The sequence below is a fragment of the Mugil cephalus genome, chromosome 19, assembly GCF_022458985.1.
Source record: "Mugil cephalus isolate CIBA_MC_2020 chromosome 19, CIBA_Mcephalus_1.1, whole genome shotgun sequence".
NCBI classification, from domain to species: Eukaryota; Metazoa; Chordata; class Actinopteri; order Mugiliformes; family Mugilidae; genus Mugil; species Mugil cephalus.
The window spans coordinates 16676129-16928936 of record NC_061788.1 but is presented as its reverse complement, the minus strand read 5'-3'; the positions used below and the strand labels follow the sequence as shown (position 1 = coordinate 16928936).

General features: G+C 41.4%; 12 protein-coding genes, 1 long non-coding RNA gene and 2 pseudogenes across 22 annotated transcripts; 11 read left to right on the top strand and 4 right to left on the bottom strand.

Annotated features, from left to right (window-relative positions):
• Positions 1-20233: 20233 nt before the first annotated feature.
• pigo (phosphatidylinositol glycan anchor biosynthesis, class O) lies at positions 20234-33383 on the bottom strand. The gene is made up of 11 exons (XM_047569848.1): positions 32734-33383; positions 31976-32454; positions 30303-30446; positions 30083-30206; positions 29614-29773; positions 25515-25697; positions 23783-25379; positions 23498-23701; positions 22834-23018; positions 22552-22622; positions 20234-21923 (listed from the first exon to the last, which is right to left on the bottom strand). The coding sequence occupies exons 2-11, from the start codon at positions 32451-32453 to the stop codon at positions 21794-21796; spliced, it is 3276 nt and encodes a 1091-aa protein (XP_047425804.1). The 5' UTR covers position 32454; positions 32734-33383; the 3' UTR covers positions 20234-21793.
• Positions 33384-33961: 578 nt separating this feature from the next.
• stoml2 (stomatin (EPB72)-like 2) lies at positions 33962-39071 on the bottom strand. The gene is made up of 10 exons (XM_047569849.1): positions 38902-39071; positions 37673-37825; positions 37410-37509; positions 37205-37263; positions 37023-37124; positions 36798-36932; positions 36189-36333; positions 35974-36053; positions 35744-35872; positions 33962-35182 (listed from the first exon to the last, which is right to left on the bottom strand). The coding sequence occupies exons 1-10, from the start codon at positions 38941-38943 to the stop codon at positions 35060-35062; spliced, it is 1068 nt and encodes a 355-aa protein (XP_047425805.1). The 5' UTR covers positions 38944-39071; the 3' UTR covers positions 33962-35059.
• A 4093-nt stretch (positions 39072-43164) lies between these two features.
• On the top strand, positions 43165-111765 carry LOC124996643 (protein unc-13 homolog B-like). Of its 9 annotated transcripts, XM_047569864.1 has the most exons (43): positions 43165-43408; positions 53660-53689; positions 62192-62291; positions 66698-66815; positions 66960-67083; positions 70185-70258; positions 70411-70468; positions 70865-70894; positions 72035-72248; positions 73644-83819; positions 85071-85364; positions 85465-85555; positions 92180-92226; positions 92421-92499; positions 92759-92764; positions 93341-93415; positions 93614-93833; positions 94270-94497; positions 94595-94736; positions 94940-95109; positions 96532-96647; positions 97109-97272; positions 98380-98530; positions 98716-98784; positions 98950-99039; positions 99146-99283; positions 99374-99504; positions 99668-99753; positions 101206-101332; positions 101518-101614; positions 102077-102220; positions 102596-102673; positions 102869-102946; positions 106100-106188; positions 106276-106422; positions 106607-106730; positions 106860-106913; positions 107080-107157; positions 107523-107670; positions 107887-107943; positions 108153-108245; positions 108330-108489; positions 109406-111765. In XM_047569864.1, exons 1-43 carry the CDS (start codon positions 43387-43389, stop codon positions 109689-109691), a joined length of 15003 nt encoding a protein of 5000 aa, XP_047425820.1. In that variant the 5' UTR covers positions 43165-43386; the 3' UTR covers positions 109692-111765. The 9 variants fall into 9 exon arrangements, with proteins under 9 accessions (XP_047425820.1, XP_047425821.1, XP_047425822.1 ...); XM_047569865.1 differs by lacking the exon at positions 92759-92764; XM_047569866.1 differs by lacking the exon at positions 107887-107943 and having other exon boundaries at positions 108150-108245.
• On the top strand, positions 86740-91902 carry LOC124996645. Its single transcript, XM_047569873.1, has 2 exons — positions 86740-87235; positions 89320-91902. Exon 2 carries the CDS (start codon positions 89452-89454, stop codon positions 91663-91665), a length of 2214 nt encoding a protein of 737 aa, XP_047425829.1. The 5' UTR covers positions 86740-87235; positions 89320-89451; the 3' UTR covers positions 91666-91902.
• A 1236-nt stretch (positions 111766-113001) lies between the features above and the next one.
• Positions 113002-125663, top strand: LOC124996170 (phospholipid-transporting ATPase ID-like). Its single transcript, XM_047568938.1, has 28 exons — positions 113002-113336; positions 114301-114387; positions 114529-114587; positions 114760-114873; positions 115573-115671; positions 115761-115822; positions 115919-115991; positions 116081-116151; positions 116260-116342; positions 116966-117124; positions 117573-117661; positions 117740-117933; positions 118052-118260; positions 118346-118389; positions 118493-118658; positions 119785-119973; positions 120176-120291; positions 120378-120542; positions 120636-120747; positions 120922-121027; positions 121674-121824; positions 122105-122288; positions 122394-122617; positions 122705-122788; positions 122981-123226; positions 123323-123461; positions 123634-123764; positions 123878-125663. Exons 2-28 carry the CDS (start codon positions 114333-114335, stop codon positions 124154-124156), a joined length of 3603 nt encoding a protein of 1200 aa, XP_047424894.1. The 5' UTR covers positions 113002-113336; positions 114301-114332; the 3' UTR covers positions 124157-125663.
• Positions 125664-129732: 4069 nt separating this feature from the next.
• stbd1 (starch binding domain 1) lies at positions 129733-137186 on the bottom strand. The gene is made up of 3 exons (XM_047570332.1): positions 136749-137186; positions 135202-135515; positions 129733-134277 (listed from the first exon to the last, which is right to left on the bottom strand). The coding sequence occupies exons 1-3, from the start codon at positions 137038-137040 to the stop codon at positions 131902-131904; spliced, it is 2982 nt and encodes a 993-aa protein (XP_047426288.1). The 5' UTR covers positions 137041-137186; the 3' UTR covers positions 129733-131901.
• A 749-nt stretch (positions 137187-137935) lies between these two features.
• Positions 137936-138938, top strand: LOC124996917 (heat shock protein 30-like). The gene has a single exon (XM_047570333.1). It carries the CDS (start codon positions 138072-138074, stop codon positions 138708-138710), a length of 639 nt encoding a protein of 212 aa, XP_047426289.1. The 5' UTR covers positions 137936-138071; the 3' UTR covers positions 138711-138938.
• A 1495-nt stretch (positions 138939-140433) lies between these two features.
• Positions 140434-141332, top strand: LOC124996803 (annotated as a pseudogene).
• A 1594-nt stretch (positions 141333-142926) lies between these two features.
• On the top strand, positions 142927-143894 carry LOC124996791 (heat shock protein 30-like). The gene has a single exon (XM_047570107.1). The coding sequence runs from the start codon at positions 143134-143136 to the stop codon at positions 143770-143772; it is 639 nt and encodes a 212-aa protein (XP_047426063.1). The 5' UTR covers positions 142927-143133; the 3' UTR covers positions 143773-143894.
• Positions 143895-145507: 1613 nt separating this feature from the next.
• Positions 145508-146394, top strand: LOC124996792 (heat shock protein 30-like). The gene has a single exon (XM_047570108.1). The coding sequence runs from the start codon at positions 145639-145641 to the stop codon at positions 146275-146277; it is 639 nt and encodes a 212-aa protein (XP_047426064.1). The 5' UTR covers positions 145508-145638; the 3' UTR covers positions 146278-146394.
• A 1502-nt stretch (positions 146395-147896) lies between these two features.
• LOC124996737 (heat shock protein 30-like) lies at positions 147897-148949 on the top strand. Its single transcript, XM_047570019.1, has one exon. It carries the CDS (start codon positions 148195-148197, stop codon positions 148831-148833), a length of 639 nt encoding a protein of 212 aa, XP_047425975.1. The 5' UTR covers positions 147897-148194; the 3' UTR covers positions 148834-148949.
• A 1574-nt stretch (positions 148950-150523) lies between these two features.
• On the top strand, positions 150524-151458 carry LOC124996738 (annotated as a pseudogene).
• A 29747-nt stretch (positions 151459-181205) lies between these two features.
• lpar1 (lysophosphatidic acid receptor 1) lies at positions 181206-217025 on the top strand. The gene is made up of 3 exons (XM_047569792.1): positions 181206-182151; positions 198611-199366; positions 211963-217025. Exons 2-3 carry the CDS (start codon positions 198628-198630, stop codon positions 212283-212285), a joined length of 1062 nt encoding a protein of 353 aa, XP_047425748.1. The 5' UTR covers positions 181206-182151; positions 198611-198627; the 3' UTR covers positions 212286-217025.
• Positions 217026-222470: 5445 nt separating this feature from the next.
• On the bottom strand, positions 222471-252410 carry musk (muscle, skeletal, receptor tyrosine kinase). 2 transcript variants are annotated; one of them, XM_047570773.1, is made up of 17 exons: positions 251953-252410; positions 246491-246617; positions 245739-245890; positions 245480-245607; positions 245197-245338; positions 244513-244637; positions 241246-241405; positions 240743-240749; positions 238582-238845; positions 238236-238429; positions 237702-237725; positions 237503-237591; positions 232551-232725; positions 231936-232122; positions 231664-231855; positions 228503-228651; positions 222471-224220 (listed from the first exon to the last, which is right to left on the bottom strand). In XM_047570773.1, the coding sequence occupies exons 1-17, from the start codon at positions 252056-252058 to the stop codon at positions 223520-223522; spliced, it is 2922 nt and encodes a 973-aa protein (XP_047426729.1). In that variant the 5' UTR covers positions 252059-252410; the 3' UTR covers positions 222471-223519. The 2 variants fall into 2 exon arrangements, with proteins under 2 accessions (XP_047426729.1, XP_047426730.1); XM_047570774.1 differs by having other exon boundaries at positions 232563-232725.
• LOC124997161 lies at positions 225757-232097 on the top strand. Its single transcript, XR_007110923.1, has 3 exons — positions 225757-225810; positions 230751-230870; positions 231975-232097. It is a non-coding gene; the product is annotated as an uncharacterized LOC124997161 (long non-coding RNA).
• Positions 252411-252808: the final 398 nt, after the last annotated feature.

The window sequence follows — 252808 nt, the reverse complement described above, 5'->3', positions numbered from 1 at the left end:
AGGAAATCAGAATGTAAGGGTCAAAGGATACCAACAAAAAGGGAATAGAAATGGTTGTCTCAAGCCACCGCAATCCCCCTGACTAACTCCTGAAAAGTATGTCTGCTAAGTTATGTTCTTTCTTTATTTTCAGACACTGCCATTCAGCGTGTTTCACTTCCATGTCATATAATACCTGACTGCAATAAAACTGACTGACAGTTGTGGAATAGTATCTGGAATGTGTGACAATTAATGTCACTCTGCAGGCACATTCTAAGGGAGGGGGGGAGAATATTTTCAGCAAAAAAAAAAAAAAAAAAAAAAAGGCACACTGAAATTGAGGGCAGATGGCATCGCAACCATATGTATGCATACCCTGAAATAAAGAGGACGATGTACCACAGAACCTCCAGTAGGTGCCAAGCCCAGCAACCACCCATACGGAGCTAAAATTATCAGCATGTATATAAGCTACAGCCTCCTTCCTGACGTCAGAACCCTGAGAAGCAGGCTGCAGAATATAGAGATGGAACCAGGAGTGAAGTGTTTGACATGCTGAGGCTGAAGGTACACGGTGTGACAGAGACAGAGAGGGAGTGTATGCTACCTCTGAGCTGCACTTGGAAACAAGGAAGCTTCATGGGGAAGTGGCGTTAGGCCACACGGGAGCGGACACACGTGTGTTCTTATGTGGGAACGTAATAATATGGACGCAAGCAGCATCTTACCACTACAGCAATAGTTCTGCTAATGAGCCAAGAACAAGTCAGTCACTCTGCATTATTGACAAACCAGCTTCCATAGGGCTTCTTGCGGTTAACACCGCCGTCATGGGCAGTCACTGTATACTTCACACCATACGCACCGCATCCTGGGACAAACCCGAACAATGCCCTGCTTTGTGGACAGACATTTAGGACTCCAGATATAAGAGAGAAGGAAATTCAGATTCAGGTTTGAGTTGGTCCTCTGAAGGATTTGGTGCATTTTCAAAACAATGAAAGCATACCGATAAATAGTACAAGTTAAACAGAGGTGTTAATATATATTTCTTCCACGTCCTCCAAATTTCATCTAATCTAGTTTTCTGCAACTTGATGGAGAAAGTGATCATGTGAAGAGGGCCAGCCTGGTTTAAACCACTTCTTCGTGATGGCTTTTCTGGTATCTACACCCATAACAACAAAATACCAATTTGTATACTATTTTTGAATTTAGGAACAAAGGACATATTGCCTTGTTTTTCACTTTCAGTCACTTCAGGGCTCATTCGACCTGGTTGCTTTGTTTTCTTTGTGTCATTCTTTTCCTTTTCATTTCCGAATACCTGTTTTTCAGTAATCACCTTACCAGCCTCCCTTCCCCCTAACCCGCTCACCTGATTCCACTTCTCCAATCAGCCCCCGCAGTATTTAGACCAGCATCTGATCATGCCCAGATACTTAAAGATCTGTCATAGCCTCAGTTAGTAGGTTGGTTGTTTCATTTAATTCACCTGACTCTGGGTTCTTCTTGTCCTTGCTCTCTCTAGTTTCATTTTCTGCCTGCCTATTTCTTTCAACCTTTTAAACCTCCCTTTTTTTCGTCTAAAGCTTGTTAAGGCTTTTATCATCTTGCCTTTCACGCTGAACTATCACGCTTTTGGTTCCCAGGTTTCAAGTGGCATTATCTGCCCGCATTGCAAAAATCACACATTGTAACCCCTCATTAGAAAAGTGTCCTCTATGTTCTTTCTCCTCTCTCCAGAGGTGGATTTAACTGCTTCGCTAATTGGCAATGTGTTTATTTCAGTGTAGAGAGTCTTTTTAGTAGTCAAATGTTGCAAAAGCTCCCACAGTGCTGCTAAAGATGAAGTGCCCAGTAAACAGCTGAGAACACCTCCAAAAGCAGATGTGCCTGTATGATAATTATACAGTAGAAATGTAAATTATGAGGAGCTCCATCATGACTTTAAGCTGCCATATTTAATGTTTTGTAGCACACTAATATCAATGTGCACAGGGGTAATGTAGAGTTGTCTGGGTGTTTGATATATGAAATGTTAAACATCTGTGCTCAGACTATTGAAAATAAAAAGACTAGCTTGTGCAGTATTGGGCTGGAACGGCAGCATACAGCTTTGTTCATAAACAGGGCTAGAAGTTATTAAGACCACGTTCGCATGTACCAAAACATTTTTTTTTTCTCTGGTTTTCCTTGGCATTGTGTTGAGAATTTCTCTGTAAAGGTCGATCCATTGCAAAACTGCAGTTGTAAAAAGGCTGTAGTGCATATCCCAGACCAATGTGTGGCGCTGTTTCTGCCACAGAACCAGAGGAGGTGGAGCTTTAGCATTAGCCCTGCACACTGTATACCAACTAGTGGTGGGCGATACTGGTAATTTTGGTATCGATCTGATACCAAGTAAATACAGGGTTAGGGTTATTATGATAAAACACAGGGCAATTATTTGAGTCAGTTAACTAATTACAATGTAAGACAATTAAATAATTCCCCTTTTACTACACACAATTGTTTTAGTAAAGAAAAAAAAGAAATGACACAGGCTCCGTACTTGTCTTTTTGACCCTGGGACCTGGTATAAAAAAGGTGGGGGACTGTCATGACGGTCGACCCAAAAGTGCTTATACGTTTTCACCAAAAACTCGTATTTGTGTAAATGTGGCCTAAATTGTAGTTATTTAAATAACTAGTTATTTTATGCCGTGCATTCTTAATGAAAGATTCCGTCCTTGATCTGATCCTAATGCATAAAATACATGGTCATTTTTAATGACCATCACCTCAAATTCCTCATATTATGTATATATATATATATATATATATATATAGTCCATGCACAGCGCTACAAAACTGCTACAACTGCTTTAGCGTAGCATAGCCATGTAATTTCATCAGAACATGAGTCTGGATTTCATCATGGGGCATGTTTCAAATGATCCAGAGAAAAGAACTGCCTCTGTTCAGATGATGTGTACTATTACATCTCTATTTCTCTTCTATTCATCACCACAAAGTCCACCAAAATCATTTGACTGATCCAACAGATGTTTACTGGGGCAAAATCGGTTCCCAATGGAGTGACTCCAGGCTATCGTTCTCCAGCTTCCAGGCAACGTTTCCTCAGTAGCACGCAGAACAATTATGCTGATGCTTTAAGACCAGTACAGATGAGCTGTCAGTGCCAAGAGGAGTACTTCATGACTCTACACTTGCAAGCACAATAATCAATTAACCCCATTTGCGCTTTTGTCAAATGTAAATAAAATCAGTCATTAAGTCGACTCAGGCTTTTTTCGATTTTCCGGGAGGCCCCAGAGTGTCAGTATCCACGACAACATTTTATCTGATTGGAATCCTCCAACGGTTGTGTCCTGAGCGCTCTCTTTTGTTATGACAACTCAGCCATATGTCTAGGCAATCACATTGTCAGGTTTGCTGATGACAGAACAGTGGCGGGACTCGTTACTCATACTGATGAATCTGCGTGTAGGCTGCATGTGGAGGGAAAAGGAGCCAACCACTCCATCAATATGGACAAGACAAATTAAATGGTTGGAGACTTGATGAGACCACACACCGCTACTCATTGCAGTGATCAAGCATTCGGGCCTGTATTGTTTTCCTTGGTATACGCCACTCAAGTACTTGCTCACTTGTTGAGAACGCGGTGACGGATGGCTCATCACCATATCACTTTTTCCTCATGTTATTAGACCTGTCCCCATGTTTTTTGCATCATTATGTAATTGTCAACAGACTGTTTCTGTAACTAAGTCTGATCACATCCTGCATTGAGTCTCCATTGTTTCAGAAGAGCAGTGTGTTTGGACATTTTGTAACCAACAGAGAACCAAGTTTGTTCTGTTTGGTGCACCAGTTCTGTTTAGGAACTATAGAACCAATCACATCGTAGCCAACTGCAACTGAGCCTCAGTTCCACCTAGCAGGTGGCTAAACTCTACCTTCGCCAAGTCTTCACCAATTTGGTATGTACTCTGCTCTCCGGATTAGAACTGTGATAGGTCCTCAGGTCAATTAGGTCCTAATTGAGGTTCCAAAGTTGAGAAATAAATCAACAATTGTTGTCAATCAGTCAAAATGTCTCTTATGTGACTGAAGCTCCTGCTTTCCACACCTCTACAATGAACCTGAAGTCAGACAAACGTTTTCATCTTGAGAGCTTTACACAAAATCAGGACAGCTGGCAGAGATATGCATTTTTATACATTCTGCGGAGCATGATTGGATGTTAATCGCTTTGTTACCGCAAGCAGCACACCTGGATCTTGAAATGGTAGAGAATAAAACGAGTACAAAACTGAAGTTTTATCCACAATTCCACCATAAATGTAGCTTTACAATTATTCTAAAGAGTGGCAAACTGGTCAGCCCTGATGCCTCTCAACAAGAAGATTCTGGGTGGCAGTTTAACGTTCTCCCTGCGTCGCAGTGGGTTTTCTCCTGGTGCTCCCACAATAAAATGAGTGACAACATTTGTGTGGCTCCGTAACATGTTCAATGGCTTTTGTAGTTTTAGAGAAAGAAACAAGACTGACTAAAAGAAGAAAACACTATCCTCCTCCCCCTGCAAATTACCTTTCTTTTTCTAGGTGTAGTAAATCTCACTAACTCTATTGATCTACCCTCCATCTGGAAATAAGTGGCTGAGGCGAGAGAGTGCCTCCACTTTGTTGTTTTGCTCGACCGTCCGCTGTCTGTCCCACAGCTGCAGTAATAATATGAATGTGACAGGCCCCCATTCCCCGGTGCATGGACTTTGTCATGATTATACTCTCCCGAGGCTGAGTGAGACCAAGATCAGCTCTGCCAAAACCGTGTCGTGACTTCTCAAGAGCACTTAAAGGAGGTATGGGGGAAAATAAGTGACTAAGTACCCATTTTCTTCTGAACCCAGACCTGTAATTTACTGACCAGCAACATGAATGAATTTGTTGCGGTCCAGTGCCGCTGTAACTTTTGACTCCGAAGTGTGAGGCATTAAAGTGGTTCTTAAAGACATTTTAAAGCCAATGAACTTGGCTGCTAACAACATACAAACAGGATGGGATGAGGGAAAGTGCACTCTTGCAAGGTTGACACAAGCCACGTCAGCACAATCACAAGAAGCAATGACAGGACGATGTGATGATTCTGTTTAACTGCGGCGTTGCAATCGGTGAGACGCGCATGTTCCCAATCATCATTAAAAGCTGATGAGCATTATCATCAATTAAAGACCCTGTTTCAGTATGTCATTGTGCAGGTTATTCTTTCTGCAGCTGCTGCCCAAACAGGTTAGCCACTGCAAGCAGAAACTGTTCCAAGTCTTTGATGTGGGGTTTTGTGTTGAGCTCGTTTTGTGAGAGCTTTCAAAGTCTGGCTGCAAATGTTGTTTGCCTTTCATGAACCCGTGATTCCTTTTCATGGCTTTTGAAAGGAACTGCTTCAGTGGAGTATCTGTTGCACGAACCGCTGTCAGGCCACCTTGAATCAAGGTGAATTTAGCCGTTCCTTCCCTGGGGGTATCTCACCAAAACGAACCACGTATCAATGTTTGTGCTCGGTTTGCAGAACTCCGTAGGGGCTCGGCTATCACTTAGCCGCTGAAACTGTCTGATGTCTCATGGTTCTGCCTTTGTCCTTGTCTTCACTGTGGAGGATTTTGTTTTCTGTTCCCTAATTGGAAAGTTTTATTCTCTATGTACAGTAGGCTTGAAAGCGTGGTTTTGATCTTTCATTGTGGACAGTTGCATTCAACTCACAGCTGCATGGGATTCTCAAAGTACAAGAAAAAAAAATGTCACAAAACATCAAATCATAAAACTGTTCAAGTGACTCCGGCAGCATAACCCATTTCTCTGATCATGTTTTGCACATTGAGTGTGGAGTCCCACCACACAGCCCTATGATCTTTTGCCATAGCTTCAAAGCTAGCAAGCAACTTCTTCCTCAGGGGGGAAAAAAATGTAGGTTCTCGAGCCTGGATATCATAGGAAGGTGTTGGGTAACGATTACTGTTGCAACTCCAGGTACGGGGTACTTTCTGGTATAAGGAAATCCTATACTTAGCTCTGGTACACAAATCTAATTGCTAAGATGCGAGGCCCAAACTGGGGCAAACTCATTTCGACACATGATTTGTCAAAGTGGCCGATATTCTAAAAATAGAAAAGGGCTACACTGACATCTGAGAACATGTTCTTCTCCCTCTAATAATGCGCTAGTTTGCGGCTGACGTGAACCTTTCTCAGACTTGTTTAGTCTTCAAAAATGCATCCATAGAAAGCATCCTCTATAGGATGGCTATTGTTCAGCCTGCCTTGGATGGATGATGCATTAGTGGCGGAGGTTACAGATGGAGTTCGGAGACTCTGAGGGTTGAAGAGCAGTCCATCGGCTTCATCCATTAGCTTAATGTGCTCTTTTCCACTCAGTACCCAATCCCCTCAATGCCCCAATGACTACTTTGTCATGCTTTTCTCTTTTCACCCCTCTGTTGTGCTTGGGAGATGGAAAGGGGAAATATTGCACTGTGTTTGGTAGTTATCCCTACACTTGTATTGTTTCCTTCCTTTAGCATCTGAGTACTCAGAAGATGAAAGATTCTGCCGCCGACTAAGATGCTAATGTGCCCCGCTCTGATATCATTATTCTCTTTCATGCAACACGTTTACCTCGTTGGCTGATGTTTTCCTCAGATATGGTTGCATCAAGGAAATTCAAATAATTAAGGAAAATATACACATCTCATAGTGTTTGGAAGCAGAAGTGAAGGTACAGAAAGATACGAGTTTAAATGAGTCGGGTGCTGTTATAATCCAAAATGATAGTAATAGTAATATTTGTTGCATAATAAGCTTTCAGAATTTGATGTAGCATCGGAGCTAATACAAATTTTGAGAACCAAATAACGCCCCTAATTCTGATGCCACGTTTATTCATGACCGTACGAGAGTCCTCATCTACCATCATCAAAATGCCGCGTCGCTGTGTGTCCTGGCATCTGCTACAGTCACAGCAGCATATGCCCCACAGCTGTCTCTGCAGATGAAGAGTCCAGAGGTCGCTGCTCCAGGTTGTAAATATGCAAACATGTGATGGTCACCCATGCAAAGACGAGACGTCACACATTTAATGGTATAAGAGAGAATATCCTGCCAAGTCCTGGAATGTTGATAGTCACCGACGTGACTGAATATGTGCAGTCAAACGTATGCTAGAAAGATATCAGATCCTTGTGTATTGTTTTTTTTATTTTTATAGCATAGGTAATTTTTGTGCACATGTGCGTGATATTTTCCAACAGACATTCATGGTACCCAGAAGATGAATCCTATGACTTTAGTGATCCCTTGACTCCATTTCACTGCAGGCTATTCCGAGCAGCCTCATTTGTAATTTGTGTTCAGTGCCAATTTAATTAGAATTGAAATCATGTTGAACATGAAAGTTACGCCTGGTAATCATCCAAATGTGCCTGTTGCCATAGAAGCATGAACATGTATCATCTCGTCGTTGTCAGGACTTGAAAAGCAAAGCAGCTGACACACACGCATAGATGCCAGCCACCAAGTGCTACGCATATGTTTGAAAGTAATGAGTGTCATTAGTTCAGCCTACAGTTACAACTCGGTCGTCCAGGTGGGCAAGAAATGAGCCCAAAAACATTTGAATCTCTTCTGGGTGTTTATTCTCAGGAACCTCATGAAACCGGTTCTTGTATCCGTTACAGTTGGCACCTGAGGAAATGTGAGGTGAGGAAAATCTTTCCTGGCTGAGCATCAAAGATGCATCAAAGATGCTCAGCAAGGGGCAGGTGTATGTTAGATTCAAACAGCTCTCCTGTTATAATAAGGTGAAATACCACCTGTTCTCTATCAAGTTTTCCGTTTGATTAGATATGAGAAATTAATTGAACCAAAGCGCAGTTTTTAATTGCTCTTTAATGACTGAGGTCTGTTAAACTTGTGATATTGGCACTAATATCATTCTAGGTTGTGGTTCTGGGACACTCGAGAGCCATATATTCCCCCAGAGAAGAAGAAGGAAGAGCTGAGACTAATACTTCAGATTAGCTTGGGGAGGAAACAAGCAACAAACTCCAGGTCTGAGTGATGAAGCCCATGCTGAAGTGCAAAAAACTGCAGTTCATTGAGTGGCCACATGAGGCTGACTCCAAAAGGGAGCAAATCTCCATAGAACCCATGTTAAAAAGCCATGTTTACAGCAATATTAAACATGTTTACAGCCTGGTACAGGTTGAAAGTGTGACTTTATGTCCAAATTTCACCAAAAAACTAACAAAAATCACCATGTGTCTGGTCATTAAAATAAACTATACATTGTTTCTATATGTTGTTTTGCGCACAAAAAAAGCAAGTTGCTGTTTGTCCGGCTTGATGTGCACATATATTAATATCACAGCTGGAGGAACTTCGAAGAGTCTAACATCGAGGATCGCAGTGCTCTCTCCCCTCGCTGTAATTGATTGTGCAATCCATCGCATATTGAATTCGTAGCCATGCACAAACATCTGTGCATGTAACCCCGGTTCCAATGGATTCTTGGAGTCGTTCGGGCAGCTTGTCAGCCCTCAGTGAAACGGCAATTTCAGCTAATTTGTTAGTGTGTTCAGAAGGGAGTTGAGGCTTTTATGTGGAGCGGTGCTGATAAATAAATAAAAGCAACTACATGTTTTAAATGTTTTATATTTATGGCTATAAAGTATATCAGATTGCATTTAGCCTTAATGTATTCGTGAATGAGGCAGAATCACTCTTCATATTCCTGCCTCGTGATCCAATAGAGACACACATTAGCCCTTAGATGCACCTTTTCCTTTTTGGCCTTCACTGTCTGTTTTAAAGGATGGATATTAACACAGTCCCTGATGTTCTCCTAAATTTGGTCTTTCACAGAGGGTGAAAGTGAATGGCAAACTACATCTTGCATACAAAAGAATAGAATGCCTTCATTGTCATTAAAAAAATAAAACCACTTGAAAATCCTTCTCTCTCTCTCTGTGTCTTTCTTCAGTTAAAATGAGACCCCTGATCTGTAAACCCTCCACTAACATGTTCTCAAGTTCTTTATCGCCTCACTTGTGTGTATGTTTACATATATGTATATATGTAATGGCTTTTTCAGATTGTCCGTTGATGCATCCCAGCTCTGTTCCAGCTAGTTTGCTTTGTTTTTTTCTGCCTCACCTGTTTCCCATCCTTTACCTTCCCGTTGGGGTTTCTGTGTTTTTATCTATGCTCTTTTGGACCAAATTGACTGTTCTGACTGCCTGCCCTTTTGCAGACCTTCTCTTCTTTCTTGACCGTTAAACCCTTGCTTTTACCTCTACTGCCTGTGAGTCACTCTGTGTTACATTGTGTGCTGCTGTGTGGGGCTTCCAGACACAGACTTTCAAATCTGAACTGTGGTGATTTTAACAGCAGAGCCACAATGGCTTCACATGCACCTCTCCCTGGTTTGTGTTTTTGAATGCTTTTCTTTAAAGGAGACCCATTGTGCTCAATTCCTGCTCGAGGTCTTTGTTCCATCCAGAATAGTTTTGTGTGATTCAAAAAGGGAAAAAAACAAAAAAAAAACAATGTTCATCTCTTTTATAATACCTCCAGTATAGCCCCCCAGTTCAGTCTCTGCCTGCACAAAAAAGGCAGCATTAGCTTTAACAGTAACCCCGCTACCATCTGACTGGCATTGCCTGGCAGGAGCCTTTGATTTTTGAGCAGCATCTCATCCTCTCAGCCTTGTGGAACTTAGTCGGGCAAGTTGGATCTGAAGGATAATAAATGTACTCACGAAACTATTCAGGTTAGTGAGAAGTCCATACATTTGCCAAGAAGATTGAGTGTGTGTGTGTGCCGTGCCTGAAGGGAAAAGAATCGAGGCGCAAAAGCAGAAAAATAAGTTGGATATTGACTGTTCAGAGTCTGATGCCTGTGATTATGGATCAAGGCCACTTTAACCATGGCCATAAATTCATCTTAATATGACCCTCCTATATTGTAACATTATAAGACGTAAAGCCACAATAGGCCCCCTTTCGTGATGTTTTGAAACACTCTGCGGGACATGCATCATTGTGCTTTTTGAGATTACCTCGGTAACAGACTCGGCAACGACCGAATGCCCAGATGCACTGACAATTTATCACCATTAAACCACTACCAGCTATCCCGTAGCTCTGGCTCAACACCGAATTTAAGTCTGTCTGTGAGCTCGATACTTCTGTCTAAGGTGTGAGAGCATACCCCGAGAGCATTCTGAGTCATCGCTGCAAATGCCGTGGTTTGTTTTTAGGATGGAAGTGCTTTGGTATCACTCAAGAAATGCTGTGTTTAGAGGATACTGAATCTATTTGACTACTCTGCAATGCAAAGCCCTTGAAAAGTTACATTAGTCATGTGAAAATCAAGTCTGAAAATAACTTGGTGCTGGATATGGATTTTTAGCTTGGTTTCATAAAACCAAATGCACAAATTGTACTTTAAGTAGAAGTAGTTAAACTTTCAACTTATTAGATAGTAGAGTTGTTACTACAGGTGTATCCTGACAGCCAGTCCACCTTCCATGACATAAATGTTGTTTTTGGTGTCTCCGTTAGGAACTGATTATGCTTAAGCAAAGATCTGCTGGGCTAAACAAAACATATGGGTGGGCTTTATGCAGTGATGCCTTTCTTCACAATAGTGTTCAGTGAGATGGTCACTCCAGAGTATCTGAAAGTGTCCACTTGTTCCACCTCAGGACCACTGATTAAAAAGTGAATGGAACTCCACTATCAGCCCACAACAGTGGTGTCAAGCCCCATAAGCCCCATAAGGAGAGCTTAATCACCTATACCACTACTCTACAACAGGTGTACTTGAGGACTTCTTTGACACTCTCTAATTTGGCCTGATTCATTGAACTCACTCTGTGATTCATGCTGGCACTAGTGATGGGAATTCCAGCTGTTTTTAGAGATCCGGTTCTTTTGGCTCATCTCACTAAAAACAGCTGGCTCTTTCAGCTCCCAACTTGCTAATTTTTTGTTGCTTAAATTAATTTATTACCAAATGATGTGTAAAGTGTAAACGTCTTCTGCCATGTATCTTGAAAAGGAAAGAAGAAGGAAAAAAAAAATAATCGACCCCCTACGACGGCTCTTAGAGCAGGCTCATTCGCGACCAACGCATCACTAGCTGTGGCTGCTGGACGTCAGCTCGTCACTTTTCGTCCTCAAGGGTATCGACGGAAAGCCACCGGTTCACTGTAATGCCAGCATCTGATATAACTGGCCTTTCTTCCGCTTCACACACTGGCTAAGGAAAACCGTCTCCCCGGCGGATTTGAGCAGTAGTTTCTGGAGCTCTGTGACCTTTTAAAAAGTAGGGCAGAGGCAGAAGACAAGCTGAGGACTCCCACAAGCAAGGGGACCTTTACCAGCTTTTAAAAGCAGCAGTGAAACCTTCCTTTCGTATTTGCACCAGAAAATAAAAATAAACGTTGGATGAGAGTACAGTCTTATCACAGCCAATACTTCTCTTTCGCACTTCAGACGCCCACAGGCACAGACAGAACCATAAGCGCTTGCCCAGTCTTAAACCTTTTGTCTATTGTAAATCTGTTTATGTTTTGTTTTTGTGTCCTCTCCTGAGACAGTCGGTTTTTAGAGACAAGTTGGATCCTGTGCACCATGCATGGTAACACGGTTCATAAACATACTGGACCTTTTAGAACAAAAACTATGGGAAAACCCTTGAGGTGGAAGGATTACATACACAGAGTGCTGGCGTTAACTTTCCCTCTTGCAGTGCTAGTAAGCGGTTGATCTTGGTGTTTGAGAATGAACATCTTCTGTGCTCTCTTGATGCTCAGTCTGCAGCAGACAGCCTCGTGTGTGTTTGGACTCAAATGGGCAATCAATAGCTGGGGTATTATGTAGTTTCGGCCCATCTGTGTTTGCCATCTGCAAAATCAAATTCACACTGCATTAGCATTCTTACTACGGTCTTGGCCGCCCTGTTTTGGTTTCCTTTTGGAACTTAGGGCTCCTGAGCTTTACAGCAGTGTTAGCATACTAAAAGGTCAATAATGTAGGATTTAGGGGGATCTATAAACAAAAAATACCTTAGAATTAGCCCTTATCCACATAAGGAGTGGCTCTTCTTCCACTGATGCTACAGCGCTGCTCCACAGTAACCCACACTGGACAAATCCATTACTGGCTCCGCAGATGGAAAGTAACAAATGTCATCTTTGGTTCAATATCCAAATTTAAGTTACCGGCCACTATATTTAAGCATGTTAACCAAAAGTTAAAACTTATGTGTATATCATTCATTATTACACAGGATAAGAAGAGGAAGAAGAAGGATTAGATGCCCAGTCCAACTGGGAGGTGGGGGGATGACGGGCAGACTAGCAGTCTGCATCCAACTAGCAACCGACAAGAAGACACCAGCTGTACAAATTTCAACCAATAGTGCTCCCTTGTGCCAAGATCCGAGGCAAAACGCATTTAGAAGCCCAGTCCAACCGAAAAACCGACCAGCAGGCCAGCCGTCAGCTACCAACTAGTAACCAATAAGAAGGCACCAGTTAACTAGCCTAGTCAACAGCAGTAGGCAGTATGCAGCACATCATTGGGGTTTTCAAGTGGGCACCCACGACACCTCAAGAAGGCTTAACACAACTGTGTGACTTTCAACCGAGAGATTAGCTTAGCCCTACTACTAACTACTAAAACCACTCAGCTAGCCTTACCTTTAGCATGCTCCCCAGCTAGTGTTTCCTCCTCAGCTGCAGCCACTCACTTGCTCACTCTGCTGCCAGGGACATGCTGTTTATTGAATAAAATTATCTGGAATCCATCCGTTGGAGGCTGATTATTCTCCTGCAAAGATCTGTGGGGCGCAATCATATAGTTTAGGTTTGCCCAATGTGGTAGTGGACAGAACAGCGGCGTATTCATTCACACATTCCATTGGTCAAGGAGTTGAATTTGTTTGCAACTGAATGACTCTTTATTGCAGTACTATCCAACTGTGTCCTTTTTATTTTTTTATTTCTGACTTATTTATTTACTTCACATACTTCTTTCCAGTGGACACATTTCATCAACTTTTTTTTATTCTTATTGTGGCTTGGCTTCTGGCATGTGTTTCACCTCGCCTTAAATCACTGAGATGGAGGTTCCTTTTAGATAAATGTACAGAACAGAAGTGAAAATACATCACGTCTTATAGCCCCTCTGCATATCTATCAGTTTTTTATGTGCGGCCGCCGTAATCCAGCTGATTGGCTGCGTCTCGGCCTACTGCTATATATCCCTTCAAACGCAAGACTCTCTCATTCTGGTGAGGGAGGTCCCAAGTTGGTGCAAGCGAGAGGCCATTAACACACAACTGGAATGTGTCCAGAGTTTGTTTTATGTTGATCATTCTGTGTGGCTGCTGCAGACAGAAAAAATAAATTAAATGTAAAAAAAAAAAAAAAAAAAGAGTTGATGTTGATTTGTATGCTGAGAGTAAGGGGCACATTCCTCCCACTCATATGATCAATGTGTACAGTACTTTTAAAATAATCAAAACCCGCATTCTGGTTCTACCTTCTCATTGACATGGTGCAACAGAAAAACTCCCACACAGTGATTAAAAACATCAAACAATCTAAGGTCAAATTTTTCATCAGTCTCTTTTAGTGTACAGTACAATCTAGTAGTGCTGCATGTATTTAATGATCCCTAGAAGACGAGGACTGGACTGTGTTGATGTGAACATTGTTTCTCTACATTCTTTGTGACATGATTTAAAAAAAAAAAAAAAAATTAAATAATAAAGATATTATATCAACAATCCCAATAAGATTATCCCGTTGTGCTCTGACTACTGAGCAGATGTTCTGTTTTCCCAGTGCAATAGTTCAGCCAGTGTCAGAGAAGTGCGTTGTTCTAAGTGAACTGCATAATTCAGGCAAGTGTGACTTTGATATTGCTCCTGGCGCTACATTTCATCACCAGGACTGCGCAGGACAGAGTAGTACTTTCACACAACCAGTACACATGGTTCAGAAGCTGTGTTAGGCTATCAGCCTATTGAAGTATATGTTCAGGTACGTGTTCTGTAGTATTCCTGTGTTCTTTCAAGGTCTGAGCCACGGCTGAAAGGAATGAAAAATGTGACCTCCGGTAGAGAAGAAGTATAAAACAGATCTATTGTATGTATTATTTGTTCATTTGCTACTCTGAATTCTTGGTGCTTTCTTCTGTACTGTGAGTCCATCTGCAGAGGCTGCATTAAACACACAGAAGGACCAGAGTGTTCGGATTTCTTATTTTCCACTACACTAGCAGTGCTAGTTAAATGTCCTGTACAGGAAGGAAATATCTTCATTTCACAAGATGAATGAAAGAATGGCTACTCACTGGTCTGGTGACACAATGACTTCTGCTAGTGTTGGCAGTTTGATTTAAATGAAGTAACTCCTGCAGTGTTATGAGGCTGCTGGATTCAGGGGCAAGCGCTGCCTTAAATATCTGCAGGATTTAGAAGCTCTGAGCCAATGTTCAGTATCAGTATGTGTTCAGTGCATATCTGAAAAAAACAAAAACATGCTTAACGTGATACAATCTATTAGCCTAAACTATAGGTCTTCAACAGGGGGTCCATGACCCCTAGAAGATAGACGGAGGTACTGCAAGGGGGACACAAAATCTTTGGTTGATTAGACATTTTATTATAAATATATATATATTTTTAAATTTCTTTAAATACACATTGACATGAATCCAACATATTTTAGTAAAGAGATAAGGGCTTAATATTGAATACAAACTGATAATACTAATATTCTATATGTATATACATAGCAGTACGCCGGGTTTAATATAGAACACATACAGTAGGTAGGGGGTCCTTGCTTAATCTCTCCATCAGTTTGACCCCTGGCCTAAACTACCAGTTCAGTTATTTAAGAGGAGGGAGAAATGGATCAAATTTGTATGGGCAGATTATTATTATTATTAATTATTATATCAAACATGAAGCACTGGTATAAAGGCATCCAGAGTTGAGACATTCAAGCATTAATCAAATCACTACTTCAACAAAGCGTGGTCCAGCGTGCGTTCTAGGAGAAAATGAAAATGGTCATTAATGGATGATGGTGGAAGCCTGGCATAAATAAACCAGGCACAACCTTAGGAATGCAGTTGTAAGCCGCGTAGTGGCTGTAATATGTTCGGCAGTCACAGAGTTCCCACTAATGTGTTCCTGTGGGATGTCAGTTAGGACTGACGGATGACAAGGCCACGCAAATGAAAATTAGCATTTACAGCGGCAAAAATAATCAGCTGACACTGGCTTGTCAAATATCAACATACTTAATACCCTGCTCTCTAGCTATGGAGGTATAATTGGCCTGTCTAATAAACGCTTCAATCAATAACGCGCAGTAACACAACATTTTCTTGCCTCGTCATCATTTTTAAGATCTATTACATCTTCTTTCCTGTTTACAACAACAGGAGTCTTGTTCATGCGATTTTGTGTTGACACAGAATGCCCAGTTTTACTGTGCTGTATTTGATTCTTCTAGAGTCTGCATTAGGGCGTACCATAGCCTTTCTGTCTGCATCAGTCAGGCGAGCAGCAGAGTCATGTCTTGTGGGGTTGTGTAGCCGGTAGTTCACTGACAGTTCAGGAGGTTTATTTCCTCCCAGAGGTGACATACACTCTAGTGTTCTGTCCAAACCTCCATTTCCTTGCGTTGATGAGTTTCCATCTAAACCTGCAGCAGGATATCCGTGGACAACATCCCCACACTTGTCCTTGTCCGAGCCTGGGTAAAACCATATGGCTCAGTTTGTATTCAACCTAACATTTTATTGCCAAAGGTAAGGAAGACTTAATCCTAGCCCCTGTTCAACAACATGTTCAACACAAATAGAGATTATGCACTGATGTCATTGCTGCCTGGGCCCTGAGTGGCAAAAACATGGTGAAATATATTAGTAAATGCAGTGAGACCAGGAAAAATGTAGATTATCAGATCAAATTAAGCACAAATGGGCTCAACAATGATACATACGAACTAGTATTGATTTGGAAAAGTGGATTAGCCTCAGTTTCAGTTTGTTTAAGTTAGTTCATTTCAGATAAATGTAACTAAATAAAAGATGCTAACGCTAAGAGCTTTACTGAGAAGTAACGTTAGCCGTATAATACTGTAGCGTCCGACTGGATGTTAAAAGGATGGTGAGGAGTGATGATAAATATTTATTGTTGAAACTGAAATAGTTACTGTCGGCGACTATAATTTGAGCAGTATACAGTTAGTGACTCAGTGACTATTTTGTTGCTGTGTCCACCTGTGTGTAGACTGAGACTATAGTGGAGGAAAAATAGATTAGCAGCTTCATTCCTCCTATTTGCGTTTACCCAAACTTATCTGATAAGCATTTTTCCAAAGCAAATTTTCAACATCCTCAAGCCTGCCTTCAGATAATGGCTGAAAATGCTCTTCCATTAAATTCAGTGACTGTGCTTCCCTTTTCATACTCATCCAAAGAGCACCAGAAAGTGATGATGGATATCATCAAAACATTTTTACGTCGGATCCCCCTGTGTAAAGCTCAAGCCCCGTTTACTGAACATCAGAGGGCAGAAAGATGTTTTTTTTTTTTGTTTTTTTTTCATCCCCCATGGTAGATATTGGTCTGACTTTAATAGCTGATGCGAGCTGGAATGCGGGGATTGTTGTCCAAAGAGTTGATAATGATGAGCAATTAGAGCAGCAGTGGTGCTTTGAGTGAAAGTCTGGCCGTCTGCTCGGCAGCTCCGCAGTCATAATGGTGTCTCACATCTGAAATAGTAAGAGCTTCACATGGCAAACCGAAGCGTTATCAGGATGGATGATGCTGTGAAGTTGCTTTTATGCCCAGGACCACTTATCGGTTATTGATGATCACAGATGGTCTCTGTTAATCAACCAATCACACCAAAATGACATATATACCATGTGTCCAATGAGTCACTGACCTCCCTTTTAATGTGGCAAAAAAAACACAAATCACGTCAACTGGGTGCATAGGAAAGAGAATCTCTGTATTAGAAGCACCTTGATCATTAGATTTCTTTTATGTGATTTGAATTCCTGTTGAGTGATCCTTCAATAACACAACACTTTGTCTGAGCAACACATTTTTCCCTTTCATTCAAGTGCTCATATCCTTGTAAAAGGATATTTATACTGTACCTTTGATTGAACAGCTATAATAAAACACGACTCTAAGAATGTTGTTAGTTTGTTTTATGTTCAGCCTGAATTTCTCTCTGGGGGAAAAAAAGGAAAGATTTCTTTTCAGCATTTGTTCAAATAACACACGTTTATCTGGCAGAAACGATGTTTAGAGGAAAACAGCAGAACCTCCAAAAGGTCACAGTGTTGGGTTTTATTTCTACGGTTGTGTCCCTCACAATAAGCTATTGCTTTCACCTGTAATATATATATTTTTGCCTTCTCTCATGTGTGCTCCTCGAATCCATTTATAATACACTTGTATTTTATGGAAATGCTCTGCAGATAGGGGCCTGCGTGCTGAATTTATTGCTCACTTTTCATTTTAATAATAAAAAAAAACTGTCAAACTGCAGCAGTATACAGCCACTTTTCTTGTTGTTTTTCCTCAGCTGTAACTGCTCTCTACCTGACAGTGCAGAACTGGTTGTATTTTCTGTTGAATCCACGCTGCCGCTGACATGTCCAGCTGTACTCTAACAGGCCTACTTGAACCTGTGGTGACATATGTGTTACCAGTACACCGCAAGACCTCAGGAATACCGTGGCTCCAAGCGGCACCTCCATTACTCCTGCAATTGCTGCATGTAGTTGATTTTGTTCCTCTAAAACACTTATGTGTCACAGCCAGAAATGTAACCAAAGCACAATCCAGTTTTAAATCTCCAGGAGGTTAAGAGGCATCTGGTGGCAGAAGTGGAATTGATTTCATAAATGGGGATTCATTACAATCAATCAAGTGTGAGCTTAAGCCCTATCCACATATAAAAGGTCTTGCTTGTCACCTATCCCTTGTAGCTGAAAGTTGGTTGGTACACAACATTCTAGCATACATAACTATATGACCACCTTCCTAATGTTGTCTAGGACTCTCAAGATCAGCCTTGTTCCAGCGTATCCCACAGATACTTCAAAAGTTTGGGATCTAGGGAATTTGGTTTTACTGTACATGTCCAAATAACCTCCTCGCTAATGGTTTCCCAGCACCACATTGAATGCTCAGTGTTATGCACTAAACCCGTCAGTGGTTTTAATGTTGTGGTTGATTGGTGTATAGCTAGGGCGTGAACAGACCTAGGTGTATTTCTTTGAAAATACCGTGAATGATGTTGCCGCTCCATCCAGGTTTACCTGACACTCATAGCTCGCAGTCAGCACAGTGGACTTGATGGTAGACACCAAGGTTATGGATGGTGTTTCCTCGCGGTAAACATTTGAGGAGCTGCGACGGACGCGTGGACCACTGGGAAAGTCTGCTTGTGTCATGCTCATCAGTATTGTCAATGAGTTCCCCAAATTTGTGATTTGGCTTAACTTGGTACCTGCACATTTTCAGTTTGCTGAATGTCATGAACACTCCATGGCCTCATGATGCCACGTCGCTGCCCCGCTCTGGAGCGCTGTCAGATAAGTTTGTCGATGGCTGCTGACAGTAACTATTTCAGTTTCAACAATAAATAACAATAAAACACTCCTCGTCATCCTTTCAACGTCCAGTTGGACGCTACAGTATTGTGAGGCTAACATCTCAGTAAAGCTCTTCGTGTTAGCATCTTTCATTTAGGCATATTTATCACAATGAAAGGACCTAAAACTAACTTCAACTAACTCAAACTGAGGCTAAATCACTTTTCCAAATCCATACTACAGTGAATGAATGAATCATTGTTGAGTCCTTAATTTGATCCGATAAGCCACATTTTTCCTGGTCTTGCTGTATTTACTGATACATTTCACTGTGTTTTTGGGGGCATGGCCCCAGGCAGAAGGGACGTCAATGCATACCCTCTATTGGCTGTTTATAGTTTTGCTTAAAGTTGATGCAGAAGCCATGGCCACAACACAGACACCTACGCAGAGCTTTTGCAGGATTTCCATTGTGAGATGTAACACTCTATACACTAATAATTTAGTGATTTCAGTTTATTTTACGTTCCCAGATCATTGAGAATTTATTGGTTTATTTAAATATTGATTTGCTGATTTTACACATAATAGTAATTCAAGTTTCTCAACACAAAAATCCTTAAAATAGTCAAACCTTCACATCCACCCACCACTCCATCCCTGCAGGATCCACACCGACCCCACCTGGTTTCCAGGACAACGCAAAAGAGAAGAGTTTTAAGTGTAGTTAGGAACGTTAGATTCTCATGCTCACATATCACGTCACCATAATATATCTTGAAATCTTCAGTGGCTTATAAGAACTGGGGGTCCATACCAATCGCTTGGTTACTGGATGTTTTAATTTCTGTTGCGACTGAATGTATTTTTTTTTTCTGCTCCAACATTCTCATATATATATTTTTTTTCCCACACAAGCTGGAGGTCTTATTGATGTTGTACAGAAGCAAAGCCTTCAGTTACTTAATTTCCTTTCAGCTACTCTCTGTGAGCACAATCCAATATGGGAACATTCAATACTGCAATTTATGAAGTTTCACTATAGTATCTGGAGGCATTACAGCAATAACAGCGGTCATTGATATGAGACACATTTTACCCGGAACAACTGTCAGAAGCTCTTTATATAATTTTGTACGTAGATGAAATAAACGGAGGTAACACAATATTCTGCCTTTAGTTTATGACGCTTTACTTTTTCAATTCACGTTTTTTAATCAATAAAACCAAGTTGATTGACAATAGATAACTTCATGTGGGGATAGAAAGTGAGACTTTCAAGGACTCAATAGTTATAGGAGATGGAAATGCAGAAAGCCCTGGTAAATAATGAATGAAGCAGCTTAAGTGATGGGCAATAAAATCTTATGACAGCACCCATCTACTCCACCAAAGGTCAATAAACAAAATGTTAAATACTACATTTATGTCCCAAACAAATGTTTTCCTCTGCGACGATACATAATCTTAAAGCTGTAAGTGGACGCAGGCTCTTCAGTTCAACCAGTTGTTTAAACCTTACCATGTGAATCATCAAGTCAAGACATCAAGTAGAAAAGTTTTATTACAGTTTCCAGAGAATGTAAAATCATTTTAATTAACTGGTTATTTATATATTAAACATTTTCAAACTGAATGTGCCCTATCATCATCATCATCATCTTCTTCACACAACCACTCCAAACCCTCACTACAGCAGCAGAACGATTGATGAGGAACTGAGTAACAATCGCACCACAGCAAATTCAACCTGAGCTAAACATTCCTTCCGTATCTTGCATTAGCTAATGAGCTGCTGACTACAGCTGCATCACAGTAACATATCTACACGTGCCGGGCACTGACTCAGACATACCGCAGAAATAAATTAACAGTGTTTCTTCTAATGATCCCGCCAACTTTGTACCATCATAAAAAAAAATATATAATAAAATTAAAAAAAAAACTTTATTCTTGTGAACGGAGTATGGGGTCTAATTAGAAAACAAAAGTCTGATTTGAAATTGGAATCGGTCATTAAAAAAAGAAAAAAAATCCTAATTTCTTCGTTATAAACATGCGTTAAGGGTTAGGAATCAAAACCTTCAAAAAATTAAAGTGAAGAACCGTGTAAAAACTCTAATAACTACACAGCAATATGAATTGGCAGTAACCAGACACACTGGTTAGTTCAATATATTGAGTGATACAAAAATAATAATAACTAACAGACATGCTGTAATGCACTTTGATGGATTTAACCAAAGAGACGAGAGCTCCTTGTGCACCGATCATGAAGTAGCTCCAAATGCTGAGTGGCAGATTGGCTTTAGCGGTCTGCCTGGAGCTGAAAAGACATGCAGACTCTGCAGTAAGACACTTAACCTCCACCTGGAAAAACTGAAATTTAAATGTCATTTTGCCAGATAGAATTATGTTTGTGTGTTTTTGTTTTTTTTTGTTGAATTGTCAATAAAGCTATTGTGTTGTACATATATTCTAACAGTCTCAATTATGAATTGGGAACATGACAAATACCACAGGCCAAATTTATTTAAATGCTGTTGAAATGGTACTTGTGGCAGATAAGTGGAGTCTGTAAACTGGACGTTTTCAAGAAAGCTTTAGTCTCCCGCACGCTGAACCCCTTCCAAGACTGACCGCCTTAGAAGGTTTCATTCGTAAGTTAGAAAACTTCAGGAGGAACATTCAGAAACGGATCTTCTCTCTTTAAACACAAGCAGGTCTGGACCTCAGAGGCCTTTAACCCCATCACGCTTTTTTTTTATTTTTTGAAAAACACTATAAAAAGTCCCAACGGTCACGGTTCAGTCAGACCAAGATTCAAAGTCTTGTCCGAATGCACAACATAGCCCTCTAGAGTTACAGCAAGAGGCCACTTCACATATCTGTCGGATTTTTTTTTTTTTTTTTTTTTTTTTTTTTTAAATCACCAATGGCAATGTTTTTTTTTTTTTTTCCATTATTATCATTATTTTGTTCAGAAAAATCCTTTCCAGTGACCACCATGGCAACTTTCTCTGTGGCACAGTGAGCTCTGGTGGGCTCCGGTGGGAAAGCAGCAGGAGCAGCAGCAGCGGCAGCAGCAGCAGCAGCAGCACCGTCGCTACCTGGATGCATCTGGGATGAGTCTCTTAAACCAGTGGCTCACGGCCACGTCCACTCTCAGCACTAGCGTGACCCCGATCAGCAGGAACACGCTGCTCACCAGGAACCCTGAAGCCTCGAACATTAACCTGCACGAAAGAAAGAAAAATAAGCAAACGTTCAAACGGTTCTTCTTTGGTTATTCTTCCCCAAAAATGTGCAAATGTGAACAATAAGCAGAACAAATGTAAAAAAAAAATAGTTTCTACATGCACATATCTGCTTAAAGTTCACAGTAACACACACTCTCCCTGTCTGTTCAGACTCCAGCAATAAATGTAATGAAGACAATGAAAAAGTGCATTTGGATATAAAATGTCATTACTTCATTATATCTTATGACATTTGTGTGATTCTTTTGGTACAATTAGAGAGTGACTAATTGAGTTTTGGCCAAATTAATGGTTTGAGTCTCGAGGAGCTCGACTTCTGACATTTAAAATGTAATCAGTTCAATGTGAACTAAACTGCTGTCCCAAATCTGATGAAATTCCCTCTAGGCATTCCTGAGCTATTGAGTTCACAGGAATAAGACGGACGGACCAGCCTGCGCAAGGCAACAAAGTAAACTTGTTGACTTTCCGGAGTCGTGATGAAAACAGACGTACGCGGTCCAGAGAGAGACGCGGTGCTTGGTAGTTAAAGCGCGTCCATATTCTCAAAAGCCTTTACTGTCAGTGAGTTTGTGTGAGCTGGGAAATCCATTCAGGCACTTACTTGGGTGCAAAAACCTTCCACACCATTAGGTGTCTCCTGAGGATAGCAGCTGCACAGACTGATGCAAAGACCTGCGAAGAGAACCGAGACTTGAGAGTGGTGTGATGTGATACTGATGCACATTCATAAGTGCAACTGAGACAAAGAACTGGAGGAAAATGAACACAGAGAAAACTAGTTAATGTCAGCCTGTTGATTCCTCGGCTCAATTTGATTAGTCAATTATGAGTATGTGAAGGTATACAGACTGAGACAGGTCTATTTCCTGGTATGAAAACGAACCTGTGCTCCATGAATAAAGAGGTAGCGCGTTGAGAGTTGCAGAAGAGCAGCACTGAACTGCTGAGGATTTTCTCTCAGTCTCATCTCCATCACAGCGTCCTCTCCGTCTTCGCCGCAAGCTCGTCCTCCTCTGCTCCCACGCACTTCACACACCAGTGGCCAGAACAGCAACAATGGACACCCCACTGAGGACAACGAGACGGGGACACAAAAAAGGAATCGGCAAGCCGTGGGTTCACAATTCATTTCAAGCAGTGAGGAGACAAGGAGAGGCTTGATTTGATTTCTTTTGAGATTCGGTGGCTGTGGGATTTAATATTTCTCCCGTATACTATGAGTCTAATAACAGGGTGTGTGTGCGTTTTACTATTCAATAAATGTTATTTAACTGAATGCATGATCTGGAAACACTAATCTACTTTACCAAACAAGCTTAACTGTGTTAGTGATCCAGCTACTGGCTTTTCGTGAATTTGTAACTGAATTGTCTCAGCTTTTGGGAACCAAACATGAATGTGAACAAGAGGCTTATTTGTCACGCAGTGCGCCAAAAAGACAAAACATAATTTGATTTAAATGTTTTTCTGGAATTACTTGTACATTTTACTTGCAAGCAACATCCCAGTTTCGCGAACCACGTTTGCGACAAACCGAGTGTCCCTACCTGCAAACAGGATGTGTGAGGCGAAGGTGTTGAGGGTGACCAGAGAGGCGGGCAGCAGCGTGCCCGTGTGTCCTTCGGGAAATCCCACAAACGCAGCGCCCCACTGGATGGAGGGGAACGTGGGCAGGTGACCTGTGGCGTGGAAGAACTGGGTGGCTGCCAGCGACCACAGCACTATCGGGGTCCAGGGCACGTTAAACCCACCTGAGGGAAACGATGAGAGCGAAATGTTAGAAAGGGAACGTGTGGTGACCAGAAAACGAAAAGCGATTCTGAACGTCTTACCCAGATATGCTCCGTACAGGCCGCGGAGCGTTGTGGAGGAGGCGTGGATGTGCAGCAGAGCTCCCATCTCCAGCAGCAGCAGGAGGAAAGACACGGCCATGCCCTCCGGGTGCAGCAGCAGCAGACCAATACCCAGCAGGCCGCAGAACAACAGTATGGGGGCCGAGTAGACGGTCCCCAGCCCGTAGGCCTCCACGGCGGGCCTGTTGTCCACCTCGCCGCTCGCGCTCGGCTCCCCGTCTTCCAGGGAGCGACGCATCCGCTGGTAGAGCTGAGGGATGAGGTGGTGCAGCTCGGCTTGGGGGCTGATGCCCGTGCTCGCTCGGTAGCGGGGCGGGGGCAGCGACGAGCTCCTGGCCGAAGCCGCCGCCCTGGTCTTCACGAACACGGTCAGGGGGTCCAGCCAGATCAGGGACAGCCCCAGCCCCAGGAGACAGAAGGCGGCCCTGGGGAGGGCCAGCTGCGCCAGGCGGATCAGCTCGGCCAGGTTCCTGAAGCTGTCCTCGGGGGTGGCGCTAACTGCCCAGTGGAGGCCCAGGCACACGGACAGCAGAGGCAGGATCCAGCGGGCTGTGAACACAGTCCCGCCGGAAGAGTTGAGATTGCCGTAGTGGCAGAGGCAGCGTCTCAGAAGGAACGTCCACAAGCCGAGAGAAATGACTGAGAGGAAGTAGTGGATGTTCTTCAGCTTGCTGTCCTGCAGCCGGGAGAGAGGCGCGAGGAAAGCCGAAGGCTGGCAGGAGCCTTGCTCTTCTCGACAGCCGTGGAAGGAGAGGGAGAAGAAGAGGCTCCCGACGAGGAGTCCCAAGCAGGCCAGGAGGGTGCCGCTCTCTTTCCTCACGGCCGACGGGGACATGGCCGGGGAGGGCAGGAGGCCGGCGGGCTTCAGGGGGTCGTGGCTCGGGGGCAGGAGCACGCCATCCCAGTTGAGACGGATGGGGATGTAAAGGGCCAGGGAGAACACCAGAAAAGTCACCACCCGGCCCTCGGCGATCACGTAGCTGTCCGAGAGCAGGGAGGCACAACGGAGGAGCAGCACCACGAGGGAAGGGACGAGGAGGCGGCGCGGCGTCAGCCAGCCGGCGCTCTTCGGGGCTTTGGTTCCGTTCTTCGACACAGCGGGCGCACTGATTCGACGAGCCCTCCAGAGGAAGAGAAGTTCGGAGCCGAAGGCGCCGGCTGCCGCGCACCACACCCCCTCCACGTAGCCCTGCGTGAACAGCTGAGCAGCGGCCGCGCCGACCCCCGCCGCCGCGGCTACAAACACCGGGGCCTTCAGTCCCGCGCCGTTCTCCCTCATCAGCACCAGAGACAGTTCAGAGAGGAAGAAACACATCAGGCAGGCGAGCACTAGGATGCACAAACCGGCTGCCATCTTCAGGGGGTTGAACCGGGCCCAGGTGGCTCGGCAGGTGTCTCTGACGGAGGTGAGGTAGGCCTGCAGAGAGGAGGCCAGCAGGGGGGAAGGTGACCGACCCTCTTTGGTGGCGGCGAGGTACTCGGAGGAGAGGCGCGCAAATTCCTGCTTCAGCTGAGAGAGGCTCTCCGGTGGGATGTCTTTGGCCATGCCAGAGTAGGTCTCCAGGAAACGGTTGACCTTCAGAAACGTACATACAATCGAAGCCATAGAAGAAGAAGAAAAAAAAAAAACACTATTACGAAACACGCTCCAGGAAACGTGAACCACTAAACCTTTTCCAAAAAAAAAAAAAAAAAAAACTGGACGGGCTACCTGTTTTGCGTTGATCCACAGCGCCTCCAGCTGGCTGGGACCTCTAACTGCACCGTCTGTGTGTGCGTGCGAAGGGAATAAAGGCAAGAGAACCTGGCCCACGCTGCTGTAGGGGATGGGAACACCCAGGAGCAGAGCAAGGGTGGGCACCAGGTCAGTCTGGGGCACCACGTCGGGTTCATTCTGTGAATGAAAAAAAAAAATAATAGTAATAATAAATTATGCAGCAACGCGGAGCACTGAATTACTGTGGCAAGCTAAAGCTGCGCTCTGACACTCAAACATAATAATAACTCGGTAATCTGGTTTTAATATGCAAGAGAAACACTGCCACAATAACTGCCTGCATCCAGTGACTGTTTTTATCTTTATAGGGGGATGTGTACACAGTGTATAACACAATGTAAAATCAACCGTTCTCTTAATATCCGCTTTCTTTATCGTTATGACATTTCCACAACGTATTGCACAACTCCCCCATTTACGCCGCAATTATGGAAATCAGCGGTGGAGTTCACTCTTCTAACACGAAATCCACTTTTATCCCCGACCACCTGCCAGTATCAGTCTAATGGATTCAGGGAGTCGCACAGTCTGCAAACGTAAATTAAGATAAAAATAGTGTGAAATGTTCTGTTCTCTGAAACGGTCTAAAGCTCAAGTGTTTGTTCCTGCCGAGCACCAACCTCTGGGGTGGAAGCATGAAGCCGACGTGGAAATGGGAAAAGAGTGAAGCCTCCATGTCAAAATGCAACAACTTATGAGCAGAAATAAAACTGTTCACAGCCTGGTACACAAAACACAGTTTTGGTGAGGCTAGCTAATTTCACTACATTCGTATGGGGGTGGATTTCTATGTAACTCACCAGCTTGAATTAATATGGAAGTTTAAAGACACCATGCCTTTAATTATGCATAGCTTTGAGTGACAAGGCGTGTGCAGCCACAGGTTGTTTGTTGTCTGCCTGTACTTCAGCAGCACCACTCAGCTCCACTCAACACCCCCTCCTCTCTGCCTACTTTTAAAATTAGTGCAAAGAGCCACGTCAAGAGCCAGTGCCACCCACACCAAGCTACAAATCTATTCTTCAGAAAACTACAGTTGACATTACAGTTTGTTGCAGTCCATGCCTCTCATCAGTGAGCGTGAGAATAGCTGAAAGTGAATGGAATCTTATCTTATGTTTCTCACTATGCACAACGTACACTGACTTTTCCAGTAGATACAACAGACACAAGGACTCCAGCCTGACAGTTACCTGCACCTTATTGCACCTTACTGGTGTAAAACTCAAACTGCAAACATACATTGCACTGTTGTACATAGGCTGATTTTATTTATTTACTATATTTTCTCAGAATGGCTATTTTGTATCTGCACCCTTGCATTTTGTTCATTAAGATTTTTAATCTGCATGTCGTGTACATACGGGGAAATTAAAATAAATAAATCTTGAATAATCGATGACTGGAATGGATTTATACTTGGAATGGATTATAACTTACTCTACTATCCTGTGACTACATGCTTAAAATATTCTTATCTCTTTGTAGTCTTAATGGGCCTTGATATAAGCCCTAGCAATATGATATTTTATACACCTAAGCTGGTTGAAAACTGCCCTTTTCACTAGACATTTTTCCAGAAGTGTGATCATTTTATTTATTTTTGATAACCTCAGGATTCCAAGGTGTTTACATTGTTACTACTGTTTTTATACAGTGGGGGAAATAAGTATTTGATCCCCTGCTGAATTTGTAAGTTTGCCCACTTCCATAGAAATGATCAGACTCTGGTTTTTATGGTTGTTTACTGGTTATGGGTATAGACAGAATATCAATCGAAAATGCATAAAAAACACACAATCTAAAAGTTATAAATTGTTATGTATTTTATTAAGGGAAATAAGTATTTGATCCCCAACAATTCACTTAGAATTCAGGCTCCTACAGATTGGCTGGTGCGCATGTGGCACACAGCTGTGCTCAGTCAACTAATTACCAATACTCCTGATCTTAACTCGTCATGTATATAAAGCACACCTGCTCTAAGAATCAGTTTCTTACATTCCAACTTCTACAGCACCATGGGCAAGACCAAAGAGCTGTCAAAAGATGTCAGGGACAAGATTGTAGACCTGCACAAGGCTGGTATAGGTTACAAAACCATCAGCAAAAGGCTTGGTGAGAAGGTGACAACTATTGGTGCCATTATTCGCAAGTGGAAGACCCATAAAAGGACCATCAACTGTCCTCGGTCTGGAGCTCCCCGCAAAATCTCGCCTCATGGAGTGAGGATGATGATGAGAAAGGTGAGGGAGCAGCCTAAAACAACACGGCAGGAGCTTGTTAATGATCTGGAAGCAGTTGGGACCTCCGTCACCAAGAAAACAGTTGGCAACACACTGCGCCGTTATGGATTGAACTCTTGCAGTGCCCGCAAGGTCCCCCTGCTCAAGAAGGCACATGTACAGGCCCGCCTTAAGTTTGCCAGTGAACATCTAAATGACTCAGAGAAGGCTTGGGAGAAAGTGCTGTGGTCTGATGAAACCAAAGTTGAGCTATTTGGCATTAACTCGACCCGCCGTGTTTGGAGGATGAAAAAACGTGAGTATGACCCAAAGAACACCATACCCACGGTTAAGCATGGAGGTGGAAACATCATGTTTTGGGGCTGTTTTTCAGCAAAGGGTACAGGGCAACTTCACCGCATTATGGGGCCAATGAATGCAGCCATGTACTGTAACATCTTGGACAAAAACCTTCTTTCCTCAGCAAGAACACTGAAGATGCCTCGTGGGTGGGTTTTCCAACATGACAATGACCCAAAACATACTGCCAGGACAACAAAGGAGTGGCTCAAGAAGAAGCATATTAAGGTCATGGAGTGGCCTAGTCAGTCTCCAGACCTTAACCCGATCGAAAACCTGTGGAGGGAGCTGAAGCTCCGAGTTTCCAAGAGGCAGCCAAGAAACTTGAAGGATTTAGAGACTATCTGTAAAGATGAATGGGCCAAAATCCCTCCTGCGCTGTGTGCAAACCTGGTGACCAACTACAAGAAACGTCTCATCGCTGTGCTTGCCAACAAAGGTTTCTCTACAAAGTACTGACTTGTGTTGTGCTTGGGGATCAAATACTTATTTCCCTTAATAAAATACATAACAATTTATAACTTTTAGATTGTGTGTTTTTTATGCATTTTCGACTGATATTCTGTCTATACCCATAACCAGTAAACAACCATAAAAACCAGAGTCTGATCATTTCTATGGAAGTGGGCAAACTTACAAATTCAGCAGGGGATCAAATACTTATTTCCCCCACTGTATATAGAGGCTATGCATTGACGTCACTACCGCCTGGGGCCACGTCCCCTTGAGTGGTAAAAACACAGTGATATGTATCAGTAAATAGAGCGAGACTGGGGAAAGTGTGGATTATCAGATCAAATTAAGGACAGTTAGACTGGACAATGATCCATATGAACTACTGTAGGTTTGGAAAAGTGGATTAGCCTCAGTTACAGTTAGTTTTAGGTCATTTCAGTTATGATAAATACATACAATACTGTAGCGTCCGACTGGACGTTAAAAGGATGACAAGTGGTGATCACTAATATTCAGTTTATTATTACTGTCGGCTGTAACTACACCACAAAAACAACATTGACAAACTTATCTTACAGCCCTCCAGAACGTAACTTACGAAGTAACTTAAGGTACGACTTCTTTAAAAAAAATACAGCATAAATGAATATTAACTGACACTAAATGCAAACCACAACACCAGGTTTCGGTGCCTGGATTCAAGTGTTTTGTTTAGTAATGCAGCCATCTATTTACTTCTCCAACTTTTCTTTGGTAATTGGCGATATCTCTATATTAAATTTACAATTTAGACGCTCTTAAAGCCTGTGATTCAAACTAATGTGGCTAACCTCCATGCTCAACTGTCACTTTTTGTAACCACGCAGACTTCAGCTTGCTGTGACATCACAAGCATACCCTCTATACCATAGATGCCATTTTTCCCCATTTGAAATAGGAATTCATTCTGCCGACATGCTTTGACCACCTCGGTTTAAAACCGACAGACCCACCTGTGAGGGGGGTCCAGGAAATATGGGCGAGGGACTGTAAAGGAAGAGAGCAGCATCGGTCTCCTTCTGACTTTCTCCGCCGTGATCCCCCGTGTCCGTCATCCCGTGGTCTCCCATCACCACCAGGAGGGTGTCATCTTGTAGACGGTCCATCACGGACCTGGAGGAAAAGAGCCCATGTGGTCAATACAACCATTTGGGTTTTTAACCATTTCTTACTGTAAAACCAAGCAATCAGTTTTGATGTTCAGCTGACCGGTAGTCTCAATAATAGAACGTTTGAAACATTTAAGCACCTTTTTTGTTTATGTGTGAACTCACATTTATACAACAATCTAATTAACTTGCCATCCGTGACTGTCTGGGTCACGATTCTTAAAATAACAGTGTCGGTAAATGATGCATCTGCTGCACTTCACAGAGACTGCAGCTGAAAAACAAATGTGCAGCAGCTGCACTACAGACTGACCTGATGACTCCATCCATCTGCGTGAGCTTGTCAGCCATCGCCGGGTGGTCGGGGCCAAACCTGTGACCGCAGTGATCCACCCCGAGGAAATGAGCGACCAGGACGTCCCAGTCACCACCCACCACTGTAAAAACCAGCAGAGAGAGACAGACGTGCTAGTAGTCTCCTATACCTCTGTTGACGTTTGCTTTTGACACGTGCTCGTTAAGTGAGTGCCTACTTGTTGTGTAGAGATGCTGCAGGATCCCGTTATCCACAGTGTGCAGGTCCTTGACGTTGAACGAGGGGAAAGGCAGAGAGCGGTAGAACTTCTTGGGAAAAAGGCTCTCCCACGTGTCGTCCCCCATGAAGACCACCCGTTTACCTGGGGAGAGACACGTACATTTTAAATCAGACTGCACAGGTGATTTATTCCAACTGTTTTTAGTTTTAAAAATCGATTTTGTGGCATTAAATAGACAGGAAAACTTGCATGTGTGTCCTATTTATATATTTCTCTGGTAAATAGGAAATTTGGTACAAACCATTGACCTGAACCAGTCTGAAGATAATTTACTGTTAGGCCTTGAAAAAAAGATATATAAATAAATGGAAAAAAAAAACAATAAACATATAGTATCAAAGGTTATTTGGGAGATAATTACTGTAAATTCAGCCCAGTCTGTCTGCGCTGCACCTTAATCCACCACAAGGGGGAGCATGCTGGCCAGGTTTTTTTTTTTTTTAGCCACTACAGACTTCTTTCAGAGGAAAAGTCACAACTAGCAGCACATGTTTATTTGCATGTGGCATATTCAACTTTCTCAGCAGAGTCAAACTTGTCACTTCAGAGGAGAATGATGACAGTGTGTAAACCAGCAGATTAGGCGTCTGCAGTTATAATCAAACTGGAACTATGGAGCGTGTTTGTCGTGTTCAAAGCTGTGATTGTGAGACGAGAACGAGGCTGGGGCACAGTCCCCTGGCTTCACTTTTGACACAATTCGAACGCAGATAACCCCAGATATGCAAAGAAACGGATTTGAGAATGTCACCGGAAAATCAAACACCGAATCCCTGAAATCATACAAATAACGGTGGTAAATTCAACAAAATATTTTCATTCTGGATCAAGGTGAAGACTGAATATCCCAATAGTCACAACATCACATCTTTCTGAAGTGAGTTTTCTACAGTGAACATAATCTGAGTTGAGGAACAGACTGAGCGTAATGAAGGTGTTCTGGATGCCGCCGTCTCCCATTAACTTTGCCACGAGACTGCGTAGATGCAGGATCATAGAGGCGTGGCTCAGAAAATATTTTTATTTGTTCGTGTGAGCACAATGTGTGTTCAGTATCCAAACCAAATGACGTGGTGCTTGCCCTTAAACAAATTCAATTCATGCTGATGTGAGGATATCGTCAATGTGGAAAGGTCAAAAAAGGGTTGGGGACCCCCAAGACTTTAACACGTATGTGTGGATGCTATAAGTGTGTTTTCTTTTTATTTAGCATTTTCAATTTAAGGGGAAACAACGTAACAACATACTGTCGATGGGGAAAAAACAAAACATGGGGGCTCCTCTGTTGCACATAATGTTGTTGTATATATCTCCCATTTCCGGGAAAAGGTCACTCCACTGGATCTGGGACTGAGAGAGAAAGTCTTTTCCACTGTACTATTTCCTTCAGTTTGTGCATCCACTGGTTAATGTATGGAGATTCTATTTTATACTACCACTTTGTTATAGTTTTTTTTGTCAATTTAGGAACTTTAGGAATTGTGTATCCCATAATCTTTCCCAGAGTCTATAAGTGCGTTTTTGTAAGTGCATTCTTGCTTTTATGCGTTTCAGATGGTGCACCTGAATAAAATGAATCCTGACAGATGAACGTCTGCGTAACGACTCACCCACTTGCACAAACTGGTGGATCAGATTGTCCTCCAGGATGGCACTGGACGCAAAGTTATTACCGACATCCACAAAGGTCGGCAGGGATCCCGTGGTGAAGCCCTTGATCCTTTGCATGGTGGTCGTGGGCGGGTCGGCGCGGAAGGGGTACAGCCGGCTCTGGAGAGGCCTGGACGAGAGGGTCTGCCCCAGGACGGGGAGCTTGTTCTCGTAGGGCCGCGGCGCCGTGTTGTTGGAGTCGTACCGGGCGAAGTCGACCTTCAGGGCGTCGATGATGAGCAGGACGACCCTGAGAAAACGCGGCCGGGCGCGGCAGAAGTCCGCCGGCTCCGCCGCGGGCTCCAGCGCGTCCCCGCAGGTGCTGGTCCTGTTCACCTCCAGCCGCACCAGCAGGAACCCACCCACGAACAGGTAGATGCCCACGAAGTACACGGCGCACGCCCAGAGAAGCAGAGACAGCACCGGCAGCCCCTTCATCCTACACAAGCACGGGCGACACAGACACAGCAGGTAACATTCAGGGACTTGTTTCACGTAAAAAAAAAAAGTCCAAGGAGCAGCGGCAGTCTTTGAGAGACACTCCCTTCGCGATATATACACCGATAAATGTAACTTGAGAGAAACTTTAAGCTCCGTAAGCCCCAGACAAGGTGCCGACCGAGGCGGACAGGTACAACAAGCTAACGTTTAAAAGGAGGAGACGTTCGTAAGTTGACGCTGGTGGCGGCGGCTAGCTCGCCTCGCTTCTGTCACTGACCTTGCAGCAGCTGGGTTTTCGTCCTCTCTCGGCCGGAGGGCGGTCGTCAGCGTGTGTGCTGACAACACAGCGGTACAGGCGCCTCAGGTAAACACAGAACGAGGCGACGCGCTCACCTTCATTTGGGACTCGGGTGCAACGAGATTAGATGGCTGGTGACAGGTAGGAACTCCGACGTGCGCGGAACCCGGCGGAAATTCACGGCGGACGCCTTTCTTTGTAACACCAAGCAGCAACGTTCGTTTTCTCCAGGATTTGTACTTTCAGGTACACGTTTTCGCTTCTAAGACACGGATAACATAATATGGCAGTATCTATTTCCCGCAAATAATACAAAAGAACCAATGGAAATAAATGGGTTAAGTTAATTGAATTAATTTCTCAATTAAATGCATTGCAACCACCATACTGTCCTGTGAGGCAAGATAAAGGGCTCAACAAACCAACAATAGGCGGAAGGCGAGATACGTCACTACGTAACCTTTAAAGAAAACACATTCTGTATTGCATTTATGTCAAATTCTCTGAATTGATCTTGAACGTGACTTTAATGCTCCATGTGGGGTTATTTTTTTACTTTGAAAATAACGATATGGATACAAATCATATATATTTTTTAAATCTAATTATTTTATATTAATTTTTTACTTCCATAAATGCAAATGGTCTAAAAGAAAACCCGATATCTATCAATTAAAAAATGAAATTAGAATACTAAATCAAAAAGCTACGCAGTTGATTAGTATATGCAATACCTTAAATACCCATATGTACATATAGCCCATATGTAGCATACTTACACCTTCACTTTGTTCACAACTGCTGTACTTTGTGTAATGTACTTTTTGTACTGTACTTTTTGTTGCCTGCTGTCCTGTTTAATGCTGTTGTCCTATTTAATTTCTTTAATTCTTTAATTTCTTTCTGGTCACTGTTGTGTAACACTTGAATTTCCCCAATGGGGATCAGTAAAGAACTTATCTTATACCTTACCTTGTTAATATTGAACATGTACTTTTTTGTTCTCCTTATGTTTTGTTATTTTTTTTGTTCCGAGAACTCTATTACAAGGTTTTTTGTTTTGAGCTCTGATATTATGTAGCTTATCTCTTTCTTCTTCTTTTTTTGTTATATACAGTTTCTCTCTTATTTCTCATGATTCCTAATTTTCAGTGAAGAAAATTGAGAAAATAATTTCTTTAACCATATCATGTAAATGATTTACACATTTGCAACCAACATTTGAATTTATTTCATGGTCATTTGAGACACATGTCTGCACACAAGTATCCACTCAAAATATGGAAATGTTCAAATCATGATGTATGTTTAACAAACTTTCAACATTCACCCCACTCCCATGGTCCACCAGAAGATAAGTGGGTACGGAAAATGATTGAATGAAGTGCTCTTTAACTTGTCACCATAAAAATTGCATGAATTTGGTCAGATATACCAATTTCATGTTGTGAAAAATGAGTAAACATATGAAATTAAAAACTTGCCATTTTTGCAGAGAATTAATACATTTAATAAATATTTCTAATGATACACAAGAGGTGACTACAACGAAAGAACATGAATGGCTGAGTTGACTTTGTACCTCTTTTTAGCTGCTAGAGGAGCTTGGGAGATTATGTTTTAACATAACATAGGCTGAGAATTGTGAATCAACTACTACTTTTGACAACTTCCCACCATTTAGGTGCATTCAGCTAGACGGCATTAAGTGTCTTGTTCCAATGAGACTGAAGGTAGTGAAAGAACTGTCCCTGATTACAGCAAACCAGGTGTCTCATCTCAGCTGTCTATGATTGCCACCTAAATATTAACAATCCCACACAAACTAAGTGTAGCTATTTGGGCCTACTTCAGAAAATAGGTTACAAAAAAAGAAAGAAAATGAACACACTTAACACAATTGTATGTTTCACTTAAACTTAAGGTAGTATGTTCAAGTCGTTTATGCAACAATACATATCTCATCCGGTACAATGTAAAAAATAAACTGCTAAGGACAACTTTTTTCAGCCTGCCAGTCACTGGTTTGAGTAGATTTGACTGGAGGCTGGTGTTAATTTCCCAATTAGACAAAAACTGAAAATAGAAAACTGTGGGAAGAGATTACAAGTCCTCTTACAAAAGATTATTTTCCTCCAGGGCTCCAGGCCAAGACATCAAGAGTTTATAAAGCTGGAGGCTTTTCCTTCTGTCTTGTCAGTAGAGGGTTCGCGATCTTCTGTCACAAAGAGATGCCTTGAAATCCCAATAACATAACGACAAATGGTTTCTCCTGTTTCTCTGTCATTTAATATTTATAGTTCATTCACTGAGTCCTCTCCTCTTGAGATGATGCCGACTGGTTCATGAGCTCCTCGATCTTCTCCTCGGACCCCTGCAGTGGTTTACTCGGGCTCGTCTTTGCCAGCGTGCTGTAAATGGTCATAGCCTGGGCGGCAGGAAAAACGAGATGACAAGGGTTAATGTCGGGAATAAAGATGACGGAAAATAAACGTAGGTCACTATGAAACATTAGTAAACTGTAACAGGATGCATAGGCTATATATTGGGGCATCTTAGTATTGCCAGATGCAATAGTTGAACGTGGAATATTGTTATTACTTGCTGCATTTGCGTGGACACTAGTATTCCACTAATACTCATAATAACAGCTTAACCAGAATAAAAATGTCTCATGTAACCACCTCCATAAAAACTGACTAGTCAAATGAAAGTGGTGGCAGGAACCTTTAATTTGGAAAATATTTGCACCTAATAACCATGTTGATTGATCAGATCATACATGCACAGATCATACACATATTTTTTCAGCGCATGTTTGCCTCTAGTGTTTTAGTTCAGACCAAGTCCCATCCACTAACATGGAGGGGGTTGAGCTTATGACCTATACTGCAGCCAGACACCAGGGGGAGCTCTACTTGCTTTGGCTTCATTTTTGAGGATCCTTTCCACCGTCCATATTTATACAGCCAATGTGTTATATACATACCTGTGACACCATTCCGCTAATGTCACCAGTATTGGAGGGCAGAAGGATGGTGTTGGACTCTTTGGCGAGGTTGGAGAAAGCAGACACGTACTGTTCGGCCACACTTAGAGACGCTGCTGCATTTCCATTCTGTTCAGAGCAGAGACACACAGAAAAAAATAAATTACAATTAACCAAAAAAGATTTCTCTGATAATTATGTTTAGCCCATTAAAAATAGAGCTCACTTACCTGCTCGGTCAGAGCCTCTGACAGCATACGGATGGCCTTGGCTTTTGCCTCGGCTTTGGCTATGACTGCCTGTGCCTCACCTGCAGACAGACACAGAATCAATATGATTATACAATCAGTAGTAACGAGCCACAACTTAAAACGTCACCAAGAAAGACAGATATTTGAGAAAGCCATAGCTGTCTAAATAACACAGAAATGAAAATGCAACCCACCGGCCGCTTGATTGATCTGCTCCGCTTTTTCTCCCTCCGAGGCCAGAATCTGGGCTTGCTTACGACCCTCTGCGACGTTGATGGCCGCTTCCCTCATCCCTTCAGACTCCAGCACGGTGGCTCTCTTTTTACGCTCAGCTTCCACCTACATGGAGTGAATCAAATGTGTTTAAAGGTTCCTCCAGGTAGGAGGAGGACGAGGAGGAGGCACGCTTATAGGACAATTCAGGCACGAGCAGTGTCCTGGCTGTTCACACTCGTAGTGTATATAAAGTATCAGCACCACTTATCTGCATCCTTTTCATGGACCCGATTACAGTGAATTTAAAATTGAAAACTTTTTCTGTTCCCTTCTGGGGCATCTGTAGTCGTCACGTAGGGAAGAAATAGTTTTCTTGTTAGATTTGTTTGCACTGCCTGGAAGCATTGGCCATACAGGAAAACTCTTAATGTAAATGTGCTGTGACCTTCCTTTCCAAACGATCGAGTTGCAGTCAAACTCACCCCACAAGCAACTGAAATCTAAACTATATTTAAAAAAAAAAAACTCAAGCACCCCCTGTTGAATTTCCTTCATCTCCTTTTACAAACTCCTCGTGTTCTTCTTACCTGCATCTGCATGGATTCTTTGACGCGGGGTGGAACGTGTATATCCTTGATTTCGTAGCGGAGGCAGCGGATCCCCCACTCGTCCGAGGCTTGGTTGATGGAGTGGACGATGTTGGAATTGAGCGACTCCCTTTCCTTGGAGACAAATGCATTCATAAATACAACGTTTCGTTTCATGAACACAGGGAAAAAAAAGGGGGAGATTAAACAGCGGGCTGTCTTTACCCGGAACACTTTGTCCAGTGTGAGTTTGCCTAGCTCTGAACGCATGGTGGTCTGTGCCAGCTGCGTGACTGCATACTCTGGATCCTCAACGCCGTAGCTGGCCTAGGAAATAACCAAAGCAATACGAGAGGTCTTAAACGGAGCACGAGATTTTTAAGCTGTTCTAATCATTGTCTGCATACCTTAAACGGGTCCAGGATCCTGAGGTAAAGCACACCATCAATCTGTAGTGTCACATTGTCTGTGAAAACAAGGAAAGTAAAAGAACCTCCAGAGATTAGGCCACAACTTTTTTAGAATTACATCACTCAGGCTGATCTCTATATTAATCAGGAAAATGTCAGATTCCTTCCAAATACCTTCATACTCAAAAAAAAAGTTTCTTACCTAGAGATACAGCAGACTGCTCTGGGACATCAATCACTATTTCTTTGAGGCTTTGCACATAGCGAATTCTGTCAAGTAGGGGGATGAGGAAGTTTAAACCCTAAAAGCGGTAAAAGAGAAACGCGTTAGTGACTACTAATGCAACTGATCCCAGTAAAAAAGTCGCAACTCAGCTAAGTATTTTACTTTTGTTTTCCTTTTTTAAAATTATTATTTCTTTTTCTGGCTTTTCTTTAGTATCAAACAGAAACTTGAGATGATACCGGCTCTAAGATCCGGTGGAAGCGACCCATCCTCTCCACCACCCAGGCTTCCTGTTGGGGCACGAACAGGACCACCGTGTTCATGGGCAGGCTAGAAGCCCACCGCTGCTGGGCCGGTGTGACCCACAACTTCGGCGCAGTCCGCTGGGTTTGCTGCGGACACACGATTACAGCGAAACAGTTTGATCAGTAAACAGGTGCAAGCTGGTACAGAAACTCCTGCGAAGGCATACTATTAAAAGTGGTGGCTATGAAGATTATGTGACATGTGGTGTGAATGATTAAGGAAATAAGGACTGTAGCCAATGATTACTTTCATTTTAAATTAAATCAATTGACTTTTTACTGCTCCTATCACTTACAGCTTAATTTCTTCTTGGTTTTCTAAGTTCAGTGTTACTCATTAGTTCAATTCTTGCGTTTTAAGTTGTGTACCCTTACATTGTCCCCTTTCTGTTTGTCTTTGTCTTATGTTGACATTTATACGTAGTTCCAAATTCAGTACAGATGTTGAACATAAAACAAAATCAAGTCAACTGCTTATTTTTTACTGATTCAGAAATGATACTGATTCAGTTCAAACCGTGCAGAGGCCAACCTTTTGCTAAGCTAAAATGCTAAAATGTACCTATATTTGTCAGTTCCACTCAACAATATCATTTCAGTTGCTGGAAATTTAAAAAACAATCTGCTGCAGTTTTAAATATGACTCGTTTGTTAAGTATTCATAAAACTTTAAAAGATTTTAATAAGTAAACACTGCTCTGGGGTATAAATAAAACTAACCCTGAAAATAATCACATGATATACATCAGGATAGTCGTTCAGAACACCAACTAAGTGTTGTTCCCTACCGCACATTCTATAGGACTTACACGTTCTTTTTTTGCGTTAGCTTTGTCTTTAATTGTTAAATATAATTCTCTTTGTTGTGATATAACGTTGAAATGAATATGCATCTCTAATAAGTAACAATAACACTTAATTACAGTATTTTCTACCTTGAAAAATAAATCAGCATGTCAGTAAGTTTTGAGATAAAATAAATAAATAAAATAAATACAAAGTTCCCCCTTTGTTAACTCAATGATACTCCCGTTAGGACGATGAGTGACATTTCGTGGATTATTAACACACGGATGCTCTCTGAATGACACCCACTTCAGCAAACTGTGGCAGGTTTGTCCACAATAATAACCCGGAAATGACAACGGAGCACTTTAAATTACCTGCAAAATGGCCCCGCCGGCCCGACACAGCGTCCGCAGCATTATTGAAACACTATAAAGTGGATGTATTAAGAAGAATGAGCTTCGTGGGATAGACTCTATACAAACTCGGAACTCATGTGCATGACCCTTGCTGATGAGGAAATGAAAGTTACATCATTGGTGCAACGCTAGAAAAGTCCGCCAGAGCGGGCAACAAAAAGCGTACGGTTATGGTTCCGCTTTGCTCCAACGACTATTACTACTTTATGAGTCAGCAGCATTTGGCAAATAAAGTTATATTTCCACCATCTAGTCTGGCAAAAATAGTCTGGTTTCATTTTTTAGCTGAAAAAATATGATGTGAATATGAATAAAAATTTCTATGTTTAGTGTCTCTGTGTTTACATGTTTATACACATGATGTTTCTGTTTTAACCACAGGAACAATGTTAAATGTGTCAAGTTAATTTTAATTTTGTGTGTTATTTTGTCTCCTTTCAGACAAGTTAACAGAAATGTTCACAAGAGTGTTTCTGTTGCTACTATTTGTAATTCAGACACGTGATTTCAGAGACTTAAAGAATCACTGTGAGGCAGAGATTGTACCAATAACCTTTATGTACCCATGAATATGTTAAATATACATTATTGATTACTAATTTGGAAAAAAAAGACATATTTCGTAATAAACTATGATTGACAACCCGCATAAATGCATGGAAATGGCTTCAGTTTCTTTTTTTTCCAACTTTGATTCTGTCATGATATTTTGAATATTCACAACTCAGAACGTAATAATTAAAAATACATGTAAACATTATAATTTTTTTCTTTTTTTTTCTTTGTTATGCTTTTGACAAAAACATTCATTCACTCATTCATTCATTGTCTGTAGATGGCTAGAGGTTCTGTTGATGTCTGCAGCTTCTCCCAGCAGGCAATGGACAAAGGTTATTTTGACCAATACCGTAAGGACAGGCTGCTAGTCCATCACAGTGCCACACAGAGAGATACTGGATAAAAACATAGTTTACCCTCTCTGGACAGACAACCATGCACACTCACATTCACACTCAGCAACACAAGACAAACACAAAATGACAAAACCAAAAAACAAGAAATGGGGGTTTGGGGTAAGGGGTTTTCAGAATGACATGTATGTCCTTCGACACAATGTCAGTCATTATATCGCCTTGCTGCCCTTTAAACGAAACAGGACAAACAAAAGACAAGACAAAACAAGAAACAATGATTTACAGTGAGAGAGGCTAGAGGAGGAGGGTTATAGTGGATTGTATGTGTGGTAGAGGTCAGAGGTCAGTTCCTTGAAGTTCTCTTAAAGACACTGAGGAATCGCTTCTTCAGAGATTTCTTTTTTCTTTTTGTCGGCGCCTCCTCAGCTTGCGGCTCCAGATGTTTGAGTGTGTCACCAGGTTCTTGGCCACATAATTGAGCCTTTCCTCCTCCCACTGGCGTTGTTGATCTTCCATCTGTTTTTGCAGAGTGGCCAGTGCTGCTTTAGTTCTGGTGGTTTCCTCCACCTCTTGTTGTAGACAGCTCTGGACTGCCATCTTTTTTTCTTTCTCTGTTTTGACTGCTTGTTCAAGCTGTTGAACGCAGGTGTCATGATCGCATGATGTGGCTGCATGAAATGTTGCGGGTGAGGTCTCACATCCATCAGATATGGTCGTGTGGAAGACTGTCGTTCAGTCTCGGGTTGTGCAGGGGGTTCTGAAGAATGTGCTTCAGAAGATGCTATAGGCACCTCTGGAGATACAATAGGCAACTCTAGAGATACAACAGGTAACTCTGGGGCTGTAGCACAAACCAAATGTGGCAAGTACCTCTGTAGATGCAGCACGCACCTCTGGAGGTGTGGCGAGTACCTCTGGAGATGTGGCAGGTACCTCTGGAGATGCGGGAGGCACCTCTGGAGGTGTGGCGAGTACCTCTGGAGATGTGGCAGGTACCTCTGGAGATGCATCAGGTACCTTTGGAGATGCATCAGGTACCTCTGGAGATGCGGCAGGCACCTCTGGAGATGCATCAGGTACCTTTGGAGATGCGACAGGGTCTTCGGTAGCTGGCTCACATACTTCAGGAGCTGCCCCAGGAATGTCTGGAGCCGTACCAGGAAGTTTGAGAGTCGTGGCAGGTACTTCAGGGTCTGTGGCAGGTACTTCAGTTGCTGTAACATCGGAACCTGTGGCAGACACTTCTGAAGCTGTGCCAAGTATTTGAGCTACTTCAGGGTCTGTGGCAGGTAATTCGCCAGGTATCTCGGGAGCAGTGGGGGACAGTTCTGGTTTCGTAGCCAATGTCTTTGGCAGAATTAAACCAAAGCTGATCCTTTGCGTTGCCATCTTGTGTTGTTTGAATCCCCTCTTCTGGCCACGCTGGTTGCTCTTCTGCTCATGTTGCATGAGGGGTTGAGTCTGCTCTGTCTGGAGCACTGGAAACTCAGAATCGACGAGCTGCATGTTGGAGTTTTGCTCAACTTTTATTTTATTAAAATCTCTTTCGATACTAAATGTGTTTCACACGCACGAAGTAGTTTGATTCTTTTGTAATATTTTTTATTATTTGTTGCTGTCACAACTGAGACGACTGGGAGCAGTTTATTTATTTATTTATTTTTTTTATCGCTGAGAAAAATTTAAGAAAGGTAATCAGTAGCGAATCTCGTTAGCAAAGCTTGCTATCTCTCTCTCTCTGTACCTAATGTAGGTATATTAAAGTATGTACTGTACATTTCAAGAGCAAGTTTTGGTTGTTAGCCAGATATTTCAGGGCTTTAATATGATCACAGCCAGATTTACACGATACGGACACATTTATTCATTTAGGCTACTGATATTTTATGCCATTTTTTTTCAATGCCAACGATCCTGTTTTCAACGACAAATTCTGTTTCGATACCTGTGAACACTAATTTGTTTTACATTTTATATTGCAGAAAAGGACATTCTGAAGTGTATTTGTTAAATGTTACAGTGTTAAGCTACGTTAAGCTTGTTGCAGTTTCCTTGCAGAGGAAGATGTCATTCGAGACTGCACTTTTTATTTATTTAATATTTTATTTATTCTTTTTTGAATTTGTGGAAAAAGATGTGTTGCAAAGACCATGGTATAAATATGCACTTAAGTTGAAATAAAGCCACACTGTGAAGCAACCAATACATGCACTGAATTTAAATTATTTTAGAAGAAATACGCATATGTCATATGTGAACAGAGAGCAGTGTGCTATTGTAGGCTTAATATATACTGTTCTAAATTTTGTGTTTTGTGTTATAATAAACACTATTTTAATATAATAAGTCGTGATCTAAAGTGGTCTAAGCAGTGCATTAATAGCAACTAAAATAGTAAACGCTTCTGAATCCTATTTAACCAGTGTAATGACCAATAAAGTCCACGAGGTGGAGCTGTTCGTTTTGTTTTCTCTCTGATTTACTGATTTTCTGAACTAACTGACGTCCTTACTTGAATGCCAGACATTTTGAATGTTGTTCACGGGATGACAGCTCTGATATATGTATATCTATATCTATAACGGAATATAACAGATTAAAACCACGATGAATATAACATCGATAAATTATAAGAAATAACTGAAAAATATTATGTATATAGTCTATGTCATTCTATGTCTATATCATAAAAAGTGTCAAACTCATTTAAGTTCCAATTTGATCTGAAGTGGGCCAGATCAGTAACTCAATAGCATAATAACTTATTAACGACATCTCCATTTTCCCCATTAGTTTTAGAATAATGTTTATATTTAATAAACTATCCTTAAAAAATGAAATTTCTTATGAAAATCGAGTGCTGTTTAGGTTTATTGCTGCCTGCTCTTTAGTCCCGGGTCTCCGTGTTAAGTTCTGTCCACTTCTTTGACTAAAACATGGACAACTTGGGGCTAGCAGTTATTTTCATTGAAAAATTGCAGTCTTCTATGTAGTTTTCCCACTTTCCTGCGAGACCAGATTTGAGCCACTGGAGGGCCGCTTTCGGCCCGCGGGCCGTGCGTTTGACACCCGCGTTCCCGGTGTTCGTTTATGATTTGTGTGCGTCACCTGTATCTCCCTCCGACTTGTCCACTCACGGCGAGTGGTCAGATTTCTCAAAGAGGCTCCGCCCTCCGGTGTAGTAGTGGCTTCTCATTGGTCGCGTCGGACGCCAGTGACAGGCGCTGCGGCCCCGCCCTCCCTCCTCTCCTCCCTCCTCTCCTCCCTCCTGTCCCTCCTCCCCCGGGCTATCCGTCAGGCTGAGAAACCTGTGATGGGAGTTTTAATAATGGCGTGGCCGTGGCGGGGGGCTGCTGCTCTCTGCCCAGCATGAGAAAACCACCTGTAGACACCGCGACGCAGTTTTATCAGCGATTAGAAAAGTGATTTAGCGGAAGTTATAATGTCACCCCGCATAGTAAATCTCCGCTGAGAGCCTGCTCTTCAAACTCTGTGAAACTACGGGCTTTGAGGCTGGAAGCGCTTTGTCATGTCGTTACTGTGTGTCAGAGGTACGTTTTTTTTTATTTTATTTTATTGGTATTTTTCACGGATAGGAACGACAAAAGTTGTCACTTTGCCTACAATAGCTGCTCCCTTCGAATAATTGAATTTGTCAATGTGAATGTAATGCTACAGAACAGGTTATGTAGGGACCAAGTTAAAGTATTAGCGTCGTCTCTTAGTTGTCCTGATTTGAACAACACACTCCTCATGAAGACAGTGAAACACGTTCACAATTAGAAGTTGCTTTACTAACATGGCAATGTTTTCCTTGTGTGTTGTTGGAGCGAAGCGCCCAGACCATGCCAGCTGTTTTAGCCCAACAGATCCGCCACTAATCTCAGTGTCGTGTTGACTTTGAGTTATTACTAAAAAAAATATGAACAAACATTAGCCCCGAACGTAATCTAATATTAGCCAAGGATGACCTCACCTCAGAAACGGACAAAAAAATAAAGATGATAAAGCGATATAATACGTTAAAGTTCATTATCTTGTAAGTTGACATTCAAAACAAAAACAATTATGGGAATGACTGAAACACGGAAACGAAAGTAAACATACAGAAACGTAATATATTTTGTAACACAATAACGTTCTGAGTCTGATTATTCTTTACACTGATGCGTTTGAGCAACTGACATGTGAAGCAGCCAGGGATGGGTTAATACGGGGGAAAAGTTGGTGAATCCCGCTCCAGCATCCTTTACAGCTGCAAAGCACATTATGCAATGTCCAATTCTGTGATAACAAGGCGGATGCCCAGTAATTCGGTTCTGTTCTGCCAAAAAGGGGGGAGGAAAGAGGGAGGAGGGGGAAAAAAAAACGTTGTTGCTTGCTGGGACACACAGATGCAGGCTCCTTTTATTTTAACTACACTAGCATGAAATCTGTAATGATGGACCTATCCCCCCAGAACTACTTCACGTTCACACTCACATGTTGCTGAATTAGACCCAGTTGCACTAAGTATGGACCACAAATGTGTGTTTTCTCTGACATCCTCATCTGAAGTTATACGGAGTGGGATGAACACTAAACTTACCATCAAATTACATCATGACACATCAGATGGTTTGTTATGCAGGACTGTCTGAGATGTCATCGGAAACTGTTTGGAAAAGGCAGGATCTATTCGATCTGTTCGACTGTATGAACCATTTATTTATATCTACCAGAAAATAAGCACAACGAGCCGCAGTCTGAGGAGCTTGGAAAGCTGTTGCATAAAATGATTTTTTGGGTGACAGTAGTCCCCTTTTACCGCTGCTTTTACTTCGTCATATCTTGATATCTGGTATGGACAACAAATGTGTGTTTTCTCTCACAACCTGAAGCCCAAGCAGAGTAGAAAAAACATATATGAAAATGAAATGTTGTATCTGTTTTAAATTAAGATGCTTCAAAGCATTAGAGGGAGTGTGCTGGTTTCTCATACTGAAAGTACATCTCACCAGCCTTCAAGCTACTGAGGACGTACTGGTAGCAACAGGTGGGATGCGAATCTACGGAGGCAACAGTTAGTGCATTCAGTGTTAATACAGCCCCCTTTCCTGTTGACCTATTGCGTCATATGATAAACACCCGGAGTTGTTCATGTGGCAGACTGGCCAATTTAGCATGAGCTCCGTCTTGTCTTCTTTTCAAAATGAAACGTTTCTGGGAGCTTTTGGCATGTTGCTGATCAGGTGGTTCTTCTACCGGCTCTGTTAAACTTCTTCTTTTGCTACTGGTTTTCTTGGATATTTTTGTTCTGGGATCATACGCCAGCGCAGCACACGCGTGGGCTACTTGAACTCCAATTAAAGCGTATACGTGCCGGTCAAAATTGATTTCCAATTGCATTATCTGGGTGCCTTAGTTGGATAAGGAGGACTCCGATGTTAGTTGGAGTAACGTGTTTACACGCGCTTAAGTTGTCCAGTTAGAATCAGATTAAAGCAGTCATTTCTTTTTTTTTTTCACGTGTATATAAACATACTGAGTGAGACATGAGTGTTGAATCAAAAACAACAATGATGTGTGTATTTTATGTGCAGACTTGTCATTGGAAAGAAAAGCAAGGCTCTTCCACTGACATGCTAACTGCATAGCTACTGATGGCTAACTGGCTTTTAAAGCTTCTCAGACTGCAGCTTGTTGAGTTTAGCCTGTGGCAGGAGGCGATAGATGGACAGCCATTGTGCAAACTGTCTCCATAGATGACTTCTTCAAATGTTTGCCAGTTATGCACTGGGTGCTGGTTTGTTAAAGTGTCAGTGTATTTATACATCTCTGACTTAGAAAACACTTTCCCTTTGTAGTTTCTTTGCCATCTCTGTCCATAGTGTGTAATTGATGGCAATCGTCACCTAATTTAATCTCACCTCATCTAATAGGACTACACTTTGAAACTGCTACTAAACTCATAGTAGGGTTTACATCTTTCCTTCTTCTTCCTGAAACAACCTGAAACAATTAATCTTGAATCCAACAACTACAGTACATGGAATTTTGATGAAGGAGGTGGTGATTACAAATAAAATCTGTTTCCTCATGTGTCCCAGGCATTTATGAAAACAACAATTACATTCACAGCTTCAGACTGAAAGATTGTTTTGGTCTAATTATAGTTTTTTGGATATCAAAAGCTCCAAATTATGTTTTGTAAGAAGTCTTTACCAGGCTTTTTGTGGCTGGAACATTTAAGTTTTTCACAGTTTCTTATCCAGATTTTTGTTTGAATTTGTTGGAAAAAGGAGACGGGACTTATTACGTACTCCCGTAATCCTGCCCAAACGTTCATCAGATCCTTCTGCGACGCGATTGCACAATGGAGCAAACGCCTCCTGTTGTGATCTTTAGTTTCTTTAATGCCTTTGCAAATACATCCTTGTCACTGTTGACATTCACAATCTGCATCTGAAGTTATACAGACACACAGAGAGGGATGAATGATGAACTTACCATCAAATTACACTGCTACGTCATGACACATAGATGGTTTGTTACGCGGGACCGTCTGAGACGTTGTCTTTGAAAACTGTTTGGAAAAGGCTGGATCTATAAAGTAATGCTTGGCGTGTGGTTGTATGAACCATTTATCAACGAAAATAAGCGCAACGCGTCGCAGTCTGGGGAGCTTGGAAAGCTAGCAAGCTGTCACTTTAGGAAAGCTCGCGCATAAAATGACCTTTTGGGTGGTAACAATGACAGTAGTCCCCTTTTATAGCTCCTTTTACTACCTCTAGCTCATATCTTGATGCCTGTTGCGCTAGATTGTTGTGAGTTTTCTTCATCTCACGACAAGATTGTGTCAGTAGTAATGGACGTCGGTATAATCCGTGTAGAGAAGATGTCTGTCTCTATGTTGCTTCAGCTTTGGAAAGCAAATATAGGAAGGTTCGATCTGTAAATCAAAACTTTTCCGCGCCTATAAGCTACAGCTTCTCTTTTTCAACAGCAGATATGGCACTGTTTTATGATACGAAAGCAGCCATCCCACAGTAAGACAGATCTCAAATCCCCCCAGAAATCATTATAAACCTGTCTGCTCTTTGCAAAATAAAAGACCGAAACAAGCTCTAGAAAGAAAGTATTTTTTTCAGTGAAAACAACGAGCCTCGGGAGTGATTCGTACATCAATGGAACAAGCTGAGAGAGAGAAAAGCTCTTGGCGGGGAAAATGTCACAAGGAAGCGATTCACTTTGGTGCCACTCACTCGACAAAGTTTAGCTCAATGGTTCTGGCAATCAAGAGTTATCTTTCTAAACGGGGGCCCTTCACTGTGGAGCCTCCAAAGGGTTCGTGCATTGATCGGTGAAATTGAAGCTAGTAGGAGCTATGCAACCAATAGATAACAGAGTAAAGGGTCCTTGGGCAGGGGTTGTGTGATTAGCTGATGTTGTGACTCATCCCGTGACAGCGCAGCTTGACAGCGTTGCCTATTTATTGCTAGTTGAGATGCCTCATCTCCATGGCGATGTCTTTCCACAACAGATAAGTGGTCGCCCTTAAGAGTGGACATGTGGGGGAGACTCCTGCTGTGGATCAGGGCAGGGCTGAGTGGACACGTCTCACACGGCCCGCCACAATGCCGCAGCATTGGAGGGTCACAGATGCTGTTCAAGGCATGTGATCAATTTAGTCACACAATACTTAGCTACCTCTCAGGCTAGTACTCGGTACCAGACCAGTCTTTATTGGTTTGGAGTAGAAGAGGAGTCCGTGAGAGCTTTTACATGCTCAACCTTCTATATGAAGAAAGCTTTTGTGGCGTCGGCAGGTTTTAAGAAGGTTTTATGGTCTCCCACGCGTTTCTGAGGAAAGTGGCTGCGGACAGTGTTAATGACACTGTTTAACTTTCTGTCCATCAGCCCGTGTGTCATCCAGTGACTTGATGGAGGTCATTGGAATATGAGCGTCCGGGTAATAGCCAAACTGTGCACGAGGGTGTTGGGATGTGCAACATTTAAGCAATTAAGGCAATTTGACTTTCCACACAGGCATTATGACCATAACATTATGACCAATGGCAGGAGAAGGCAATAGCAATGATCATTTTGTGACAATTCAATTGGACCTGACATCCGTGTGGATGTTACTTAGACATGTACCACTCACTCAGACCAGACCAGACCCCCCCACCATATAGCAGTGACACTCCTTGATGACAGCAGCCGTTCAGGATGCAAAAACGACACAAGCTGCTGACCTGGCCTCCAAATTCCCTAGATCCCAAACTGATCAAGTATCTGTGGGATGTGCTGGTCCACGGAGGTCAGTCCTCCCAATTTATAGGACCCAAAGGCCCCCACTAACAACACTGTGTCCCCAGACACCAGAGGACGCCCTCAGAAGGCCCATGTCCATTCTCTTATAAGTCAAAACTGTTTTGAAGGCGCAAGGGAGACGCAATATCAGGAAGGTAGTCATAATGTTATACCTGATCAGTGAATGACACAATCTATATAAAGATCCTTGGTTTGAGTAAGAAAAAACAGAGAAGCTATAAATGATTAAGCAAAATACTAATTTTATAAATATATAGATTTATAGATTTTATAGATGATCAGTGGAACACCTCTAGTTATTCTGTAGTTGATCAAATGTCAGTCCAATACATTATTACTAAACTGATAAGCAAGAATAATAACTTTTTGCATATCAACTCTAATTAATCAACGAGTCACTATCTCGCGCACGGAGAGCAAATAGATTTGTGCAGGCAAATCGACGCCATGCCTCCTTCTTTGGAACTTCTGTCATGTTTCCAGCTGAGCAGTGTCCACACAGGATGTGAATTTTGCCTCGCGCATGGCTGCTCCTTTTGTGCGCCAACACCTCTGTTTATATAGAGTCATAGTCGCAGAAAACAGTCTGACAAACACACAACCGAGGCATTCTTTAAACCGCGGAGCTTGGAATCTGCTTTTGGCTCTGCAGACTCAGTCTCCGAGGAGGTATTACAAGAAAATGATTTTTAGAAAGGATGAGAGGGGCCGTGATGGAGCGAGCGGCAGAGTAGTGGAATTATTGGAGAAAGAGGCAGAGTGAGACGGAGAGAGAGCGCTTAGAGATTGCGGGAGTAATCCCCTGGCCATCTGTTGCTCTCTCTCCCCCTCGCTCTGTCTATCTCTTTCCCTCTAACGCTGACTCCACCTGATCAGATCCAGCGTGAAGCGGAAGTACGCAACTGCTTGTAGCAGTTGTAGTTTCTGGTGTCACTTCCTGCTCCCAGCTTTCTGGCTGACCCTCTGTTCACCATGTCCTGTTATTTGGAACTATGAAACGCTCTGTTCAGTTTGACATAAGCTTTTTTTTCCCAAAAGGTTTCTTTTATTTTGAAGCATTCTCAGTGTAATACCCAGGTCCATCTATCCATCTATCCATCTATCCATCCATCCATCCATAGGACTTTTATCTACGGACCATGAGCAGATTAGGCGTATTTCTAATACACCAAGCCTTTATAAGACTGTATGCATATTTATTATATATTTTGTCCATTTATGGAGTTTTAATTGTCTACCTGACTCCATATCCGATGGTATTTTGACTTGTAGTAGATAAAAATTTTGAATCTTGCAGTAAAGTTTCATGCACAGCGCCACAATCCTGAAACGGAAGTAGTGTGAAAGTTACCTGAAAACAAAAGGGAACGTGTTGAACGTAAACAAAAAAGAATTCATCAGAAATAAAATGTAGAAAAGGTGTGTTGCTTACATAGAAGAGAAATCCAAGAGTGCACTGACATGAGCACACACACCTGCTTTAATATGGGACGAGTTGGTCGGAAAGAAAGAAAGAATTTCAGCCGCTGCCCTCACCACGTAGTTACTAGTCCAAGCTAAATGGCCTCCAAAGCCACGGACGTAACGCGATAACATCAGTTTCCACCATAATGGGGCCTTTGTTTATTGCCCTCTGCTCTGTGTAGTGCAGCCCTAAATAACATCATGTAGATGAGGACGTTAGGCCGCTGTGCCAGCTCATTTGCCTCAGTGGAAAGCCAAAAAGCAAATCACATTGCACTGCTTCTTTTCCTCTTCTCACTGAGACAGGAAACGCTTCAGAAGAAGTGAGGAATAAGTTCTTTTTTCTGTTTTGACCCTTTTTCCTAAGAGATAACTCTTTGGATTGTCTGTGATGGAGTCCTTGGGTTCAGTTTCCAGTTGTGACTAAAATTGTAAAGTTTCTAATAACAAATTACCACACACTATTACTATAACCACTTCCATTTGTGTTTTGCAGCCATATCTCCATATAATTTAGGATGCTGTGTACAATGTTAATAAAGCAGAATGAAATGGTTTGCAAATAATTTAAAACTAAATTGAACATGATACAAAGACAATATACCCAATATTGAAACTGAGAAATGCTATTGTTTTTTTTGAAAAAGGTATACTTATTTTGAATGACGGAAAAGCAGCAACAAAAGATTAGAAAAACCCTCCAGGGCAGCGCGCGGTCTCTAGAAAGGCTGTGTCACTGCGTGGGTGGTTCAGCAATTTCCGAATAACAAATCATTTCAGCAGAAAATGTAAAATAATTTTTTAGGGATTTTACGATCATCAGAAGATTCAGAGAAATCTCTGTCTCACAAGGGACAAACTGACCAACCAGTGATGATCTCCAGAGCCCTCCGGCAGCAGAGCATTAAAAACATCAGTTCTGTCGTGGAAATCACTGATTGAAATCACAGCTCGTTGCTGTATCCTCAGATGCCCGTTAAAATTCTCTTGGTCTGAGCTTATGTATGATGTCGCAAGACCAACTTCCGTGATGGTATGCACATGCCGGCGTGCAGCTTGCATATACATGAAGGCGGCATGAAGAACACTGCATGCTGGCGTGTACTTCATGCCTCGCTTATTTCAGCGAGACACTCAGTACGTGCAATCTGCACGTACTGCATCTGCATGGCTCTGCTGTTAGAGACTGCAGGCGTTTGACTGGTTTGCCTACACTGCACACCTGCCACACTTGGAAACCATTATTTTCCACGGGGGCATTAATTATTGCATTATGAATAGGAAAACTGAGATAAAGTTGGACCTTAGAAACTTTAGTAGCCAAGCTACTGTTTGCAGACTGTTGTTAATAGTGTTTTTTTCTCACATTTGACACGTTTTCTTCGTATTTTTTTGGATTTTCAAACCTTCGCATTCAGTTCCTGTCGACAAAAAAAAAGCAACAACTTTCTCGCCCGTAGTTGTTTTCATGTGCGTGTATGTAGAGGACGAGGACATGACATGAAAATATGAAAACGTCCATTTACGCCTCCATCATCCCGTCCTGCCCATCTGCCATCTAGGGCTCCAGAGGTTTAGTAGGTTATACGCCTGAACACATAACCCTGCCACAGCAATCACGGTTAATCCCCTCCAAAGCGCCTCACAATCCCATAAACGTTATTGTATAGATGCATCCAGGGGCTGAAGATAGTGGGTCTAAAAATAAGCCAAAACACGGCTCAAGTGTCCTTTCACCGTTTAAATAGTTTTTGATGCTGTCGGCCATTTTTTTTTTATTTATTTTTTTTTTTTTTTGTCGTTTGTGGGTATCTCAGCTTCTGCTTCACTTTTTCCATTGTGTGTCTGTTTACCAGCTGTTGTGTTTTGTGACGCAACAGTCTGCGCTTATGCTTCATGGTTATATTAAAATGAATATTTTGCCGTCAGATACAACGTGTTTGTCGGCTCTAATCGTAATAATAATTATAATAATCATTAGCACTTTATTTTCCACTGACATCAGTGAACGGTTTGCATAAATAATGTGTTTTTGACATAACAGCCTGTAACAGATCATTCTAAAAAGACTGTGTAATTAAAGAGTTCATTACTAAAGTGGTTTGTGGCTGTTAAACATTTTCAGAAAGATAAAATATTTACATTAGAAAACTGATGAAAAAAAATTCAGGAAATAGAAGCTGGGGCAAAAAGTTTGGACCAAAGGAACATTGTTCAATTATCATAAAAGATAATTTTATGAATGAAATCTTTTGTGTGTTTGCTGAAAAATTAAGCTAAAAAAAATGCCATAATACTAATAAAATTACAATAATTCAAATTGCTATATTTGCTTTATGTTGACGTACCTGTGATGCCCCACTAATTGGAATATTTCGTATTTTACTAAAAATTTTACACACGTGACTTTTGTATTGTTTCGTGCTTTTCCTAGAACACAAACCATAAAATATTCTGATGAAGACTCACTCGCCAGTTTATTAGGTACACCACTAAAAACTAATAACTGAGAGAGCTGTTGATTCAGAGGCTTGGGTTTATAGTACTAGTAAAATGTATTGTGTAGCAATGACAAAATCCTCTTGTTCTGACAACCGCGTTTTAGTCAGTGGACCAGGCTAGAATGACTTGAATGTTAACTCGATCCAGTTTACCGGCACCACAAACTACGTACTACTGCTGCTGTTTCACAGATCTTGGTTTAGAAATGGTCTAGGTTTGCCATTTTGTGCATCCTCTGAAAGCTGATGTGTGGCAACATTTTGGATTTTAAAATCATGACCACAGAGAAGAGCTGGACCAGAGCCGTTGGAGAAGAGGTGCCAACTAGAGATAAAATCTTCCAGCTACCACACATGATCACAGTCATGAAGTAGAATTTGGCGCTGGACTGTTCACTCTTAGATAGACTTTAAATAAAAATAAGAAGAAGACAATGAGATTAAAATAAAAATAAAATACAAGTATTATGTAGTAAAATAAAATAGAAACAGGTGTAACAATAGTATGTGCAGAATTATCATTATGAACAAATGTACAACAATAGTGGGCCATCAGACACCACCAACACTTCTCACCAGTGCACTCCCTCTGGGTCCCAGCAAGCGTGTACCTAATGATCTGGCGAGTGCTGACATGCCCGAAAACATGTATTCATTCAACAACAATAGGATCAAGTGTTTACGTGGTTATTAGCTGCAAAATATTCCTTTTTAACCGATTTGCTTCCATATCTTCTGCAAATCAAAAGAGCGATTTACAGCCTAATATGGTTTACATTAAGATAAGGACTTCATCTGGCACTGATGTTTAGAGGAAAAACCTGTAACGTGGAGGCTGGACTTGCTTGAGATTTGTCATCTGAATGTGTTTTCTGTGTTAATTTTGGCCCTTATTTCCCTACCGATTCAACCTCCACACTCTAGTAAAGGTTAAGCTCATTGTTCTGGTTTGGAAACGTTTTCTCCCAGGTTTGTGTTTGAACAAGAACAGATTGTGTGTCAGGAAATTGAATAAAGATTAGTTGTCCGTTAGCGATATTTAAGCGACAATGAAGAGTAAAAGTGACAATAAAGAAGAAACGGGGACATAAAAATGATGTAATTTACATCACGTTATCACGTTCTTTTTCTCATTACATAACCGCCCAGTCATATGCAAATTCAGCTTTGCATTTGCGATGCATTTGTTTTTCCGATAGCAGTCTGTTGCAAAGCAGCACATCAAAACACGTTGCTCATCTGTTTTCGTCAATCTGAGCATTAATTCAAGTGCCACGAGTCACACCAACTCGTGGCTCACTTCTCTGCATATTAATGAGGTTGAGAGGCTTCAATGACATGGGATCCGGCCTATTTTTCACGACGAGTGTGTTTACATTTCTGGCTTTTTTTTTGTTTTTTAATTGTCCTCCGGTGCAACGGTGTGTCACACTGTCACCTCACAGACATGTTTTTTTTAAAAAAACGTGCAATTTGAGTTGTTATAACTGACCTAAACTTTTGTTTTTTTGTGTGTTGCAGTGAAGAAAGCCAAGCTCCAGGGACCACCAGGTAATCTCTCCCTATACTCGTTTTCAATCACCATTTACTACTTTTGTTCAGTCTGGTCACACACTCTCCTGTTGCCAAAGTTTTTTTTTTTTTTCTTTGAGACCCACTTGAATTCAGATGAAGCTGTACACCTGCAGAAAGAATCACAAACCACTGTAGGGGATTGTTAATGTCTCATTTAATGGCGTTATCTTAAAGGCTGACCGCAGTTTGGAGCTTAAGGTAATTTAACTCCAGTACCTCACCGATCAGACCTTCAAACGTATAGTGCCCAGGCCTTCAGCACACCTCACTCAATGCTAAAAAGCTTCCTTTGTAGTTGTTGGAAATCTGCCACGTGCTTCTCATGTAGGTCAAACACTCCAATTCTGGCAAGTCACTAAAAGCAAGCGTCAGTTCTGCATTACGTAACCCCGTGTCCTTCCATGCAAGGCCGTGCACAGGTGAGCTTTAGATCAGTGGCTGCTAAGTCCAAATCCCTACACTCTCCACCTATGCAAATCCGTCTAGAGTTCAGGCTCACGCCTATCTTAAACCCCTGTGACATTTCTGGCGAGAGCAGACGAGAGCACCGTTAGAAAGTCACCTCCGCTGCGTGCCGCCGATACTTCACTCTGTTCCCACCTGACCCCTGCAAAAGCTAATTATCCAGCAGCTCTTTGCATTTGTAAATAGCCTGTGATGGCCCCCTTCCTTCGGCTGTGGTCACAGAGTTGCAGGGTTTCTGCATTGTGTCACAATAGCCCCGTGGCTCTGCTGCTCTGAGATATTGGATTTTGATTATGAGGCTTTGGCCGGCCTTCCCCGTGGCCCCCTCCCTCCTCTGGGCCGCGCTCATGTGACACCTGTCCCGGAGCAAACATCAGGGATAATTCACTTAAGCCAGTCGTCTCCCTGAAGCGAAATGTAAACATCAGTCCTTTTTTTTTTTCCGCTGCAGGGTAAAGAAAGATTTGTCGGCTACTGTACCGCAAGAGATTTACAACACCGAATATATATACTCCAGATATGAATTTATTATGCATATGCAGCCGTAGAGTGGACCGAGAGGAGCCAGTCTGTCTTTTAATAAATGCTAAATGACTCAAAAGTTGGCAAGCTTACAGCATAATGCACCGCACCTAATTTTTATGGTTGTTCACTTTGCAGAAAGTGTCACTCTGCAGTTTCATTTGGTATCTGAAAAAAGAGATTATAGGTGGACGAGGCTTGAGCAGGACAAACTTATAAAGCCACGGTGCATATGCGTGGTTCATTTTGCAGGTGTCTGCTCTCCAAATGAATGACAAGAATCAAACTAATCAAGCTAATGTGACACACATTCATACATCAGTGTCAGAGTCCAAATTATACAGTGGCCTTTGAAAGAAATAAGTTAAAAGCTCGTCCTCCAAACAAAGCACCATGTGTCCTATTTGCTTATGTATGTAGTATTTGATAAACTTCGCAAACATTTAGAAGGATGACATTAAGAAATTGAGTTTATCGATCATAAGGGACAAAAACAATACAAAAGGCAAGCATTCAGCTGACTGCACAGATATGTTCCTCTGTGTTACATAGCCTGCACCATTTACTGGCCAGAGCAAAGATGAGGCCAACGTGTAATGTAATGTTAAGCTTCAAATACCATTGATTGTGCGTCAATTTTTTATATAATTCTGTGCTTGACTTGTCCTAACCCATAGGAATTTTGAGGCCATCGTGTCACCATACTGTCCGTTCTGCGTGAATTGCAGGAAGGAACAGGCTCGGTTCTATCTAGTTCCTTGTGTTTATTCAGGTTTAGGGGATTAGTTACAGCACATATTACTTATCATCACTTTTTCCCTATGATAATACCAGCCTGCTCTGCTTAGGAAGATGTGTAACTTACTGGAAGAGGCCTCAAAGTTTACATAAGGCTGGTCTGGAGTGAATGTTTGTATTGTGCTTTCACCACACCTGCAGCTGGGTAGCTTTCATGGTTTATTTTAGAATGAAGTGTTTCTTTGGAACTATATAAAAGTAAAGGTGACCTTAGATGGTCCAGAGGCCATGCTGATTGACAGAGAGCTGTCTTCTCTTCAAATGACATCCAGAGCTCACTTCAAAGTCATTTAGTGCACATTATATTCAGTCTAGTCTCTGTGTTGAATAAGGAACTTTCTATGAGCTAATCCCAGTAAAAGTCCTCCAGTTGGTAAATATCTTCTGCCGCATGAAACATTGATGAGTGGTCTGAATCTGAAATGTCAGCCTTCCAAATGCCTGCCCTTTTGTGACTAAGTTATTGAAAAAAACTCATATTTAATCAATAATGAATGAAGACATTTGACTGAGAGCTCAGGGGTGAGCGGGTGGTTTACAGACAGAAGCCGCATGTGTTGCCTCAAACATCAGCGCACAATTCACCTCATCTGATTCTTCCTCTTGACAATAAACTGAGTGACAGGCTTGTATGTTTGTCTTGTGTTTGTGTGTGTGTGTGTGTGTGTGTGTGTGTGTGTGTGTGTGTGTGTGTGTGTGTGTGTTAGCATATATGTGCACAAAGAGAGCGTTGCTAGTAAGTATCCACCCCTCATGGACTGACATAATATTGTTGCAGTGGTGATACGGTACATGTGTCAGATATGTTAACAAAACTTCAGCCAATGAATTCCAAATGACGAGCTTTGCTTTGCACATGGAATCAGCAATTCAAACTCCAGATAAACAGATCGAGATTCTTAAGTCATCATTTATTGAACGAGAGCTTCCTATTGGATAATTACTGCATGGGTGATTACCTTTCAGATGGCAACGAGCTATTTAACCCCAACTGTTGCAATGAGTAGCTTCTCATTCCTTAAACAACAATGTTAAAAGACTCATCCTGTGGTCGTGGAAAAGATGTTAGTATGTTTGAGAAGGGACAAATCACTGGCAGGCATCAAGCAGAGAAAACATCCAAGTAGATTGATGCAGAAACTACTAAAATTGGGTTAAGAACTGTCCAACACATGATTAAAAAATGTTAGGATACGGGGGAACCATTGTCTCCAATGAAGAAATCTGGTCAGAAACAAAAAGGTTGGTGAAATCAAATAGAAGAATAACAACAGCAGAACTCAGAGCTATGTTTAATTGTAAAAGTAAGAGTATTTCCACACGTACAGTGCGAAGGGAACTCGAGGGATTGGGACTGAACACCTGTGTAGCCTTAAGAAAACCACTAATCAGTGAGGCTAACTGGAAAAAAAGGCTTCAGTTTGAAAGGGAGCATAAAGATTGAACTCTGGAGCAATGGAATAAGGTCATGTGGTTTGATGAGTCCAGATTTGACCTTTCAGAGCGATGGAGCATCAGGTAAAGAAAAGAAGCAGATGAAGTGATGCACCCATCATGTCAAGTGTCTACTGTACAAGCCTGTGGGATCAGCGCTATGATTAGGTTCAGCTACATTATCCCCAATGAGGTCAGCTGACTACCTGAATATACTGAATGACCAGGTTATTCCATTAATGGATTTTTCTTCCCTGATGAGACATCATTTTCACACATGGACTGGCTGCAACAGAATCCAGACCTTAACCTGACCCTCATTTCCTTTCATATGCTGTGTTTAATTGTAGGCAATATCTTCTCACTTTGGGTTTAAATAATAATAGTAAATAAAAAACAGTAAGAAGTATCTTTCCTTATTAGTGGAGATGTCCCAAAATCTTTCTCAAGGCCTGTATCACATAGAAAGATATGTGGGTGGACAAGGTTTGTGTTTTTTAAATCATATGACAGACTGATTAAGGCACCAAGCTTTGTGCTTGTTTGACGTTTTTATATTAACTGCGGTGTTGTGGAGAAATAAGGCGTATTTGCGCAGTATTATTGTTGGCTCTTCTGGTGGGTGGAAAGATAAGCGGTTGTAGACTAATCCTTGTTTGTTATTAGTCATATATTTTCAAACCCGTTTTGATTGTTAACTTACTCACGGCCAGACTAAGAGACCCATGATTAACCAAGCTGATAACCACCGTTGTGACATAGCTTATCGAGACTGTGGTTATTCTTTAAGATAACATGTAGATATCCTGGGCATGTCGTACTTACTTTCTAATACGGGCCCTTGAATCTGCCCATGGTGTTGGTGGCCAGTGGCGTTTTAGTGTGTTTTAATTAATGATTTCCTCAAAATGACGTGTACCTCTGTAATTCTTATTAAATAGTGTACATAATAATAAGTACCTACGTCAGTTGTTATATGACAGACCCTGTTGAATCAGGTTTAATCGTGACTGCATTTTCTTTCATTCTGGCTTTGAATGAGTATCCATTCAGCCGGATTAGTGGTCTGTTTTTACTTGTTGCTGTTGCTTTGTGCTATCACCACTGTCTATATACACTAATCGACCACAACATTAGAACCACTAACAGGAGAAGTAAACAATATTTACCATCATGTGATAATACAACGTTCTGCTGGGAAACTTTTGAACCTGGCATTCATGTGGATGTTACCCAGACACGTACCACCCACCTAGACCAGACCAGGCACCCCCACCTTGTAACAAGGACACTCCTTGATGGCAGCAGACATCCCCAGCAGTCTGACACACACACACACACACACACACACACACACACACACACACACACACACACACACACACACACAAAAACAGCTTAGAAACAACTCAAAAAACATGAAAATCAGCAGAAGGTGTTGACCTGGCCTCTAAATTCACTAGGTGCCAAACGGATCAAGTATCTGTGTTTCCACTGAACTCTCCTGTTACAAAAACAGTATTTGGTAGTGTTTGTTATGGTCACTAATAATGACTTTCTAAAAGTAATTTTCATTTTTTTTTCCACACATAAAATATGCATGTAAAGCAGTATTGTTTCCACATGGCAAATCCATCTAATACTTCTGTCATTCTCTGTTACTTACCAGCATGTATGAAACGCCATTGACTATTTACTGTATCTGCACTATGCTAATAAAAGCTGGTGTCTATCGACTTAAATCATTCATCAGTCTAGCTACAGTGTAAATATCATGTGTGCGTGATGTGTTTGTGTAAAAAGGAATACTGACTGAGACATTGTCATCGGATTTTGATCATCCTCAAACAATGGTATTGGTATTAGCCTCACAGATCCAGTATTGATCAGGCACTAGTGTGCAGATGCATTCTTTGTGTCTTTTCCAAGCAGATATTGCCGTTTCCTCCTCAACAGAGCAGATCGTATCAGCAGACGGCACCTGCTGTAAAGGGCCCACAGTCCCTAAGTGGCTCTTATCTAATCCATACATCCGCTTTTCTTCTCTCATCTCATCTATTCATGGGTGGCGGCCCAAGTGTGGCAAAAGACAGGGACGATCTAATTAGGGAAAGGCTTGAGCATCCCCCAGGCTCCTTTGTAATAATGTCTGTGTGTTTCTGCTACTGTCCTCTCGAGCCACTAATTAGGTGTGGGACCTGTCACTCATGGCAGGACAGTGGACGGCGTTTTTGATGTCTCTCAGGTTCTCCAGGTCGTAGCGTTTCGTTTTGGAGCCTTAAGTATTTTGATTTATGCTCTATGTCAATGCAGCGTTGTTGAAAAGCACCTGTGTCAACTGTTTGTGTCTCATTGTGTCAAGACTTAAGTTGACTTATCTGACTGTTCTCTTAAAGGCTGTGTACAGGGTAAATGTTTCAGTGGGTTGCTGGGGTAACCAGGAAAATCTTTGTTTAGTCGGGTCAGGTGATCAGTTCGTAAAAGGAACAGCTGATTCCTTGCTTTTGTTTCCCATGGACCAAAAAGTGGATGTTGCGTGTGTGTGTGTGTCTGGACTGTTACTGGACTACATGTGCTTGGGGGCCAACACCAGGGATTAACACAGATAACTTCAGTAGTGCTGCCAGTTTAAAAAGGGGGGTATTAATATTTTAATAGCGTCACCATTTTTTTTATTAAAGGCTAAAAAGTCCTATCTAATATACTCTATATTTTGGTTTATTTTACATTCGACTACGTAACGTACACTTTAAAAACAACAACATCAACAAAAAAACTGCACCTTATCATTAGGTCTTCTGTTTTTATTTAATATATTGATTTTCATCTTGCAGTGTTCAGTTCTGTAAAAAAAGCATTGCCCTTCCATGCAGTATATATTTATTTTATTTGCAAAAATAGACAAGGTGAGTTGTGAGTTTTGCAGAAATACTAAATGTACACAAATCAACCACACCATTAAGAAACACACAGTCGTGTTCAAAACTTTTAGAAACTAAGATTGCTTAAAAAATGGACGTGTTAATAATTTATTTTTGTCAGTTAACAAAATGCAGTGAATGAACACTGCATTTTAAGTCAAATCAATATTTGGTGAGACCACCCTTTGCCTTCAAGACAGCATCAATTCTGCTAGGTACACAGTTTTTGAAGGAACGCTGGCTGGTAGGTTGTTGCAAACATCTTGGAGAACTAACCACAGATAGTCTGTGGATGTAGGCTTCCTCAAATACTTCTGTCTCTCCATATAATCCCAGACACACGATCATGTTGAGATCAGGGCTCTGTTGGGGCCATGCCATCACTTCCAGGACTTCTTGTTCTTCTTTACGCTGAAGTCAGCTCTTAATGATCTCGGCTGTATGTTTGGGGTGTTTGTCATGCCACAGAATAAATTTGGGATCAATCATACACCTCCCTGATGGTACTGCATGATGGATAAGTATCTGCCAACTCCATTTGTAGAAATGCGGCCCTAAACTTGCAAGGAACCTCCACCATGCTTCACTGTTGCCTGCAGACACTTGTTGTTGTAGCTCTCCAGCCCTTCGGTGAACAAACTGCCTTCTGCTACAGCTTAATATTTCAAATTTTGATTCATCAGTCGAGAGCACCTGCTGCCATTTTTCGTACATAGTTGAGTTGCTTGGCCTTGTGTCTATGTCAGAGGAATGGATATTTGGGTGCCACTGCATCACGATCCTAAAAAATCCATGACTTTGTGCAAGTGTTCCTCCAAGGGTTGATACTGGTTTGAAGGAAAAGGGTAGTAACACAGAATATTGATTTGACTCAGATTTTTCTTTTGTTTGCTCACTTTGCGTGTTGTAAATTGTTGTAAATGAAACAATCACACGTGTTTTGGAGGCACAAAGTTAGGAAGGTGGTCATAATGTACCGCGTGATCGGTGAATACTTGATATGAGCTCAGGAAACTATTTCTTATTATCGTTAAATATTATATTACTAGCTATTTCTAACATTTAGTCTCTGCTCCCGAATACATAAAATACAAAAAGTGCGGAGATGTTAGTTGCAGACCATTGTGAGCAGGCAGGGAGGTTGTAAATCAAAAGTTTTTTTAACATCACAACATAAAAAATAAACAACTGTCTGGGCCACGGTCATTTATCTGGCATTCGAATCTTCCTCCATCTCCTCCATCAGCTCTTGTGCACAGGAGAGTGGGGGTCACGTTCATGTTGCAGGACAGGTGAGTTGTTGGAAGGACCACCAGCCGTGCAGGCGGCATGACTACTCGAGCGAAACTGAGCACATCAGCAGGCACGTGTTTACACTCCCTGGCTCTGCTGCAGGAAATGAAAAGCTGGGGGATGTGACACGGGCTGTCTAATCCTCACCCGTGTCCCTCACCCCACCCAGCGCTGACAGCTGGTGCAGACAGTTGTTGTGACTCCGCTGTCCGCCACTACTGGCTGCGAGGAGGCTGACCGAGATCACTGGGTGTGAAAGCTGTACACACACGCACCGACAGATCGGTCTTGAATCCGCGTCTCCGCCGTCAGTTTCAGCAGCCAGCGTGTTCAACCGTGATTGCTTACGGAACTAGAAAAATGGCTACTTGTCCCATTTAAATATTGCTTGTGGATACTCAGACAGGAAAATTCTGTTCAGCTGACACCATCACCTTTGACCCAACAGAATTTAGCGAATTGATGCTATCAGTTCTGACAGAGACCTTTTCTGCAGAGCAGCAGGTCAACAGTGAGTTCCGCTAAATTGCATCATCAGGAGACATGCCTCCTCTGTTTCATACATTATATTTAGAGGGCAAGTGTTCAGATGAGGTTAAAATGTAATTCTCAAAGCAGGAGAGTCATAGCAGTCAGTTGGATCCTGTAGTTGTATATGCCGCATGGGGGTTGGCTCTTATTAGAGATTAACAGGGTCAGTTTGCTGGCCTGTCCTGTCCTAGCTTGGCTCGCCTTGACATATTTGGGGGGAGGAGACTGATCTGCTTTCACTCTGACTCTGATGTCTTTTTCTCCCACACAAATCGAACTGGCCTGGTTATTATTACTTCAAATGCCTGATCTGGTGCCCTTTTCTGTCCAGCAACAGGCCCTGCACAATGTTATCTCTGTGCTATGAGTGTGCGTCATCTCTGTCGCTCATTGATTCATCCATCTTTTTTGTTTCGTGATGCTCTCTCATAAAGCTCTGTTGCCTCAATACAGTCTGCTTGTTGCTGTGCACTATAGTTTTACAGTAGCGTAACCCCTTTTCCTTTCCTTTCAGATAAGTTCAACACCTATGTGACGCTGAAGGTGCAGAATGTCAAAAGCACAACCATCACTGTGCGGGGGGACCAGCCTTGCTGGGAACAAGATTTCATGTTGTAAGTTATTAAACACAGACACTCTATAGGTATGCTACAACGGGGAATTCACGGGGAAGCTTAAAGCGTCACACAATGTACTGGACAGAAATCTGTACTAAAATGGATGCTTTACTCACTTTTTCAGTATTTATCATATGGGTCTTTAACTGTCATCCAACAAAAATAACATAGAGAAACCTTGCACACTGAGTCAGGTGTGTGTTTTTTGGTTTATTCGCTGTCAAAATTTGCAACAAAAGACGCCTCTGTATGAAGTCTTTTCGACTGTTAGTAGAAAAAGGAGGTATTGAGTTAATTCAATACTGGGAAGATGCTGAATTCAAGCAGAGCTTCACCTGCACGTTAAGGAGATGCCGACTGCTCCAGAGAGTTTGCAGGTCTTTTTCAGGATGTCAGACTTCAGAAAGAAGATGACCAGTTTCTGATCAGCTGCTAGCTGTACATACACAGCTGTACAAAACAGAAGCTGTTTTGAATGACCTTAGCGTGTACGGTGGCTCTGAATGCTCAAAAAGGCTTTTAATTTTGTACCAGGATCTTTAGATCTTCTGGCTGTTTTGAGAAACAGTATTTTTCTTGATCACACTCAATAGGTCCACACTGTCTGTGGAGTCACATCAACTGTTGCTCTGTACTAATCAAACTGTTCATTGCAAGCGAAATTGCATTTTTTCCAGTTGCACGACTCCTTCTAAGAAACCATCTCGTTAAACAGCTGTTCATTTCCTCCTTATAATGAAGTGGTTTAATGTCCCCATTTTCCTTTTCCAACTAAAGGTATCTATGGTGACAAGGGAGCTGACGCGTTGTCACATGTGTGGCATTGTTTGTCTTTTGTGAATCCCCTCATTGCAACTGTGTTTGTTTTTCCAGACCTTCATCGCTCTGCTGTCCATTAATGATGTGTTGGCTAGGTGCGGTTCAACATAAAACCTAATTATTTGTCAGCCTGTCCAGAAAACGCTCAGTACCACCTGTCAACAGTGACTCGTCTCAAGGGAAATCTGAAAATGTGAATTCCAAATTTCCCGACCATGATTGTCAGCAGCTAGGTTCAAGTTAGTTCAGTTGGATTTTAAACATACAAAATGTACAAAATATTATTTGATTTATTTGTATTTGTCAGCATTAGTTAAAATTGAGTCTTTTGCCTTCGCACCAGAGCTGGGTGGTAGATCTGCAGCTGAAACCATGACGATGAAGAAAATCAATGAGTCCATTCCCACATCCTGAACAACAAGTTAAAACAAAGCCTTTTTTTATGTTTTTCTTGACTAATTAGTTGAACTAGATTTAATGTGTTAATTTAGATGCATTATTGAGTGAATTTTGTAGCATTTTCAGTATACAGTGGTGGAAAAAAGTTTTTGGACACCCTACGCATTTGTGAAATATTCCATTAAGAATCACTTAGGTCTTCAACTGCAATTTCTTTTAGTACAGTCACAGACAAAATACTAAACAAATCATAAAACAGCCATTAAAAACTGGTTCCATAAAAATACATTGGGTATTGGGTCATTTTGGTACCAGTGATCCACTAATGAAGGCCGTGCTCACATTTTTCTGTTGCCGTGCTTCGTGTCTTTATAAAGCCAGTGCATTTGAAAGTTCTTCACAGACAAAAATGGCTAAAAGAAGGAACCTAATGCAGAAAACACGCCTGAAGATACAGATTCTCTGCCAGGAAGGGTACAGCTGACGCCAGATCACCAGGAAGTGCAGATGCAGTCCTTCAGCAGTTGGATCCACACTGCAGAAATACAGATGAACCAACAGCTTGGAAGATAAACCAAGATCTGGGCGTCCAAGCGTTTCTTCAGCAAGAAATGACCACATCCTGATCCGCATGCGCAGGGAAAACCGCCGAATGATGTCACAAGAGCTCCAAGCAGTTTTCACCCCAAACTGGTGCCCAGTGCTCCACCCGCACTGTATGTAGTCGACTTTTAGATCCTGGCTTTAGGTCCTATGAGAATGTCAAGAAGCCCCTGATCAATGAGAGACAGAGGCTAGCCTGGCGTTATCTCAGCATTATCTCCAACATGTTCAGCACCTACTGTCAAGCATGGTGGAGGCAGTAGCATGGTTTGGGGATTCATGTGTGCTGCTGATGTTGGTCATCTCACTGTCTGTGATGGCACATTGAACTCTGACAAATTGTGACATTCTCCAAATTCATGCTCCCTTCTGCATGTGCACTGTTGCATCGAGGTCAAAACTGGATGCTTCAACAACTGGACCAGTAGAACTGGAGTGCAGGAGCAGAGCATCCGGTTCTTGGAGTGGCCAGCTCAATCCCTGGACATGAGCCCCATTGAAAATCTGTGGTGGATTATAGGGCTGCACGATTCTGGAAAAAATGTGAATCACGATTTTTTTGCTTAGAATTGAGATCACGATTCTTTGGCACGATTTTTTTTACAAAATGTTTATTGCACTGATGAATTCGAAATATTCATTCAAGTAGAGTATCAAACATTGAGATTTCCTTAGAATGTAGAGCATGTGTTTTTGGGAACGAGTTCGGTTTGGATCTGTGTGTGCCACTACCACCTGGGGTTTCTTCACCATCCATTTAACTCTTTACCACTGACTTCTGACACTCAGGCGGGCTTACTCCACTGACGGAATCACATGTTGTAAAGACGCTTTACCATAGGTCAAGGGAGGAGTCACCGGCAGTGCTGCCTTTAGGGGTGCTTGAAAAATACCAGGAAGAAATGGGAGCATTTGTTTGTGATGCCGCTCGTGAAATAAAATGCTTAAGAATCGTTGTGTTTTGAAATGAGATCACATGTATGGGTGTATGGGCGATTTTTTAACGATTTATCGTACAGTCCTAGTGGATTATCAAAAGGTCTGTTTCAAAGACTAAACCAGAGAATTTAGAAAAATTAAAAGTAGTAATTCAAGAAGAATGGGACAAGATTACCCCTCAACCGTACGAAAGACTCAGGGGGAACATGCCAGCCAGGATTAGAATTAGAGCTCTACTGCTGCTAATGGCAGCAGTACTAAATATTAATTTGATTATGTGATGCTTTGTTTAGTTTTTGTTCAAGTTTGAGCACATTCTCTGTTATTTGTTGACTTTGATACTGACAATGTTGAGAACTGACATATTGAAACTGTCAAGAATTTAGTTTTGTTAGTTTTTATTGTAAATGCAAAATAAACATAATTTGTATTTGTTTGTCTGTCTAATGCAGCCAAACCTTTTGAAACTCAAAAAGAATTTTTCAAAAAACTCTTTTCCACCACTGTACTTGTGTTCATACATCGTAGACTTGAGATACAGACCTTGTCATCTGTCATGTGACCAGATGGAAATTGTGTCCGTTGGGCTTTTGAATATATTTAAAACATTTCTGGAGCAGCAGAAGGAAATCTGTCTATGTGTTTATGATATGCTATGCAAAATACAAAATGGTCAATGGGAAATATTATGAAATGGATGGAAATGACATCTGAATCAGGATTACTTTATTGATCCCAAGCAGAAATTACTCGTGTTCCAGTGCAGTATGTAAAGGGCTGATATAGTCCTTAAAAAGAAGTGTTTTGCAGCAGACTGAGAGCCTCAGTGAACGTGACCTGCCTCTGAAGTCTTGCCACATCTGGTCAGGGATAAGTGCTTACTTACCACTTAAAGTGGACTTTAAAGCCTTATTTTGTCTGTTTTTAAAAAGGAGTGTCTGAAACACGGTGACATAATAAAAATGACTGCATTGGATAACAGAATATAAATAGCAGCATGAACAGCCGAGGTCTCCTTGTTATATTTAGCCCTATTTTGTTTTTTTCGCTCGCAACCTGTATTTATTTTGTGCCGTTTTGTCAGAGCAAATAATTTAGGAAGGCTTTATCTCTGCACCTGGACACCCTGGATACCCTGCCCCCTGCACTCCTCTCAATTATCTGCTCTCTTTGATTATCTTTTCTCTCATCTTCCTTTTGTTCGGCCCGTCCGTAGTTGCGAACTGCCGCAGATGAGAATATGCAAATGCCCTCATCATGCGGCTCCTTTCAGAACTGATCTGCCATTTTATTGCTGTCATCAAGCTGTTTTTGAGTCCTTTCAATAGCCTGTTGAATGACAAAACAAGGCTGGAATGGATTATGACAGCAAAAACACAACAAAAAGAGGAAGTAGCATTTGTTATCGTGGCTGTAGTCGGGCCTGAGAATAATTATGTAGAAATTTCTGGTTCATTGAATTCGAATTTAATGTCCCATCAGAAAGTTACTAAAAATAAAATCTAATAACAAAGCTGCAAAGTATATAGAAACCGTTTTGCTCTTGTATCCACTGACATTTTCCATGCTGCGTATAAGGAAGGTATAAGGATTTTGGTGTTACATTGCTTGATACCCAAATATTTTATTTGCCTTTCCCTCAGTGAGATCAACCGGCTTGACCTCGGCCTCATTGTTGAGGTGTGGAACAAAGGCCTCATCTGGGACACCATGGTGGGAACCTCCTGGATTCCTCTAAAGAGTGTTCGACAATCAGAAGAGGTTAGAATGGTTACCCACACATAAACATGTAGCCTTTTCTAAGACACTACTTGACATATATCACCAAATAGTTCTAATGCTGTTAAATAGGTAAAAGAATCAGAGACATTGTCTTGTAGGTAAATATGTAATCTGTAATTACAGGAGGGCTCAGGCGAGTGGCTTTTTCTGGATTCAGAGGTCCTGATGAAAGCAGATGAGATATACGGCACCAAGAGCCCAACGTCGCATCGGCTCCTGCTGGATACTCGCTTCGAGCTGCCTTTCGGTGAGTCGCCGGCCAACATGTATTCAGGCCTGTGACGAACGTCCAAAATCTGAATCAGAACTCATACAAATGAACCACACACAGAAGTTCAGGTAGTTATGTAATGCTGCAAGGTTGCAGTGGGGGCATTAGTGTACATTAGTGAATGTATTTACCTTCAGGCAAATCAGACCTTGGTTCCATGAGTTACACAACGGCCAAAGATGTTTCCTGCTGAAATGTCAGCAGTCGATTTCTGAGGCTTCACAAGAAGAACTGACCACCCTGGGGCAGTGCGTAAGAAATCGTTGACGCGGTGTAACCTGGTGTCCTGTGGGTTTATGCAAGTAAACTCTATCTGCTATTGATCGCTCCTGAAATGGAAGTGTAAGGACTTTATGAAGAGGAATGTCTGCCCGACATGCAGTAGTGACAGTAAGCTTTATTCATACAGCTCAGTTCAATACTTACACAGACGAATAAAACCAATAAAAACAAGCAAATTCAATGAAATCAGTTGAAACGCACACAGAAACTGAAACATTTTTCTTAAAGGGTCCTAGACCTTAAAAGCTTTTCAGCTTACATAGAACCAGTTCAGTTTCACCAGTTCCAAGTACTCATCAAGTTCTGCATATATTTTGCATTTCCCAGTAACTTTCAAACTATCCTCGCAATAAACAAATAGCACATTTTTTCTCTTATTAGTTTCCTTTCGTGAGTTTGGAACACACCCACGCAGGTAGTATCTGATGGTTGTCGTGGAGTGTATTTAGTTTCCTAACAAACGTAGTTTAGGTTGAAATGCATGGAACTTTACAAAACCAGTTTTCTGTTGGTTGGAAAGCTTCATGAGAGACTAGCAGACTGACAAGAGAACAACAAGAATGTCTCAACCATGTCACCAGACATATTTGAGGTTGTTAGATCATTGGTAATTAATGGTTGTGGCTTGGTTGTGTTGAGCCTCACAGTTCAAGTTAGAAAGTGTGGTTTCCTTAACCTGTTCTAGTGATATGAAGTCCATGGAGACCATTACAGAAACTAATTAATAGTTTTAGTCTAAAGAAAAAGGGGCACTGTTGAAACTGTGTAAATCCTCAAAAGATAATAAGTCTGTTTCTTGATTTAACATGAATGAAACATGTCTAAGCATCTTTTTTTACCAAGTCATAAGGTCAGTGTCCAACATAAGAGCATAAAAAACCCAACTTTCCACCAGTTGACTTAATGCTTTGTGATGGGGCTTCTGAATTAGACTCATGTGGTCACATTTCTCCCAAATTAAGTTAAACCATGGCGTACATACCATTATCTCGGTGCATTATGTGGAGATGGATCCTTATGTTATACTACTAATGGCATAGAATCAGTGAGCCCTTAGATATTTGTCTTAGATATTCTCCCTACTGTAACATCCTCTATCTGGTTCCACTTGAGATCAGGAGCCTGTTTCTGTCCCACACAAATAGAGGACACTGACTCATCAAGGACAGGTCTTCCTTTATTAACTTAGGTTCAGTAAATACAATTTAGTCTTTGCCAGGTTGTTCCATTGTGGTCAGCAGGATTAAGAAGCCATTAAGAATGCTTTCATGAAGTGTGTTGCTAATGTGGGTTTAGGTCCATGAACCATTTGCATATAGAAAAACATTTGTGGCTAAAACTTCCACAATGACTGGTTGTTTGTTGCCTTATAAAGCAGTAATATGTTCTAACATGTTTCAAGCAGTTACCAGAGATTGCTGGCATACAAAATTTCATTGTAACTTGTGTGAAATCACCAGCGCTGCCTCCCTACCACCCCGTCCAATTCAAAAAGGTGGAGAGTCAGCCGCCACAACTGTGTACACAACTAAACACCTTGATACGATTTAACCCCCTGCGAAGTTGGCCGTTTTAACATGGAGGTATGTGGGGATGGACTCAAGAGACCAGCTGAGGAACTTCAGCTTTTGTCGGAGCTCTTTTGACAGAATAAGGGACATGTGGTTTTAATGTTTTGGCAGATCTGTGTAAGTTGAATACCCTGTCGGCCATAAGATGCTATACATGTATTATAAACAGCTGAATTCACCTCATCAATGTGACTGACCTTTTTTTCTTTTTCAATATAACGTCTCATTAACAATTACCAATAAGATATTCATTCCTTTACTGTAACAGCTTGTCCTCTGGGGGGTCAGCTGATGAAACCCAGAGCCTTCATGCCATCAGTGTTAACCCCAATATGAGTTTACTAATGCAAAAGCAGCCTTCGCCTCCTCTTTACCTCCGCTGCCGAGATATACCACTATATATACATGGCTTAAGCTTTGTGATCAAAAGGCATCAAAATTAAAGCAGGGTGTTTCTCTGCAGAATGGGAGAGAGCCTCTTTCTCTGTTTTAAGATGAGACCTTTCAAGGTTGAGGGGCCCATCATGACTCTGTGCCACCAACGCCGTTCATTAAAGCTGTGGGTCGGTGTGCCTTTGAAGCCCTGGCCTTTGTGCGTGTGGCCTTTAATGTGCATCTGTCTCCTGTGCAGCTCAAATCCCCCGTAAAAGTGGCAATACTTGATCTGATATGGAGCGGTAATCATGGATCAAGTAAAAGATGCAGTTGCTGGGATTGGGGATAAGGACGAAAAAAAAACAATCTGCTTCATGTCATCCTTATATACATGCACAATGGCTCTGCTTGTGTTTATTATTATTTGGCAATTGTATCATTGTGTTATCTGGCTGTTGTTACTTGCATATTCACATGAAAAAACATATAATAATAATAATGGATACATATATTTTTTTGCATTTATGTCAATGTCACGTACAGTGTATTTGCAATATTAAAGAAAGAGTGCAAAGCGAAATAGAAAAATATGAATCAGACTTTGCTCTAGAATGCTGGCTTGATAAAGTCCATTTAATGTCTGATTCGTCTTATGTCATTTACATTCACACTTGCTAATCCTCTCGGTGATCCTTGGAAAATGAAATGAATGAAGGGAGCGAAGTACATGTGTGAAAGGGGTTGTCAAGTCTGGCATTTCTAACTTCATTCCCAAGCAATCTGTTAGTAATTTAAAAGGTATCGTTGTAGAATATCGTACTGATTGTTGCATGCACATTTTGGTACCAGACATCCCAGATGATGAGGCGCAGTATTGGACAGGCAAGCTGAAGCACATCAACACCATGGAAATCCATGATGAGGTTAAGTGCAATCTAGTACCTCTTTCATTTTACACTCATACATTTATTTGTAGTCAAAATAAATGACTGCTAAAAAGAATGAAATGAAACATGTGAACCATGAAATACCTTCTTGAAACCTGCTGAGTTTTTCCCTTCTTTCTCTTTTATAGTACTCTCTGCAGGTTGATGTTCAGAATCGTCAGCTGCCATTTGCGGCCTCCCAGTGCTGTGAGTGCGCCTTCCTGTACAGTACTCCATTCCGCCTCTAGATGGAGCCAATTCTCCACACACTAAGCTCTCAAGCTTATATCTTTTCACCTCATTGACCCTTTGCCCCTGCTGCATAATGTAGTAACAGTTAAATCAGAGTTGAAAATGAAAGATGTTAACATTTCAAATTCAGTCTGTCAATAATTTCACAATTTAACGCAGAGGCCAAATCCATGTTAAAGTGTTTTCTCACTGTTGTGAAAGTTTATCGGTTTGTTTTCTACTCTGACTGATGGGGTTCGCCCATCCTCCCATTGTTACAACACAGGGAAACTTTTTTTTTTTTGGTCCTGTTTGCACAGACCCTACCTCCTCTTACTTACCTCTCACTTGTAACATCTGCACTTTCACCAGGCAACTATTTCGGATGGGCTGACCCACTGAGTATGTAACACTTTGATGAAATTTTCCCCGTGGCCAACCCTCAGTTCCCTCTGCATGTCATTATGCCCCATATTCCCAACTAACATATTCTATGAAGTTTACATTCATTTTATTCACATTATTTCATCGTTTCATGACACTTGATTTTCCTCAGTGTTTTCCTTGATTCCATTTTTACTTACCTTATCACGCTCTTGTCGTTTTCTTATGTTCTGCGGTATCAAATTTACAGATATGGCAGTTGGCAGTCATTGCCAAACTATCTTTATTCACCCCTCCAGCAGGCACCAACCTAATGGTTAGACCCAGAGGAACATTTTCTAGGAAGACTTGTGGGGTTGGCAGTCATTTTCAAACTGAGGTTTATTTTGGTGCTATATCGATAACACGGCATTATCTACTATTGTAAGTTTTAAGTGTGAACACTTGGAAACTGTCTGCTTAGTTACCTAAACAAAATTGCAATTCTTTGGAACTGTTAAGTACTACTAATTCAGATACTTTTGGTTCCTTAAAATGATTAATTGCAGTTTAAGTTTAATTTGTAGCTTGATGCCCTGCGTCCAGGGCATCAGGCTACAGTAGATGTAATACTGTTGAACTGGTGTGTCATATCAAATTTATATGAAGAGAAAGGCTTGGCTGTATTTTATTGTTCTGTCTCATATGTGACCTTATTCTTTTTTTTGTAGATAGTTAGCTCAGGTTAGCTCATTGCCTTCCAATTATCTGGATAGTTTGCAGGCACCAGGACCATAGGGTCCTATTTTGTTAGTGGTGCCACAACCAGTGCAAACAGTGTTTGGTATGTTGGTTAACTTGAACTTAACGAGTCAAAGGTGCATTTAAATGAATCAGTGTAAAGCAGTCTGTTGTTTCACGGTTCAAGTAGGACCCACTGTCTTTTTAAAAAGTGCATGACGTCTGCATTCCTAAACTCCCTATTAACCTGGCATTGGCTGACCCTGGTTTGTTTATTTTTCCAGCTCTTAACATTTTGTCCAGAAAAATCCACACTAAGACGCATCCTTTGCATTCCCATGGATAATAAGCAAGAATAAAATTTCATACAAAACACGCTTACTACTACAGTGTGCTCAGAAAGATTATTTATTCAGCTGGTGTTGGTGCCTCTTGCAGCTTTGGATGACCAGGACAGTGCTGTAGATGACCGGGATAGTGACTACCGCAGTGAGACCAGCAACAGTTTGCCTTCACGTTACCACACAACAGCTCAGCCCAACTCCTCCATACACCAGTACCCCATGGGGCCTCGGCCACAACACCCCCCAGACTGTTGTACAGACTCTGTCCACAGCTTTGACCTGGACTACCGGGACCAGAGAGGAAGCAGGTACACAGAGCATACACTGCATACTCACCCATACACACCTTCCTCAAACTAATGCACAGTTAGGCAGTCTAACCTCAGAAGTGTATTCCCACTGCAACAGTCTTGTATGATTGGGTGCAACTGTAATGCAGTGAGCACAATAGCTATGTTTACAGAATGCTCCCTTCGGTCTTTACACTTGGGTGTTTATAAAGGCTCTTTAGTATAATGTAACGACCAGTAATTTCTGGCCTTAAAAAAATGAACAGTTACGTCAGCTTCTGATAGCGTGGAAAAACAAACTGAAACTGAACACGGACCTGGTTGTCCTCTGTACATCTGGAATCGTTTAGCTTGCCAGAAGGCAGCACATTGTTGCCAATCCCATGTTCGTGTGGCGGTTATTACTATAATTATGTATTTACATAATGACTTTTATGATATTTGGGGCAGAGATCATTAATTCTACTGTTCTGAAAATTACACATTTTTATGATTATTATACTTGACTTCCGTCTACAAAACATATTTGGTAAAACTAGTGGTCTCGGTGCATGGAATGTACTCATGTGCCTCGTCATAGATAAGAGTCCATGGACACCAGTGAGACCGCTACAAATCTGCCTGTGCTGACTGATAGAGAGTTGATCCGGATAATTCCGCACCAGAAAAAAAGTGGGATTACAGCCACGCAAAGCTCATGTTTCTTTTTGTCTTGAAGTTCCTGGTGGTTTGAAAAGCTTAGGAACTTGGTTTAACCATATCAGACACTTCTACCCCGATTTTTATGTACTTTGTACAGTGACAACAAAGTGATTCTAATTCTGATTCTGATCTCAGAGAGGATCCCTCTTTCACACCTCCAGAGGGAGTTAGTTCACGACAGAATCCTTTTGTAATTAAAACCTTCAACTAATGCCGCATGGTGTGTGCTTTCCCTAACGACACTATTGTAGGTGTGTTGGTGAGCATGGCTGTTGCTGTGGGTATTTACAGAGATCTAAATTAACCGAGGCACATGCAGTCATAGGGGTACATGCATACATACTCTCACAACCACACACACATGCAGTTTTATTACTTGTGCTACTGAAATGTATAAAAAGGTACGTTTTATTTTCATTTTAGTCTTCAGGGCAGCTTAGCATTCTGATGACAATGTAATCAAGCTCAAATTGTACTATACCATCAAAACACTGATTCAACTATATAGCCTATAATCTCTGTTATGTTCTCTATGTTGTCTTTTATGTTAATAATTGTCTCTTTTCTTTTGCATGAACCTGTATCTGTCTCAGTTTTGCAATTTTTCATACTGCTTAACTTCTTAATTGCTTTTTTCATTTTGTTTGCTCTTTTTCTGTTCCTATTCCCATTCCCATACCCTTGTTAAATATATTCTTTAACCCAAATAAGATCTTTAAATCAGAAAGGAAGAGTGAGAATTATACCTGTAGATTCTGGCATGGGGGTTGAAGATTGGGAAAACAAATACAAAGGGCAGAGCAAACCTCAGCTGAGTGACTTTTTAGACGATGAGGAGGACAGTGTTATCTTTCGAATGGGAAGGCCCTACCCTGAGCCATCACACACACCGGTCTGTCAAAATCCAAAGCGCAGCGGTTTTCTGCCTGCTACCTACCCCGAAAGCTATGACACTATTGACCGTCGGCGAAAAAAAAAGATAATGGACTCAAGAGGGTTTGTCAATACAGAGACTGAGAAATTCAGAGAAGAGACTTCTACCTCTGACTTTGCACTTCTCCGTGAGAAGAGAGGGGAGCTGTTCATGCGGCAGGTAGCAGAGATGCAGGAAGAGGAGGAGCGAATGACTTCATGCCTCAGGCCATACAAGAATGGGCTTCTCTACAAGACAAGGATGTGGGCTAAAAATGAGCTTGACAACACTTTGGAGAATTATGTGGCATACCAAAAAGAGGAAGATGCTAAAATAAGGGCACGGTTTGATTTTGAGAGTCCTCAGGATCTGAAGTATCCCATTGGCGTAGAGGAAGATGTCGATGACATTGCCTTTATGGCTGAGGACTGTCACTTGGAAAATGAAAGACGTTACAAAGACAGGTATTGCTTGTCCCATGAGGGCCACATAGACAATTCTCAGGGTCTTCGGGAGAAGAAGTGTGGAAAATCTAAAGCTGGAGGGTGGATTGCTGAGACAATACTCTCTCCTGTGGAGGAACCAAGTGATGAATATGTTGACCCCATGGACGAGCTCCAGTGTCTAGTGGAAACTGTTTCTGAATATCTCGCTGAAAAAGAAGAGGAAATCAGCAAGTACGGTTCCCTCCCGAAGTCAAACAAATCTAGATTATCTTCTCTAGGTAGCAATAGAACTGATTCTTTTGGAGAGGACCAAAATGCTTCATCAAAGGATCCTAGAGGAGAATCCCAATCACACACACCTCCTGATCAGGGTATTTCAGGTGTGAAAAATGCAGTGAGTTCATTGTTTAGCTCTCTCTCTGACAAAGTTGGAGGAAGCCCCAAACAACCAGTCCCATCTCCGCAGACATCATCTGCACAGCCCTCTCAATCCGGACTAACAAAACTGTTGTCTTTTATTCCTAAATCAAATACCTCAGCTCCTGTAGCAGTTGTGTCTCCAGTGGAAACCTCCCCTGAAAAATCACTCAGTTCTTTGCCTTCTCAGCCATTACATGATGCCAAAAATGTAGGTCATTATCAAGAATCAAAAATTCCCTTAAGGAGCCAGACTCAAACAGGTACAACAAAAGATGTGCCTGAATTTGCAACCAAACCCCAAAGTGCTCAAGGAAACTCATTCTTTGGAAAATTGAATCCTATAAAGCTTTTCTCAGGAGATAATGAGAACTCCACTGAAGACAAACAGGCACCAGAGTCCACATATTCGCATGGCCATACACAGTGGAATGAAAAGTGTGTTGATAATTGTGTACATCAAGGTAATCAGCCGATGACAACAGAACGGGGTAAGAAATATGAAAAATTAATAAGCTCATCACAACAGAAACCTCTGGAACAAAATCATGATGAAAATGTGCACAGGAGACAGAATCCACTGATGTACAAACACGAAAATGTGCCTGTTCCAGGGCCAGAAAGATCGACTGGCCAAACACAATCCACTGGACTTTTTAGCCCTTTTAGGAAGTCGTTAAGTTCATTGATTACACCCACAGTCCCATTTCCACCTCAGGGGCCTCCTCCGGTGGCTGTTTATCCAGTATTTAGAACCAGTGAGGCTCCCCAACTACAGAAACCAGCAGAGGACCCCTCGTTGAATAGCAAGCCTAAACTACCTTTCACCTCCTCTGAAAATGCGTCCACTCAGCAACGCCCCAAGGCAGAAGGAGGACTGCTTTCTGGTTTTCTAAAGTTTGCATCCAGTGAAGATATTAGTGCCTCCACAAAAACAACAAACCATGACTCATCTGTCACGTCCTCTACTAGCTTTACGCAGAATTCTGCTGTGCCCCAGGAGAACAATGAAAAAGGGTGGCTTTCAAGCATTTTTAACCCGGTCCCTGCTCCCTCTGGTTCAGGTCAGAATTTAATCAGTAACCAGCAATCTCAGAACACTAAAGTGCCACCTGGCTCCCAATTACAACATGCATCAAGTCAGAAATCAACATCAGCGCCTCATGGAATGCAGCATCAAGTTCCCAGTCAGCCTGAGTCACAGAGTTTTTTGACAGGTCTTTTTAAAGGTAGTGCAGCTGAGGAAACCTCTCATATGGGTGCTAATCAACCCAAACAAGGAGGACTGCTGTCTGGACTTCTTAAATTTGGGTCTAACAGTGACCTGGCTGGCAGTGTGCCACAGCCTGCTTCTCATAACAATCAACAGCCCAAGAGCAATAATCCGTCACAGTTTCCCAGTAACCCTCCTCGACAAAATCCTACAGCTCCGCAGATGGGGGGGCTTCTCTCAGGACTATTGAAATTTTCATCAACAGAAAACATACAACAAAATCCACAACCCTCTGTAGGTGAAAAGCAGAGGAACATCCCTGACAATTACTATGGTCATCATCGGACATCAGATGAAACTCAGCCAACACAGCCTCAGCAAAAGGGCCTCGTGTCTGGCTTCCTTAAATTTGCATCATCTGAGAGTATTTCCAGCAGTCAAACAATTAACCAACAAAGCAGTGCTCAATGTAACCAACAAAATTTCCAGCAACAGAATACTCAAGTTCCAAACCGAGGTCCTCCTCTCAGAGACAGAACCTCGAGTCAGCAAGTTGTCCAAAGAGAGACAAGTAAACCAGGCTTTACTAGACAACAAACTGTCCCACTTCAGCAAAAACCATCCCATCAAGGTGGTATTTTGTCTGGTCTTTTTAAATTTGCTTCAGCAGACAGCATTAACACACCAAGTCAACCACCCCCTCAACAGCAGGGCATTACCCAAAGCAGATCTAACCATGAGAAAGTACAAAAGAATATCCCAATTTCTAACCAAAACCAACCACAATTTAGCACAACACAAAATACAACTCAAGCAAGTGGGCTTTTGTCTGGACTGTTCAAATCATCTTCAGAACATGTGGCTCAACCACAGCAGCCCACTCAAGAACAAATCAAGGTGTCATGTAGCCAGACTGGTCAGACACAGATGGAGACACCAAGTCAGCCTGGGAGGCTCTCAGGATTTTTTAACAAGTTAACTAAATCACCTGAAAGTGCTGACACAGCCAGCCAGACATTAACGGGACAATTGCCACAACAGAAGGACAATACAGCTGCAATAAAAAGCCCACCAAACCAGCAAAAACAGTCATGCACTAATTTAACACAGTCTACACAAGAACATGAAGAGAAAGAGAAGAGGATTTCACAAAATTCCCAGCAAGGTTTTTTGTCTGGGTTGTTCAGCAGAAATGTAACTGAGGACCCTTGTACTGAACAAGTCGAACAACAGACTCCCTCAGTGAAGTTCACAGATTCAAATTCAAGCACATTAAAAAGTGCTACCTCAGGCTTAGGGAGGGAAAGTTTGCGAAGTGTTGTTCCAGGTTCTCCCAATCTAGGACAGAGTAGACATGCTTTAATCCATCCACCTATGTCAGTTGGTACTGAGGGTTTGGACTTACGGACATCTGCTACTTTTGCGAGATCTCTTCAGAGTCAGGCATCATACTCCTCAATTAGCTCAAGTAATTTAGCTCAGTTATACTATTCTAGTTCACTTCATTCATTTAAGCCACTGGCTTATAGTACCGGAAATATTAATTCAGTCATGACCATGCAGCCATATATAAGTGGAAGCACTCCCTCTTTGTATGGAGCTACAAATCAAAACCTTTACCAAGGTCAGCTGTCCCCATATGGAATAAGTCCCTCTTATGATGAAAACCAGTGGATCCGGGAAAGTACTCTATGGCAGCAGTTTCAGAATGAGTCACTGAATTATCACTTTCAAGAAGAAGAACAAGGTTATAGACAGAGCTGTGAAAATATGTCATTATCAGCCACTGCTCTTCATTGCACTTCCTCAAATATCAATCAGTCAGTTAACCCTACACTATGGCAAGGTGTTGTTTGTCACCAAGAGCAAACTGTGCCATATCAGTTTGAGGGACACATAAGTAATGACCCATATCCAAAGAGAAAATTGTGGAATAGTTATGAAGATTTGGTAAACAAAGGATATTCACCTAATGAGGAAGGCGTTTTGAACTTGGCTACTAAACAGAGTAATGCAAAGTTTGAAAAATGGCATTCACGTAATGATGGTAGCACTTACAGCTTGAATGGCATTTCATATCATGAAGGCTATTATGAGGAGACTGCACCAAGCTTATCTTATTCGGCCAACTGGCAATATGGAATGGATAATGCTGCCTTGCAAAATTTTCATAGTGATGGCATGAACTATCAGAGTCAGTATAATTTGAATAGACCAGAATCAAACTGTATTCCAAATGCCAATACTGACACAGAAGATGCTCTGTACCTGGAAGACACTGAATGGTATCAGCAGTGGCTTGCACTTTTGGAGCAAGGAATGTGGTGGCCAGCAGAAGATGGTGACTGTGGCTACTTTGTTTACACAGATCATGAGTACATTTATGCCTTGCTTACAGATGCAGGAGGTGAATATGTGTATGCGTGTACGCCTGAGGGTGAATCTTGGGGAGATGGACAGAAATCAGATAGTTTCCCCAGCGCTTGGCTGCACAATGAAATGGTTTTAGTCTGTGGCTTTAAAATTCCACTTTACAATGAGGATGAGCTTCTTTGGTTTCCTGGTCAAAATCACAGTGATTCAAAACTTCTTAATGCCCCTCTTGATTTGTCAGCTGCCTATAAGAAAGGAAATGAGATTATGAATTTAAATCTGGAGCAGTTCTCTCAAATGTTTGAAAACTCATTTCTGTCACAGGGGCAACAAGGTGTGGATATCACATCGTACAGATTGAACAAAGTCAGGATGGATCCAAGACATCCCAGTTATGTTTATGACAATTACTCCAAAGATGTCATTGACCTTTCGTGTCGTAATAAAGACCACATCTATCCTCATTGGAATAACCAGGAAATGAAGACATTTCTTTCTCAAAAGGTTGCTGTTTCTTTGAACTCTACTCCTACTGCAAATTCAAATCAGCAGCTACTTTACAACTGTTACCAACCTAGCCAAAGGCGACGCTCATCTACGGCTGTCACAGTAAAACATGTTGATGAAGTATCAGAGGAAGAATGGAGGAAAAGAGTATCTCCAGGAGAAGAGCAGCCTAATCGTCAAGTCAAAAAGATTACTTCCCTAATATCATCTTTTGTCAGCAAAACATCACAGGTGGAACAGAACAAAACCAGCATGTCTCCATCTGAACAAAGTTCTGACAAGTCTTCTAAGAATATTCTTTCATCAGGTTTCCAAAGTTTGAAGTCTAAGATCACCAAAGAAGAATCCTCTTCTGCTGTGACCCAGCCAGAAAGTGGTAAAAAACAAATGCAGAGGCCAACTACCTCACAGGGAAGAATATTGCCCACAATACCAACAACAACTCAAGTGACTCACCCCTCAACACAATCACATACTTTACAGAAACCCACACTTTCGCGTCAAACTACCATGGTTCAGCAAACAACCCCACCAACAAAACCCAGTGCCACAGTGCCTTTAGGATCAAAAGAATCTCTCACAAAATCTGTGCCACCTGGAAACCTTGCATCTGATAAGCCAGTGGATATAGCAGTGGAGAAACCCTCTGAACAACCACAGGCAGGCTTCATGAACCTTCTCAAATCAGCAGTTGGAATGGAGGAGACTAAACCTGAACCCCAGAAAATTTCTCAGACCTTCCCCAATCAGCAGACTAAAACTGGCAGCACTGCCTCCTTACCAGGCAGTGCCTCTGCAAATAAAGAAGCTACAGGAGTATCAAATCTCTTTGGATCAATAGGCAGCCTGTTTAGTGGTGAGCCATCACCACCACAAAACCAGCATATTAAATCTAGTGTTACAGAGGGTTCTCTGGCATCGGCATCTAGATCAATGGGTATACAGAGACAGCAAACTATGGATCAAACTGCCGCATCTCGACACTCACAGAATCAACCCAGCCAACCACCAAACAAAAGTATCTCCCAAGAGTCTACTTCCAAATTTTCCTCAGGCCCTGCAGCAAGCCATGTCCAAACTGTGCCACCTGAAGCACAGACAAAGCAGGAAGCATCAAATAAACAATCTAGTGGACTTTTTGGATTTTCAATCGGAGAAATGCTTACAGGGTCAACAACCACTCCTCAGTCTGGCCCCAGTCCTCAAACCCCTGCATCAACTACAGCTCCACAGGAGGAATCTCTTGGTAAAAGTATACTTTCAATTTTCTCTGGGCCAAGTCCTCAGCAGGCTGCTCCCAAACCTGAGACATTGCCTCAAACAAATTCACCAAGTGTAGCTCCAACAGCTTCACAACCTCCTCAACAGGAAACACTCGGTAAAAGTTTGCTGTCAATGTTTGGAGGTTCAACTCCTCCCCAGCCTGCTAGTCAAAGTAGACCTTCTGCTGAGGCACCACAACAAGGAGCTAATCCACCAAAAGATCCTCCATCTACAGGATTTCTTTCGATGTTTAGTGGCCCTAGCAACCAACCATCTCAACCCCAAACGGGATCCTTTCTAGGAGGAATTCTGCCTGGGTCATCAGGTTCATCTGAAAGCCCGATGAAAGGACTGTTTTCAGTGTTTAGTGATCCCATTCCTCCCCAACCTCGGCCACCAACAGTGCCATCCCAACAAGGAGTAGCTCAGTCACAAACTCAACAACAAAGGGTACCTCAGACACAGTCCAAGCCACAAGAACATCCACAACCACAAGGACAGCCAGCCACTTCTGTTCTTGGGGGTATATTTGGTGGCTTGTCTGCTTCTAGTGAAAGTCCAAGAAAAAATTTGTTCTCCATGTTTAGTGGCCCCAGTACTCCTGAAACACCAGGAGGCGGTGTTGGTCCAAACATGTCTTCCATGCCAGGGACTGCAACCCCCAAAGTATCTGCCAAGAGTATACTCTCTGCTTTTAATGACGCTGTGTCACCTCCGCAACAAACTCCCAAAGATCCACCAGTGACTGATTCACAACAAAGTTCTCCCCAAACGTCATCTCTTACCAGAAGCAATTTCCCAGAGGCACCAACTACCAGTGAAATATCAAATAAAAATAATACTAATTCTAGTGAAGTTCATGCTGGCCCACCTTCTGACATTGCTGTTGCAGCTTCAGATACTTCTGAAGAGGGTTCACAACTTAAAGGCCTTGGTCTTGCATCTAAGGAACCAAACTCAGAATGTGTGTCTAAGGAAACAAAAACTGAAAGTGCACCCCTAGATCCCAGTCCTCCTAAAGAACCGCCAGCTCCAGGTTTGATATCAGGATCAGGCCCCCATCCTCCATCTTCAACTGGATTTATGTCAGATGGTCCAGGGAAAGGTTTGCTGTCTTTATTTTCTGCATCCACTCCCGATCCATCTACAGAATCTGCACCAGGATCATCAGGCCCCAAGGATGCACCGAAAGGTTTGTTCTCAGTGTTTGGAGGTTCTGCCCCTCAGCCTTCCTCCCAGCCTGGGAGTTCTCTATTAGGGGCAATGTTTGGAGGATCTTCCCCTCAAACACCAGCATCTCAAACTGGTGGATCATTACTTGGTGGTTTATTTGGAGGTTCTGCGCCTCAAACTACTCCGCAAGTTAGTTCCACTAAGACTGGGGGTTCTGTTCCTCAAACTGCAGGACCTCAAGCAGGATCGTCATTACTTGGAGGATTATTTGGTGGGTCTTCTCCACAGAGTGCTGGATCTCAGACTGGGGGGTCAATTTTGGGTGGACTTTTTGGAGTGCCGGCAGCTTCATCTACAATGCCTCAGACTAGTGGGTCTATGAGTGGTCCTGCCACCCAAACATCAACAGCCCAAAACAATAGTTCTATATTTGGAGGGATTTTGGGGGGATCAGCTTCTCAGGCAAGTACTATACAGACCGGCGCATCTCTTCTGGGTGGTATTTTACCTGGAGCTTCAGGTCCTAATGAGCCATCCAATAAAAGTTTGCTTTCAGTATTTGGAGAATCTGCTCAAGCTTCAACATCAACTGGAACTGCTACACCAACATCTACTGATGATAAGAAAACAGTAACTACTGATCTTAGCAGCTCTACGTCAAGTATACCAAAACTGACTGATCCCAGTACAGCTGGTTCAGTTGGTGAAGGAACAATTGTGAGTGATGCTGCTACCAAAAGCAATGACCAGGTGGAAACATTGCAGCAACCTGATGGTACAGTTCAGTGTCTTGAGACAAGCTTGTCCAAAACTGATGGAAGTGTCAGTGTAGAGGTTAGTTCCAAAGATACAGGCGAGCCAAGTGCTTTATCTGGAGATCAGTCTAAACATTCTGAAATATGTACAGCAGCACAACAGCCTGCAAGACCAGACATTGTTGGTGATGGTTTGAGTCAAGATAAAACACCACCTAAATTAGATGAGGCAACACCCCCCACTCAGTCAACAAGTCCTGTTGTCCAGCTTCCACAGAAGCCTCCAGAGCCAGAAAAATCTACTAGCGATTCAGCAGCAGATACAGTTTCAAACTTCATGTCTTCCCTTTTCAAACCAACACCTGTTCCCAATGAAGGTCCCCAACAGCAAAAGAACTCTTTGTTTGGACTGGGACTAACAGCATCCCAAGCTGATACCAGTCAGACTGGACCATCACTATTGGGGGGAATATTTGGAGGGTCTAATGCTCAGACAGCATCTCCCCAGACAGGACCATCACTAATAGGAGGCTTATTCAAAGGATCTGCTCCACAATCTGGACCTCAGGCCACCACCACTGCCACTGGAGGTTCATTATTAGGTGGGATGTTTGGAGGAGGTTCCTCAGCCAAACCCTCAGGTCCCCAGAGTGGTGGATCATTGCTGGGTGGAATGTTTGGTGGGGCTGGAGTAACATCACAGCCTAGTAGTTCTTTACTTGGAGGAATGTTTGGAGGAGCGGCTGGTCAGGCTGCAGGATCACAGACTGGAGCATCCTTACTTGGGGGCATAGGGGGATCTTTATTTGGGGGCATTGGACAACAACCCTCTAAGCCTCCTCAATCAGTGCCAGCTGAGCCAAAACCTGTACAGAGTACCAATACACAGCCACAGCCTAAGAATGAAAATGTGTTAGCAAAAATGCCTCCATCTGACTGTGAGACCAGTACATGTAAAATAGCAGATAATGATCAAGAAAAACCTGTAAGTCTAACAAATAGCAGTGCCATGCCACCTGACACAGGTTGTCCAAAAACATCTGCCATCACAAATGCACCCATAAACACTTCAGATGACCTCATCCATCAGGAAGATAACATTGAAAAACAGGAGTCAGCTGTTGAGGGAGAAATAATACATGAGAAGCCCATAGTCATTAAAGAAGACCCTGAGAATAAAGAATGTGACAAATCTGCCCCACCAGATATCAGGCAAGTCACTCCTACTACAGCTTCTGAAGAAGATCAATTGCCCAGCAGTGCAGAGCCACCTCAAGCCAAATCTCTGTTTGGTTTTGTATCTGCACAGAGCGAGGCAGGAAAATCTCTTGGATCCCTTTTTTCATCAACAATGCCATCAGTTGCTTCACCTTTGCCTCAAACGGAGGGAGGAAGTGGTCTGTTTTCAGGATTAAAAACCCTCTCTGGAGGCCTATTTCAAGAGGATAAACCCACTGCTGGAAAACAAGAGCCACCTACTACATCATTATTTGGGGCAAAAATAAGTTTCCCTTGGCAGGCAGACCCACCCAAATCACAACCTACCTCAGTTACAACATCCCAACCCAAAACTAACAACCCAACAAGCAGTCAAACACATATTGTAGAAAAGGTTGCCACGTCTGATGCCCAAAAGAATCAATCGGTAGGTTCCACAGATGATATAGAAAACCCCCAGATTTGCATCTCCACTCCTGAAGTAGATCCTTCAGCTTCCCTGACCCCAAAGGAGAAGGAAAGGCTTGTAGAAACATATCCCTCTGCAGGCCCAACCTCTGGAGTGCAGCTGGACAACCAGTCCGAGAAGGATCTATTGAATGCAAAAAGGCTAGTAAAAGCATAATAAATGGCATCCCCTCCTCACCATTTATGATGCATTGAAACTTTGGAAAAATGTATTTCCTGTCCAGTCCTGCAGTCCTTTCTCAATAGTTCAACACATGTTTGTATGTGTATGTGTGTATTGTGGGCTTTCGTGTTTAGTGTCTCTGCCAATCCATGTGTCATTTCAAAACAGAATTCCAAAACAAAATGTATGTATATATGCATGTTTAATCACTGCCGCTCTTACTTCGTCATTCATTTGTTATTTTCAAGAGATAACTTTACTACTCCTTTGCCAGACTGTGATTTATAGTTATTACTTCTTACCTGAACATACATTCTACAGTCATATTCAATTTAATTGTAGTGTTGCATGTACTGTGGATTTGCAACATTATAAATATTGGTATGTTTTTAAAAATGGAATTCTGATTTGATTCGCACATCGTTTTAAATAGTAAAAATTATTCAAAGTTTACATGTATCTAGTAATGAAATACAGTAAATACTTGACATTTAACACGGAAATCATTTCATGCAGTTTCAATGCAGTTGATCTGCATCCTCGCCATCTCATAAACAGTAAATTTTCGAAAATACAGATCAACACTGCGTATTTTATGGTCCACATCTAGCTGTGCTTCAGCCCTGTCCATGTAAGTTTACTTACACCATGTGCACGTGTTCCTGTTTGTGGAAAGGTAAAGGAAAAACCTTGACAATAAACTGTGCAGATATAAATGTGTGCAGAAGCATACATTCATGTAGTAAGGGCTAGCAATTAGGAGCGATTTCATACCTCACACCACAAAATGGTGCATCTACGCCCATTCTAAAAATGCAACTGATGTACAAGGGCATATAAAATTTCCAAAGTGGATACAGTGATACTGCTTTTCTTTTCTTTACATTTTCTTTGTTTTTCCAACATGCCAAGGTTGGGTGTCTTTTTAGGACATGATGTATACTATACCAATTAATTCTTAAATACTTTTATAATTGATAAAGACAGACTATATTTAAATAGAATATGCAGGTAATTCTTCATAGATGAGTGGTGTTCATCACAGCTCCAAGAGTTATACATTTGGAAGTAAAACAGCTTCTTGGTAAATTTGAGCAGCTGTACCAGTATATTATAATACAGAGTTATCTGACATATCTAGTGTAAAACACAAATTACAGTTAAATTTAGAGCTTGTTTTTCACCCATTTTTGATACTGATTTTCCTCACTTCTCTCTCACAATTGTAGTCCAGTCGAAAGTAGTCGCTTTGGATCATCAGGAAACCTAAGCCAGATCAGCTCCCAGCTTAGTGAAACTGGCCACGAGAGCACTGGAGGGTCAGAACTGGAAGAGTCCTTCCACTCCTACCATAGTACTGGCTTTCACCCGTCTACCAATGGGCAGCTGCGCACAAATGGACATCTTCACACCAATGGACTCTCTAAAGTCGAAGAGCAGGAGATACATGGGCTGTCCCCTGAAGTAGGACGGCCCTTGAAGAGTGACACTCCAGTCGAGAGAGTATCGTCTAAACTCCAAAGGTACAGTTTTATTTAGAAATTCAACCCAGCCCTGAGTTGAACTGTGAGATTGCCTCCATCTATGTTTTTTTTCATTTTCTCTTAAAATCATGTAATATAGGTTCCACGACGATGGGCCGCCATTACCCTTTTCTCCATCCAGAGTTCGTTGGTTGAAGGCTATCAATAAAGTCAGAGTTCAACTCCGGGAGGTAGGCAGTGTTTCACTTTTGTTTTTCTTTTGCACCAGTGTTTGTTGTCTCAGTATTTTTTAAGGTTGATTTTGTTTTCTTCTTCTCGCCCTACCACATGTAACACAAAGACAATTCCTAAAGTGTATGCATACATACGATATGTACCACACTTTCGGTACTGCCACTGGTTGAGTTTAATCTCTCTGAATGTCTAAACAGATGCATTAAATGTACTATAAATACTGTATGTAAACAGTGTTTTACACTTTTTGAATTTCTAGAGATGTTTTTGAAAGGCAACCTACAATGTTGCTTTTGAGAAGTAAAGTAAGGGTGAGTATATTTGATTTAGTCCTGGTATTGTAATAGAAGACAGCTGACCATAAACGTAGTCCCCAGTTAAACATGCCACTCAAACAGCATATTTTAAATGCTGCATAGTAATTGCCTGCCTTCTCTCTCTGTATGTCTCAGTCTTCAGTGGTTGATTTTATTTCTTCACAGGAGACTGTAATCGTGAGGCTACTGTATACTTACAGTATGCAGTAAATTTACAGTCAGTCTGTTGATTTAGGTCCATCTCTCACACTTTGAGTAGGGACCTGTAATATACATGTGAATGGATGGTTCACTCATGGTTGTGATTTTTATCTTCTGCAGTATATTTTGTCTGCATTGTCTGGTCAATTTCTCACTTTTTGTCTTTTGCACATGAAGTTAGTTGTGATGTGATATGTGATGATTTCAGAAATATGCACTGAGGCATTTATGCCTGTCACCACACTGATTGTCCTTTGCTAAAAAGGAAATCATGGGACGTGGACTTTATCATGTCCCCTTCTGAGTTTTCTTTTTAGAACCAAACTGAAAACTCTTTCAGTCATGAGAGACTATGTAATATCTCTCTCATGTAAACAGATTTTGAATTGAGTTAGAACAACCGGATTTTACAGGTTGCTCGTAATGAGGACATGGGGATCTCTCAGCCCTAACTGGGGTTCATTCCCTTGATTAAGCTTTTACAGCATAGTAATAAAGGAGTAGCATAGATAGCCCTCATGTAGTTCCATTATAATGATTGTCTTGCTTGGACTATGAGTGCCTGATTGAAGACATGAGTATAAAAGGAAGGTGAAAACTGTCTAAGTGCGATTTATTATCGGACATGAGGAAACACTTATGATATAAGGCTGAATGCTGATTGTAATGAATTAGAATTGGTTGTTAATCTGCCAAGCAACGCCACAGTGACCAGCATAATAAGAATAAGAATGCTAGACTGAATACAGAAAGAGAGTGGAATCTGAGAGTCAGTAGTTACAGCCACAGATTATCATCGTGTCTGAATACACTGCCAGAGGACAGAAAGAGAGAGAGAAAGCAGAGAAAGCATGGAACCGAGTGGGAGGGAAGTAGGGACGGCTACTTAACTGAGGATGAACTGCTGTGTGATTGTGGTCTGCTCCAGTCGTGTTTGCCGTTCCAGTAGCAGAAATGGGAGATTCAGCACTTTTTTGTCAGTTAAAGGACGATCTGCTGGGTTGACTGATACCGAGCCAAACAGTCAACAGTACCAGGGGATGCATTTTTATTAAAAAAAAAAACAACTTGGAATTTACAATCGGTGAGTTCCTGTCCATGTGGATTTAATCAATCTTTCAAGATGATATCTCCAGGTTGCTCATTTGTTCCTATATGGTAAGTCTTGCATTTGGATAATTTTGTTAGATTTTATTAAAAAAAATCATGTTTAGGAAAAGTTGTAGTGTAAGAAACTTATATTAATGCATAATGTTTAATACACATTCAGCACTTCCTCAGACGTAACAGAGCATTCTGTTTTGATCTAAATTTTAACAGAGAATATTTTATGACATTATAAAAATAACAAGACAACTTCACAACTTCAAAGGCAAGATTTCTTTTTTTTCTAGGCCACAGACAGTTTAGTATGGAGAGAAAAAAGGAGACAGGTTGCTGCAGATTATTTCTAGGAATGTCCTGGAAAATGGGCCAATCTGCAACCGGCCCCTAAACCTTTCTTAATAAATTATGGGCAGTTAAGGAATAAGCCACTTACTATTACGCTGCACACAGCTAAATGTACTTTTAATTAGTGTTTAGGTAATGTGTTACGTGTCAATCAATTTAAGCCAGATATTCCTGTTAATATTTACATCAAAATTTTGTATTTTTAGCTGGAAGTACAGTTCTGTGAGATAATTTCAGATAGGCTGATTTAGCTGACACGTTTGTCATCTTAATTTCAATCCGGAGTATTGGTGGAAACATTTTTTTGTTTTTGTTTTTTATAATTGGGTTGAATATACTTTTCTGCCTACCCAATCCTTATCAGCCTTGTGTTGCTTATTAGAGATCTCCAGAACAGGGTTGGTTTAGGGTAGTTAGCAATCATATCCTTTCCTGTGTGTAATAATGTCCTTTATGGAATAGATAATTGCAAATATGAAGTTAAACTGCAGTTATACTACTTCATGATATATGTACAGAATAGTTTTCACAGAAAAATCAGAAATCATAGCACCACTTAATTAAAATGTTATGCATTCTTAGACACAATGCTCTTAACATGCCAGTGGTCTGGGCACATATTTACTTGCAGACATAAGATCAGAAAGAATATAGACAGATAAATGTTGTCAAGAATTTAGTAGTGATGCTGAGGTTGAGACCTGTTACACTTAAAACATCTTTCAAATTTCTGATGCAACTATGGACAAATATGAAAACACTGAGCTGTATGTTCTGTGACTAAATAGGAGGAGCATAGAGACATCTTGTGATGTTGGCAGTAGATCTATTTAGATATGTAATAAGGAAAATAAATGTTCATCAAGAAAAAATAGAAAATGCAAATATATCAAAATTTAAATTATTATACACTAAACTATTATACAGACCCACATGTAGCAAATAACAAGCAAAATGCAAAATAAATATTCTAACAATTTATAATTTAATTCACATACTTGAAAAGGAGTGGGTGGAAGTAAAAAAAACAACAACTTTTGTTGCATTTTTTTGGGGCTATTCTATTGTCGGCAATGGATCACAACTATCACGCCTTGCAGCTGGCATGGGTGCGAAAGAATGACATGGCCTCAGAGAAGAGATTTGACCTGTCATCTAATTACAGTGCTGTCTTTATAAAGACTCTTAATTGCAGGGATCTAAGCTGATGCATGGTTTCCTGCAAGTTACCACTGTGACTGTGAGGAGGTCAGTTCAAACGACACTATCTATCTGACTTCTTGTCTGTACAGTAGTGTAGTCTCTCAAAGTGGTCTTAAACTGTAGGATTTTATATGTTCTCAAATATGTTTAAGTTCTCTATTGTCCCATAATTTAAACCATCTTGCAGTTGCAATGTTACAAGTTAAACAGTTCTTGTTTTTCTCTCTGTATTGTCTAGTTTGTTGGTGAAAAACATCCAATATACTAAATATAAATATGAAACTGATAAAGAAGGAAGTGCTGTTCTGTTCTTGGGATGTGAAAAAAGTTATATTCAGTTCACACTTGCATTAGTGGCTGTTTTCAGAATGCATCTTATTTATCTTGCTTTCAAAGCATTTCCTCTCCATCCTTTTATGAAGCTGTGCTCCACATGGTTGCCAGGAGGGAGAATAGATGCTCTTATTATAGATTATTATAGTTTCATATTTATGATTAGTTGTTCTGCACCCACAGAAATAAAAAGTACATGTACTAACCACATGGGTTTTTTTTCTGCTTCTTCAACAAAATTATTTTTCCCTCAGTGATGGTGCAGGTACTTGCTCGTGTGCAGTTTAAGATGCTGGCTTATGGTTAAACCATTCTAAGAAGCAATCAAAGAGGTAGTGGTTTGTCCATGTGTGGGAACAGCTGATCACAATCGCCAATTCTCAGGGATGTTCCCCAGAGGACAACTGAGCGGACAGGATGAACCCTACAACTCAGAGCCACTTCCACTCTCGCCCAAAAGGCAAGATCTGCAGAAGAGATCACAGAGTCCCACTGCTGGGCAAAGCTTGTACAGGAAACTGCCGAAGGAGCCAAAAGAAAATTATGACCTTCAATCAGTCGCCACTTCCGGCACCGAAGCTGACCTCGCCTCACCTGGTGAAAACAGAAGTTCTGATTGCCAGGATGGTAGTGGTGTTATGGAGAATCCTACGCCCAGGGCCAGTGAAAAGATCCAAAATGATGAAGAAAAAGAGAAGTCGGAGGATCAGGAAGGAGAGGAAGGCTCTGGTAACATAGTGGAGCATATCCTGAAAGAGTTGAAAGGTATTAACAAGATCCAGGAGGAAATTTCTGACCTTAGGCAGTATCTATCATCTGTGCGAGGTTCAGTGGACGAAGTGTCCTGCTGTGTCGATGCAGTGCTGAGTGAAATAGGTGAGCTGTACTCTGGGGCTTCAGCTGCACCTCATCCTAGCCCTGTTTCTCAAGCGCCACGCATCAGACAAGGAAGCCTGGGTAGACAGGACGCGGTCTCATCTCCTCACAATCGAAGTCCACTGATGGATCACAAAGACTTTGGAAATGATTCAGGATATATGTCATCTCACAGATCACCCAAACAATGGATAGTTGATCAAGCCAATCTCAGATCCGTCCAACAAACAGACCAAGAAAACTCTGAGCAAAATTCAAACATGCACATGCTGAGCCATACAAATCCTGACCTCTGCTACATGGAGCTTCATTATGGCTGCAACTACCAAAGCAGCAGCTCTTTGTCATCATATCTGAGCTCCAACTGTCTGGATGCGGGCTCTCTGTCTGGGCAAACAGAATATGAAAGGTGGCCCTCTGCTGATATGCAGCACAGTATAAGCAGAGAAGGAGGCTGGAGTGAGGAGGACATCTCCTCTTGTGCTAACAGCAGAGAGGAGCTGCAAAATTATCTACGTGTTTGGAACCGGTGTGCCACTGAAGAGACACAAAGCAGCACACCAGGCCATTCATCACACAACAGTTCTGAGCACCTCTCATTATTGTTTGGACAGCATTACGATTCTCCCTCACATTCTTCCAGTGTGGTGGACTGGAGGCCTCTCAGAAAACAAACTGAGGAAGAAAACCTGGAGTGTGACTGTGCTGCAAACTGCCCATTTTCCCGTAGTTCTGGTTATCACACCATGGATGCTTGCCCAAACGAACATGGAAGTGGGCCCTCCAGGAGCCTGAGCTGCTCCACAGTTCTTTTGACAGACTGTGATGATGGTAACCTAGAGCCGCATTCACCATGTGATGATTGTCCATCCTCTGGGGACACTCTTGATCTGGGGTCTGTTGAGAGTTTGGACAGAGAGTGGACAGATCCTAGCATTTCCAGGGAGGATGCAGAAGAATCTTTGTCACAGGAGTCGTCTGAAATAGATACTGAGGGCGCACCCAAGAACCCCAATGTAGGCTTTGATGTAACAACTTTTAGCAAGGCTGTACTCACTTTCAGGTCAGCTTTGAAAGGAGCGCTGAAAAAGCTGGAAGGATCCAATCCTGAAGTCGTAGAAGAGGAAAGTGGAATTGAGAGATCTTTATCTCTGACCAGACAAGCCAGTGATCCTAAGGAGGAGCAGGGTAGTGATGTGTATACAGAGGGAGAGGCTAGTCTCACAGAGAATCAGACTCAGTTTGCCACTCCAAAGGAGGAGAGTGACAATTCAGTCTACATGGATTGTGAGATGCATGAGAACCTGTCAGACTCTCTTCAGGCTTCTTCCCATGATGGAAGCTGTTCTCCCCACACCCCAGCTGAGCGTCACACTTTACAGATTTCACAGGGTAAAGTAGAGTATCTAACACATGTGGAGCTGTCCAACATTGACCACTCTCCAGCAAGACAGGCCGAAAGTCCACTGGGTCCTTTGCCCAGCACAGATGAGTTACGATTAAGTCCAATTCGGGAAAACCATGTTCTTGATCAAGCAAACGAAGAGAAGCCAACCGATGCCAGCCACAAAGAACGTATAGCTAATTTCCAGCGCATTTTGAGGGAAAAGAGACAAACCCGCCATAGACTGTCCAGATCTACTCAAGGCTCAGTAGGGTCCCATGGCTCTCAAGGGTCTCAGGGATCCCAATCTCTAGACGAGTTCATCCCAGGTATTTATTAGCACCTACTTCTTTTGTTTTAATAACTGGAAACGCCAGTAATAAAAGCAAAATAATAAGAATAATCTTACACCCTCTAATGATATAATTCAATGTACTATATTACATTATATTGCAACCCTATTTAGTTTTAGTATCATTACATGCTAACTCTTGAATGCAGTGCTTTTATTAGTTGGCTCAGTTACATCTGCTCCATGTTATTTCTAATTCTTCTGTGGTTTCTTTTTCTTCACAGAGATTTGGAAAGAAGATTATCAGGTTACTCATGTGATATTAGCTCCATGTTTAAACTACATTTTCTTTGTTGGTTTTGTTTGGTTTTGTATATTTTTTGTGTCTTTTACAGGTATCATTACGTGTTTTTTTTTTGACCTTGCATGTTCTGTGACATCAGAGAGATGAAACTCAACTAGATATGTTTACATTAACCCTTGCCTTTTTAATAATACAGTTTCTATGTCAGCCTTTGTACATAAGCTGTCGGCCTAAATTCTCAACTTTGGATATGTATAGGTTCGAGATGAGGAACCCAACGCTAGACAGGCCTGGGACAAACCAGGGTAAGTCACACAGTTAACCACGGTATTTTCCTTTAACATCACACAGTTTTGCATGTGTTTTAATTAATTTTTAATGGTTCAGCAGTGATAATTTTGTATTTTACCACTAGTCATGTGAGCATTTTTTGATGATTGTTATGTTAATGCATCTGATGACACTATATTCACTCTTCTACTATTTTGTTGGTGCATAGTGGTGGATCTGGTCTGTATGGAATTGACAGCATGCCAGACCTACGTAAAAAGAAGCCCATCCCCTTGGTCAGCGATGTGGTCAGTACTAACCTGTCATTGCTTTTGCTACATATATCGTATGTCAACTTGTTAGTTTTGTTCTTCTGTTGTCAGTTCATGTCTTTCTATGTCTGAGACCACCACAGAAGGAATTCTTTTACCTTTAAGTTGAACTTGGGATTGTTATCAACAAATAGAGTCAAATATGAAATCAGACTGCTAATTTCTCTCTCCCTCCTCTCTTAAACCCGAAACTATTCCTCTGAATGTCTTGAATGCATTCACTCTTCTTGGTCAGGCTATGGTAAGTTATAGAATCCAGTTGCCACTACCTTTCCTACTAGAGTGCAAAATATCAAGTAGGACGAAAAACTACAACATTACACTTAAATTATGTATTCAGTATATTCATCCTGTTTAATAAAATTGAAGCATTTGCCTTTGCCGTTTTGACCATGGGTAGCTTTTCTTCCTACTTGATATTGCTATTATAAAATTATGACCAGAAAATCATTCCCCCTCTTTTGGTTAACACTTTTCCGTACTTACTGCGTTATTTAAAAAATTGCAGGTAAACAATACACTACTAACAAAAGTCCCTCTATTCCTTGATATGTGATAATGTGGACATTTGGTATAACTTTATAGTAATCTGCTATTTAACTAATACTACTTACATGGGTTTATTGATCTTCAGGTAAGGGTTTAATAGGGAAAACAAACTAACCAACTAACTGACCTCCCTTATAGCTTCCTTAGCCACCTTTTTAACCTCATTGACCTGTTCTTGCAATATTTTGGCGGTGTGTTTGGTTGTGGGTTGTACATGTGTTTCCTAAATTTAAACCTTGCTTGCTGTTCTTTTGTCACCTTTGTCCAGTCTCTTATCCAAGCCAGGAAGGCCGGAATCGCATCTGCTATGGCTGCACGGTCCTCAATCAAGGATGAGGAGCTGGTGAGTAGAATACCTTCAACTGTCTCTGCCTAGATATTTTAAATATCATCAGTTCCCCCAAAAAATGTTTGCTCTATTTAACTGAACTTAACATGCCCTAATGACACACTTTTCATGCTATCCCTTCCTTCTCTCTCATTTTAACTGAATTAAGACTTTCACTGACAAAAAAACAAACAAATATACTTCCTTCTGTAGAAAAACCATGTGTACAAGAAGACACTGCAGGCTCTCATCTATCCCATATCTTGCACTACACCACACAACTTCGAAGTTTGGACGGCCACTACTCCCACATACTGCTATGAGTGTGAGGGGCTGCTGTGGGGGATTGCACGCCAAGGCATGCGATGCTCTGAATGTGGGGTCAAGTGCCATGAAAAGTGCCAAGAGCTGCTGAATGCTGACTGCCTGCAGCGTGAGTTGTTGTCTGGGAATATTTAAAGGGAGCTCTTGTTATAAATGTTTCACTTGTACTGTGTTTACATGATGTAATGCGTTTCAATGTTGTCAGAAATGTTTCCCAAACGAACTGTAAATAAAGATGGACAGAAAGCTGGTGATGCTTTAAGGATTAATTATAGTAAAACAAATTTGGATTCCAGGCCATGAACATATTTATATGGTATAAAGTCAGTATTTTAAGATGGACCTTTTTGGGGCTTATCTCATTTTCGGAGTAAGCCTCAAGTGGCCATTTGAGGAACTGCAGTTTTTGTTATATCCCGCTACTGTTTCATTCACAGTGTCTCACTATCCCAGCTTTAACTTCATGTCAACTGCTACAGATGACACAGCATAATTTTTCTCTTGAATGTCATTTACATTTGTTTACATTTTTGTTAAATGCTTAGGTGCTGCGGAGAAGAGCTCTAAGCATGGAGCTGAAGACCGAACTCAAAATATCATCATGGCGATGAAGGACAGGATGAAGATCAGAGAAAGGAACAAACCAGAAATCTTTGAGCTGATCAGAGAAGTGTTTGTCATCAGCAAAGCCATTCACGCGCAGCAGATGAAGACCATCAAGCAGAGCGTGTTGGACGGTACCTCAAAGTGGTCGGCCAAAATCACCATCACAGGTACCCCGCTGTTCAAAACAAGACACTGTGGAATTACCATCTGAACTGTCTTAACCTTGGTTGTTCTTTATGTCTTATTTCTTTCTCATGGCATCAGTCGTTTGTGCCCAAGGACTTCAGGCAAAAGACAAGACAGGATCCAGTGATCCCTATGTTACAGTTCAAGTGGGAAAGACCAAGAAGAGAACCAAGACTATTTATGGCAATCTCAATCCAGTCTGGGAGGAGAAGTTCCACTTGTAAGACACCAACATGTGTTAAATATATAACAGTTTTGAGTGTGATTTACTAAACCGTATAAAACAAGGCACTATTATTAGCATAAATTGAATTCATTAAGGTCGTGTTATTTCAAAAGCATTCACACACTGACTTTATTTTTGTTGTTCATGGTTTCAGTATATAATTCTGTTTCTTTTTTTCATGTATTCTTATTCGTTAGCGAATGCCACAATTCTTCAGACCGAATCAAAGTGCGCGTGTGGGATGAAGACGACGACATCAAGTCCAGAGTGAAGCAGCGTCTGAAGAGGGAGTCTGATGATTTCCTGGGCCAGAGTATCATTGAAGTCCGAACGCTGAGTGGAGAAATGGACGTCTGGTACAACCTGGGTCAGTGTCTTGTCTGATCTTGTTAATAGGCTTATAAGGTATATGAGGAGAGAGCTAAGACATGGGTTGATTTTTTTTGTACTGAAATATGATAAAAAATCTAACAGTGTTATGACACATTTACAAAGTGGCTCATCCATATTTACAGTGTTAACAACGGCAGGCGATGAGAATGAAAGCTGTAAGCTTATCATTTATCCTGTCTGTCAGATTTACCTCAGGCTTTTCCACAGTGCTTCCATTCCAGCCTGCAAGGGAATTGTGGACAACAAAACGGATGTCATTTGCTCGTTACATTAACTTCCAATCCGTATGTTTTTGTTTGGTGCTTTTTTTCACCAGTCCAGTCAGTGATTTATTCAAACTCCATTAGTCACAACTCCTTTACTTGCAGCCATTTGTTTTTACACAGGCATGGAGCTGCCTCAAGGATCGTATTGGTCTGCATGACAATAGTGGGCTTTCCCTGGCAAGCAAATCTAAACAATCCCCACTTCTATTCCCCAGTGTATAGAGTTGTATTAGAAGGGGGCCTGAATATAATACTTTACAAGTCCACAACTGCTAGTTTGTTTGAGCGATGGTTGTTCATCATGAATAAATTTAGCTTTAATACCTCACAGGATAAACTCCTTTCCTCATCTTGTAGATGAATAGAATAGTTTTTTTTAATGATACCTCTGCATATCTCTTTATAACATGTCAAATGCAAGAATGATTGCTGACTGATTAAAGTGCTCTTTTTTTTTTATCACCCGCAACGCACCAATAAATCTTCCAATGTAACTGCATGTTGCTGAATATGAAGTTGCCTATAAATCTGCTGTTGTTTCTTTTAAACTGAGAGGATATGTTCCTTTGGTTAGGATTTATTAGTCCCCGGTCGTAAAGAAAAAAATAACGATCATTCCATTTGAAGCATTTTCTCTTCTCTATCTTATCATGTTCCTAAGCCTCCTTCCTTTTTCCTCCCTGTTCCCTTCCTATGTGATTATCAAGTAGCAGCACTTCAGTAGGAAGTCGACACGCTTTTCCGACATGTACAAATTACCCCTAATGATGCTGCTGTCAGGGCAAATACTAGGGCAGAGCCGCCAAGCGCTCCACCTCCAGAGAAGCTCCAGCTCAAATGTCTTCGACAATCAGGCCCAGATCCATCCAGCCCACTGCCATTGTCTCGCTCACTATCAGCTGGAGGACTTCTATTAACGTTACCGGCTCTGTACTGCCATCAAACTCCAGAAACAGAACCCCCTACAATAGAACTGCCATGTTAATAGTCTGTAATTAGTGTTGCGTTAACAGACCTGGCTTCATGTGCCTCTAGGCCACAGATTTCAATTGGAGTTATGAATCAAGAAGGTGCAGGTGCATGGTTGTGAAGCTGAGTGGCCGCATTAATGTGTTTGTGTTTAATTACAGAAAAGAGGACGGACAAGTCGGCCGTGTCAGGCGCCATTCGCCTCCAAATCAACGTGGAGATCAAAGGAGAGGAGAAAGTGGCTGCATATCATGTCCAGTACACTTGTTTGCATGAGGTATGTGGTCCCACCGAAACCTGGAATCGTTAATGTGTTGATAACTTACAGGATATTCAGCAGGTTCAGCATACAGACGTTTTCAGGGCAGTGTTTGTGAAGTGACTCTCACCAGAGATTTGTATTATGAGTCAGAGATTGTCTGCAGATGGGAACGATTTTGACAGGATTAAAATACACAGAGAATTTTTCAACAATTATAATAATCCCACCTCTTCCCAGGGGAAAAAAAAAATAATAATTTTTTTAAGCTTAAAGTACATAATCTGTACTTATAAAACAGACAATCCCATTATAAGTACAACCAAAAGGTTTTAGCCTCTTTGTATCCTCAACAAATCTTATTAAACTACTATTGAGCATGAATTTTCCACATGCTCATCTTTTCTTTTTTTTTTTTTTTTGCAAAACCCATTTTGCCATATCTTTTATTTCTGTACTACTGACTTTATCTATCTCAGAACCTGTTCCACCATTCAACTGATGTGCTCGGCCAAGGAGTGGTGAAAATCCCAGAGCCTCGAGGAGACGATTCATGGAAGGTCTACTTTGACGATGTGGCACAGGAAATAGTGGACGAGTTTGCCATGCGCTATGGGATTGAGTCAATCTACCAGGCCATGACGTGAGTCTGAGATATCATAGCAGATAAAATGACAATTGGTGCGATAATATTCCGTTTATTATCACTTCTGATTAGTTTTTGTTGCATTAAATCGGTTGTACAGACAGTATTTTCGACATACATATGTTGAAATGCTGTTACGGTATAACTTAAGTTTAAGTTTAAAACATGTTGTAAGGGAACTACAAGTCTATGTCGCACTAACAATGGGTAAAAACAATATCCTGGAAAAAACAAAACAGTGCAAAGCATCAGTATGGCAAACTGTGATTAATTTTTTTCTACATTAACATTAAACAATTCATTTCTTAATATATTTCTAAATTTCTGTTATATGTTCGATTCACAGTTTGTGTATCTTAAATAGCCTAAATTTAGTTTAACATTATAGCAATAATTATAGCAATAATAACAAGAATTTTGTTCACTCTGCACTCAAAATAAATATAATATTGAACACACCAAGTTTCCACCAAGTTATATTTGGACAACGCAAGCGCTTTGCTGGAGGCAGCCATCTATTTTTCCAACTTCTGTAACTTGAACGCCAATAACTCAGGTGTGACGTCATTCCCAGGGCGAATTCCCCCCTTTGAGGTAAATGGAACACACCATACCTCCCAACCTGTCAGTGTGTTTGTTACCTCTTCATCCCCCTGGTTTCTTGCCACCGCCGCTTGCCTTTTGCTGTCACACCAAAGTGTCTCTTAATGCAGTGCTCCTTCCGCGCTGGCCTTCAAATGAAGGAAAGACGATTATGAGTGGGCGGAGGATGGATTTGTCTCCATGAAATGTCATGAGCCATACAGATGTGTGTTAGCCGGGCTCATCATTCACAGAAAGCACACTCCAGTGGGCCGTCCTTCAGTCTAAACATGCCAGGCAGCTGATAGACAGGTGAAATGACCACTGCTAATAGGAATGATTAGGTGAAAACGAGACCCTTGAGAGAACACCATCCGTCCAAACAGGCCCAGCTATACACGGGCTTCGACAAAACATCAGTTCCTTGACATTGAGATGGGTTTATAAGTGCAAAGAGGTATAGACTAGAGACAGTGGAGCCCTGCTTCACAGGTCTTTGCTAATCTTTCCTTTGGATTCCAGGCACTTTGCCTGTCTGTCGTCCAAGTACATGTGTCCTGGAGTTCCTGCGGTGATGAGCACCCTGCTGGCCAATATCAATGCCTTCTACGCCCACACAACCGCCTCCACCAATGTGTCCGCCTCCGACCGCTTCGCTGCTTCTAATTTTGGGGTTTGTACTACTACCTCTGCACACACACACACACACACACACACACACACACACACACACACACACACACACACACACACACACGCCTCTTCTCTTAGCCTCGTTGTGTACATGTCATTTTTATAAATAAGTTATTTCTGTGTCACCACATAACACAGTGTATGTTCCTTTTCCTCACCATACAGAAAGAACGCTTTGTCAAGCTCTTAGACCAGTTGCACAACTCCCTGCGCATTGACCTTTCTACGTATAGGGTAAGATTTTTATAGGTATTGTAAATGCCATTATATTGTTGTTTTGTATTGTTGAAGTTGTGCCAATAAAGTCTCAATGCTGTGCTAAAATTGACATAATATAAACTAATGATTCTTAATTGTGTTGAATTCATCTATACATTAAAGTTGTGTTTCCCCTTGTAGAACCACTTCCCTGCTAGCAACAAGGATCGCCTGCAAGATCTGAAATCCACTGTGGACCTTCTAACCAGCATCACCTTCTTCAGGATGAAGGTAGCTAATATCTCTCAGTGTAATGTATGGTCATCACTTTCAGATGATCCCGTTGTCAGATACTGTTTGCAGTCATTCACTGCCATCACTGCCATTCACTGTTCAGGTGCAGGAGTTGCAGTCTCCGCCCAGAGCAAGCCAGGTCGTGAGGGACTGTGTCAAGGCTTGTCTCAACTCCACGTACGACTACATCTTCAATAACTGTCACGAGCTGTACAGCAGACAGTACCAACCTCCTGACACAGTGAGTCGCTATGACTGGAATGTGTAGCGTCATTTTCTTGCAAATAAATCAATGCCTGCCTTCAACCTGCGTTTTGTGTTTCTAATCTAGAACAGGGAGGAGCTCCCTTTGGAAGAGCAGGGCCCAAGCATCAAGAACCTGGACTTCTGGCCCAAACTCATCATGCTGATCGTCTCCATCATTGAAGAAGACAGGAACTCCTACACGCCCGTGCTCAACCAGTTAGTAATCCTACCATTCTGTCTCCAATGTCTCTTAGCAACGACTTAAAGAAATCTTGAACAGTTTGATCATTGGTTTCTGCTTCGTGGATGTTTAACTTTTACTCCAGTATTTGGTTTCAGAAGATTTAATTCATGGCTGAAATTGTTTCCTTTGTCTAAGGTTCCCTCAGGAGCTGAATGTAGGAAAGGTGTCGGCAGAGGTCATGTGGACGTTGTTTGCTCAGGACATGATGTATGCTTTGGAAGGTAGGACTTAGTGTCTTATATAACCATGTCCTGGACATATGGCATTGTGCAGGTGTATTTTGCCATCTAAAAGTAGGTCAGGGTTAACAGTGGATAGAAGGGGAGATCATTTCTGAGTCTGGACAGGACCAGAGAAAAGTTCTGTCTTAGAAATGATACAAATGAACTGAAGCAGTGAGAGAGCGAAATAATGACTGTTCGGGGTTTGAAAGCTGCTTATGTCTCCCTGGAGCCGTTCTGCACTTTCTCTCTGTTGTACTGTACTCTACAACACCACGGGACCCCAGAGGCAGTCAGCTTTTATCCAAGCCCTTGTCCTCGAGATGAATCCCCTACAGAGACTCTCAATGTGAATTATATTTTTCACAGCAGAAAACAGAAGTGGCAGACGCTGCGTGTTCATTTGCTATCAAAATAAAAAGTGATCGAAAATGTGCTGACAGTTGAGATTATGCTCCAGTAAAGAGTGCTTCAGATGTAAGAGTCGTGTTCTTTAGAAGGTCACCCAAAAAGAGAGATCTATCTGCTAATCACTTCACATAATTTCCACTCTCTGTGAGTGAGCACATACTGCTGCAGTTGCATCAGGGAATGCTTGGGTGTGAGTTTAACACAGGATCTCGTTTCACTTGAAATAGATTAACAATTGGAATTTCCAAGGGGAGCATCATCGTCAAGTCACATCCATTTGAGCCAAAACATAAAAATGGGATTAGTGTGTGATTTGAGTATTAGACCAGTCAGACACATGTTGTCGGAAAAAAACAAACAAACAAACATTTGGATTAGTTCTTTTTTTTTTTTTTTTTTTTTTTTTTACAGGGCGATATCTTTGAAGCCCGTACTCAACCAATAACCAAACAGAGACGCGTCATATTTAGAGAGAACTTGACTGTAGCTGTATGGTCAATATTAAGGTGCAACAACATTAAATTCACTGTTAGCTGTTTTAATTCCTCTGAAAGCTGCATTTTTTGCTGAATTGCAGTTGAGAGATTTCTCACATTCATGATTGAATGTGAGAAAAACAGCGTTTATCACCTACTTCATTTGTCAGACTCTGAATACCGCCAAAGGCATACATTGCATTAGCTTCAGCTAAAGTGACTGGGTTTAATCACTAGGATTGATATTTGCTTAAATGATCTCCCTGCTTCCAGTCTGGTAAAAAGAATCAGTTAAACTTCCCTATAGTGCTTTGTCCTTGTCAAACGGACTTTAGTTCAGGGGTCACATACGGCAAAATTTGATCTCAAGGGGCCCAGACCAGTAACACACACAATAGCGCATTAACCTGTAAATAACAACAACTCTAAATGTTTCCCTTTGTTTTAGCCTCTGGAGAGACATACGTTGGCCCACATATGTACAGTGTCTAGTAATCTATGCTAGGTATACTACATGACAACATGTGCATGTGTTCACACACACACACTATCTTTTTACCCACAGAACACGAGAAGCACAGACTGTGTAAAAGCACAGACTACATGAACCTGCACTTCAAAGTCAAGTGGCTCTACAATGAATATGTCAAGGAGCTGCCGATCTTTAAGGGTGTTGTTCCCGACTACCCATCGTAAGTACATGTGATTTCTTCTGTCAGCCTTTGAAATATAATGATGTGTGTGAAACATTTTTAACTTTAATTATTATTTGAGTTATTTGAGAATTAAAGTACCAGTTGGTTAGGGACCTAACATCATTACTTTATAAATCTAAATAGCCATACTATATAAAACAACTGCCCTACTTATCTTTTAGGTGGTTTGTGCAGTTTGTGCTGCAGTGGTTGGATGAAAATGAGGACGTATCGATGGAGTTCATGCATGGAGCCCTGGAGAGAGACAAAAAAGATGGAGTAAGATTATAAGAATTGATTCTTTGTTATCCTTGTTCTTATCTACATAGCCATTTCATAACCATTGTAGGTTTAACTGCTACAATAACTCAGCAGTAGGGGGCTGATACTATTTTAAAATAAACCTTGCATTATGGAAGGATGTTCTATGATCGTTTTTCTCTTTTTTTTCATTCATTTGTGAGTTAAATCTTGATTTATTTTCCCCTCTAGAATTATTTAAATCAATGTCTAACCAATCTGGGATTTTATTATTAGTACAATTACAATGGCCCTGAAGTTTTAAAATGGTTTTGGATTATGTCATGGTACTTCCTGTTCATTAACTTACTGTTAGTGTGGACATGTTGTTATCATCAAGTTGTTTCATAGCCTGCACATTCTTTTCTATCATACTGTCTGCACTTTTAGTTGTAACTCTTGCATGAGTTATAATAGTACCTGTTGATGTGCTTGTCTCAGTTCCAGCAGACCTCTGAGCATGCTCTGTTCTCCTGCTCTGTGGTGGACATCTTCACCCAGCTCAACCAGAGCTTTGAAATCATCAAGAAACTGGAATGTCCTGATCCAAAAGTCATGGCTCAGTACAGTCGCCGCTTCTCAAAGGTAACCTCCATATTTGACTAACTATTTTCACATTTTTCATGTAACCACAGTTTAAACAGCTGCAGCATTTTCTCAAGGGGAATCCGTGCTTCTTATAAAGGGACTTTGAATGAATGAATGAATGAATGAATGAATGAATGAATGAATGAATGCTTTGTTTCGAACATGTAATACAAAAAGAAAAAAAAAGGAAAAACAACATTTGAACAATATTTGCCTAACATGTTTTCAAATGGCCTTATTAACACTTATTTAATCCTCTTCTCCAATTTTAAGTGTTATGACAGTTTTACAAAATGATTGGGCTGGGACTGGATTTTAAACTACTTGTATGTTGTGTGCAAAGTTGTAATATCATCCTCTTCATTTTCACAGACAATTGCCAAAGTTCTTCTGCAGTACAGTGCCATTTTGACCAAGAGTTTTCCTACTTATATCGATAAGGAGAAGATTGTAAGTTGTTGTTCTTGTTTTTAATGTGCATGTGTTACTACAGAAAGCCTTCAATAAAGTCATTGCTATAGTTTATCTAACCCGCTGTGGATACTACACAGTACACTATCCAATCGAATTCTAGGAATTTATCTGGGCATAAAGCTGAGATGCCACATTAATTGTATGTATTCTGTGTATTCTCTCTTCTCGTAGCCGTGTGTCCTAATGAATAACGTGCAGCAGTTGAGGATCCAGCTGGAGAAGATGTTTGAGTCGATGGGCGCCAAACAGGTGAGTCTAGAGACAAAGGGTGTGGATGGGAGGACAAGTAAGGGTGTCATACTCAGCGTCGAACTTTATTCATTATAGTTAGCATCTGAGTAGATAAATTAACGTGAAAGAAAATTCTTGGTCAGTAGTAATAGTAGAAACTACAGAGGTGTGTATGGGTACAACAGCTGTGTTTGTGTTTGTGTATGTGTCAGATTGCAACGGAGGAAGCACGGGTATGTACAGTAGCCGTAGTTTAGATCATTGCAAGTAGATGGTTACTGTTGCTGAATTAGGTCATGTTGGATTATTTTATTTTATTTTTTTACATTTAAAGTGTAGCCTTGGATTAGTAGTTGTAGATTCAGCCCTATGCTGTCTGAAAGACTGTATCAGTATTGTAGCTAGAGTAAGAAGCGTCGGTAGCTTCCTCGTCAGCTGTGACTCCCTGCTGTAGAACTGTAGCTGACGGATGTGTAAGTTTCAACCAGTGTGTTCACTTTGCAATTAAAGCTAAATGAAATTGTGGAAGAGGAAGAGGAGGAAGAAGCAGGAGAGGAGGTAGGCTCCCATCATGGTCTGTCAGGGCAGATATTTGTTCATGTGAACATCTTTCTGTTGTTTTAGTAGTTCAGTGGTGTCCATTGATCGTTTCTCTCTTCCTCTGGTTTGGATAGCAGGTTGCAACTAAGGATGAAGCAAAGGCTCTGGTGGGTACTGGGTAGCAGTTAACGGTACTCAGTAGTTAGACTCTAAGTAACTTGTAGTAGAAGTTGCTGTAGTGTGTATTTAGTGTATACAAAGTAGCTTTTCTGTTCCAGTTCCTTCCTTAAATCCTTATCCTGCTATAGCCAGACTCAAATATTAGTCAAAATTTGGGTTTTGTTATGGTGCACCAAATATGGGGGTAGTAAATAACACTAATTACATCAATGTTAGAAAATGTAGCTTGCATTGTGTGGCCAGTTTTTAGTTTACTATCATGAGTCTAACTATTATCTATCCAAAATATTAAGAGGTTTGTGAATATCTTCCTGGCAGGGTCAAAAAGGAAAAGCTTTATATTCAAATTATAATCAGCTTAATGTAAGCTAAGAGAAAAAGTTTGTGCCCAGAAAACCATACAATGTTCCACAAAGTAGAACTTCATTATAAAATTTTACTTCAATGGCAAACAAGTTGGTCTATGTCATGCACTATGGCGGCGTTTCTTCCTGTTTGAATCTTTAACTTTGAGGCCTGTGGTTTGTATTTTTTTGTTTTGTTTTTTGAATGATATTACTAATCTACAACGTGGACATTTTAACATTAATACATTTGAGCTTGGCTAAATGCTAAGCTAATTACAGACAGAGTTTTGTTTTGGTGGGGTGGTGTTAGCTGCCGGTTTGTTCAGTAACATGGAATAATTAACTGAGTTACCACCAAGTCAGTAGTTGTGAAAAATTTTCCTTTTCAGCAATATCTCATTTTTGTTTTGATTTAAGCTAAAGCTAGATACCGCTAGGTCAACGGTTAGCTTCCACTGGATATAGCTGTGTCTTTTTGTTGAGTAAAGCAGATCCCAGAAAGTCCAACTTGAGTTGGTGTTCTTCCTTTCCTACATATAAATAACAAAAATTTTATTTCATAAATCCTGGGAGAGTCACCATCATGTTTGTCTTCTCTTTCTAGCTAAACAACAGTGTGCTAGCATGGCAGGCAAGTTTACTGTATATGCATACATGTTAATTAATACATGGCTGCATATACTTACATGTTCATTTCACTACTTTTGGAAATGAAACATTTCACTACTTGTTAATATTTATAAAATAGAGGTGCTAAAAAATATACTTTGTTGAATATGGTCGTGGTTAGAATCAATGCGATTTAAAAATGTTGCATATTGTCTTTCACTGCTACTCGTAGTTTGAGGAGAGTGATGAAGAGGAAGAAGTAGGGGAGGAAGGGGAAAAAATAGAGTCTGAGGTTTGTTGCAGTCCAAAGTGGTTTTAAGTCCAAGCCTTTCCTTTGTGCTGTGCCCCTGTTATATCTGCTCTAAACAACATCACAACCATAACTAATCCCAGTAAAGCAATATCTTCCTCGTGGTTTTCATGGTCGCTGTCACTATGTCTCGTTTTTATTTTCATCTGTGGAGGTTTTCCACTCAGGTTTCCTCTCACTGACATTTTCCATGGCCTTCCTTTAAACTGCTCTCACTTTCCCTTTAAACAGTGGTTATTTCTGAATTACCTGTTGTGCACTTCTTTTAATTTGTATTTCCTTTGTAATTTGCCATTGTCTGCAAAAGACTGACAAGGAGGAGGTGGGTGCCAGTGACGCAGTGTTCAATATGCAAACATTATGATTTCCGTTTCATATAAAACAGGCCTTTTGACAGTATTTCATTTTTATTTATTTCTGCAAAAAATAATTTCCATCAGACAAAGATGGACGAGCCAGTGGAAAAGGTGGGTGTCGGTTTCATGTGCACTTTATTTCATAGTTTCTCAATAAATGGAAATAAAAATAAGTTCCAAATGGGACGTGACATGTTAACTCAGTTTTTCCTCCGTTACCCTCCATCTTTCTGGCTGTCGTAGATTGAAAATGCATTTGAAAGCAAAAAGGTGAGTGTTAGGTGCTGCATGCATAACATGCCGATGCACACCTAAAACCACAACATTAAGAATGGAACACAATCCATTCCTAGCTGCCTTTCTTCCCCTGAAGATTTCCCTTTGTGCTGCGTAGCACCAATTCCTCCTCAGTTTCTCCTCACTAATGGTGATGCGCATCCCGTGGTAGGCGATGAATCAAAACCCCACTGGATCATTGACTTAATGGGCCACACCAAGGCTTCATCCATATGGCTTAGCTCCCCTCCAGGCAGTACTTATTTAGATGATGCCTCAGTGTACCTCATGGATCTTTCCTACATGTTCCCTCACCTTTAACATGCGAGACACACATCTGCAATGTTTAACTTTTTTTCTGCTCCCTTTGAAAGTTGGACACTTCTGGGGAAAAGGTGGGTTTGTATTCAAATTTGGGCGTATTTGGTTTGAAAGGATTCTATGTCTTTTGTTCTTCTCGGAAAAGTGCCATGTTTTTTTTCCGACAGTCTTTTTTATCAACCTGGCTCGGACTCTTTCGCAGCGCACGCACTGACTGCTGTTTTTTCCACAGATGGACACAGAGGCCAGTGACCTGCTGAACGACCTGCAGGTGAGGCTGAACAACGTGCTGGATGACCTCAGCAGTACATTTGGGAACAGGTACGTATGCGGCGCATCCGCTCATCAAAGGTTAAGCCTGTAACCTGCGATGCATTCGTGCAGATTGATCACTTTCCTTCATTCCAGTTTCCAGAGCCGTATCAACGATTGTATGCGTCAGATGGCGTCTTTGCTGTACCAGATCAAAGGGCCGCTCAACGCTAACACTAAAAACCAGGTGGAGGCCGACTCTGATAATATGCTACGGCCGCTCATGGATTTCCTGGATGGAAAGTGAGTCCTCCAATTAAAAGTTTAAGGGTTTTTATTTCTCAAATTATAAAGTATGTAATGATCCTAGCATTTTATCACCCCCTACGGTCCAGTTATCTTTCTAAAGCCAACTTGCAGATAATTCCTACTCACTTTTTATGGTCTCACTATTGTTACTTATGTGTTTCCGCATGTTTTTTTGCAGGCTAACGCTGTTCGCCACTGTGTGTGAGAAGACTGTATTGAAGCGTGTGCTCAAGGAGCTGTGGAGGATTGTAATGAGCAGCCTGGAAAGGACTATTGTCTTACCACAGGGGAATGATACCTTTGTAAGTTTACCTCTGCAGTTTCCCCATTGCAGGACAAATAAAGGTTTTCTAATTCTAATTCCAATTTTACGATATTGAAAACTGATTCAACGGAGGATGGTGACTTTCAACATTGTTTCTTTTCATTAGGGAGCACAGATCCTTTCAGCTGCAAAAGAACTGGGTCAGCTCTCCAAACTAAAGGTACCACAAACCCTATATATATATATATATCACTTTCAGTTGCCCTAAAATGGGCTTCAGTGTTCTCAAACTTTTAACAGCTGACTGCAAAAGTGCTCATGGAGAGGAAACGTTTCTATTTTTATGAGGCTAACTCATCTCTTTGCTCACCACTGTGGCTGTGCAGGATCACATGGCGGGGGAGGCTAAAAGCCTGTCCCCCAGGCAGTGCGCTGTCATGGATGTGGCACTGGACACTATCAAGGTCAGTCGGTACAGCAGGTTTTGGTTTCATTAGGATGCCGGGTAGACGGGTCAGATTATTCATCAGCTATTCATTCATTAATCAAGTGCCCGGGCAGTATAAAGTGGATGGCATGAGGGCTTCGTTTTAAAATGCACGATTAACTGAAAATAATGGAAAGACGCAAATATGTCCCCTTCTCATGTTTAAAGGTTAATTCTGCCCAATTTAGTCACTGACACTATTTAATTAAAGTTTAAATTACTGTAAAAACACTTTATTGAAAATGTTACCAACACCTTCAGAATATATAAACCAAAGCAGCTGAAACAGTCTTCATAATATTTGAAGCTTTCATAATCATTCACTTCCTGTTTCCTTTGCAGCAATACTTCCATGCAGGAGGGAACGGCCTGAAGAAGGCGTTCCTGGAAAAGAGTCCTGAGCTATCGTCACTACGCCACGCTCTGTCCCTCTACACTCAGACAACAGACACACTCATCAAGACCTTTGTGACCACACAACATGCCCAAGGTAGTTTATGGGACAAGATACAAATAGAAAGCCTTTCCTAAAATAGACCAGGAGAGGGCACTGTTTGAGCGTTTTACTGAATGTTTTCTGTTCTCTCAGTTTTTGTACTTTGTATTTATTTATTTTTTGTGTTTAAAGTGTTTTTGATGCTGGAATCTGTTGACATGTTACTGCTGTCTTCTCTTTATTTTATCTCCTGTGCTGCCTCTGTGCCAGTGCACAATGGGAAGGGTATTAGGTTAACTCCTAATGAAAAAATACAGCCCAGCAGGGGTAGGTTTCATTGAAATCATCTGCCTGCCAGCCTTCATCTCCTTTTGTACAGTTTGTTTTTGTCATTCTGTTAAAGTGGGTAGATCCAACCCAACTCAACATTTCCACCTATGTAACCATATCATTCTGAGTCCACATCAGAAATTCATCTGTACATGGCCAAATCTAAATTCACTCTGTGTTTGTTTCTGGGTGCACGTTAAAAGCAGGCTCAGGCGTGGACAAGCCGATCGGAGAGGTGTCCATCCAGATTGAACTGTACACTCATCCAGGGAATGGAGAGCGGAAAGTTACCGCCAAAGGTCAGTCTTAATGTTTCTAAAGGTATTTTAAAAATAGTCCATTCTCTGCAACATGGTTACATGATCAGTTTTGTGCTTGTACAGTTGTGGGAGCCAATGATTTAAAATGGCAGACGTCCGGCATGTTTCGGCCTTTCGTGGAGATCACCATGATCGGGCCTCACCTCAGCGACAAGAAACGCAGATTCCAGACAAAATCTAAGAACAACAGCTGGTCTCCCAAATTCAACGAAACCTTCCATTTGTAAGTAACCTGCTTTTGTCTGTTTTTTTTTTTTAGTATTGTTAACTACAAAAATGTTGTCAGCACAAAATAACTTTTTAGACCATAGGCCTTCAAAATCTTTGGTTGATTAGACATTTTTTATATATTTTTCAAATTGGCCGAAAGCCGGTTCAGTCCACAGGTGAAATCCCAGATGCACGGTTCAGTATTATGGCCACCCTGTTATTGCACGTTTGAAATAATAAAAAAAAAAAGTGTATTATTTGAGTAGCTTAATATTAAATGCAAAATGATAATAATAATATATATTTATAAATAAAACAAGGCGGAATTTAATGTAGAACACATATAGTAGGTAGGGGGCCCCTACTTAGTCTTTGGAGGTCCTTGGCCTCTTTTAGACTATACATGGGTAATTCTAAATTAAAAAACAAAAAAACAAAAACGTTTTAATGAAAATTGAACACATTAACATTATGACATTAGTGATGCTAACAAGTGATGCTTTGCTGCAAGTTTGGAGTTATTATTATTTAAAGTAAATCAAGAGCAACTACAGTAACACTGTGGTTTTCTAACTGCAGTATTTTCTGTTGAAACTCTGATATCAAGCACTTAATAGAAAAAAAATATGCCACTCGTTTGCATAATATTTTTATTTAATACAATAATGCGAATGTAAATACGCATGGAACTTAATATAAATTAATGCAAACTGTAGGTGAATTATATTTCATGACATAATTTAAACTATTTTGTTGGTGCACATGACTGCATATATAAGTATTTAAATAATTTATTTATTATTTATTTTGGACCATCGTACCAGATGGGTGTATTTTAAAAAATCATTTTTAAATTTCTCCGCTTTAAACCGACTCACCCGATGTTCTGTTGGATGTACACGTGAAAGCGCTAAACTCCCTCTCCACAGTGCTCTTGGTAACCAGGACGACTTTGAGTGCTACGAGCTCCAAGCCTGCGTCAAAGACTACTGCTTTGGCCGTGCCGACCGAGTGGTGGGTTTGGCCGTGATACAGCTAAGGGACATCACTGAGAAGGGCAACTGCGCCTGCTGGTGTCCGCTGGGACAGCGCATCCACATGGACGACACGGGCCTGACCGCCATGCGAATCCTCTCGCAGCGCTCCAGCGATGACGTGGCCAAGGAGTTCGTGAAGCTGAAGTCAGAGACCCGATCAGCGGAGGAAGGCAGATGAGGTCACCTATTTCATGGGTAACGGAAGGATTGCGTGTGATAGCCCGGTCATGAAGCAGGGAGTTGTCTCTGAAGGGCCACGTGGACTCTCTGTTAGAACTTAGATGTGTCTTAGCTGCTGCTGTTGATCGTTTGGTGGCGCCTTGCCAATCTCACCGACACACTGTCACATTCTCACTCTGGGGATTTTGGCCATCACTCACTTTCTGCGTTCCGCAAACACATTATTAACCAAGCTACCGTCCAGCACACAGGCGTCGGCTCACTCAAACTTCACGCCCACCAGCTGTTGCACTAGGCAGTGACCACTTACTCCCGCCATTTGCTCTTTTTGTTTACCCCCTTCCCTCATCAGCCACAGTGGCACAGTCCACACTCTGTAGTCTCAAGGGAACAGAGGACGCCCGGCCCCGCTGGAGGGCCGAACAAGACCCCGCACCTCCCTGGCGTTGTCGTGCAATAACCCCACCTCACCCCTCAAACCATGGCCAAGTGTTTTATGCCTTACACTTTTAAAACTGTGAATGTGTTTGTCCTTCAGCTCCACTGTGGTGGTTTGAGGTCAATGTGAAAATTCTCTCATGGTTTATCTCATGAAGAAGTCTTTTGTTGGATTAACTAATATCTACTGTAGGAAACAGTGCTGGTCAATTATTGAAACATTTTACTGGCGTTAGTCATGTGTAGCTCATTTCTCTAGACAAGGTACTTCAATAATAACCCTTTGTTTTACCCCTTTATGTAAATCAGTTAAATGTGTGCCTTGGCAAATCAAGTTTTATGTGAGTAGTGAAATCACTACTAACACGAAGGTTTAAGACAAAAACCTCATTGAAATGTCACTCTGTATGTAAAGGGAGAGTCCTGTTGGCCATACTTAAATATAAACTTCATTCACAGCTCTTGGCTCGTGTGGCCTAAGTGTAACCACGACGGTGTAGCCATTTTATTTATTTTTTTATACGTATTTATTTTTTTCGTCTGTGATTTGAAATGTCGTTTACTGCTGGAGACAGTCGTGTTTGTCCGAGGCTGTGCGTCTGAAACTTTGCACGGCGTCTGAACGAGCTGCTGAAATACACGCTCAGTACCCTCAAAACGAAGCGACAACCTAGAATTAGTCCATGACACGTGTTCGATTAACAAAAGAGATAACCGCCTCGTTGAACTGTTCGTTTGGAGTAAACAAATATTACATGCTGAACTTTCAGGTAACATCTCTTTCTTCCATCATATTTGTGGTTTACATATATCTTCCTGCTCTGTTTTCTCTTTGTATGCGTGGCCTTACTTTGGTGAAAAAATGGAAAGTGTATCTTTTTATTCTTTTTTATCCTTGTATTTCCAAATGACAATTGTCCACTTTTATCTGAAAATAATGTCCAATGAGTTTTTTTTTTTTTTCTCCAAGTGATGTTCCTTATCATTTTGTACTTTTTATCTCAGACGATATTGCAATATTGGTAACTACATGTAGGTAGGCTGGGTTATCTGCAATTTGTTTTATTTAGTATTACATTCCTTCAGATGTCTTGTTAAGTTGTTTCCCTTTATCCTCTTGAATAGTTTGGGATGACGTATCACTTGTTGTGGACGGTGTGATGTGTGAAGTTGTTCTTTACCGAGGAAGAAATAATAAAATGTTACTCTTAATGAAGGATAAATATTGCTATGTTATGATAACCTCATTGTGTGCACATTTTTAAACTGATCACACTGTGTAGAAACCAGGAAATCAGACTCCTCTTTGTTACAGTATGTTATCTTCTGTGAATAATTAATATTTATGAGGGCAAATATTCCGTAGCCATCCTGTAAGATACACATTCCCTGTGCCAAGTGTTCACTTTTGATTATATATACGTCGTTGCTTATTTTCTAAATTTGTTATTTGTTAACCCTTGCACTAAATCACTAAATCACTGCAATAGTTAACAAGTATGTTATATCGGTCTCAGAAACTGCATTTTTTTTTCTTTTTTGGTGTTTTCTATGTATCGTCACTACTCTGAAAAGTTGGTGTCACCATGTAAACATTCAGATCCATCAATTTTGTATAAAGTATTTGAGAAGTATCTATAAATGTGCCTGTGTGCATTTTTCCACTACGACAGAGAGTTTAAGTCACCCTTCTGGTGGACAGCTTATTTATGGGGGACGAACTATGTAAATAGTTGTACAGGCAATTATTTTATTGGAGTGACTTGAAGACACACCCAAAATTCATGTGCGTTGCATCACAATAACTGTCTCACCACAAGCTATCTAGAGCTGTTCAGGACATAAATAGTTAGGTAGATAAAGGTAGGTAGCTAGGTAAATATACTGGTGGGTAGGTTGATGGAAAGCTAGGTAGATGTATAGTAAAAAATAAAATAACGTTTTGTGCGTAAAATATACTTGTGTATACAAGATCAGAAGTTGGAATGCACATGCTCCTGTTCCCTGTAACAGTGCTTGGGTGTTTCTCACATCCTGGGAGTCATTCTGGCTGATTGTTCTTCCTTGTCCTGCCTAACACCAGGACTAATTGGTACGCTGGCTAGTCCATGCTCCAATCAAGCTACAATTCATCTGATTAGATAGGGACCATAACTTGTTAGTCAGTGGGGCTATGAATGTGAGCTGCTACCCTTAGCTTCATTTTGGTATCTGTTCACTAGTTTCTCTTTGTACTTACACAATCTGTACTAACTGGGAGTTAAACAACTTGAAGACTTATATTACAAGATTTGTCTTGGTATTTTTTCTTCCACTGATTTAGTAACACCTGTGCTGGTCCGTTTGTCCTAGCACTTAGTTCTCTTTGTTGAAGTTAAAACATGAGGTTTATGTCGCTTCCCTTCGCCTTATTTAATCACCCTAACCCTAACCCTGAGCTGGGACGTGGCACACACACATGGACACAATAACTAATTTAGCATGTGGTTCATGTTGAGGTCCCCTAGACAACACGGCGTCCCTTTGTGTTCAAGCCCCGGGTATTAAATTCCATTTCTGAAAGCACTTGGTTCAGTCATCAACATTTATAACTCTCTTTATCAAGTAATTAAAACCTATTTGTTATGTTTTAAAAATGCAACAAATACTTGGGCTTCTCATGGATCTATGAATGTAAATTTCAGGGGCTGGTATTGATGATTCCTCAATCCGGTCATGCGCACTCATCACAGGGTGTGTTTCATATCTGACTGCCCTGATCACAACCGTAGGGTCGGTTCTGATTGGCTGGAGCCTGTCACCTTTATTGTTGTTTTACTGCCCTTCCACTCCGCCACCGTCTCACCTACCAGGTCCAAAGATCACTGCACTGTTTGCTCAAGCGAGCTGTTGGATGCAGGGGGATCCCGGCTCTTCCTGCATGAACCTGAAACCTCTTCTGTAGGCACCATTTTTCACCACCACAACACTTAACCTGTCGTCCATGCGGTCTTTCATCCAGCTGGAGGCCCCGGTCGAACCCCCATTCTCTGTGTGGAGTTAGAGGAGTGCCTGACTGTACACACGGAGCACAAACAACCTGGGTTTACCTTATCTGAGACGGAAGCACGAGGAAGGTTGAAAAGTGAAGCACTTCTCTTTTATTTGCGCCCATCTGTTTGTGTGCTGGACTTTCAGGACTCGAGAAATCGCATTTTGGTTTGAGGTACGTGCCTGACTTTCATTTGTTTTCAGACACTGGAAAAAATGCTGGATGTCCGGTGTTGTTGTTGACTAAGATCACAAAGCGGCTCACAGCTTGAACACAGAGCTGAGGCCTAATCACTTCTGCTTCACAGTAACTCAGTCATTTCATATGTGAGAGGAAGAAGAATGGGCTTGCTACTGTTCCTACTGTTCCTAAACTCATGCGAACTGGGCGACAGCAGCCTGTAGTGGTGAAAACATTTCCTGGTCTGTGTTTCAGTTTGGAAACTTTTACTCATTCAGATGCCGTAAAAACATGATGGACTGATGAGTTTGCCACTGGCCAGTGTTGTATCACTATCTTAATCTTTATCTGACCTGGATTTTACCCTGGTACAAAGGGCTGAGAAAGGAGTGGCTAGATGTCTTAACAGCTTTGGAACAGAAAAGCATGTTTGTAAATGTTGCCCGGTATACTGTATTTGGCTTCAGGGATATCGTTAGATGTAACTTTTCATTTAAATGACATGCTACGTTAAAACGCACAGAAACATCGGTTAAACAATTATGTCGACCATGAGAGCAAACCTGGTCCTCTGTTACTTGCATTATCTTTTTCCTACCATCGTTTGAATGAGGCCCTTTCATTGAGAGATCTCGCTTACATAGCACAAAAGAAAGTTCTGTATGACTATTTTTGTACGGTAAAATATCAGGAAGCACCTTGTGTATCCTGTGCTTTATTATTTTTTGTATGTTTTTAAATTCACAAATAACACCGCAAAATCTTTAAGGCTTAGTCAAAGTGCGTTATTTCTGTGGTTTGTTCTCTTTTGCTCCCCTTTCATGCTTTTCCTCCATGAATTCCTGAACATTTCTTTATAATTTCACCATGAATCACATCGCTTAACTAACTACAATTTAATGGCTTTTTGCGTCGTTAATTTCACGCGACACTGTCATGTGCCTGCACATTTCCCCAGGTGTAAAAAAATATGGAGAAACTGAGCTAAAGATGGGATCGGTGTTGTCATACTTTGGCGGGTTGTGTGGCGAGAAGAAAGCGATAGGTGAGATCTGATGCACGCAAATTCAACATCATATGTTCAGTAACTGTATGCCTTTATCGGTTTTATTCATTCTTACGTTTCATGAGTGACATACAGTACATTTCCAAATACTGCCGGACTAATAGGGCTATTTTTTTTCAGAGGAGGAGAGATTCTTACGAGCCAACGACAGGCCTTTCAACCTCGCTTATAAATATGCTGTGAGTAATAGAAAACATTTTTTTAACACGTGCTCTTCGGATAGCATGAATGAAAAAGAGCCTTCTTGCATTTCCATCATTACTGTACCGTGATATGTTGCTCTGTTGCCCTTATTAGCTTAAACACTGTGTCATGTGGATTCATATTAAACTACACTGTCTTTTACCACAGAACAATGCCATCAAGACCTCCAAATACAACATCATCACCTTCCTGCCGCTCAACCTCTTCGAGCAGTTCAGGAGGCTCGCTAATGCCTACTTCTTCTTCCTCTTTTGCCTTCAGGTATACCTTTTTTTTTCTCTTTCATAATATTATATTGCCATAAATGGTCAGTGGTGTCCGAGAGCCACACAGGGCCGCAATATCAATGATATATGACACCACACTTCCTCCAAGCGCGTCTTTGTTTACTTAATACTGTGCTGTGCTCTACTCCCACCAGTTACCAGGAAATGTTGGATTATTAATACACTGTACTTATTTAAAAAAAAAAATTAAAAAATGGACAACTCTCACGATCCTCCGCGGGACCGCTTTGCTTCACCTGAGGCAACCTGAGGTCGCCATTATGTCGCATCCCGTTTCTGTGGTGTCACATACCTAAAAAGAAACTTATCCAAAACAATTGACACTTGAGCATGAATCAACATTATATAAACGACCTAAAATGACAATAACGGAATAAAAAAGTATATACATATATATTTGACGTATTTTAGTATTTTAGTTTGGTCCCATCCACAAACATAGACGAGCTTATGACCTATACTGCAGGCACTCACCAGGGGGAGCTCTACTTGCTTTGGCTTTTGAGGAGCAGTTCAGCCATCCATCTTTGATACAGTCTATGGAGGGCACAGGGGCGTCGGCCCCCAAATGAATCAGTGTTCAGCCCATGTAAACACAACGTAGACTGTTTTAATTTTAAATAATGAAATGCCAGAAAGCTTACTTTTCCAAAATGTGTGCTTGTTTTGACAGCTAATTCCTCAAGTCTCGTCTCTCTCCTGGTTCACCACGGCTGTGCCTCTGGTTTTGGTGCTGTCTATAACTGCAGTTAAAGATGCTAACGATGACATAGTAAGATGAACAACTGTTCAATAGCTCAAGTAGAACTTCCAGTCAGTATTGCAAAGTACTAAAATCAGTGTCTTCACTTGTTTGAGTAGAACAGACACAAAAACGACAAACAAGTCAATAACCGCATGGTGGAGGTCCTCGTCGATGGAGAGTGAGTCCTTTAACATGATTATTACATCAAAATGGGAAAATACACAGCCGTATATGAGACTTATGCTTTGTGTAAACTTTGTTTTCCATCTGACAGACTGAAAAAGGAAAAATGGATGAATGTCGAGGTCGGGGACATAGTCAAACTGGGGAGTAATGAGTTTGTCACAGTAAGTATGGAGATGTTAGAATGAAGATTTTTATGAATGAAGGGGGATGTAAAGGTTCTCTGCCCTTACTCTCTTATTTAATCACTTAGGCAGATCTTCTGTTGCTGTCCAGCAGTGAACCTCTGAATCTGGTCTACGTGGAAACAGCAGAGTTAGATGGGTGAGTGCACAGTACCGTGTGTGTGTGTGTGGCTGACAAGAGGTGTCTCACACTGTCTTGGATATCCCTTCGGTCGCATCCCTTTCATGTCCTCTTGGTCTCCCCCAGTGAAACCAATCTGAAGGTGAAACAGGCCCTGACTGTAACTGGAGATATGGGAGACTGCATCGAAGTGCTGGCTAACTTCAAGGGTGAGAGGCTGAACCAAGCACCATTACACAACACTAGTCAGTTAACCTTCTGATCATGAAGTGACATAAGGACTTTTTTTTTTTTTTTTTTTACTATTTTTCATGTATATATGCATTTTTAATATTATCTACATTATTTTGATTAATATTAATAATATTATTTATGAATAGTATCTACCTTACTAATTTTGTCATAAATAAATAAATGTTAATTGAAATTCAACTAATTCATTTAATTTGATCATTTAATTTTGTCCTTTTACTACAATAAAAAATAATCAATATTATTTACTTTGTTTATTCTTACCTTTTCAATTTTTTTTTATTGCCCTTAATAATTTTGAAGTAATTAAATTATGTTTTAAATTCAAGATAATAGTTCCATTATGTCTTTTTTAGTACCATTTGCTTAAAAAAAAAAAAAAAACTTCTTCATCACTTATACTTTTATTTTAAACATTAGACTATATTGTAACATATGCAACTTTCAGAGAGCGATTGTGTTAAGTGTGTTAAGTGTGCATGCTGCTTGGGCAATCATTGACTTGCTATCTGGAAAAGAAACAGTTAAAAAAAAACAAAAAGCTTTGACATCGTGCTGACACTGACCCCATGTGTCTCAGGTGAAGTAAAATGCGAGCCACCTAACAACCGTCTAGACAAATTCAGGGGGAACCTGACAGTGAACCAACAAACCTACTCTTTGGACAACGACAAAGTGCTGCTCAGAGGGTGCACCCTCAGGAACACAGAGTGGTGCTTTGGCGTGGTCATTTTTGGAGGTAAACTCTTCCCGCCGTCTCCACTACTCCGCACCACCTCTGTCTGTACACACTACAGTGTTGTGAATAAATTAGGTAAACTTGGTCCATTCATTCATTCTGATTAGGAGCGGGTCAATTTGGGGCAGGCCAATCATGCGACACACAGTACACTTCTGGAACAACATTTGGACAAATGGTTGCATCTTTGCCTGCTGTGAACTTTGACTGTTACCTCTTTAGCAAAATGTCAACATACATACACTAAGCAATTCATTAGACTTTGGAAAAAGCATTAGCCAGCGACAATCCTAGGTTTTGGGTGTCCCAGGCAAAAACATACATACGCTACACAATACGCTACTCAAATAGTGACTTGGTTTCCTTGCATTTATCTGAGGCACGTTTGTCTCTGCAACTGCTGAAAATGCATAATTGTCACTGTGAACATGACGTTGAACCCCTACAGGTCCTGACACCAAGCTAATGCAGAACAGTGGAAAGACTTCATTCAAACGGACGAGCATCGACCATCTGATGAATGTCCTGGTGTTGTGTGTGAGTGTTTTCAAGTGAATACTAATCAGTAGAGGGATCAGTAGAGTAGATTTGTTTCTTAACTGATTGTACTTTCAGATCTTTGGTTTCCTGGCATTTATGTGCACCGTTCTTTCCATTGGCAATGCAATCTGGGAAGCCCATGAAGGATCCAACTTCACAGCGTTTCTTCCTCGTGAGCCAGGCATTGACACTGGTCTCTCATCGTTCCTCACCTTCTGGTCCTACGTCATCGTCCTCAATACAGTGGTGCCCATCTCTCTCTACGTAAGGTACGCTTGAGCGCAGAAAGCAATCAGAAAGGTGTTGAAAACGTCTGACATCAAGGCAAAAGGTGTTGAAATTTTTGACACCCATTCACGTTCCTGTGCATTTGTGCTTCCATGTCAGTGTGGAGATCATCCGGCTGGGGAACAGCTTCTTCATAGACTGGGATAGGAAGATGTATTATCCAAAGAATGACACTCCAGCCCAGGCGAGGACCACCACGCTCAATGAGGAGCTGGGACAAATCAAATACATCTTCAGCGACAAAACCGGGACTCTTACACAGAATATCATGACTTTCAACAAGTGCACCATTAATGGAAAAGCTTATGGTGAGCAGCATTGTTCAAATACAGCAGGTTTGAAATGGACACGCAAGCATGTGTTGGGCCATTGACTGAAATATATTTTCTTCAGGGGAGCTGTTTGACTTTGCTGGACAAAGGGTGGAAATAACAGAGGTGAGAGGAGTATACTAACACATGTGTATGCCATGTAGAGCATATTGACATGTGTATAACAGCATTTTTCAATTCATAACATGAATGTTTTTATTCCTCACAGAAAACGGAGAAGGTGGACTTCTCCTGGAACCGTCTGGCAGATCCAAAATTCGTCTTTCACGACCACAGCCTGATGGAGACAGTGCGAGAGGGAAGCCCAGAGGCTCAGGACTTCTTCCGCTTGCTGGCTCTGTGCCACACCGTCATGCCCGAGGAAAAGAAAGAGGGTGAGGATCCTCTAAAGATATCAGTTTTACTACGTGTCAGTGGTTTTCAGCAGCTTACTTACGCCCTGACTCCAATGGTCAAATAGGTTTTACATTTGTGTTTGAAACCCTAATTGAGAAACGCGCTAGGTCAGTGGTGTCAAACTTGTTTTATCTTGGGGGTCACATACAGCCCAATTTGAAACCAAGTGGCCCATAAAGCTATACAGCCCAATAAACTGTAAGTAATTTCAGACTTTTTCCAACAAAAAGTTTCACATATAACCTCCTGAGACCCGAGCTTTTGTTTGCTAAGCTTTTTTAATTTCTGCAAGGCATTTGGGATCAGTAGGACCTAAGAAGTATTAAAACTTCAAATCATCATCTTCCAACAGGAAGTAGTAGTTTTTGAAAAAAAAAAAAAAAAAGTATGTCCTCATGGGTGGACACTGGGATTATTTATATTTAAATAAACACTTTTATATTTTGTCACACTTTATTATAATATCTCTATATGGCTGAGTAAAACGAGAATTGCGAGCAACGAACTCCCAATGTCCTCAGACGAGTAACTAGAAACATTATTAAGTGCAAGTAAGTATGTTTTAACTGTAGAATTTGATGGGGTTTTGTTCCTCGTCCGTTTTTGTCCTGTGATTGTCTGCAGAATGGATCCGATGAAATGCCCACCATCATGTTTTTACTGACTAATGCATTGACCCTTTGCTATCACTAGATGGCAGACTAATGTGTCCACTAACGAAGACAACGGGTTTAAATGAAATAGAATGAGCTGCAATAAAACCTAAAACTTAACATCCCCATATGAGGACGCAGGGTCTCAGGAGGTTAATAAACTATCCTTTCAAAAAAAAAAAAAATTCTTAAGAAAGATAAATGCTATTTGAGCACATTGCTGCCTGCTGTTTAGCCCTGGGTCTCAGTGTTGTGTTCTGTCCACTTATCTGACTAAAATTAGTGGACAAATTAAAAATAGAAGTTATTTTCATTGAAATTTTTCAGTCTTCAATGGAATTTTCCCACTTTGCAAATACAAGTTCCGGGCCAGGTTTTAACCCTCTCGTGGGCCGCTGTTGTCCCGCGGGCCTTACTGACACCAACACTGTTCACCGTTTCTACCTGGCAGGAGAGCTCTACTACCAGGCTCAGTCACCGGATGAGGGCGCTCTAGTAACCGCAGCGAGAAACTTCGGGTTTGTTTTCCGCTCACGCACACCGGAGACCATCACTGTCATGGAGATGGACAGACACGTGAACTATGAACTTCTGGCTGTTCTGGACTTCAATAATGTACGGAAGAGGATGTCGGTAATAGGTGAGAGAAGGGGATGTTTTACATTAATGTATTGGCCGTAGCTACTATATTAATCTGCTGCTCTCGTGGATTGATCTCTGTTCTAATCATATGGTAATACAGTTAAAATAAATCAGTGTTGGCATACTAAATATCTCTGTCTCAGGCCTCCGCTCAGTAGTTATTGATATACATATCTCCTGCCTTCCATTGTGATTTCCAGTGCGTAACCCAGAGGGCAAGCTGACTCTGTACTGCAAAGGGGCAGACACCATCATCTATGAGCGACTGCACCCCTCCTGCAACAAGCTGATGGAAGTTACCAGTGGACACCTTAGCGTGAGTGGAGCAGTTTTTGTGAAAGATTTTGCATAACTGTCTGCGCATTTGAAAATCATAGATTTTTTTTCGCCTGACAAAAACAGGAGTATGCGGGCGATGGCCTCCGTACGCTGGTTCTGGCTTCCAAGGAACTAGATGAGAGGTACGTGGACGACTGGATGCAGCGCCACCATGAGGCCGTCATCGCCATGGACGGGAGAGAGGAAAAACTTGATGAACTTTATGAAGAGATGGAGAAGGATATGATGGTTTGTTCACACACTGCTAGACCTGCTAGTTTGGTAGGTAGGTTAGAGGTAAATCACCATTGTTTAAACATCTTTTTTTTTTTTTTTTTTAAGTTGTTGGGAGCGACAGCTGTGGAGGACAAGTTGCAAGACGGTGTGCCACAGACCATTGAGCAGCTGTCTAAAGCTGACATCAAAATCTGGGTATTGACTGGGGATAAACAAGGTTGGTGTCACTGTACAGTACGCTTGCGTTAAAATCACACTTTTGTTGCCTTGTCAGTAACCTGGAGTGAGGTTCCTTCCGTCGTCCTCTGTGAATGAGTCGGAGGAAATGAACGCTTGGACCATTTTCCAGAGTACACCACAGTAATTGTGAATCCCGCTCTTTTACGAACAGAAACCGCAGAGAACATTGGCTACTCTTGCAACATGCTAAGAGAAGAGATGAAGGAGGTTTTCGTGGTAGCAGCCAACACGGCTGAAGAAGTCGAGGAGGAGCTACGGTAAGTCAGTCAGGAACAAAGTGTTGTAGAGCGCTAACCACCGATCATGTAGCGACTGTCATTTTTACAGCAGTAAGGGTCAGTGATTTTTCCCGTTTCCATCATGGACCTTGTTAGCTGAAGTTAACATAAAAAGGGTCTTGTAATTTACATTATGTAAATTTAAAAAGGCGGGGCTAATCCTAATCCTCTTTAACGTAATACTTGAACATGAAGGAACAGCAGTGTTCATGTAATACATTGTAGTATTACTAGTTATTCATGTGTTTTTTTTTTTGTTTGTTTTTTTTTACCTATGCCTGTGGCAGCCACAGCCGAAGGCATTGTGCTTTTGGGTTGTCGGTCCAATTACTGTTCCATTCTTATATGATATCCTAGGTACTTCATTTCTTTAAATGTGGAAAATACATGTTTGGCCAGACCTCATGCGTTCATTTCGACAAATTTACATGTCTTAATGGTATAAACTGACCAAGTGATGATGACTTATCTCCAAGAGCTGATTTTAAACATGCTTTTACATGATGATGTTATGCAGAAACACTTCCCCACATGTGAATCTGTCTGAACATACACACGCAAAAATATCTATATTTACATAAGTTAGTAAATACATTCAAAGCTTTTTATTCTGTTCTGTTTTCAGAAACGCACGAAGGAAAATGTGTCCAGAAGCACCAGACAAGGCAACTGTGATCAGGAGTCGTGCGGGCCTGTTTTGGCTTGAGAAGACAAAGACTGTGGAGGACGAGAAAGTGGACGGACAATATGGCCTGATTATAAACGGGCACAGTTTGGTAAGACGGCCTTTTTAATGCACTTGGTTATTTCTGGTAGCTGCTGAATCGACAAGAAAAACGTCGTCCTCGTTGTCTCGTCCTCACACAATGTGTCCTCAATCCAGAAAAAAATAACTCCTGCTAGTTTTCCTGTTTGAATGTACCCAGTAGAGCTAAAATAAATAAATCAGGCCAGTTCGTAAAGCAAGCGAATGTCAGTATCCTGCACTTAATCAAAAAAGAAAATGAGGATTTCTTTTTGAACGTTGACCTGTATTTCCTTCTTCCTTTTCTTCAGGCCTTTGCGTTGGAGAAGGGCATGGAGCTAGAGCTGCTGAGGACAGCGTGCATGTGTCAGACCGTGATTTGCTGCAGGGTCACCCCTCTGCAGAAGGCCCAGGTGGTCAAGCTGGTCAAGAAATACAAGCAGGCCGTCACTCTTGCCATTGGAGACGGCGCCAATGACGTTAGCATGATCAAGGGTAAGCACGTGCAGCTCGGACCCTAACTCGCGGAGATTCGTGCAACAGCCGCGGAACATTTACCTCTTGTCTTGATGCGTGACTCTTGTCTTCCCTTTTCGCCAGCTGCTCACATCGGGGTGGGTATCAGTGGGCAGGAGGGGATGCAGGCGGCCCTCTCCAGCGACTTCTCCTTCGCCCAGTTCCGCTACCTTCAGCGCCTCCTGCTGGTGCACGGCCGCTGGTCGTACATACGCATGTGCAAGTTCCTCCAGTATTTCTTTTACAAGAACTTCACCTTCACCTTCGTGCACTTCTGGTATGCCTTCTTTTGCGGCTTCTCTGCGCAGGTGAGCGACGAGTGTTTTAGGTGCGCAACGTTATTACGTTATAAACCGTGTACGTGCAGCTAAAAAGTTTCTCTCTTTTGTTCGTAGACTGTGTATGATGAGTGGTTCATTACCCTGTACAACATGGTTTACACAGCTCTACCTGTCCTCGGCTTGAGCCTCTTTGACCAGGTATGTATTGAGGGGTCTTCAATGTTTTTCTAGCCGAGGACGCCCAAACAGTTGGAGAGATTAATGGCCTATTGTTGTTTAACCCCCCCCTTGACGACCTGTGCATTAAGGGAAATGTTTGGTTATTGCTTAAGCTGTGGCCTTCATCCTTTGGACCTCCTAATCTCTTTCTGGAATCCATTGTCTCTGCAGGATGTAAATGATCGTTGGAGCTTCCAGTATCCTCAGCTCTACGTTCCGGGCCAGCTGAACATGTACTTCAGTAAGAAAGCCTTTGTGCAATGTGCGTTGCACAGCGGCTACAGCTCCCTCGTCCTCTTTTTTATCCCGTGGGCTGCCATGCACGACACGGTCAGAGATGACGGCAAAGACGTCGCAGACTATCAGTCCTTCGCTTTACTGGCGCAGACCTGCCTGCTCATCGTGATGAACACGCAGGTGAGGAACAATCTCTGTGAGAAAGTAGTTGTTGTTGTTTTAGTATTTGGTCATTTTGTGCTAAGATACTCATGCATCTCGTATATGCATTTTCAGCTATGCCTGGACACCCATTACTGGACAGCTGTGAACCAGTTTTTCGTGTGGGGCAGCCTGGCAGCCTATTTCGCCATCACGTTCACCATGTACAGCAACGGCATGTTCCTCCTCTTCACCTCCGCTTTCCCCTTCGTCGGTGAGCACAATTGGCTTAACTTACAGGGACATAGAGGTCTTTGGTGCCTCTTGCCGTCCTGTTTATCCTTTCAAAAAAAAAATTCTAATACTTCATATACAATGTGTTACTACAAGGTTGTGTAATAACAGACCTTCTTACTATGTCATTCTCAATGTTTTGATGATTTCAGGCACGTCAAGAAACTCTTTGAACCAGCCGAATGTGTGGCTCACCATATTCCTGACCTCCCTCCTCTGTCTTCTACCCGTCGTGGCTTTCCGCTTCATTCGCATACAGCTTCGCCCCACCATCAACGACAAGGTAAAGCAAAGTATTTTCGGAGGACCCCCTCCAAGCACGTGCACAAATGGCAATGCAACTGACCGCATCCGCAGCGCGAAGTGTACATTGAAGTCCCTGCCTCTCCTCTCTAGGTGAGATACAAGGTGCGAAGGGAGGCCCTGCCGGCGCCCGCTCCTCGCCGACCACCCGCCAGGCGCGTCAGCACGCGTAAGTCGGGCTACGCCTTCTCCCACTCCCAAGGCTACGGTGATCTGGTCACGTCTCGCAAGTTCCTCCTGAAGCGAGTGGTGAGGCCTCGGCAGGTCATTTTCGCACAAACGGACTCCCCCCTGGCTCAGAACCAGCCGCAGCACTACCGCACCATAGCTGAGGAGCCAGAGGTGACAAAGAATGTCAGCTGGGAGTTATGAAGCCACAATGAAGAGTGGATAGTCGTGTTGTTCTTTTGGTTTTTTAGAGTCACTACCTGGATGGTTTCCAGGTCAAACTTTTACACAGGCATTACAGAAAGTCATGATGTTTTATAAGGAATAAATATAGTATTACAGTCTTAAAGGACCACATTGATGGTTTTACATGTCTTAGCTTAAAAATATAGTCAGTATAAAATATATATATTATTGCATTTTTAAATTTGGTGTTTAAAATGCTTGTGTATTTTGTTTCTGGCTGGAGGTCTGGCACCGTTTCCCCCTGGTCAGTTTTTCAAAGCCTGATTCCAGGTCTTGCGCTGTCGCACTCCACGAAACAGCATGAACATTTAATTGCCTTAACTATGTTTTTTCCCCCCCAGTTTTTGAGAACCATTTCTGTAATATGTGTGACAAGTCCTGTGAAAAGAAAAAAAAGAGATTCAATTCACATTATTTTACAAACTGGTGGTTTTGTCGCTTGCACGCAAAGTCTGATTTTCCAACAACAGAGCTCACAAGTGTCATGTTCCTCCATCCCTGCGTCGTCAATTGTGCACAACTAAATACAATAAAATGAAAGATTTCTATTTTTTTTTTTTTTTTTTACTGTAAAATAAGCAATCACAACAGTTATGTGAAAAGTACCAAAGGGGGGATATTAACTGTGCGCTGAATATTAACAGTTGACTCTGAAATTTCAGAAGTCAACATGAGCCTGACGCACTGACAAGGTGAAATTAAAAAAAAAAAAAAAAAAAAAAGTCTGATTGTGTGTATTTGATTTAACAAACAGAGGTGGAAGGGTCACCTTCTTTATCTTAAACGTGAAATAAACTAATATTAAAAGCGGCCTGGCAGGTACAAGCGTGTGTGATAAGCAGTGATAACTGGCCATAGATACTGTAGATACTGCTTAAAAAAAAAAAAAAAAAAACATTATGTACAGTGAGATTAATTTTGCCTCTTGCACACCCTCTTTTTTATATAAAGTTTGTTAGTTAAATTAAAAAATAAATGAATTTAAAACTTGACACTAGCTGATGAGGAGGACTTGGATTACTACACGGATTCCAACACTGTCAGTCTGAGGTAAAACTGTGATTCCTGTTTCTACGATCATCTTTTTTTTTTCTCTCGTTCTGTTGAAATGTATTGTTTACAAGAAGATTTCTGGACTTAATTTTATAACTGTCGTCATGTGTTAACATGTGTTAATAATCTGTCTGTTCTTTTAATGTTCAGTCATTCGTGAACGTATGGTTTGACCTGACACCCGGACGGTAACAGTGTTTCTGAAGCACAGCCAGGGGTCAGTGTTGTTACCGTAGCTGTGTCACGCTCTAGGGCCACAGAGCCCAACGTACGGCTCATTAAATCCTGAAAGTTCTGTTATGATGTACCTCGCTGAAAAATATGGCACGGACTAAAGGCTGTAAGAAATTTGAAACTGAATTTGCCACATTTTTGTGTGGTAGCTCATCTGTTAATAAAACCAACTCACAAATTTTGCTTCCTTTTTTTTTTAATTTGAAATAAATTGCACCACTTCTAAGTATACTGAAACTGCATGTACACATCTGGAAAATGTTAATTCCTTTACTTTTCATATTATGGAGCACGGAGTCCTCAGAATCCGTTAGAAGGGCTAAAACGTTATTGTAAATATTTCATAACCTGACCTCATTTTGATGCCTCAACCAAGATTTTTTTTTCCTTGCATTATGTATGCTCATGTATACTGTACTATACATCTGCTCAAGCTGCAATAGTCCCACCACTGCAGTGTCCTCTGGGACAGCGAGCAATGACCTCACTGGTGTAGGGGCTGTCCGAGTGTGGTGCTGATCCAGAAGAGCTTTGTGACCCGTAAGAGAAAGAAACAGGTTGCTGTATATTACACTGAACGGCGTTGTGAGGAATGTGAGAAATGCAGGACTGCACGGACGAAAAGAAATCACAAAAATTGTTTGGTTTAAGATAGTGATTACAGATAAGAGATGTCAGATAATAATTACTCATTATCTTCCACTATAACAAAAAAAAAAAGTGAGTGAATTGAATTGTTGAGTATTCAAAGATAAAATTGTCTATTGGGCCAAAAAAATAGCACTTAATATAGTGCTGACATGGATGCATAACAAGTTTGATATGAGGTGAAAAACTATACTGCATAGGTCTTCAACCACGAACCCTAGGGGTTCCATGAAGGTACTGCAGGGGGGATCACGGAATCTTTGGTTGATTAGGCATTTTTATATATATATGTATATATACCATTTTTTTCCCATTTAAGCCCACAAATTTAAATGTCTTCAAATACACTTTAACATCAATCCAACATATTTCAGTAAAGGGATGAATGGAGGCAGAAGACGACATCTTTCGGTCTGAACTTCACTCATTCAGCGATACAGGAGCTGCCTCAACAGCGCACCGTTTCACACAGAGCGCCACGCTAGACCTGTACTAGCTTCCTCTACACAGTAAGCCCCGCCCCTATCGCTGCTGAGCCAATCACGAGGCCCTATATTACAAGCTGACTCTGTTAGGTTCCCCGCAATTGGCCCAAGAGAGCCCCCCGAGGGCAATCCAGAAGCACTCTGCAATATTTGCACATTTGAAGTAAAAATTAAATTAATATGTGTATTATTTGAATAGCTAGATAGTAAAGTATATTTATAAACAGGACTAGGCCGAGTTTAATATAGAACGCATATAGTTGGTAGGGGGTCCCTACTTAATCTCTCATCAGTCTGGGAGTCCTTTGCCTTAAAAACGTTGGTAATACTGCATGATAAACATTGTTTTTTGACAGTTTTGGCCTGAGTGAAGTTATGGGTCAGTTTTATAGGTCATGGAAGTTGCCTCGTTAAATTGTTTGTTTAAAAAATGGAAAGTGCAAATGATGTCACTCAGCTCAAATAGCGCCCTTCTCCTCCATTTTAACCCTCGCACGTTGCTCCTTCCGTCATGGTCACGCAGCGCAGTCAGCATGCTCGACCGTCTCCAGTGAAGGTCACGGTGTGATCCTACAGTGTGGAGCAGGAACGAGTGCCGGCGTGTTGTATAAATAGCCTGCGTGTGTGGCACACCCTCACTATAACATAGCATATTGATTTCTCTTGGCCTTTTTGTTATTTTTTTTTTTACATTATAGAACTATTTAAGATTGTTTTACAGACCACCAGCTACAATGCAACATGTGGTACAGCAGTTTGATTAAAGACAGTTTCATTAACAACCTGGAATGAATAAAGGCAATGAAGAAGAAGAAAAGTAGTGAAAGCAAAGTGAGGATTTTTAATTTAGATTGCTCTAATACGTTGAGGCAAAGTCACAAGAAAGTACAAATGAACACTGACGACCCACAGAGACACATGGCTATTTGTGACGTTATCACACAATCCACCTGGGTCAAAGTTCAAGTGGAAAGCAGCCTCCCCGGTCGCTCTGGTTGGCTTCTGTAAGAGGAGACAGCAGTCTCAGCTTCAAGGGAAAGAGAATTTCACACTTGGCAGTCCAACTTGGACTGAGGATCAGTTTGTGTTATGGCCTACCAGGCGACCGTGCCCTGCTCTGTGGAGAGAACAACCTGGAATTGTCTGTCATGTTCACTTTTCTAATCAGAGGAGGGCTTTTGTGGTGGATGTACTGCACTCCAGATTGGTTTAATATTATTAAACGTCTTAGTCCCCAGAAGAACAGCCTTTATGATTTACCCCTGACTTTTTACTGGGCACTTACAGGAACTGTAGCAACCACATTTCATCCAAACTTAAAAGGAGGAGTGCTGCGCTGAGCATGCACTCAATTTTAAACTCTTTGCCATGACATGCTCCCTCTTCTCTTTCTCTCAAGTAATTGTGTGTCTGTGGGCGCGGCCGTCTCACCTGCTCCTACTTCTACTCAACCTGTAGCGCTCACACCTGAAGCTCATCGGTTCATCACCCTAAGCAGCTCTTAAACCCTGGATTCTGCAGCCATCTTGTCATTTTGTCTCAACTAGCGTCTGTGCTTTAGGCTGCTCCTCTAGGTCTCTAGTTCTAGTTGGCTGTTTTCTGTCTGTTTTCTCTTTGTGTGTACTTCTTTGTGTATAGCAAGCCTGTCCTAAATCAGCTTGTCAACTTTGCCAAGCCTAGCATAACACTCTGTGAGCTTCCCAGTGACACTTTGGTGCATGCAAGGGTTGATTGTGATGAAATGAGTCGTCAAATCTAATGAAGATCTGAAGGGATTTCTGCTGATTTTAATTGTTTGTGACTCCACAGGTAGCTGAACAATTTGAAGAATGAGCTACTGAGTCATTGTATGTTAAGTCTGGAGACTGTTGAATGTTGAAAACTGAAAAAGGAAAAAAAAAAGGCAAAATAGAAAATGTATGTACAAGGTCAGCTTTTGTAAATGTTACAAAAGGTTTCTTCTTCTTGGAACAGGTCCCTGAAACAAAGGTGGTCTTTCCTTTGCAACACATTTATCATCGTGCTACCTTCACAGGCCGTACCATGCAATGCAAAACTAATGTCAGCCAAAATGTTACACAAGTTAACAAAATAAGCCAACAAAAACATTGCAAGCTGGACCCCAGCCGGATAAAAACACCCTCAACACTTTGAACTGAATACCTGCGGACTATTTACAACCCAGAGCACATGACTGTGACAGTGAGACACAATGGGAGCATCTGAATAATCATTTCAGGGTGCTGATTCGAAGGCTTTGTTCACTCCGGGTACCCTGAGTCCGTATGAGAAAAAAGTGACGGTGCGCAGTTTCCAGATCAGGCCGATGACTCAGTGTTAAGACTTGGTGCCTTAGCAGAGATCAAACGACGGCTTAACTGTTTAGATGTTTGATAAATGGCGCGCTCCTATGCGCGCGCGAGTATAAACAGTGAGGGAGACATTCAAAGTCAGAAAGGGGGAGTTTTCTGAAAGCAGAGTGCGAGCGGTGTCAGTTGTACGCGTCTAAATAAAGGATTACCTTCCACCTTAGAAAGTGCACACGCTCCCAGCTGACACGTTAGCGCTGGTGAGGACAAAATCAACACGCATGACCCATGAGATTCATGTTCCCCCCCCTGCGTTAAATCAGTTCTCATCTGTGGCAGCTCCCGTTTTGGGTGAATAAAATATTATTAAAACACAGTAAAAATGTGGTTAACTTCTATTTGGTCCACTGGTTTACATCTGCACTGTTCAGTGTCAGTCGGTTGCCTCAATATAACCTCATGTTTTGTTTGGCTCGGTGCTCTTGGCAAACAGGTAAAAGTTCCCTGAACTTAGGTTTTGAAACAGAAAAATCAGCAGCGATCACGTGCCTTATAGCTGGGCAGAGTCCTACTGACCCCATTTGACCAAGTGAGTCCCAGAGGCCTCATATTGCTAACAGAAGCATGGTTCGATCCCCAAGGGGAACCTCTCATAAGTATTAGTCACTTTGGAATGAAAGGGTCTTCCAAATATGGATCCGCAGCAGGTATCACGTTTCACAGATGGCCATGTTAACATGTTGATGGCACACAGTGGCAGGTTAGCACTGGAGTTTGTCAGCTCAACAGATTTGTGTGTTGGGTCTTTTTTTTTTAATATATTATAGTAATTTATTTCTTTCAAGCCTCCTTTTTCATTAAACTTTGGGAGCCATCATCACTGCGCATGTCTTTCTCTGAATTTGCTGGGCTGCCAACATCTCTGTAACTCACCTGCCCGTACAGTCTGAGCCCTGCTTTTGGGGTGGTTTTATACTTCTTGAATGACCTCTAAAAACCTACCCACTCTCTGCAGTGCTGTTGAATTATTTACAGATCTGACTAAAAAGCTACTTTTTTTTTTTTTTTTTTTTTTTTTTTATGTGAGTGTGTGCTTGTTCCCGTCCACAATGTTCCTAAACTGGAAGATAAAGAGCACTTTTTTTTTTTTTTTTTTTTTTTCCCCCTCTCAGATACACTGGACACACCTTCAGGACTGAGCTGAGTGGAGCTGACAAGCTGGCACGAAAATGCGCCCGCTAATGATGCTCTCCCTGCATGGGCCACTTCTCAGCCAGCTGGACTCAAAACAAGGTCACAGTCGGCTTTTGGTTTGAATAACAGAAATATAAATAGACAGGAGGTTTAGGTATTCGTTCAAAGACTTTTTGTTTTTTAGAGCATCGTCTCACAGAACAGTCACATCTCACCTTCACAGTCTGCAACACTAAATGATTTGCAGAAATTCAGACAGTAAAGCACATCTTGGTCTCATGCTGTTCTCGGCTGAGAAAGCAACACGGAGATTGACAAATGGAGTTCAACTCCTGAATAGAGTTAGTGCACCAGCGCTTCAAAAGCACAGAAGTTTGACAGAAATGTGAAATTAGGTGGCAATAGTTGAATTAAATAATGAAACGAAGGTTAGGTTGCAGAAAACTACACATTTTCTGGCAGGGACACAAAAAAAGTTGAGGTCAGGTCTTATGTGCATTGACTGGATCTCTGGAAAAATGTTGTTCACTTGTATGAGAATCATACTCCCAGCTTTGAGAGATTTAGAAGATTAGTTTATTCAATAACATCCAAGAGTAATGTCATCATCACAATATTGCATATTAAGATATTCGACACAGAGAATATAGTCTACACAGACTGAGAAGTGAAACCAATTAACTAACTAAAAAAAAAGGGTAATTCATTAAAGAAGAATGTGGCCTTCAGACACTTTTTGATGCGTTACAACACCGTAATAGAAAATGATGTTTAAAAGGCACATTCATAGAACAACAGTGGGTCGATGTTTGCATGCACAGAGGCCCACAAGATAAAAGCAGCATCAAAGTTACAACTCTATCACAGTTTAGTGGTTGACACATTAGAGTACCTGATGAAACACCAGTCATACAATATACAGAACAATTATTGCTTTTAATTATTGCTGTAGTAAAAGTGAACTATGTGCATTTATACTCATAGACTGTTTGGGGAGTATTCGAGCAGCATACAGACAGTATCATAATAAAATTCTCCATTGGTACATATTAAACACTTGCATTGAATCACCTGCTTTCAAGAGGGTGCAGTTGGCATAATCAAAGGTACAGCCACAAGGAAATAAGGGGGAAGACATTTTACATAGCGCTGCCTTTTGATGGTAATCTTTCCAGTTCCCTGAAAGATCCACTTAATCGCAGGATAATAGAAGGCAGTCGTCTGAAGAAAAGTCCCATCGGATAGCCGTTCCATCTCTAGAGTCTGTTTGACATTTATCCAGTCAAAAATGTCATCAACATATGGATCTAGGATTAAACTGGGCTAAATATGGTTGAAAATAAAATATTTTTATAAATCTATGACTAACCTAACTTAATATTTGTTGCCTTGTCATGTCTCAGCATGTGTTATGTTGGTGTTACTTCCAGAAAATAAAAGAATTCTCTAGATAATTTCAGTTGCAGAAGTCAACGGAATTCAATTTACTAGTACATGACATTGAGAAAAACAAAGGAAATCCTCACGTTTCAATATATGTTCTTTTCTATAATAACTAAGTCAATATATCTTAACATAAAAAAAGTTTCTTTAAACCAAATTCAGCCCAGTTTCAATGGTAGACCTACCTATGTATTTTGACCCCCAAATTAACATATATAGAATTTACTGAAGAACAAATTAACTTGACTTTACCTGGTCCAGTATCCAGTTCCACAGCGTACTGTTTATTCCACTTTAAATCTTCCCTTAACCTTCAGCCTTTTCCTCTAATACCTTCTTACAGTGTTCCCCACCATTTATGCACCAGCAGCTCGTCTCCATAGCCTGTATCCAGGAGGCGGTTGCCACACTCCTCCCAGCGACAAACTGCACCCTTATCCACCACCACAAACTTCCACTCCACATGGCTCTCTGCAGGCAGGCTGACCACGGTGGACCAGTGCCCATCCCCGTCTCTTTCTAGTGGAATGAAGTCCTTCCAGTTCCCTAGTTCCTGTTGGTTCCCTGTAATGGCCACCTTCTGGTACGGCGACTGGGTGAGATAGTGGATGCGGAAGGTCACGTTAACGTTCTGGGGCATGGGCTGCACTGCCACAACCCTTTTGTTACTTTCTGTGCTTTCATCAACAGTGGCGAGAGACTCGGGTTGTCTGACTTCAGTGGTTGGTGGGACATCTTCGCAAGGAAAATCTGCGACAGAAGTGCTGTTTTGCTGCTCTTCACTGGGAAGTGGTTCAGATTTTGCGTGGTTTTGCGCAAAAGCTGGTACAGAAAGGTTCATCCAGGGAAGGACTTGGCAGTTACCATCTGTGATCCATTCATTATTATCCATAGTTGCCTCCATGATACTGATTTCAGTCTTTTCAGTTTCCTCTTCTTCCTCCTCCTCTGTTCCTTCCTTCTTCTCTTTAATTCCTGCAACCTTAACAGTGGTTTTCGTATCTCTCTGCATTTGCACCTTCTCTTTAATTTCTACGACCTCAATGTCAACTTTTATGCCTGCCTCCTTTTTCATCTCATCGGTTAAGGCAACATTATCTACCATCTGCTCCATAAACTGGTCCATCTCTCTGTGGTAACTATCTTCAATCGCATGGCCAAAAATGTCCTCATTGGTCAAAAATGACTTGTCACTAACACAGTCTGTATTGTCACTGTGGGGTTGCTGCGAAAAACCTGATGCACAGGACCCAAAAGCCACACCTACTGAATCTTCATTAATCACAGCTACATCATCAGCAAAGAGGCTGTCCTGACTTTCAGTTGGTTCTTCTGACTGTGGATTATGATACATTAATGGGAGCACCACCTTTTTAGGGGTGATGGCAAAGTCATCACCGGCATCTTGCAAGTCAGGGCTGACAGTCATGCTTGAAATCCCACTCTCTTCACCAAGACCAGTCGACGACCAGGTCAGATCAGTTTGCTCAAATGACGGCAAGTGAATATGACACTTTTGAGGTTCAATGCTCTCGGCCACTTCGACAGGCATTTCCTGATTGGTATTGGTAACCTTGGTGAAATCTGCATTATTATGCGTTTGGTTGCTTTGTGTGTCTTGGAGGGAAGGTGACATGTTAGGATCACATACGTCAGCAGAGATCACAGATGCCGTAAAGCCAACCTCGTCACAAACGGGGGCATCGGGAGGGGAATCAATTCTTTCAATGTTCTCCATGACATTACTTTGTTGTTCTTCGTAACAAGAAGACACAAGGCACTCCACACTATCTTTAGCTACAATTGTGCCATTCTTTTCACTCTCAAATTCTTCCTTAAGAGATGATGGGTCAGAGACAACAATATTAAGATCCGTGCCTATATCCAAATTTGCGACATTGACGCCTTCTTTCATTTCACTTTGGGGCTGTTGATAGTCCAATGACAAATCAGGGAAATCCATGGTGCCTGAGATTTCAGGTTTTGCATTAGCTGTTGCTCCAAACTGACAATCGCCTACATTATCAATCTTTTCTAGCTGGTTCAAACACGGCAGAGGAGATGTGAGTAACACACTTGGACTCTCATGTTCCTCACCAGAGGACGTTAGCATTTTCCTGTTCACATCATCCTGTTGATTGCAGGTATGGCCATTTTCATTTTGTTGTTCAGGCTGCAGTTGTTGCTTGTCAGTCTGTAGTGGCTGGCTGTTGAATTCGACAGCTGTAAGATTATTCGATTGGCCTTCATCATCTGCAGTCACTTCACCAATTCCACCATGGTCATTACTCCGATCACCTTCCTGAATGGGCAAAATCATCTCATCCTTCACATCGTCACGTTGGTCTTGGTGACGATTAGTTTCGTCACCTGTAGAGAGGCAATTACTGCCGCAAACATCTGAGTAATCAATATCCTCTAGATGGTGACCGTTTTCCTCAATTTCTACATCTTTGTTATTACAGACAATAGAGACATCTTTGATAGGAATGACAGGATGTTCCAAGTTGGACTCCATGTCATGGTTATCTGGTGTGGTTTCCTGAACTTGTGGTCTGTCATCTCTGTTTTCACTCAAGTGAACGTTTTGCTCAAAGCACACCAGACTGTTTGAGACACACTCAGTATTTCCCTCCACTTGATTGGTTTTCTCATCTGAAACGTCTTTGTCTGTTGTCACACTCTTACTTCCTTGGCATTTATCTTTCAGCACCTAGAAAGATAAAAAAAAAAAAGGTAATAACTTTCGGTCTAACCTTATTAGCCAGAAAAATTTATCTTATATCCAAAGACATAAATACAGAAGCGTATTGTACTACAGAATTATGCCTTAGCTGAAAGTAAAGACTGAATGAAAATTGATACAGAGTGGGGACACGATATAAAGATCCTTACAGAGCCAGGTCAGCTGTTTCCTCATTCCCAGCTAACCTAAGCTAACCTTTTCCTTGCTGTTCTGTATGCAGCAGTGTACAAACATTAGACTGGTGGGGCCTTCAAATGAGGTCATGTTTATCATGTTCCCAAAAAGGGTCCAGAAATGAAAGTTGAAAGATTTAAAATTTTTAAACATGGCAGAAGTTCAATATTACCTGGTGTTTCTGCACACTTTTTTTTTTTTTAAATGTCTGAAGTAAACGTTGACCAACAGTGTTGTGTTATCATTATGTCTTTGCAATTCCAACATTTTGTTACTTTACATTAGTTTTACATTACTTGCATGTTCTAACAACTTGGATGATGTAACCACTTGAACGCTAAGCTTTTTGGGTACATGAATTCGTCCACGTCATTGTTATGAACTCAGTTCCATTTGAGGCAGCATGTATCTTCGCCTCTTTATCTTTATCATATTTCCCAACTATCAAACTATTCCTATAAAGCTACAGTAATTGATTTTTGAGAATGTGAGCACAGAATAGCAACACAGCATATACTGAATTATCATCAGTGTCATTCAACAAACATGGAGTAACATTAGAATTAAAGGGTAACTTCAATTTCACTTTAATATTTGCTTTTATCTACAGTTCAGACTGTCTTTGAACTGACACACATACATAATCAATTGTAAATTAAGTAACAGGCTAGAGTTTAGATTTGAGATAATGAACAAGTGTGTGACTGTCTGTATTACCTTCTCCTCTTCTTTGTGGCTGTCACTGGAAACCAGCCTAGCTGTCATACAGCTATCATGGTCATCTTCAGCATTCTTCATCATTTCTTCTTCACTTTGCAGGCTCTGATTTGCCTCCTCTGTATATGCCTTTGCTTCTTCGTAACAGTCGTGAACAGTTGGAGTGTTGTCCTTGTTGCCTGGCACTGAGATACTCTCAGAACAGTAAGGAGGAGGTTTCTTGTTGGCAGCAGTGCGGCGATGCCTGACTTTGAGGTCACTCAGAATTCGACCAGCATCCTCTTTCACATCAGATGAGCCTTTATCACTCACATCTATAACAAAAGGCATGAGAAAAGACTTACTTTTACCAAGACAAACATAATGCACAGTATATAAAGATTATTTTTTGATTATTTTCTAGATAACACTCTTTTATTTGATCTGATTTATGAACTTTCATATCTTTTGAAGTACACACGATATGATGCTCTATATATAAGAGGGAAGGGTAGGCCTACTACCTACAGAAATTTGATTAAACGGAAAATAAATATTCAATAGGATCAGAATATTGGCTACTTTTCAATGATCAGACACAAACACCAGGTGTATTTTCTCATTGTCTGGATCAACCTTTATACTTTTTTTTCTGAAATGACTGACATAGGTTTACTGTCAACATTTAAGGTTTTATTTGACCTGGCCACGGTCCATTTTCTTGGATAAATAATGATGAATATCGAATATTAAAAACATGCATTTCAGTCTGCACTGGTCTGGATTGTCCGACTTAAGAGCTTAAAAATATAGTACAGCAGTATTATCCGGATGAAATATTACTATTCCTGCTATATGACTCAAAAAATGTCCTGGGTTAAAACAATCACTGAGACAGTCTATCTGTAGTTTGTATTTGTAGCCTTGTACTTTTAGAAGCTCCAAACTGATATAAAATCATACTCTTCTACTTTTGCCTTCTCCTGGAGTGTGTTTCACTTGACTACATCTTATGTTGTTCAGTCCTTGTTGCTATTGGAGTAACATAACCGTCACTGGTATCTACTTCACAACTTTTCCGCTCAACATGTTTATTGTGCTATTAAAAGTCCTTGTCCCTCTGATTGTCCATTGGTATTGCTGGCCCATTACTGTGCAGTAAAGTCTATGCAGCTTTTTCCATTTTAAGTAACATCTTAATATGCAACAGAACCAGGAACTAAATAAATAAGATAAATATGATTAAATCAATGCCTAATGCAGGCCTACACGTCTGAATCCTGAGATTTACTATTTTTGTCGCCTGGTCTTTATTTCAGATCAGATATTTTGAGTTTTTTCTCTTGTCTAAGTAACATTGGCTAATAATAATACACGATGCTGTGGTCCTTAAAATGTTATAGCCTATCGTGTTTCTGTGGTTATCCTCTGCAGTTCGAGTATAGTCGAGCATGCTCAGTTTGGACGGTAAATTCATACTGTCTGACGGAGAATATTAGTGATGTGAATTATGACACCTGTAAATATCAACAGCCCCTTGCCCGGTGACACTCGTATGCACATTTTACCTGTTGACTCCGCGGGGCTGCGTGGATCCTCCGCGCTCCTGCTCCGCTCCTGTTCCGTCTCAACCAGCGGCACGTCTCCGTCCTCTGCGGGGCTCTTGCTGTCACTCTCGGCGGCTTCGTACGTGGCCTTCCTCCGCTTCCCTCTCACCGTCCGGTAGATGATGAAGCCCGCCAGCACGGACACCAACGCTATGATGGCCAGAGCCACGGCGGGACCGTGGCGCCCGATCATGCAGAAGAGAGAGGCCAGGTCCATGCGCCTCTCAGCAGCCACGGCGTTCTTCGGCGACATCGCAGCCTGTGGACAAAACAACAAGCCCCGCGGTGGTGTGGCGTGGTGTGCTGTAGTGTAGTCTATGCGTGTGAAGGCCCTGCTGCAGGATGTCGCTGCTGTGCTGTGGACTACCCGACCCCCTCCACGATTCAAAGTGTAGTGACCTGTCGCTGTGGCAGAACTGTGAAAGACCGCAGGTGCGAGCTACTCATTGGCTGAGCGGATCACGGGGACGAAGACCTCATTCATTCATTCATTCATTCATTAAAAAGGGAAATGGCTCTGCAGCTATTCCTGCATCGTTTGATGTTGGTGATGGATGTTGATTGGTTTAGTGCCAGCGAAAGAGCCCCCCCATTAGAAACCCTGCAACCTTTGACAAGATTTATACTTTACAAACTATTTATATCAGCAGTGCATTTTAACTAATCACCATGGAAAAACCATTGATCTTTAATCTGATATTACTATTGATCAAACAATATCAGATTGCCCACTAGTGCTATTAACAGTGCTGGACTCGCCGATTATATACGCGAATATGTATAAAAGGAAGATCTGGATTTTCAGTTTAAAAAACAAAACAAAAAAACAATTACCGTAGGTTATTTATTTCAAATCTGGAATTATGGAATGATGCCAGGACTCGTGGTTGTAGAGCAGCTGTCCCATGTGGAGAACTGTAAAAATTGTTTTGGCTTTTTGACAGAAAGTTTAATGTATTATATCAGCAATCATGATGCGCTGTATTCTCGTTCAAGAAAATATTCCACGTTACTTACGACACATCGAATATTTATTCCGTCGTCCTGATCCAACCAGTATGAGGGAGTGACATCAGGACTCTTGTGAAACAGCTCCACCCAGCGGACATCTGTGGAAATGACCAGAAAGTTCCTGAAGACTCTGGACCTCCTCCAGTTTGAATATAAAAGCTGAGACAGTCTCACTGCTGACACACAACGCTACACAAGCTACACAGAAGAGAACAGACACTTGAACAGAGTTTCATCTCACAACTAGAGGACTCACCACTAAACACTGAGAAGATGCTGTGCTCTCATGGATTCCAGTCTACCCTCAGTCCGCTCATGGACTTCTACTGTCCTGTACGCAGTCTGTGGCCAGAGGTCAGACCTCTGTTCTACCAGCAGAATCTTCTGCAGAGAAACCTACAGGAGCTGCGCAGCAGTCTGCAGCTGATGGACAAACTTCAGCACCAGATCCTGGAGGAGACGGAGCCTTTCCAAAGCGGTGTGGCAGTGCAACCGGTCTCCTACCAGCTGGACAAAGAGGGAGAGCACTTTGACCTGACCCTGGACACTCGAGGCTTTTCACCCGAGGAGCTGTCTGTCAGGCAGGTGGGCAGGAAGCTGAGAGTCAGCGGGAAGACGGAGAAGAAGCAGGAGGACCAGAAAGGCTCCTACTCTTACAGACTGCAGGAGTTCAGACAGGAGTTTGATCTGCCTGAAGGTCTGAACCCTCAAGCCGTCACCTGCTGCCTGTCCCCAGACGGAAAGCTCCACATCCAGGCAGCCAAACATCCACGTGTTGAGGAGGCTGAGAGAGAGCTGACCATCAAGAGGAGCTCAGAGGAGGAAACACAGCAGAGTGTGTGTTCACAGGAACCACACAGCAGCACAGAGACACACAACAGCACACAGGACAAACCTGGACACGTGGACTGATACACATGTTGTTGTCACAATGTACCTTCAGTATTTATACACACTGTTAAATTATGATCATATGTGCTTTTATATTTTTATAGCGGAAGAAAACAAATAAATGTGCGAACAGCTGAATCACAGTTGTCTTGTGTGTTTTTATTGTCATAGATTAAAAATTTTACTGCTTTTAATGATAGAAACAATACGTCCTGACAGGAAATGCTCAATAAAGATTTAAAGATTCAATTAGCAGTCAAGTCATTATCTTTAGAAGCCAGGTGCTATTCTCTGGTTGCACTTTTAACAGGAACCATAGTGATTGTTCACCCTCCAGTATTGAGAATGTTGTTGCATCTGGCACCAAGGTTATAAACTCATGTTCAATTTAAAAGGCTGACATTGTTAACATTGTTCAAAACTGTTAAAATTATTTCCTTTTTCCATATTTTACAATGGATTTCAGTTTGACTGGTTATATTGCTTTATCTTCCCAGTCAGAAGGGAGAGACGACTCCACTCATAGTTTCAGTCAGAATATTTGTAGAAAAACAAAATATTTGAACATGCAACTAAAGTTGGACCAAAGTTTTCGTGTGTGTTATTATTGACAGATTAAAAACGTACTGCGATAAAAGATAAAATCAATACTTACATGCAAGCAATGGTCAACAAAGTAAGTTTTACACATAAAATATATTTTTAATTAAATTATTGAAACGTATTCAATAAGTTGTGGAGGATTCACTAGAGAAAACAACTACAAGTCATTCTTTGTATCAACTGTTAACAGTGTTGATATTGGGATTCTTCAAGGACCAGTATCAATGTTTATAGTTTTTTTCATTTGTCAATGAAGTTTCATGGACATGATCAGTATAAAAATAGTAACTTGTTAACACTGTTCAAACTGGACAAAATAAATCATGTTTTTTTAGAATATTGAATTGAATGTTTGGAGTCGGTTCACCCCAAAGTTTGTTTCTTTATTCATGACTGAGTCTGAAAATATTATCCATGCATTCACAGTATTTCTCCTTCCCAGTCAAACAGAAAAAAAGCTTGAGTAAATGCTTCCATAAGAATACTGGCAAAAAATCACGTAAAAACAAGAACCTAAATGTAGAGTAGAAATAAAAATGTATTCACTCACTACAGGGATTTTAATATCACATGGATCATCAAAGAATAGTCTGAAGATTTTCTTAACTGTTGTCATTGTATTTGTGTTGACCTACAGAAATGTCCCTGTCTCTGAAAAGAGGCAGAAAATAACAGAGTGACTTAAATATTGTGTAACAATGTCATTGATGTATCGTACAGTTGAGTATAATGAGTGAACATGGTGTGGATGTGCTCTATTATTACTGTTTAGTAATATTAAAAGTTTGCATGACATCATTTCAAAAAAAGAGACTCCAGATCAAACAGGTTTAATGGAGTGACATCATGACTCTTGTAAAACAGCTCCAACCAGTGGGGATTTGTGGTACTCACTGAAAAGACTGGTTTTCAATTTATAATGTACTATACCAGATATTTGAATGAACAGCTTACTTCATGGAGAAAGTTTTCAAAATTATGATTTACTATGAGCCTAATACTTATCAATCGTCTTGAACACAAGACAATGTCAAACAGCTGAGTCCTGATTCAACCAGAATGAGGGAGTGACATCAGGACTCTTGTGAAACAGCTCCACCCAGTGGACATCTGTGGAAATGACCAGAAAGTTCCTGAAGACTCTGGACCTCCTCCAGTTAGAATATAAAAGCTGAGACAGTCCCACTGCTGACACACAACGCTACACAAGCTACACAGAAGAGAACAGACACTTGAACAGAGTTTCATCTCACAACTAGAGGACTCACCACTAAACACTGAGAAGATGCTGTGCTCTCATGGATTCCAGTCTGCCTTCAGTCCACTCATGGACTTCTACTGTCCTGTACGCAGTCTGTGGCCAGAGGTCAGACCTCTGTTCTACCAGCAGAATCTTCTGCAGAGAAACCTACAGGAGCTGCGCAGCAGTCTGCAGCTGATGGACAAACTTCAGCACCAGATCCTGGAGGAGACGGAGCCTTTCCAAAGCGGTGTGGCAGTGCAACCGGTCTCCTACCAGCTGGACAAAGAGGGAGAGCACTTTGGCCTGACCCTGGACACTCGAGGCTTTTCACCCGAGGAGCTGTCTGTCAGGCAGGTGGGCAGGAAGCTGAGAGTCAGGGGAAGATGGAGAAGAAGCAGGAGGACCAGAAAGGCTCCTACTCTTACAGACTGCAGGAGTTCAGACAGGAGTTTGATCTGCCTGAAGGTCTGAACCCTCAAGCCGTCACCTGCTGCCTGTCCCCAGACGGAAAGCTCCACATCCAGGCAGCCAAACATCCACGTGTTGAGGAGGCTGAGAGAGAGCTGACCATCAAGAGGAGCTCAGAGGAGGAAACACAGCAGAGTGTGTGTTCACAGGAACCACACAGCAGCACAGAGACACACAACAGCACACAAGACAAACCTGGACACATGGACTGATACACATGTTGTTGTCACAATGTACCTTCAGTATTTATACACACTGTTAAATTATGATCATGTGTGCTTTTATATTTTTATAGCGGAAGAAAACAAATAAATGTGCGAACAGCTGAATCACAGTTTTCTTGTTGTGTTTTTATTGTCATAGATTAAAATTTTTACTGCTTTTAATGATAGAAACAATACGTCCTGACAGGTAATGCTCAATAAAGATTTAAAGATTCAATTAGCAGTCAAGTCATTATCTTTAGAGGCCAGGTGCTATTCTCTGGTTGTACTTTTAACAGGAACCATAGTGATTAATCACCCTCCAGTATTGAGAATGTTGTTGCATCTGGCACCAAGGTTATAAACTCATGTTTAGTTTAAAAGACTGACATTGTTAACATTGTTCAAAACTGTTAAAATGATTTCCTTTACATATTACATATTTTACAATGGATTTCAGTTTGACCGGTTGTATTGTTTTATCTTCCCAGTCAGAAGGAAGAGATGACTCCACTCATAGTTTCAGTCAGAATATTTGTAGAAAAAAAACTATTTGAACATGGAGTTGAAGTTGGAAAAAAGTTTTCGTGTGTGTTTTTATTGACATAGATTAAAAGCTTACTGCGATAAAGGATAGAAACAATACTTAGATGCAAGCAATGGTCAACAAAGTGAGTTTGACACATAAAATATATTTTTTAATTAAATTATTAAAACATATTGAATAAGTTGTGGAGGATTCACTAGAGAGAACGACTACAAGTAATTCTCTGTATCAACTGTTAACAGTGTTGATGTTGTGATTCTTCAAGGACCAGTATCAATGTTTATAGTTTTTTTATTTGTCAATGAAGTTTCATGGTGATGATCAGTTTAAAAATAATAACTTGTTAACACTGTTCAAACTGGACAAAATAAATCATGTTTTTTCAGAATATTGAATTGAATGTTTGGAGTCTGTTCACCCAAAATGTTATTTCTTTATTTATGACTGAGTCTGAAAATGTCATCCATGCATTCACAGTATTTGTCCTTCTCAGTGAAACAGAGGGGGAAAAAAACTTGAGTAAATGCTTCCATCAGAATATCGGCAGAAAATCACAATAAAAAAACAAACAAACAAACAAAAAAAAACAAAAACAAAAAGAAAACAATAACCTGAATGTAGAGTAGAAATAAACATGTATTCATCCACTAGAGGGTATTTAACATTACATGGATTATCAAAGAATAGTCTGAAGATTTTCTAAACTGTTCTTGTCATTGTTATTTTCTGCCTCTTTCCAGGAACAGCGACATAGCTCAACACAAATACAGAGTGACTTAAATATTGTGTAACAATGTCATTGATGTGTCGTACAGTTGAGTATAATGAGTGAACATGGTGTGGATGTGCTCTATTATTACTGTTTAGTAATATTAAAAGTTTGCATGACATCATTTCAAAAAAAGAGACTCCAGATCAAACAGGTTTAATGGAGTGACATCATGACTCTTGTAAAACAGCTCCAACCAGTGGGGATTTGTGGTACTCACTGAAAAGACTGGTTTTCAATTTATAATGTACTATACCAGATATTTGAATGAACAGCTTACTTCATGGAGAAAGTTTTCAAAATTATTATTTACTATGAGCCTAATACTTATCAATCGTCTTGAACACAAGACAATGTCAAACAGCTGAGTCCTGATTCAACCAGAATGAGGGAGTGACATCAGGACTCTTGTGAAACAGCTCCACCCAGCGGACATCTGTGGAAATGACCAGAAAGTTCCTGAAGACTCTGGACCTCCTCCAGTTAGAATATAAAAGCTGAGACAGTCCCACTGCTGACACACAACGCTACACAAGCTACACAGAAGAGAACAGACACTTGAACAGAGTTTCATCTCACAACTAGAGGACTCACCACTAAACACTGAGAAGATGCTGTGCTCTCATGGATTCCAGTCTACCCTCAGTCCGCTCATGGACTTCTACTGTCCTGTACGCAGTCTGTGGCCAGAGGTCAGACCTCTGTTCTACCAGCAGGATCTCCTGCAGAGAAACCTACAGGAGCTGCGCAGCAGTCTGCAGCTGATGGACAAACTTCAGCACCAGATCCTGGAGGAGACGGAGCCTTTCCAAAGCGGTGTGGCAGTGCAACCGGTCTCCTACCAGCTGGACAAAGAGGGAGAGCACTTTGGCCTGACCCTGGACACTCGAGGCTTTTCACCCGAGGAGCTGTCTGTCAGGCAGGTGGGCAGGAAGCTGAGAGTCAGCGGGAAGACGGAGAAGAAGCAGGAGGACCAGAAAGGCTCCTACTCTTACAGACTGCAGGAGTTCAGACAGGAGTTTGATCTGCCTGAAGGTCTGAACCCTCAAGCCGTCACCTGCTGCCTGTCCCCAGACGGAAAGCTCCACATCCAGGCAGCCAAACATCCACGTGTTGAGGAGGCTGAGAGAGAGCTGACCATCAAGAGGAGCTCAGAGGAGGAAACACAGCAGAGTGTGTGTTCACAGGAACCACACAGCAGCACAGAGACACACAACAGCACACAGGACAAACCTGGACACGTGGACTGATACACATGTTGTTGTCACAATGTACCTTCAGTATTTATACACACTGTTAAATTATGATCATATGTGCTTTTATATTTTTATAGCGGAAGAAAACAAATAAATGTGCGAACAGCTGAATCACAGTTGTCTTGTGTGTTTTTATTGTCATAGATTAAAAATTTTACTGCTTTTAATGATAGAAACAATACGTCCTGACAGGAAATGCTCAATAAAGATTTAAAGATTAATTAGCAGTCAAGTCATTATCTTTAGAAGCCAGGTGCTATTCTCTGGTTGCACTTTTAACAGGAACCATAGTGATTGTTCACCCTCCAGTATTGAGAATGTTGTTGCATCTGGCACCAAGGTTATAAACTCATGTTCAATTTAAAAGGCTGACATTGTTAACATTGTTCAAAACTGTTAAAATTATTTCCTTTTTCCATATTTTACAATGGATTTCAGTTTGACTGGTTATATTGCTTTATCTTCCCAGTCAGAAGGGAGAGACGACTCCACTCATAGTTTCAGTCAGAATATTTGTAGAAAAACAAAATATTTGAACATGCAACTAAAGTTGGACCAAAGTTTTCGTGTGTGTTATTATTGACAGATTAAAAACGTACTGCGATAAAAGATAAAATCAATACTTACATGCAAGCAATGGTCAACAAAGTAAGTTTTACACATAAAATATATTTTTAATTAAATTATTGAAACGTATTCAATAAGTTGTGGAGGATTCACTAGAGAAAACAACTACAAGTCATTCTTTGTATCAACTGTTAACAGTGTTGATATTGGGATTCTTCAAGGACCAGTATCAATGTTTATAGTTTTTTTCATTTGTCAATGAAGTTTCATGGACATGATCAGTATAAAAATAGTAACTTGTTAACACTGTTCAAACTGGACAAAATAAATCATGTTTTTTTAGAATATTGAATTGAATGTTTGGAGTCGGTTCACCCCAAAGTTTGTTTCTTTATTCATGACTGAGTCTGAAAATATTATCCATGCATTCACAGTATTTCTCCTTCCCAGTCAAACAGAAAAAAAGCTTGAGTAAATGCTTCCATAAGAATACTGGCAAAAAATCACGTAAAAACAAGAACCTAAATGTAGAGTAGAAATAAAAATGTATTCACTCACTACAGGGATTTTAATATCACATGGATCATCAAAGAATAGTCTGAAGATTTTCTTAACTGTTGTCATTGTATTTGTGTTGACCTACAGAAATGTCCCTGTCTCTGGAAAGAGGCAGAAAATAACAGAGTGACTTAAATATTGTGTAACAATGTCATTGATGTATCGTACAGTTGAGTATAATGAGTGAACATGGTGTGGATGTGCTCTATTATTACTGTTTAGTAATATTAAAAGTTTGCATGACATCATTTCAAAAAAAGAGACTCCAGATCAAACAGGTTTAATGGAGTGACATCATGACTCTTGTAAAACAGCTCCAACCAGTGGGGATTTGTGGTACTCACTGAAAAGACTGGTTTTCAATTTATAATGTACTATACCAGATATTTGAATGAACAGCTTACTTCATGGAGAAAGTTTTCAAAATTATGATTTACTATGAGCCTAATACTTATCAATCGTCTTGAACACAAGACAATGTCAAACAGCTGAGTCCTGATTCAACCAGAATGAGGGAGTGACATCAGGACTCTTGTGAAACAGCTCCACCCAGTGGACATCTGTGGAAATGACCAGAAAGTTCCTGAAGACTCTGGACCTCCTCCAGTTAGAATATAAAAGCTGAGACAGTCCCACTGCTGACACACAACGCTACACAAGCTACACAGAAGAGAACAGACACTTGAACAGAGTTTCATCTCACAACTAGAGGACTCACCACTAAACACTGAGAAGATGCTGTGCTCTCATGGATTCCAGTCTGCCTTCAGTCCACTCATGGACTTCTACTGTCCTGTACGCAGTCTGTGGCCAGAGGTCAGACCTCTGTTCTACCAGCAGAATCTTCTGCAGAGAAACCTACAGGAGCTGCGCAGCAGTCTGCAGCTGATGGACAAACTTCAGCACCAGATCCTGGAGGAGACGGAGCCTTTCCAAAGCGGTGTGGCAGTGCAACCGGTCTCCTACCAGCTGGACAAAGAGGGAGAGCACTTTGGCCTGACCCTGGACACTCGAGGCTTTTCACCCGAGGAGCTGTCTGTCAGGCAGGTGGGCAGGAAGCTGAGAGTCAGCGGGAAGATGGAGAAGAAGCAGGAGGACCAGAAAGGCTCCTACTCTTACAGACTGCAGGAGTTCAGACAGGAGTTTGATCTGCCTGAAGGTCTGAACCCTCAAGCCGTCACCTGCTGCCTGTCCCCAGACGGAAAGCTCCACATCCAGGCAGCCAAACATCCACGTGTTGAGGAGGCTGAGAGAGAGCTGACCATCAAGAGGAGCTCAGAGGAGGAAACACAGCAGAGTGTGTGTTCACAGGAACCACACAGCAGCACAGAGACACACAACAGCACACAAGACAAACCTGGACACATGGACTGATACACATGTTGTTGTCACAATGTACCTTCAGTATTTATACACACTGTTAAATTATGATCATGTGTGCTTTTATATTTTTATAGCGGAAGAAAACAAATAAATGTGCGAACAGCTGAATCACAGTTTTCTTGTGTGTTTTTATTGTCATAGATTAAAATTTTTACTGCTTTTAATGATAGAAACAATATGTCCTGACAGGAAATGCTCAATAAAGATTTAAAGATTCAATTAGCAGTCAAGTCATTATCTTTAGAAGCCAGGTGCTATTCTCTGGTTGTACTTTTAACAGGAACCATAGTGATTAATCACCCTCCAGTATTGAGAATGTTGTTGCATCTGGCACCAAGGTTATAAACTCATGTTTAGTTTAAAAGACTGACATTGTTAACATTGTTCAAAACTGTTAAAATGATTTCCTTTACATATTACATATTTTACAATGGATTTCAGTTTGACCGGTTGTATTGTTTTATCTTCCCAGTCAGAAGGAAGAGATGACTCCACTCATGGTTTCAGTCAGAATAGTTGTAGAAAAAAAACTATTTGAACATGGAGTTAAAGTTGGAAAAAAGTTTTCGTGTGTGTTTTTATTGACATAGATTAAAAGCTTACTGCGATAAAGGATAGAAACAATACTTAGATGCAAGCAATGGTCAACAAAGTGAGTTTGACACATAAAATATATTTTTTAATTAAATTATTAAAACATATTGAATAAGTTGTGGAGGATTCACTAGAGAGAACGACTACAAGTAATTCTCTGTATCAACTGTTAACAGTGTTGATGTTGTGATTCTTCAAGGACCAGTATCAATGTTTATAGTTTTTTTATTTGTCAATGAAGTTTCATGGTGATGATCAGTTTAAAAATAATAACTTGTTAACACTGTTCAAACTGGACAAAATAAATCATGTTTTTTCAGAATATTGAATTGAATGTTTGGAGTCTGTTCACCCAAAATGTTATTTCTTTATTTATGACTGAGTTTGAAAATGTCATCCATGCATTCACAGTATTTGTCCTTCTCAGTGAAACAGAGGGGGAAAAAAAACTTGAGTAAATGCTTCCATCAGAATATCGGCAGAAAATCACAATAAAAAAACAAACAAACAAACAAAAAAAACAAAAACAAAAAGAAAACAATAACCTGAATGTAGAGTAGAAATAAACATGTATTCATCCACTAGAGGGTATTTAACATTACATGGATTATCAAAGAATAGTCTGAAGATTTTCTAAACTGTTCTTGTCATTGTTATTTTCTGCCTCTTTCCAGGAACAGCGACATAGCTCAACACAAATACAGAGTGACTTAAATATTGTGTAACAATGTCATTGATGTGTCGTACAGTTGAGTATAATGAGTGAACATGGTGTGGATGTGCTCTATTATTACTGTTTAGTAATATTAAAAGTTTGCATGACATCATTTCAAAAAAAGAGACTCCAGATCAAACAGGTTTAATGGAGTGACATCATGACTCTTGTAAAACAGCTCCAACCAGTGGGGATTTGTGGTACTCACTGAAAAGACTGGTTTTCAATTTATAATGTACTATACCAGATATTTGAATGAACAGCTTACTTCATGGAGAAAGTTTTCAAAATTATTATTTACTATGAGCCTAATACTTATCAATCGTCTTGAACACAAGACAATGTCAAACAGCTGAGTCCTGATTCAACCAGAATGAGGGAGTGACATCAGGACTCTTGTGAAACAGCTCCACCCAGCGGACATCTGTGGAAATGACCAGAAAGTTCCTGAAGACTCTGGACCTCCTCCAGTTAGAATATAAAAGCTGAGACAGTCCCACTGCTGACACACAACGCTACACAAGCTACACAGAAGAGAACAGACACTTGAACAGAGTTTCATCTCACAACTAGAGGACTCACCACTAAACACTGAGAAGATGCTGTGCTCTCATGGATTCCAGTCTACCCTCAGTCCACTCATGGACGTCTACTGTCCTGTACGCAGTCTGTGGCCAGAGGTCAGACCTCTGTTCTACCAGCAGGATCTCCTGCAGAGAAACCTACAGGAGCTGCGCAGCAGTCTGCAGCTGATGGACAAACTTCAGCACCAGATCCTGGAGGAGACAGAGCCTTTCCAAAGCAGCGTGGCCGTGCAACCGGTCTCCTATCAGCTAGACAAAGAGGGAGAGCACTTTGGCCTGACCCTGGACACTCGAGGCTTTTCACCCGAGGAGCTGTCTGTCAGGCAGGTGGGCAGGAAGCTGAGAGTCAGCGGGAAGACGGAGAAGAAGCAGGAGGATGAGAAAGGCTCCTACTCTTACAGACTGCAGGAGTTCAGACAGGAGTTTGATCTGCCTGAAGGTCTGAACCCTCAAGCCGTCACCTGCTGCCTGTCCCCAGACGGAAAGCTCCACATCCAGGCAGCCAAACATCCACGTGTTGAGGAGGCTGAGAGAGAGCTGACCATCCAGAGGAGCTCAGAGGAGGAAACACAGCAGAGTGTGTGTTCACAGGAACCGCACAGCAGCACAGAGACACACAACAGCACACAGGACAAACCTGGACACATGGACTGATACACATGTTGTTGTCACAATGTACCATCAGTATTTATACACACTGTTAAATTATGATCATGTGTGCTTTTATATTTTTATAACGGAAGAAAACAATAAATGCGTGAACAGCTGAATCACAGTTTTCTTGTGTGTTTTTATTGTCATAGATTAAAAATTTTACTGCTTTTAATGATAGAAACAATATGTCCTGACAGGAAATGCTCAATAAAGATTTAAAGATTCAATTAGCAGTCAAGTCATTATCTTTAGTAGCCAGGTGCTATTCTCTGGTTGTACTTTTAACAGGAACTATAGTGATTACTCACCCTCCAGTATTGAGAATGTTGTTGCATCTGGCACCAAGGTTATAAACTCATGTTCAATTTAAAAGGCTGACATTGTTAACATTGTTCAAAACTGTCAAAATGATTTCCTTTTTACATATTTTACAATGGATTTCATTTTGACTGGTCATATTATTTTATCTTCCCAGTCAGAAGGAAGAGACGACTCCACTCATAGTTTCAGTCAGAATATTTGTAGAAAAAAATAACTATTTGAACATGGAGTTAAAGTTGGAAAAAAGTTTTCGTGTGTGTTTTTATTGACATAGATTAAAAACGTACTGCGTCAAAGGATAGAAACAATACTTACATGCAAGCAATGATCAACAAAGTGAGTTTAACACATAACATATATATTTTTAATTAATTAATTTAAAAATCTTCAATTAGTTGTACAGGATTCACTAGAGAAAACAACTACAAGTAATTCTCTGTATCAACTGTTAACAGTGATGATATTGTGATTCTTCAAGGACCAGGATCAATGTTTATAGTCTTTTTTTTTGTCAATGAAGTTTCATGGTCATGATCAGTTTAAAAAGAATAACTTATTAACACTGTTCAAACTGGACAAAATAAATCATGTTTTTTTAGAATATTGAATTGAATGTTTGTAGTCGGTTCACCCAAAATGTTATTTCTTTATTCATGACTGAGTCTGAAAATATTATCCATGCAGTCACAGTATTTGTCCTTCTCAGTCAAACAGAAAAAAACTTCAGTAAATGCTTCCATCAGAATACTGGCAAAAAAATCACAAAAAAACAAAAACCTGAATGTAGAGTAGAAATAAAAATGTATTCACTCACTACAGGGTTTTTAATATTACATGGATTATCAAAGAATAGTTGAAGATTTTCTAAACTGTTCTTGTCATTGTATTTGTGTTGACCTACAGAAATGTCCCTGTCTCTGGAAAGAGGCAGAAAATAACAGAGTGACTTAAATATTGTGTAACAATGTCATTGATGTGTCGTACAGTTGAGTATAATGAGTGAACATAATGTGTATGTGCTCTATTATTACTGTTTAGTAATATTAAAAGTTTGCATGACATCATTTTTAAAAAAGAGACTCCAGATCAAACAGGTTTAATGGAGTGACATCATGACTCTTGTAAAACAGCTCCACCCAGTGGGGATTTGTGGTACTGATTGAAATGGTCTTTTTTCAATTTGTAATGAATTTTAACAGATATTTGAATGAACAGCTTACTTCATGGAGAAAGTTTTCAAAATTATTATTTACTATGAGCCTAATACTTATCAGTCGTCTTGAACGCAAGACAATGTCAAACAGCTGAGTGCTGATCCAACCAGAATGAGGGAGTAACATCAGGACTCTTGAGAAACAGCTCCACCCAGCGGACATCTGTGGAAATGACCAGAAAGTTCCTGAAGACTCTGGACCTCCTCCAGTTAGAATATAAAAGCTGAGACAGTCCCACTGCTGACACACAACGCTACACAAGCTACACAGAAGAGAACAGACACTTGAACAGAGTTTCATCTCACAACTAGAGGACTCACCACTAAACACTGAGAAGATGCTGTGCTCTCATGGATTCCAGTCTGCCTTCAGTCCACTCATGGACTTCTACTGTCCTGTACGCAGTCTGTGGCCAGAGGTCAGACCTCTGTTCTACCAGCAGAATCTTCTGCAGAGAAACCTACAGGAGCTGCGCAGCAGTCTGCAGCTGATGGACAAACTTCAGCACCAGATCCTGGAGGAGACGGAGCCTTTCCAAAGCAGCGTGGCCGTGCAACCGGTCTCCTACCAGCTAGACAAAGAGGGAGAGCACTTTGGCCTGACCCTGGACACTCGAGGCTTTTCACCCGAGGAGCTGTCTGTCAGGCAGGTGGGCAGGAAGCTGAGAGTCAGCGGGAAGACGGAGAAGAAGCAGGAGGATGAGAAAGGCTCCTACTCTTACAGACTGCAGGAGTTCAGACAGGAGTTTGATCTGCCTGAAGGTCTGAACCCTCAAGCCGTCACCTGCTGCCTGTCCCAGACGGAAAGCTCCACATCCAGGCAGCCAAACATCCACGTGTTGAGGAGGCTGAGAGAGAGCTGACCATCAAGAGGAGCTCAGAGGAGGAAACACAGCAGAGTGTGTGTTCACAGGAACCACACAGCAGCACAGAGACACACAACAGCACACAGGACAAACCTGGACACATGGACTGATACACATGTTGTTGTCACAATGTACCTGCAGTATTTATACACACTGTTAAATTATGATCATATGGGCTTTTGTACTTTTATAATTTCACATCATGAATAAAAATGGTAAAATTTCCCAATGACTTCTTTTATTTTTACCAAAACATGATCATAGAATTGACTTTTGTCAAATACATGTACACAAAATAAAGAAATACACAGCTCAATTAATTTACCACAGCATTAAAATCTGAGCCTGTGATGTCAGTGTGAGTGAATGTTGTAGTCGCATAATAAAATCCACATTTGGGCCAGTAAACAGCTCTCACATTTAGACATGCTTTCTTTTCCCCTTCATTGTTATAATGTCAGCTCTACCACAAGCGCTTCGTCTCTCCGTGGTTCCCCTCAGGCTGACAGGGGTTTTCTTTCCTAAGATTAGATGAATTGTCCCGTAAACGTGGCAGGACAGGGGTGGAGGAGGAGGAAAGAAACTTACTTGAGGGAGCCACTCAGTTTTATTTTCTATTTCTGGATCTATCCTTTGTTTTTTCGGGGTAGTGCAGACGGAATGTTTATTCAAAGAATCTCTGCCTGTCAGAGGACTGTCTCGCCATCATTCCTCCATCGCAACCCCCTGCTTACATCTCACTTTCATGTCCCACCTCCTCTAGACTCATCTTCGGTGATTACCTCTCCCTGTGTGACATAGCCTTTACTCACTCTCATTGCAAGGTGCTGAGTTTCTGCAACACATGTGGAAAGTTTACCAACTCTTTCATTTCTTCTTTTCTCCGGGGCCATTTTCCCATCCCATCCCCTGCACCCTCCTGCAGTCCGTCACCCTTCTTTGCTCAAATCTTCACCCCCTGTCCTTCCTCCCATTCACCGCCTCCGCATTTCCCTCCCCTTCTGACACTTCCTCTCATTTCCCCGTGGTCGCAGGCACTTTAATTGACTCTTAATCAAAGGGGCTGTGTTTGAAGCAGACGTCTTTTATTGCCATTACAAAGCCCATGAGTAAGTCGTGCGTGTCTGTATATGTGTGTGGCTGTCTGCATCTTTTTGTGCGAAACGCTGCTTGAATATTAACTACGCACGCATGTTTCGGCTCCCTGAGCTTTCATTTTGAAAGAATGTTTTGTTAAGGAATTGTGTATATCCTTTGGAAACCTACACAGGGTCGTGTTTTGCCGTGGCACGCACAAAGGTCGGGTTGTCTCGAAACCTCCTGGAATCATGTGGGAAAACAAGAACACAGCCTCTGACGCCAGTTCCCTCTCATTTGGCGACCAGCATCACACCCAATAAAACAGTCAGCGTGGATGTGTTACAGACAGCGCATTTGGAACAATGTTTGTGAGAGTGTGAGAGCAGCCTCCTAATAGCAGCAGCGTTTGCTGTATTTACTTTATCTGACACAGATTAACAAATACAAATCGTGCAGTAAAACAGTCACTGAGTACAGTTCGGTTAATTCAGTTTTCCGAGGTTTCATTATTGTCGGGATGGCGTCACCTGTGTTCATTTGGCTCAGAGACTGTGATTGTATTAAGTATGTGGCACACATCGGTGCAGACGGGATCCAGTGGCAGATCCAGTGTTTTTAAAGGTCTAAAAGCTGAGACTTCATATCCCATGCAGACCAAACTTTTTTCTTTTTTTTTTAAGTCTCCTGTTAGTCACCCAACTTTGTGGAGCTGTAATAATAAATCACTGGATTTCCTCTGAGTTGTGTACCTGAATAATCATTTGTACATGTAAGAAGCCTCAAAAGACAAGAATGGACCATTTTAAGAGATTTTGCTTCCTTTTTAAGAACTACCGATATGGTCTGTACACTTTTTTTCATTATATATGTAAAAAATAAGCCTTTCTGTAGCACTAACCAGATGTCTTTGCCTGGTTTCATTTTCAATAAAAAAAAAAACAAAAACAAACAAACAAAAAAACTCCTCATCTGACCTAAACCGCATTCATTTTACCCAGTTGAAATTTTAGCAGGATTTAAGTTGTTTTCGGTCTGACACCACAAGTGTAAAATGTAAAAAAAGAATGGTACCACTTATCTTTTGACTCTCTAACCAAGTGTCACCACCGCGGTACAAATGCAGTATCAGTGAATTATGAGCCCTTCAGATATGTGCAGCGTCTCCCTGGGTAGACATTTGTGTTGGTGTCTTAAATTACCCCACGTCCTCTACGTCAACTGGACATTAAACTGTCTTTGAGGTAGCTGAGAGTAAAATATATCAGCATAATAGGAAGCGTACCCATGTTCCCCAGGTCCCTAACCCTAACCCTTTTTTAAAAAACGGGTCCTATGTTTCCCGGTCACATACAAAGCAGGGAACATAGGGATGATCCCGCATAATATATAATACTAGTAAGAACATAAAACAGTAGCCTGCTGTTGGAAAAGCAAGATGTTTAGACTCCACTATCTAAAGGGGCTAAACCCCGTAATGAAATCCCAATGGTGTGTTACCAGACTGATATTCTGATAAGAACTGAGTGTGGCCATACCAGGCTAGTGAAACAGATGCCAAGTAGTGCTGTTAGAAATATAAAGCACCATTGTATTACCTTTGACCTTCAGTATCACAGAGACATGAAACGAAAACCTGGGAATTGTAAAATGGATTCGGTGCCGCTGCAGGAACAGTGCAGCAGGTACATGCTGCACTTCCCCCGGTCACTTATTGTGGGAACAGCAAAAGGTCAAATATTTTTATAAATTGTGTTCACAAAGAGAGACCTCTGTCGCATGCACACACATACACACACACACATGCACACACTTACACATATTTCCTGTGTGACTTTGAGGGTCTCTGGTATTTGAACAGATGTGGGCAGACTAAGTGTGCCTAGATCTCCCCCCGCCCTGACCTGAACGTGCACTTCCTGCTCCGAAAGCTAACACCCAGAGAGAACAATCGTAGTCTGTACCCTCTGCACACACACACACACAGACGCCGCACGCAAACACACACCAGCCACAGATACAGTCAACATGTGAGCTGTAAACACATCAGAACACACACACACACGTGGTTAGTGCGTGTTATTTTCAGATGGTAGCAAGAGTGCACCAGTTGTCCCTCATGTTTCAGTGTATGCATACTCACACTTCACTGTTGTTCTTATTAATTGTGGATTTTTTGTTTCAGCTTCTGCGGTGCAAGGCCCGTCTCACTGAAATCAAACTAATGCAGCTTTTATTCTGACAGCTCATGACTGCGTTGATGTCGCAACCCGGCTCTCGGATGGGAGACGCAGAGTATTTTCTCTGTATAAATGTAATAAAGTCGGTCAGCAATACCTCAGAGTTCACATTCTTTACTCTCCTCTGCGTGTGTATGTTTTGGGAACAGTGAGATATCAAGAAAATAAAAGGCGAGATGGATATCTGAGGTCAAGGCCTGAGGAGAGGAGGGCCGGTAAGAAAGAGAGAAAATATGAAAACAGTGGAGAAGAAATACGAGAAGTGCATGGAAAAACATAACGTGTGAAGAGAAATGTGACATAAATCGAGGGAGGCGCAACGTGAATTTGCAATTAAAAGTGATAAATTCAACGAAATAACAGCTGACAAATGAGCCAGATAAACAGCCAGAGGAAGAAATAGGAGATACAGAGGCAGCAAAATTCAAACATGAGGAAAGAAATGGACAAAAACACCGAAAGAGGTCATGGACTGGAAGCTGAATATGTGCCAGTGAGGCAGAATGGAAAACTAGATCAGTTTGAGTAAGCACTACAAGGGGGAAGAACAAATTAACAACACGTCGACAAAGACATCAGAACGAAACCACATTTTTTTTTCTTCCTGAAACTTGACCTGAACATCTACCCATCACTCTCAAATAAATGACTAGAGAGATAAAAATAGTACAAACCATAATTTCCACCGAGGCTTCGCTGCTGAAAGCTTGGCAAGCCAACAGAGGAGACCTGCGCGATGCGAGCAACGAGTTGTGGAATTATTATTATTTCAATTATTAGTTTAATAGTTTTTCCAACGCATAAATCAGTTGAAATTTGCAATCAATCAGATCAGAGCATGGTGCAGGGTATCAATAAAGAGCGGCCACAAACGGCTATCCAGAGGCCGCGTGTGGCCAAGCGTTTTCTTTAACCTCGTAGCTGGGGGATTAACTCTGTGTCTGAACGCTCTAACAAGGTCATAAAAAGATTTACATGAGCTGCTCTCATGAGCAAATGTCTTTTCCAAGAAAAATCCTTTCACACGAAGTAGTGAAAATATTTCCAGCCGGAGCACTTGTTTGTTGCTTTGGGGTGAAGGAAAAGAAGAGCGGGGCAGCAGAAGCCTTCAGACGTAGTGGATATTACCAGCAACAAGCTTCAGACTGGTGGAAACTTGTAACCATGCTCCCACCTTGGCTCAGGGGCCCGTCTGTCGCTTTCATAAAGTGTACTTACAGCTACAGATGCGTAAACAGCTAGTTTGTGAAAGAAGTTTGTGTTTGTTGATATTCGTTTTCTTCTTACACCACTCTCAAATTCACATTTGTGGTTTTCAAATGTTGCTGCCACAGTCATTGTCTATTTAACATAAATAACCATGTTCCGTCAAAACAGTTCCTCCCACCATCCAAAGGCATGCTCCTTGGGTTAATTGGTGATGCTAAATGGAGGTTTGAGTGTGTTTATCTGTCTACTGATTACTCCTTTAAAAAGTAGTTACTTCACTGATTACTTGAATTTAAAAGTGAGATTACAAGTTACTTTAGTTACAGTACAGTAGTCAGATTAGAGTAACGCTTTACAAGGTAATGCGTTACTGGCATCACTGATTATGAAGTAGTCCTGGTAAATGCAATGTGTTTGCCATTACATTGAGCTCTTTCCACTATTATTCGTCAAAACTTTTTCTCCAAAACAGTCATTGTTGGTGTTTGTTTTTACAGTGGATCTGTTTGAAATATTGCAGGGAGTAATGGTGCGACAAGGAGCAGCAAAAGTAATCTGTTAGATGAACAGCTGCAGGGGCAGATGACAGGCAAATATCTGTCTTCTTTATTAAGTGGTAATAGTTTGTTTTGCTGCACCCTTAACTGTTTAACCTGTAGCATTTTACTGTTACCAACAGTAACTATTAGTCACCAAATCATCGAGGTTACCAAGGTTTAAACTATGCATTGTGGTTACTTGAAGAGTAAGGAGGAGTATCCAGCTAAAAGTCCGGTAGAACTGTATGTTATTACTGACAACAAATTCCTTGAAACAATAAATGCAAATCAAATATTGTACATACTCAAAAGGTATTCCTTCATTTCGATGACTACAGGTAATCCCATATACACTGTCATGTCCTATTGTAAATTGAGTACAAATTGCTATTATGTGGTTCTGTTTGGTGTTACATCCCAAGAACTACAATGCCCTGCTGTTTTAAACTGACCTATTTTCAAGATTTGCATAAGTGGAAACAAAAACTAGCTGCTCATTGTCATGGTGCACCAGCCTTGTCCTTTATTGTGTGCAATCAGGTGTTGCCTACCAACAGAATAGACAGGCCAAGCAGCTGAATCGAGGCCCACAGACGACTGCCTTTTGGCATCTTTTACAACGACGACCACCCTTAAACCTCCGAAGGCCCTACAGTGGATTGGGTTCTGACACCACACGCACTAAGATGCGAATGTTTGTATCTGCAATAGTTTAGTGGTTTCCACAAACACGAGCAGCTGTGGGACTTGTACAAGAGAGCGGCATGGTTTTTCCAGCCCTCTGCAGGAGGCAGGATACCTGATTGAGTCAGTCTGTCTTTGTGGCTTAGAGCATGCCCAAAGTATCCAGACTGTGGCTTCAGTCCAGTTACTCCTTTGACAGCACTGGCATAATGTTTCATAAACTGTACAGTAGCTAGACTGTTCTCTATCGTATGTAGTACGTATGGGGCTTTAAAGTGATGTTCATTTGTAATGCTGACCGTGTCCACCAGTTGTGTAGTGATACTCAAACCGAATAAATGGTGGTGTGTCTTAAAGTACTGCAGAGACGTCCTCAATCAGGTATTAGTGGGTTACAGGAGGTGTCGCTTTAACCTCGCCTGATACCACTCACCTCATCAGCTTTGTGTTATTTATACCAGCTTTTCAGAGTCGCTCCTTGCAAGATTGTCTCTTGTAACTTAAGCTCAGTGATCTGTTACATGTTCTGTAAGATTTCCTGCCCTTTGGTCTTGAGCTCTTCTCCCTCATTTTGTTTGCTGGCTTTTCATCCACTTGCCATATTGAGGTTGAACGCTGCTGTCACCAATAAATCACCACCACGCTCTTCCTGTTTTCCCACTACGAATTTGTGGCAACCTTGCCTTCAGAGAGATTAAGTTGTTTTTTTCCCCCCTGTCAGTTCAGAATGTTTCAGCTTTATTCTGCTGAGACAGACCCAGGGTATACTTGCTTTTAAGTATGTGCCTACGTGTGCGTGATAGCTTCTTCACGTAGGTTGTGCACATCCTGTGAAATTAACACCATGTGTCGCATCTGCACTTAAGTGCTATTGGCAGAGTGGGTGCAGTATGGTATGCGAATATATTAATAATTGGAAAGTTTTGCAGAAAAAGCCTACACACCAAGTTCCCCCATCTGCCAAATATGCCATTTCTTGTGCTCCTTGATATATCTGGCAAGAGATGAGTTAAGAAGTCGATGTGGAAACCTGCAAAGATAAATGGTTATACAAGTTCAGAAGGGCGTTACGTCCGTGCACAACAGAAAACTCCTTGGCAATGGTGTTCCACCACCATCAGATGCCTGAACTGACAAGGCAATTCATTCAAATCAGTAGTCTGCTGAAACCTGTTTTGAACAAAATGTGCTCTGTGAACAGAACAGAAGTTCTTCATGGTGTGAGTTCTCTAGTTTGGCCATGTACTGTAGTGTGATCATCTAGTACAGGGGTCTTCAACGTTTTTCGGGCACAAACCGATGAACAGATTAAATATGGACCACCTACCTACCATACGTGTTCTGTATTAAACTCGGCCCAGCCTTTTATAAATACATCATCATCATTTTCCATTTTTTATAGCTAGTGCTGTAGAGACAGCTCCTGTATCACTGAATGAGTGAAGTTCCAACTCTTTGCGACCCCTCTCCACTACCTCCGCGGACCCCCTAAGGGTCCCAGACCCCCTGTTGAAGACCTACGCTCTAGTAGCACACATTGTATATAAACAATTAGTTAATGAATATGTGATTAAAAACAAATATATCTTGGCTGCAATATATCTTTTCCTAGTTATCGAAGGAGCAACGCTACTAGGAGACTAGTAGCGTTGTCATGTCCCACGCTTGTTTGTTAGCATTCCTCTGGTCATCTCACCTGCCGCAGCAACTCACCAATAACCCCTACGTCCATAACTCAGCACTGGCAGCGTTTCAGACTTTAACACATAGCCTTCAGAAAGTCAGCTAAATTAATTAACTACATAACAAATCCCATAATATTGCTGAGACCCCGCTGCTGTGATTTTATCAGTCTCACAGGAGCTCTGTTGACCAACTTTCTTCCACCACCACTGTAGTAAAGTCTGAAATCCCTCCATAAAACACTGCAGTATACAGCTCAATTGACACGGGCAGCTATGTTAATGACATTAACAGTGGCTGCAAGAAGAAACTGATTCACGCAGACAATGACTGTGAGAGTGTGTGTGTGTGTGTGTGCACGTGAGACTGTGAAAGACGGACCATCGTGACCTCACTGTTTCCACAGGAAATCATGTTTCCAAAACTCTGGTTTTCCACTCTTCAGCCTTCCATACACACCACTCACTTTTCTCACCGAGTTTCTGCGTCTCACGTGCATAGTGGGCACAGCGGCAACACAGAAATAAAATAAAGTCACGGATGTGTCCTCCAGTGTTTTAGTTTCCACCTGCCGAAGACGGTGGGGTGGTTTTATCAGACGTCTGACTGACGATGGGGAAAATGAGCAAACAAAAGAAAAAAGAAATGTGAAAACATTATTTCGTTATTAAGTGATCAATCTCCTGATTTAATTTCCGTCGGGAGAGGCTAATTCAGAGAATGGGAGTGAAGAGGGAATGATATGGAAAGTAATTACACAGGAAGGGCAAAGGGGAAGGTAAGGTAACTGATACAGTGATGATAATGATAAATACAGATTGCAGTCCCAGACACACGCAGGTCACAAATCAGATGAGACGAACACGCCTGCAGGCGCTGGTGACACACACACACGCAAATACACACAGTCAGGCATGAAATCACATTGCGGTGTTAGGAGATACTGTGCAAACATTCAGCTCCGATCATTTGCAGATGAAAACATCCCAGATCTCTGTCATGTGTGTGCAAAGTTAATATGTGAATTGAAAAGCAGAGCTTAGCCAGACCGGCAGTCACTCCACCATATAATGGGCGGCTACAGCCCATGACAGCGGCACCCGGATAATATCTGGTTACTGTGTCATTCTGCTGATTCAAACAGAGGGGGTCCTCTCCCCGCGAAAGCCGAGCTGTGAGTGAGACATGGCAGGTGGCAGGGGGAAACAGAAGAGAGGAAGGGAGTAAATTGAGCTAATTATATTCCTTCCCGTCCTTGCTCCTCTCGTCATCGAGGTCCTGACCTGGAAATTGATCGAAGCTTGCCGCGGCTGAGGATGTTGCAATCCCTAAAATGCAATTCAGAGCGAGGACTGGGGAGGGTCCCAGAGGAGCGCTGAGCGAGGAACCACAGGTGTATCCTCTGTAAGGGTTTAACGGATGACAACACCCCAACAATCTGACATCGTTTTTTTGGCTTTGGTCTGATGGGACAGAAGAATGGAGCAGCTTGGCGGTGGGAACTGTATTAATATTAGTGCATGATTTCAGTCCTGTTTGACAAACTACCCAGTGAAATTGAAATAACAGCCTTAACACAGACGCAACTAATACTCAATTAAATCATCTTAATCATGAATCAGTCATCAAAACACCTCCTTGTGTACTTTTCTTCGTCTGCCTGAGTTCATCTTGGCGCATTCAGGAAAAGCGTGGTCCAGATACAATATTATTTGTCCCATGCAGGCACAGCCACAGTTATTGTTAGTGCTATAATATCAATCTGAAGCAGAAAAGAACGCTTACATGTACTTTTCGCTGACAAATTATAGATCTTCTCTAGAGCATATATACTTGTTTTTATAGCTTCCTAGTGTTTTTCCTTCAGCGGATGCCAAGAGTAATAGCTGTCTTCAATAGGATATTGATGTTAGTGTGGAGGTCTCATATGGCAAATGTTGTCCTCCTTTTGTACATCTCCATCTCTGTCTTGGGTCGAGCTAAGACTTGGGGAGGATACGCATTACACACAATTAATCTCTGTAAACAGACACCTTGCATATTAATCGCAGAGCCAACATTTTGGTTTTGGAAGCTTTCTAGTTTTTCCAGGTAGCACATGAGTCTTTTTTGTTAAGCGAATACCTTAAACTGAACCTGACTCAACTCAAACCATATCCTTGAGCTTCCTCCAACTCCAGTGTTCCATCAATAAGGAGAATAACAGGCCAGTCGGAACAAACATGCTTCATGTAACCACCTCATCTGAACAGACCATCAAATATTAGTGCCTAATTACCATGTAAAAGCTTGGTCTGCTTATTTCTCATTATTCTTTCAGCGCCTATGTGCCCCACATCAGGTCAGGTGATAAGTTTCAAGTAGAAACACAAAGATGACATCTGCAAAATGAGTTCAAATGAGTATTTGAAAATGATGTGAGCGGTGTTGGCATAAAGTTGTGGGTCTGCCTTGGTCCTGTTTTTCTATTTAATAAATTCAGTGTTGAAACTTGGGAGGAAAAAACATGCAGAACCGCTTTGCCCATGTGTATCATACAGGTAAACAGTTGGAGTTGGAGTCTCCACTAAGAATGATTTCAACTGGGCTGAAGAATTGTTCTAAACAAAAACACTGAATGACACACAGAGGAGAAAGTCTTGGCCTGGGTATCTGTCGGCTTCATCGTGAAACATCTTAGCCATGGCTGTCGGAGGCCAGGTCTTCACACCATGGCTCATGTGACGCAATCAACTCACATGAGCTTATTGTTACTTGTCTACTAAAAGTAAATGGTGAACATGTACCGAAGGTCTCAGAGGTACAGAAGTCAGAAACATTTAGTCACTAAATTTTTCTGTTCAAATCTGTGGAGAAAGATTTGGAACGTATCGGCGTCAGATCTTCTTTGACGGGGAGACGAGGCTGAGAGAGAGGAAAAACAGTGTGAGATGACTTTGACAGAAGGGAACACGGTGTGTTTTCCTCCTGACCCCAGACTGAACCAGTGATGAAAGCGATATAGGCCTGAGTGCCAAAGCATTGCACATGTCTGTTACTTAAATTCAGAATGCAAAAAATGATTTGAGGAAAATTGTATGCATATAAAAATGGACCAAACACAGTGTTGCCTCTCTCTTCTATGTAAATAACGCATATCTATACTGGAGGACAATTGCACAATCATATGTATATTGTTATTGATATGTGTATTACAGTCCATTCAATTCCATTCCATATGTACTACTATTTTGAATACTGTTTTACTTTTTATACTGAGCTGTAAACATTCTGCATTCTCTTGTAAACACAAGTGTGTTCCACTGTACAACCTGTGTTCTGCAGTGACAATAAAGGACATTCTCTAGACCCCTTCAAATTGGGACATTTTGTGAGGGGCGGGGCTTAATTGGAGGCAAAACATCTCAAACACTATAGCTTGTAAACAGACTGTTCTGGCAAGAATGAACAAGGAAAACCCATATTTTAGAGAATATACTAATACACTCACTCCCCAAGACCGTGAGTGTTATTTTAAAAAGTTGACTGATAGAACTATATTCACTCACCCCTACACTCTCACTCACTTGATGGATGATTTCACCAAAGGAGGACACAGAGGGAACGAAGTCTGGTCTGCCTTTATCAAGTGAAGCTTCTCCAACGAAGATATTACAAGAAGTAAGTGGAACCACTGTGGAGGGTAATGTATCAAATGCAATTTCTATTTGGACACCCCTTGTTTAACTTAACGTAATTTGTCAGAACTCCATACAAGCACAGAAGGGCTGTCTTTAGCAAATGAAGCCTCATCTATAAAGACATTACCAGAATTAGGTGGAACTGGGGCTTGTATGTGATAAGACTTCAAGTTTGTGTTCAGCTAACGTTGTGACGTCACAGTGACGTAGGCCATGAAGGGGCCTATAATATTCTACTCTATTCCGTTCAACTGACATTTTTTCAGCTAACGGTTTTGTTGAATCCCATGTCAGTGAAGCCAAAGGTCAAACTATGAATTCTGATTAATATTCCCGCCTTAGGAACAAACTTCTGCCCTGACCACATTGAACTGTTTTAATCTTGATGGTCTTTTCAGACAATCTGTGCTTCAGTTGTCCACCAGCTGTACAATATACCTAGTAAATGGGTATTTTCATCCATTTTGATCCAGTTGAGTAAAGCAGAAAGTAAAACAGCAGGAGGAAACACGCACTCCCATCTTTCTGCTTCGCCTCCTCTCCACTCTGGACCTGTGTCTGTGTCTAACACATCTGCACCACACATTCTTTTTATTGCAGTGATTTCATCATGAATTACTTTTGACGATTAAAACATGAATTGTATTGTATGAATTATACTGTGGTTCATGCATGAAATTCTTGTCAAAAATAGCAACAAGGCACAAACGTTACGGAAAATATCTATGTTTGGGCCTGAATGTCAAGTGAATATCAGTGTCGGCTCAATGGTTTCAGCAAGTAGCGAGTTTTTTTTTTGTTGTTTTTTTAAAGAGAGGAAAATCGACACATCTCACTGTCTCTTCCTCCCTGATCTGTCCTTTTCTGTTCACCTTGGCAACAGTATATGTTTTCATAGAACCTCTTTCCTTGACTTAGCTTTCTTCCTGTTAATCTTTGTCATGTTGCTTTAATTTTTTCCCACTTTCACTTAGCTTTTACAACCCATGCTCACTTATTATTAGGTTTATTCACACATCACTTTGCCGCAACGTGGTGCTTTGCAAAAATGTCGGTAGCCTACAAGATGATCACATTAAATGGATATGTTTTCCCATAGTGCGCCCCACAAGCACAAGATACTAGAGGGGGTATTTTTCATCAAAAAAAATATTGTCCTGAAGAAAAACACAATTGTCAGCGATGCTCTATAAATACCTCCACAGAGATGGAAAGACTGCTAGACACAAATATGCACGATCCAAACAAACAACAGTGCATGCTAAAAGTAAACCAGTGCAGTAAACACGGATTTTCCTCTGTAAATACTTATATTTGTGACACAAATCTATTATTCTAGCCAGCAAGAATTGTTTGGGTCAAACGGACATCCAGGCCAAACACTGGTCTTTGCAAACCTAAAAACACTTCACTTTTAATTAAACAAACTTTTGTAATGGGAAGAATTGAGTGGCGAAGAACAAATACTCTTGTGTAGCTGGGATTTTATTTTTTTTTCCGCTGCAGATGTAAAACATGTGTAACTGGATTCTATTTTTTGTTTTTTAAATCTGTTTTCTTGGAAGTCGCCACTGTCAATAAAGCACACTCCAAGGAGAGCACCCCTTCTAACATGGTTCAACGTAAAAGAGGATACATCACAGAAGAGTATAGGTGACCCTTTCTAACAGCCTTTAGAAAGCCTTTCTAAGTAATGCTTGCCACAGTCTTGCTACAGGTTTTTATTTATTTATTTATTTATTATTTTTTGGATCTCTATGTTTGTTGCACCTTGTATTCGCTTTATGAAAAAGGAGCATACAAAAACGCATAACATCACAGAAGAGCAACATGGCGTGCAACTTGCCAAACTATGATTCATTTCCAGTGCAGGGATCTGTTAGTGTTGCATCATTTCTTTGATGCATTCCACTGAAATGACATTCTCTGTTTAGAGCTGGAGCACCTAAACCATGTCACCAGCCAGAATTTAGTAGGTCTGAGAAAATGTTTTGCTCTTCCTGGGATAAGGAAGGAAATACCAGACTGATCCCTTCTGAAAAATAGTGAAGCCAAAGTTGTCCACGGGCTCTAAGCCACAATAAAAGCTGTCCAAAACGTTGGATTGAAGGACTGAGTCACAGATTGCATGCTGTGAACAACACCAATTATTTCTGTAAGAAAATAATTAACTATTTTTCCATCTGTCTTTGGGCGGTGCATGGATTTAATTACCCATTTAGCTATATCTGAAAAAGTGTTGATGAAAGGCAGTGCCTGGAAAGGTCTGCCAGAACTCGCCACTCTTATGATGATGAAGCTTACTAGTTTAACCCTTTATTTGTGTAACTCTGATGTGTGTCTGTGAATGAGCGTTTATGTGTGTATTACTGCTAGTCAATGTGTGACTATGATAAGTAACACACTTATCAGCAGCTGCACTCCCCACTTATTCACGAGAGGGAACACAAAGGGATTAAGCCTGAACTCTTTGCACTCTGACTTTCACTGTAGCTTTTATTCCATATCTCTCATTCCTACTCCATTCATAATTCTGTTGTAACCCTTATTAATCCACGCAAATGTAATGCGTCACCTGAATAAGGACAGACAGTAGTGCTGTTGTGGGAGTGAATGCACCCATTCTCTGTCTGTTCTGCTTACCTAAATGCTCTAAAAATGTTTTAAACTTGTGATTTAGATGGGTTAGTCTGCTGCCTGGCTACTGCGATTTAAAAGTAGCACACTCTCGGTAGTGGATCTTGATACTAGTCTTGTACCTGCTTTTGCACAAAATTTAGCACAACGTGACAAGTCTAACTGCTATGTCTTCTGAGCAATTAGTCAAACACTGGTTTGTGTGTGTGTGTGAAGTATGTCTACTAATTCTGGAAAGATACAAATATCACCCTGTCCAAAAACAGTGATGTGGAATTCTGTCAACACTATTTGACGAGGAAGTGTCACACCAGTGGTAATCTGGTTTCTTTTACATCTGAAAACGTTTTGATGTGTCCCTTCCGCTATACCAAACCTCTAGCTACTGAAGGCTGCTCCGCCTCCTCCAGTAAGGTTGCTTCCTTCTTTAACTTTGGCAGACCAATCATTGCAGGTTGACATGAAACACATTTCTCTTTGGATACACTGTGTAAAAAGACACATAAACATTTTTTTTTCCTCACTGTCTGAAGTTAAATCAGACTAAACTTCTCCTGTTTAGGCCAGTTAGGATTACCAAAATTATTTCTGTTTGCCAAATGCCACAATAATGACAGAGAGAATATTTCAGATAATCTTTCTGGTCCATTCCTCCTGACAGAACTGGTGTAACTGAGTCAGGGTTGTAGGACGCCCCGCTCGCACACGCCTTTTCAGATCTACCCACATATTCTCAATGGGATTAAGATCAGGGCCGCTCCAAAATTTTGTTGTCTTTATTCCACTTTGTAACTACTCTGTCCGTATGCTTAGTGTCATTGTCCACTTGGAATACCCATTTGTACCCAAATTTGTTGCTTCAGTATTTCCACATAATGTTCTTTACTCATGATGCCGTCTGTTTCATGAAGTGCATCAGTGCCTCCAGATGCAAAACAGCCCCACAACATGATACCCCCCACCCCATACTTCATAGTCGGAATGGTGTTATCAGGCTTACAAGCTTCCCCCTTTTTCCTCCAAATGTAACAATGGTCCTTATGGTCAAACAGTTTCACTTTAGTTCTATCAGACCACAGGACATTTGTCCAAAAATGAAGGTCGTTGTCCCTGTGTGCATTTGCAAACTGTAATCTGTCTTTTTTTATGGTACTTTTTGAGTAATGGCTTCTTCCTCGCTGAGTGGCCTTTCAGCCCATGGACTCGTTTCACTGTGGATAATGACTCTTTCTTACCAGCTTCAGCCATCATCTTCACAAGGTCTTTAGCTTTTGTTCTGGGGATGAATTGCACGTTTCAGACCAAAACACATTCATCTCTGGACACAGAACCCATCTTCTTCCTGAGCAGTATGATGGCTGGACATTCCCATGCTGTCTATACTTGCATATAATTGTTTGAACAGATGAACGTGGCACCTTCAAGCGTCTGGAAATTGTACCCAAGGATGAACCAGACTTGTGGAGCTCCACAACTCTCTTCCTGATATCTTGACTGATTTTCCCATGTTGTCAAACAAGGAAGCAGTGTGTTTTCCAAAGCCATGACATCATCATCTGGGCTTTCCTTCATTGTTTAGACGCGTAGTAATCTTTGTGTGTGTAAACTTCTGACTTTGACGAAAATAATTTTAAAAAATCTGTAAGAAATTCTCGGTCTCATTATTGTGACATTTAACAAATAGAAATAATTTTGGCAAACCTAACTGACCTAAACAGGAGAAGTTTAGTCTGATTTACCTTCAGCCAGTGAGGAAAGAAATCGAAAAAAAATGTCTGTGTATGTAGACTCCTGTTTTCAACTGTACATGTTAATGAAGACCATTGTAATACTGCAAAATACACAAAGATTTACTTGTTGCTAATTAACATCGTGTCAACTTTTTTTGTCTTGAATGTAATGAATGTTTATTCAAAGTCCTGCTCTCCAGCTTTGGGTATCAGACCTGATTAACATTTAAATGCATTCACTGAAGGTGCTGCCCCATGTCAAGGCCAGGTGTCCCCAACAGCATCTCGTGGGCCAAAAGGCCAATGGGATTTGCATAAGTTGACACTTTCTGAACTTCCTCTTTTTGAACTTCCTTCACTGCATCCCACAAGCCACCGAGACTCACAGGTGTCCATGATATAATTCAATAGGTTTGAGCGTCTTCAAATGTTCTCTGACACGCTTGAATTCCGTCACTTCCCTTGAGCCCGTATGTGTGAATGGGGCTACGTCAGCAGGCAAGGTCGTTGACTTGCCTCACAGCGTGTTGGCGAACTCACTGACAGCTGAAGCTGGAAGGCTCCTCCGACCCCAGTGTCACACAAACACAGAGGCATATGTCCTCTCCTTCATTCGCTCTCTCTGTGCAGCTCCGATTCTCTTTCTTCCTCTGTCTCACAGACACTAACGCACGGAGGGATGAATGACATGTTCATCTGCGCTTTGACGGTGGGTGATCTGCTGTGGTTGACCTCTGATTGAAGCGGGGTGCGAAGTGTCACCACTTTGATCTGAAAGCACAACCGTTCCTGTATGTGTGTGCGCGCTTACACATTCCTTACATACCACAGAGAATGTCACACAGAGCTGCATACATGCCGCCCCCCCCCTCCTTTATTAACCATATGTTCAGACGACCCCAAACCTCAGCACGCACACACATTTCTGTCTTTCAATCAGGGACGATTCAACTGCTGTCTGATCCCAAATGTTACTAGGTCAAGCCCAGTACAGCCTTTTCTGTACTGAAGAGTATCAAGCGAAAGTTAGATTTTCACCAGGAACATCTGTTTCAGGCCTACATCCTTTTACATTAATCCGGTGCTGAGTTACAAGGGATGTTCTGAAGAAGAATAGTCCTAAATTGCAAATGTGTAACATAATCTTTCTGGGTTGATTTTTTAATTTTTTTTTTTTTATTTATTTAATCGTAATGCAGGAGAACGGTCCCAGGGAGTGGCCTTCTCCCCTGGATTTGTATCCCAGTGAAAATATTCAGGATTTAAAGAGAGCAGCAGCAGCATGGAAACATGTAATATTCATGATCTGGAGGCTCTCGCACTTGAGGAATGAGCCTAGTCATCTCATTTTATGTCTAATTTGCATCTCACCTCATTTCTTCAACGGCTCCTTTTATAAGAATAAAGGTCACCTTAAATTAGCCTGAGGGAATACAAACTATTAGCTCCAGACATGTACAGTGAGGAATTGCTCTCACTGAACTGTTACTGATATGGAATGTCTGGGAGTCGGCTGGGAAGTGACAAGGAGGACTGAACTAAGGAGACTCCACTAGAGAGAGCTCAAATGTGACTTTGTTGAAACAGACAAGGGGTTCTTTTACCTCCATGGGCAGGGACCATTTCCTCTCCCTCCCTCTTTCCCTTCCTCCCTCCCTCCCTCCCTCCCTCCCTCGATTTCTCTATTTTAGGCTTCTTTATATCTTTCCTCCCTTGCTTCTCGATGCCATCTTTCTCTCACTCTCTATCTCTCCCTGTCTGTCACATCTCTCCCGTGGTAACTCCCACTTTTAGGGTTCTGGCATAGGAACTGAGAGCGTGTGTGTGTGTGTGTGTGTGTGTGTGTTTAATCCGCAGGTCTGTGTGTGTGTTAGCCAGAGGTCCTGTGGTCGCTGCGACTTCAAAGCCGAAACCAGAGTCTCTCCACAGTCTGCAGCTTCCCTATAAATCACACTAACCATTCTGCAAGCGAAAGGCGCACATACGCATACAAAGCCACAGCAGAGAAGGAGATAGAAGTGACACTGAGGAGCGCAATAAAAGTGCAAGCAGGGAATCTCAGACAATTGTGGGATTGGAAAATATTTACAGCTGAAGGACGATATGGGAGGCGGTGGGTTTGACTGGATGTGACAATGCTGGAGAGGGTCGGGAAGACTGGAATTAAATAAAGAGGAGCTCTTCACTGGAATGATGTTGAAAGAGTCGAGTAACAGCAGAAAAAAAGGCCAGTCTTTCATTGAATTTGCCATAGAATAAACAGGGTGTTGCCAGCCAAGCCCTAAGTGGATTTATTTTTGAAACCAGATTTTCTTTCCTGCTATATGCAACTATGCAGTTGGATCAGATCATGCCTCTTGTGCACAGTAACCAGACACTGAATCACTGTAGTATAGCAGAGCATGTGATTTAGATTTTTTTTCCATCTCAGCTGCAGTAAAATCAGTAGTGTGACTATAATGTCAGGTGCTATACACTTTAATGACTGATTAGATGGACTAACTATCAGGCTGGGATTGAGACAGTCATTGTCTTTGGGGCTTTGTCTGAACTAACGTTCATGTGTTTGTAACTGAGCAGTTGGACTGGCCTCCTGAAGTTGTTTAATTTGGACTAGCATTCTGTTGATTTGGTTTACTATATGTGAGTGTTTATTTGTAACTTCTAGGCAGCAAGCCTACATTACAGACAGGATCTTGACTGTTTAGATTTGGCTCAGTATCCCGTGCGTTATTTAAATTACCATGAAGAAACATGGCCCGGGATTTTCTGTTTTGCCGAAGTTGCCCAGAGTGTGACTGATCTCCAGCTGTTGCTGCGGCGTGAACATGCAGTTTTTAGAGCCGAGTGTCTCTAATGTGGAGTTTTTAAGGGCTGATTTTCTTCACACAATGCCTGAGAACCGCAGCAGTCAGCACTGTGCCACAATGGGTGGTAGATCCACATCCTCCCTTCAGCCATTAAAACAAATAGCACTTTATCCAAGAATGTCTGTGTGTGAGAGAGTTTCCCTGCAGGAGAGAGAGTGTATGTGTCTCATATAATGATCTGATGAGTGCACACATTATATGGATGTAGTGCTTCATCATGTCCAGATCCACAAGAACAGAATAGAATAGAATAGAACAGACCCTGTGATATTTTATGAGGGGCGGGGCTTAACACTATAGCTTGTAAATGGAGGTTACAATATTGTTTTTGCAAGAATATACGAGGAAAGCGCATATAAGAGAAAATATACTAATACACTCACTCCCCGAGACCAAGAGTGCTATTTTAAAAAGTTGACTCTGACTGATGGACCTATATTTAGTGACCCTTACACTCACTGGATGTTACACGAAGTAAGTGGAATAACTGTGGAGGGTAATGTAGTAAAGCAACTACTGTTTGGACACCCCTCAAACACCTAAAAATCAGATTTAGCGTTAACATGTAACAAGTATTCAGGCTGAAACTCATGGTGAAACATTTTAATTTGACCTGATATGAAGTGTGTGCATTGTTGATTGTCTCACTTGAATCCTTTCTTCTAATCACCAAAGCCAAACCAAAGTTTTCTATGGCCAGCAGTGGCTGGTATGTGATATAACTTCAAGTTAGTGTTTTTGATTTTGGTTTTAACAGCCAAAAATACAACAAGGCGACATTTTCGTAGTTATAAGTGACAGTGTTGGCCTCAAGCTTCCTGATGTAGGCCATGGATTTAGGATTTGTGGCAGTAACATACATTGAATTGCAGTATTGTTATGTATACTATGTTATAACCATAATCAAGACATTGTTAAAAGTGCAATCAGCCATCGAATGTGTAATGTGAAAGGGGTCTCAGTTGGGTCTCAGACTTTTCTCTCAGATCAGAGATTTTTCAGTTTTTCAACTTTGTTTTGATTGTGCAGTCTGCAGCTGCACTGTTTTACTTTGCTCTGTTTCCAGCTGGCTCCGGCTCAGCTAAACCAACTGTAGACTACCAACCAGGTATCAAATGTCTTGCAGACAAATTTGGCAGCTAGATGGTGCATATGGTGGAGCATTTGGCTGAAAAGATGCCACGTCTTATTCTTAAGCCATCCAAGTCAGCAACTGTTACAAATATAGTTACATTTCCTTTGTTTGTGAACATAATTTAATCCCCAGCGCCTCGACAGAGACAAAGAGACTGTGTTGGAAGGGGCCTGAAGTTTTGCAGCCTCTTAAGTCATCAATTAGCGCAACACTGGGACGACACAAACACATGCAGTTGAGCTCCTGAATTCCACGGGCACTCTGCTCTTCCAGCTACCACCCTGCGTTCTCCCGTCCTCCAGGATCCATAGTTCAATAGTTCCATAGCTTGTGAAGCCCAAAGTACCAAGTACGCAAGTTCAAAGTTTGCACACTCTGTATTGATACAAGTCCCAGGTTACCCATAGCACCATCAGGAAAAGACAAGCCATAATCTACAAAGACCTCACTTGTATTTAAAGGTACAGAAACAGAAACAAGCTTGAAAGACAACCAACATAAATTAAATTAAAATTGGTTTGATTTGGGAGTAGTGGTATTAAAATGTGATATTGTCTGTTTACAAGCTGTACTTGTGCCTTGCTCAGATGATATTGATGCAAGTGTAAGCATTGCTGACCATGCTTGATTCACCAATACATGTACATTCACATTGTTAGGCCATGCTTTTCGGCTATGGTCCTAGGTCCTTTAGTTTGGTTGTTATAAATGCTACTAATTTCCTATCATGGAATTTTAAGCAGATGTTCATGGCGACTTATAAATGAATCCAGACAAAAGTACAAAAGAGAAATGGATTTTTTTTTTCCCCAATTATTGCCAGTTAGACTTTTTTTCTTGATGTAGATATGCTGAACAGCCACAACATTTAAAACACTGACAGCCGCAACATTTAAAACACTGGCAGGAGAAGTAAATAACATTAGCCATCTTGTGACAATTCACTGCTCTGCTGGGAAATATTTGGACCTGGCATTCATGTGGATGTTACTTAGACATGTACCACCCACCTGGACAAGACCAGGCACCCCCACCCCATAGCAACGGCGCCCCTTGATGCCAACAGCCATGCCTAGCCGGATACAGGCACACAGACAAAAGCGGTTTAGGAACTAAAAAAACATGGAAAAACAGCCTGGCCTCTAAATTCACTAGATCCCAAACAGATCCAGTGTCTGTCGGATGCACTGGAACAAGCCTGATCCACTCACCTCAACCTTCACTAATAGCATTTTTGTTGCCAGACACCACAGGAGGCCCATGTCCATTCTCTGATGAGTCAAAACGGTTTTGGAGGCACATGGGAAAAATACACATTATTAGGAACGTAGTCATAATGTTATGGATGATCAGTGTATTACAACTGTTTATTTAGCTGCCTGCAATACATCAAATAGTGTCTCACATACTTAATTTAAATATTCATGCAGATGCAGACATGAAAGATATTTATTGCAGATAGTGACCTGATAACAAAGCTAATTGAGTTACTATATAGGATGTCGCAGCAAACCGCAAAGGACTGGATGAAGCAAAAGAGGAAACAGAAGATGACAACATGAGATAAAGAGGAAGAAAAGAAAGTGCCAAAGAAAAAGAGACGGGAGAGTGAGCAGTGCGAGGACTACCACAACCATGCCACTGAGTGGTCTGTTTACATGGTACCAGACCACGAGGCTTCTAACCACAGACATGGCACCCGCTCGGTGCAGCGTGCACTGCAAGCACACACTCACTGACACACCGGCCACATTCAGGCTTGCGGGTATAGATTCAATATGTTCCAATATTGAAACCTGTCATTTTAAGACGGTAACTTATTTTTAATAGAATCGTCCACTAATTCAGTTCCACAAACGGGTGAAATTTAAACCCAGATCCTATGCGTCTGAGTCAATAATCGGTGCAGCCCACTCATTGTTTACACCTAAAATTCAGTATTTTTTACAGGTTTCAAAAAGAGGCAGCTTGATTTTAATAAAGGGAACCAAAGAAGAAAAATAAAGCCTCTGATGAAACTGTGGACACAGTCTGATAAAGGCTAGCTTCATGACAAATTGGGCCTCGTGCATGAACTTTGACGGTACGCTCAACTTGATGGATGCAAACTGTTCATGTGAAGATATGCATTTGTGAGATTATAGGCTTTCTGTTCTGCTTTTCTTTCAGCATAGCAAGTAGCGGAACCCTTCAAGCGCATCCATTTTTATGGTGTTAAATGCCACGTGTGAAGGTCGGGGTTCGCCGGTCCTTCACTGACACTGCACAGCATAAAATGACGCGCATAAACCAAAAAAATGTGTCGCGACAGCATGCAACTCGACTTTGCCTGATACTCATATGTCATTTCATGACTCCAGGGTGGTCTACAGAGTTAAAGCATTTGGCAGAAATTCAAAAACATGGGCTGAAATAAGATCATTTAAAGAACTGGTCCATGACTGTGGATAGAGTATGGCTGATAATTATATGGAATTAATGTTGCAGTCTATTCTTGAGTGACAATCCATTTATGACAGCATTTACAACAACACAGGTTTACACTTGGTGACGGGTGTCAAGCAAGTGTCAGACTATCTATGCATGACTTCAGTATGATAATGGGTCTGGACCAATCACTGATTATTTTCTTTTAGAAGCAAGTCAAAATGTTGCAAGGAAAACATAGGCGAACACTTTTATTCAAATCACTCACGCTGAATTTAATGAAACCTCTCTCGCAAACTGTATGGTATCAATTTTGCAGCACGTCATATTGGCCAATTAAAGAAAATGCAAGCCCATGCACATCATTAACTCACGTCATCTGTCTCTACCACTTGCTGCAAAAACAAGCTTTGGCAGCGGTGCTGACTATGCACTTTAACCCTTGCTTTTTGTAACTGACGTTGCATCAGCCAGTGCATCATTTGATTCGCATTATTGCTGGTTGTTTGCAGATGTGAGCTACGGCAACAACCTGATCATAAATTTTTTGACAGAGTGATGATTCTGACGCAGTCTTTGATTGCCAGAGCTCCAAATCAGCTGCTGTTCAATGTGTCTTCCATTTCCTTCCAGCGTGTTTTGGGCTGAAAATCAGAACGCCATTAGAAACTCCTCTCTGCTGTTGAGCTGTTGATGGATATTTGGATATAAGATCTTTTGTGTGTGTGTGTAAGAATGGAGAATAGTATGAAAATGGCGTTATGTGAGGCAGAGGGAGCAAGAGCTGCAGGGAAAGAGGAGAGAAAAAAAAGTTACATAAGTAAGGGACAGAAAGAGCCAAGTACAGGGGGCAGGAATGGGTTATGAGAGGAATATAGTTGTGAGAACGCCTGAAAAAGTGTGAAAATGAGGGGAAAAATTCATAAAAGTAAGGTTGGCTGTCAGGAAAGGGTGGGGGAGAAAAGAGTGAAAGCAGATAGAGGAGGAGACAGGAAGGAAAAGGAGGGTTGGCTAAAGAGTGAGGTGCCAACAAGGGAGAAGAAGAAGGAGAGGGAAGAATAAAGGAAGGAAAGGGAGGGATGGAGCCATAAAGAGGTACAGTAGGTACTGGCTGGAGAAACAGAAGGGAGGGGAGAAGAAGTGGGGGGATGAACACAGAAGAAGGTAGAGGTGGGGGGTTCTTCAGCTGCTTTCTGAGGGAAGCAGTTGAAGGTAATTGGTTCCTGATGTGAACCTGAGCTTAGTTCTCCAAATAAAAGGCCTTTCTGTCAGCTGTAATGGCTTTTCCATGCTGCACTGCTCTGGTGGGGGCGATGTTAGCATCCTAGCATAGCTCGGGACCTGCTTTGAATTAGAAGGTATGCGGTGATACAAATGTACCGACTGTGATGGCATGATTAGCATCATAAGTCACGGATGGCTTTTTAAGGAGACTTAGAGCGACAACACAATCTCGTCTAATGGAGGCTAGATGAGAACATGAGACTGCAGACTGTGAGCCGTGCAACAATAGACAATACAATGACTGTTGGACTGTTGAGCATTTATATTATATCCAGACTGTTTAAACCATGTTTTTTTTTCTTGCTCCTCCTATTTTCCATCTTTATGCAAATTTTAGACCACATACACAAAGGCTGTAGCTTAACACTGTGTGTAACCTTCTGAGACCCAAACTTTAGTTTGGTATGCATTTTCCATTTCCCCAAGGTATTTTGGAATTAGCAGGACCGAAGAAGAAAACTATAAAAACTAAACATCATCTTTAAGCAGGGGAAAAAAGTGCTCGTCCTCATATGTGGACACTGAGATTATTTCTCTGTGTAATGCAATAAGATGACCAGTGTGTAATAATAACTATTTATTTCAATATCTGAACATGGCTGTGCAAAACAGTTGCAAGCAAACATTGTTTGTTTTTTTATTGTTCATATATAAAACTTCTCAAACTGTGAAACAATGAAATCCCAACGTCCTCAAACGAGTACTTGCTAATTAGCAACGTTGCAGCTTTTTAATATTGATAGAATTTCTTAAGTTTGCACGTCATATCAAACTAGAAGGCATAACAAGCATAAATAAAAAAGTTTCAATCGTAAATTATGATGATGTTTTGGGATCTGCTGCAGAATGAATCCACTGAATCGTCCGCTGTCGTGTTTTCACGCCGACTACTGTATTGACCCTTTGCTAGCACTAGATGGCTGACGAAAGTGTCCACTTATGAGGAAAATGGGTCTAAATGAAGCAGAATAAGGTACCACAAACCTAAAACTTAACATCCCCATATGAGGACGCAGGGTCTCAGGAGGTTAAAGAACAAATACAAAGTCCATTTCCCAAAATGTACGAAGTCCACATAAAGTGATTCGTTTGTTGCTGTTGCTTTGTAGCTATTGGTCGGTGCTGGATTTGCCAGGCTCTGGTGCCCTTCTTGCCATATTTCCCACATCAAATGGTTCAGAGTGTAGAACGGACAACACAAAATCCCACTGGTGGAAGCCTCACGCACGGCCACTTCAATAAAAATACCAATAAAGGTAACATTTCAAATTCTCTACTGGGGATGTAATATTATTATCGCTCAGTCACACACGCACACACACACACACACCAACGTTGTGACCTCAATGCCACTACAAACACCAGGCCTCCTTGACCTCACTGACTCAATAACAAACAGCTGCCACATAACAGGCCAGTATTTGTGCGTTTAGGCATGCTTACTTGCTTGATTGCTTCTATGTGGGCGACTGTGTGACTGCGTGTTTGCTTACCTGGTTGCATGACAGCATTAATTTTAGCGCATGTGTGTGTGAGTACACAGATGCGAGTTACAAACATGATGATTGAAGATGGTGGAAGAAAGTGGCCGTTGTTCATCTGGACGTGCTTTCCCTGCAGCACATTAAAACATATTCATCAGGGCCATTATAAACACGCTGCAGTGACGCAACACAATGTGTGCATGTTGTGGAAACAGTGTGTGTGTGTGCGTGCTTTTTTGCACAGCTCAAACTAATAAGACACACCGCAACATGTTTTACTGGAAGAGAAACGCAATCTTTTGTCGTTTTAAGATCCAATTCTATACTTAAATCGAATTTAAGTAAACTGAAAGTTAAACTTCCTTTACTGATGGCCGGGCAACGGGCACAACACTGTGCGGTTTAGGACCCTGTAATGATAGTGGCGGTTGTACACCAGTAAACAAGTTTATTTCAAAAGGCTTCATCAGTAACACAGTCATCAATGGGGGGACGCCATGAGCACACATCACCACCTGACACAGTGGAAGTCACCGTGGACAATCTGTCATCTCCATCTCATAGCTCGTCAGTGACAGAGATGGGAGGGTGGAGACACACACAAACACTGCTGCACAAACAGTGAACATGTGCATTATGTGTAATTTGGACTGTCTGAAAATGATTCAGTTACAACAATAAAATATATCTAGGGCACAGGCACAAAATAAATTCATGAAATGTGTTCCTCAATAAGCCTTGATTTCAAAGTGAGTATGAGGTCATAAACCCCATTAGGTCTAATGACAGTGGCTGTGTGTTTTTCTGCGCTTATTACTGACTGTCTGGTGCTTTTCTTTCATATCCAGGCTTACTGGATCTATATCAATGATGGCTCATGATCACAATTTTCAGCCTTCTACTTTAGAATTGTGTTTACTTTATGATGTCATGCATCTCCCTGCCCCCGGGCTGTTTATGTACCCCCACCCGCTTCTTCTACTTTTTCCTTCCACTTCCTCTATTTTACTGAAATTAACCTCTTTCAATCTGGCTCCACTACTGAAACTCAACTCTCCTTTGAACCCCCCCGTACCTCGCCCTCCTTTCCTCTGCTACCATATGTCCCTGAACTCTTTTTCTCTTTCAATCAAATTGATTTCATTGTCCAGTTATCTCAACTTTTATTTATCACAACTAACAAGTGGCTAAATGCTGCATGTCAGCCGTCCCCAGCTCTCAGTGTTTCAAACTTTTTGGTATTGTCTCTATAGGCTGCACGTGGTGATCAGTCGCCATGTTTGTGTGTAAGCAAGAGACCTTTGACTTAAATACACAAATTCAAAAGTCAAGCCCTGCTTATCTACATAGTTAAATGTCACGTGGAGAGGGACCTAGCTGTGTGACTTTGAAAAAGCCTAGTGAGACAATATAAGTCTTATGACACAGGCAAACGTAACACTGTCCATCCAGTCAGGCTATATATACAGTATATACATATTACTTTGCATTATTAATGCAATGATTATGTCAAATTGGACATATTAAGCTGTGCAGTATGAAACTTATACTCCACTGTTTTCAGTACTGGTCATACTGGTCATATCCCCTGTGTAGTTTTAACCAACGCATCTGTAACATCAACAAGAATGAAAAGGGGAAAATAAATACAGCAGCAGCTCATACACATTTAAACACAGCTGGCAACGTTCTACTGTGAATTTTACTTCATACTGGTGTCTCAACCATAGGTCTTCAAAATGGGGTCCGCGACCCCTAGGGGGTCCATGGAAGTACTGCAGGGAGGGTGGCTAAATCTTTAGTTGACTAGACATTTGTTATACATTTTTTAAAAAATTTCCGCCGCAGTGTTCTGGCACGGCCACCCTACTGTTGCACATGTTTCATTTAAAAAAATATATATTTGGATTTGTGTATTATTTGAATAGCTTAATAGTAAATGCAAAATGATAATAATAATAATGTATATTTCTAAATAGCACTGGGCCGTTTAATATAGAACATATATAGTCCCTGCCCTGAAAAAATGTTGAAGAACTCTGGTCTAGACCCAAAATTTGCTCTGCAAACACACAGTGCATAAACTACAGTGAGTGGCCTTCCTGCGTGAAATTAAATAATTGGTCATACCACCAGGTGGCAGTCATGTATGGAAATCAGTCAAAAGTGGAAATGGGCTGGGAGGCTAGGAAGTTAGAAAAAGCAACAAAACTACGCGCGGAGCTGGCCTCTCTTTAAACATACTGATCATGTGGTGTACGGATTATTGATTCAAAAAGGTCATGTCTTTATGAGAGTGGGGACTGACTGTGGCACAAACTGCAAAAACTACGACCACAGAAGCTCAGCGACAGCTTGACCCTGGATGACGGCACATTGTCCGTCCATAAGCAAGTTTGTTTATCGTGCGCACAATGGGGTGATGCGACTGAAGGCTGTTGTGGTTCATATGTGACGCATTTGTTCATTTGTTCACAGCTACAAAATTAACATATAAGTCCATCAGGGGTATGGCCTACATAAGTACAAAGAAGTGACTTGCAATGAGAACGCACATGTGTTCGAGACTTGCACTGCTGGTAATCTTTGCTCTTCCATTCCTACGAATGCGCTGGTGTGTTTACTAGAAACACCTCAATAAGTGTCAACATATGGTACACAAGCCCGTGGGTGTGACACATTTAAAAACAATTCCCTTGGACTGCTCTAACCAGAGTGTTGAGAGAGTGTTTCCTTTTTATCGCTGAGTGATTTTGATCATGACATAATGAGCCAGAGATGAAAGATGTTAAGGACACAGCCCAGGCCAAATCTTGCCAAAACAGTGATGGGGACCTCAAACACAAACCTTGTTGACAGCTTGCATAACTTCCTACCTAACTTCCTGCATTCAGTTTGATGGTCATGGACCAGACATAAAAAAAAAAAAGTCTCTTTGCCAAGTGGAAAAACAAAGCTCCTTTAAACACAGCAATCCCCTATGTACTCACTTATTATTATTTCAGTTGAATGTAACATTGTAATAGACTACAAAATACTTAGAGAAAGGTCAACTTAAAAGTAGGGAAGAGTGCAGGAAAAAAAAAAAAAAACATGCATTTGCCAGCAGTCTTGTAAGCCTGAGCCTGACCCCTGTACTGTAGGTGGGATTCTCCTTTGGCCGAATTGAAGGTGATTGCTTTCCATTGTGGGACACCATGGTTTAAATTTGGTCTGGTGGACGTGTGTGAAATAGAGGGGCTTCTGTCATAAAGAGAGCACAAGTGTAACATAGCGGTTATGCAAGTATTTTCACAAATCACTCAAAGCAAACAGATTTCCCTCCATCACTGGGGTCTTTGTGGTTCCTCTCATTCCTCTTCCACCCTCAAGCGTGCAAGCTACTGCCAGTGACTCACTGCACATAATATGTTCTATTTCAGATCATGAAATGATCATAAAAAAAAAAATTCTATTTTTTTCCCCCTTCACAATTGTATGTTTATGTACATTTTACGGCCCTAACCACAAAGATGTCGAGAAGCAACAACTATTGTGGTAGAGAAAAATATCAGGGTCAGATTTTAATTTAGTGGAGCTGGGAGATATTTTCAAACTTCTTTCATCAGACTTCCATAATGCTGGGTTGCCAGAGAACGCATTAAACCTACCCACTTCTTTTGCATGCCGAGCCATGTATTTTAAACTTTTTACCAATCTATCCAGCAGTCTGTCTCTGGACCAAAGAGCTGCACTTTGACTGGGGGTTGCACAAATTCACATTAACCACTATCGTGTGGTGAAAGTCAAATCAGCACTAGTTGGGGATGACATCCATTAAAAGTACAAAACTGCTTTCCAATGCTTTGATATGTATAGTCTGTACAAAACAGGCTACAACTCAGCGCCATCAGTAGCATTTATTAATACGCCACCGTGTGTTGTACGATGGGATAATGAAACCGTTGAAATTGTTGGTTTGCAGCTTCCTGCTCTCTCTTCCCAAAGTTTGGTTAAGCTCTGTTCTTCCTCCTACTTTTGCCATATTTTAGGACTGATTTACATTTTGCATGTTACAATTAACACTCACTGAATCATTGCCAGTTTGCATCAATGGCCTACCGGGTTCCTCACCTGTCTTCTTGGAGACATTCATATTGTTATTGTCCCAAACTACGATGCTTAAAGCGTCAAGAGCACAACACTGAAGTCGACAAACCGATTACTCAACTGACCTTTACATCTCCATGGTGACTACACTGAAGGGCTGGGACTAACCAGGAAGCTAGCCAGAAGAAACTACAAAACATCACAGGGAAGCGAGTCTCTCCTGAATCGAATCATGCTGATCAATTGATCCACATTTTTTAATCCATGGCATTTGTGTACAGGAATGTTAAGACATAGATAAAGAAGACAAATGAGAAGAGGCCGACGCACCCCCCACCCCCCGTTCAACATGCTGAACTGGCTGAGGAGTCACCGGCATGATTCCGACTAGTGCCAACAATGTGGGACACACAACAATAAAATAGGGTCACAGATGCTCACAGATGGCCCGACACAAGCAAGTCATTAGGCAATTAAGTAATAATGAAACACGTTCCATTACCCTTACTCACAAGCTCCTAGCCCTGAAGTGATACCAGGCTGTATTTAACACCTCTTTTTCTTACCTTAACCAGACATTTTCTGAACCAAAACCAAACGTTGTTACCTTGGAAAATTCTCGTGTTTTGAAGGCAGTGACATATGATATTTACTCAGGACCCACATAACACGCAAAGGAAGAACCGTACATATTACTTCCATAATCGGGAATGTCAACAACCATGGCTGCACAGATGTTGTCAATAGGTCAATAAATGAACATATTCTACTTATTCTAAACATTTTTTGCCTTGACAATGACTTTGTTTCAATTAACATATAACTTAGTCAACTCAGTGTCCATGTAAATGCCATAGTTATAAGTATTGTGCAGCTGCAGCCTGACCCCTGCTTTACACTATGACACGAAATTCAAGTGTGTTGCTCGGAAATTTGCGCTGAACAAAATGAAATGTAAATGGAACGTAATGACACAAACAAGCCCACGTCGTATTGCTCAATACGTGGCCGTCTCAACGCTCCGTTTCATTCCACAATCATGACGGCTGGTTTACTACAAACACCTCAGTGCTAAGTGCTCACAGATGGTGTAAAGTTTGCAGACATAAACTGTCCCCACCAAATACTTTTCTCATAACCTGAGAACTTCACTTGGACATGAGCACCGGCAGACGGGAGGAAATATTTCCGACGTATATTGTGTGGAGGGTCAGTTGCTACAGAATACAATATGTCTTTGAGTCCTTCGGTGTCAGTCTCACACCCTCTTTTTCTCTCTGCTTCACTCCACCCCTCTTTCTCCCTTCCTGTCTCTCCCTTAACAAGTTGCTGAAAAAAAATGTGTTTCCAATTAAGCGCTGAAGAAGAAAGAAGAAATCTCAACAGTGAGCACTACAAGAAATGTTCTCTTAGGTAGGTGGACATGCACCTCTTTCAATATTCTTTATGAGATACAAAAAAAAAAAAAAAAGTTTAAGTATGGGGATTAAATGCACTTATTGCTGATAAAGTTTCACCTGTCTCCGGACAAAGGGACCAATAAGTTTTTACTGAGGTTGCAAAATGGTTTTTAGCCGCAAAACAATGGTTGGTTGAAATGTGTCAGCTTTGCTGTGTGTGCGCGCGCGTGTGTGCGTGTGTGTGTGTGTCTGCGTGACGTCATATGCAGACAAAGGTCCTGTCCCGTGCAGTTTGTGTGGCAGTCGGTCGCCAGAGAGGGAGAAAGAGTCAGAGAGAGAGGGAGAGAAAGTGGGAGAGAGCCGAGCCAGCGCAGAGAGGCACGAAGACGGAGCAGAGCGCATCAAGGCTGTTACATCTGGGCAGAAAATACACTTAGAAATAAAAAAATTAAAAAAAAAAAAAAAAAAAAACAGCGACTTCGTTGTGGGAAAACAAAATTGGTCTGTTACCCATTTTTTCTGCAAGGACATAAAATGAACGCGTTTCCTGTCTTTTTGTTGGATTTGGAGTCTTACATCGCACCGCTGCGACTTTGACACGAGAGTTGCGCAGGCACAGCCTCTATGAGTTTTCTGTTGGAGGAATTTCAGGCACCCCGTATCAAACTTGAGTCGGACATCCAGGAACCAGTAGGGGAGTAAGCTAGACCACCTACCTACCTACTGCTGTCTCTGGGAAAACAAGACACTGTGAGTATTTGGTATTTATTTATTTATTTATTTTCTAAATGAGAGATTTTTCTTTTGGGCCGTAGAGGGAAAACAAAATTTCCCTGACTTATGCAAGCTGCATTATGTGGGCATCTTGACACAATCAAAGTATACCTGCCACGTAGACGGCGGCTAGAGAGCGTCCGGCTCAGATAAACGCTTTGATGGCATTAGCAGATGCCCGAAGCTCCTGGGCGCACCGTTACTTCACCGGGAGACGCGCGGTTGTGCGCCTATAGGGGGGTTGAGAGCGGGGACACAGCTGGAATGAAGAACTTGTTGCGCCAGAACTGGGCTCTTTATCAACCTTTGGTACTGGAACAGCACATGTAGAAGGAAGGGAGTTAGCGGGGGAGAAAAAAAAATCAAACTGGCGTTGGATGTGGGAGTAAAAAGCTGACATGTGTCTTGATTTTCCACGCTGGTGTGCGTTTGGAGAACGTGTTTTCAATTCCGATTTCATCACTGAGTCGCCCTTTCTCTCTCCCAGATGTAACCTCATAAAGTTGTAAAAAAACAAACCAAAAAAAAAGTTCAAAAAGTTTTCCAGCATCAGCTATTGCGCCTTCGGTCTCAGCAACTGCTATCACAATGAAGACTGTCAGCATGTTGCCGCTCTGGACAAACATTTCTGTGGTGTTGACATGTTCCCAAAGTATACGCCTTGATAGTGACTACTACCGGCGGGAGTCAATCCACTGCAGTGCGCCCTGGACTCGAGCCCTGAAATTTCATGGACCAACTTCTCACGAAGTCTGTTAAAGCTTTGACTGTGGAAAATAAGCTGATGGTGTGAATTAGTCCTTCCAGCAAAACCAGAGAGAACTGTAGATGTAAGGATTCCAGACAGACACCAGTGTCAACCAATCTCAGCTATATTAAGGAATGAAATATAAAACTGGGATCTTATTTCTCTAGATTCAAGTTTGGATGGGGGGGGAAGTTGTTATTGACACTATGCAAAAATATGAAGAAAATTGGTATGAGTGCTGTTTGGAAAGTGCAGTCGGTAAGAGTAGAATGACACTATGCATTGCAGTAAATGTTATGGTCTGATGAGTTTGCACATCTTCAGAAGTTTTTTTTTTTTTTTTTTTTTTTTCTTGTGGTGTTTGATGAGGCACGCTGACATTTTGGCTGCTGCGAAACCTTCTATGAGGAGAATTTCTAATCTCCCCCGAGACTCCTGACATTTCACTTAGAGCAGGTCAGCGCGAGGTTTCCCTCGGCCACCAATTAGGTTGAATTTCAGTGCGCTTGGTGGCCTGCCGATGTTTTCCTTTTGCGTGCTAAAAGGCTTATAAATGTACCTACCGGTTGCTTCTGCTCCTCCTCGGTTTGCTTTTATCACAACTCTCGAGGCCAAGTTTCTATTTGATCGCAATCTCACATCTTGGAAGAAGAGACAAAAAACGCACTGAGCACTTAAAGGGCTCCCCAGAGATCTCTAACGATGCACGCAGGTGGTGCACGAGCAAAACTCGCCTTTCCCTCCATCTCTGCAGAGGCACGGATTTGAGTTTGCGGTGCTTCAGTTTGGTCATGCATTCCATCAATTACAGATGATCGTGTTCGCTGCACGGGGAGGGTTGATGGTTTGTGGTTTTGCACACACGCAGGGATCCACTGACTCAGGTACTATTCTTATGATCTGAGGAGGAGGATTTTTATGACATGCAACACTACGACGAAAGTTTCTGTTTCATTTTTAACTGAATGTAGAGGTTTACCGAGGAGGAAAAACAAAAATAACACATGCTGTCATTGCCCTTTTGATGTTGCCCAATTAACACTGATCTGTGTCTCAAATGGTGTGTGTTTGCGTTTGTGCCTGTGAGTGTGTATTCACAACAGAGAGGGAGAGAGCTGTTTACCTGCCGCCCGCTGACACAGCCCTCAGGGGGTCTTTGATGCTATAGGGGAGTGTGAGAAGTATTTACACTCCTGCAGATAGATTCGCTTTGCTGCATTTAGGCTTTTGTAATTACTGAAGTTTTTCTCTTTAGAGCAGGGGTCTTCAACGTTTTTCAGGCCAACGACCCCCAAACTGATGGAGAGATTAAGTAGGGACCCCCTACCTACTATATGTGTACGTTAAACTCGGCCTAGGGCTATTTATAAATATGCATTATCATTTCACGTTCAATATGAAGCTTATCCCTTTACTCAAATATGTTGGATTCATGTTAATGTGTGTGTTTAAAGACATATATATATATATATATTATATATATATATATATAGTATATATATATATATATATATATATATATATATATATATATATATAAAATGTCTAATCAACCAAATATTTTGCAACCACCCTGCAGTCCCTCCACTGACCCCCTAGGGGTCACGGACCCCCTCTTGAAGACCTACGCTTTAGAGTCTTAACCGATCCTGTTGTGCAAGCTTTCTGTAATACAGCTTTCACACTGAACATAGCGCGTGGGATTTTTTGACCAGGATCGAAGTGACTCTTACCAGTCTGTTAAGAACACTGGTTCAGAAGAGTGCTGTATTTACAAATGTTGTCACAACTCGTTAGATTCATGGATTGTGACTCATAACAAAAAGCTTTTATTAAAAATCTACACCCCTTATCCCAAAAAGTCTGATAATCCACTGGGGAATGTGAACTTCTTAAGGACCTTTTAACCTGTCTTGGTTTGAAGAGATGTTTTTCTTCTCTCTATTTCTCTGTTTTTTAAACAACACTTTGAATTTTCAGAATTTGTTTAATACAAAAGGCGCCATGAATTACAATTTCTGGGACAAAAGCAGCAGTTTAGCAGAAACTACCACATCCCTTAAAACGGAGGTAGAGCTCCTTTGTTGAACAATATTGTCACAGTGACTTTTAATTAACTGGTCTCGTGTATGTTTGTCGTGTGACTTTTCAGTGGAAAATCGTATGTCACCATGGCTCTGACACACTTCAAATATGTGAACAGGATAGTTGTCAGGAGCTCAGCGGTTTCCCAGGTAACCAGAAAGCGGCGCAGCTTTTCACTCGGTACAGTTCTCATGGACTCATGTGACGTGATTACGGAGGGGTCTTCTGAAAGTGTTTCCACGACTTGTGAGACGTTGAAAACCCAAACAACAAGCAGCGTTTGAACAGGCCAGTTGATGCCTGTGACTTCTGACCCTTTAGGTCAAAGCAGAGGGAGAAAAAAAGCTCACTGCAGTGACTTGAGTGTCTCCCCCGATGATGACTGTTTTACGTTTCCCCACATGAGCTCTGACATCCATCAGAGGAAAGGGTCATCGAAACATCTGTGTTGTGATTACCGAAAGCGTGATCTCTCCTCCCCCACGTCTAAGGACTTGCATTCCACCCATTCTTAAGCCAAACAGGCACATCGCTTTCACATTCATGCAGGTAACAGAAATTCAGTTTCCCTCAAACCCGCAAAAACGAGGAAATAGTCTTCCCTTTTCGAACAGCTATTAAAATACTAAAAAGTAGTTATAAATAGCAGGAAGGAGTGGTACTATCTCCAACATTATTGTTCTATATTCATTTCTATGCAGCACTTACACCGTAACCGGGATAACTGCAGAGAACAGACTTCTATATTTAAGGGTTCTCTCGGGCGACTATTTCCTTTAACACCATTTATACGAACTCTTTATCTAAAACACATGAAATGTTTTTCACATCCTCTTCCACCCAGTGTGTTACGCTTTTTTCATCTGATAAACACAATTAGGTTGACCATGCTACAAACTATTAAAAGCATCTGTCACCTCAGCCTCTGTGCAGTTCTGCTTTTCGTCATACTTTTGGTTTGGACTTTGGGTCAGTGAGTGTCTCGCTGGTGTTTGGAAACACTTCGAGGTGGCTGAAATGTCAGTAAAGCGCATTTCTTTTTCTATCAATAGCAACTGAGTCGAACCTCAGACGTCAACCAGTAATGTCTGTTTGTGAGCTCACGTAGCTCTGGGTGGTTTGCAACGACCAACGCGGCGGCGAGTTGTCGCTTGATTTTTATGGCGGCTGTAAGCCATGATAACGTGCTGTAGTTTGCTCTATGGGAAACTTACACCTTTACATTCGACACACATGCAACGTCTAAAAATAAATGTGAGAAAGACAACCACATAGTGGTGCCAAATACTTATTATGACATTATGGTAACACCATGCTTAGTAAGCTCACTGCTTTTCTATATTTAGCTGTGTTTTCATCAGTGGCTTTTAATTATCTTTACCCATCATATCAACAAGCATGTGGCGGGTAATGGAAAACAATGATAGTTTCGATGTTATCCTCCTCTGACTCATTCCACCTTAATTTTTCATCATAGCTAATGCGGAAAACATTCTCAGCATTCTCCAACAATTTTCACTTCAGGCGAGACGCGGTAGGTAGGAAAAAAATACCGAAGTGGATCATCATTCGTGTTTCACGTGTGAACGCACTTACTGAAAATTGAATCTGATGTTTTGATATTATATACGTTGATATGATTATATGATATGTTTTGCAGGATATAAGTAGATTTGGTTTTGGTACATAGCGGTTTCCAGTAAGAAAATATACAGGATTTTGCAATGTAAAACTGAGTATTTCTGCGTGCTCTGAGCTACAAATCTCCACTTCAGTAACACTTGCACATACCAAACCTTCCAGGTTTATTCCTAACTACATTCTGCAGGTATTCACTGAGGGGATTTTTCATATATCATTCAGAGCCTGATTTATATGACTATGTTCCTCCGAAAAACATGGCAAAAATAGATTTTTTGGGGGACTGTTGACAGTATTTTTATTATTTATGCAGTGATAAAAAGAGATATACAAATTCACAGAAAACTTGTAATACAAAAAACAAATGTATTGTATTTATGTAAGTAATCAACTGGAGAAGTTTCAAAGTGATGTCTATTAGTTGAGAATCTTACCCTATTCACCTGCAGCGTCTCGCCTTAATGCCTGGAGAAAATAAGTTGCGCCAGTGTATTCCCAAGAACGTTTTCAACCCTCGAATCATTTCACTAATCATTACAGGATATGTGCAACAGTTTCACAACCTACAAGAACGTCTAGTTATAGCTGGGAGTGATTGCTGGAAGAAAAAGAAAAAAAAAAAGAAAGTGAAAGGCCATGTTATCTTTGAATGCCCTGCAGGAATCACATCACGTCAGTACAACGTATTAAGCATATCCAGATGGCTCCGAGAAAGGCAGACGGGCGCTGACAAAATAAGAAAGATCAGAAAGGAATACAAGGAAGAGACAGGAAGAGGGAGAAGCAAGGATGCACACACAGTAGCCAGATGCACACAAGTGTATAGCCATACACTACTCACTAGTTTTCAGATCTCAGAACACACATTGAGCTCCATTTGCAGCCTTATTGCTGAATGTCCAGTTACCAGTGTGTTCATACCACTAAGCAAGTGTAGTTGCAGTAAGAGTCTGGACTCTGAACAAACCGAGTTGTTTTTGTTGTTGTTGTTAGACGACACAGGGATTTAATAGCATGCATTTGCATTCCCAGAGGAGTTTCAGTGGAGTTTTATCTGATTCGGATGTATTTGTAAATCCGTTCCTGAACACACTGGTAATAAAGAAAGATGAAGATGGTAAGAATATTGATCGGAGTGACCAGCCATGAATTCAGATGTTAGTCAGACTGACCATGAGCCAGGCAGCAGTGATTAGTGTGCAGTCTGGGAAGCCACGGTATTCGCTATGTTGAGATCACAAGCCGAACTGGTGCAATTTCAAAGCACATGCTGGTGGGCACAAGACTGCACCAGTTCTGCGGCAGTTTTGGGGCATGACGTCCTGCATTCACCGCATTCCACGTTCGAGACTTCCCCTCTTGCAGCTCGTCATCACTAAATATCTTACTTCTGCGCGAAGTTGGTTAAAAATCATTTTAACGGTGTCATGAGGAAAGCAGAAAGAGGAACCAACATCAAGAAAAATGAGGAACTTATTGAGCAAAATGATTTTTTTGTCAATTCAAGTAGAGTGCAGTAAATAAAGTCGAGTAATGAAGTTTGAGCAGGTGCAATCAGATCTGAACTTTACACTGAATTCTCCTATAATTATAGACAATTCGATAAAGGTTGTATCTTTCTTAGACGAGATTCCAGCTCCTCAGATATGATTAAACACAGAGGTTTAACACACTGATTTGCATAGTGTTCAATATTGTGGTGCCAAAAATAAAGCTCAATAAAACTTAACGTTAGCCTGACAGCAACAGCCAAAGTCTGCACTTGAAACAGTCAAGACCATTTGCGGAGAGACCTGAGGAGGGACGGAACGTTTAGTTTGAATGAGCTTGAGAGGATATGGCGGTTTGTAAGGACTTGTCTAAGGCTTGAAAGTGTAAATGTTACCAGAGGTGCTTCTTCAAAGTGCTTATAAAACCTCTGCATTCTCATGAAAATGGGCTTATTTCTGTTTGAACTGTTAACAACTTTGCAACAAGTGCTTTTTTTGTTTTGGTAGTATGGTTTATTGGATTTAGATTAATGGTAAAAGTGTTTCTGCAGCTCTGGAGCTCTCACACTGTTCCCTTTCCACTGTAAAGCACAATCTATGTTTAAAGTGCAGAATAAATAATACTGGCTTGCTTTCACCACTCTGGCAGAGTGAAACAGGCTCACTTGGACTGAGGTCAGGTGCCTCAATAACATTCCAATGCCTGGCCAGAAAAACTCCTTGGTTGTCTTGTCTGAATGTTTAAAAGTGTTTCTGTATTGTTCTAAAATTGAGAAACTGGGGCTATGGAGAGGACAAAATACAAGGTCAAGATACATTTATCAACCAATGCTGAACCTTGACGCTATAAGTCAATACTTTGTACATTCAGTTGGTTGAAACGCAACATTGTCGCATTTTTCTTTTACTGCAGGAAGACATCAATACTCCATTTTGCACAAAAGTTTGAAGATAAAGCATTTACAGTGGAGGATACAGCCACAAGCAAGCATTTGTTTCCACTCAGCACGCAGCATTAATGATTTTGACAGGCCAGAGCATTAAAATGATAAATCTGAAGAGTCAAACACTGAAATCTGCACATATCACACTGATGCAATCCCATATTGCATCGGGGCTGGGGTGATGTAATCATCCGCTAATAGTGTGATTTCATTAGAGGATGGCTGAACACACCCAATAATAAACTGCAGACAAACCTGACACATATGGTAGAGGCTGTTTTGCTGGACCCAGGCATTGTTAAATCGCTGGAGAGGTTTGGTTCTCAAACCACTTGTTGTCAACAGTCATTACACAATTTTAAATGTTTTAGAGAAACTGCTATATGCTGTGTCTTTCTCTGTCCAATGAGAATAAATTTGACACGATCCTGTTGCTTCTTTTCATGCTGTGGTTAAAGAAGTTTGCTAAATTTCTACATCACAACCAGGTACTCTCCATGGTTGGTTTTCAGTTCCTAGATACATAGATAGATGCTTTATCTGTAACAAACTGATAAGTTCACTTAATGTGCAGGAGAATCAGTGTGAAGGAAGTTTGGTTTTCTATAATAAAAACACACACTTATGACCTCTATCCACTTGTTTTAGGGTTCCTAACTACTACACTTAAAAGTGGTGAAAATCAGCGTTTGACGACATATAGGACATGACGACACTTACTAAAGCTGGTTTCCACTTCTACTTTTAAACAACTCCCACTGAGTAGCATCCCCGATAACACACCCTTCTTTTTTTTTAAACCCTTTGCATTTGCAAATACCAGTTGCAACCCTGAATTGACAAAGTAGTGGCATTGCTATATCAACTGCCAACAAGCCAAGTTCTACACAACATACAAGAAAATACAACTCTACCACATGTACGTTTTATAAACCTTTATACAACAGAATATCCCTGGGTTTTGGCGAAGGCTATGATTAGGCATTACGTTCTGCTGTTGTTTAGTTTCAAACCTTTGACTGTGCTCCATGTATCTGTTTGACCAATGGCAAACCAATGCATCTGGATCAATGGCTGTATTCCTATTTCACTCAAAAGTTTCTCTTCTCTTGGGAAAATACCCAACTTGAATTAGAACTCAGTTTTAGCTTCTTAAAACTTTGATCATTCTCAGTTCCTGCAGTGCAGACACAGACAAAAGGTACTTTCTAGTCATGGACTATGGCACAAATGCACCTAATGATCTCTCCTACAGCTGCGTTATGGATGATACATTATGTATATGCATACTAGACCTAAGTGCTAACACAATATACAAAGAAAACATTCTTTTTGCACCAGCAGCTGTCAAAAACAGCATAAGGACCACCAGTTAAGTGGCAGTGCATTTTTCTAAAGGCTTTACAAGGTTTAAGTCCGTGGGTTGTTCATTTTCCTTGCTCCTGCCATTCAGCCTGAAAACGGGCTTTACCTAAACATGTGGAACAGATCATAGTGGAAAGACCTCAGAGCAAAGAAGCTTATTAGATGGACATTTGCAAAATGAAAGGGTGCGTTTTTTGCTGCTCCACAGATAATAACCCATACGCTGGATTTTGGTTGTCACTCGACTTTCTCAAGCTATGATCCCTAGGAGAATTTATAGCCAAATTAGATTGGCTTTTATATGTTATTTATGGTCCCGGCTGTTATTTAGAAATCACACATTGCTTTCAGTGGCTTTGGACAAACCAGAAACCAGTGAGAAACCCGCTCAGCCTGTCCCTGCGTAATTTAGCAGCAACAAGTCAACTCCTTCTATCCTACGGAGTGGGGGAGAGTGGATCAGAGTAAATGTGCTCCTGTTGGTGGTGTGATGAATTGCTAATTCTTGAATTGTCCAAAGCGGTAAGGTTTCCCACCATTTGTCGTTTTCTTTTTTATAGTTCTGGGCACTATATTGGCTTTTCAACACTATTTGTCACCTTTTCTATTCTGGTCACACCAGACTCACCGCTTCCTGTAGTCATCAGATTTAATGACAGTTAGGGCTATGTGTGCTGAGATGGAAGTACTTGAGCCGATGGATGGGTATCATCCACTGACGAGCTGTGAATCAGCCCGTCACAGCTACAGTCACACATGACTCAACACCAGCTCTCAATCCAGCCCTTGTCCTGAGCCCTGTGGGTGCGCAGCAACTGTTTGAGGGTATGTGCGAATGTGAGGCTGTGTGAGGTTTTTCGCACACTAGCCCATGATGTTAAGTCGGAGAACGAAAGCCGTGAGAGCGTATTCCGAGTTGCAGAAGTCCCGTTTCTCTGCTTTCTGGGGTGGTAGTGGGGAAACAATGGGCACATTGTGTGGAGAGTTGGCAAAGATGGGAGGGGGGATGGGGTGGTGGTAGAGGAGGAGGAGAGGAGTTGAAAGCTGAAGAAACGAGATGTCAGAAGATGAGTAACGGGAAGAGAAGAGACGGTTTAAATTTAAGGGAGGACGGGGGGAAAGAATGGAAAAGATAAGAGGGGCAGAGTAGAGTGGTTGAATACAGAGGCAGAAGAGGCGTGTTATGTTATAAGGCTTCTCAGTTTCATACTTTTGTTGACATGCATGTTGTGCTCAACAGGAATTTGCGGACCAGACTCAATTTCTGTACCTTATCTGCAACTGAATGTTCCTCGTGAATCATGTCAGAAAATCAGATAAACTAAGGTACACCGACACCTCTAATCGTCCTGTACTTTCATACTATGTGTCACATTGTTTCAAATGCAGGAACTTCTTCTGTGGGGACTGGGAACCTTTGGAGTTACTCAATTTCTGCAGCAGAAACCTGGGTCTAAGTTGTGGGGAAGTTATTTTTTCCCTTAACCCGTTGAAGTCGAGCCGGGGCGTCCAAATAACAGGACCAATTTAAGACGACATACCAGCAAGAAGCAGTGTCACTGAATCTCTTTTTCAACTTCTGTAGAAAGTGCTATCTTCAAACTATATACCAGTTTTTAAACTGTGTTGATAGGCCAAGTAAAACTAGAGTTATTAGAAAGAGTTTACCGCACAGTTTTTCTCAATATTGCCATCACGTTGTGCTTCGGTACAACTGCTTTTAAGCACAAATTCCAAATGCCAAATTTAAATAAAATCACAATCAACAGCAGCAAAGTCTGAAACCAGTTTGTTATTAGTGTCACTCAGTGAGTCATTTTGCCTCATCTTTGTGGGTCTTCAGAACAAAGTGGAAACTCAGACAATCAATGATCTAAAGGACGTTTTATAGTGCCACAGATACTTAAAGTTCTGAGTACACTGGGCCATGCCTGGATATGCTCTGCTATAGGTGGAAAAAAAATAAATATGGGGATGATAAATTCCATCTAAGGCCTAGCCACCACACAGCTTCAGGGCATTCAGAGAAGAAATGTTTCTTATCACTTTCTCATCCACATCTTTGAAAAATGTTCCACAGCTTCATTCATTCTACAATGTGAATTTATTTTACGCTCCAAAAATAGTTTTACCTTTTTAAAAGTCACGATTATGGCCCATAGGGATCATTTTTCCTTTGATAATTTATGCATTGCTGTATACTGTGATCACTCTTACATGCTTCATGACTTTTTATGAAGATGAGTAATTCCTTTGCAGTTAGATTCCCCCGGAGGCAAGAACGTGGTCTGAGATACTGATGAAGTGCAGGGACCTGGATGTTTTCAGAATAATGTAACATAAAAATCTCTGAGTGAAGTTTAACATATAAATTAGCTTCTTAAGATCACAAAATTTAATCAATTCCATAGTTGGATTATGTATTTTCTTAGAAAGAGAAATACTTCAGGATAACTCCTTGTGAAATTCTCTACCAGTATGGCAGTTTAAAGCTCTTCGATTCAGCAGAGAAGGACATTGCAACACTTCAAAAACACTTGACTTCAAAACACAAATGGGCTGTAGATCAGCATCTTATCAGTTCAAAGGGGGTAAACCACTGGAAAATTATGGAGGATACGCTCGATTATCCATCTATTTTATCAGTTCCCTGAGGAATATAGCTCTGTAAGACTACCCAGTTACAGGTTGGCCAGACGTCTGTCTGACACACTAATAAATGTTCACCGTAATACAGACTAAACTCTTAGTCTGTGTAAGAATAACATGTCATTGCGTGGTGTTCCCCTTGAAGCCTCGTCCCTTTTAGAACTGTCTTAGCATTAGCAACCAGAGTGTTGGATGATGGATTGTGGAGAGACGGACTGGGGATTCATTGCTGTATGAGGTTTAATGTCTCACCTCTAGTCTGACAATGTTGTCTGGATCTAATCAGTTAATCTCAGAAGGTGTAAGAGAACCGTGAAAATTTTTTTTAAAAAATTATAAGAACTTTTCGTAACAGAATTTATTTCCTTAAAGTGACAGAAAATAAGTAAAATGAAGACTCTCATAATAGTAATGTGTCATATTACAAGTAATAGATTCCAACATGTTGTGATTGTTGGAGTAATAGGATACAGTCCATTGCTCTTTTTGTTTTGGGGCCGAATGAGGCTTAATGATTGAGGAATATTGCAAAGTCTGGTGAGATTTGCGTGCTATATCAAGTGGGTATTTTTGCTTCAGGCATTGGACATGGATGCTACAACAAAATCTTAATAAATGAACAAAATTTGCGTTTCGTTTTCTGATATAATACGGCTATTTGGCGGGACAGGATTATATGTTCCTTCCCAAAACCAGCACAAATTTGTTTTATGTTGTGGCACCACTTCAGGTCTAATTAGGTGTAATAGGTTTAATTAGGCCTTGACACAGATGTGATGTGGTTAAGTCAAAGTCCTCATAGCCAAGTCTTACCACTCAGCAGCCAATGGAGCACTTGAATAAATGCCACAGCAGTTCACGTTATGGATATGGTAAGCTGAGAAAACTGTATTCCACTGTAGTCTGGAAAATTGCACTGACTGCTGTTGGTAACTGGAAAGTGAACGTGAGAATCCTCCTTTGAGAAAGGAGTCAGTTGTTTTGTTGACCCATCCATCCACCCCTCTATAATAATCCTCGTTTCTCCCTCTGTCATTATTACTATGGCTGCTAGATAAAAATAACGTGGTGGATTCTACCATTTTTCTAGGAAGGACAGTTTCATTGATCATGCTTGTCCAAATGAGTCCAATATCTAAACAAGTAGCCACAATGTCATAAAATTATGGATTGCAATGACAAGGAACCATCCCGTACTGGAAGCTACAGCTATCCTAGAAATGTGCGTCAAAGTGAACCATGGAGAGTGAACCACACACACACACACCAGTCCTCTTAGTCCGTTAGGCGTATCTTGTGAATACACGGATGCAGTCTTGCTGTCGATGCTTGAGTAATGACCTCACTTGTATGGATTCCAGGGTGGTCCTTTCAAAGACACACACGTTCGCTCTCCCTCCACACAGCCAGACTTTATCACACATTACTAACAAGCATGAAGGGAGTGTGTCGACACACACTTGGGCACAGCGAGCATTTTGTTCCCTGTTTTTTAACTAAGGGTTCAAGCCACTGCACCAAGCATTCCTCTGAGATTCCTCATAATATAAGTCATTCAAGGTTTTATAGTGTGAACACATACACACCCAGGTGAAGAAACAGAAAGCAAAATTCCCCTCTTTCTGTGTCCTATTTCTTGCTCAATCTTTCCCTGTTTCAAGAAGCCAGCCAACGGCTGTTGCACACAGACACACACACACAATGACAGGATCTCCCTCTGCAGGCTCCAAAGGTCTGATGAAAGTGTTGGGAATGTGTACTGAGAGGCCACTGACACTTCCTCCACTTTCTAGTACTGACGACTCGCCTCAGGCATCTAATACCCCGCTGACTGCTCCCTCCAGACATTTAATGGCCATAAACTGCAGATGACAAGCCGAATAGATGCGCTTTCATCCGCTGTAGTAGTTGCTGTAGAGCCTCAGTCACTGTGGATTTGTCTCGCATTAGTGTTGCCGCTGCCCTGCTTCTAATGGTTACTGCATTTTATTGCTAAGTTCAATTAAAAACCTCAAAATGATTCTCAGATTTGATTATGCCTTTTATAAAGTCATTAGGGATAACCACAGGCACTAAAGGGACAGGACACAATAGACCAAACCCAACACGAACGGGAAAAGGCTGTCTGTGTTCCACGGATGTAGCAGTTTGGTTATATCAACCTTGGACATCAACCTTGCATGTGTTATTTTCATACCGTGACACAATTTATCCTAGTACCCTTTATGCAAGTGTGATAGAAATAAAAGCAATTTAATTAAATGCCAGGAACACATTTTTGTCTTAAAACAGGTCTTACATGTCCGTGCATTTCTTTCTGCTTGTTGGAACTAATACTCTTGCTCATATCGGTCATTAAAATATATTTGTGCATGGAGTGAAATCGGTGGATCTTGGGTTTTAGACAGTGGGCGCAGCGAGCTGACATCAAAGTCCTTGTAAAAAAAAATGCCCTCTGCAGTACATCCAAGAGCAGCTTTTTGGTCCAGACAGGTTACGTGAGACGATACCACAAAAACTACATTCAACAGGCAAGTAATATATGCGCGTCTATGCGAGAGGAAATAACTGTCCAGACAAGCATGCGGCGGTAGTCTGTCTGAGGTCGTCATTCAAAAAGAGAAACTGGAAGCGCTGGGAAGAGCTTTAAACCCAAATGAATTCAGGAGAGGAAGGAGAAGTCGTGTCCTTTTCCTGACATTAAAATGATGTGTACGACGATACAGATGCAAACAATAAAATGGAATTTAGTTATTGTTTGTCTAATACTTGCTTCAGAGAAACTTTTGGAATGCATTTTTTATTCACAACAATGAAATTTGTTCTGGTGTATAGACCCCTTCATGGCCTTCGTCACTGTCACACCACAATGTTAGCTGGAGGCAAAACAGAGGGAGGCTTGAGGCGAACACTGTCACTTTCAACCATGAAAATGCTGGTGCCAAAACCAAAACATCAATAACATACCAGCCACTGCCAGTCGCAGACAACTTTGGTTTGGCTTTGGTGATTAAAAGAAAGGACTGGAGTGAGACAATCAACAGAGCACACTTCATATCAGGTCAGATTAATATGTAATGCATCATCAGTTTCAGCCTGGAAAACGTTATAGGTTAGATTAAATCATGACTGAACATAAGTTAAGTTAATCATTATCTAGGGGATTCTTGTTAGATGTTAATGCTAATGCTAACCACTAGGCAACGCAATGGTAGCTGTGTGTTTCAGGGGTGTCCAAGCAGAAGTTGCATTTACTATGTTGAACTCCACAGTGGTTCCACTTATGTCTGGTAATATCTTTGTTGGAGAGGGTTCACTTGATAAACTAATGATAAATCTTTTCACCAATTCATCAATAAAATGCAAACATACAGTGGGATATGAATACATGTGAGACTGTTTTCATGATTACTGGCTAGTGTTTATTTTTTGACATGCTGTAGCAAAATTCAGTGTGCAGAAATTAAGCAGGTTCATCCGGCGCCTCCGACACACCCTGGTGTGCTATCAGCAATAATTCAATACTACTAATCGAATGCATCATTGCTATTTCAGCTGATGAAATGACACTGTGCCGCCACTCCGAGCAAATCCGGCTGCAGTTACACTCCTTTTTCAGAAATTGAAGACGTAAAGAGAAGAGAGTCCAGGAACCCGTTTATTTAATGGATTGGGATCTTTAATGATGTAATGGATCTTTTTACTGGCATTGGTGCACTGCCATAGCTAACACACATTCATTCTGGATTTTGAATTTAAGCATGTAGTACACTGCCAATATTCAAATGTGCTGTACTGTACTTGAGATTTGATTCACAGTACTGCTTTGGTTTGTGTGATGATTTAAAAAACAAAACAAAATCCACATAATTTAGATTTTATAGCAGGGGTTATAGCTACCTGCTTTTCTCTAGCATACTACCAATGAGATTTGCAGTCAGAGTGCGTGTCCAAATATTTTTGGCAAACTTCAGCTTTGATAGGCTTCAATGCTGCCTCGTTTCCCAAGAGTACTCCATAGTTTTCATTTTTGAAAGGTGAAGGTTGTGGTAGCTTTTCCAACATTGGAAATTAGTCCAAAGGACCTTCTTCATTGTGTTTGGCAGAGGTTTACTGTGTCACTGCAGAGCAACAGAGAAGGTTTAAGGGGATTTCAATGATCCAAAGTAAATCAAAAGAAAAGGATTTCCACAAAAACACAGACCTTTGGCCTAAAACTTCTAATACATGTTCTTTTATTTCTCATCCACTCTTGTTTTCCCAGCTCATCTCCCCTGTCTCTCTTGGTGTACTCTTAGTTACACACACTCTTTTTCCTCCAGCCCTGAGGTCCTGTTTCCGGTCTGGGGTGTATGAGAAAGACTGGGCAGCATCTGTTCAGGACTGGACCTTATTACACACAAACACACACACACACACAACTCCAGTGAGCATTGTTTGTGTGTGTATGAACTGATCGTAAGCCCCATGATGCTGCTGTCTCTGCTTCGTTTTCTGTTTCCTCAGCTGCTTTTTTTTCTTTCCCATAAACACTCGTAAACCCCGAGCAGATGGAAAAAAAAAAACATGTTCTTAGCCTCATATCGCACCGAGGTTTATTCACACCGCAACACACAGCAGGCCTGCATGGAGGCACAAGAGCACACACCACCCTCGCGTTGTGTTGCTGTAAACTGAGACCTGTAGACAACATACGTTTTGTTTCTAACAATTATTTGTAGACGTTCTACTCTCATAAAGCTGCTGGTCCTGTCTTAATCATGGCTGCTTTCCACATGTTAAACACTCGGCATGCCACACACACACACACATACAAATGATCTAAATCCGAGGGGGATTTAGTTTCCCATGTTTCAGGAACCAGCTTAAGAATACTTGTTTCCTAAAGCACAGCTCTGTATTAAATGTTATGAAAGAGGCACTTAAGTATTTTCCTGAAAATGAGATTAACTCATTCTTGACCAAAGGAAAGTAGCTCGGACAATTGGAGCCCATTCTGTTAGCTTTAAACACATCTATGTATGAAAAAAACACTAATCAAAATAAAGTAGTTTATGTGTCTAAAAAAAGGTACTTGTGACTTGATAATTTCACATCCTTACATATCAACTGTGTTGCTTTAATTCCTTCTACATGACTAATCTTAAAATAATAAATATGGCAGCCTGGATTCTCTAATTTTTAAACCAAAATCTTCTTTTATATCTCTACAATCCTCAAGAAAATCTCTGCAATGCAAAACAGGCATGCACCTGTCTAGTCTGTTTGGCATTCAAACTTCACTTGGTAATGCAGTCAGATTAACAAAATCTTTGGGTCACCTCCCCAGGTTTCTTCCATTTTTTAATCTTGTAGTCAGATTAAACACCACAGGTGTGGCAAAGTAGAGGAACTCACTCAACAGCTCAGTAACATAAATCTGCTTGTGAAATGTCATTAATGCCTTAAACCTGGTGGTGCTCTTCTGGAGTGATGTCAAATGTCTGATTGTGCTTCATGTTTTCTCCTTTCAGTAATCACCACTGCCACAATGGATGACGCACAGTGCTACTACAATGAGACCATCGCCTTCTTCTACAACCGTAGTGGCAAGCACCTTGCTACTAACTGGAACACCGTCAGCAGGCTAGTGATGGGCCTGGGAATCACCGTGTGCATCTTCATCATGCTCGCCAACCTTCTAGTGATGATCGCCATCTATGTCAACAGGAGATTCCACTTCCCCATTTACTACCTAATGGCCAACCTGGCAGCTGCTGACTTCTTTGCTGGACTTGCCTACTTCTACTTGATGTTCAACACAGGACCAAACACAAGGCGCCTGACTGTTTCCACGTGGTTGCTACGTCAGGGCTTGATTGATACCAGCTTGACCGCATCTGTTGCCAACCTGCTTGCCATAGCCATAGAGCGCCACATCACCGTGTTTCGCATGCAGCTGCACACGCGTATGAGCAACCGACGCGTGGTGGTGGTGATTGTCATAATCTGGACCATGTCCATAGTCATGGGGGCCATACCCAGCGTGGGCTGGAACTGTATCTGTAGTATTGATACATGCTCCAGCATGGCGCCGCTTTATAGCAACTCCTACCTGATCTTCTGGGCAGTGTTTAACCTGGTGACGTTTGTTGTCATGGTGACGCTGTATGCTCACATCTTCGTGTATGTGCGACAGAGGACCATGAGGATGTCGCGGCACAGCTCTGGACCGCGCCGCAACAGAGATACCATGATGTCTCTGCTGAAGACTGTGGTGATTGTGTTAGGTAAGAATTATCTATCTATCGATCTACATTGATACCGCATGCAGCGTACTTCTTTCTACCACTATCTGTCTATGTATCTGTCTTTGTAGCAGTGTGTGCGGTTTCTGAAGTCATCAGCAGCACCAAAACAATGACTCTGTTGATGGGTGTAACTGTGAGGCCGCTGCATTCAGTCCAAGCACAGTGACAGCCTAGCACGACTGCACGCCTCCTGTGCTACAGGACATCATCTCAGCCAACGCTGCATGACGTTCACTTGTTTTAGATCCCCTTAACGCAACACTGATATGTACTAATATAGTGTCGTTGTTGTTGGAGAGGAGCAGATGGAAAGATTTTTTTAGTGGTTTGTTGACTTTCAGTGTAGGACATCATGAAAGCTGGAGTTTTATTCAGACTCCCAGTGGACGGATTATGATGCATTCTGTTCATAATGGTCTCCAAATAAAAGCTATGGCTTTACACCCAACTACAGTGTAGTGGAAATATACACCACACAGTTATATTTAATAACATGACTATGACTACATTGTTGGCATCACGATATCTTGTCATATTGTGGTATCCTATGTCTACGGGACGCCGCAGAATAAGCAGGAAAAATGAATCATTGTCTCATTGCTGACATCAGTCACCGCTCTAATGAAGGGATTTTCCAAAAGCCCATGTTGTTTTAAAGTTTAAAATCAAAATGATCAGCTATGGTCACAGATGTGTGAGGTTTATCTTTTACAGAATTGATCAGAATAAGCAGATAGCAGATAGTGTGTCCCTCTGCAATGCTTTCTGAGATAGTTGAGTGTTGCTCAACTCTATAAGAATATGTGTGTATGTGTGCTTTACATCTGTGGCAGTGATAAGAATCTTCACACGAAAAAGGGCCTGTTTAATCTGAGGTCAGTAGTGTGTGGCAATCTGATGGTTTTTATGAACCACAGGTGTGTCTAGATCATTTTTTGTTTCAGCAACCCTAAAAATGAGTTGAAAAGTTATTTTTTTTCTTTTTTTGAACTTTGTAAAGGTTTGTCTACAATAAGATGACAAATATTCAGCACAATGGCAGAAAGTTTGTGGTTTAAAAGGAATATCTCTCCCAAAGTAGAGAGTAGTAGAGTCTACAAAGTCTCTTAGGCAGGGTTGCCTGTCTTTATTGACCTTCATATATTTAACTTTATTTTGCACCTAATGACAGCTTTGTGACACAGTAGTTGACATTAAATCGCCACTAAAGCTCTGACCCTAGGACCCCTACCCGGTCTGAACATTTAACAGACATACACTGCATGTGTCCCACTTTGTGAGGCTCCAGGACTCTTCGCGGACCAGGACTATAATAAAAGCAGATACTGACGTTTCTTTTAGTTTTTTTTTGTTTGTTTGTTTGTTTGTTTTTTTTACATCGATTGACAATAGCATAACGTGTCCTAGTCGTGAAGTGTGAAAAACGCCGGAGTGCGAAGTGTGGGAAAAGGGATTCTTAGCGCCTGAAAGCAGGAAGTGTTGGTCCCAGACAAAACATGCCAAAGGATTCCATGTGATTTGTCTCCTATGTGCTGTGTTATCTCATCCTGTTGCTTTTGTTGTCTTTAGTCCACGCTTAATTCAAAGCAGTGGACAGCAGAATGAGCTGAAGCCCATGGTAGGCGCAGAAGTGGAGGACATACAAAGTTCTAAGGGGTGCTTTGTTTATCTGAGTCTCGTCAGTCTCACCCCATGTTTCTTAATGGCCATGGGGGGCAGGCTATACAGTATAACATGAAGTGAACTAATAGATTTGGTTTTTGCTGCACCTATTAAACACGGGAAACTGAGAGACTTTTGCCAGGATGGCAGTTGAGATTTGGTTGTCACTTCTCATTTTCTACAAGAAAAATACAGTACAGTGACTGCAAACCAGTACAGTACAGTGTGGAACCAGATCTAAGTTCGATTGTGTAGAACTATCTGCATGACACGCATTCCATCACTTTCACTTTAACCACTCTACACTGGAAAAGCACTTGTATCAGTGCAGCTGTTTCTCCTTTTTTCTGTTGTTTTGTTTCATGCACGTCTGGCCCGTCCAATAATCACTTCTGCCGTTCCAAAACTAAACTAAATGAGTACCTGCTTCCTTCGAAAACAGCATAGGATTAGTTAGAAATTCAACAGGATGTGTCATGTCTCGTCTCTAAAAAAAACAGGGTCTGACAGTAGAGACTTGAAGTGACGCACAACAACTTACAAAAGGTTGTAAATCTTGAGAAATCTTGAGTATAAGAAAAAGCTCTATGTAAACAGCTCTGCAGCACAGCGTAAAAAAAAATAAATAAAAACGGTGAGCAGCTAACCTACTGTTGAGCTTTGGCTTCGTTCCCAAATATGTTTAACAGACTTGCTTCTTTAATATAAGGAAGTTCAACAATTTATTGAAGGAAGAAGATGATTGAGGGACAACGGTTTTATTGTTATATCGAGTTTCTGAAGCAACCGCATTTGTTCTTAAGCACTGAAGCCAAAATGTTACTGGGAAAGTAAGTCTTTTGCGTGAGGGTGTGATTTGTTTTGGTTCAGTCTGGAATCCACTGCTGTTTCTGAGTGAGGTCATTATGAAGCACTAAGGAGGATACTGAATACTATTTCCCTCCCTTGGTTCCTCTCTCTATTCGCTATTTCAACTCTGTGCTCAAGCACTTATTCATATCACTTGGACACTTCATTTCATGTACGAAACACCCCTCTTTGCCTCTGAAGAGCCGAGCCAAAATGGTCATAAGTTATGGAGTCTCCAGTGAGGTAACAGTGCTGTTAAGTTGTTGGTTCTGATTATGCTCTTCCCAGGGAAAGGTCAAAAAAGTTCAGCATTCGCTGCCTCGCTTTAATGTGAATCCCACAGCCGTTCCCTGTCCAGCTTTTCTCCCATCTCCTGACCAGATGATAATAACTGCCCCCCTGGTGCCCTTCTAGTCGTCCCTCTCAGGAGTCTGAAATAGCAGATTTCCTCCACGAATTAAACGAGAAAAAATATTAAGTTTGACATGTGCACATGTGCACAAACTCCAGCCATATTTAAACCCTGGTCTCACACAGTCACACCAGCCTTGGGGGCTTAAAAAAGGAACAGTGGGACACAACGTTTGCTCCATTCACATAACAACCATGACTGGTTTGGGACATATGATGGCAAATCTAAACCACAATCTGGCTTTTTGCCTTGTGTTTTTTTTTTTTTTTTTTTCTGCCAAAGAAAACACAAATGAAATCACATGCACATCTGGAGATAGCACTGAAACACACACACAAATAGAAACAGAAAGTTCCCTACAACTGACCAGTGCCACATGGAGTTCTTTAACACTATGGATACAATTTATCACAAATGGCCCCGTGTCTGTTGCTGTGCCCGCCTATGAAGCACACAGATCAGGCTACACATAATAATATAATAAATGCACTGCAGTATTCTGCTGAGCTACAGGTCGTGTGTCAAAAAAAGCAACAATGAGCCAGTAAAGGCATCGAAGAGGAAGACAAGGATGGACGTAAACAGTGCCTTGCCTTGTGTTTTTTTAAGAAGTTTTTTTAAAAAAGAAAAGCTTTACAAATGATTGACAAGGACGGAAGCGTAGCTTTGTTAGACCTTTAAGATATTTCTTTGGTGAGTGACAATGGATGCAAAAAGATGGTGTCATCACAAGAAAATGGTACTTGGTACGTTTGAGGGAATGTTACAGAACAATGTTACTCACCAAACTAGTTGGGTTCATTAGTTTCGCAGAGACATAACAGATTAACTAATTGGCTGGGAGATAGTGACACCACTTCACAATCTGACTTTATTTTGACGTTATTAACTTATGTCTTTCCTGCATTCAAACCAGAACACTGCAGTGGGAAGCACCTCTCAGTAAAAGAGCAGCTTTCATAAAAAAGGCCATGTTAACCCTTTGACTTCCTCACTAAGAAATACAATTAATCATGATTAAATATAATTAATTTTTAATCAATATTAATAGTGTGCACTGCAAAGTATTTTGACATATTATTATTAAAATGTAACATACAATATAAATACTGAAGTTGTATGATGTATTTTTGAGCTATGGTCATCTGTTGAAAAGTGCTATGTCTCAAAAAGTAGATAAATATTATATATATATATTGTATATATAATGTGTTCACACAGGAGGAAATTTGTGTATCTTACAAACTGAATAACTAGCAATGGTTAGAAAACTGGTACAAAATGAGAAATTAAGCATTTTAGATTGACTTGTTGGTGTCAAGCTTGCGTTGCTAAAAAACAAATCTAGTCAGCTGACAGTTTGGGCAGGGATTCTCTTCGTCACTCTTCAATGAGCCAACAACACAGTCAAATTCACTGTGACTGTTGCTTAGTGTGTGCGCGCCAGGTGCTGGCTCATCTGAGGGGGGGTTTCTGTGAATGATTTGATTATCTTAAAGCTCATGGTGTTGTACGAGGTCACATTGCCAGACAGTGTGGAGCGCCAACCCATACCATCCCCAACACACATGCAAACAGATGCCGTATTAATGACTTACATTTGTTTCAGCATATAACTAACTAGTGTTTGCCCTGATGACTCATGGATTTTAATAGCTAGGTTTCAGCAAAAGGGCAGGAGGTATTGGTTACATACTCCCAGACGTGTGACCAACTTACACTCACTGCACTTTGTGTAGTTTCGCCGCTATTGTGCATAACAAGTGTTTTCCAGCTAGGCAAGAGCAGAACCAATCAGGGATACTGAAACGCCCACTGCTCTGATCCGCCGTCAACATGGAAACACACCTGGCATGCAACTCACACTGTCACCTGTTTTCTGTGGTTCAAGAGTGTGCGTATAAAACACACATAATGAAAGAAATGATTACATGCAGCGCAGCTTCTCTAATCACTCAGAAGGGCGGCATTTGTCTCTGAGAAGCCTGCTTCACTTGTTACTTTTTGGCAAACTCTTCCTAACTCTTCTTAAACGTCTACAGTATCACTGAATTCTTCCAGGCTGCATTAACCAACCGGAGCAATCTGTCTTAGCTTAAGGGTTACACCGGGCTTTAAAATGTATCGCCACATGTGTACCCTGCCAGCTCTTGAGGTCCGATCTCAGTTTTGCGCTTTGTATGCGAATGTATGCATCATTTGCGGCCCAGTAGAATACCTCACGACCACTGTATTAGAATCACAAACGGCTGTTTGGTGTTGGGGAGTGGTCCACAGATATTGTGCTTTAAGACCCAGAAAAATAAAAATTAATAGTATATTTGTCACAGTACTTGTCTTTAATACTTGGACTATTCTAAGTTAATAAAAAGAGGTTATATAGTTGCCATGGAGCATCAAACCTGAATAGAGCCTGACAAATACATCAGAGATTCAGAACGATGTCTGAATTGACAAATATGTCCAGTGATGAGGAAGAAGAATTAGTAGACCTTTAAAAAAAAAAACACATCAGACGCAGCTAAAGTCAGTAATGTTTGTTAGTGTAATCTGTTGTGATGCCTTGCACCACACGAGTAGTTTTCCACTCAGCGGGAGGACACAATTGGCCATGTGCAGCCTGTTGGTTACACCTCACTATAACTGCTTCCTCTTGTTCTATTAGTCGCTGGAGAATTTAAAGCAGATCTGCTGTCAGTGTGTCACGATAGACCAATGGGTAAGGCACACACCACCAAAACCACAACGTTCACTGTTCAGTCTCAAATAGGGTCCTTGGTTGCATGTACTGCAGGCCTCACTATACCCTCGATTCCTGTCTTCCTCTGTGCTCTTGTAACTGCTTCACAATATGTTTTGCCACCCCCCAAAGACAAAGGCAAAGAGAGAGAAAGAGAAAGAGAGAGAAATCATTTTATTCTCGCCGTGAGAGAGATAAATCTGTCAATTATTTTTCCGTGCTTGACTCTCAATCACCTCCTTCTCAGTGGACATCACAGCTAGTTGCTGGAGTCTGCTTTGGCCCGTGCTCCTTCTCAACCAAGTATTACCAAGCTTACAGGCAGTATTAGTCTTACACTTGGCTTTTACTGTGGGCAGTGGTTGATTAACAATCTGCACTATTAACTTGCCATAGAGAGAGAAAAAAAAACGTCAGCTAGCAAACCCCTACTTAACAACAACTCCTACTTAACAACAACAGCAACAGTAAAAAAAATAACTCTTATTTTTAGTTGTGCTCAACACACGTATGAGTATGAGCATTTTCCAGTTTCCAGCTGCATGCACTCTGTTAGCGGGGGAGGCCAATGTATGGGCTGTACAGGTCCTCAGCATCTCCAACTGCACAGGGCTGCCTGTGGATGGGCCTGTCTGTAAATCTTGTCGGGTTGATATCTAATTAGTAGAAGTACTACACAGCTCTGATGCTGCTTTGATAAACTGAACAGTGAAGCTTGGATTAATGTGATTAAATACAAGAGCTGGATTACATTCACATAATAATGGAATGAAAGATGAATAAACATCTGGAGATGAAAGCTCCTGGTCTAGAAGAAGCATTTAACCATCACGTTCAATTGGTGCTAATACAAACTTAGCACTTCCGACTTCTTAACTGGTGAAACACTAGTTGACTTTTTTATGTACAGAAAATGCAACGTGGCTCTTCAGCTTAAGACACTGCCCATTTCTGGCGTTTTTTGGATAAGTTTTAAACATTGCACAGGGTAATGGACCAAGAGGTAGCAGCCACAGTGAAGCGTGAGATGCGGAGCTGCACGCAACATAATGCATCCAGCTTCTCCTTTCACGGTGCCCTGCTGTTCATACAGGATTTTTACAGGGTCATTGCTGCTTTTATCAAATGCCAGGTTCTTTAGAAACCTGATTCTATCAAATAAAAAAATGCAAATTCACAGGTTCCTCACCAGAAATGGTTGTTTCTTGATTTGATTATTGATTTTGGGATGAGCCTCTAAGTTCATCATCAGTCAGGTGTAAATGTACATGTTCATAGCTGTATTTAACAGCTTTGAATGTTTCCAGTGCTTTTGGAGCTTGGAGTAACATCAGCGTGATAAGTGATAAGAGCACAGTGGTATTATTTTAAGTTCTATCAATTAACAGAAACACCAAAGTGCTACTTAAGATCTGATGCAGTTCTTGAAAATTACATTTAGACTTAACCTCCTGAGCGTCCTCATATGGGGACATTAGGTTTTAGATTTGTGGCAAATTATTCTGCTTCATTTAGACCTGTTGTCCTCATAAGGAGACACTTCTGTCTGCCATGTACTGGTAGCGAAGGGTCAATACAGTTGTTTATTTATGCCTATTAACTTTCCTAGTTTGATACAACATGAAAATGTAACAAATTCACAAGTACACATTTGAGGACGTTGGGATTTCATTGTTTCCAATTCTGCTTTTGCATTAAAAGTTTTATACTTTGGCATTATCTTCTGGACCCCATGCTTGTAATATACAGTGAAATAATCCTTGTGTCCACATAATTTATTTCAAAAACAAAGATGATGCTTATTTTTTTATACTTCTAATCCACAGTACATAAAGATCTTAATCTTATTTTTAAAAGATTGTCTCAGGAGGTTAAGGCAGCTGCCAATGTGATCTAGCCAGCAACATTTGACTGTGTGCATCGTCTTTAGTGATGACTTTGTCTAAAGTGAGTCATTCCATATACATTACACACTTTCTGCGCTGCTAGAGAAGGAAAAAAAAAAACATTATTGCCATTTCAAAGGGCTCACTGAACTTCCTGTCAAAAGCTCCCCAACCATTAAATCACCATGAAGCCGCCACCAGTCTCCATCTCTGTGTACACCACAAGCCCCTTTATCAATAATTGTAAACACTCGGCTACCGCATGTGAACTTTATCTAATCTTCACTTTGTGTGCGGAAGTACTAATGTTGGGAAAAGGGGGCCGAAAAAGAAAACCGTTTGTGGAGAAATGGGAAGCCACTTGGCAGTTTCACATAAATGTATATAACGGGATCATAGTCATTACCACAGATGATTGCCGGGTAAGGGAAACGATACAAAAGGTAAACAGATGACAGACATGGGTTTGAGGGGAAAACAGATTGCGTGACCGTGGTTAGAGCATAAAAGAAGGATGTGAGGGGAAAAAAAATAAGGAATAGATGGAGGAACAAATGCAAAAAAACAAGCAGAAAATAACAAAATTAAAGGACAGGAAACCAGTAAGGGGGAAAAAGAGATGGCGAGAGAGACACAAATAGAGATTAATGGTAAAAAAGGGGAGTGCGCCATACACAAGAATGAGTGCAGTAATTCAATAGTGAGTGTTTATTCATTTTTAAGGTCCAGAGAGAATTCAGAATTAGTGGAAACCTAAAACGGCATGATGACACGTGAGTAATAATAGTGAGGCTTGACCATTTGAGAGAGCAGAGAGTGAAGCTCTTTAATGAGGAAAGTGTGTCACTACATGTGGAATACATCAGCACAATGTAGGAACTCTCAAGAGGTGTGAAACAAAGCTTAGACGGATCAAAAGCTCACAGGGCCATAGGGTTAAGTGTTTTACTCTATATACAGTAATATTACATGTCTTCTGCTGTTTTTGGACACAATGCTAAATGATCTTTTCATAGACAGTACTTTTTTTTTTTTTTTTTTTACTGACGTCAGTACATCAGAGTGGGCAAATTGATGCTAGCTTCATTTACTGCTGTAAACAGCTGCAAACAGAAAACTCCTCAGTATTTGTCATTTATTCCAACAATCCAAACATTTTCCGCACAAGCAATCTCCTAAAATAGCAAGATGTCATTACACACTGCTCACCCTCTTAGGCTCTTAGGGAGTAGGTCTGGGCAGATGGTTGGGTGTATCAAACGCATGTGACGACTCCTGCCATCAGTCAACAACAATGTCTTAAACCATGACCATAAGGTTTCCTCTACCATACACCAAGAAGTTTTAGGTCTGGTTCAGACTGTCACTGTGGGCCAGAAGTTGGGTCACTGTAGAATATCACCCAATGTTTAGTTTCTGTGAGGTTTCATGATAATCCACTTTTTTCCCACGTTGAATGACAACTTCTATTGAATGTTCTGTCACATCAGTCCTCAGTTAGAACATGATGAAGATTTTTCCGTTGTGAAACCTGACCAAATAGGAATCAGATCCGAACCCCAGGATCACAGAGATGCATTGGTGCTCGGATGGAACTGGTTTGCATATTAGCGCAGAGAAACACTCAGTAAAGAATACAGTATAGAATATGTCCAGGTTGAAACAGTGACATGGTCTGTATAGGAAGGGGCATAAGTGACATTTTTTATCCAAGAGACCAGGGTTTGTGTTTCATATATCTCTAATTTTTTGACTTAAATACATTTCTTACTTGTTGTTAGGTCAAGCTCCAAAACTTGTTGGTCAAGTTTAAAACAACATAATTTTTTTTAGCTTTTGTGTTAAAATGGCAGATGGACAACTACTCTGCTACTACTGGCTTGACTTTCACATTGTCCACCATAGCCATTTGAGGGTTAACACTGAAGTCAGTTGCAAATCAGGTGCAGCGACAATGCCAAAGGGCATCATTACAGAGACATAAAAATACTCCCCAAATCTCATCTCATAATTAAGTGACTACCGTGATCAGTATCACGCAAAGGTTGGAAACGATGCAGTGGAGAGTTTTTGAGAGTTCCTTTCCCAACATTATCCACATGTGCTTCCATCTGTCTTTGTGCCACATGTAATTATGTGAGTGAGTGTTTGTATGTGTTTGTGTCTGCACATGTGCGTGTTTATCTGTGTCTGCCCTCAGTGTAACATGTGTGTGTTGTGTGCGTGAGGGCTTGTGGGAGTGCAAGGTTCATTGGCATAGTCTGGTCTCCATTATTTCCTTATTCTTGTTCCCATAGCCCTCTGTCCCCATTCCTATGGAAGCCCGTTTGTGCGACAAACAGAAGAAACATGATGAAAGCCAGGAATGATGACTGAAATAAATCTTCGTTTATATTAGAGAAACGATGTCGATATCATTAAAAATCAGACTTACCAAATTACTATCATGAGTCATTAACCAGAGACATGCTTAATGTTTGTGATTATGCATGTTCTGTTTGTTGTTTTCTGTCTGAAATAGAATTCCACATTAATCAAATTATCGAAACAAAACATAATAGGAATGAGCAGTCATGGTTCAACCCTCCTTGAAACTTATCTGTATTTATTTACATCATTTCCCCAAAGGTCTCAATCAGGATACTGACATCAATTCATCTGTCCTTGGATGGATTTAACCTGCTGGGACCTTCCCCAGCATTGTGAAGTAACATGCTTTCGTTAGCTATTACATACCCATGCCGCTATCTCAGTTCATTCAAAATGGGAAGTGTCAAAGTAGTTTTCTGTGGATTTCCAAATTTTCCAGGCCTGCCTCAGAGCCATGTTTATTTACTTCCCGGGAACAGCTTTCCATTTCTCCAGTCTCTTTTCCCTCCATGTGGCATTTTCAAGTAGTGACAATGCATAAGAAAAAATTCCCTGCCAAAAACTATTTGTTTCTTCCGTAAACAGAAACTCTGGTTTACCCTTAGTGAACCTGGCGTGGCAGAAACGCCACATGGTGTGGCTGTGGTAAACCCACCACATTTTTGGGGGAACTGTAAAGATGCAATTTTGCGTTCAAGGGTGTAATGCAAGAAGACACATACCCCAGGATTTGGAGAGGAAATGAAAGAATCTGAGGATGAAACCTCTCAGGTCAGAGCTTTATACAAAGCCAGTTTCCTTCCTCATTTTGTGGTAAACTCCTATAAATATATTTTACACTAAATTTTATCTGGACTGGATCAATCCTTAAAGAAACAGCACCTCTCCCTTTTTTCTGTCTCTTTAACAGAAAGTATATAGGCACTGAGGGGAGTAGTGTGTGTTTTAGGTAATAAGTTGCTGTGATTTTTGAACTACTCAGAGATGAATATAGGTTACGGCTGAGGTCACGTTCCACCAGCGCGAACACAGCACAAGTGTTTCTGAAGGCAGGAAGCATAGACACAGTTATAATGTTGAATGCTTCCCTTGTGTTTTGTTTTTGTGCTGAGTCTTGTCCTGTTCAGAATGAGAAGTTTCACTGAGAGACAAATAGCTGAGATAGTTTCTGTGCCGGGCTGTGAACCGTTTGAGAAATTTATCCAGCTCTGGAGAGTCCACTTGCATAGCTGGGAAGTGAGGTCAAGCCTTCGCAGCAGCTGCCGCCTGCAAGACACTAACAGATAACAGATCTGCCTGTCAGTACGGCCTCTTTCTCTCTCATCTCTACTTTTTACTTTACGGTCTCAAGAGTGTAATGTCCCACAGTTAGTCCTATAGTTACAACAAACAGCATCTGTTGATAGAATTCACAACACTTGCGCTCGGCATTTGTGAGTAACGAGGCAGTGACCCCCTCCAAAGGCCTAACGCACTCCATCAGAAAAATGAAGTGACGCATTGCATTCTCAAATGAGCTCAGAAGGCTGTAGATATGATGATGGAATACCACTGATAGGCTTGACAAATGAGCGGGAGCGTGACCCTTTATGCCGCTTGAGCTCTTTTACAGGGAAATTAAGAATACCATCCTGTCGCCGACCATGACCATGAATCTTGTTGAATGATTTCTAAACTGTCAAATGAATCTCTTTCTGTCTCTGAAGGAACAGACTAATTATGACATTTAAAACAGCAAAAACTGCTACGGCTACGGAAGGTTTTATCCTTTTACCCCTGAAAAAAATTAATTTTCTTTAGTTTGTAAAAAATACGGAGACCTAAAAGTGCCAAATTTTCATTCGTTTGCAAAAAGTGATTCATCAAGTGGGATAGATAGATCAATACACATACTTAAGTACCAGAGCTTGATACAAAACTAAACTATGTAGAGAAATGATCGCGATAAATAAAATAAATAAACATTTTCAATCTTCCTTCATGTTTTAAACTGTTATATCTATATATCTATATATATATATATATATATATATATTAGCAGTAACTATGAGGTTGAAATTGTTACAGCTAAATGCATCTTACTGTGGTGAAAGCTGACGACAAATCATTATAATCACCACACAGACAACATGTTTTTTCAAACATTATTTACATTTCTGTTTATTCATAATAAAATATGTTTTTGACTTACCAGGAAACCTTTTAGTGGTGTTTTTCGCAAAAAGTGCTGAAGCCTTTATCATAATGCAGCCGCAATTCAAAACAGTCTGAAAGCGCTGAAACGATGAAACACTTGGCACTCACACTGTGTCGTTTAGAAGTTTGTGATGTGGTTTTAGAGTGACATGACTGTTTTGTTTTGTAGACTGATGGTGGTGGGGTTTTTCAACTGATGGTGATGTGGTTGTAAAGTGATTTTGTTTGTTTCAAAATACAGCAGAAACATACAAATGCAGTGGGTGTTCGCGTAGTAACGTCGTGGAGTAGGCTTTCAAAGCAGAAGGGCACATTTAGTTTTGTCATTTTGTGCTGGATTTCTGTCGTTTGTGTGTCAGTGTGTGGTTCAGCCAAGAGACAGGAATGACAATTAAACCCCCGAGTACCGTGTAATTGTTTTTCATGAGTCACACACTCCCTCTCTTTTGCCTTCCCTCAGGTGCGTTCATTATCTGCTGGACCCCCGGCTTGGTCATCCTCCTCCTTGATGTGTTCTGTGCCAACTGCAACGTCCTCGCCTACGAAAAGTTCTTCCTGCTCCTCGCCGAGTTCAACTCAGCCATGAACCCCATCATCTACTCCTACCGAGACAAGGAGATGAGTGCTACTTTCAGACAGATCCTGTGCTGCCAGCGGCAGGAGAACGTCAACGGGACGGCGGCCGAGGGATCTGACAGGTCGGCGTCTTCTATCAACCACACGGTGCTGGGCGCCGGTGGCATGCACCATCACCACCACCACAATGAACACTCGGTGGTATAAAAATCCATCAGCTTGAAGGTGTTATCCTCTAGAGGAGATGCTGACTGAAAGATGGCAAATTGACCTATGTATCTTAAAGTCAAGAGGGACAGTGAACACGACACGGAATAAAGACTGGATGTATGAGATGAATGAGAGCAGGTAGATGGCGAGGAGGACAGAGATCACAATGAAGAAGAGGATGGCAACTACGTAGAAACATGATGAAGGCTTCTCATCTGTTTGGGGAGAACAGGAGTCTGCTCTTCGAGGACTCTGATATGCTTTTAGTATTTTTGTTTAGTGTTTTTTTGATTTCTGTTTGTGTCAAATGTGTTGTTACGGGCAAAGATTATATGAACTATTTAAAAGTGATCTGTGAAATGAAGGTAATGCCAGTATAGCCCATCCTACTTCTCTGGTCTTCTCTATCTTCGTAACTATCACTCCTCTGGGTCACAGTCATCACAGAAAAACTAAGCGTACATGTTATTGTTACAAACCGTTCAAAATGACAGTACCGTTGTTATTTTCTCCCCACCCTGACTCATTTGTATTAGTTGAATAGTTTTTGGGCACTGTTTACAATTAGTGGGTAACATTTCAACATTCAGCTGAAGTTCAAAATAAAACCTGCGGTTTTAAGGCCTAAATGAGTTTCCTCTGCAGAGTGGCTGGGCATGGCCTAGAGGTGGCTGATGAGCACAAGCTCCCAGAAGTAGGCTCTGAGTAGACCAGCCACTCCTTTAAGTCAAAAGGGCCAGCCAGTTGAGGCTGTTCAGGCAGCTGGTGAAGATGCCTGCTGGGGGCCTCCCATTGGAGGTTTACCAGACATAGCCAGCTGGCAGGAGACACTTGAGAATTTGCTCTAGGAATTATTGAATTGCATGCTTAGCTTGTTCCCGCCCCAGCCCAACCTAGGATAGGCGGTAAAAAATGGATGGATGGATGGATGGATGGATGGATGGATGGATGGATGGATGGATGGATGGATGGATGGATGGATGGATGGATGGACGGACTTATAGTTTTGTGCCGAGATTGGGTAACCAAATTGTATTTCCAACAACTTTGACTTCAAAATTACCTTGCGGAGAGTCAAGATGGAGCTTTGTGGTTCAAAATGTATTACCCCCACTAAAAGTTCTATAATTGCCATTGTGACTCAGATGTATGCCAATATAGTTTTAGCAACTACCAAAAACTGCAGCGCCCTTTGTGGATTTAAGACAGTGTATGGGAAGCAGCAGTCACCGCTCTTCTTTTAATAACCAATGACCTTACAACTTAAACACTTTGGGGATTCATTATTCATCCTCTCTTGTTAACGCTCTTTTGTGAGTCCACCCTAAGATTTTCTTGCTTTCATCCAACTTAAATAGATGAAGGGTCCAATATTTTCAAGCAGCCGGGAGTTGTTTCTTCCCCCTAAGGGATTAAAGACAAGTTGTTTCAAGGATCTCACCAAAAAGAGGAGTAGGAGGAGGCTCCGTACCACAGTGTTACAAGAAGGCAAGGTCATAGCTTGTTAGCATTAACTGCCCTGAGGCTTTGACATGAAATGTACGTAGCTGACCACCTCTTGCTGCGTCAGCGAGGCTGACAGCGGAAAAGGATGTGTGTGTAGAAGTGAATGTGACAGTATAAGCAGTGTTAATATTGAACTCCCTTCTGGTGGTTTGAACAGAAGCTCTGAAACTGTAAGTAAAACAAAACAAAAAGAAGACATGACCCTCAGGTTGTTCTATCTTCTCAGCATGAACATGAAGAAAAAAGTATGTTCATGACACAAATGGAGGTTAATGAGTGACATATCCAAATCTTCATTGACATGATAGCTGATCTGAAAACCTTTAACTGCTATGTGAGACGTCCAGAACTGACAAGCGTTCAACCGTGGCTCTTCTCCATGATTTTAAATCAAGTAGTTTCAACATGGACCGTTTTTGCAACAAAGCCAGCCAGTCACAGCCGTGCTTTGACCATGCTGCTAGCATGGCTAATAAAACTCCTGCCGCACAACATAACCTCACTCCACAGAATGTCGTCCAGTTTTTTTTATTTTTTGCTTTAAAATACCTGCACTTTCTTTCAGCTGGGAATTGATCACTGGTGCAAAATGGTGCCACAGTTCACCAAAAATGGTGCTCAGATTTATTTAACCTCCATGAGAAAATCCACATTTCATATTATTTCATGGTATTTAGGGATTTATGAACTAAAGCAGCACAGCCTTATACTTTAAGTGTGCTTGACTTTACTAAATACTCCTTCCTTTTTAATCATGTGGACACATTTTGTTGTTATTGGTATAATTTACCATAACACAACCATTTGAATCTTTCCAGTATTTTGTTGGAGGTCAGCAATGGCGTATTACCATTTACTTAACTATTTTAACAATGAACTGCCAGAATTGAGCCAGTGCAGCGTTGAACAGCGTAATGTTATTTCCACAAGTGCACACTCAGGCTTTTGCCATTAACCGGAGATTTTGTGCCAGCTGAAAATCAGTGCGGTGATGCTCTGACGTACGCTATATAAAAGCTGCCAGATGAATGTTTTGTCTTGACTTGAATCAAAACACATTTCGGCCAAAATACATAGGCAAAGCTCCCAACAGCTGACAGCAAATTGGGTATCCCTGCCAATGATGTAGTCAGATGTTTTCCAGGAAGCAAGATGTTTGTCAGAAATTTAAACCACACTTCTAGCATGAAGTCAGTTGGTATTTATGTCTGTGTAGGATGCCCCAAAGGTTTTTGTTTATCAGGCAATGTGTGTTACATCATCTAGACGCAGATTATAAAGTTTGCTAATTTTCTTCTTTTTTCGCTTCTTCCTGCTACACGTGCGAGATGGTCAAGAGAAACCTTGCAGACCACTGTAAATAGTAGGGATTGGATTTCTTATAGTCCCCCCCCCCCCCCCCCCACCTTTTTTTCCTCTGGTTTTTCCTCTCCAAGGTATCACGGGATTTAAAAAAATAAATAAATAAAAAATCGCGGGGAATCTATCTTCCCCGCAAAAGTGTTTTCTTCTGGACACATTTTCTTCAAGTTTCCTTTAATGTGTCCACATTTTATCTGTCGCTCTTTGTTTCATTGACCAAACTTTGTCAATGTGCAACTCTGGACACTAGCCTCCATATTTTTCTGACAAAATATTGATTCAGGTTATTATAGCAAACCAACTAAACTCTCAGTCTTTGTATGTCTTTGTTTGAGTTGTACTTGTATACCTTTGTAAGTATGTGTGTACAATATGTATATACAAAATATATTATTCAAGTTAATCACCAAAGGGAAAAGTGTTGTGTGCCTGTAAATTTAACTGTGTTACACTCTGTTCAGATGTACTGTAGGATTGTGTTTATGTTTTTTTTTATGTAATTGTGTATTGTGACTCGAATTAACTGAATTCCTGTAGACACTATTGCAGTTATTAACTTGTTTGTGAACCAAAACTAAATATCCGTGAGTGCAGTGCCTTCCAGTTCTCTTACTTAAAGCTACAGTGTGGGACTTTTAAATATAAAGGAGCATCTGTTACATTCAGGACCTTGTTAAATGAGTTCATGCAATGTTGACTATGACCTGTAAGCACCAAGTAAATATCTCTGTATTTCACAGTATACCAGGGTTTTAAACCAAACCTGCCTGTGGTAACATTTCCATGTTTGTGTACCAGTACCGGTGTGGTGCATTTTACAAAACTGATTGTTTTCCAGCACCTGAACAGGGGAGCAAGCATAGTGACAAAGAAGGAGTAGCCTGTTGCAACTAGGGAATATGATAGTTATGAATGTAACTAGGGTTCTACGAATTCACTGTTTCTGACAGTCAGGAAGAATTCAATAAAATATTTTGGATGAAGCTGTAGCTTAAAAAGAAACTGTACTCACAGAAAAAAAATGTTACAATCCAAAAAAAAAAAGGAAATTGATTGATGATTAGAACAAACACCAAATATGAGGAAACAAAATGAGTAACTTAACACCAGACTGAAAAGAAGTGTTTTACTGTCCTCTCTGGCTTGAGCTCATTCCATCTTAAAACCACAGCCAGCAATGTTTATTCGTAATCCCGCCCAGCAGTGACATCGGAGCGCAGTCACTACTGTTACGTGACATTTTAAATCTCTGGAGATCGGCAAAAACAACATTTTCAACTGGTGTTGTTACGTTTCAAGCCTGTGTGTCTTACAATTGCCTTGAAGTGGAGTGAAGATTAATGTCAGCTTTTAGAGGGATGTTTTACAGAATGCCCTCATCCACTGTTTTCCATATAAATCCATAACTGTCCTATTTCCCATGGATGACCTGCGTCAACACTCAAGGGAACAGGTTTATCACCTTATCTCCCCAGATAAGCACATCCTGGCTATTGTACCCTGACTGCTTCTTATTTTGTCTGACAGCCACGACCAGTGTTTACTATGGCCTTCAACTAATGTTGGATGACGCAGCCGGTGTGTGTTTCAGTTTAGTTCTACACAAAATGAATGCATTAATGGGACTGAAGACTGAACTTCCAAGCTGCAGGTCTGAAGCATTTTCTTTTTCCAAAAAAAAAAAAAAAAAAAAAAAAAAATGCTTTAAAATATTAAAATGAACATCTACCAGTAGTTTTAAGGAAGTAATTGTGACACATAAATAAATTTCGACACTATCTATACTGTCGAAGCCATTATCAATGAATGTCCAGCCAGACTCATACTGTTGATATGTCAGCAACAATAAAAACATCAGTAATGTCTGAATTCATGTGTGTGAGTATCTTTAATTGATATGAAATGAAACCAAGGGGCCTTGCTGAAACAGATTAAGGATTAAGAGAGTTTTTAGTCTTCCTGTGGTTGCTTCTTCTTGTTATCCACTAATGTTCCTGTTTCTATTAAATCAGAAACATCAGGAACACACAGGGTCACAGGCAGATCCAGACTTTTTTTTTTTTTTTTTGGGCTAAAGGGTTTGACAGACCCAATAATCTATGGACCTTGAGCCTGTTCTCCCATTTAGAGAAGCCTTGACTTTCAGCAGAAGTCTGTGTGTGACCGTGTGTTTATTTTGATAAGGGGGAACGCATTTCGTTTCAGTTCAGTTTGTGTGTGAGTGTTCTGTGCATCGTTGCAGCATTAAGAGGTGAGAAAATGCCAAATAAACACTTGCTGTATATGGTCTACGCTGTGGCGGTGCTAATGGGTCGGCTCGTGCGATACATTTGCCAGAGGACACGCATTTACCCTACATTTTTGCAAGTGAAGCAGGAATGTAGGCCCACCCACACCTTGTGTTAACAAAGACATATACAGAAACAACAGGACATGATTTTCAAGTGAAAACGGGATTGGTTTTCTCATATGGATTTTTTTGGAGTTACAGTGAGCATTGATGAGGGGTTAAAGTTTTGTGAGTTATTTTAGAGAATGTTGATTTTCTGCCTGAGTTGAGAGTTCAAAGCTGCAATAATTGAAGCCCATTGTCTCAGGTCAGGAGCCTTGACCTATGTGGCTAATTCATTTGACAGGCAGTAAGTATGGAGCAGTAACTAAATCTGCAATGAACACTTAAGTCACCCCCGTCGAGCAATAAGCAGAGAATAATTACACAAGCAGTGTATGGACAATAAAGATTGAAAATTAAGCCTTACAAGTAAGTGTCACAACTGCAGTTCCTCAAACGGCCACTTGGGGCTTGCTCCAAAAGCAAGTAAATCCCCATTGACCTCCATGTCAAATTGTCCAACTTCACAGCAGAAACATGTTGACAGCCTGGTGATTTCTAAATACATCTATGCCGGTGAACGATAACATAACTTAAATTTGTTTATATAAAGGCCTATATGTATGCATAATGTAGAGCGCGGCCTCTTTGAGTGACAGGTGGTTGTTGTCTCAGGTTGGTAGATGTGTGTACATGCATCACACCTCAAGTCCACCTCAACTTTGCTCTGCTCTCCGCCTCTTAAATTATTTTTGACTAAGCATGAAGTCAGTATCAGGCACTGCCAAGATGGGGACTGCTGGGGAAACGATACTGAGCTTCAAAACCAGCCTTTGGGTGGGGTTAAAAAATAGAAATGTTTGCAAATCCTGTCGTAAAATACATGATTTGGGTAAAAGTTCATATTGTATAGATATCAAACTGAGGAAGAGCTACCAGGCAATCAACAAATTCAAAACTACAGAGAGATTTAACACCCGCACCGAATGTGCATGTGAACTCTGACATTGAGCAGACACTAAATGTAGCACTTCACTTTATAAGTGTGTCTGTGTATATGTTTAAAGCTACCGTAAGAGTGGTCAGGGCCACAACGTGCAGCAGTCCTTGCAACAGCGGGCAAATATTTTTATAGGAAAGAATGTCCTGTGTCTGTGTGTGTGTGTATATGCTGTGTTTATTGTTCCACAGCTTTGGAGTGCTAGCCCCCAGTTGACTGATATATGTCTCCTTACTTCCTGTTGCTCTCAGTGTGAACCAATCAGAGTCAGCGCAGCCGCACAGGAAACACCACTGTGGGGTCGCTGAGTGAGGGGGATGCCACATCGTCGTCACAATGTCAATATAGACACTTTCTGTGGTTCTCATCATGGTCTGCTGACTGATAAATATGCCCCGTCGGTCAAATGTCCTACTGCATGCGAGAAAGATTAGGTTTAATCTAATGGTGTGAACGGACTGAATTAAACATCTGGCTGACAGCTACATTTATGAAAGATGGAAAAGTCCACAAAAGCTGAGCTGGCCATATCCAAACATTGAGAACATTCCCGCTTCCTCTTGAAACAAGTGTATGTGCAGCGCAGATGGACTGACCCAAAGGAGATTATTGTGACAAAACAGGAAGTGATCCTTAACAGTAATAATACACTGCCACCCAACATCAAGAGCTGCTATATGGAAGGAAGGAAGGCTGGAGCGTCCATTCAGATCAAGCTTTTGTTTGGAAAGTAGATGACCGACTAATTGACTAATATTGTGAATAAACGTTAGCTCCCAGTATCTGCAGCTGGCTTTCCAGTAAGCTAAGAGAGTGTGGGCCGGAGAATGAACTCACTGCAACTGCTGCAGATAAGAAAGGAAACAGTGGTGATGGAGAAGGCGTTGAGACAAAGAAAAGGGAGGAAAGGCTTTTAGGAATGAACTGAAGTGACCGAAAGGGACAAAACAAAACATAGTTAAGGAATAAAGGATGTTTACATACTGGCTTTTTGCCTGGCAGAATTGATACGTCACTTGTGCTTTAATTCTATTTCAGACCAGGCCAGTATCAATTTATTTCTGTGGAAACGTCACAATGTCAGCCTTGGAGGAATGAAGAAAATGAACTCACAAGTAGGTTTCTAACTTCAGTGAGCTTCAGTATTCTCATTTGAAGTATTTGCAGTTCTTTCGGTTGCAAACATTCTCGGCAGTGTTGACCTCTTACATAGTGGAGTCGTCTGAGTTAATAATAGCAGAAACTCATCATCACACTCGCTGGAGCTTTTTCAGCTTGGTGACTAATTCCATATTTTCCATTTAGATATTGTACAGGCGAAATGAGTAATATTGATAAGCAGCCACCAACAGCACCTGCAAGCAAGCAAGTGAAAGAAAAATATGCTGGTGCTGTTACAGCGTGGACTGGATTTAAGACCATACTCCATATGAAATTAGTATAATTTGATTATTAAGACATACTCAAGTTACAATTGTGTAATAACTACGGACCTGCTGTCTTGCTGACATCTTTGTTGTTTTGTTTTTGATGCGTGAGTAGATTCTTTTACATGATTTGAGCACATGTTGTTAGTTCACAGTTTCCAAATGCCACACGGAGAAGTAACTGGAAAATAACATTTGATCCGTGTAACTCGTGGAGAAATAAAAAGGGAATATCCCACATGTCCAGTCACTTTTGAGGCCATGAAAATCATAGTTATTCATAGTTATTTCTGCACTTCCTTTAGTAAAGGAATAAATCTTTTATCTTTCAGTCAACACTACAGTCATTCAGCAATAAGGAGCTGCCAACAGCAGGGCACCACACTACACCTGTCAGTCTAAGCCTCCTGTACACAGTAGAACCGCCCCGATCGCTGCTGAGCCAATCACGAGGCGGTATATTACAGCCTATTCAGTCCCCAGGTGAAATCCCAGAGGCACGCAGCAATATTAGCGGAAGAGAAACTAACAGCGCAGCTTGCTCCTATCAGCCAACTACTGAGGCAAAAATGAAAAAAAAAATTTAAAAAAAGAATATTCGAACCTATGTATTACTTCAATAGCTTAATATTGATTGCAGAATGATAATAATGCATATCAATAATTTGCACTAGGCCGAGTTTAATAATATAATGCATGTAGGAGGCAGGGGGTCCCTCTTTAATCCCTCCATCAGTTTGGGGGACCTGGGCCTGAAATGCATAGAAAATACAGGAGGCGATAATGAAAAGCCTGGTGCCATGAAAAGAAGCAACTCCGCAGCAACGACAGTCTGGTCCAAGAAACAAGTAGGTGAAGAGTGAGGAGATGGGGGAGAGACACGCGAGGAAGTGGGAGTGACAGTCTGAGCTGCAGTTTAGATCAAGAACAAGTGGGATGACCGGTCCAAGGCCAAACTTCATGCTGTGTACTCTAAACAGTTTACACTGGGAATTCCCAAAACACACACACACGTATACACATACGCACAAGTACAAATCCTCCATAAAACTTGCTTACTCACACAGTCATGCACTTTGGAGCAAACACAGACATGTTGACTAAAGTATACCTAATCAGCATAAATAAATACAGCGCATAGCAGAAACTGACTGTAAAAATGACTCACAATCATTTTCTGCTGCTGTTTACACCCCGATCCCTCTTGTGGTTAAAAAATCACACTGCAGCGGCCGTATGGTAAAATGCTAGTCATGAGACGTGTGTGAGCAGAGGCTGTGATTAAATAAACAGAGAACGGCTTGAGGTAAGTAAGCGCCGCTACTTTTGTCTCGGCCCGTCTCTTACTCAAGCCTCGGTTCCACTGTTTGGCTAAAAGTGGTCTCGTAATAATAGTGAGGAAGTTGTGGTGTACGTGTCATTTGCTGCGGGCACGTTCTCTACACTCTCATCGCAAAGCCACACTAGACAGAGCGGCCAAGGTGAGGACTGCTGCCTCCCATTTATTTTCAGCAAGGTGCAACGTGACCACGACAGGGTTTTGCAAAAGATTTATGTGTGTTTGGAAAGAACAGGACTGGCCACTGAGATTTTTTTTTTTTTTTTTTTTAATTATTATTCATTCATTTTCTCTTACCGAAGGGGGGCCCAAAGCCTACCCAGCTGCCACTGGACGAGAAGCAGGGGTTAAGACAAACTACCATTCTCACTCAATTTAGAACCAACAAGCATGTCTTTGGAGTGTGGGAGGAGGAAACCCACTCTGACACAGGGAGACGTGACAACTGCACAGAACCTTCTTGCTATGAGGCGTGTTTACTGTTTATTTGTATTATTTGTGTTCTTGATTATATTTAATTTATAGTCACTATTATTAGTAGTAGTAGTAGTTGCAGGGGGAGGGGAAGGAGGTGGAGGAGTAGGAGTGGTGGTAGTATTCAGGACATTTCCGCTCTGGTTTCAGAGAAATCTTTCGATCTAAAGTTAATATTTAAAGGTATTTCACCAGACTTATGGTAAATGTTCAAGATTTTCCTTCACATATCAATCTGGAGCATTACCTCCAAAAGACGGATTTAAAAACTGACCGTTTTTGGCGTTTTTGGCAGGCTTTCAGTTCCTGTTTGTAAATACACTCATTTCCTTGTGGTTATTCTATTCTTTTTTTTTTTTAATGATGTTACCTAACTTTGTGGCCAATTTTTTATTTTTTTTTTTTGAAAGAGGTGTATCGAGGTTGTTTTGTCAAAGGTTTGGCTTTCAATTCACTTGTTATGTTATCAGCCACACTGGCAGTCAGTCAGTGCAAAATTTGATCCAGATATTCGGAGTTAAATGATTCATGGATCCCAGAAGATGAATCTTTTGTTGTTTTCCTGAAAAGCTATTGCAAAATCATTGTAGACCACATTTTGATTCGTGACCCAATAAAGGCAGAGCTAGTAACATTCCCATCAGTCTCTGCTGCACATTGAGCAATATGCTAATTGGTGAAACTAATGCGATGAACATGGGCGGCATTATACCTGTTTCCCTCTTGTAAATTACTGAACATGTTGAATAATTGTGTTTATTCTGCAAACAATACAAAGAAATAACATACTTAATATAAAGTGTGGCAAGAAAAAAAATAAAATATATATATATATATATCACTGTTAATGTAACTAACAACGACATCATACCATCACACCACATAAAAAAAGAAATGAAACATGTCGTCTTATGTAAAGAATCCTAATTTTCTTTCATTTGGCATTGTCTCGGTTGTAATCAATGTGAATACTGTGGACATGCTGTGAAACAGCTAAAATTCAATTTAATAAGAAATGACGCCAAAGAGCAAAGTTTTCCATCTTTAAGAAGGTTTAGTCTTGCAGAATGAGGATATATTTGCACATCAGGGCCATTCTTCACAGGTCTGTTTTAAGGCACAGGAATAGATCCAGTTAATGAGGCTCTGAATAATTATAATTAACCAAATGAATGTGTCTGTATCACCGAGAGACTTACGGACGATGGCGATGACGCAAGTCGGAAGACTTCAATAATGCAAAAGTAATTTAACCTGTGCCTACCAGGATTTACTGAATGTCGGAAAAAGGGTCGACGACAACATGAAGAAGAAGAAGACGCAAAATTAAAACAAGAATGCCCCAAAATGGAATAGCAACACGTCTATTAAACAATCATCAGCAAATCTTTAAAGTGATTGTGTGCCACTGTGGAATTAGCAAGACATGGCTTGAAAAGCGAGATCTTGTGCGTGACTAATAAACAACAAGTCAGACAGTTTACCAAATCTGCTTCAATGATGGAAACCAATTAAGAACAAGAAAAATCAATTGCAGCTGATGATGTACAAGTTCCAAAAAACACCAATTGTTAAGTCTATTTATCCATGAAGCAGTCCTGTCTGATGGACAGTTCCTGGTAAACTCGAATTTAAAAAGTTACATTATATGTAGTACCAATGACTAAAATAACACCAGGAAAAAGAAGTCACATACTGTAATTACCTCTGTGCTACTGGGCACTACCAGACACTAAATCACTACACTTGCTGTTTTTGTTTTTTGCACAGGAAAAATCATCCTTGTCACAATCAGCAGTCAACCTCAGCGTCAGCATTCATGCTCAGTCTGTTCTGATGCATGCGCTCCAGTATTCGATGTATGCTACTGAAGCTCGGCCTGTCTGACGGGTGTGTGCTCCAGCAAAGCCTCATCAGATTATACAACTCCAAGGGACAGTTCTCAGGACAGGAAAGGATGTGACCATCCCTCACGTAGTAAATCACCTCCTCATGACCCATGCCGTAATACGGCTGCATCCCATGGGAGAATATCTCCCATAACACCACGCCATAAGCCCACACATCCGATTCTGTCGTGTAGCGATTGTAGAAGATAGACTCTGGGGGCATCCAGCGAATGGGGATGGCATCATTCTCATTGGCCTTGTAGTAATCAGCTGAGTAAATGTTTCTGGAGAGGCCGAAGTCCGCAATCTTCACCACCATTTCCTCCCCAACCAGGCAGTTCCTCGTTGCGAGGTCCCGGTGGACGAACTTGCGCTCCGACAGGTATGCCATTCCTGCAGCGATCTGCTTGGAAATCGACAGCTGCTCTGTGCAGGAGAGAGGTCCCATCTCCGGGTCAGAGGACAAACTGCGAGTGGATAGGCTGGCGCAGCTGAGGGGCCGCACTGACTGGGTCGGAGATCGGCGACGCAGGAACTCGTTGAGGTCGCCGTGGGCCATGTACTCAAACATCAGACACATTGGTTTCCCCACTGCACATACACCTGAGGACAGAGTATGACATACACCAAGGAGGCTTGTGAGGAACACAAATACTCACCCACATAAACATATTAAAGACATTATTAAAACACACTGAAACAGCTGCTTTTTTGCCTCCTACAGTATCATATAATGAGTTCATTCACTGTAAATGGTAAATAAATACCCAGCCTAGACATAAACACAGACGAAACCATCTGCAATGTGTACATTCTCACAGATAAATATGTGCACATGAGAGAACAGCCTCACATTAGCAGCCTATGATGTAAAGATAGCGTATTTATAAATGAACCTTGTGTTTTCTGAGGCCTCTCATTGGCAGCTGTGGGGGAATGCAGGCAAATAAGAACAATTTCTAAAAGGGGTGGAAATGGTTTCGATAATTTTTTTGAGTTTGAAGAGATCTCTTGGGCTGTGGATAGAAATTCTATCCGCTACTTTATTCATTCCTTTCTTACTGCAACAGAAATATTCACAGGACTCAAACTCTAGTTTCAGTTGCTGGCATCTCTGTTGTTGTAAATTTCAAGCATGACTTGTGCTAGTGTTTGCACTGAAGCGTACTGACATTATTTCATCATTTTGATTGATGGCACATCAAAGCTTTTCTTGGACCTCCAGGAAGCCCGGTCACTTTAATGCTTTCAGTGTTTCTTCCAATCTAAAGACCTCTAAATTCATTTCTTAACTTCCTCCGAAATATAAAATATGTCAAGTTGAATTTGGGGGACATCAACAAAGAGCCTGATTTTCTAAGACAGAAATTCATTATGTGGTTTTGCTCCGTGAATGTACAGTGCAACAGAGAAAGAGCTCCAAGGTCCAGGTCAATATTGGGAATTTAATGGTACTGAAGATGTGATAGAATGACATCATAATCCTGATTATAAAATATTTTATTTAGCTAATGTTTGGCAGCTCCAGATGTAAGAAACTATGAAGTTATTATACAATTATGATGTGACTAGAGATGGGCATCGATAACCGTTTCTTTTAAAGAACCTGTTACAAGTGGTTCAGTTCATAAATATCTTTAGCCTTCATCCTGGATCTTTACATCCCAGTGCAGATGGTGGTGGCAATGCACCTAAAAGTTGTGCACCAGAAGAAGAAGACTCTTCACTCTTCACTCGAAGCATGTTATTCACATGATGACTATCAAGACGCAATGGCGGAGGGACTGAAATGGTGTGGCTTCACTTCACCAGAACGGAGTGTAACAGTGCAATGTGCAGCTTATGCAGCACCAGAATTTGAAGCAAAGAAGGTCAACGAGGGCAGCTATCACTCAGTGCGTTTACATGCAGAGCTTAATCGAGCTATGCTGAAAATTCGACTTTCTGACTACAGTCCTTGTCCCAGTTTACATGCAGCGCAAGAAAATCGAAGAAAAACTGTTCTCCTCTTCCACACTAGGTGGCGATACGTGTCTTTTCAGCGGGATAATATCACGTGAATACAGCCCGATTTCCGGTTGATCTATTACAGAGAGTCGTTCATGCGGTGGACCGCTATTTCAAACAACAACCGTATGGATAAAAGTACATTTTCTAATCTCGTACGGGATGTTCGCGCTACTTCTGGTGCAGGTAAGATCCGCGCTATCCCTCAGACGGTTCTTCTAGCGGCTCCGTTTCTCTTCTTCTACGCTTTCTTGGACGATTTTGTTTCGGGGTTACACGCCAACGCAGCGGTTGTGGAGCATGCACACACACATTATCTGATGAAAACTCCGATTCCAATCGCATTATCTGGGTGTCTCAATCGGATAATGAGAACTCCGATTTTAATCGGAGTAACGTGTTTACAGAGCAGTGCTGGTGAGGATTCAGTGACCAATTTGTTTTCTTACGCTTATCCCTTCTTTAGAAACTCAATAAACTTGCTGTTGTTTACACGCCTACTTTTTCTAAACAAAAAATCCACTGGAGGAATTGATAAGGGGATAAAGAATCGGACCGATAAGCAGGATCGATAATGGCATTGGTATCAATAAAATGTTATTGATGCCCATCCCTAAGATTAATAGAAAAGAAACTTGTTCGTGGCAGGAAAGGAGAGGCAAAAATGTTAGACAAATCACAGACACACAAGTTGCACAAGATGTAAGGAGGGAGGGAATGATCTTGTAACTTTCTTTGCTCTGTATGTGTGTTTATGTAGCTCTCCCCCTTATACATCCATGATAACTAACTACTGGGCGGCACCTCCAAAAGGTCACAGCACACATTTATATAAGAAAATGAATCCAGAAGCCCGATTCTCTGCAGACATCTATTAAACCACACACTTTAAGTGGCGACGTTTGGGTGAATATCGTACTTGTTTTACCCTTTAAACGAAAAGGAAAGTGGGAAAAGCTAACTTGCGGCCAGTAGTTTTGCAAGTAGCTTATGGTCGAGTTCAAATTCAAGGGGGAAAAATAAATCTAATGTCAAACAGAATATTTAGAAGCTGGGTCATTTGTTTAGTTGAGATGTTTATTTTTCTTTTACTGCCGTCTAATTGTCATGGCCGATCCAGATGAAGCATTGCAACATGCTTTCACGGAACGTTCAGAGAGAAGAGGAAGCACGGGGCGGGGGTCATGCTCAGTTAGTGCATGTCCCGTGGGTCACAGAGAGGGGCAGCTCCCCAGAGAAAAAACCCTGATTAGTGGTCGCTGGGGTGCATGTGTCAGGGGATGCCTTAAGAAACAAGCTGTAATTCAGCAGTAGCAACCTTGACTGAAGGTCAGTAGCTGGATTAAAATGTTTCACTCCATCTCTAAATATACAGAAAACGGAGGCCTCACCCTGCGTAAACACATGCAATGAGGCAAGGGCACGCGGGCATACGGCATCTCTAATTTAGACACGTTCATGTTATGCATGATACATATATTTTTACACATGATTTGGGGTGTATTATTAGTCTAGAGGGTAATTAGAAGGTTAAGGAAATAATCTAATCAACTCTAGTTTCATGTGCACCGGAGACTTGGCTGTTAGTGTGTCACTCTCCAAGTGAGTCATCCGAAATGAATGGCACTCAAAACTAAATAGAAAACAGCACATACTGCAGTCCTCTGGATTGTGCGAGTGATTAAAAAATATATATATATATATATTTCACAACCACTGGACTGTAAAAGTGAGCTTCTTTTAGCACAGAAAATGACCGATGGCTTTGTTTACTCACTGACGGCACTAAAAAGAACGGGTTGTATCTCGAAATGTCTTCCTGGAAGTATATTTGGATGTGCCCTATTTGTATTAGATTAGATAGGCCGTATTAGTGAAGATAAACTTTAATTGAGGACATTTGTTTTACTCAGGCCAACAAAGACACATTAGTTGTCAAGCAGCTCTTGTTTGCTATCTGGATCTCTAGTGGTTTTATAGTGCTGCAGTGAAAAGCCATCGGAGGAAAACGAGAATTACTGTTACTGTGTGTGTGTGGAAAACAAAACTAATGGATTTATTCTCTATGCTACGAACATTTCGGTTCCCTTTGAGTGCACCGTTGAGACATATCAAGCAACTGTAAGAGGAGAGGACTTCTTGTCCTTTCTGTCTGTCTTTGTCACTTCCAGGTTAATCCCGCAGGAAACAAAGATCCTTCTACTCTTTGATGTTTCTGCAGTATCTTTTAAAGCATTGTAAAGTGGAAAAATGGATGAGCCAAATAGCAAAATGCTAATGGACACAGTCCAGATTGACCCGTTTTCTCATTAGTTAAGTTATTTAGGCCACGAAATGCAGGAAATCAAGCAAGTGGGGAAAGAAACATAGGACACACATGTTACATAGAAAATGATTACTGAATGGTGCAATCATCCGATAGTATTCCCTGAGCATGTTGAGTGAAAATGCTGCATGCTGTCCCCCTTTGTGGTACTGTATGTACCACATAGTATAAAATCGTTCACTAAATCAAGAATGATAGCTGTGTACTTCATATGCACCATTGAGCTGGTTGGAGCCTCAGATTTCATAGGAGACACGGGAGATCCTTTTTTTTGTTGTTCTTTTCCCACGGTTCACTCCAGCTCATCATGTCCATTGTGCTCGTACATTCTGTTTGTTTTACATTTCCAATGTCTCTTAAACAGTTTTCTTTTCTCCCTGTCTGTGTTTCTCTGCTTTTGCACTTGCCTTCTCCCTCGAGCAAACCCCCAGATCCAGCAGTTATCCAATGTCAAATCCAGCTGTGATCGCAATCTCTTTGGAAATTAGATTTCTGCCGGCACACTTTTTCTCTCTCTCTCTCTCTCTCTCACGCACACACACACACACTGACCTAGGAGTCGGACAATGTTTGGATGGTCAAATTCTGCCATGAGCGCTGCCTCTCTCTGGAAGTCGTTCTGCATGTCAGCTGACGCTTCCTCCTTGAGCATCTTCACAGCCACCATCGTGAACGACTCCATAGGCAGCAAGCCTGGTGCTCTGCAATACACAAAAACATACCAGCATAGTGTTTCTTTAGTAGCTGTCTGAATGTGCATGAAAAGTGTATTTACTGCATTATTGTCTGATTTCATAACTATACCAACAAACAACTCAGCTAGATGTGATAAGGGTACTGTAAATATCAGTTACTTGGAGGAAACATGCATGCAACACACATACAGTATATGCATAAAGGCATTTCCTGTGTTGGCCCACAAGAAGAACATACTAGGGAGAACACGTTGTTTCTCAATGTAGATTTATATATAGATGTGCCTGCAGAAATGCACACCAAATGGCTACACTTTACCCGTACATAAGGAAACACTCACTGGGACACATATACACTTACACACACGTTGGGGAAACTATAGAAACCATAGAATGAACCCCATCTGTCAGAGGCCAAGTTATTTACTGCTCAGACGTATTCAAGTAACTTACGTACATAAACCTATGCGCAAGCTACCTTTGCATTTATATGTCTGCGGCACCCTTGAGTGCCTGTGCACACAGGAAACAGCCTGTGCACACAGATAAAAATGGCATTTATGCTCCGTGTTTACATGAGCTTATATGTGTGCTTGTGCTGTGTTTGTGAGGACCAAAAACGGCTTTAGAATTTCAGAGTGCAGGGATTCAAATTTCAGTTAAAAACTAGACATGCACTCAAACATACAGCTTTTTGAATATGAATTAATTAATTATTGATTTATTAAGGATTCCAATAACACTTAGTATGTTTACATGCACAGCTTAATCGTGGTATACTCAAAATTCGACTTGCTGAATGTGGTCCTTGTTCCAGTTTCTATGCAACGGAGAAAACCAAAACACTGACAGGAACATATCCTCCTCCTTCACACTAGGTGGCGATATGTGTCTTGTTAGCAGGTTAATACCATGTTAATACTGCCCCCTTTCCGGTTGACCTCATCTACACCATTCATGCGGAAGACCAGCATTTCAAACAACAACAAGATGGATAATTATACATTGGATGATTGTATTCCGGGGGCTGTGGCACATGTGCACACGCGTCTTCCAGTTAAAAGTCAGATAACGCATAAACATGCTGGAGAAAATTGATTTCCAATCGCATTATCTTAACCGGATAGGGAGAACTCCAATTATAGTCGAATTAACGTGTTTACATGCACTTAAGGTTGTCATGGTTCTATGTCTGTCTTTTATTTTGTGATCATGTTTTGAAGTTTCCTGTTTTATTTTGTCATGTTTTGAAGTTTCCTGTCTATCATGTTTCCTTGTGGTTTTACCATGTCTGTGTCATGTTGTGTTTCCTGTTTTATTTTGTTAAGTTCTGGTGTTCCTGTCTTGTGCCTCTTTGTCTCTTGATTGTTAATTTGTCTCACCTGCGTTGATTGTCCTCATGTGTCTCCCCTGTGTCTTGTCAGCCCTGAGCCCTGTTATGTATATATATAGCTCTGCTTTTCCCTTTGTTCCTTGTCGCGTCGTTTTAATGTCTTCATGCCATGTCTCCATGTTCCTTGTGCTTTGTGCCATGTTCCATGTTCCATGTTTTCATGCCATGTTGATGATTTCTTTTGATTTTTGGATTTTGGATTCACCTGCCTCGCTTCGTTTTGTGAATTATTAAATACCTTTTTGTTTGGGGTTCCTGCCTTATCTGTTGTCCTGCGTTTGGGCCCTCACCTCTACATCCTCCTCCAACCTTGACAAAGATGTCCAGTTAAAGTCAGATTACTTTCTGACTGATTAGAAGAAGTGAATGGTATCACAAGAGAGAAGATGATCACTTTTATAGATATACTTTCACTTTACTTTTCAGAAAGTCATCATAGAGTCTGGGGCAGACACCCAAGATGACATTCGTAGTGAAATCATGGTAAAATCTGCGGTTGTCAGTCGAACACTAGATCGCACTGTGAGGCCATTTCAGACCTTTGACATACGTGTCTTACAGTGAGACACAGATTCCAACCAAGATTTCATTTGACCTGTCTTGCTCAGTATAACATGCAATAAACACACCTACACAAACGCTGTTGTCATGCAGTCTAAAGACACCTTTAGTAATCAAATCAATGTCCTGACATATTATTTTGTGTTCCCAGGGGTGTCCGTGTACTGCACCATTCCAGTTTTCACTAAGGGATTACCAGCTAAGGACATCTGTCAGATTTGATCTGCCAAACACTTCAGGTGCTACTGTTAAAATACCACAAACTATTATGGTACGGCGCTTTGACCAAGCTATCATATGATCATTTATCTGCCGTGCTCCACATACTGGCATTAGCTCTAATGTGGTGTCATGGACGGAGGGGAAGGGGTGACTGTGAGTGTTTGTTTTACAGTGCTATTGCTATATTGCAGTATTTCCATTATTTCCAAATAAAGACACCCACAAAGTAGTTCCAGGGAAACTGTTTGCTCACCTTTTAAAAATAAGGTTTTGGCTCAAGCTATATTCCGTCCAAAGTGGAAATCAATAGAAAAAGTGACTCAAGTGGTCTGCACAAAGTCAAACAGCTCCAGTCTTCTAGTGACTGTTTTCAGCAGTGTTTGAGCCGTACCTGACTCATTTACTACCCAGCACGACATTAGAGTTGGGTATGACTCAAGCAAAACTGTTATTTTAATTTGTTACAAAACACTGTATGACCCAGGTCTTGTGTTTAGTCTTATCCCAGGGATCAGGTTGAGACATGTGTGCCTCACTGTGAACAGGGTCAGGGTGGGCTGAAAGTGACACCTGTACCAGCTCCCCTTGTGACTTTGTGAATGACGCAGCAGATCTCAGAATGACCGGTGGCCTTGTTTAGCCACGTTCTCTCTGTCTCTCATGCACCACCCTTTCTACCCCGTTTGAGAAATCCACATCCACATGATCATGCTTGCCTCTAGCAGTGATTAGAATCATGACATAGCAATATTAAAGATTTCCTTGAATAAACACGGTATAAACTTAAATCAGTTTCCCCTTCAATCCTCTGTTTCCTCCTCTTCATCTTCCCCCGCACTTACCTGGCTTGGAAAACCCGTCCAAAGGCTCCCTCCCCAATATCTCTCACATATTGGATATTATTTCGGGGGTACTCCAGGGCAAGCAGCTTTGAGTTCAACAGCAGGGGAACTCGCTGGTACATGGGGTTGGGGTGGAGTCGATCCAGTAGGAGCTCTGATGGAAGAGCACTCAGCGTCGGGGTCTCCATCACTCTTTAGACAGAAAGGAAGTGGTGAGGACAGACAGACAGGATAAAGAACGGTGCATCGCGACGTCCTTGTCGTCGTCATACCTCTTGCGGTTCCTCCACTGCTTTCTCCGTCTGTGGCAGGCGAGGACGATGATGGAGAGGAAGGCGGCGGTTGCAAGGGCAGTCAGAAGGATCACGATGACGGACATGGAGTAAGCTGGAGATGAAGCTGTGGTTGGTGGGAGGCGAGGAATCTGACGAGGGACTGTTGACTCTGGCTTCATCACCACTGGTGAAAAATTGCAGGAAAGTCTCTAAACTAAACCTTTAACTTATTCATGGAGTCATTGATACAGTATTGTTACAATGTTTGAGTTAACATTGATTCTGTTTGTGTTTACAGGGCAATTGAAATAAAGCAGTTAAGAGTTCTGAAACACCATCAACATCAAGTTCTTGACCATTTAAAATCTACCAACAGCAGAGATTGTGGACTCATGTACCAGTGTTCTGTATATGACCAACATCCTCCATTTGATCAAGCATCTATAGGCTGAGAAGGAGCACTGATGCTGTTAGCAGCTACCTGGTAAAGTAGTATATTGTACTATGACAACCTTCCCCTTGTTAGGTTAGCTTGTTTTTTTTAATGAGACTGAACAAGGAAGTGGAAACTGCTCAACAGGACAAAAGGACAAAAAAAGCAGCAGAAAGTACCTGATGCTGTACCTGGTTCACCACAATGGGGCACAGCGCAGTACTCCCAGCGTATGTTAGGGTTTGTGGTGTAACACCAGGGCTTGTCACTGATTCCTCCAGGGTTTCTACAGTGGTTGTCGGAATTCTTCAACTCTGGAATGACCTCCACTGACAGGCGGTGCTGATGGGGAACCTTTAAAGCATAATGGGAATAACAAGAAAAATATAACGGGCAAAAAGACAGAGTTTTCAAAGAGACTTTAACCTCAACAAAGCAATAAAATATTACCACAATGGTTACCACAAAGTAGCAAGGCTGGGGAGAATAAGAATCCCTCAATGATGGGCCACTAGTTCACCATTCTTTGAGGGAAGGTTTAGGTACAGCTAAGTGTCTGTTCATTAATTTAGCCATGTGATTTCCTGATGGACAACAACCACAGATGATCACATTTAAACGCTAACTTTTAGAACTGAAGGAGCTACTCAGATATGTGGTGAAACGTCTTAATGAAAGACCACTTACCCTTGTTTCAGCTCGTTATTTTTGACTATACCAAGACCTGGATGACCTGGACGAACCTTCACCGACATAAGCAATACAAAACTAGTTCCACGATAATGGAAGTTTGCCAGTCCAAACCCCTTGGAAAGGGGTGTTTTACTCCATGTCCCATCAGATGTTTGCTCTTGCTTCTTTCCACAAAGCGGCTATGTCTGGGAATTAAAGACAAGACCGAAGGAAGTCCCTGAAACTACAGTTCTCATGTGGGAGGCTAATGACACTAAATTAAAAGATTAAACGATTGAAAAGATCCCCTAAGGCCTTGTGTTGTTGTATTGGGTCTATAGTAATGTTATATTTTAATAACAGAGGGGACAGAATGTGTTCTGTCACGAAGGACATTAGGGATTGCATGATTGTTCCTGCAATCTAGACTCCCAATTCAAATATTTAACATCTGGGGTCGTGTATCATGGGCTTTAATCATCAGAGGAGCATTGGTCAAATCCATCCCAAGAGACTTGGAGACATGAGCTGAAAAGGCTGAGTTTAACATGTGTTGCTGTAGTTGAACCTGTCAAGCCAACTGCTCTCTGGCTTGATATTTCACTGGTGCCAGGAATGTTAAAAACAACAAGTCTTCATACCAAAATGACAAGTTAGGCCATTTGTCATTGCCTTCCAAAATAATCCGCTGACCACGGGCAGGAAATGGGACGCAAGTCTTTACACCCAACCACCCGTTCCAATCTTCTTCCTGCAGACGTTTTTGCAGCACTATAACGATGTCACAGCACTATTCATCACCCCCTTTTTTTTCTGAGAGCTACCATTCTAATAAAGAAGTAACTTGACGGGAAAATGCAAATAACGGTCTTTTTCTGGAAACATGACATTACAGATTGCTTTACAAGATAACATTGCCTTCCTACTTTAGCCAATAGTAACATTAAAGTGGTGAATAATACCCAACAGTTACTGGCATATCCGAGGAATAGAGAATTGTTAAATTTAATGTGACACTCTCTTTGAAGTAGTAATTGGTGACATTTTATTGTTTCTTGGATTATCTGACTCATTCAACATACCGTTAGAGTGACAGCGTTCTTTTACACAGTAAGAGTGTCAGTGAAAAAGTAAAATATTAGTCTTCTATCGTGCATATTTTGCTCTGCTGTGAAGCACTTATCACAGCCGTCTGGTTCGACCTCATCCACTGAACAACATAAAGGTATTTTGAGTTTAAAACAGTTCAATCAGATTGCCCTCTGGGAGAACAATTTCAGCAGACATTATCCCAGTGAAGCTATTATTATACTCACAAGGAGGAAATGAAAGCTTTGGGGCTGGCCAGGAACTTAAGAAAACTCATTAGAATAATCCTATTGTGTTACAGACTGACTTATGCTCAGCCAGCGCACCATATCACACAAAATTACAATCTTTTCCTGCAAGCAGCAAGTAACATGCTGCCTTCCTGATGTCATTCTGTCAGGTCCAATAACCGAGAGGGCAAAGCTATGCCTCCCTTAGGGCTGCTACATTTTGTGAAGCCTTCCAAGCTTGCTTGGCACATATGAAGTTCATATGTACCATGCAAGATCCTCTGCAGATTTGTAACAGGGAGTAATTATTTGAAACAATGGGCCCTTGATTTTAAACGGTGGCAGGAAAAACTAGGCTTCCCTTTTTCATTCAATCTTGTCAACTGAAAAGATACACTAATTAAGCTAGAAGTAGTTAAATAACTTAAGCTGACATGCTTATAATAACATGAGTCCTGTACAAGCTGTTTAGTATAATATTGTGCTAGAATAATATAAATAAAGAGTTCAAGCTAAATCCCCAGATAAATCGCAGAGGTAAGACTTGTGCGTACTTTTTTTAATGGTGAAAAAGTTTTCAAGGTGAAAACTAAATAACTGCGATTATAAAAAATAGTACAGGTCTAAGTTGCTAACATTGGCCTGTCATAGTCTGTGCCATGTTATTGTGTTTGTAACATTTTAGTTCATGCTGATGTTGAGTTTTCTTTTTATTTCCTGTTTTATTTTGTAATCAGTTATCTCTTCACTTAAGTTGGTTTCACTTCCTGCCTCTGTCTTTTTCCCGCCCTTGTGATTACTCACCTGTCTTACAAGTATCACCTGTGTCTTGTTTCAGAATTAGCTCTGCATGTGTAAATATGGTCCCTCCTGTATCCTTGCCTTTCCCTCTGTGTCTTTTGTGGTGGTCTCTCTTTTGTCTTCTCTTTATTCCTCCTTTGGTTTACCTTGCTCATCACTGAACCACATTTTGTTATGTGTTCAGGAAGTTTCAGTGAAGTTATTTTGTTCTCTGTTCCTGCCTCCTCCTGTGTCTTGCTATGCTCGTGATAATTTGTAATGTGTTTGCCAACATTTTCAGAAAATGACTCGAATGCATGTTAAGTTAATATATTAACTAGCCTAGTGCTGTTGGCTAGGCTAGTTAGCTGGTGTCTTCTTGTTTGGTAGCTGACTGCTAGCCTGCTGGTCAGTTTTTCAGTTGGACTTTTCTTCTAAACGTGTTTTGCCCCGGATTTTGGCACAAAGGATTGTATCATCTCATCCTGTGTAATAATGAATCTTAATTTAGTCACAGATATTTTATAAGGAAAATATTGGCATTCCCAGTAGCCTCATCCTCTTATTATGCCAGTGTGTTTCCTGCATTAAGTTACCGGACCATTAGCTTGCTAAACCGATGGCCTCGGGTTGCTTCTAGATGCTGATTGAAAGCCTGTTACAGTACAGTAGCAGCAGTGTTCTCACGGCAAACAGTCGATCTTATCATTTTGTATACATTACCACCAGCTCATGAGTTCCGTTTGTAGGCAGCAGTGGATGGCCCTAAGCATTTTTTGTAAAAACTTCATATACTGAGGATATAACCAGCTTGGGACTGAAGGTCCCAGGTTTGCACCCGCCCGTGTCCATGGCCGAGGTTCAGGCGAGCAGACGCCTGATCCCCAAACTGCTCCATGGGCTACACAAGTGGCAGCCCACTGCTGCACGTGTACACACTACTGTGTGAACTAATGGATGGGTCAAATGTAGAGACAGAATTTCCACATGTGGGATCAATAAAGGAATAATTTGTCTATCATACCAGAGCTTCCAAACTTCACAGGATTGTTGGTATTGTAATAAGTTAAAATTCAGAGGAAGCGATGAGAATCTATTTTGATCCAATAGTAATTTATATCCTTTAAATAAGAAAACGGATATTTTCTAAGAATCATTGCGCAGTTCAACAAAAGCCATTTTCCACCCACACACCAATGTCAAGCCTGTTAGCTTCTTGTTTGTCTTGTTGATCGGCTGATAAACTAGTTTTACAGTCCTCCCCCGCATTCTGGCATTTGTTTTTCATGGGTTAACGACAGAAAAAAAGGATGCAAAATCTCAGTCTTCTTGATGCATTATTTTTATTTCAGAAACTTCTATTTAATTCTGCGTATTCATTTTTTAGTTTTTTAATTTGCAAAGCGCACAGACACAAACATCTCTGGTTCATGCCGACTAATAGAAGGAAGCGTTAATTAAATAGTCATATATCACGTGTTATCAGAATAAATAAATCTCGGACTGTGAAATCATACCCATTGCTTTTTTTGTCTAGCATTCATATTTTTCTTCATTAAATGATCGGAAGTGCACATGGCTTTGGCAGTGAGTGAAGAACAAAAACGATTAATTTGGGAACTTTAAGCCAACGTTGCGTGGAGGCAAAAGTAGAGAGAATGAGGTAAGATTTGTGAACTGCATCAGACATCAAGCAGTTGGCAGAATGTATATAGTTTGTGTGTGTGCAAACGTAATGTGTGCGCGTGGGTCTCGGTGATGGAGTCTGTGGAGCATATGCGTGTGAAAGCTAATTGCTTCCAGAGGCAGGATGTGACACGATGAGCCCCTCCCTCACTGCTGACCTGGCACACACACACACTCGCACACACTGACAAACACACACTGCACAGGAGAGTAGTAACAGTTCACCCAAGCAGACCCTCTCGCTGAGCAAAGCCATAAAAACATAAAGGGGCTTTTTGGCCACAGGGAGTTTGTGTGTGTACGCACGTCTTTGCACTTGCAAGCAGTTTTGAACGATTTTTCCATCTCTGAGTAGCGGTCAGGAATGTTTGATTTGAACATCCACACACTCGGTACCAGTAAAGCATCTATCTTCTACTGGTTTAACTCTGCAGAAATGTCTGGCTTTGATTTATAAACCCAGGCTTTAATTGCTGTCACTGTGTAGAAAATTCATCAACACTGGCGCCATGTATTCCTTGAGCAGTTTCTGTGTGGATCATACCCATGAGAGTGACAAGCTATTAATTACAGTTTCCTATTTTGTCCACACATTGGCATATTTTTTAGCAGCATTTCCATTCAAACCTTCAGGATAACACGCACACACGCAAAGTACACTCTGTCCATTTTACCTGCTGGTCCCACTGCTGACACTGTATCCCAGACCTCGTCACATTCACACCGCCTTGGTAGGAGCGACCTCTGTCATTGTAGCACGTTGCTGCCGATGGGAAACGGGACGCACATAAATTCTCTGTTAAAATAAATTCACTGTTGCATGACATTAATTCTGACGGCTGGATGTGAACACAAGCCCCTTTTCACACTTACTTGTAACTTGATCTTTCTCGATATCTGAAATGAAGAAAAGACCAGATTAAAAAGGAAAGCTTTGGGTTTAAAAAGAAGCAGAGCTATTAAGCAATTGGGCCAAAAAAATAAATCCATAAGGCACTGTGAGCCAATTCAGTGCAAGATTGTATTACAGAGCAATCATACACACTACTGTGCCGAGCACCAAACAGACACACACACAAACACACACACACTTCCAGCTGCACTGTGTATTTTGGCCCAGCTCAGTTAAACCCTCTTAATGACCTCATCAGTGACCTGGAGGGTAGGTGGCCAGACTTTATTTGGCCCTTAGAGCACAGAGTTAAATGCAACAGGCCAACTTCTGCTTTTCTTTTACATGTACGCACCATTTACTTCTTTATAGAAGTTTTTTTTTTCAAGCTAGCTGGATTCTGCAGCTCAGCACTAAAATGATCACGCATTAAACAGACTCAAGGTTATACTACATCCAGAAACAAGAGGAGAGCGAAACACCACTCCAGACTTCTTCACTGAGGCGTATCTTACCTAGAAAAGGAACATGTGTACAAGCGTCAGGGTTTGTGTGAAGACTTGGCAAGGCCTGACAGTTGGGCAGCAGTGAATTGGGAGTGTGGGACCCGGTGATGGAGCTGAAGAGCCCTGACTGGGCTGAACTACTCCCCTCAAGAACCAACCACTCCTTATGGCAGTACACCTCCTTCACTGCCAGGCAATGTTCTCTGTTTTGTAAAGGACACAATAAATAATGATGCTATTCATTCATTCATTCTGAGAAGGAAATATATACTCCATTTCTTTATTAAAACCATTCTCATATCCATTCAGTCTTTCCTTCTTAGTTTCATATACACAAAGTGAACAAACAGGCTACCTGCAGACAGGTTTAGGTGCAGGTCCTAGCCCTGAGGGGTTGCAGTCGGGGAAAGAGGAATGGCAAAGCAATGAGCGTATCGCGGGGCGACACAGCCCACCAAGTCCTTCGAGCTCCGTCCACCAACTCTGAACCAGGTACTCCTGCATGTCCTCGGGGTCCGAGAGGGAGGAGTTAAAGAAAACCAGCGAGTCATCGTGCAGAATCGTGCGACAAACATCTCCACGATATGCACTGCAGTAACCTGCAACGCCTTTATAGAGTCTGTTGGATGGAAACACAAATGCATTCCGATCAGATACGACTGTTTTAGGGGCCACTTGTCTGATGGAAAGTGAGGGAAATGTTGAATGACTTGCAACAACATCCACAGACCGCAGTGTCAAGAAAGTTAACGAATGTTCGGAAATAAGACTATATTGTTTTATGGGAAGAAAAATACGCCACTCAGCCACAAACCCGAACCCACAGATAGAAATTAGAAAATACCCCATCTTAAATGTAATGAAATTTAATGGTGTGTGTCTTAATGAGTTGCTTGGTCATAGAGGCATCAAATACAGATTAAACAATGATGGGCCTTAAATTGAGCCTTGGGGAACACCACATGAGAGAATGTTTTTGGAGCTGTGATTTCTATCACAAAACTCACTATCCTTTGTGGGATCATAAAATTATCAACTATAATAATACACAGTAAAGTAAGTAACACTGCCCATCTTGTGATAATACAATGTTCTGTTGGGAAACAAGGTGTTGACCTGGCTTCCAAATTCACTAGATCCCAAAGTGATGAGGTATCTGTGGGATACTGGAACAAGCCTGATCTACAGAGGCCCCCTTACCTCATCCCACAGGACCCAAAAACCCCCACTAACAATATTCTGTTGCCAGACACCACAGAACACCAACAGGAGGCCCGTGTCAATTCTCTGATGAGTCACAACTGTTTATGACTCACAAGGGAGACCTACACAATATCAGGAAGGTTGTTGTAATGTTATGCCTGATCAGTGTATGCATCATGTAGAAATGAGAGGAGGCAATTTTTGTGGTAGAAATGATCACTTGTGTTCCCTAATAATATTGCCTGGATCCATTTGTAGTGTATTCTGATATGACATACTTCCTTAAAAGATGAAAACAGTAGGGGGAAAAAAGTTTTATGGCTTTGGCTGACACTCAAAGCATGGCCACTAAAGAAAATATTAAGACATGGTCTTTCACCTGAAATATTTTCTTTAACATCGTCCAGATGTTGATCATCGTGGAAGGTTTCTGTGAAATCATATCCTGTCTGTTGGACTTCCTTGCTGCCTCTGGATTGAACAGCTTAGTCACACAGTCATGGTTTGCATAAATATGTCTGTGCACCAGACTCTCGGTATTCCTCTTTCACTCTGTGCTTGTCTGCTTGCCTTTACGCTCCTATGTCTGTTAGTTGTCAAGCCTGGATATGATCCGCATTCAGTCGGTCTCACAATGCAGCCTTCCTGACTGCCTGTCTGATAGCCTTCACTCCAGCTTGCCTGCTGTCTGGTCATACTGCAACACTTAAAACTTCCAGATGTCGCCTCTTGGGGAGGTTGATGCTTAAGCAGAGTCAGACCATCAAACCTAAAGGTGACCGGTAAATCTATCAGCCCCACCTTTTCTTTATTTTCTCTTTTTCTTCCCCACTACAGCTCTGCGTTTCTTTTGTCCAGATGTGGTCACGAGTTGGCAAATCTAACCATTCAGTCTGCTGTCTCTAATGTACTACGTTTTTCATCAGGCAGCCCAAGGCCAACATTTCCTTTTTCCTTATTTGCTTTTTCTTTTCTTTATTCCTCGCCGCATTTCCCTCTCCCCCTCCACAGTATCTCTTGTTCTCTCTGCAGTTACATAGTCCAGATGTTTTGTGTTGGGGTTCGGAAAGGTTCAAATTCAAATCGCGTATGGGTGATTGAGAGACCGACCCCCTCTTGGCATGGCAAGTTTATTGGGCCAAGCCAAACTGTATGCTGTATTCAGCAGACTCAAAGGAAGCAGCAGCACTCAAGTGGCTGTAGTAGCCAAAACAATTTTTTTTAAAACTATTTTTTACACTTGTTTTGTGCATGCAATATAACATAAAACACAAACCATCCTAGAGAAATAAGATACAAGGGGTATCTCTTACCTCCATTCTATGGGGAAGTGGCAATATCCAGAGGACGCCGGTGGAATTAGGCCAAACACAAGAAGAGGGAAAAACAAAGAAATGACCGAAGAGAAATGGCTAGAAATTAGTATTTGTAGGAAGAGACAAGCAACCATCATGTGTCTCTCTGCAACTCATAGCTAGCTGTGAGGAGACGGAGGGATGACCAGGTGGACGGGCAGTGTGTGTGGTCAAGGAGTAGGGTGTGTGTGTGTGTGTTTTGAGGTGACTATGATCGTGGGGTGTGTGTGGGTGGGTGTGGGTGTGATTGAGGACCTGCCAAATGGGGTAGACAACAAACAGCTGAAGCCACACAAAGAACAACTAATATAACAGGCAGCTAGCACAGCAAGAGATGGTCTTGTCACTTAAAACAACAACACACCCAGACAACAGCTACAAGTAATTATAGGTATTCTCTGATCTGGCAATTCGCAGTGAATTTGTAGCATCTGACAGTGTGAGATTGAAATCGTCATTACCTGCGACTGTGACTTTTGCGGTTGCTTTGGCAGTGTTGGCTCCGGCGCTGTGTCTGTTGGAAGCCATACAGGTATACAGAGCCGGCTTACTCACCGTCACTCTAAGAACGGACAGTATCACCTCTCCCACCAAGGTCTCTTCAACTGATCCACCCGAGATCTGGAAAGTAACATTGACAGAAAAGAAAAACTGTAAAAAAAAAAAAAAAAAAAAAAAAGGACCACGATAGCAAGGACAAATAACACTTTAAGAAATGTGCCTTAAGATTTTGCCAGTTTGTGGCCCTGCTATTTTCTTAACAGCTGTGTGTTCATTTAGAAACGGCTCATAATCCTAAAATACCTCAGCGCACCAGAGAGCAGTATTGGGTGGTGATTCTCTCTGGGTCACTACAGATGACCCCGGTTTCATTACACTCACAGTCACATTCGTTCACTGCCTCATTCAGTCAAAATTGCCCGTCTTTTCAGTTAGGACTGTCGTACTTTAAAGCACACGATACCGCACTCTCAGTGGCTGCTCTGAAACTACTTTGAATACCAAAGTATGGAACTCATGCGTATGCACAATATTCGGAAGGAGGATGAAACTGCAGTTGAAGTCACTCTGTTAAATTTGGATTCCACTTCTTGAAACTGATCCACGCAGAGTCAGTGTTTCACCCCCACATTGTAGCCCATGCTACAATGCTAGCTGGCTCATGTTGGGGTTGGGAGCTTACTGAAATACTGCAACACAGACAAGCTAGCTGAGAACTTTCTGTATTGTTCTCTCTACTGAGAGACACGTTGATCTGATGCAGGAACATAAACATAGCTCCAGTCACGTATTTATAGACCAGGATAAACAAATGAGGATTTCATTTTCTGTGTTGTCGTCACTTGAACTCCTCACAACAGGATGGCAGATACGCAAAACCGAGTTTATTATGAATCCATTGTCAAAATCTTCCCTCTCCAGATTCCATTACGGCTTAAAAAATGCTGTATGAAGATTAAACTGTCTGTAAACGACTACAGAGTGCCTATATCGTGTATCATAGCTATGACCGCTTCTAATCCCATAAAAGATCTGGAAATTCTCTACAATTCACACGATGTAAATGAAGCCTGACAAAATGTGTTTGTTGTTTTTAGTTTCCTTATTCCCACTTGCATATAGACCAGTGATTTATGCGAGAGGCTATATATGTGTGTGTGTGTGTGTGTGTGTGTGTGTGTGTGTGTGTGTGAGTTAGCCAAGGTGCTGATGGGTCTATATTTGAAGCTGCGTCTGACACCGCCTGTTTTTAGCCCGATCCAGCCCCGCTGAAATTAATGTCCTCAACGAGCTGCCAAAAAAAGCAGCTCCCACAGTCATTTTAATCGGCACGTGCGCACACACACACACATATGTATACAGTATTTACAAGCGTTATGGGCTTGTAATCACATTGTAGCTAGCACCCAAGACTGTTAAATACCCAGACATTATGTGGTGTGTGTCGACCGCAAGAGTGTGTTTAAAAAAATGTCTGCTGCCTTGTTGGAAAAAAAAAGCTGTGAACATTCTTAAGGTGGCCACGCATGTGATGAGCCCTTATCCGTTGTTCAAAAAATGATTGGAGCTTTTTTCCATTGCACGCGCCATTCAGCATTCATCATAGATCAAAAGCATGAAACTCGCTCACATTAAAAAAAAAAAAAAAAAAAAAAAAAAAACAAGCCAATTTTTAAAGCTTATAACGATGCGTATTAGTAGATAAATGCAAGGTAATCTCTTCAGGCCTCTGTCATCATAATGAGAATTCCTTGCCATTTATATCACTGGTACCGCAGCCGATCTTAAGCACATTAACTGGAGTGTGTGTGTGGGAAGGGAGACAGACAGAGATAGCAAGGGATCAGAGCAGAATTTTCTTGTGTATTCATGAGAGCGTAATGGATTTACGTACGTTTTATAATTATCATTACTCGCGCCATTTCTATTTCATGACTAACTACAGTACTTTGCTGCTCCAACCATGTGGACAGAAGACGGTTGGTGTATCAAAGTGATGAGTGGCTCTTTTCTGCCAGAGCTGTACATCCACTACACTGGAAGGGTCTTAAGAAGAGAAAATGCTGTGTCTGCAGACTAAAGAAAGGGATTAGTGGACAATAATAAGGTGTGAGCCCTTGCATATTCTTTGTCTTTATGGGTTTTCAGTATGTCCCATGCTCATGAATGCAATATGTCAGGGAAGATTTGAGATACTCAAACGTTCACATTGACTCAAGGAGGATCTGATTTAAATTTACAGGTCAGAGATCAAAGGTCAAGGTCTGAACTAACAGCCAACACATTCTTTTGATCTCAGGACAGACCTTGGGTGGTTTCTTTCAAATTCGACACAAATGTCCATTTGGACTCTGCAATGATTTGATCAGAATTTGTTGTCATAAAAGGACAAATGTCAAGGTCTCTGTGGCCTCTTGTGTTTGCTATAGCTCAAGAATTGATGCAAGTTATGACTAAACTTCACACCTCAATGTCTAATAAAAGAAAATGATCAAATGATGACAGTTGATATCCAGAAGGCCAAAAGCTAACTTCACAGTGACAGCCTAATGTTGCACAAGAATATTTTTTGATAGATTTCTTTGAATATATTTCATGTGTCTCAACAGACATGCATGTAAACAACCTTGAGGCATAATTTTAGTTCTTATATATTAATTAGTATGCAGTTATTCTTGGTTATGACACGTTTGAGATTTCATAAATGAGACACATTGTTTGGGGATTTGTGGAATAGTGTTTAAAGAAGCAGATTTTGGGATTTAGAGGTCACTGGTGTGATCCCATCCATGGCTGAGGTGCCTTTGTATTTCATGATGGCCTTACCAGCCATCGAATATTACATCGACTATCTACTCTATTATTGTCAGCCCTTTCTCATTAAGCACTCCAGCTGACAATGTGTCACAATTTATGCAACGTGCTAAAATGTCTCTTATGTTGGCTGTGTTTACTGACATTTGAGCCACTCAAAAGAAAGACTCAACCAGCGTGGAAGAGACACATGCAGCTGCGGGTGAACCGACTACATTCATGGACTGATGGATGGATGAATGTGGAAGCTAAAGCTAACACAAACAATGTTATTTTTCAAAACTGACTGCAAAAGTTTCAAAGAGAGCCAGAATTTGGGATACAGTAAATTTAACCTATCGACGTCAGCAGTGGAAAACACTTTTAGAAACCCATTCCTCGTATGTATACACACACTTAATCTGAACACTCACAGTATTCCCATTTTCCAGCCAAGTGATGGTCGGGGTCGGGTTCCCTGTGGCGTTACACTCGAGGGAAATCTGGCTGCCATACGCAACTCTCTTCTCCTTTGGAACCCGCAGGATTCGCGCCGGCGCTGAGAAAATATACAAACGAAAAACAGGTGCAATGGTATGGATTCACAAAATGCTCATAGTAACACTGCTACTTTATATTTCCTTAATGCTTATACATACATACACTACTTGTCAAAAGTTTTAGAACACTCCAATATTTCTTTTGTAATTGAAATGTATGCAGTTTAATGTCTCATTTCACTCTGAAATGAAAGACCAAATAAACAAATGAAGTAATAAATTATGGAATCGAGATATAACCCAAAATATATGTGAACACATTTGTGACATTCTTTCTTTCTTTCTAAGATGGAAATTATTTTAGAAAGTTCTTCCCTATTTTGTTGCAGAAGTTCCCAGAAATGTGTGGCACTTGTAGTGTGCTTTGCTTTCACTCTTCTGTCCAGTTCATCACAAACCAGCTCCATGGGGTAAAAGTCTTGATACTGGGCCATAGTCCACTCTATGTTTTCAAGCTTTCCATCCAGTTTTTATCCTGAGGTAGTTCTGGTATAGCTGGGACTGAAGTTTTGGGTCATTATTTTGCTGTAGGATGTGATATTAAATCTAAATACATACCCTGTACTTCTATAGTGACAGGCTTTGAAAAGGCCAAGCCAAAGCTGTTCTTGGCCACACATCGGTACTGTCCAGCATCCTCTTTCTGTATGTTATGGATTTTCAATGCACCATAGTCAAGAATAGCAACACGGTCACTGATCTGGAAAAAGAAGTGTATTGATAACAGCCAGTTATTAGTTCATGGTGTTTAAGAGGCAATGGTCACTTCCTGTTATTGATAGGTAGATAGATAAAACTTTCTTTGATTACAGTCGTTTTTATATTTAAAAATAGCTCATACCTTAATAAGTTCATCGTCTTTAAGCCAGGTGACATCCGGCTTGGGGTTGCCAAATGTAACACAGGGCAGCACTGCTTTGGATTCTATGAGAAGGGTTACATTGGTAGGATGCCGTTTGATCTGTGGCTCTGATGGAGAGACACACAAGACAAGAAACACCACAGAGTGGTTTAGTCTACTATCTCAATGTCAAGTCTTGACACGTTCTCTCAAAATTCTGGACCAAATTTCGAAACTAACTACGCTCGAGAAGACGTACTCATCTTCAGCTGGAGCGCTCCACAACTCTTGGCGGGCTCTCCGATGCCGTTACTGGCGATGCAGCAGTACTCTCCATTATCTGACTCTCTTACACGAGGGATGATCAGCATCTGACCCTGCTCCCTGGTAAGGTACCGAGTGTCATAGTACCTGGTGGTACACGAATAAAGAACAAGGAGTACAAGTCAACAGTAGATCTATAAATATAGCCATTGTGACTAACTTTAGTCTTGTTATGGTCTGAAGTAGACGCTAATAATAGCTAGTTGTTTTATCATTTAGTTCCTGTGTGATCCTGTGTCACAGCATTTATATTTAGAGGGTGTGTCTTACATACGATTTATTTCAATACAATGTCTGTGTGTTTTTTTTTCTCCTGATTACTAGTAGGACCTATACTAGTACAGGCAACAATGGCTCCATCGGAACCAGGAACAACATCCGCAATCTCCAGCCAAGGCCTAACACAGAAGCTAACAGTGTTCTGGCTATGTTAGCCTATGTTGTGTGTCATGGTCACACTTAGCAAATCTGACTCTTTTAAATAATCCCCGATGGCTTAATTTGTGTAAAAGCTCCTTACAGTACTTAATGTTGGCCTTGCAATGGCGACACTTTTACAATTTACAGTAACATTTACGGGTCGGAGGACCATACCCGTCTTACCACAGCACTCAAACTTATCCCAAACTGCAACATTAGTCTCTGGACACGATTAAAAGCTGAGAAAAGGTTTTGTTGTAAACTAACATAATTGGGTGGTTGTTCTTGGTCCAGGTGATGTCAGCAGGAGGACGTGACTGCACCTCACAGATGAAGGTGGCATTGTGGTCCTGTAACACATCCACCGTCTCCAGGAGGGTGATGATGCGAGGCGCTGGGGGATGAACACGCAAAGAGAACACACTTCTGTTACAAAACAGCTCGGCTATTGCTATATAGTTTTTGGAAGAAGGGACTAAAAGAAAGTTGATATTGGTTCTCTGTGCAGAGCTTTGTTAGCCATCACTGTGATGCAGATGTGCTCACAGAAGTCAGAATAACATGCAATATGTTAATAGCTAGCTCACAATGAGTCATAGTAAATACTAGCATATTCTTCTTTGCTGCTCGTAGTGGGAACATAGTTACAAAACAGCCATGCATGGCCAGCTAAACAGTTGCGGAGTCACTTGAGTGTTACTCAATCGGTTGGTTGAAATATCAAAGCGTCATGGGAGCGCCTGGTCAAATTAGGTTACGGAGTTATTGTCCTCAGATCGCACTAAATATGGCTTGAGCCACTTGCTCACAATCGTCATCGCAGGTTAAACGGTGCACCTAAGTTTATTATTCGAGGAGAAGTTGAAGCAGATTTTAATTTAAGGTTCAAAGGCGACCTCCATCTCCCTTACGCACACTGTTCCCCTTGATCGCCTTTCAACACGTGGTCTTTGTTACAGGGAAAGTGGATAACTTACCACTGAGTATGTGTGTTAGCACAACGACCTCTTCATTTTTATGGCAACAAATAAAAAGGATGGATCAATACATATTTCAAACCTTTATAGCTTTAATCATGAAATAGGACTAGGAAAAATTAGGAGGGTTCTTTCAAATGTGACTTAAAGGAAAAACTTAATATGTTTTTCAGTCCAGGTGGCTATATCAGGGAGTAGAAGATGGAGGCAGGGGGGAAGTACAAACAGAAAAGTCAAGCTTAAAAGGAAATAGCACATGGGTGAGGCAGCAAGTGTTTACGTGGATTCAGATCAGAGACACCGGGGTTGCTTTAAACTTTTCATGAACTGAGGAGAGGGAGGATGGAAAATAGAAAACAGAGGAGAGGAGAAGGAGAAGGAGAGACAATGGAGGAGGAGGGGCGTGGGGAGGGAAGAAGAAAGCGGGGAACAGGAAAGGATTAGTGTTTAAAGGACATTAAGCTTGTTTTGTCTCTTGTGAAATGAAGATTTCACAATAACATGGCTGGAAAAACCGACCACATCACCACAGCTGATGAAGAGGCTACCATAAATCACAGTGAAACCCTGACATGAGGTTAAACTTTGTTTTTAAATACCGGGGTGTAATTTTAGCCACCGTCAAAGTAAGACAAAAATATCTTGTATCTGCTTTATTAATTTTTTATTTTTTATTTTTTTTTTCATGTTCACTGTCTTATTTTTAGCCAGGCTCTGTGGATCACTGCAGTATTATCTATAAAAACAGATCACCATGTCATTTGACGCTTGCGGCGCAAAGAGGAGGATCCCGATCACTTTGGTGGTCCCCGAACTTTTAGCAAAGGAGCGAAGTGCTTCCCCCTTAAGAACTTCCAAAGGAGCTATAGTTGCGGAACACGTGTATCTTTCAGTGTCTTTCTATTGCCAATGTTATGTCTGAACAGATGGGTAGCATCTGAGGCAAGAAGCCACAACGTGACTCATTATTTAGAGCAAAACGAGAGCCGCGCCGGACCTGACCTTGTCAGAAGTTCATGTTTTGAAAAAGTCCCTACGTGCTGTTTGGAGGTGATACGGCGTCGCTAAGGCCTGCAGACGAGGCCACTTAGCGTCTTAAGGCTAAATGTGACCGCTGTAGTTATCACACAGGCCTACTTCATCTCAGTGGGCGGTCTTCCATTGTGACACACACTCATATGTTTAGTGTTGTTGTGTCCAGTACAGAAGATAAAAAGATAAAGCTGGCGCAGGAAAATTTTTGCTCATGCATACACTCCCAGTCAAACTTTTGACTTTTCGTGTATGTTTTTGTCATTTTTGTTCTCGTTTCTGATACCAACCACCGCTAAACGTTTTTTTTTTTGTTGTTTTTTTTGTTTTGTTTTTTGCATCCTTTTCTGATTTATCTCCTCCTTTTCCAAACTCCAAATTCTTTCCCATAAATGTGTCTTTTTTTTTTTTTTTTTTTGGTTCAAAGCCTGTAACTTATAACCTCTGGTTCCTTTTTGCTTTGATTTGCAGTTTATCCTCCAGGTTTTTTTCCATACTGCAGAGTCAGATTGTAAACAATACTCTTTATTTCTTTCGTGCTCTTTCGACACACAGATGCACACTTTGGTGCTATCATGCTGACCAGATACACTTCTGGCTTCCGTGCGGTTAAAATTTTGAGTTGTTCTCAGGGCCCGTCTGCACAGGAGTCATCTGTTTGTGCTGCCTCAGCTCACACAGGCATGCTAAGAAAAATGAAATACCTTCTTAACCTATAATGCCGCACGCAAACTCTTACCTCATCTTTGTTCACTGGTTTACGGCATAGTTTGATAATTACACGATTAACTGTAAAATAGATTGTCCTTTTGACTAAAAATAATGCTTCTTGATTCGAAATGGTACAATGCTGTGATATTGTTTACACTCATGCGATCACCAGTTCATTTGCCAAAAACATCTTGAAACTCAATAGGGACTAAAAGGTGTTTTCAGACCGCAGGAGCTTTGTTTTAGTTCCTGTTACTATGGTAAAAAAAAAAAAAAAAAAAAAAAAGTACCTCATTTTTTGGTGTGTCCACAGTACAGGAACTGAGAAAATTCTTAGATCTTCAAATGCCATTCAAAGGGTTTAAGTTTAGCTTCTAAATCAGAGTAGGTATTTTCCCAGCAGACGATGTACCTTTAGTGACGAAAGTGTATGTTGATTAGCACATAAATAGAGCCTTGAAAAAACTGAACCAAACTAAAAAAAAAAGTGAAGTCTTGGCTTTGTGTGTTCTCAGGGAGCTACATCCTGGGTAGTTAATCTGGGAATGGTCACCAGAGAGAACTTTAAAGAAAGACATACGTTTAACTTGTGTTAAGTGTTTTTTTAAGTGCTCTTCATTAATGGCGAGACCCCTGGCGGTCAATGGCCAACATGCATGTTATTTGTTGGCTCGCCCTGATTTCAATTTAAATCAAACGGATCAAATCAAAGCCAGCTCACCCCGGCGGAGCACATGAAAGCAAATCACTTTGTGCCATCCATCCCAGCTTTGCTCAACAGACCCACGCCTCCAAACCACTACAGAGACCCAACAGTAATGATATAATAGCACACTTTTAGTGTACTTGTCAGTCCAGAGTTTCTAAATAGTCATTTACAGCTTTTTAAACTGTGGTTGTGCCAAACCCAATTAGATTAAGCCCCCAAAAAAGAAAGATTTACATGAGTGTGTGTTTCCTTTTGCAAGCAACACAAACCCCATTTATGACATGAGGCAAACAGATGCAGGTAAGGCTATAAAGTACAGGCAGGATCCCACTGGGAACTAAATTCTGAAGATTTCCCCAGAATATGCACCAATCAGCCACAACATTAATATAATCTAGGTCTCCCTTGTGCCTTTAAAACAGTCGTGAGAATGTACGTGGGTTTTCTGAGGGTGTCCTGTGGGGTCAACACAATGTTGTTAATGGTTGTTAAGTTACTTTGGGTCCTTGAGGGTAGGGGCCTCTGTGGATCAGGCTTGTTCCAGTGCATCCCACAGATACTTGATCAGTTTGGGATCTAGTGAATTCAAAGGACACCTTGTGCTGTGTTTCATGTTTTTTGAGTTGCTCCAAAACAGTTTTTGTATATGTGTCTGTGTGAGGCTGCATCCTGCTGGGGATGACCGCTGCCATCAAAAAGAGTCAGTGCTATGGGCTCGGGGTGCGTGGTCTGGTCTAGGCGGGTGAAGTAACACGCAGGTCTAAAGGTTTCCCAGCAGAACGTCGCATTGTCACATGATGATCAATGCTATTTACATGTCCTTTCAGGGGTCATAATGTTATGGCAAATCAGTGTATACTGCAGGCTATTTATCACATGAATGGACTTTGAAATACAGACATTGCTATTTGCTCAACATAATAATGGGAATTAGTTCATAAATTCTAATAATGAACATATTTTAGCATAAACACCGACCATGTTATTTTTAACCGGAATCAACTCTGTTTCCTACTCTAACGAAATAATGAATACATTAAAAAAAAAAAGAAAAAAAAAGAAACCCAAGCCACAAAACCATTAGAAACTCAGCACGTCAGCCAAATTGGCCAGACATAACGCTCCGCTTCTGAAATTCTCCCAGTGGGATGTAAAACTGTACAGAGGACATTACAGTATCTTGCCACAGCCATAACTCACAGCCGATACAATCCCTAGGTTATCACCCAGCTAGCTCATTTGGGGCCACTTAACCTCAAGGCAAATGGACTGCTCCAGACAGCTGTTAGATTTTATTCCCTACATTTTTATCCCACATTGCTGATGATCTTCCACTGGTTGGACAAGACCATTTAGCATTTAATAGGCTACATGGATTACTATTGATTTCACTTTGGGCTTATTGGTAGAGCTACCACTTCTATACAATGTGTTTTGAAGGAGCAAAACATCCCCTCTATCAAGCTAAGGACAGATTGTAGGGCAAGTCTCAACGACTCATCTCACCTGCTGCAATACCCACCCAGGCTCTGTGGATCCACCTGTTCCTCTGAGCCAGTGTGCCGCATACTGTATATAGCTGTCTGTATATCTCTAAAACATGTAGGTTTGACGTGTGGGCACACGCATGTGATTGTAAGACCGCATGACATCAAAACGGGTTTGATATCTGTCTCGGATGTCCTGCCCCTGAAGCCACAGCTGAACTTGTTGGTTCAACTAATGTGGCCTGTTAGAAAGGGAAATACATCAGAGGTGGTTCCTAACCACCTCTGCCGCATGCTGCAGAAAGAATATATGCCAAAGTGTAGGAAGGATATAGATTTAGTCACATTTACACTGTGTTGGCCTATAAACACCTTCTCCTTTTCCTTGCAGGATGTGGAATGGAAAACAGGTGATCGCACAGTGCGCGGGGAATATGTACGCCGCATTCTCTTTAGGTAAGACAGGCCGTAAAAACTGCAGACGTCATATTAGAAGGATGCTCTCCTTTCAGATGTCTTTGTCCCTCATATAGCCATTTCTAATCTTTGGTGTTCTGTTCATCATATTTTTTCAGACACGTGCACCCATACAGGAAGAAGGTCAACAACAGTTCTTCCTTGTCCCCTTTGTTTTATTATTATTATTATTATTATTAATATTTAAGGTACATAAGCATGGCAACAGTGCAACTTTTGTATAAGGTACGATATGCACAAAAGTTATATTTTTATATATGTATAGCAGCTGAGAATTAAGACACTTTGCTGAAAAACAGACTCTTAAAAGATCTCTCGTATAGAAGTATCACTTACCTGTCTGCATGCTGTAACTTGAGGTGACCGTACCCAGCAGAAAGACTAAAACGTGTCCCACGGTCGTCATCCTCACTCTTGAGTGATCCGTCCGAACAAAGCGCATGGACAGGTACGGAACGAGCGGGTGCTTAGATTCCCATGGCAGATAAGGAGCTGTTCTTGTTGCCTGACTTTCCTGACTGCGTCTGCGTGAGCCTTAGCCAGGGACAGCCATGAGCTCTGTGCTCAACATGAACCAGCCCAGTCACAGTGACCGTGTGTGTGTGTGTGTGTGTGTGTGTGTGCGAGTATTTGTGTGTGTTCAAATGCTGTAATGGACAGTGACAGCTGCTTGCTGTCCTCGTGTGCAGTCACTCAGGTTTTGGTGCTGTGCTCTAAGCTCCAAAGGCTCCAGCGCCAAGAGCCCTCCGCATTCGCAACGATCGACAACTGTGCCACTCTTTATTAATCAAACCAGTGGCGTTCAAGATCCAGCTCTTTCTTTATAAGCCACGCTTTGTCAGTCCGTGAACCTCTACATAAAAAAACGGGAAATATTTGAAATGCCTCTACTTTTGTGAAATGAAAATTCACTTTTCATAACTTGTTTTTCACAAAGTGATCTTGTTCCGAGGTTTAATACACTGTGGTACACAACACAGAGACAAACAGTGATCAAATCTGCAGATAGAAGTCATAATACCTGTCAAATTAGACACTCTTTGGTGTCAGGACTTGTCACCATTCAAAGACTGGACATATACATTCTTTGTCAGTAATATGCAGCCTGTTCTGCAGACGTCTTTGAGAACATCTGGGCTCTTTTCTTTTTTTTTTTTTTTTTTACAAACAAAAACATGCAAGGAATATTCCA

Coding starts and splice junctions, on each gene's coding strand:
- pigo (XM_047569848.1), bottom strand. CDS start 32,453: ATGAAGGGGCTGCCGGTGCTGTCTCTGCTTCTCTGGGCGTGCGCCGTG. Junction 30,207..30,302: donor GCAGCATCTCTACACAACAA/GTAGGCACTCAC, acceptor TGGTTTTTACAG/TGGTGGGTGGTGACTGGGAC. Junction 22,623..22,833: donor TCTTTATTCATGGAGCACAG/GTTCGTTTTCAT, acceptor TTCTCTTCGCAG/GTCTTTGCATCAGTCTGTGC.
- stoml2 (XM_047569849.1), bottom strand. CDS start 38,943: ATGCTGCGGACGCTGTGTCGGGCCGGCGGGGCCATTTTGCAG. Junction 36,933..37,022: donor CACTGGACAAAGTGTTCCGG/GTAAAGACAGCC, acceptor TTTGTCTCCAAG/GAAAGGGAGTCGCTCAATTC. Junction 35,873..35,973: donor CAGAGGCTCTGACCGAGCAG/GTAAGTGAGCTC, acceptor TGCTCTGAACAG/AATGGAAATGCAGCAGCGTC.
- LOC124996643 (XM_047569864.1), top strand. CDS start 43,387: ATGTCGTTACTGTGTGTCAGAG. Junction 106,914..107,079: donor GTCAGCTCTCCAAACTAAAG/GTACCACAAACC, acceptor GTGGCTGTGCAG/GATCACATGGCGGGGGAGGC. Junction 107,158..107,522: donor TGGCACTGGACACTATCAAG/GTCAGTCGGTAC, acceptor TTTCCTTTGCAG/CAATACTTCCATGCAGGAGG.
- LOC124996645 (XM_047569873.1), top strand. CDS start 89,452: ATGTTCCCCAGAGGACAACTGAGCGGACAGGATGAACCCTACAACTCA.
- LOC124996170 (XM_047568938.1), top strand. CDS start 114,333: ATGGGATCGGTGTTGTCATACTTTGGCGGGTTGTGTGGCGAGAAGAAA. Junction 116,343..116,965: donor AGTGCTGGCTAACTTCAAGG/GTGAGAGGCTGA, acceptor CATGTGTCTCAG/GTGAAGTAAAATGCGAGCCA. Junction 123,765..123,877: donor GCCCCACCATCAACGACAAG/GTAAAGCAAAGT, acceptor TCTCCTCTCTAG/GTGAGATACAAGGTGCGAAG.
- stbd1 (XM_047570332.1), bottom strand. CDS start 137,040: ATGTCGCCGAAGAACGCCGTGGCTGCTGAGAGGCGCATGGACCTGGCC. Junction 135,516..136,748: donor CAGCCCCGCGGAGTCAACAG/GTAAAATGTGCA, acceptor CTTTTGTTATAG/ATGTGAGTGATAAAGGCTCA. Junction 134,278..135,201: donor GCCACAAAGAAGAGGAGAAG/GTAATACAGACA, acceptor TTATCTTTCTAG/GTGCTGAAAGATAAATGCCA.
- LOC124996917 (XM_047570333.1), top strand. CDS start 138,072: ATGCTGTGCTCTCATGGATTCCAGTCTACCCTCAGTCCGCTCATGGAC.
- LOC124996791 (XM_047570107.1), top strand. CDS start 143,134: ATGCTGTGCTCTCATGGATTCCAGTCTACCCTCAGTCCGCTCATGGAC.
- LOC124996792 (XM_047570108.1), top strand. CDS start 145,639: ATGCTGTGCTCTCATGGATTCCAGTCTGCCTTCAGTCCACTCATGGAC.
- LOC124996737 (XM_047570019.1), top strand. CDS start 148,195: ATGCTGTGCTCTCATGGATTCCAGTCTACCCTCAGTCCACTCATGGAC.
- lpar1 (XM_047569792.1), top strand. CDS start 198,628: ATGGATGACGCACAGTGCTACTACAATGAGACCATCGCCTTCTTCTAC. Junction 199,367..211,962: donor GACTGTGGTGATTGTGTTAG/GTAAGAATTATC, acceptor GCCTTCCCTCAG/GTGCGTTCATTATCTGCTGG.
- musk (XM_047570773.1), bottom strand. CDS start 252,058: ATGCGCTTTGTTCGGACGGATCACTCAAGAGTGAGGATGACGACCGTG. Junction 232,726..237,502: donor GTCAGCAGTGGGACCAGCAG/GTAAAATGGACA, acceptor TATGCTTTAAAG/GTTCCCCATCAGCACCGCCT. Junction 231,856..231,935: donor CAGTGGAGGAACCGCAAGAG/GTATGACGACGA, acceptor TTCTGTCTAAAG/AGTGATGGAGACCCCGACGC.